A 253,591-nucleotide genomic window follows, 5' to 3' on the forward strand; every position below is an offset into this window, starting at 1 on the left:
GCTGAGCAACTGCGTCACGTTCCAGGATCAGAGCACGGCGGAGGAAGACACTGAGCGGAGGAGTGGGCCGGTCTAGCGCGAGCTCTCTGAGGTTTAGCATTAGCATTAGCATAACAAACAAGATGTTAATGGAAAATTAAGAGACATAACAGGATTATGTGGTCAATGTGGTGTACTCTCTCTCTCTCTCTCTCTTTCTGTTAACCCTTTCAGACCTTTATTATCTCCAGTGATGGAAAGAAAAGTAAGAAAGATGTTTCCAATTGCATTAGGAGCCTGTGTGTAATATTTTATATTGACCTTTTTATTTTATAAACCATCCCTAAACAGTAAAAAAACTGATTAAAACATATTCTAAATTCTAAAATTAGCTGTTACTTTGCCTTGATGGCTCTATCACTACTGTTTTTCACTGGTTTGGTTTGATTTGGTGTTTGCTGTGGTATCACAGGTGGATGCTATGGTGTTGCTATGTGGTTGCCAGTTATTCTAGGAGGTTGTGCAACCAATAATACAGGGAAAAGAATGAGGAAAATCACTTTTTTATATAGGCATGCTTGGTTTCATCAACTCTCGACGTGATGCTCACTGAGCATCTGCGTGTGGTGTTGCTAGGTGGTTGCTATGCTTCTCTAGGTGGTTGCTTAATGGTTACTATAATATTTTAGGTGGATGTGCAACCAATGATAGAGGAAAAAGACTTTAAAAAATTCTTCAAAAAGGTGGGTCGGTATAAAGTAAGCCTTGGGTTTATGCAACCAGTGTATGGTGTAGCATTAGCATTAGCATAACAAGATGATGATGAAAAATAAAGGGACGTAACATGAATTATGTATGTACTGTGATGTACTCTCTCTCTCTCTCTCTCTTTCTCTCTCTCTGTTATCCATTTGAGACCTAAATTATCTCCAGGGCTTGAAAGAAATGTAAGAATGCTGTTTTTTTTTTTTTTTTAATCTGTAATGCACAGAAAAGAAGACTCTAATATCTATATATCAAATAAATCCAATTATCTTATTATTTTATTTCAATTGCATTGGGCGCATGTGTGTAAAATGTTATATTTCACATCAACCTTTTTATTTTATAAATCATCCTGAAACAGCAAAAAATTACTAAAACTGTTCTAAATCATAATAAATTAGTAAAAATTAGCTGTTACTTTGCATCAATGGCTCTAAGACTACTGTTTTTCAAGTGCAGTGATTTCATTGGTTTATAAAGGTGTTCATTGGCTGGTTCATGGTCTATTCTGAAAGGACAACAGCCGTTAAATAGTGCTATGTGCAACAAAACATGCATACAAGATCAAGAAAATGCAAGATGTCCATTGTAATGGATGCAGGGTCTAAAATGGTTATGTGGTTGTGTTGCATGGGTATTGTTATGGTTACTTAGGTGAATGTAATGCAATTGCTAAGTAAGTACTACATTGGTGATTGCTGTGATGTTGCATAGCAGTTGCTATGGTATTGCAGGGTGATGCTATGCTGTTGCTAGGTGGTTGCTATGATATTTTAGGTGGATGTGAAACCAATAATAAAGGAAAAAGAATTAGAAAATATATGGTGGCCAAGTTTGATGATCTCCAGGATATCAGGTGAATGCTATTGCATTGCTACTGTAAGTGGCCATAGCAAGATACTAGGTGGTTACTGTGATGTTGCTAAGCAGATGCTAGGTGATTGCTATGGTATCACAGGTGGATGCTATGGTGTTGCTAGGTGATTGCTGGGCTTTCCTAGGTGGTTGCTTAGTGGTTGCTATGATATTAATATTCTAGGTGGATGTATAACCAATAAAAAAGGGAAAAGAATGAGAAAATTCACTTTTTTTCATAGTCATGCTTGGTTTCTTCATCTCCCAGCATAACGCTCTCTGCAACTGCGTCACATTCAAGGAAAAGTGGAGAAGTGGGCCGGTCAAGAGCCAGCCTTGGCTTTATACAGTCAGTAAATGGTTTAGCATTAGCATGCAGTGGGTTGCATAGGTATTGTTATGGTTGCTATAGCTAGGTGAATGATATGGCATTGCTAAGTGAGTACTAGGTGCTTGCTGTGATTGCTAGGTGTTTTCTTTGTTATCGCAGACTGATGCTATGGTGTTGCTAGGTGGTTGCTTAGTGGTTGCTATGATATTCTAGGTGAATATGAAACCAATAATAAAAGAAAAATAAAGGGACGTAAACAGGATTATGTGGTCACTGTGGTGTACTGTCTTTCTCTCTCTCTCTCTCTCTCTCTCTCTCTCTCTCTCTTTCTCTCTATGCAAAGCACTGGGGTGGCAGGGTATAAGTGTGTGTGTGTGTGTGTGTGTGTGTGTGTGTGTGTGTGTGTGTGTGTGTGTCGTGATGCCTAGTGGCCCATGACAGGCAAATGAAATGACTCATCTTGCCTTTTGGTTGTGTAACATTTCAGCCTTGCTTAAGCAGCTCGGGCTCTATAGCTAATGCGTCACTGTATTAATCTCTATATGAACTTCTTTTATGTCTTAATCATACATTCAGCTTCCATATAATAATATATATGATATGTTAATGATTAATGTACAGTGCTATATGAGATGAGTACTTAACATTATTCTATTTTCAATGTTAATTTCTAATGTTAATGTTTTCTATTACAACTGAAACAAGTACAGGAGAGTTATATAGCTTATATGGTTCCTAATGCCGAAGTGGTTGCTGGTGGTTTCTATTGTAGACACCCCACTTCTCCAGCAATTAACTGCAATCTCTCACATACGGATCGAGGCTCCCTAATACCTGGGACATTGTACTGCAGACATGCACAAACACTTTTTAGAGCTAGTAAGTGATTGACATAATGAGAGAGTAACATAAAAAAAGCATAATGATTAGTGCTTGCACTCAGTAGACCTATCTGTGACCTCTGCAAGTGTGAGTTACACTCAACTTCTTTCTTTCATAGTGCATCAATTCAGGGTACTTCTGCTGCTCCATGGCAGAGAGGTTAAACACAGTCAAATGTATTTATAAAGGCACCACCTCTGCCTGCATTGTCCATTGTGGGCTAATGACTAGAAACCAAAAATCAGTGTCTTAGAAATTTACCAAGTCCTGCTGGAAAATGAAATCTGCATCTCTATAAACGTTGTCAGCAGAGGTAAGCATGCAGATTTCTTTTTTCCATCAGGACTTGGCACACTGCCCACAAATACCAATTGATCTTATGAAATATATATTTTTTTGTGTGTAAAAACACAATAAATACTGTTGAAATATATTGAGTTGTAATTGTACTGTACTGTACTTTGCTCTGACATTCATTTGCAAACAACATAAAATTACTAAATGTATTTCAGTGAAGAGACATTGTTGCTGATTATTAGAAATAATGGCTTTTTAGGGGATTTTTTAAAATGATTTTTTCTCTAAGTGTACCTTATTCCATTTTCATGAAATACCCCTTTCCTACATTATTACCCCTTTTATTTCTATTAAATAAACACCCCTGCATTGTAAATCGAGGACAAGGGGTTTGTTGCCCTGAGGCAACATTGTGCAGTGGAGGGTTAAACAAATCTGTGACAATGACCATGTTAAGTCCTCAGTGCCAGAGGTCAGATTCCTTTTTTCTTTTCTATTATTCCTTCTTTTATGAAGCTGACGGACGGACGGACGGACAGACGGACTCTTATGGTATATCTAAATTTTATTAGTCTTTTATTAGAATATAAAAAGTGATCATTCTAAATTCTATTCTAAATTCTATTATATTACAATTTATTTAAATTTGGAAAATGTTTTATTATCCAGATTGATACGTTGATTGTGTAATTTGTAATGTAAAACTTTGTATTTAAAAATAAAAGGGAGACAACCATTACAAATTCTAAAATGAAAAACTATTATTTTATATTTAAATTTTATTAGTCTTATTCTTATATTAGAATATAAAAATGATACAAATATTTTAAATTCTATTTTATTACATTTTATTTATATTTGGGAAATGTTTTATCACTCAGATTGATACCTTAATTATGTAATTTATTAAGTAAAACATTATTACATTAGAAAATAATACAAAATAATGACTCTTTTTCTAAGTGGTTCCAAAGCTGTTCATCTTCATCTTACGAGGAAAGATTTTCCCTAAACAGAGCGATACCATCACTTCCGAATCTGCGTAGCCGACAATGACGTGAAACCATGTACGCTGGAAAGAACAGCCAGTCTGTGTTTGTGTGTGTGTGTTGTGTATTCTGTGTGTATTCTGTGCCTATGTGTGTGTATTGCGTGTGTGTATATGTGTGAGCGATGGGGGTTGTGTGTGTTTGGGCCCTGAAGGCGAGGATTTTCCAGCTGTCTCTTCCAGCTCTCGCTTGGCTTTGACTCGCCGCTCGGCTGCCCATGTGACCTCGCCCGACCAGCAACACATACAGCCAGCCTCAGCATCACTCCAGACTCCATCCTTCAGCCTGTGCTAGAAATAATACTGCAGTCTGAGGAGAGGTCACGATGGTGTGTGAGCATTTGGTTGCTCTCCAAACCATCACTGATCATCAGTAAATTGTACATTTCATTTGTAAATCAAGGGAGCAGAGTCTGGAGGAAGAGTGGAGAGACACACAGTCCAAACTGATTGAGGTCTAGTGTGAAGTTTCCACCAATCAGTGATGGTTTGGAGAGACATGTCATCTGCTGGTGTTGATCCACTGTGTTTTATTATCAAGTCTAAAGTCAAAGTCTTACAGCATTTAATGCTTCCATCTGCTGACTGCTAACTTTTATGAAGACGTGGATTTCATTTTCCAGCAGGACTTGGCACACTGCCCACACTGCCAAAAGTACCAATTGGTCTTATATAATATTAACATTTTCTAAGACACTGATTTTTGGGTTTTCATTGGCTGTAAGAGTGCATAATAGATGCAAAAAAAAAGCACAAAGGAGCCTCCAAAGCTCTCAGCCCGCCTTCCCTCCATCACCAACACAGACACGTTTCCACGGGTTCCCGCCTAATCATCCAGCTACTGGAGTCGAGGATCGTACATCTCCTCCGATTAGCCGCTAACAGCCAGCCAGAGTATATAATTTTGGGGCCTCCATCCAATTTTCCCTCTCATTAAGTCCTCAGAGCCAGACTGCTTCATACACAGCGACTGCTGCTTTACAGAGCGTGTCCATACGGCCGTACAGCACGTCGACTACGCCGTAACCCGCGTTTTTACGTGAATTTGAGCGAACTGTGGTCAGTAATCCGCAGCAGTAGCAGCTCACGCAGCTCCAGACGTACGGGGAATGGAAAAGAACAGAGAGACGGGGACGAGAACGTGACGAGACTGAGGAAACGTGATACATATTCACCTTGTGTCAGTTTCGTTATTTTTTTTTCCCTCTTATTGTCGTGTCCTGCTGACGTCCATGTGACCGTCTGGGTTTCGGGACAGCCGATTGGCTGGTTGATTCTGATAAGGTGGAGCCAATAGAGTGGTGGAGCCAACAGAGTGGTGGAGCCAAAACAGGGAGGTGTCACTCCACAAACACCACCACCACTAAACCCCCCCTCCTAAAACTCCCTTTAGCGTAGAACCATCTTTGTCCTTCTCATAAATCTCCCACTGCACCCTGAGTTCACGCCCACTCTCTGCATCATTTCCAACACTCCTGATTTCACACAGAGCATCATCTCTCCTGTGGTACTGAGGTTCAGAGAAATTATACATCACTGACATCAGTATGAATGAGGATATAAAATGCTGAAATGCTGTGCACACATTTAAAAATATATATATAGAGTGAAAATTGATTATTGTAGGTTATTTGCCTTAGAAGAAGATATAAAGAACCATATCTTAAATATCTTACTTAATTTTATAATAGCTTGTGGAGGAATAGCAAAGTAAGAATTTCCTAAATCTCTATAAAGAGCCTTTAAATTGTGGTCATTGTATATAAATGTATATAAAGTCTTACCCTTATGAAAATAAGAGTTTGGACACACCTTTCAGTGTTCAGTGTGTTTCTTTATTTAATTTATTCTCTACATTGTAGATTAATATTAATTACACAAACATAATTAAGGGACACATATAGAATTATGTAGTAAACAATGATAAAAAAAATTTTCAAGTTATTCCTCCACATGAATCCCCTGATCTAATCCTGATGAACTGAGATGGTGATTTGAGGTGATTTAATTGGGATGAGCTGGAGCTTCACAGCGTGAAGGAAAAGCAGCAGCTATTGTTCAGCACCTCCAGGAACTCCTTCCTTCAAGACACTGAGAAAACTATTCCAGGTGATTCTACCTCATGAAGACACTGAGATTAAAATCTCACCAAAAGTGTTCAGATCTGTCCTCAAAGATAAATCTACAGTATAAAACATATTCTGTTTTTGGTTTAACACTTTTTGTACAGAATAATACAGCATGTGTTTCTGTATAGCTTTAATACAGTCTTCAATATTAAATTTACAATGTAAAAAATAAAATCAGTGAGAAGGTGTGGATGGCACTGTAGATGCTGATGCTGATAAACATATTTATAATTGTCACGAAATGGGGATGACCCAGGCAGGGAGACGAGGAGACGGACGCAAGTGCAGGTAGGGTGAGAAATGAATAATTTAATAAATAAATATAAATAAACCAGGAAACGAGAAACAAGTAAACACTTAAACATAAAACAGGGAGATATATACAAAGATCAAGGGAGTGAACTAAATAAATTAAACTAGATAAACAAATAACCAAAAACCAAAACAAACGAGAGAAACCAGAGAACATAAACTAAACCAACAAGAGATAATAAATAGCAAAATAAACTGGGAGTAAATAAACAAAGAAACAAACGAGGGACTGAATAAATACAATACTAAACAAGGCAGGGATATATACAAGGAAAACTAACAAGAGGCTAAACTAGACAGGGACAAACTAAGCTAGACAAGAATAAATATACTAAGCTGGGAACTAAAGGGAACAAGAAACAAGAAGATGTAAACAAGGAACTAGGGCTAGGGCTAAGGCTGAAATCACAAAGAGACACGGAGAGACAAACAACAGGGGTTAGTGCAAAGACTGACGGAGACAAAGTGGCACAGGGGATCTATTTAAAGAAACAGGAAACACACTAGAATTGGAAACACCTGGGGAAGGGGCGGAGCTACAAATGAGAAACACATGGTGGAAATCTACTGACAAGAGACACAGAGGAGTACAGGTCACGTGGGGAAAACACACAGAGACATGAGACAGGGCTAAGACATGACAATAATCAACCAATTATTTAATCATTATATATGAATACTGAGTAATTTAAATTATATATAACACAATTATTTCTGCATTATATATAGTAGATATTAAATAGTGTAAAATAGTAAAAGAATAATAGATAATTTACAATTAAATGCACACTACTGCATCATCTATAATAGATATGGAAACATATACAGCAGCTAGCGAATCAATTATAATAGATATGGAATCATTTATAGCAGCTACTGAATCTTTTACAGTAGATACTGATTCATTCATTTATAATTGCCATATAAATGGAATCATTTATAGCAGCTACTGAATCATTTATAGCAGCTACTGAATCATTTACAGTAGATACTGATTCATTCATATATAATGCCATATATATATATGGAATCATTTATAGCAGCTACTGAATCATTTATAGCAGCTACTGAATCATTTACAGTAGATACTGATTCATTCATATATAATGCCATATATATATGGAATCATTTATAGCAGCTACTGAATCATTTATTGCAGCTACTGAATCATTTACAGTAGATACTGATTCATTCATTTATAATGCCATATATATATATATGGAATCATTTATAGCAGCTACTGAATCATTTATATTAGATGTGGAAACATTTATAGCAGCTACTAAATAATTTATAGTAGATACTGATTAATTTATAATACCATAGATATGGAATCATTTATATCAGTTACTGAATCATTTATAGCAGCTACTGAATCATTTATAGTAGATATTGAAACATTTATAGCAGTCACTGAATAATTTATATTAAATACTGATTATTTTTTTTAGTAGTTATAGAAATTATTGAATCGTTATATTATAATACTGATTAATTTACAGTAGATACACAATTATATCTGAATTATGTAAAGTGCATGGGAAATTATTTATAATTGTATCAGAATAATAGGTAACGTATCATTAAACACACACTGCTGAATTATTTATAATAGATCTGGAATCATTTATAGCAGCTACTGAATCATTTATAGTAGATATTGAAACATTTATAGCAGCCACTAAATAATTTATATTAAATACTGATTATTTTTTTTAGCAGTTATTATTATCAATTATTGAATCGTTATATTATAATACTGACTATATACAGTAGATACACAAAATTTCTGAATTTTGTATTGTAGATAATAAATCATTTATAATAGTAATAGAATAATAGGTAACGTACCATTAAACACACATTACTGAACCATTTATAATAGATATTGTCACGAAGACCCAGGCAGGGAGACGAGGAGGCGGACACAGCAATTAGCAGGTAGGGCGAAATAAATAAATAATTTATTAAATAAATAACAAAGAAACACAAAGAAACAAGTAAACACGTAACAAAGATAATCAACCAAAACAACCGAGGGAGACTAGAGAACATAAACGAACAAGAGATAATAATAATTAAACAGGGAATAACAACAAGGAACTAAACTCGATAAACAATAACTAACAAACAAACCGTGAGTAAATAAACAAAGAAGTAAACTAGAGACTAAATAAAATACAAAACGAAACTGGGCAGGGATAAATACACAAGGGAATAAACAAGACAAAGAGAACTAAACTAAGCAGGGTAAGAGAGAAAACAATGGAAATAAACAGGAAACTGGAAAATACCAAACGAGAAATAAACAGATAAATACAGAGCAAGGACTAAGGCTTAAGAGACGCGGAGAACACAGAGAGAGACAAAACAACAGAGGAAGGTGCAAAGACCGACGGAGACAAAGTGGTAGACGAGGGCTATTTAAAGAAACAGGAAACACTATAATTAGAAACACCTGGGGAAGGGGCGGAGCTACAAATGAGAAACACATGGTGGAAATCTACTGACAGGAGACACAGAGAGGCACAGGTCACGTGGGGAAGACACACAGAGACATGAGACAGGGCTAAGACATGACAGATATGAAAACATTTATAGCAGCTATTGGATTTTTATAATAGATAAATAATTGCTCAAAATAGTTTCTGGATAATATGACCCACAAAAGTTACAGAAATAATTTATATCAGTTACTGTAGCTGTTTCTATCATGATTCAGTTAAATAATTTATAGTTGTTATCAAATGATGTGAAGTAGATATTAGATCATTTTCTTTAGGTACTGAACCTTTTTCAGTAGACACTGATTCATTTTTAGCAGCTATCAAATCATTTTACTATAATTGGTAATGTATAATAGTTGGGCTCATTGATTATAATAGAAAAAATGAAATGAAATAATAAAACACTGAATTTAAGGTGTATTCAAACTTTTGATGGGTCAAACTGATGAAAGGTTTCTCAGTTAAATCAAACACACACTACTAATAGAGCGCTGTATTTTTAACAGTGTATGAAACCATCTCCCGTGAGGTACCTGGTCAGGCTGATGGGACTGGGGGCAGAGACAGGAGCTGCTGACCCTTAAAATAGAGGTCATGGCCTCTGTGCGTCCCCCTGCAGGACATAAACCCAGAAATGTCTAAAAACAGAAACCCACACACACACACACACACACATACACACAGTAACCCTCAGATACACTCTCATCTCAGACCCCAGTGAGAAAACACATTTAAAAACCTGTGTATGACTCTATACTATCACTTACAGCAGCAACTGAAATAATCATAGCAGTTATTTTCTGAATCAGTTTCTAAATCACTTATAGTACATATGAAATACTTTATAGCATTTGTAGCAGTAAATGAGTTATTTACAGTAGATATCAAATCTTTTAATTATGCTGATTCATTTATAGTAGATAAGAAATAAGGATTTCAATAATTATCAGCATTTACTGAACTCTTTGTAAGAGCTATCGAATCATAACTTATACTGAATTATAACGAAATGTACTTTTATTTGAACTGATTTGTCTATAGCGGACACTGTTTCATTTATGGCAGCTGCTGAATTATTTATGTTGGGCACTAACATAAACATAAACTTAATAAAATAATTGTAGCTATCCAATTACTTATAGTAGATACTGATTAATTTGTAGCAGTTATTGCATACATTATTGAATCATTATATTTTAATACGGAATAGTTTATACAGAATTGTTGCTAAATCATTTATAAAATACATTAAATCTTTACAATAATAGCTAGCCTAAAAATAAGCACGAAATTCACTGAATCATTTATAGCAGATATGGAATCACTTATAGCAGTTACTGAATCACTTATAGCAGTTACTGAATCATTTATAGCAGATACTAAATCCCTTATAGTAGATATGGTATCATTATAGCAGTTACTGAATAATTTATAGTAGATACTAAATCACTTATAGTAGATATGGTATCATTATAGCAGTTACTGAATAATTTATAGTAGATACTAAATCACTTATAGTAGATATGGTATCATTATAGCAGTTACTGAATAATTTATAGTAGATACTAAATCACTTATAGTAGATATGGTATCATTATAGCAGTTACTGAATAATTTATAGTAGATAATAAATCACTTATAGTAGATATAGAATCACTTATAGTAGTTACTGAATAATTTATAGTAGATAACAAATCACTTATAGTAGATATTGAATCACTTATAGCAGTTACTGAATTATTTATAGCAGATACTGAAACACTTATAGTAAAATTCATTTAGCAGTTACTAAATTAATTATAGTATAAATAGCAGCTACTAATAATTTACAGTTGATACTGAATCGATACAGAATAGTTGCTGAATAATAGCACCATCAAAACTTTGATTTCGATCAATTTAATCATTTTTAGTAGTTAAAGTAGATATTAAAACATTTTCTCTTTAGGTACTGAACCATTTTCAGTAGACACTGATTCACTTATAATGGTTACGTATAGCAGTTACTGAATAACTTATACCAGTTACTGAATCATTTATATCAGATACTGAATCAGCAGATACTGAATTATCTATAGTAGATATGAAATCACGTAAAGTGGTTACTGACTCACTCATAGTGAATACTGAATCACTTATAGCAGTTACTGACTCACATACAGCAGTTAATGAATCACTTAAAGCAGTTACTGAATCATTTAGAGCAGATACTGAATCATTTATAGTGGAAATAGCAGCTACTAGTCATTTACAGTAGATACAGAATTGATCTAGAATAGTTGCTGAATAACAGAACTCACAAAATGTACATAAATCTGTGATTTTTATTAATTGAATAATTTAAGTAGTTATTAAATTATTTTAAGTAGATATTAATTCATTTTCTTTAGATACTGAATCATTTTCAGTAGACACTGATACATTTTTAGCAGTCACTAAATCATTTCAGTACAGCTGATACTGGATTATAGGTTTTAACAGGCTCAATAAACAGATCTGATCAGCCCTGATACCAAATATAAATATGTACATCTGTATATGTCTCATAATCTCATTATAATGCTAGAAAACTGACTCTATATCTGATTGAGATTGATTTGGATTAACACTATGATGTAAAACAGTGAGTTTGACCCTCTCTGGGAAACAAAACACAATGTTGAAGAATTTTATGATGCTAAATCTCTCTCTTTCTCTCTCTCTTTCTCTTTCTCTGTGCAACACAGAGCAGACATTTTGTGTTTTCTTTCTCCATCTATCTCAGACGATGAACTCCCTCCCTCCTCTCCTCTCCTCTCGTCTCCTCTCGTCTCCGCTGGCTGACGGCGGGAAGCGTGTGATGGAGGCGGGCTGCTGGGGCCTTCTCCTGCCGAATACATTACGCCCCTGCTTTTAAAGCTGGCGAGACTATTACCCAGCAGCCCCCTTGGAAATCCTTATCAGTAGCAGCCAGATGGGGAAGACGGGAGTCACGTCAATACCCCCGGACTTGTTGATCGAACACTACGGCCAAAAATGTGCTGCTGGAGACAGAAACGGAGCGATTCAGAGGATTTGGAGGGGGTGGTTCATGTGGCAGCCTTGCTTTGCTTTGCTTTGCTGTTTGTTTGTCTAGACAACAAAGGGTTAACGATTGACTTGAGCTAAAATAAATTGTATTTTGTACACAAAAAATGCAAAACTGTACAAGAATCTGTGTGAAAAATTAAAAAAACTAAAAACCGAGGCCTTGTCTTTTGTAGCGTCACCGTCAGGCCGCTCCGCTCTTTCATGCAGACGTTTAGCAGACTCATTACAGTCATGGCAGGCAGGTGCATCAGTGGACATCACTGATAAGCTCCCTCCATTCAATGAGCTGCAGCTTTACAGAGGAGAACATGAGTGCCCTCTACTGTTCACAGCTAAAAAATAAAGACTGGCACTTCCGAAGAGCAATGGTGCCTGAAAAATGCACCACTTACACCCAGACAAAAGCATCAGACGGGAGGGAGGAGAGTCGGAAAATTACAGCGAGCTGCAGCCGTTCCTGAGAAACATGGCTACTGTTCCCACATGAAAAAAGAAGACCAGTTCAGTTATATTGAGTTGGACGATGCCATGGTTTTATGCAATAGAAACCAGTATTTTTAGGTCAGCTGTCACACTTTAGCCTGTGTCTGTCTTGTGTTTTTTTCTGTTTTCCTGTCTTGTGCTTTTTTTAAGCACCTGCATTGTTTTGTTACTGTCCTGTCTCTGTCTTAGCCTCGCCCTAGCCATTAGTGTTTTAGTGTTGTCACCTTGTGTTGTTTGTAACCCCGCCCCCTTGTTACCGGTCCCAGGTGTTCCTTATCCTCCTGCTGTGTATGCGTCAGATTTGGTTTACATTCTAGTATTATTGTTTTCTTAGTTCTGATTGTTTTTGTTCTGGTCTTAGTTATTTAGTTTCCCAATTTAGTTTTTTGTGTATTTTGCCTTTCCGGTGTTTGTTTTCTGTTCTGCTTTTGTTTAAATTGTTGTTTTTTTTATATGAAATGTATATTTCTGCATTTATGTCCATCCTTTCTTCTGTCCTGTGTGACATCAGCTTTGATTGTGGCCACATGTTTCAAATCAAAATATTATTTAAGCATTTTTTTCATTTTTTCTTTGTTCATTTATATTTGTTTATTAAGAGAAGAGAGATAAGAGATAAGATAGCACTTTATTGACCCCAAAGGAAATTGCAGTGTCACAGTACTGTACATATTGCACACATGATTAAACATACATTAAGTGAATAAATACAACAAAAGTTAAAGAGCTATTAACACATAAACTAAGATAATAAATAAAAATAAGCATGGTTAATGAGGGTATTTTACGTATAAAAGCAGCATATGTATTATTGCAGTTGGACAAAAGATAAATGTTATGACTAGGAGCAACAGTAACAGAGAGTGAAACTGTATAAAAAATAGCAGGTCAGAAAAAAATAACAGTAAAATAATAATAAAATGAGTGCCTTAAGATAATAATAATGTAAAATGTGATTACGTAGCAGTAGGTTTAGATCAGCACAGTTCAGACAGTAGGAGTTCAGTAGCTCATATTAATGTTTGAGCTATTATTTATTTGAGTGGTATAAAAAAAGTTTGGGTAGCCCTAATCATTTTCATGATTTTCCTTTAGAAATAATTGGTTGTTCAGATCAGCAATTTCAGTTAAATATATCATATAGCAAACACAGTTTATAGGATTTACAGAAAGTGTGCAATATATCTTTAAACTAAATTAGGCAGGTGCTCCACTGACTGAAATTAACCTAGACAACAGTCAATCGTCTGAGTCCATGTCTATAGGTGCACCCAGAGTACTGTACACCCCAGTGCTCATTAAACACAAACACAGGGACGCTATGTAGAGCACAAACACGACTTTTAACTCAACAATAAACAGAATAAAGAATAAAATAACATTGCTGTTCCCTTAAATGAGCTGCTGGTGTATCTTCACAGTGTGAACGAGCAGGTCAGTATCCTCTGCTAAGACGCACAAAAGCGGCATGCTGTTAAGATACCAACGTGCCAAAGTCAGAGCTTACCTGACTCTTAAAGGGAATGACAGCTGCAGACTGATAGGTTTATTTCACATTACGGCCAAAACACACCTATGATTAAGAGAATTAGTACATGCTTTCTGCAAATTTGAGCCAATCAAGGTGTATTTTTTGTGACCTCACGATACCAAAGACACACTGACATCCGTAATTGAACGGTGCACTATAGATCACTAAAAGCCGGCCCATGATCTTTGATCTATGAGAAGATCCATGCAGGCTGCAGCCATCTTCATGCACGCATCACTGATGCTGGCAGACATCCTGCAGACGCAGTATCACTCCGCGCACCCGCAGGCCAAATTAGCCGCCGTGCAGCTCACTGTGCCACACAGAGCTCCGGCGTTCCTCGTGGTGCTGCTCTGACCCACTTTAGGAGTGGCAGAGAGGGTTATTTTAAGACACCAGCCGCACTCGCACCCGAGGCAGCGACACACACCGCACACACACTGCGGGATTTTGGGAGAGCAGCCACATGCCAGCACGGCTCTCAGACAGACCCACCATAATGACACAGTGGGAGACGCTGCTGGAATTACAAAGAGCCTTTATTGTGGGTCAAGCGTAAGGACCATGACCCTAAACCAGCAGATCACAAGCATGTGTATGTGTATGTCTCAGTGAAAAGGGTATATAATATAATATTTGAAATTAACCTTTTTTAATGCCTACAAATACAGTAGTATGAATATTGAACATATATAATTATTACATTTACATCTATTTAGCTGACGCACTTATCAACAGCGACTTACACAGTTGTTCCTATTACAGAGGTGGGCCAGTGCAGTGTTAGGAATCTTGTCCAAGCCATCTTATTGGTGTAGCACAGCATACTCACCCAACCCTGGTGGAAATGTGGTGGTATGTGGAAAACGTTAGCTATTGGTAATGAATGTTTCTTATAGATAATGGCTTCAGATCCAGTAGTTCATGGACGTAGGGAATTGTAGTAAACTGAGATGTTGATGGATGCAGGATTTTAGGGTGCCCTTGTGTCTATTTTTCCTATGTCATCTGTTCACACTCCTCAGTACTGTCATGACTAATTTTACTGTTCCTACCATCACCACTACCTGTGCTTTCAGGTGCATGTTGGACGGTACAGCTCTGTCCAGTTTATGTGGTCTGTGTGGGACATAAAATACCTGTTAGTTAGTATTAGAATTAATGCATAAACAATAAATCTTACCGTTGTTTACATGCTCATCAATCATGTAGGACATAACTCGGCCAGTTTGTGCTGTATCAAACATTACATTACATTACATTACATTTGGCAGACGCTTTTGTCCAAAGCGACTTACAATAGTCAAGTACAATGTAAAATAAGTTTAAAGGAAAAACATCTTTGGATAGGGATAAAAGGAGGTCAAAGGGGAATAATAGGATAGAGGAGTGAAGGAGGGGAAGAAGGAAATGAGGTTAGAAGTAGTTAGAGTGTTAGAGGTGTTAGGAGAGTAAGTGCTCTTTGAAGAGCTCTGTCTTCAGGAGTTTCTTAAAGATAGCGAGAGATTCTCCTGATCTGGTAGTAGAAGGTAGTTAGTTAGAGGTGTTAGGAGAGTAAGTGCTCTTTGAAGAGCTCTGTCTTTAGGAGTTTCTTAAAGATAGCGAGAGATTCTCCTGATCTGGTAGTGGAGGGTAGTTTGTTCCACCATTGGGGAACTCTGTATGAGAACAGTCTGGATTGCTTTGTGTGAATGTTTGGCAAAGCGAGGCGACGTTCACTGGAGGAGCGCAGCGGCCGGGAGGTAGCGTAAGCCTTCAGGAGCGAGTGCAGGTAGGAAGGAGCCTGTTCTGACATCACCTTGTAGGCGATTGTAAGAGCTTTGGGCACAGTTCATGTGCCCAAATTCAGGTTCCCACACTGCAAAAAATAAAAAATAAAAACAAAAATAAATTGTGTTTGAGCTTGAGTTCAAATTCTGATAGACACTGATTAAGATCATTCTTCCTAAAATAAGCAAAATGTGCTACTTTGAAAAATCTATTTAAGGTGTGTCCAACTTTTTACTGATTCTATATATTTAATGTATATGAAAAATATTTAGACCCCATAAAATGTTTCACTTTTTGTTTCTTTGCAGCCATTTGCTAAAATAAAAAAAGTTGATTTTATTTCTCATTAATGTACTGTATATTTAGCACCCTATTTTAACCGAAAAAAAAGAAAAGAAATGTAGATATTGTTTACAAATTTATTAAAATATATGGTTTGGAAAGTCATGTCATCTTCTAGTGTTGGTTCACTTCATGTCTCCCTCTGCTGACAGCTTTTATAGAGATGAGGATTTCATTTTCCAGCAGGACTTCATTTTCCAGCAGGGCACACTGCCCACACTGCCAAAAGTACAATATTCTAATTTTCTGAGACACTGATTTTTGGGTTTTCATTGGCTGTAAGCCATAATCATAAACAATAAAAGAAGTAAATACTTAAAATATATCACTCTGTGTTTAATACATCTATATATTAGATATTTATTTTATTCTAATACTTATTCTATGTAAAGCATAAGCATAAAATATGTTGATGAATTTGTTGGGTTAATTATTTAATTAAAGAAAGCCTTTTAAATGGCTTTATTAAAGTTGAAGCTTATTGGTTGGCACAGACAATGCTGGTTTCCTATTGGAGCAGAGGAGCTTGCTCCCGCCTCTTTTTGAGAAACGAGTGGAAAACAGAAGGAAAAGCATGCTGGGATATGACTGTGTGGAGCTAAAAACAGAAAAAAAGAGGAAAAGAGCTGGTAAAACACACTATAACCTAAACTAAACACTGAATATCTGTATTTACAAACAGTAGAAACACAATAACCCTGATTCTGAGGGTCAGTTCTTGTTTTATTAGTGTTAACTCCTGGTAACCAGCTAAAAGTTTGTTAGCATTAGCATTAACTAAGTTAATTAACCAGGCATTTAAGCAGTGGTGCTGTTCTAGCTTAGCTTAGCTTATATCTTAAAGTTAAGAGTTAAAAAATAAATGTTGATACAAAGAGTAATCTTTTAATTGCTTTAATTAAATAAATTTACGTGTTTATTGTTTAAGAAGTGCTTAAAATAGGCAGAGCACTTAATCTACTTAGCTAAAGCTACCTAGCTAACCAGCTAGCCGTCATTCAGTATCAGTAACATTAGCTATCAATTAATATAATGGCTATAAACCGAGTAAATATTATACTTTCATTATGTAAATCACCTGTTAACTGGTTATAAACAAGGGGAATTAAATTAAATGTGTGTAGAGAAGAGAATTAAGCTGGTTTTTGAGCCACTACAAAAAAACTATATAGGTGTGTCGCACTCTCAAAATGATGTTATATAAACTAAAACAGAGCTACTAGTAATTTGTTTGTTTGCTTGTACAACTATAGACATTTCCCTTTCCTTCTAATTGTAATATTTACTTTTTTATTGTACACATAGCTAATTTGACTAGCTGCTTAAAGCCAGACAGATTTTTTTTAAATGTCTGTATATATATATATATATATATATATATATATATATATATATATATATATATATATATATATATATATATATATCGCTCACTGTTCTTGTTCATTTTTTATTTGTCTTCATGTGTGAATTTACAGATATAACACTAGTTCAAGCTGAAATTCCAGTCTGAGCAGGACTCCACATAGCAGATTTTATGCTAATTTAATCTAAGCTAATTTTTTAAAATGTATTTACTGATTTCTGGGTGACGCAATATACAAATACAATTTATTTTGCTGCTATTTTGGTTTAACATTTAATTAACATTTTAATAGAACATTATAGTCATTATGCCTTTTAGAAAAATGTGATTTTAGTTTGGTTTTTTTACAATTTTACTTAAAGAGGAAAAAGCTTGAGCTGATACTTCAACTAGAAGTGTTCCATATCGTATCATTTGTAATAATATCGGCAACATTTTTTAATATTGTGAACAATATTGTACCCTGTAATATCATGTCATATCCCCCACCCCTAATTATCACATCTAATTTTTAACTGTTTTTATCAAAAGACAAATTCACACTGTTCTCATTTCCCATTTTATATCTACTAGAGATTAGAGATTATATCTGTCCAGAATCATTTAGTTTTACTTTATTTTTGCATATATAGAGATTAGAGGCCGACCGATCGATCGGCCAGCCGATTTAATCGGCCGATTTTTGTTATTTTTTTATCAATCGGCATCGGCCGATTTTCTTATTTGGCCGCGCCGATTTTAATCCGGCACATCTGCGGGCAGCTACTTGGAACGCAGCGCAAGGTTTCAAGAGTGAGCAAGACTTTCAACGGGTAAGGCATCCATTTTTACAATCCAGTGTCCCAAAGTCTATATTTTCTCTCATGATTAGTAATCTGTGATGTTGCTTCATTTACTGAAAAAGAATAGAATTTCAACTGCATTGGTGTTGTAGCATTTCTCTCCAAACGAAACTATGCTTAGCGTTGATGGCAGGAGTGCATTTGGAATGCGCCCTGACTATGCAAAGCAAGCCCTATCTATAAGCTCTAGTATAAAATAACTGACGTCTCTTCTTCAGAAACGAAAATCTAAGTAAATAAAATCAAATTAACACTTGATATTTTCAGTATTTAAATTATTTTTAGACGAAATGAAAAAGGGCAGGACTAAAACTGTTTAAGGATATTCGCAGCATCAGCTGCGCTGATGAGGACTGTACTTCTCCTTATATATAAACAGTGTTGGGCACGTTACTTTGAAAAAGTAATTAGTTATAGTTACTCGTTACTTCTCCAAAAAAGTAACTGAGTTACTAACGGAGTTACTCCACTATAAAAGTAATTAGTTACCAGTAAAAGTAACTATGGCGTTACTTTTTATTATTCGCCCGTCAAAAAAAGGAAATCAATTATGCATTTACTATTATTATTAGAAAAATAACAAAAAATAACAAACGAAAATAAACCCAAAATGTTGACAAAAATATAATCTAACGAATTTCAAAAAAAATAAAACGAAATTCTCCACACAACCAAAGAAAATTACTAAAACTTGTAATACTGAAAAAAGCGGAAAAACGTCTGGGGATGAAATTTAACAAACCAAGCCACACTCAAAAAAAATATGTATATATAAAACAAAATAATGGACAAAAACAACAATTTAATGCCCGTTAAAATGGTATTAATATAACAGCTTCACCAAAAGAGAATAGAGCTTAGATCGTGCCCAAAAAATCCGACCCAGCCGGAGCCCGTGCACATTCTGCCCAAGCCCGAACCATAAACTGTCATTATGAGCCTGACCCGATCCGCCCCATAAACTGTCTGTTTTCGGGCTAATTGAATGAGCGAAATATAATCAGAATTATGTTAATTAACACTGTAACATAGAAGCATAGAACTATTATTTAATTTAAATGATTTTTAAGAACAGCTACACACAATGCTGCAAGTCAAACGCGGAGGCGTTCACGTGCGCCCAGAGCTACGTGATTACATTTTTCATTTTTATTATAGTTTAATTTTATTTAGTTTTTATTTTTTCTGTTCATTTTAGGGTGGGCTTGCAAGCGCGAGCGCTTTACACAAGAACTAACGGACCACGAGTGCCGCGCGCTCGGCACAACAACTCCCGCTGTACAACTCCGCTGTACAACAGCGCTTATAAATAAATTAAACACAAAAATGAGGATATTCTATCAGTAATTTCAGTTCGTTTTAGTTAGTTTTATAAACACAAAATACAGTTCGAGATAGTTATGTTTTTCCTTTTAATTACCGTTTTTATTAGATTCAGTTAACACAAATGTTTTTCACTTTCAATTTTCGCTATTTCGTTCGCTTTAGTGAACAATAATAATTGGTTATTTAGCAACATTGTGATTATCACACCAGAGCTTTATATAAAATAAAAATACACTGTAAAAAATGTCCGTGAAAATTACAGTGAAAAACTGTGAAATGGCAACAGAAATAAACCGTAAAGCAAGAAGAAGCTTATTGTTGTAGAATAAACATTGAATTACCATAGATTAAAAAACTGTGAAAAATGTTAATTTTAATTGTTTTAACATGTGAAATATATGGGGAAAAGCTGAAATGGTGACAGCATTGGACAGTCATATTAAAATAGCACATTACTGTATTATTCACGGTGTACAAACCTTAAATAAAAAACATGCCGTCAATTATATTTTTTACCATTTTAAGATGTGAAATATACACTGTAAAAAAAAGAATCTTGTCAAATTTACGGTGAAAAACTGGCAGCTGTGGTTGCCATTTTTTCACCGTAAAAAATACAGTGATCTTGTAAATGGCTTCACGGTAAGGGATATTATCACTTGTAAAAACAACAGTTTGAAAATGCTGCCAGTATTTCACAGTAACATAAACAGTTGCAAATGTATAAGATATTACAGTTTAATTCTTGTCAACAGTAAATTTCATATTGATAAACCGTTTTGTTTACAGTATATTCTTGTGAAAAAAGTATATTACATTGTGAAAAGCAGGGCCTGAATGGGATGTAACGCAGCTGTCTATGGGGCGTGGCTATGTTAATTAGATGTTTAGTTCAGAGACTTCACCATGATGTAGTTTCATAGCGGTTTTATCCACCTGCCTGGGTTTTACATTATGTGTATATAAGTGATTTCACTCTCCGAGCACATCTCTGTGCTGTAAGTGAGCAGTTAATGAAGCGCTTTTGAAAAAGATAATACTGTTTAAAACTGTATGTTGTTTACAGCGTGACTCAAAGTTATTGGACAACCACAAAAATTTGCCATAAAATTGGACAATAAATGCTGTGGAATGGATCATTTTTCACTTAAAAAGCAACAGGGTTACGTTGTGAATTATACAGCTATACCATGAGCCTATATACACTTTCACCGTTATTTTAACAGTAACTCCTCTTTATTAGTACATTTTCAAACTGTTGTTTTACAAGTGTTACTATACCTTACCGTGAAGCCATATACAAGATCACTGTATTTTTTACGGTGAAAAAATGGCAACCACAGCTGCCAGTTTTTCACCGTAAATTTGACAAGATTTTTTTTTACAGTAGACATTTGTTAGAGGTAAAAAATACAGGAAAGGGTATTTTTATGTAGAACACTGCTATGCAAAATTAACATTTAATTTGTGTAAACTTGACAGATTATTATTGTAATTTAGCAGTGATTTCAATCACTGTAAATTAATTTACATTTTTTTTCAGTAGAGTTATTTACTTATCGTCTGTAATTTTAACAGGAAAACTCTGGTAACCACAGCTGCCAGCGTTTTCCTGTAAAAACTACAGTTTTTTTTTTTACAGTGTAGGAGCCTGATTTCGGGTCGGTCCTCAGGTCAGGTGGGATTCGGGCAGAGAATCTAAGCTCTAAAATAGAAAGCAGCAGCACCACAAAAACCGGAGCAGCTAAAAAGAGCTTAACGTCCTTAATTCGGAACTTGGGTTGTCCACGGCAATCACTGAATTGATTAGAGCACGCAAATCGTCACAATTGTGCCTCACTTCACCACGCCAAACCACAGGCACAGCGGCCAGAAGCTCAAGTTCACCGGACAGAGGAGGGGTTAACCAGGGCAAAGCGAAATAAAAAAAAAAAGTTCATAGAGCTGCTAAAGTAACGTGCAGTAACGGGGTGTCGGAAATGGTAACGGCGTTATAGTTACAGTCATAGTAATTAGTTAGATTACTCGTTACTGAAAAAAGTAACGGCGTTAGTAACCGGCGTTAGTGCCGCCTCCTGCTGTTCTGCTGTAAAACTCACCCGTTTAAAGCGGTTTGCGCTGTTAGATATTAAATGAAACGATGAGCAGAATTTTCTGTTTTGTCGGGTTCTACTTTAGAACCCCCTCCAGACTTTTCTGATAAAAGCTCATTTTATCCTGAACCTATAAAGTCCGCGCTCTTCAGCTTTCTCAACTCATTTTCCGCTCACGCACCGAACCTCCAGTACAGCTGATGAGACGCGTTTCTCTGGCTAAGGAGCTCATTTGAAGAAGAAAAAAAAAACAGATAAAGCTATATTTAAATTACAGCACATGTCTGTTTTTGCATTATTTATAATTTTATTCTTAATTTAAACGTCACCCATTTTTGTAAAATAATAGCTGCAGCCCTAATGTGAACATTTTATAACATTGTCCTCCCATGTCCATTCGTTTTCAACTGCATGGAGTTGAAGAAGAAATAAGCTTTGCCGTTTTGGAGTAACTATCTAAAGTTGTCACATTATGGAAGTCTTCTTGCACTCTGTTAAACATATTAAAATGAATAATTAATAGACTAACAGACTGCAACAAGTCATACATTTGTTAATTAGTAGGCCCCTACAGTAAATTTTATATAATAGCCAACATAATATTTCTACTATAAACATGAATATATAGTGTATATAGAACATATGTTATATAATGAATAAAATAAAATGTTATGGATAATACAATCTAAATAAAATTAATATTTGTTTTATTAACATATAGTGATATAGTAACATTAAAGTCACTATAAAATGCTAACCTTATTTTCAATAAATTGTGTGAAGTTTACAACTGTTGTTCCTCCTCTTACTAATATGATTTTAAGCATGCCAAATAAATATAATAAGATAGCATATCGGCCCTAAAAATCGGCAGGTCACATCGGCCATCGGCTGACTCTGACCACTAATGATCGGTATCGGCATCGGCCTTAGAAAAACCCATATCGGTCGGTCTCTAATAGAGATATATGAAGTGCATTATTATTAGTATCATGACATTCTGGATCATTGACATCTGTTACAAATCTGATCAAATTCTTGTATTTTTTTCCATTTTGTTGCAGTAGTGTGTAACATGTCATGTTGCCAAGAGTATCATTATCGCAAAAATACCATGAAATATTGTGATATTATTTTAGAGCCATATCGCCCACCCCTAACTTCATCTTCTACAGAAGTATTTTAGACCCCAGTATCTATACTTCTACCTACAGAGTAAAACATGTATTTATTTTTTACACATTTGGTTACTAATTAAGTGACAGGTCAATGGATAACCCTGCCCCCACCTTTTTGTCAGGGAACATAAGATGAATACTGTAGAGGTTTTATACAGGTGATGTGAGGTCACTACGATAAAATGACTTATATTTCATTGCAGTACGTTTAAATTGCATTTGTTTAATTGAAAATAACAGTAGCTCTTTTGATATACAGGCTAGGAGACCCTGAAGATACCCTGGATTCTGGATTCTCTTCTTCACTGAGGAGAAGCGAACCACCTGCATGGATTCAGACAAAGCATCACACCTGTACGAGAAACACCTGTGAACTTCACTTTTCCCGGCCTTGTCATTGCTGGTTGGAAGGAGCATCACTGGATCTCTCTCAGCTTTGCCTGGATTTCATCAGAGAGGTAGGACTGTGCCATATGGCCCTTGTTCTGTTGCATTGTTTTATTATTTTGAGGATGCACACAAATTAAAAGTGGGCAAGATGGCCCCAAAATTTTGTAATTGTAATATTCTTGGTGATATTTGATTTGATTTATTTAAATAACAGGGACAATACACATTAACTAACATCATTATTTTATAATGTAAATGTGACAGATTTAGCCAGATGGCTAATTTTCATCTGCTGTTCCTGGGCAGGTTGATGTTCTAAAGGAAACCATCTTAAACACAGTATAAGTAATTAATTAAAAACACACAAGTTACATAAAATATAGCATAAAATAAAGTCAATCATTATGCTGACAAATCTGTGTGTGATATGTGACAAAACACTGACAATTACTTTATTCATTCAAGATAGCACATAACAGTTTCAAACATTCAGTAGAAACATAAAATATATACTAAACTGTGTATATTTTGTAAAAATACAATAACTTTAAGATTTATCAAACATTTGTAGAATAATAATATTTAATCTAAATAAACAATGTAAAATAAAAGGTAATCTTATATATATATATAAATATATATATAACCGCTTAAACACGTTAAAACAGACTGCTTACAAGACAGAGTGCTGCCTGTATCACATATATGGATACTACCACAAGGTATACAATATGGCACACCACTAACACCCTAAATAATAATATTAATTTGTAATGGGGTACAAATCAAATGCTACATATATATTGTTTTAATAATTTTAGGCTATGTATTGTTTAATGTTACATTTTTTTTTTTAACTACACATGTGTATTTTTTACAGTACACATTTTAAATGCATATATAGTTATATAGTTATATAATGAATGATACCAAATTAATTCAATTAAAAAAGTAATTCTTTTTTTTTCAGTTTTCTGGTTGTGCTGTTCACAATACATGAGTTGTTGTGTTGTAATCACGAGTCCTTTAGTAGTTGTGGCTTTCACACTACATGACTGATTGTTGACACAGGGTCACAAATTACACAATTTTTCTTTGTGGGAATTTACAGTGTCATCTGTCTACTCTTGCATGCAAGAACTAGTGATGCTGTGTCAAGTAAATAATTGCGATATTTAATTTACGATTTTGGCTTGTATCTCCATTCACCCACATTCATAGAGGACTCACTCGTGGGCTCCCACGTGGGTGTTTTACAGTCATTTCCTGGTATAACAGTGCAAATAGAAAGTAGGCAAGCTCTCAATAAACGGCTCTGTAAATGCAGAAGGTATAGTATGTTGGTTGGACATATGGTTCTCCCTTTCTACATGATCCCATGGGCTGTAGGAAGCCGCTGCTCAGTTCTGGGAGATTTGCCACCCAGTCCAGATATTAAACCTGCTTGATATCTACTGGCTCTATAAGCATCTTTCAGCAGAGCCTTGAGCTCAAATTTTCATCTAAGCAAAGGTTTTTGCCAGCAATCTACAAAAATATAGTCACTTAATGGAAAACCAGGCTAAAATCATGTAGTGTGAATTAGGTAAAGATGTCCACACTACAGTATGGACAAGACAACCTGGCCAGGATTGATTGTCACTATAGTGTCTGTAATGTACATTGTGTTGCATGTCTATCCTCACAGTTTCACAGTGGCTAGCTGGCTTTCTTGCGTACACACGGTGGATTGAGTGAGTGTATCAGGCTCTTTCTAGATCTATCTAGAAATGTGATTGGCTGAGAGGTGTTATATGAGTGACATTATCAGCCGGTAATGCACTGTAACCAAAGCTCTCCATGTATTACTCCGCCACATACAGGTAACCTAGCAACGATGCAGCGCTTACAATCCAAATGCAATGTTATTATACACCACAATCGCTATACCAGCGATTCAAAAATACGCATTATTGCACACATTATCAGCCACCAATATGAGGTTAAGAGTTTTATTAATTATCCTAAAAAAAAAAAAAAAATCTTTTAAAGTCAAACAAGCACTGGGCTTTAATTTACCAAATTTCTTTCCAGAAAACTGTATATTTGGGTGAGTGAAGCTCTTACATTTATTTACAGTAAGCTTAGATTTCAAATATTTTGACTGAAATGGCCGAAAATAGAGGCCACAATGCTAATCAAGCAACAATGCAGCACAGCTACAAGCACAGCAGCTATGGAACTATTTTAACTTGCGGAGAGTTCATAAACCAAACAGATTTGTAAACAGTATTTTCTCATCCTCTATAACTCAAAATTCTTTAATAAACAGCAATAATGGAACAACAACACTTGAGGTTTATGCTATAACCTATAATATTCACACGTGCCTATGACTGTAGCACAGCAGTGCCAATATTACATGTTATAGCACTCCCTCTCGTGTGTATTATTGTTGGTTGCACCACAGTTTTTCCCTGGTTGCGTAAGTTCACTTCATACGTTTTCTGCCGCGGTACTGCTTGCCGCAGGGTCAAAGTTGAAGTTTGACGATAAGCATTAGCGCAGTGGAGGTGTGGTTATGGGCATGGAAACCGCTTTCCACACCTTTAGTGTGTGAGTTCTGAGCCAGGTCAAGAAATCTCATGTAGAAACAGATGAAACTAGGGTTGTCACGATACCAAAATTTTGACTTCGATACCGATACCAACTGTAGTATCACGATTCTCGATACCAAAACGATACTTGGAAGAAAAAAAAAAAACAATAAAAATATCTGAATATAAAATGTTTATTTTTGACTGAACTGGATTGAACACTGAACAATAGGTGCAAACGTTTTTATTCTAAAATGAAACATTTGAACAAAAAACAAGTTTCGTTATTATAACCTTAACTATAACATAATCATCTAAACACTTCCTAAAAACTAAAACTAAAACCAGAGGTAATGGTAGCCTGACTATGTGAACCTGACGGGCGGGCAGAAGTTAAGTTCTGAATAAGGAAAATAAAGAGACAGAAGAACATTACAATGTTATGTTCATTTTAACACTCACTGCTCCATATTAATCAACCGTTTACCGTTTTTAATAAGCAGTCGCTAGTAAATCTTAGGAAAGCTACAGACAGAGTGTATCTTGACTAACTCCACTAACCTGTCGACTTCTCAGCTCTTTGTAGAGATCAGGGTGCTTGTCTGCTATTATGTTAATTAACACTGTAACATAGAAGCATAGAACTATTATTTAATTAAAATGATTTTTAAGAACAGCTAAACACAGTGCTGCAGGTCAAACGCGGAGGCGTTCACGTGCGAGAGAGAGAGAGAAACAAAGAAAGAGACACAGCGAGAGTGAGAGAGAGATTTGCGTGTTCTGATGTGAGCTACTCACAGGTAAAGGATCTCTTTTATCTCCTCGTGCTCATATTCTAGTCCCACACATAATTCTGCAGCTCCCTCAGTGTTTTCTGTCGTATTTTGCGGCTAGCGCGAGCGCTTACAACTAACACCGCGGACCGCGAGGTGCCGCCGCGCTTGTGCCGAATCCGCTACTGAATCCGACTCCCGCTTCGCGGACAGAATCGTCACAACACCCCCGCTGTACAACTGCGGGAGTGAAAACAGCGCTAATAAATAAAGTAGTTTAGTTTCACTTTCAGTTTTCGTTATTTTCGTTATTTTATTTAAAAATAAAAATATAAATAAAAAACAGATGCCTACATCTCAGACTATTTTCCCACACTTCACTCCTCGCGCCCGTTTTGTCCACAAGTCGCGGACGAGAGACATCTGTTATTTTAGCCGTCGCCATTCTACACTTGCTGCTGCTCTGCTGGCTTGTGCGTGAATCGATTCATTTGTTCAGAACACTAAGTTTATCTGAATCCTGCCACACCGACTGCTGCGGTGTGAATCAGTTTTCTTATGAACTGAATCAAATCGCGCCTACTAATTTGACTCATTTGAAGCTAGTGACTGGGCTATATACAGTATCGAAAGCATCGAACGCTAAAGAACCGAATCGTTTGTGATGACGTAGTATCGAAAAAGAATCGAACCTTCGGTACACCGTGCAACTCTAGATGAAACCTGCAGACGTTCTGTGAGGACAATAGGCAGACAGTATACTGTGAGTTTGGAGAGGAACGTGTGGAAACGGCTGTCTCCAGGTGGGGGTGGGACGTCACATCACGTGTTGACAGACACTCAGCATCCTCCTATGAAATCACATTTTCTCCCAATCCTACGATCACCCCAGCTGTCAGCCTCGATCTGTCAGCAGGCCTGTCACACCAAATCAGAACAGATTGGTCCGCGGCCTCTACCCCAAAACACACAGACGCACAGAATGGAAAACAGATACACTGCAGATGAAGAACAGATGAGATGCAGGACTGTCAGGAGATCTGATCCTGTGTAACAGTAAAAAAAATAATTTCTATCACATCACTTCATTATGTGAAGTGGTATTTCTTTCACATAGGCTCCCCCTACTGTCGAGAAGTGGAGTCATCCCTGAAGGACTAAACCATTACATGCATTTCTCCTTTCACCCTGTTCTTCAATACTTGTCCATGCTTTTGACAGTCACTGTTTGCGTATACAGCTCTGTAAAAAAAAATAAGATACCACTTTAGAAATGATGACTTTATTTAGATTTTACCAAATTGAAAACCTCTGGAATATAATCAAGAGGAAGATGGATGATCACAAGCCATCAAACCACCAAACTGAACTGCTTGAATTTGTGCACCAGGAGTAAAGGCATAAAGTTATCCAAAAGCAGTGTGTAAGACTGGTGGAGGAGAACATGATGCCAAGATGTATGAAAATTGTAATTAAAAACCAAATATTGATTTCTGAACTCTTAAAACTTTTTTCTTTGCATTATTTGAGGTCTGAAAGCCATTTTTCATTTTCTGCAAATAAATGCACTAAATGACCATTAATATTTTTTTTTTATTTGGAAGAAATGTTGTCTGTAGTTTATAGAATAAAACATCAATGTTCATTTTATTTAAACATAAACCTATGAAAAGCTAGATCAGAGAAACTGATTCAGAAACAGATGTGATTTCTTATTTTTTTTCCAGAGCTGTGCATACACTTCTGTGTATTTTGGATTTCTTGCACTACTCATACACAAATAACCTGAATTTCTATGGTCTGTCTTTCATATTAATGTACAAACTACACACACAGAAAAACTTTGGCGTGAAATAAGCCTGTCTGATCAGCCCAGTCTTCCAGAAGTTGGTAGAAGATGCCACACAGGGATAATAGCTATAAAGATGAGCCTGCAGGTGCTCTTTCCATTCAGCCTCCGTTTTGGACCTTAGCTAGGCACACTCTGGTGAGGAAGCATGGCAGCACGAGGCACTGCTGGCACTGGCAGGCTCCGGGCCACCCAAGCCCACCTGTCAGACAATCAGCCTTTCTAAAGCAGCCACGGGAAGAGCACAGCTGCCGCATTCGGCCGGAGCTCGGGTCACATTGGCTGGGATGAGTCAGGCACCATTTAGTCGGCCCCCCTCTCAGATACAGCTCCAGTCGAGGATCTTTCACTGGAGCCTCCGCTACCCGCGGCCATTACTGTCGCAGCTACAGCTGCTTCCTCTGAGAAGAGGGCAGGTGGACGCTCCATCACGCCTCTGGCTCATTGAACACATGATTACCAGAAGCTGGACGGCTAGAAGAACATTAGGAACTAAAAATGTGAGGGTGATCCAGCCTAGAGGAAGTTTCAAAGAGGATATGCTTCATGTATATTATGGACAGAATTGGAAGATTCCGTTTAAACTTTGTGGGAATATGTTATCAGCTAGCTGAGCCTTTAATCAGTCCTTGCAGTAAATACGCTTATAAACAAGGGCTGTCAACTGACCCTGACAACCTCTGTTTGCCTAGCCCTTTTAATAAACCTGTGTTTTCTAATCAACGCTTGTCTCCCTGGGTTCTGGTATTCGTCACAATGTTATTAATCCACAAATCACAGAGAGAACACAACCAATCCAGGCGTTGTCCTTGTTTCAGGCACATTCTAAACAGGCTAAGCTAATGAAATCAAACAGCTGATATGTGCCCGTCCACACGGCTCTGCTGGTAGAAGTGTTTTTTTTTAAATCTCCATCTTGGAAGGAGTTTTCGAAAAGCTCAGTCTTTGGTGACTGAAAAAGCATTTTCGCGTGGACGGAGGGCAAAAACGGAGACAAAAACCTGTGTTTTAAAAAAAAAATATCTGGATTTGTGTGGATGGGGCCCAAGTTTGACCCCAACTACCGCTGTAATATGCCCCACCCCCGTGCTGCTGGTCAACCTGCCGCTTGTAGACATGATGTACTGTGTCATGGACTCCAAATTGCTGCTGCTGTTCGTGCTGCAGGTGTGGGAGTGTGCGAAAAACTTCGCCTGCTTCTCTATGAGCTGCGGCGTGCAGCTGCTCACTGTGGTGGGGCTCAGCCTCGAGCGCCACCGAGCCACCTCGAACCCCCTTATGACCGCTAGCATAGGGCTGTGCATGTGTTATGCACGGGACTTGCCAATAAATGCACGGTACAGGGGTGTGCGCATGTCCGAACCGGTCGGTATGTCCTGACTTTGTACGGATATAACACAGTGGACCAACACCAGCAGATGACATGTCTCTCCAAACCATCAGTGATTGGTGGAAACTTCACACTAGACCTCGAGCAGTTTGGACTGTGTGTCTCTCCACTCTTCCTCCAGACTCTGCTCCCTTGATTTATATATGAAATGTAAAATTTACTGATGATCAGTGATGGTTTTGATAAAGAGACATGTCATCTGCTGGTGTTGATCCACTGTGTTTTATTATCAAGTCTAAAGTCAGTGCAGTTTTGTTTTCCCACAAAATCTTACAGCACTTTATGTTTTCCTTTGCTGGCAACTATGGGGATGCAGATTTCATTTTCCAACAGGACTTGGTACATCGCCAAATTGGTACTTTGGTACTGAGACACTGATACTTGGGTTTTCATTGGCTGTAAGCCAATGAATAAACAATTAAAATAGATCACTCTGTGTGTAATACATAATAATATAATATATGAGTTTCACAGTTTGAACTTAGTTACTATTTTTTTTTTGAGATGCAACAGTATATTGTTGGATACAGAGTATATGGCATTATATCTTATTTATATCATTAAACATTCATAAAATGGTCTAATATGAGAATTATTATACAATAATGAACATACCTTCAGTAAGACAGATTCTTTGATATAAAATTCTTCAGACTACTTTATTCACTTCTCTATGCAAGTCTATATAGAGATCTGAAGTTACTACAGTGATGATGGTGCAAAACAGTAATGAAAACATAACAGAAGAAAACTATACACAATTCATAACCTGATTCAATCAGTTCAATTCAAATCTAATAGTTTAGATCATTATAAAACAAAAGATTTGACATGGCACATTCACAGAAAGAGAAATTATTATTATTAATGGATGGAGCATTCATTCACTATCACAATTACTTATCAAGATAAAGCACCAGTTCGTACTAAAAATGTGAAATTAGACATGTGAAAAGCTATTGCCCTCATTCTGAACCAAATAAAACAGCTTGTGTTTCTGCTGGAAGAATGTCATGAGTGTGCTAGTTGGATTTAGAGGAGAATTATTCTTATTTCTGCATAATTAAATCAGTAAAAAGTGAGAAGTGTGGTGCAAAATGCTCCGTTATATAGAAACGTACCTGTCCTTGGCCAAAAAAAAATATTTATTCTAGGTAATTTTGGTTCATTTTTATTGGTCCACTCATTATTAAATTTGGACACAATGTAAAATACAACCACCAGATCTAAAAAATATGTAAAAAGTAAAATAATGACAAACATTAGATGATATTTAGAAGCTATTTCTCTCACAGGATTGATTTGCAGGATGTTTTAAATTAAAGTAGACCCCACATAAAACTTTTTCCCCAAGGTTTAACCAACTTTTTACCATTATTATCTTAATATATAAAACTCAGCTGATATAGCTCTAGAAAAAAAATTAAGAGACCTCTTAAAAAATGAAGAGTTTCTTTGATTTTACCAAATTGAAAACCTCTGGAATATAATCAAGAGATCAATGGATGATCACAAGCCATCAAACCAAACTGAACTGCTTGAATTTTTGCACCAGGAGTAAAGGCATAAAGTTATCCAAAAGCAGTGTGTAAGACTGGTGGAGGAGAACATGATGCCAAGATGCATGAAAACTGTGAATAAAACCAGGTTTATTCCACTAAATATTGATTTGTGAACTCTTAAACCTTTATGAATATGAACTTGTTTTCTTTTCTGTCTTCTTTTGTTATTTCAGTCATTTCTCATTTTCTGCTAAATAAATGCTGTTAATTTCAATATTTTTATTTGGAATTTGGGAGAAATGTTGTCCGTAGTTTATAGAATAAAACAAAAATGTTAATTTTACACAAACTTATTTCTATAAATAGCAAAATCAGAGAAACTGATTCAGAAACTGAAGTGGTCTCTTTCCAGAGCTGTATGTGTAGGTGTTGGATTTTGATGATGAATAAAATGTATATATTTGTGTTGTATTCTCTAAAACGAAGCATTTCACCCCAACTTCACTCCAAATGACTGCCATTTATTTAATCACTGAATTAATTTAAAAAACATGTGGTATAATTCCCCTTTAATAACCAGACCAGCAGTTTATGCTACAGTCTTGTCAATTCTAAGACAATTACAGCAAAACTAGCAGCTTTACTAAACTCAAGACACATAAAAAATAACACAGAAATAATAGCAGATTCAAAGTATTCACATCCATATCAATGCAAAAAAAAAAACTAACCTTAATTATGAATCTCTACATGTACAAAAAACATGTAAAAAAATCTAGACTAAGAAAATTTGGTCATTTAAATGATGACTATCGAATGTAATTGTTACTGTTTATTGTTTCTTAATGCAGATCAATAAAACACTCTCAGCACATTACACTAACATGCCAAAAGCCATGGGACAGAAACTAGCATTGTGTCCCATGACTTTTGCCATGTCTCATGGAAGCTAAAGAAGGCTGCACTGAGCTGTGGGATATGTGTGATCTATGTCTGATTTCATGGACTGTTCTAACCAGAAGTCGCCAGTCACCATCATTACCATCCACTGATCTGTCCACTGTGGGTGGTAATATTAACCTTATATAATGTAATCCCGATGTACACACATAGCACTGTGGATGGAGGAATTTTAAATACTCAAAAATAAATTTAATTCAGAAATGAAAGGTCCCATTTAGAGAACAATTGCTACATAAAGTTGCTATTAAAGTAAGAAAAGGCCACTGAGGGCTTATGATACCATTTTTGAAACTGTATAAACAAAAAAATCCAGTTTAAACAGTGAGGGATGCTGTTAAGTTAGACCATTTTAAGATTTTTTTTTTTTTGTGCTGAAAGATGACACAGTGGCAAACTGGGTGTGAAATATACTGCAACAGTAACATCTCCTGCAAAGCCCAATACTAATAAAAAAGAAAAATACAACACTGCAGTACTGACAGTGTACACTAGTGCTCAGAGGTTTTACAACACCCGTTTGGTACTTTATACTTATTGTACTGGAGGATGCACCAAATGTAGTAGCATGGCCAGTGTTGCTTGGTCCTTTTCCAGGCATACGACAAATAGATCAAAAGCAACAAAGACTCCACTTCCCAGCATGCACTCATACCGGACTTCCCTAATTCTGCTAAGTATGTGACGCTGTGGTGTTCCAGCTCCCCCAGTTACTGATTGTTTCCACCTGCCTGTCTCATATAAATACCCCTCAGTTTCATTGGTTCCCTGCCCAGGGACTTTTTTTGTTAATACATATTACTCATCATTGCCTCTGCCTCCATGTCTCCTTGCAGCAACCTGACAATTCCAATATCATTGTTCATCCCTAATTGTACTATTTCAGGTCAATAAAAAACTGAAAATATTGGAGATGTTCTTAAACTTTTAAAAGGTAGTGCATGCTAAAGCTTGCATATTTAAAATATCAACTTTACTTAACTTTTAGTGAAATGTAAAAAAATATTCAATTCTGAATAATTGTGAAGGTTTCTATTAGGGATGCACCATTGTGGGAATTCTGGGCAGATGCTGATATACACATTTGTAACTTACAGAGAGACTAATCGCCCTGGTATAATTTTATAACAAAGAAAAAAAATAAAAATGAGTTTAAATCAAAGGATTTTAAAGTATCACGGCCAGTGTTACAGTGAGACTAATCGCCCTGGTATAACTTTGTTACAAAGAAAAAAAAATACAGTTTAAATCAGTGGATTTTACAGTATCATGGCCAGTGCTGACCAATTGTAATAGTGTGGACAGCATCGTTTGGTCCTTTTCTGGCATACAATACATACGTCAGCAAATATCGGTTTGAAATATTGGACAAATTGGCTGATGACAATATTTCTAAGAAAAAAAAAGCAATTATCAGCCATCACTGATATAATTCCAATATTATTGTGCATCCTTAATTGTGCTATTTCAGGTTATTCACTTGACCTTCATTTCTAAAATGTCAATAAAAATGCAAAAAACTGGAGTTGTTTTAAAACTTTTGAATAGTAGTGTATGCTATTTTTTTAAAACTAAAACATAAAGTTTACTTAAGTTTTAATGTAATAGGAAAAGATTCAATTCTGAATAATTGTGAGGCATTTCTATTTAAGGGCTTCACCAATGTGGTAAATTTTGGGCAGATGCCAATATCTGATATTACTCATGTATAAATCCGCTGTGTAAAATGTCTAAATGTCAGTGCTGATATACGCATCTATAACTTACAGAGAGACTACACACCCCGTATAACTTTATAACTTTAAAGCAAATTAAAATAACTTAAAATGAGCTTAAATTAATGGATTTTAATGTATCACAGCCAGTGTTAGCCAATTGTAGTAGCACAGCCAGCAATATTTGGTCCTTTTCCAACGTGGAATAAATATGTCAGCAAATATTGGTTTGAAATATTGGCCAAATCATCCGATACTGATGTTTAAAAGAAAAATTTAAACAAATATAAATATCTTGTATCCCTAACGTTTATTGGTCCACACATTGTTGTAAGATTTGGACAAAATGTAAAAACATTCAGATTTAAATTATGTCAAAAGTTACAAAAATAATACAACAATGAAGATATAATGAAGTTTTTTTTCATTAGAGTGTCTTTTTTTTTTGTTTATTTCAGGACCTTTTGTTTATTTCTGGACCTAACCTTCTTATATGTCAATAGGAATGTTAAAAATGGGAGATGATTTCACTGGTAGTGCATTTTAAATCATTACTCGTAGTGTAAAAACCTGTGAAGTGAAGGCTCATGCCAGAACACTGAAATACTCAATTACAAAAATGAATTTAAACTAAAATACTCGATTAATGTGAAAGAAATGACAGTTTACATACAGTCGTACCAACCATTCAACTCGTATACAAGTGCTAAGTGCTAAGGACAGACTATGGATGCAACAGAAATGTACCTAGAGTTTCTTCCAACACTTTATAAACATGGTAACTCTGCTGAAATGAGGGGTTATTAGTGGTCCTGGAGTACCTGCTCTTCCACAGTTGATGATTTTTCTGCTTCCCTAAGGTTTTGGAAGCTTTATAATTCCAGTTGTAAAGAGCTTTAAAAGCAATAGTGCAAAAGGGCGAGAGTATTAAATTCCATACACTGCAGTACATGGTAGTCAGGGGAATAACTTTTGAAAAGCCTTATTTAATTCAATTAATTCATATTAATTCAATTTAGTAACAACTGACCTTTCTTACCAACTGTTATTTAGGGTGTTTTTACACCAGCATTTATTTGGTCCAGTAAAACAGACTCCAATATGGTAAGAACATGATCTGGTCTTGTGAAAACTCTTCTTTTTAATTGAGCTAAACTGCTGACAAGGTGCAGTTTAATCTGATATATCAGTCAGATAATATACCACTATGAACAAACGCTGTCTCTGCTGCTCCATGCTGTTTACACGTGCAGCATGTGCAGCGTTCACTGCTTTGGACTATATCTATATACTATATGCATAGCTTGGGCTATATCTGATTGTATATAATCCAAGTAACTTTTTGCTATAAGATGGAAAATGGAAAAATCAAAAAGTAAATAATTTTTTTTTCCTAAAATTCCTATTGTGAGGGACGGAGAAGAAAAAACTAAATATTATTAAAATTGTGTGAAAACATAATTCTTCTACACTGCATTAAACCACTCTAATCAAGAGTGACTTTTAACATCATTCCTAATACATAGGTGAGCCAACGTTGTGTTAGGAGTCTAGCCAAAGGACTCTTATTGGATTTGAACCTCAGTCTACCATATGATGTGGTAGTTTTTAAACAGGTGGTGGTGTTATCCACTGCGCCACACCAACCACACATTTTAGAAGCATTTGTATCGTTGGCAAAATGCATGTATTGTTTTTCTTTTTAATATTATTTATTAAATCTGTTAGCATTCAGACTTCATTATCAGAGTTTTCAGATAAGCCAGATCAGATGGAGGCTTATTTTAATTTAATTCTGCCTATTAAAATATGCCTATTAACCCATTAAGAGCCAATTAAGACCAGAATAAGCACAGGTCAGCAGCTAATTAATTGAAGAGGGGGAACAATCAGGTTTTGGCACAGTACCAGTCAATAAGGCCTAGTGTGAGTCTGTAGTGTGAGTACACCCTCAGAAAACTTCAAACTCCATGGTGAATGTTGATATTGGTGAATGAGGCCCATTCAGATTATACTTTATAAATAATTGGGGATGCACTATAATTAACAAATTAGTTAATTGGTTAAAATAATCAGATTAGAAATAAATAAACAAACAAACAAAAGAAACAAACTAAAAAGCACCGCCACCAAACCCTGCAGAACTCCAGGTACTCCAGGACCACGGCCGACAAACACTGATCCACAGTCCTCCAGCTCCCTCTACTGGCACAGTAGAGTGTGGACCCTGGCCCTCTTTGCAGAAATGGGCAGCAGCTCTCCGTTGGCCTTCATCTGCTCGATCTTTCTGGACAGTTCCTCGTCCGTCTCGATGGCCAGAGCGCAGCGCTGAGCATAGTTCACTAGCGTCTCCTCCCGCGGCCGGAACTGACCCACCAGAGGAACGGCCTCTTTAGCGGCCAGGTGGAGCTCGGCTATGGGCGCCGTGTTGGCGATGGTGTTCCGGTCGATGCCGTGATGCCTGAAGGCTCCACTCATGCTCTTCTTCTTGTTGAAGGCTGAGAGGACCTGCTTGTAGCGGTGGATGACGTACTGCACGCCCGTCGCTGCACAGGAAATAAGAAAATGAAAGACATATTTTTATTATGAGTACAGTAAAAACTTCTGAAGAAGTTTAAGTATCAAAAAAAAAACTGATTTCCTGATTCTGCATTTCTAGCAGTGATCAGGCCTGGGTTTGGCTAGTGAAATTTGATATCAGGTTTCCAAGAAATGTGGTTAATTACAGTAATACATGGGGGCAGTTATTTTTTCATATACTAGTGCATCTAAAAAAAAAAAATAGAATATCATTGAAAAGTTATTTTATTTCAGTAATTCAGTTCAAAATGTAAAACTCACAAACAGTGATCTATTTTAAGCGTTTATTTAATCTTTTATTTAATGATTATGGCTTACAGCTAATGAAAACCCAAAGATCAGTGTCTCAGAAAATTAGAATAAGAATAAAATGTGAGTATTATATAAGACCAATTGGTACTTTTGGCAGTGTGGGCAGTGTGCCAAGTCCTGCTGGAAAATGAAATCCATATCTCCATAAAAGTTGTCAGCAGAGGGATTTTGCGGGAAATTACTGCACTGACTTTAGACTTGATAATAAAACACAGTGGATCAACACCAGCAGATGACATGTCTCTCCAAACCATCACTGATCATCAGTAAATTTTACATTTCATTTGTAAATCAAGGGAGCAGAGTCTGGAGGAAGAGTGGAGAGACACACAGTCCAAACTGCTCGAGGTCTAGTGTGAAGTTTCCACCAATCAGTGATGGTTTGGAGAGACATGTCATCTGCTGGTGTTGATCCACTGTTTTATTATCAAGTCTAAAGTCAGTACAGTTTTGTTTTCCCACAAAATCTTCCAGCACTTCCTGCTTCCCTCTCCTGACAACTTTTATGGAGATGCGGATTTCATTTTCCAGCAGGACTTGGCACACTGCCCACACTGCCAAAAGTAACAATTGGTCTCATATAATATTCTAATTTTCTGAGACACTGATTTTTGGGTTTGATTGTCTGTATGCCTTAATCATCAACAATAAATAAATAAAGGCTTACAATAGATCAATCTGTGTTTAATACATCTATATAATATATGAGTTTCACATTTTGAACTGAATTACTGAAACAAGCGTTTCTTAACGTTTTTACAGCCCTGTATCTAGGGATGTGTATTAGGTTGTACCTCTCTTCCTGCCGTAGTCTTTGCCCTTCTTTCCTTTCTTCTTCTCCTTGTGGCGTCTCTTTCTCTCAGAAGCTGCTGATGATGCGGAAGAGAATGACCCGTCTGATCCACTCTCATTACAGAGGCTGGAGCTGGAAGACGCCGTCCGCTGCCGCTTATGGGCTTTGGGTTCAGTGTAGACAGACTTGCTTGCTGTGGGGAATCAAGCACAGTCACTTATAACTTTGATAACTTTCCTGTACATACGTGACATCATGGATTAATTACATTGTAACTAAGTGTCCTTAAAACTTCAAAAATGAAATGTTCCATCTATCTGGCACCCACTTTCAGATCTTACTCCAACTCCCACATACTGCTATCCCATGACACTGGATTATACTTAAGAAAGATTTGAGAAATATAGCAGTAAACCAGTCACAGAAAGTTACTGTGGAATAAACTTTTAAGAAGAGTTTATTTTTAAATGTAATTACAGCTCCTCATAGGAGAGCAATGATGCTGCAGTTTTCTTTTTAGCCAAATATATGGTTTATGCTGATGTCTTAAGGCATTCTTGAGTTATTAAGTTGAAAAGACGCCATTTTTTCACCTTCGTCGTCATTATTGCATTGTGCCAAAATAAGTTAACTCATGCTCATTATAAGGCACACTAACAATAAACGTCTATTTTCATACATAAGGCGTACATTAGGCGACTGTAGTAAGGATGCCTACATCGAAGTGAGCATTGGTGTCGTCATGTTTCCCTTCTAATGGGGAAGCTGGGGGAAAACAAAACTGCAATTCTTAAAAAAACATTTTCTTTCAAAGTCAAACAAGTGCTGGGTGTTAATCTACACAGATTTCTCTTCTGGAAAAAGTTTATTTAGAAAAGTGCCTCTGTTTATGTACAGTAAGCTTAGATTTCCAATATTTTGTATAAGGGTGAGTTTTCAGTGAAGTTTCTCCAGCACTAAGGCTGGGTGCAGCAGCATTAGTCGCTAACTGCAGTGCTAGCGGGATGCAAATGCCTGATAGCATTAGACTAAGGAACCCTGAGTGTTCCGGTAAGCCAGGGCAGCTATTAGGTAGTGGTTCATCCCACGTAGCTTGTTTTAACACAACAAACACGCAGACTACAGTCCAATATACTTGCCTCTAAATGAAGAAGAACTAGCAATGTGGTTAGCAGCTCATGCTAATGCTGCTGCACTCAGCCTTAGTGCTGGAGAAACTCCACTGAAAACTCACCCTTATAACTCTATACTTCCATGGAGCGATTTTTGGGAAAATTAAGTGCTTGTAGTCCGAAAAATATGATACTCAAATTGCTCAAGGAATTGTTTCAACCCTAGTTTGTACAAATATAACCAAGGACTTCAGTTATGGTGAAGTTTTATGATGTATTCAGTTATTTCGAGAAAACAGATAAACAGATTAGTTAAAGATCTGACTAACCTTCTGGAGCAGGGCCAGAGCGTGAGCTGGTCAGGTTCTCTATCTGCTGCCGGAGGAACTTTCGGTCCTGCTGCAGATCCTCCACCTGACGCTCCAGAGACTCTATCTTCTCCTGTTTGCTCTCCAGCAGACACTGCAGTTTAGTGATGGTCAGCATTACACTCGGGGGCAAGCCCTCCATTGGAGTCACTGCTAGAATAACATCAGTAGAAAGTGTTAGTTTAGTTGGCATTAGGTGTTCTTTTTATCAGCTTCACTATACAGGTGTACTTTTACAGGCGTGCATGTACTGACTGTAGCCCACCTGTGGCTGTAACCATCCATCAATATAAATGGACCACCATGGAGTATATCAGTTTTTGGCCAATATTGTTCAGCCATTTTAACTAGGGGTGTCACGATTCTCTAAATCCTCGATTCGATTTGATTTCCGATTTTAGGGTCACGATTCTCCAAATCGATTCTTGATTTTCTTTTTTCTTTTTTTTACAGCAGAGAGGCCTATGCCAGTTTTAGATTAGTCTATGGTCAGTCATTGGTTTGATTTATCAAATGTACAATATCTTATTTCAAAAGCTGGGATTGATATAAGTGATGCAAAGTGATACAAGTGATCTGTAACACAACACTAGAGGTCACTAATGGTCAAATTTAAATAATTTAATTAAGATATCTATATGTTATGCCATCTAGTGTTTTTTTTTTTTGGTAGCAACAGTGTGCACTATTAAAACAGCAATGTGCAACATAACAAAATAAGTAATTAAAAAAATACTGGAACAGTCATGTAAAAAATAATAGAACAATTAGAGCCTTAACAAACTGAACTCTATCCTACTATAACAGTTAAACATGAAAAATAAGACTTGGTCTCTGAGAATGACAAGTTTTTTTTCTTTAATAAAGATATATTATTAACTTTATCTGAGAGAAAGATGCTCCTTAAGGACCAAAACTATTAACATATTAATTAATCCTCTTTTTGACTTCAATGCTCGAAACCATGATATAATTTCGAGCGATTTCGATGAAATATCGAAATCGGGACACCCCTATTTTTAACCCAAACATCACATACGATATTGCCAAAACTTAACTGCTGAAATCCCCATTCATGCTTTCCTTTTTTAGCTGACTAGACTACAGTATTTCCTTGCTGGCTGGGATTAGTTCTTCCTCTGTCCATAAGCTTCAGATTGTACTAAATTACACCACATTCAAGATTCTCTTACTTACCTATAAGGCTTTAAACAATTTTGCTCTTCCTTATCTGTCCAACCTCCTTCTTCCCTTAAAACTGTTTCAATCTCTTAGGTCATCTGCTGCTGGGCTTCCCAAAGTCCCTTCCACTAAACTCTGAGGCTTTGGTGAATAACTTACTGATAGACTTTCCAGACTCGCTCCTCGACTGTGAAACTCTCTCCCAATTGCAGTCAAACAGTCTACCTCTCTTTCCATATTTAAATCTAATCTCAAAAGTCGCCTCTTTTCTCTCACCTACAGCCTTCCCTCTGTTTAATTTGCTCTACCAATTATTTCTGTTGCCTAGTTGTTATATTATTATCAGGTTGCTGTGTCTGCTAATTGTTGAACCTTCACTCCTTGTGAGTTAAATGTTTCTATATTATACCTACTAATGATTGGGTTCCAGAAAAACGCTATATAAGAATAAAGGAAAGTATTATTCACTTGTCTGTCTTTACACGCATATTATACCCAAGGGTACCACTTTAAAATAAGACTACCCTTAATAAAGGGTTTATAAATGGTTTACAATTAGTTTATTAATGGTTACTAATTAGGTTGTAAATACCTTAAAATCATTAATAATCAGTTATAACATATACAAAGAAAGGGCAACAATGACCTGTTGTTTGCCAAACAGTGAATCCACAGCCATCTATATTGTTGTTCTTTCTATGTATGTGTTATAACTGATTATTAATGATTTTTAAGGCATTTACAACATAATTAGTAATCATTAATAAACTAATTGTAAACCATTTATAAACCCTTTATAAAGGTAGTCTTATTTTAAAGTGGTACCCACCCGAGTAGCTTTGCAGCTTTTTTAAAGGTGCTTACATACCACACATGGCCATGGTACGCTGACCCCCATTGGATTCAATTGGTTCTCCTATAGTAGAGCAATGCATCGCTGCAGTGGAGCAGTGCAGAAAGTGGTGCGTTTCCCCGCCCTAACTACACCTCCACCACTCTACCACTTACCGCGGCCAACATGGTTCAACTTTGACATCGCGGCAAGCGTTACCATGGCAGAAAAGGCGTGACGTGAACTTATGCAGCCAGGGAAAAACTGTAGTACAAACAGTACTACTAATATTAACGATTATTGAATCCTCTGAACTGCCCTACACTCATATAGAAAGAACAGTAGGAAGACCAGAATCAGAGCTTTATTCTGACGTTGAGAGATAAATTTAGGTGTACAGAGGCTGTAGCGACTTCAAACTGCTTAACACCGTTTGCAGAAGTAACAGCCTTTAGAAAACTCCACCTATTATCAGCAGGCGACGCTCAGCAGCAGCACAACGCAACCAAAACTAACAAGCGTCCAGAGCGGAAAGCAGTGCGGCATATCACGTTCAGTGTATTAGCACCTTCTAGGCCTGTCGCAATAACTATGTTATCGACTTATCGTAAGATCATTTTTTTAACCACGATAATTTTTGCCGACGTCGATAACAGCCATTGGGCGCGTGAGTTTGTTTACATGAGAAGGTGTCGCGCTGTGTGACATCTGTTGGTTAGGGAAATGAGTGTAGTGGCAGGCGGAGCTCATCAGCGACGGCGTCTACAAACACACACGCGCACGCACACGCACACACACACACACAGCGGAGCAAACGTGTGCTTGCAAACGTATTTGAGGACTTTTTATTAACTAAACCGCTTTAGAGAACGTTTAGAAGGTTTTTTAGAAGTCCGGATGGACTTACGGTGTGGGAGTATTTTGGCTTTAATCCAAATGAGCGAGGAGAACCATCAACGCGAATCAGTCGGTATGTTGATTTGTTTTAAAACAGTGGAAACAAAGCTGAGATCTCATTTAAAGCACAAACATCCAGCCCTATTCTTCCAGCTGAATATTAAATATGAATATTGTTACCCCAGACAGATCCTGCCTCAAGCCCCACACGGTAAACATATTGATGTCCCTTCCTAGCTGGCCACTAACGTCTGTAGACGTTAATTTAAGGTTAAATGTTGGTCATGACGTCAGGTGACAAAAAATTTACAATTTGTCTGACAGTTACATTAAAAAGTACATTTATAGCAAGAGCTCTGGCCTGCTGAATCATCTGTGTGACCGCTTTTGACGCCTTGTGAATGCCTTTGTGTTATTTCCAGAGTTAAAAAAAGTTTAATTCATGTAAATGTTACTTATCTATATGTTGTTGCTTTTTGTTGTTTAATATTTAGTGCAGTTTTCTCAGAACCCAGAGAGTCGCAGGGTGGTTGTACTTTATTTGTTTTAGTTATTTTGGACATTAAATATGTGTATATTGGAAGCCCAGTGTCTGTTCTTAATAATAAAAAGTTAGTTTAACTGTAAAATGGTGTAATAGTATTATTATGCTAATATTTTATTACTGTGGCACACATTTCTTTATTGAGCTTGTTTTGTGCACTGCTGCAAACAGTTGGAACAGTTAGGTAGGGGCTGTCCCCAACTGTTCCCACAAAATTTGTGTTTGGCGAGTGCTACACATACTGCGTTCAGTGTGAAAAAAATAAATAAATGGAGAAGCAGCAGATACAGTGTTAGTTATTAGCTTTAGTAATTGTCTGGGTAATAAATCAGTTTAAACTGCATCTGAACAGCTGTTAAGCTCAAACATAAGGAGTATATTTGATAGTTGGGTTGGATCAAGGCCAGATCAGACCAAGAACAATTCCTCTTGTGGGTTTTGTGAAGTAGTTTTGGTCTAAACCCGAATGCAATTATTGGTTTTACACCTGCTAAAACAAACTGCACCAAAGATGCAAACTAACCAGATTCTGTTTAAACCGGACCAAATAGCGCTGGTGTGAAAACACGATGAGTTTATTCAGTCTAATGAAATTCCAACTCTTGTTTTAAAGCCAGTTTTAACATGATCATCCTGTTTTCCCCCCTTAAGAAATCCCCAATGCCATCTTAAAAGCTGCTGAGTTATTATTATAGCTGAGTAAACTTTATTAGATGAGCCTTTGAGCGAAACTAAATACATAATTGTCAGCTTCAGCAGCATCCAGACCAGATCTCCTATGTTTTATTCCACCGAAGGTTTTCATGATATTTCATGGCCTCACCTTGTTGTATGTTGGTATATTTAGACCAGTGCCTTCTGTCTGACAGACGTTACACTTTAGCTTGTTTTTGGAGACTGGGGTTATTAAAGTAAGACCTGGAATGCACTCTGCTGTGTGTTTTTTTGACCCTGAACCCACTGCCCTTCTCAGATTTAGTGAAGTGGGAGTCATTGTTTTCCTGTGTTGTTAATTTTTCACCATCCTCAGTTCATTACAGAACCAGCTCACAAACAAAGCCAGCCCTGATATCAGCTTATTTATTAACTACAGGCTCATTACCAGTCTGCATTTCCTGTGCAAAGCAGCAGAGCATGCTAAAGCAGAGTGTGAAAAGTAATGAGATGCAGTCAGTTGCAGCTTTTTTCACTCAAGAGTCCAGTTCCACATAAGTCCTTTTATCTGCTATTTTTATACACTATATTGCAAAAAAATATTTACTTGTCTACCTTCGCACACATAAGAACAATTGAGCGACATCCCTTTCCTAATACATAGAGTTTCATTTGAGGTTCGCTCACTGTTTGCAGCTATAACAGCTTCAGCTCTACCATTATCTAGGCTTGTCCCGATCTGATATTTGGATCGGATCGGCCGCCGATATTTGCAAAAAACGCGTATCGGTATCGGATCGGCAGGCACGAGAAAACACGGATCCATACTACCGATCCAGTTTTTTTGAAAGTCCGGGTTTTCCAGCGCACCCATTTGGATAATCCATTCCAGTTTTTCCTGTGTTTTCGCCGGTAAGAGTAAAATCCGGTCCGCATTTTCAGCACACCTTCAGCACACGAGCATAGCATCTCCCTGGGCCGGGAAAGATGAACTCCGGTCAGACCGGCTGGAGGCTGCGTTAGCTCCCTTTATGAAGAGTTTTTTTTCTTTGAATTTAATTAAGTTTTCTCTCTTAACATTATGATTTTTGCTTGTTGTGTTTTAGTGTCATTATGCTTATTTTAGTATCACATCTCAGCTAGTAGGTATGGGTAAATTTCACAATTATTTGCAAAAGAAGAAGTTTATGAAACATGTTATGTTTCTTATTTATGCAACTAAAAGGTAAAACTATGTGAAACGTACATTATTTTGATAATTTAGCTTTAATTGCTTAAACAAAATATTTATTATATTATGGTTAGTTATGCTTAGTAACACAGGAGCAGGCTGACACCTGAGCATATTGAAATGCTCATCTTTGTAAATAAAACAAAAAAAAAAAGAATCTCTCCATCATGCTCGGACTGCAGGCAGGGCAAACAGTTGGAATTGAAGGGAGTGTGTAGATGGGGTGGAGCAGCAAAGTGTGGAGGAGATTGGGGAGTAGAAGGCATTTTGCTTTTAAATAGTTTACAATATTTGCACTGATTTTTTTTAAGCTTTGGTTTACATTTGTTCAAGAGCACTGATGAGTACAGCAGTCAAGAGTACTGATGCTGTTAATAGCCTATTTTCTACTCAGTTTGTGTGTTTTGCTTTTTTTAATACAATTTATAATATTTGCACTTTTTTTAAGCCATGGTTTACTGATGCCATTTCTGTTTGTTATTTATTATTTTGTATATTTTGAGTTTATTAATTGCTAACTAAACAGGTCAGTTTCTACGGTGGCCGAGAAAGCCCAACGCAGTGCAAATTGAAAAGCGCTGCAAAAGCACAAAACACATCCATCAAAATTACAACACAGGCGCAGCAAATAGAAAAACGCGCTGCAAATACAACCACAACACAACGGAAGTGAGTCACAACACAACAGAATTTTCCCGGGGGACCTTAAAAGATGCTGTACCAGCTAAGCTGCGTCTTCAGTAAGGTCTCGGACTTCACTATGTGTACAAAGGACAATAAGTGGCAAACAAGGCGTTTTGTGAAGCAGAACTTTTAATAATATGCACACAACCGTGGTAATCACAGGTAATAAACATAACTTACTTTTCAGAAGCTTGTTTGCCACTTATTGTCCTTTGTACACAGCTGGTACAGCATCTTTTAAGGTCCCCCGGGAAAATTCCATTGTGTTGTGACTCACTTCCGTTGTGTTGTGGTTCTATTTGCAGCGCGTTTTTCTTTTTGCAGCGCGTTTTTCTATTTGCTGCGCGTTTTTCTATTTGCTGCGCCTGTGTTGTATTTTTGATGGATGTGTTTTGTGCTTTTGCAGCGCTTTTCAATTTGCACTGCGCTGGGCTTTCTCGGCCACCGTAAGTTTCTCCTTACCAACCATTGTGTATTATTCAAACACACCTAATTCAGCTGGCTACTTGTTATCAAGAGTAAAACGCTTTTCAACATGAGTTTAACACAGTAAGTTGGCTAAATAATTTTAAACTTCAATGCATGCTCGGATAGGCCGGTATCGGTATCGGCCGATATCGGTATCGGATCGGAAGTGCAAATAAATATCTGTATCGGATCGGAAGTTCAAAAAGCTGGATCGGGACATCCCTACCATTATCCCCCCTCTACCAAACTTTACACTTGTTACAGTGCAGTTAGATAAATACTATATTCTCCAGGCAACCATCAAACCCAGATTCCCAGACAGAGAATATTTATATATACAAAGACAACCAATATCAATATATTGACTTGTTAACAAAGATTATACCTGGGCTTTAACTGCACCAACAAGCTGAGAAATGTAATTATTTTTCATTAAAGACAAGTATCATGACAGTTTTGTATAATCCCTTTAGTCTCTTTGTGATATTTGCTGAAGTTTTATTAGATTCTGGAAAGAACAAGTTGCATGTCTTTTGTCTAGCATGGATTATGCTGATTAAAGGAAAAGAGGTTAGTTATATGGCAGCCATGTGTCTTCCCTTGTTGGATTCATTAGTAGACTTTAGCCCTATCTGGACAGGATAAGTTTCTCAGGGAGACGTCTGTGAAAAATATTTCACACTTCTACTCAGTGATAAAAGTCTTGCATCCAGACTGCAATTGAAAAAACAGGGGGACCAGTGAAATTTTTGGCTCACGTTCAGTAGCTCCTCCATTTCCACTCGCTGTTGCGCTCCCAAAGAGTGATTACAGTCAGACAAATAGCTATTTTATTTAACGCGAGGAGACAAAACTCAGAGATGTGCATCTGGACGGAACTAAAATTACCGGAGGACCACGGAGTTCAGCGAAAAATATTAGATAATTCAGCCTGTAATTTTCTCAGAGGACGTCTGAGAAAAACACATGCATGGTCGTTCTGGACAGGAATAAAATCACAGAGGACCCTTCATAAAAGAGAAAATTACCCGAGGACCCCCTGAGAAACTAATCCCATCCAGATGGGGCTTTACTATTTACTAGCCAAAAACAAAACTAAATAAAAAGTAAAAAAATATATATATATAATAATTAAAAAAAATTGTAGGCTTACATTAATTTTGCCACTTTTTTATCCAGCAGACATACCAGCAACGCTCAATAGTACATCAGTAAATTAGTGTTTTGTATAAATATTAGTTTTTTCACTAATTCAACCAAACACTGAAAGTGCTTTTTGTTGATTTCAGGCCAAATGATTTATGTTACTGAATATTTGCTACATCCTTATTAATATAATACTAATATTATGTTTAAATAAGCCTAATGCATCCAAATTAAATCACTGAATGGTAGTGAATTTAAAACTCTAAACGATCTAAAGATGACTGATGAAATCAGAAGGTAGCTTCTGGTAATCTCTCACAGTAAACCACTTCAGGTGCTGATCTGTTGCTGGCGGAATATTTTATTTCCGGTGAGAGGGGGGGGGGGGGGGGGTTATTTACAAGTAGCGCGAAACCTGCTGACTTTTCAAACGAGTGAAATACTCTGCTACACTCACTGCTGAACTACCACTGGATGAAGAAGTTAATGGCTCCGATTCAGAGTTATCTAAATCTGCAATCTTCTTTTTAAAAAACGTTCCATGCTAGCTTGAGTGCTTCACACAACTCTCGCAGTGCATCACGTGGGGGAAAAAACTTTACAGTGTGTTCCAATTTAGGGGCCGCATCCTACGGCGGTAATACACCGCCTCTGTGGGTCGCATCCTTCAGAGTATGCTGCCTGTGAATTGGGACACACCCCGACACGAGCTGACTCTGGAAAGGAAATATGCATGTGAGGCGCAATATTTTGACGGCACCCCCGATGAAGCCAGACGGCACCCTGGTTGAGAAACACTGCTCTAACCGATCTAAAGATATGAGTGATGGAATCAGCAGGTCTTACTGGAGACGGCGCTGCTCGGCGTGTTGTCCTGCTCCGAGTCGCTGCCCACTCCCGAGGTCATGGTCTGCCACTGGATGATCTCGGTGTCGCTCTCCTGCTTCATCCAGTTCTGAGAGCTCATGCGGGCCTTCCTCCTCCGGGAGCTGGAGTCGATGTGGGTATCCGTGGAGAAAGCAGCCATAGGCGGCTGCTGCTGCCATGGAGCGGACATCCTGCCTGAAGCAGCTGCAGACGGGGTTAATCAAAAATTAATGACCGTATATATAAATATATAATAGCGGTGCATTACAGTGATTTCGGTCACCCCCACAATGCTCTATCTAAGTGTACATTACTTAAGGACAGCCACCTAAAACATAATCCCACTAGAAATGTCTTTATTACTTAGTTTTTTTTGTTAAAAGTTGGTCTAACTAAACAAAATGTACAAATTATTGTTGATTCCTATTGTTGAGACCAGGCCAACTACTCTGCACTACTGCACATGCTCAGTTTGACCTTTTATTTGAACAGGGTCTACGTAGCAATTCTGCAGGGGTTTTCACCTGATGTTGGTCACGCTATTTGCATATTGGGCGTGTCCTCCCACCTCTTACTCAACATCAGTGTGTAGTCATTCTCCACAGGCTGCCTTCCCTTAGAATTTATATACTGTATGTGTTATATAATAGTTAACTCTAGCCTGGTCTCAGTGTTGAAGGCTGTAAGAGCAAGTTGCTATGCTATCATTGTTTTGTGTAGATGAGTCTGATTATATGCTAGCTGGTTCCACCTGGTTACATTTGCATTAATTGCTAGCTTATATGACTGACTGTAAGGCCTTTATAACTAGTTGTAACATCCCAGCGTGGATGTTGGATCGTAATGTTTGGACCTGAATTTTCAATGATTTCATCTTTGGATGTTTGTTTCTAATCAATATTTTTTAGCCCAGTAGAATATATACAATATTCAAAACTATATATAGCAGCCTCGAAACAAAATCTCTGGGTGTTTTTTCAATTTGAGGATTTGCCACAGTTCCAATGTTGGATATATGTTTTTTTTTTATATAAGTGTACAATAATCAAAATCCTGGGGTTAGTTTTTAACGTCTCTGTCTGGACAAGTATTTCAGATATTATTTTTAATCTGTATATATCAGAAATACTATACAATAGTATACAATAATCAAAATTGTATGGTGCTGCTCTGACAGATGGAACAAAATCCAGAATGGATTTTACTTAATGGAACTGGATTTGCTAACATTAGATGCTTGTTACTAATCTAAATGAATTGTGATATGTATTATTTTCAGAACCATTGCAACTATTGCATGGTTGATTTTATATTTACATTTACGATATTTAGCAGAGCGACTTACAAAGTGCTTTGTGATTTACTTCAAAAATATCCATAGCTAGTTGGATCGTATCATGACAGGCCTACTGAGGTGTTTAATAACTCCAGCAGCACTGCTGCATCTGATCTACTCGTTCTAGAGCAACACACTATTGCAGCTTTAGAATGTTTATTGTATGTATAATTAATATAGATTATAGATATAGATCAACAACATGTAGCTATGTACGTAATGAAAATCAATATCCAACATCCAATATCCTGGAGTGGATTTTTACTTTCCGGACCTGGATTTTATTTATACAGTTATATAAATAAAGATACAGCTCTGGAAAAAAAAACAAGAGACCACTTGAAAATGATAAATTTCTTTGATTTTACCTAATTGAATATAATCAAGAGGAAGATGGATGATCACAAGCCATCAAACCAAACTGAACTGCTTGAATTTTTGCACCAGGAGTAAAGCAGCATAAAGTTATCCAAAAGCAGTGTGTAAGACTGGTGGAGGAGAACATGATGCCAAGATGCATGAAAACTGTGATTAAAAACCAGGGTTATTCCACCAAATATTGATTTCTGAACTCTTAAAACTTTATGAATATGAACTTGTTTTCTTTGCATTATTTGAGGTCTGAAAGCTCTGCATCTTATTTTGTTCGTTTAGCCATTTCTCATTTTCTGCAAATAAGTGCTCTAAATGACATTTTTTAAATTTGGAATTTGGGAGAAATGTTGTTTTTAGTTTATAGAATAAAACAACAATGTTCATTTCAAGAAATTGAAAGTCTCTTAATTTTTTTTCACAGCCGTTTTGTTTACAAAAAATCGTATTGTGACAGGCCTACAGAGGTGTTTAATAACTCCAGCAGCACTGCTGCGTCTGATCTACTGGTACTAGAGCAACACCATTGCAGCTTTTGGAAGTTTATTGGATGTATAGTTGCTATAGATATAGACCAACAAATCAACAATATGTGGCTTTGTATGTAATAATCAATATCCAACATCCAATATCCTGGGGTGGATTTTTACTTTATGGACCTGGATTTTGGAGTTTGTTTATAACTTGTTCATAACAGAGAAATAAATAAAGATATATTGTGAGAAAATCCAGTTTTGCCACTTCAGCTTTATAAAAAAGAAACTTTCCATCAATCTCAAGCCGAGGTCTAATTCCAATCACACGTTCCACCTTAAATGGCGCATTTAAGGTGGAATAGGAGCCCCAATTTCAGTCTTATAAACTTTAGCACGTTCCCACGCGTTGCAGAGGCTCAGCCCGCGAGTCCAGGCGCGTTTTAAGCGAGGCTGTGATATCTAATAATCAGATTTATCGGATATCTGATCCCCTCGGAGCTCGGTGTCGCGGAGCTGCAGCTGCGGCGGCGCTGGAGGACAAAGCTCTGCGTTAATTACTCCACCATGGAGGAAAATGGCACCGAGCTCCGGAGCGCAGCTGCAGCTCCGCGGCGCCCGCTCAGCCCCGCGCCCGGCTCCCCACGCCCCGGACCCGGCCTTTACCTCTCAGATTCACCGCCCGCTGGATCCGCTCATACAGTCCGATCACTCCCGCGTAAAGCCGCAGAAACAGCAGCCCGGACTTTAAACACACAGCCCGGCCAGAGTTACAGCTCCTCACCGATACACACACACACACACAGGCCCCGCCCACACCCGCTCTGATTGGATAACAGCTCGTAATTCATAACCAGCCAGCCAATTAAAATACTTCTACAAGGAAATCCCTGTAAATATCATATAAATACTATATATAATATTATCTATGCTACTACTAGTACTAATAACGACAATACATGATTAGTACTTATATTAAATTAATATATATACAACAATTACTACTTAGTTAACTATTTATAAATGTATTATTACTATTTTAGCATAGAATTAGCAAAAACATGAAAAATAGCTAAATGACAGCTATGTTAACAACATGATAATTTGTAATTTAAAAACAAATAAATAACTTCAGTGAAATCAGTGTTCTAAGTAGTTTTTAATTATGTTTTTAATTACATGTAATAAAGTGTATTTTAAAGTTATTTTGTGTGTTATATCGTGTAATTTTCTATATATATATATATATATATAAAGAGGTATGTTCAAACTTGGAACTGGTACTGTATATGGTTATGGTATTTTGTATGTAATCTCTAATGTCTGTTATGTCTGTATATATTTTACTTGTCTTAGTAACTTGTATGATTTGTCAAGTTTACATCATAGATTTCCATCCTAGTGACAACATATCATTTATCCTGTAAATACTGTTGGTTCAGTATTTGTAGTGCTATGTGATGTGTTAAAGCTCAAGCTTAAGTGATATATCTTCATATTTGAGTAAAATGGTCCCAAAATAGAATTGAGTTAAAATAATAGAGTCTAACATATTTCTATGTTCTATTTTTCCCAATTTAAAAAACAATGTTCCAAAACAAGTCAAGCATTTCTGAAATGAATAATCACCCTTATCATTAAAATCTGTGAAAAGTGAAATCTGTATCTGTTTTTATGAACCTGTAATCAGATCTGTAATCAAACAAATGCATAAAGAATAAATAAAGTATTCAATGCAAATTTGCTAAATATGCAAAAATAATTATATGAATACATACCCAATGTAAGATAAAAAATTCTGAATTCTTTATTTGGAGTACACAAGACTTAAAACCGTGCAGAAGTCTCAGTTCCTTCCCCTGCAGTAGCTTTAGCTTAATGACGTCATGATAGTTACTACCCACTGGCTTACATTCATTATTAACCATGTTAGCATGCCAGCTCTGCATAAGCTCTTGCAAAGCATTCTGGGACTTGAAGTCTCAATAGATTAACACCAGAAGTGAAGATTTTTCAAATATAAAATCCACAAAAAAACATGATTCATTAATTAAAAAAAAAAAAAAAAACGAAAAAAAAAAACACAATCACCACAGCAGTTTTATATCACTGTATTCATATTTTATTGGGATATCCAAATAAATGATTTGGTTTTACAGGCAGTTACTGGTCTTCAGTTCCTTTCCACAGGATAATTCTGGTCCCATTTTAAGTAATTCCAATACATACAAATTTTAGACACTATGCTTAGGTAAATATATTGACAATATATAATAAAACTGTAGACAGACAGATACAAATTTAGGTTACTTGTTAAAAATCCAGCTGCCATTGTGAGGAACACTGTTAACAGGTGTTTTAGCAGCTGATGGTCTGATTTCACTTAGTCCTTCTAAAACTGCCAATAAGATCGTCCTGCTTTAAAAGCTATGCGCTAACACATGACCTCTAAATATGGTCCTTAATGAAAAATAGAATATATCATTATTCGTTAATATATTTAAAATATATTATTTGTGTTAGTATTACAATAAAAACTAAAATGAATTGACCATGACAGGTGAGAATGGCTGAAGTTGTTTTATATGATGTTTTTGCAAAATATGCAACATGATTATTTAACTGATTGTTTTTAAATTAAATAGCATTAAAGGAGCAATATGTATTATATAATGGAAAAATTCTACATTCAAGCACACACACACTGGCATCTCTTGACAGCAGAGCATCAGCCAGTATGTTCTTGTGTTCTATTCCCCAATGCTATTTTCACACCCCAGGTTGCCAGGTATGGAACACTATATAAGGCAAACAGTGTGATGCAGCCTTTGCATCCTTCCAAAAAGCTTAACGACCAGAAACAGAGTAAAACACCACTAAATACTGGCAATGTGTTTAAATAAAAGATGGAGATGGAGCCCAGAAGGACGCCATGCTGCTCATTTTCTCCTGAACAGGAAAACACTAAGCTTCAGCTAGTTAATTTACAAAAAACACTATTAGGGATGGGCATCTCAAGTTCTTTTAACATTCGAAGTGCAGTAATGCTGTTGGATATCTTAATGTTGATGCAAATGTAATAAAACGATCCTAAATTAGGTACTTGGTAGCATTCATTGTTCCCAGACTAAGAAGTAATTTGGTTTGTGCATTCACTGTGGACCTCTACCTCACTCCACCTTGCTCTACGTCAATTTAGCTCACTCAACCTTTTTCTACCTCACTTTACCTCACTCCACTTTACCTCACTCCACTTTACCTCACTCCACCTTGCTCTGCCTCGCTCTACCTCCAGCCCAGTTGTGTCACATGAACACAGTTTGCAATGTAAAAAGCTTCCTTTTTTGGCTGAACATGGTTTATGATGGTCTTATGATGTGTTTATGATAAAAACTCATATTGCAATAACAATAAAAATATGAAGAGCCCTAATTCAAATGCTTGCACTAATACTTAATTGTCCACATGCAGCTATATTATTAAATCGGCGAGCATTTGATATAAATCAAGTCATCCAGACCAGTGCTGGCTACAGCATGCTAATGAGAACTGTCATTTTCATCAGTTACAAAGGAGATGTGACGTCAAAAAATTAGTTTTGCATCTGGGGAGGAAGAAGCAGGCTAAACAACTCAATCTGCAGTGTTTAGAAATGAGACTTTTAGGCATTTAGTACATATTGCTCCTTTAATTGAGTTATCTTGTATCCTTCATAAAGTCTTCCTTCACAATTCACTGAATTCTGTAATTTCTTTTAAATAAAAGTGCACAGCATGTTTGTGTAACAGTCAATAGAACGTGGTGAAGATTCAGGGAGATGCTTTAGGCACAACCTTTCCAAAAAATAAAAATAATAATAATAAAATAAATGTAGGTAATGTAGAAAGTACTAAAACAACAACAATACTGGCATTAGGGTATTTTATGAGCACTGCTTTGGTTATCTATCAACTTTCCACATCTACTCGCTTTACTTTTTTTTTGCATTCTGCTGGTTAATATGTGACCTCACTTTCACTCCGCACTTATTCATTTTCCATGATAAGAGCTCTCTTATGCTGTAGGAGTGTTTTAATTCTGTTAAATGTACGTGGCTAATAAACAGCACGTGGACCTGCTAGGCCGAGCCCAGGCAAGCACAAGACCTCATTTACCAATTTTGAACCACAGAATGCTGAGTCTGGCCACAGAACAGTGAACTGTACCAGATAGGACACTAAACTGCTTACGAGACACAGATTACAATGCATTGCGTAGAGCTCCACTGGGCTATAGGGCTTATATTAATCAGACTAGTCACATACGTATAAAGCACACAACATATTCAACTGCATTTTCTCTAAATACCCCCTTCATATATAGTGTTGAATCTACAGCTCCTCTCTCAGTTTCTTTTCCAGCTGTCAGATGTGTGTATTTGTGCAATAGAACCCACTGTAAGTAGTGTTAGTTTATCCTGTATATCAAAAACAGTGCAGGGGCCTCGGCTGGTCTTTGTCTGCCTGTCTTAGTGACAGATGGCCACTAGCAGGCGCTTGAAGTCGCCGCCGCATTCAGAACTGATGGCTTCCTTCAGAGGCACGTCGTACTTCTCAAGGTACATGTCCTTAATGGTCTCCAGGTCGATCTGCACAAAAATAACATTACCTTTGATTAAATGAGACTTGCAACCAAAATAGCACAAGCAACTGTGAGCTAAAAATCATCTGCAATATAAAACACCCTGTTCTGCTGGTGTTCTGTTGCTTTTATATGAAATAAATATTAACTACAATAGTAAATTACATTTACGTTGGCTTGATTAAGACAATTAATTACACTTGAAATGTGAAACATGGTGTAGGTAGATGGGAACTGTGCATGTCACAGTTTTCTTTGGAAGATATATTGTCCCAGAAATCCCAGAAATAATTGCAATAAATGCTGTGACTGTTGTTTTAAGGACATGTTATGCCACCAGTATGATGATATAATAATACTATAATAATGCAATACACTAGGGCTGGGCAATATGGCTCTAAAATGATATTAAGATATTTCATGGTATTTTTGTGATAGCGATACTCTTGGCGATATGACAAAACACTGAATACATAGAAAAAATATTTCAAGTATACACTACTGCAACAAAATAAAAAATGCATTTTATTACTGCACACAGTATGATATGGCACACCCCTAACTGGGATATTAAAAAATACAAGAAATGTATCAGATTTGTAACAGAAGCCAAAATACTAAGAATGTCATGATAGTAATAATAATTCACTCCAAATATCTCCATATATCCAGGATTAAAGTAAAATAAATGATACTGGACAGATATAATCTGTCTCTAGTAGATACATCATGGAAAATGAAAACAGTGTGATTTTTTCTTTTGCTAAAAACAGTAAAACAAATTAGTATCCTGATGTGATAATTAGGTAATTACATTAGGTAACGTCCATATATTGTAAGATAATATGATCATATTTTTTATATATATATAATTATTATGTGGTTTTTGGAGGGTTGAAACCAAACAGTAAGTACAGTTATGTGCAGATTAGGCTGTAGAAACATCACAGATTATTTCACCATCTCAAACAACATAATCTGCAGTTTAATGAATTACTGAAATACCATCAAAAGTACAACTATCTTAGAAATACATTACTTCATATAATATAATGTTAAATATGTACTATTTAAGTGTACATCCAGCTGTGTTCTCTGTGTTGCATATAAATGCTGATGTTTTATTAAATAAATTATAATACTTTTTTATCATATTGTATAATATTGTGCCATTTCTATTCTAAACATTGAGATTTGAGTTTTGTAGTCATATAGTTCAGCTTTATTTGTAGTGGCAGCAGCTCTAGAGAGCACTACAGTTACTGAAAGCTGTGGGCAGGTGCTGTTTTCCTGAGTTTGGTTAATCATTCAACTATATAATCACTTATAGGTGATGTATTATTTAACCCCTTACACACTAATCTTATTACTGGGTTACAAATCCTAACATGTATTATTCAGTAACTAATTTAAACTATTGAGTAACTGCTGTGAAAGTACTGTGTATGTTTCTGCAGTTCTGTGAGAGAGGAACTGATTTTTAAAGGATTAAACTAAACTATAACCAAAGCACAGTTCACACAAACCTGTAATTTAGTCTAGGATGTGAACTGACCTAATTCTAATGCCACAAACTGCACAGCACCATGACAAAAATCCTCATTCTTTATTTAAGCTTTAGTTAAGATTTACACTGGAGCATTCTCATTTTTAATTAATGCACACAACATGGATTCTCCCAAGCAGGCCTTATTTGGAACAATGTACTACATAACTTAAGAAGGATCTTACAGTAAGCAGGAGTTGAAAAGGGAATTTTGGAAGGAAATGTATTGGAACAAGGTCAAGGCCCCAAAAAACAAGGGTATTGCAGGTAAGGGAGAGTGAACAGCTACTGAATTGGGACAAGGCCTTGAAATAAAAAAATGAGGATTTCCCCATGTAAGGAACTGTGAGCAGGGCTAAATTGGGACAGGCCCCAAAATAAAATAATAATAATAATAATAATATAGGGAACCTACAGGCAAGGGAAAGTGAGCAGGGATCAAATTTGTATCAAGAAATAAAACAGTATGGGACCTATTTTAGCAATCTATAGCATACCGGTAAATTGTGCATCATACAGCTGGATTTAAGGTGTGTTGGTGTTTCTTTGGTATCATGAGGGCACGAAAAATACACATTGCCCGGCTCAAAACAGCAAAAGGCATGTACTTAATTCTCTTAATTAATCATGGGTGTGATTTAAACATAATGTAACATAAAACAATCTGTGTTTCAGTTGTCACAGTCAGGTGAGCTCTGGCTTTGGTGTGTTCGTATCTTAACAGTGCGGCAATTTGTGAGTCTCAGTAGAGGATACTTACCTGCTCGATCATGCTGTGAAGATACACCAGCAGCTCGTTTAAGGGAACAGAATTGTTATTTTATTCTTTATTCTGTTTATTGTTGAGTTTAAAGTCAGGTTTGCGCTCTGCAGAGCGTCCGTGTGTGTGTTTTATTAGCGGGGGTGTACACACCTTGTTGACTGTTGTCAGGGTTTTAATCAGTCAGTAACGCACCTGTATTTTCCACCACCAAGATAGAAACACGCCAGAAATGTACCTGAACACACCTCACTTCCAGACCACCAAACACATCAGTGTAGATTAATTACTAAACTCTGATGATATTGTAACAGTGTGGGCGCAAGTTGTGAAAATTGATTGTTGACGGGGTGAAAGATAGCAACGAGCATCGGTAGGACCCTAAGAGTTCTACACGCAACAAGAAGTATGCAGGGATCAAATTGAATCAAGGCTCAAAATAATACTAAAGTAACTAAAAGAAAATAATATCAGTCGTACCTCAGAACGGCACACGATGATGCGGATGAGCGTCTCCTCATCAGTTCCTGCTCCCTTCATGGCTGCATTGAGCCGGCGGGCGAAGTACAGCTGGGGCTGCTTAGCACATCTCACTGTGGACAAACGAAATCAGGGCATATAGCTTATATTACAGTACACTATAAAAAATATAATCAAATTGCATGTCTTATTTTATTTTAACTAGTTTTAGTTACTATAAAGATCACAATTTTAGTGACTTCTTATGTGAAAAGAGCATACAAGTATGTTCCATTAGGTAAAGAATACTAAAAGTGCATTTTCTACTTAATATAATCAATGGAAATGAACATTAAAATACTTTCTCCGTTTTTTCATAAAATGAATTGTTAAGCAATATGCTTTAAATTATACATTGTGTTGATATAGAAAATATATGTAGTAGCATTAAATACTGCTTAAAGTGCACTTAAGTGTAGTTTTTTTTAAGTTGTACATATGTGCACCAATATGCAAAGTAGTACATATAAAAAATATAAACAAATATATAAAAAAAACACTGAAAAACACAACCTAATGCTTCTATGTTGTATTTAAATATAGCTTAATTACAATTAAAATATATTTAAATTGCCATGAGTTTTTTTCAAAATAGTACATTTAGTATGTATTTAAATACGTATTAATATTAATTAATGCTAAAAGTATGTACTTTTTTATCTTAAGTATACTTTTAACAAATATACTTAAATGCATTTTCCTTTTTACAAATGTCATTCTAGCAGAGAGAAATGTAATTTTTTTTTAAGTCAAAGTTTAAACTTTTTAATTAACAATGAGCAAAAAATAATAAGGATCCTACAGGCAAGGGAAAGTAAATATGGATCAAATTGAGACAAGACCCAAAATAAACCAACAATAAATCCTACACTTTTACCTAATAAAGGGAAAATCCTTATCATTTTGTCATCAAAAAACTACATGTTTAACCACTAGGGGGTGCACTAGTCAGGTTTTTAAAAAGTAAAAGAGTTATTTATCTGCATTTATCAAGACTTACCAATTAAACAACAATATTTAGGTAATATTAGCTGTAGATCGTTTACTGTTTTTGAGTTGCAGAGGTCAAAATTAAAAAGTTTTTTTGATTGTGTACTCTTAAACTCAACAACTTAATATTAATTTGTAGAAATTATTTTTAAAAAGTAATAGAGCCATATCTTGAGCGAGTAGCCACTGTTGATCCTGGTAAATAATTAATACTGACCCAGAGCGGTGTAACAGTCTTTCAGGGTTCCTGAAGTTTCGTTCTCAATGGCATCCAAGATCTCCGTCCCAGAAATCTAAGACAATTAGAGGATGAAACACAATCTGTGAGTGAAAGCTCTGGCAGACAGCAGCGGCCTTGTTACTCAGACTGAGGCAGACAAAGCGCACACTCACGGCTTCGTAGGCTTTGAACATGGCCTGTAGCTGCAGGTAGTTCCTGGAGGCCAGAATGTAGCTGAATGTAGACTCATCTGTGCCGAAGCGAGCCTCTCCGGCCTGAGAGAAACGCACATCACATTTAAACCAGACTGAACATCTTAATAAGAGTGTTTTAATCTGATCATCTACATATTAAAATATGTCCCACCTCAATCAGCGCTGTAGCGTCCTGTTCGGCCAGATCATCGTCAACCTCATAGCTCTCGTCTCGGTTGCCCTGGAGGAAAGATCACAGCGGTATATAATACAAATAGAACATTAGAAACTGTAGAATAAGTTACATATCATCATAATATTAATGTTTTTTTATTACAATATTTTCAAGATTATTAAAGGCTCTTTACATACAAAGCAAAACAGGCATAAAGCACAAAATAAATATTAATTTTTAATGCTACCTGTCGATACAATATGATGGCATATACATGTTAAAGAAGAGACCACTTTAGTTTCTTTGATTTTGCTATTTATAGGTTTATGTTTGAGTAAAATGAACATTGTTGTTTAATTCTATAAACTACAGACAACATTTCTCCCAAATTCCAAATAGAAATATTCTCATTAAATGCCTAAAACAACAAAAAAGATGCAGAGCTTTTAGACCTCAAATAATGCAAAGAAAACAAGTTCATATTAATAAAGTTTTAAAAGTTCAGAAATCAATATTTGGTGGAATAACCCTGGTGGTTTTTAATCACAGTTTTCATGCATCTTGGCATCATGTTCTCCTCCACCAGTCTTACACACTGCTTTGGATAACTTTATGCCTTTACTCCTGGTGCAGAAATTTAAGCAGTTCAGTTTGGTTTGATGGTTTGTGATCATCCATCTTCCTCTTGATTATATTCCAGAGGTTTTCAATTTGGTAAAATCTTTTAACAGAGCTGTATATTTATCGCAATACTGATATATTGTCTCACCCCTGGTATCTACAGACTGACTTCTGGACTAACAGTGTGGGTCAGTGCCAGTGCCTGGCCTCTCCTTCCTCTTGTGCAGCTCTTTGTCTGCAGGAAGAGCATGGTCAGAGCCAGTCATCAACAGGAAAGTATCTGAAATCAGAGCTGGAAGGCTGCCAGTGCTGCCTGGCCCAGAGGAACAGGGAGGGGCCTGGAGAGAGCCTGCTTTCTCTACCCACAGCTAACAGGTCATTTAGTAAGCAGGCTGGTGTCCATTTTCAGATAAGAAGCAGGGCTGTGTACCTGAAGCAGCATGGTCAGCAGCCTCTGCACATGCCCACTGGTGTCTCCGGCAATGTCCGACTCCAGATCCCTGTCATGCACTGCAAAGAACAGGGGGTTATAATCAGACAGAGCAAACAGAAACCCTTTCATCTCTCATACATACAGTAAGATCCACTTTAACCCTGGTTATTTTATGTGACTAGTTACTGCTTAGTCAGACTGAAATCAGATTAATATGTGCATCTCAGACCACCTTCTGAAGTGGTTTGTGTGATTGGATTTACATCTGTTTTAAATAAGGCTCAGACCACCTCCTGAAGTGGTTTAAGGTATCGGATTTGTATCTGTAATAAATGCTTCTCAGATTAGATCTGTATCTATTTTAAACTCGTCTTAGACCACCTCCTAAAGTGGTTTGAGGTATCGGATTTATATCTGTTATAAGTGCATCTCAGATCAGATCTGTATCTATTTTAAACTCTTCTCGGACCACCTTCTGAAGTGGTTTGAATGTCTGGATTTCTATCCGTTTTGAATGCATTTCAGACCACCTCCTGAAGTGGTTTGATTGACAACCCTGTTCCTTACTATTGTTGCTTATAATGCTTCTTATAATCTGGTGCCTTATAGTCCATAAAATACGGTAGTAATAGAACTCCAATGAGGACAAAAACAGCCACAATGAAATGGGGGTCTTGTTCTGTTCCCATACAAACTCTGAAAGAGTTCATTTCTGTGAATTTGGACTACAATGGATGAGTTTGTAAGTTTGAGTGGGTTAGGGATCATCATAAATTCATCTAATACTAATACTATATCACTAGAATCTAGTAAAAAGTCTGGACAGAAGAGATAGTTACGCCAAAAAAGGAGGGTAATCTCTTTATCTCTTTAATACCCAATACTTCTGTCCATACAGAACATCAGTAGTCCTACTCTTTAGAGCGTACAGTAAGTGGCAGTGCATTCTGATCATGTCTGAAGTGCAGATCTCTCTGTGAGGAAAGGGTGTTCCCGCACATGACTCAGTCAGCTTGTGTTTTCCTCTATTTAATTAGTGTGGTTACGGGACGGAAGAGGCGCTATTTTCAGTATTCACATAACATAACTTAAAAAAAGAATGGCCTTTAACTTTTCATCTTTTATAGTCCAGACAATATTTTTTTATTTAAATTCCACAGCGTTACTAATGTCAGAAACATTTTGCGACAGAAAGTTTACCTTGTAAGTAGGTTTCCTTGTAAGTAGCAATCTCCTGTAGCAAACAATAAGAGAGGAAAAAAACCCATCAGGCTCTTAAAGCAGAAAACAATAACTCAATAAACAATACCCTCCATCCTTCCCTTTGTCAGCCTGGGCTTTACTCTTTAAGAATGGACATTTAAGGATGGGAATTCAGATTGTAGTGATGCTGCTTCATGATCATGGGTTCTGTTGTAGCGATCTCTAAACGAGCCATCAACTGCGCACCATGCAGCTTTATTTAGGGCGTATCAGTGTGTCTTTGCTGTCGTAACGACAGGAAAAGTACACCTTGCGCGACTTGAAACACGTAAAATGCATGGTCTAATTCTCTTAATTAATCATGGGTGTGTTTTAGGCATAATGTTAAATAAACATAAATAATTCAGCCTGCCATTTGCCATCCCTTTAAGAACCAGGTGTGCTCTCACTCTGGTGGATTGCTACTTTAATGGCACAGTGCTTCTACGCTTCTCAAGAAAGGAAACTGACCTGTTTGTTCAGTCTGTGAGGTGCACAAGCAGGTAGTTTACAGGAAAAGCAATTTATTAAATTTTTTATTCTGTTTATTTTTGATGTAAAAGCTGGGTTGGCGCTGCTGCTAGCTAGCATATCGCTAATGCTGGCAAATCGGCAAAATTATTAATTGACAGAACTGTTAATCTAGTTAAAAAGAAAACACTTGCATGATGTTGATTTTTCATTATTTAATAAAAGACTAAATTTTCGCTACCAACATGAAATAAGCTAACTGCCAAGATAGCAATGAACATCTGAATGTTGACTGCTGTCAGGGTTTAAATCAGTCAGTGGTGCACCTGTGTTTTCCATTACCGTTCCAGATCACCATCCCATCAGTGCCAATTTATTCCTAATCTCCATCACTATTATAACGGTGCAGGAGCAAGGTGTAAAATAAGACACACCTTGTTCACAGGGTGCAAGATAGCAATGAGCTCTGAAAATTCAAACTTCTTTATAATTTAAATAGAACATATAGAGACGTACAGCATTAGTAGCAGTGCAGAGGATCTCCACCAGCACGTCCTCATCAGTGCCGGCTCCCTTCATGGCTTTGCGAAGCTCCTTGACGGCAAACACATGTGGTGGATCCAGCATGGCCAGGATGGCGTTCTCAAAGTTTCCAGACAGCTCGCTCTTCAGCACCTCCACCAACTCCTTAACACCAAACACAGAACGCACAACTCTTTATCTTCTAACAATTCAGTCATTCATAATATATATTACTTTATGTTCAGTCACATTTCAGACTCTTATATAACCCCATGCATTTATAAATGAACTGATGTTCAGCTCGTACCTAAATAACAGGATATTACACAGTAATAAATGGGAAAAAAATTTAGATTATCAATACGTGGTATTAAATTACTAAATCTACTGTTCATTACTCCATGTTTTGGCACTGTACTTAAATAAATAGGTTAAATCTGTGTTGAAGAATATTGGTTCTGAAATTGCGTGAAACTTTAGGAGTATTTTATCCTGTGTAAAGTACCATAGAGAATTGTCTCATGATAAATCAAGTATCACGCAATCACAGTATCATGATCTTGTATCATGAGATGCCCTGTGATTCCCACCTCTAATGCAGAGCGTCTTATATCTGATCTACAATTAGGCAAACTACAGGTCGGGGAATACAGTGCTGCTCTAATATAGTAGAAACTGTTCTCTGGACAGTTAAATGTTATTTACATTTACATTTAATACAATATTTAAACATATTTTCTTTTATTTATTTCCCATTTCTAATTTATCTGGCCAATTCTCTCACCCATTCAGCTGCTACTCCGCTGTATATCCCCCCCGTCACTAGTGATAACACAACTCTAGGAAGGTAAAGACTAGCACATGCCTCCTCCAATACATGTGAAGTCAGACTCCGCCTCTTTTTGAACTGCTGCTGATGCAGCATTACCGAATAGCATCACAGCGCACTCGGAGGAAAGCGCAGCGACTCGGTTCTGATACATCAGAAGGAGTGATGAGGGGAAAGAGCGCCATCTACTGTACCCACCCAGAGAGAGAGCAAGGCCATTTGTGCTTTTTTGGGACTCTGGCAGCTAATGGCAAGCTACATGACTGGGATTCAAACCAGTGACTCACCAATTATGGTGGCAGCACTTTTAACACGTGTGTTACTTATAATTACGATGAAGTAAACATCTGCTGAGTATTTTACCAAAAAACGTTCTTATAAGGGTTTATCTCAAACTACAAAAAAGCTGACTTAGAGTGAAGCAGACAGTTTGATTTTTGGAGTAATGTATTGTAGGGGTGGGAATCTTTTACTATCTCACGATTCGATTCGATTCCGATTTTGGGGGCCACGATTCGATTCAAAATCGATTTTTGATTCAAAATGATTTGATTTATAAAAATTTATTGAAAACTTATTGAAAAAAAAGCCTCCAAAATATACACTGGTCCTGGAGAAGGTAATGTGTTACAAAAACAATAAAATGTGCAGGAATGTGGGTCTTCAGTGACAGAGGAATCACTGGGATATCACAATGACGTTAATGAACAATAAATAAATAATAAATAACACTGCTTTATTATAAGGCTACTAGCGGTGGTGTGTAGGTGACGCTGCTGGGCTGATGTGATGATAGCAGTGGAGCGCTAAAGTTCAGGAGCAGCTGCTGATTAACTAGTTAATTTAAGGTCGTTGTATTTCTTCAGAAAGGGGGCAGGAGGTGGAGAAATTAATTCATATTGTCCATTCCTTAATTCCTCTGTGATGGGGAGCTGAAATTAGCTCTGATTAGCTTATTGTTATTTTTCCGTTCCGCCTTAAATGCTGCAGCCCGCTGCCACCTGTAGCGTTATTTAAGGTGGAACTGGAAAGTTAGCTAGTTAGCTAGCTAACAGAAACTGAAACTAACTACTAGCGATCTTTTTTATGCTTGTTATGAAGCATTCTGCCATAAAACATTAAAACTACACGTTAATCTAAGGTAATATAGTGCTTGTTCTGCCATCTTACCGGTGATTCTCATACACCTACGCTATGTGTGGGTCTGACGGTAAGTTCAAACTGCAGCGGCCACGGTCGCTTTGGGCAGTGGGAGGCGGAGCGAAAAACGCTTCGTGCCGCTGCAGTGTGAACTTACCGTGAGGGGTAGGGCCAAGGGAAGAAATGGGATTGGACCTTAGAATCGATTTTGGGACATTTTAAATCGATTCTGAATCGTAGTAAATGAGAATCAAGATTCTTATGTGAATCGATTTTTTGGCACACCTCTAATGTATTGGATAAATTGGAAACCCTCAATAACTAACTATGGAACCATACTATGGAACTATGGAACTATACTTACATCATCATACTTTTCAAAGTAAGCCTGCTTTATCTCCATTCGCTGAGCTGCTGAGCGGTTAGCCAGGATGTCGATGATGGCTTGCTCATCAGTTCCTGAAACAAAACGGATTAAAATATGAATAATTAAATAAATGTAATATCTTTTAGCCTTTCAAAAGTCATTAGTAGAGGATTCATATTTAAACATTTCTCTATAGGTATCTAAATACAAGAACCAACAGTTTGTAGATGTATAACATCTAAATGGAATCATACTGTAAAGTTTTTTTCTGTCAGTGTGTTTAAGAAAGAGAAGAGGTTGTAATGAGAGATTGTAACAGCTCACCAAAGCCTTTGCAGGCCTTACGGATGGCCTTGATATCAGCCACAACATCAAAGTCCTCATATGGAACAATCGTTGGCTGTGGAATAAAAAGAAAAACAATATTATTTAATCAAATGTCTGTCAAAATAGTTTCAAAGTTGCTCAAAATGATAGATTATAAAGTAGTTAAATACGATCAAGGCCACCTCCAACAGCATGTCCCAGAAATTATTGCGATATTTTTGTAATTTAAAAGACTATTAAATGCCACTGACATAATGATAACAGAATAGCATAAAAAAGCAAGTAAACACTTTTTAAAGAAAGTAATAAATTTATTAATCATTTATTATAATTAGTTTGGGAGTTATATACTTATTTCTTCACCTACTTGAGTCCACACTGTGTGAATGGAGTCACATTAATTGAAGCATGACTGGAGATAAAATACTGTTTATTGTTATATATGTGAACAAACATACAAATTAACACAATAGACAATATCACGATTGTCAAAAATGATGGAGGTCATGTTAATTTATTATTTATTATTAATCAATATTGCAATTATTGTGACAGGCCTACAAGGCAGGTAGGATCAATGTTTGGGGTGGGCGATATGACACTGATTTAAAAAAAATATTTCAAGAATACACTGCTGCAACAAAATAAAAATTACACTTTATTATTGAATACGATATGATATGGCACACCCCTAACTGAGATATTAAAAAATACAAGAATTTGATCAGATTTCTAACAGAAGTCGATGATTCAGAATGTCATGATACTAATAATACTAATTATGCACTTCAAATATCTGCATATATCCAAGATTAAACTAAAATAAATGATACTGGACAGATATATTCTGTCTCTAGTGGATATATAATGGAAAATGAGAACAGAGTGATTATAGTACTCTTATGTGATAATTAGGGGTGGGTGATATGGCACCATATCTCAGGGTATAATATTGTTCACAATATTTAAAAATCTGTCAATATATTGATGCTGTTGGTGCCAAATTCCAACTCTACCATCTTCAGTGTGCCTCACCAGAATTCTATACTCATTAGACACGGCTATGTTTCTCCAGTCTTCAGCTGTCCAGTGTTGGTGAGCATGAGCTGTGAGTCCATGCAGCCTCAGCTTTCTGTTCTGGGCTGACAGAAACAGAATCTGACTCTGTGTTCTGCTGTTATAGCAAAACATCCCCGTCTTAATTAAGGTTGGACACGTTGCTCATTCTGAGGTGCTTTTCTGCTTTACACAATTACGCTACTGTAGCCTTTCTGTCAGCTCCAACCAGTCGAACCATTCTCTGCTGACTTTTTTTTCTTAACAACGATGTTTCCATCTGCAGAACTGAAGATCCGTTCACTAGAGTCTAATCAAACCAGCTTGCTCCATTCTGATGGTTGAAATAATCAAATTACCTGAAGCTGCTGACTCATATCTGCCTGATCTTATTCTCAGCACTAGTGCCACATGCTTGGCTGATTACATTAATTTAAGGAATGCATAGATCTACAATAGATCTACAATCTTGTCTTGTCAGGTTTTTGGCTCCAAATGTTCCAAAACTCAGTTTTAGAACATCTCAATTTTTACCTTGATTTACCTCTAGCACTTGATCACCATTAAAAAGAGTTAATCTGGCATTTGGTGGAGACTACTGTCCAGGGAAAGCTTTCTACTAAATTTTGGAGACTTGCTATGATGATTTGAGCTTTGGAAAGGTAGGTAGGATGGATGATCACCACCCCAACTTATTCCAAAAGTATTGGATGGAGCTCCATCATTCCAGAGAACACAGTTCCACTGCTCCACAGCTCAATATTGGGTACTATCTCAAATCTACTTAAATCTCATTTGCTATCTGTTACAGATAGTCTTATTCTATTGGTAATATGTCTATACAGGGGCATTTGCTTATCTCTGCCAGCAATAGGTGCTGTAGCTAAATGCATTCATTATAAGAATCTACAAATATTTGGACATAGGACAGTGTCACGTTTAACAGCTTAATTTTCTGACCGTATAAAGCTAAATTCGAAAATAGAAAATTGTGTATAAAACATTTTTTAAACATTCAGTATAGTGAAGAAGAAATGGCGTTTTATCCAACTTTCAATTATTTGTTTTTTTTTCCAGCCTTTCGCAAACAGAATTTCAAGAAAAATTAAAAGTTGAGTCTTCTCTTAATTTACAGATTTGTCCATTTTTGTATCTTGTAATACAAATCTGATGGTATAATTCAACTTGCAAAATGCAAAAATCAGAAAATAAAGGAAATATTAATTTTTATTTTTTTCCTGAAATTCTGATTGTGAGGGGCAGAGATGAAAAAGCTAAAATTGGAAAAATGGATGAAATCTTATTTCTTGTACACTGCACTACATAAAAAAATAAATAATTTGTTTTTACATCAATTTTTTTATTTTTGCATTAAGCCTAAAAAAGTCAGAAAATGTAATTGTAATCGTTACACTGACCCATATAGGCCCCTATTTTAGCACTCTTAAGAACACCAGTCAATTGCAGATCCTGCAACTGGATTTAGAGCATGTCGGAGTGTCTTTGGTATTGAAAGGGTGAAAAAAATACACCTTGAACGGCTTAAAATGCACAAAAGGCATGAACTAATTCTTTTAATGAATCAATTGTGTGTTTAATTTTGGGCGTGATGTGAAGTAAACCAATCAGTGTTCCAGTTGTAATTCCCTTTAAGAGGCAGGTGAGTTCTGACTTTGGCGCGTTCGTATCTTAACAGCGCGGCGCTTTTGTGCATCTCAGCAGAGACAGATATTGAGCTGCTCGTTCACACTGTGAAGATACACCAGCAGCTCATTTAAGGGATCAGTAATGTTATTTTATTCTTTATTCTGTTTATTGTTGAGTTAAAAGTCGGGTTGTGCTCTGCAGCGCGTCCGTGTGTGTCTGCATAATGTGGTGCTGCAACAAATAGTCGATCTACTCAACAATTTGTTAACTCCATATGTTCGTTGCAGACTAATCATCAATTAGTAGCACTACACAAATAACTTAAAATTATTGACAAAAACACAATGTAATAGATGGATAACACTAAACTTAACTGCCTGTGTCTCCAAAAGTGCCCAATCACAACACTAATTTTAAGCACCTTCCACATTCAAAGGACGATGTCCTGGACATTTAAAGGGCATTTAAATCCCACGTTCAGCTGTTTCTAGGGCTTTGAACCAATAATGAAAGCTAGAAACAGAAGCTGTACCCAGAGCAAGCAGAGGGGGAGGGCATGGCAGGCCCTTCCTAACAGCAATAAGCACAGCTTTGTACCAACCAGCCAAAGGGTACATTCAGTATTTTGTATCACTGTACTAATAAACAATAGATATTTTAATTGCACATTTTTTATTTGAAAGCCAGACAATTTTGGATCATCAAGTTCTTTACACACATTCAGTTAAAGATAATGTTTATAATCTTTATAATCTTTACTGCTACAAAAACCATGGGTACAAAAAAGGATTTCACTGAAAGGTACTTTTTTGTACCTTAATATAAGGTACAGCCCCAGCGACAAGCTCTGTACTCTTTTAAGTACAAATCTGTACTTACTTTTCTTAGTGTGAAATGATCATAGATTGCAGCCCTAGTGTAACGAGTAGGGTGGGTGCACCTATAGGAATGATGATTAACTGTTGTCAGGGTTTTAATCAGTCAGTGGAGCTCCTGTGTTTTCCACCACCAAAATAGAAACAAAGTAGAGACAGACCTTTTAAACACTAGGATCCACCACAGATGGTGATCAATATCAGTGCAGGGTTCATCTGAGCAGCTCCCATTGATTGGCAGAGCAGTTGTAATAATAGTAGTGGTACTATGGTATCAGCAGCTTACGCTAACACAGCACTGGCTGCTGCTCTATCCAAACAGCTTCAGCACAAAAGCAGCCTCAGCTGAGGCCCCTCAGATAAACCCAGCCGAGCCAGCACTCCTCCCCCTGCCCCCTCCATTCCTCCACACTCACTTTCACATCCACACTCCCCACCCATACTCAGACAAGCCCCGCCCTCCTGTGCTGGGACTGGCTATGCTAGTTTACATTGAAAACCTCTGGAATGTAATCAAGAGGAAGCTGTGTAGTCACTGAACTGCTTGAATTTTTGCACCAGGAGTGGCATAAAGTTATCCAAAAGCAGTGTGTAAGACTGGTGGAGGAGAGCATGCCAAGCTGCATGAAAGCTGTGATTAAATTCAGGGTAATTCCACCAAATATTGATTTCTGAACTCTTTAAACTTTATGAATATGAATTTCTGAAAGCTCTGTGCCTTTTTCTTTAGTTTGACCATTTCTCATTTTTTGCAAATAAAAGCTCTAAATGACAATATTTTTATTTGGAATTTGGGAAACATGTTGTATGTAGTTTATAGAATAAAACAATAATGTTCATTTTACTTAAACATAAACCTATAAATAGTAAAATCAAATAAACTAATCATTTACATTTGAAGTGGTCTCTTATTCTTTTCCAGAGCTGTATCAGAGGTGATTACACTAATTAAGACAAGTAGAATAAGTCTTATACTGAAAAAATTATTTTACCTATTTTTCCTAGATCTTCAAACTTTAAAACAGCTCAATTTGACCCGTAACATAACAGGAGGGTTAAAAATAAATCATAATGATATAAAAATATCAATGGTCTAAACATGGTTGTTTACCACATTACTCACGATTTAGTCTTAAATGTGATTATCTAGTGTTAAAATGTTAATGCTGAACAGACAGAAACCTCAGACCTGCAGCGAAGAAACCTAACTACCTAATTTTGTATATTATTAATTTATTATTAATTTAGTCTTAAATGTGATTATCTAGTGTTAAAATTTGTTTTATTGTAATGTTAACGCTGAAATAGACAAAAAACCTCAGACCTGCAGTGATTAAAACCTAATTACCTAATTTTTATATGATTCATTTAGTCTTAAATGTGATTATCTAGTGTTAAAATGTGTTTTATTGTAATTTTTAGGCTGAAATAAACAGAAACCTCAGACCTGCAGTGATGAAAGCTGTTTAATCAATCTCAGCACCGCATGGGCGGGGCTTCGCTGGGGAAGTGGGTGGAGCTTAGCCGAAAACGGGCGGGGTTTAGAATAACGGGTTAGTGAGGAATTCCGCAGAGGAGCGGCCTCGTCCTTTTCACTGCTGACCGAGTTTAAAGCACTATAATAACCGCATACAGCGAATAAACGCTATATCAGCCTCATATATACAGTAAATTAGTGTTTTCTATATAAAATAACTCTCATAAATCCTTTTACTCCCTCCGCCCTGCTTCTCTCTCCACCTCTTTTAGTTTATTTTACTGTTTAAAGCTCCCTTCACTCCACCCTCCTCAATCCCCCTCTTTCTCACACTGTTCACTGCTTTTATTACTTTTAATCACTTTTATGAATCTTTTCTTCCCGTTTAACGTAAATAATCAGGCTCCTCTTCAACGTCATCAGCCTTTACACAGCCAGATACACAATAAAAACCATGAAATAACAGTAAATATCATTAATAACGCACAGTAAACCCTTTATCTGTGTGTAATAGTGATGAGGGAAGCGCTGTACTCACCTGGCAGTTCCCCATTTCTCTCCTGTTTATCAGTTTCTGTGGGAAAAAACGCGCTGAGCTGAATAAAGTCCTGCTACTGATGGGAGTCGCTGACCGAGCTGCCCCGCTGCTGCGCATGCGCACAGTGCGGCGGAGCCTCTGCTCCGCGTGACGTCAAGGTCACGTTGGTATTCTTTCACAAAATAAAAAACTAAAAAAATATTAGTTTCTGATTCATTTTCATTTTAACTAAAACTACTCGTTTAACAGGAAAGCATAGTAAAGCATAGTATCGCACGTTCATTTGATATTCAACTGAGAATAAAAAAGGTAAATTAAAAAATATATTATTTTGTTTTTCTTTTTTGAAAATAATACCAAAAAACAAACAATTGCTTGTATTTTCTGCTTTTTATTCAATTATGATCCAAAAAAATGAGAAATAAACAAAAAACGTAAAGAATGTAAAAAAAAAATAAATGATACATGAATTCGTCTAGTCCGTTTCTTTTTTATTTCTCATTTTTGTTTGGATCTTTAAATAAAAAACAAGAAAATCAAAACAGTTATTTTTTTTTTGTATTATGTTTAAAAAACTAGATAATTAATTGTTTTTTTAATCCAATTTTGGATAATCAAGAGGACGAATGACACAAGGATTCTTCTGGTCCATTTTTTATTTGTTTTTTATTTGTTTGGATCATCAAATAAAAAAACAAAAGTAAAATCAAAAGAAAAAAGTTGTTTATTGTAATTACATTTTTTATAGGATTCATTTAGTCTTAAATGAGATTATCTGGTGTTATAATGTGTTTTATTGTAATGTTAAGGCTGATATAGATAGCAACCTCAGGCCTGCAGTGATGAAAGCTGTTTAATCAATCTCAGCACATAAGGGGCGGCGCGGGGGACATGGGCGGGGCCAAAGATACACAGATTATTCTCTTTTCTTTTGATTCAGTGTCTTTCAGTTTATGAATTTTTACATTGTAAATTTATTATTGAAGACTATAATAAAGCTCTACAGGAACACACAGAATTATTCTGTAAACAGTAAAATTTGTTAAACAAACCAGAATATGATTTATACTTTAGATACTTCACATACTAGTCACATTTATCTTTGAGGACAGATCTGAACACTCTTGGTGAGATTTTAATCTCAGTGTTTTCATGAGGGAGAGTCACCTGGAATAGTTTTCTCAGCGTCTTGAAGGAAGGAGTTCCTGGAGGTGCTGAACAATAGTTGCTGCTTTTCCTTCATCCCAATTAAATCACCTCAAATCACCCTCTCAGTTCATCAGGTTTAGATCACTTTTTTACTACGTAATTCCATATGTGTCCCTTAATCTTTTTTATGTATTTAATATTAATCTACAATAAATAAAGTAAATTAAATGAAGAAAAATATTGAATGAGAAGGTGTGTCCAAACCTTTGACTGATACTGTATATTCTATTTTATTGCAATTACATTTTTCTTTTGTCAGTTGACTTTTGACTGATACTGAATTTCAGAAAATAAACCTTCTAGGTATTTATCACAGATCAAATACAGTTGTTTAATAATATAATAATGCCCCTTTTAGAACACAAAGGCCCTTAATAACCATATAATTACATCTATACATCTATATTTATATCTATGTTAATAGATAATTAATAGACTATTAATCCAGGGAATTCAATTAATCTTTTTCATTTTTTTACTTTTTGACATTCTTTTTTGATTGTTTTTTTTTTCATGATAAATAGACTAAAATAAATGTTTAAAAAAATACACTGACTTCCATTGAAAGTTAAAGAGCTTCTTTCTTTTTAGTTTTATGTTACTACCCACCTTTAGAGAAGCTCAGGTAACAATACTGAAGCAGTTTAAATACAGTGAGATTAAATAGGATTTTATGGGATGTTTATTTATGACGCAGTTGTACAGTTATACCTTCCTTATTGTAATTATAGTGCTTAAGCCATGCTAACCACTGCTTTGGAACAGGAGATATGAGTGATGTTTTCCATTCTGACTCTGGTCTGCACGTGTGAGGAACTTATACTTGTCTGAATCACACCAGGAAAACTACTCACTTCCTCACACACTGACTTATATACAGTTTGGGAGGAGTCGTACTTTTCTCATTGTTTCTGTGAAACATTATATGTCCGAATGTTTAAGAGCATTTTTTAATGCGTTTTCTTTATTTTCATGACTGTTTACATTGTAGATTCTCACTGAAGCATCAAAACTATGAATGAACACATGTGGAGTTTTTTGTACTTAACAAAAAATGAGCTGAACCTCCACAGTCACCGGACCTGAACCCAATCCAGATGGTTTGGGGTGAGCTGGAGCACAGAGTGAAGAAGGCAAAGGAGCAACAAGTGCTAATAAACACCTCTGGGAACTCCTTCCTTCAAGACTGATGGAAAACCATTTCAAGTGGCCACCTCTTTGAGAAGCTCATTGAGAGGATGATGCCAAGAGTGTGCAAAGCAGTAATCAGAGCAAAGGGGGGCTGTTTTGAAGAAACTAGAATATAAATATATTTTTTTTAGTTAATTCACCTTTTTTGGTTAATTACATAAAACTCCACGTGTTCATTCATAGTTTTGATGCTTCAGTGAGAATCTACAATGTGAATAGTCATGAAAATAAAGAAAATGCAATATTACCTAATTACAATTACTTCCTTTATACAATATTACTCAAATAATTTATGACACATAATATATTATAATTCCTGAAATTTAAATATTTTTAGTTAAAACACACATATTACACTGTCTCAACACACTGATGACATGTAATATATTCTTTTTAAAGACTTTAGAGACTAAAGACATTAGAGACTAAATCTTTGGGATTATGTAAGTATTTGAATGTGTGTTTTAATTAAAACTATATGTAATAATATTGTATAAATTAAGCAATTGTAATTAGGTAATATTTTATGCAGAAATGAAGTAAAGGTTACTAAAAGAAAGGATTGACTGAAGTTCAGTTCACTTATTTACTCTATTTAACATTTAAGTCTTGAAACCGAGTTGAAGTTTCTTAAATTTACATAAAATTAAATTTACTTATAAAAAAGCAAATGCAGAAAGTAAATTTCACACATCATTTTTTTCAGTGTAGCTTCCATGGGACATGGCAAAATTGATGAGACGCTCTAATAGTTCTTACTTCATTTTATATATTCGTGTTATATAGAACCCTTTTTGTTGTTCATACTGTAGGTGTTTCTGATAAAAGGTCCACTAGGTATGTAATATGGTGTAATGGATGCTACAGCTTATTTATCCACACAATTCTGTCAGCATGGTCCTCTTTAAGCAGCTGTGCTGCAGATCTGAGCTGTTCTCTCACCTGAATATGTATTGTGTGGGTCTGACACGTATCTAAGCTGCAGTGGCGGGACTTTAGTGGAATCACCTCCCTTTACATCAGCTCATTCACCGGCTCTGACATTCTGATTTTGCAAAACATGTCCGCCCACGAGATCCATCTGAAGCAGCTCAGTTCTTTATTCCTGAGCGAGGCCGGCCTCGTGGAAGACGCTGTAAATGTGAGTCCCTGATAAATGACTCGTCTCTCTTTTCCTCTGGAGACGGCAGTGTTTTTATCAGCCCCTCCCGCCGGTTCGGTTCAGTCCAGTCTGTGAGCTTTTAGATGACCCAGTCCTACATCAGCCTTTAATTCTGTCCATCAGAGCACTTTCCTAAATTCTTCACTTTTCAATTAAACCAGGGGTGTCCAAACTGCGGCCCGCGGGCTATTTGTGGCCCGTTTTCTTTTTTGGAGCGGCCCGCGAGGTATTTTAGAAATAGAATGGAAGTTGGCCCGCTGTTAAGCAGGTTTTTATAATGTGAGATTCAAAGTTTGAACGCTAGGTGTCAGAAACAGGCCAAAGAGTCTAAAAGCGGAGAGAGTGCGCATTTCTAGCGCAGAAAAAACGGAGCAAAGAATCTTAAAGCGGAGAGGTAGTGCATTTCTAGCTCAGAAAAACGGGCCAAAGAGTCTAAAAGCGGAGAGAGTGCGCATTTCTAGCGCAGAAAAACAGGCCAAAGAGTCTAAAAGCGGAGAGGGTGCGCATTTCTAGCGCAGAAAAACGGAGAGGGTTCGCATTTCTAGCGCAGAAAAATGCGGCAAAAGAGTCTAAAAGCGGAGAGGGTGCGCATTTCTAGTGCAGAAAATCGGGGCAAAAGAGTCTAAAAGCGGAGAGGGTGCGCATTTGTAGCGCAGAAAAACGGGGCAAAGAGTCTAAAAGTTGCTGTAATTAAGGAGTTTAATATTAAGAGACATCATGAAATTAAACATCAATTTTAAAAATCTTAGTTTACACAACACTGTCAAAGATAAAGATAGTAAGTCAAGTAAAATGGTGTGTAAATGAAATAATCAGGAAAAAAGTATTATTTAAAGTGGTGTATTTCATTATTTGTTTTATTATAGAGTCTGTGGCCCGTGACTTCAAATATACTTCTCCTTCTGGCCCCCAACAAAAAAAGTTTGGACACCCCTGAATTAAACTATCATTATTTGCTTGAACTGTGCTGCTGTTAGAAAAGTGTATGTGCTTTTAGATCATCCAGTCCAGTGTCACTGTCCACACTTTACCTTTAACCCTTAGAACCCTACAGACGGATTTTCCATCCAAAATCTCACCTTGTGTTCTCAGTTTAATTACTCAGGAATCCCTTCACACATAAACATAATCCATATATGTTTAAAAAGAGCAGAACTTACTCTTTCTAAAAATAGTGATCACATCCCAGTGCGGTAAAGCTAAACCTACAAGAAACCCACTGAGAAAAACACCTAAAAAAGTGAAAAATCTCCTTCCCCAAACCAAATAATATCAGTAAATATCAGACTCAAAATTGTCCACAGAAAAAGTGTGAAACTACCTGCTTTACTCAAACTAAAGCTAGGTATAGTGTGCGCACTACTTTATATAGTTTTTTTTTATTATTTTACTTGCACATTTTTACTAAAGTAGTTATTTTGCACTAAACATTTTTATTTATTTAGAGTAAAAGGTTTATATTTTTGTATATAGATTTCTTTGTGTGTCCTGATCAACATACTGAAAGGTATAGGCTGCTCTGAGTGTCAGGTTTTTAGTATCTACATGTATCCTAGAGGTGATTATTGATTATCAAGAAAAATAAATCCGCCTGATGCTGTTTCTCCATGTATTTTATCAAAGTAATAATAAATAAGCCATGTAATGAACTCAAATCATCAATATTCTTATGCATTTAACTCATAAACACTCTAGTCTAACCATTTTTGAAAAGATATCTTAGGTGTGAATATATTTAAAGTTTATACATTCAAAAATAATTAAAAAATATATATGTATAACAATTCCTTTTACATTTTAAATGATTATATTTTTGAGCAGCTATATGTCTTCTGGAGTAAAAGAGAACAGGGCATGTGTCTGTCTGATATAATTACTGTGTTATAATACCTGAAAGAGGAACTGAAACCAAAAATGAAGAAAAAACTCACCAAAACAGCCTAGAGTTCAAAGGGTTAATGTGGAAGCTGAAGCACATTCACTACACTACAGTCTTAAATGGTTGCTAGGTGGTTGCTAAGGTGTTGCTATGGTGCCTGTGGTGGCTGCTAAGGTGTTGCAAAGCAGTTGCTAGGTAGTTGGTAAGATGTTGCTAGGTGGTTGCTAAGGTGTTGCAGATTGATAGATGAAGTGAAGTGGTGTCTTAATTTTTCCAGAGCTGTTGTATGTATGTATGTATGTATATATATGTATGTGTGTATATATATATATATATATATATATATATATATATATATATATATATATATATATATATATATATATATATATATATATATGTCTGATGGCTCTCAGGACAAGGGATCTCCTGAGTCTGTGTGTAGCACATCTACTCTTTGATAGACACCACTTGTACTGGATAGTTAATGTTATTTCTTTTATCTGTCAGTGGTTTTAATGTGAGGCTGGTACGCTGTATACACATAATGGTGACCAGTGAGTAAAAAAAACAGTCCAAGACTGCCCCCTTGTGACATTATGTTAATTTGAAGCTGTTTAAAATGCTAAATCTGAAATCCTCCCGTATCTGAGTGTGTGTAGCGCTGTAACTCTATACAGGGGTATTCTGCTGCTCTGCTGGGTGACCTTCCCACGACCTGCAGGTGGATGCTGGGTCTGATATCTGATATCTCAGGTATCAGTGGACTTTAAAGAGCATTCTGACCTACAGCTAGCATTTCATATTAGATAACATTTGTCCTTTTGTCCTCTGTACTGCAGCAAGTTTGTCCCTGCCCACACATATTATTTCAATCAATTAAATCACGATATACTGCAATACACTAAGCAAAAGTTTGGACACACCTTCTCATACAATATTTTAATATTTTTCTTTTTTTTCCCTAAATTTTAAAGGAATACTGAAGTGATTCAGACTATGAAGGAACACATAAGGAATCATGTAGAAACTTAAAAGTGTTAAACAAACCATCTGTGGTGCTGTTCACTTGTGGTTTCTGAGGCTGGTAGCTCTGATGAACATATCCTGTACAACAGAGGAAACTCTTGCTCTTCCTTTCCTGGGGCGGTCCTGGTGAGAGCCAGTTTCATCATAATATTTTTGATATTCGCGATGACTGCGCTTGAGGATACTTTCACAATTTTCTTGATTTTTTTTTTTTTGATTGACTCACCTTCATTTCTTAAAGATCTCATTCCATCAATGTTTCACTCATTTTAAAATGTCTAGTTGTGGTCTCTAGTATGAATGAATGCTATTGATCCAGTATAACACTGCTTTAGTCCGGTGAAGGAGTGGGGAGGAGAAACGATAGGATTTTGACTCTTACTCATGAATAATGCAAGGCAGTGAGATAAACAACAGTTAGAAACGTTTTACACTAATAACAGTCTTTGCAATGTCATATGTTACTTTACAACATAAAGTGTAATAATGCCCTGCTAAGTGCAGTTCAGCCACTGACCTAGTCTTAGGGTCTCTGTAAAACGCAAAATCCACCGGAGATCCTATGTAAACATATGTATACATATATGGGTTTTGTTGGTTTAGCTGCAGCAGAGTCGCCCAGGCAGTTGGAACAAAACCCCAAAACCCACAAAAACACAATTTTTATCTAGTGTAAAGCAAACTTTTCTAAACATACACCTACGTACCTCAACTGTACTTTGCTGGTGGTGTTTCATAGACAAATTATATTCTACCACATTTTTCTATAGCTCTGAATTACTGGGTAAAGCATATATAAACACTGATGTGTTATTCGCACAAATAACACACGAATGAACTGCCATGCTGCTCCTAGCGCTGTTAGCTCCTATCTGATAAGACGGTGTCGCTGCCTGGCTTCAGCTCTGCCTGTGGGTGGTCCTAAGCCGAGGTGGATGGGGCGAAGAATACTACAGTAATTCACGGGTTGATGTAGACACGATGCTTTTCCTGATCGACTCGTTTTTCTAAATATTTTCTTTTACTGGCTACTGCAGATAATGGAGGCTAAGGAACAGTTTTATGTGCAGCATCATATATGACTCAGAAAGACCTACTATATTTTACAAAGAACAAGACAAAAAATTATTTTAGCGGTAGAACATCATTAAACAATGCAGACGGTAGGCAGGTTGTAAGATAGCAATAAGCAATGCGACATGCTTTATGCAGGGTACTAGTCTTCTTCCCTGGACAGTAAAGAACAAGAAGTTACACCAACAAAAGCAGGATAAACTCTTTTTATTACTCCTGATTTTAGAAGATCCAATGAATAAGCAAGTCAGGCATCCCAACACTTTTGTGTCCATATATTTTTTCTAGTATTTTACATTTTTTAATTTTATTTTACTATCAGCAATAGAGGAGAGTTTTTCTCATGCGTTGTTCTCATATCAAAGCAGAAAGACATGCAGTCTGTGATACAGATCTGTGAATGTCCTCAGGTGTCCCTCTATTTCTATTTTTGCCGTGTCGCTCACCTCCATTCTTCTCCAGCCCGCTCCATTCAGCACACAATAACTGACAGGTTATAAGGGCACTGCCTATCACCGTGTGTCATCAGACACCCCCTCCGTCGATGACACATCCACTGACATTTACAAAAACGTGGGGCACGTTGCCAAAGGATGAGCGTGCCCACAGGAGGAGAGTGGACACTTCACGGCTGTCCATCCTCCACCTCAGTCTCTGACTCACCCGTCCCCCGGCCTCCTCGCTCACCTTGACCTTCTGAGAGCCGAACAAAAGAGAAAACAAACTCTGACGTGTTCTTCAGATCAGATCAGTGTGAATCAGAACCTCTAGCTGTAGATACTGTATATCAGAGCCTCTGGCTGTGTTAGAGCACACACTGTGCACTGGTAGCTCCGCCTACATTGTTTCTGCACTCATTGACCTTGTTATCAGGTCTAATTCAAACACACTGGCATTCTGTACAGTCGGTCTGTAATTACAGACCGTAGTCCATCGGTTTCTCTGCATAGTCTAGTCTAGCCCACTTGTTAACCCTTTCCTCAAAGTTTAGGACCCACAGAACCTCCACGGAGTAGACATTAATGTCTATAGATATATATATATTTGTAGTGATTGAAGTTAAGTAGAACATAGGGCATTATCTTATTCACTGCCAACAGTCTTTTTTCACTCCTTCTGCCTGCGTCGTTTAAATAGTAAACTGTGCTTGTAAATAAATCTACGTTGATGGGTGTGGTGGTCTGGAAGGGAGGTGTCTTCAGGTAAATTTCTGGTGTATTGTTATCTTGGCAACAGAAAACACAGGTACTCCACTAACACACCTTCACAGTATAAACGAGCAGGTCAGTTTCAAAGTGCAGAAGTGCTGCGCTGTTAAAATAGCAATCTGCCAAAATCAGATCACACCTGGCTCTTAAAGCAAATGGCAAGTGACACACTAATTGTTCATTTGCAAGTTCAGCCCAAAACACACCCACACCAGGTTGAATAATTTCTGTTTTTCATACTTATGTATCTTTCTCTTAGTAATTAAATAATAAAATAAGACGAAAACACAGATATAGCTTTAATAAACAAACAAGATTAACAAAAGCAAAACAACAGAAGGCAAATGCGGTAAAATGCAAAAAACAAATAAACAAAAAAAATTAAAGACAAGACAAGACTAAAGATATAAAAACTGGATAAATAAAACAAAACTGAGAAAACAAGAAACTAGTAGAATAAGTTTAACAAAACAAAATACTCGACAAGGGACACTGAAACAGGGGGCTTATATGCACGAAGAGGATGAGAAACACCTGGGACCGGTAACAAGGGGGCGGAGTAACAAACAACTATGATAATATTGATAAAATAAAAATGGAGCCTGTTGAGCTTATGAATTGCTGTAGTGTATTGATTAGAGATAGATAACCTGGGTCTGATTTGGTGATTCTGGTGGATTCTTCTTATGATAGTTCTTCCAGGAACAGATAATAATAATAATAATAATAATAATAATAGATTATAAACATAAATATTTTTCTTTTAATCCATGTCTCTAATCCATGTTAGTTCTCGACTGTATTGTAAACGAGGGTCACCATATTCACTGCCATCACCTGTGTGAAAAAAGGCATATATTAATCCACATCTGTTATGAAAGATTATTTAATTAGAATATTAAGTAGCTCACTAATATTCAGTGAAAGTGAGGACAGAGTGGAAGTGTAACTCCTCTCAGTAACAACGGAGGGCACTGCAGCTCCCACAGAGGAAAAGCTCTGCTGGGAGACTCCAGGGGATTCCACTCAGTTCAGAATATAAAAGAGGTTCAGGCCTGTAAGAAAACAAGACAGGATGTGTGGGGAAATGTGGGACACGGGCTCTTTAATATACAGTGGTGTTAAAAAGTATTCGCCCCTCTTCAGAATTATTTTATTTTTGCATTTTTGTCATACTGAATTTCTTCAGATTATCAAACTTTAATATTAGACAAAGAATAAAAACATAAATACAAAAAGCTCTTTTTAATTGATGCTCAAGAACAATCTGGCCCTGTGTAAAAATGTATTTGCCCCTTAATCTAAAAACTTGGTTGTGTCACCCTTAGCAGCCGCAACTGCAATCAAGCTTTACTGATAACTGGTAACGAGTCTTTTACATCTCTGTGGAGGAATTAAAACAATTTACCGAATTGTTTTAATTCAGACACATTGGAGGATTTCCCAGCATCCCCAGCATCTCAATCAGACTTTGACTAGCAGTTCTTTAAATGCTGTTCTGGGTTATTTTGTGACCTCCTGGATGAGTTGTTCATGCCCTTTTCTAGTAATTTTGATCGGCCAGTCACTCCTGGGAAGGTTCACCAGTGTTCCATGTTTTCTCCATTTGTGAATAATATTGTAGCTTTCACTGTGGTTCTCTTGAGTCCCAAAGCTTTAGAAATTATTTTGTACCCTTTTTCAGACTGATATAGATGATCAATGACTTTATTTTCCCACCTGTTGTAGAATTTCTTCAGATCGGGGTATAATCATAATGTGCTGCTTTTAAATGAGATCTTTTATCTGCTTCATGTTGTCAGACAGGTTCTATTTAAGTGATTTCCTGATTCAATTCAAATCATCATTTAAAAAGTGCTTTTTACATTCTCCCAAGGTATATTTGTCTGATATTTAAGTTTGTTTGATAATCTGGAAAATTTAATCAGGAGGAAGATGGATGATCACAAGCCATCAAACCAAACGGAACTACTTGAATTTTTGAACCAGGAGTAAAGGCATATTGTTATCCAAAAGCAGTGTGTAAGACTGGTGGAGGAGAACATGATGCCAAAATGCATGAAAAACTGTGATTAAAACCAGGTTTATTCCACCAAATATTGATTTCTGAATTCTTAAAACTTGTTTTCATTATTTGAGGCCATTTCTCATTTTCTGCTAATAAATGCTCTAAATGACAATATTTTTATTTAACAGGATATCAGCATATATAGCGGGATATCAACTGATCAAGGGCATTTTCTATCTAATTATATGAACTGTCAACAAAACATACATCCATCATATGTACAGATATCTGGCCATCATTTCTAATTGGTATTCAATTAATAATCAATAATAATTTAAAAATAATCAACAAATTATTTTTACCTAAATATTACATTTTGTTAGTTTAAGATACCTGTACATATGATTGATGTATGTTTTGTTGACAGTTCATATAATTTGATTAAAAATGTTATTGATCAGATGATATCCAATAATAAAGGTTATTTTTTACCTCTATGAAAGGAATCTTAATTATATTGGTCAGTCTAATTAACAGACTTCAAAAATGAACCAATAATATTATGCAATGACCTCTGCATCTCTCTTCCCATCTCTCTCTCTCTCTCTCTCTCTCTCTCTCTGGTGGGTGGAGTGGAGGGGGTGCTCTGTAACACACGTTTCCTGACAGCAGCACAGAGAAATTTTTCACAGAGAATGATCCGCAGTGCCGAGCGCAGGAAGAAGGGCTGCTTTAATTGGGTCTACATGCCATAAGGGCTCACACTTAATCACGGCTAAAGGAAGGACGGGGGAGGGCCGTGAGGAAGCCGCGGTCGTTTGGGAAATAGTCTTAAGTCAGTGAAGAATGTGGCTTGTTCCGAGCTTGACTTTAGGACGCTTTCAAGTCACGGCTAATTGCGGCGTGAGTTTTGCGGGAAGATAATTGGTTCTCCCTCAGTGATATGGTGAACGCTGGAACCGTTTTGAAGTAGCCTATCTGCTAATGGAGGGGAGCCCGGTTGCGGCCCTGAAGGAACAGAGTCTAGCACAATTTGGCAATTTCTCGGCTTTAATAGAACAACTAAACTTGGTAATTAACTAAGAACTGTGCTGGACTCGGCTCTAATGTCTCCTGTGAAAACAGTCGTTTCACACCACATCACATCTCCACCACACAGACAGCAAACATGTTCAAATGTCCAAGGCTATGTTCATATTACCAGGCTGAAGTGATTCAAATCTGATTTTTTCATGGCTGTGTGAACGTGCTAAATCAGATTTTTTCGAATCAGATTAAGGTCATTTTTATATGTGATCCTAAATCAAATACATATCTGATATGACAAGCTTCTCTCTCGTACCCACACTGCATCTCTTGGTGCAGCTGTGCAGCTATAGCTGCAAAAAAAAAAAACAGCAAAAGCAAACCACCTGGCCTTTTTTCACCTCCTCGACCTGAGCATGAACTTCAGACCAGCTGTTTCCTGTTTACTCTCCACTCCAGCAAAAGATGCTCCACATATGAGCTGCTAACAAACTCATCCATTTTCCTTTATAAAGCTACGAGTCGTCTCTCAAATATGAGGTTTTTTGTTGGTGGTGAAGAAGGAGACGTTTGTACAGGTATCAATGTGAGCATGTGAGGCGTTTCAGGAACAGATTCATTCACATTACACACAGATACAGATCACTTACATTTGTGAAGATTTAAGCGAAAAATCGGATTTAAGCAATGTGGTTTGTAATGTGAATTTTTGTAAGAGGTTTGAACTCTTTCACATGCTTCTACATCAGGGGTCGGCAATTAAGTTTGGCTACGGGCCGGATACTTTCCAAGCCATTATGTGGCGGGCCACAAAAAACTATTCTGTTTTAGAAAATGAATTTTAATAGGATGGAGTGCTACAGACTAGTAGCTCTCCAGCCCAGAGTGTTGTTGAACCCAAATGCAGAACAGCTGATCTCAAAGCAGGTAAACCCAAGAAGAAAGTAAAAAAAATAAATCAATATACACAACGCCCCTCACGCGGGATCGAACCCGAGTCATCAGCCGGGGGAAAAAACGCCCTTATAAGGAGATAGAGAGCCCAAGAACGGGCAGAAACTAAAGTCACGCTGAGCGCGACAGAGAAACAGGGGAGGAATGTAAACAAAAGCTCGCCAGAAAAGCTTTTTATCATTTATTTTTTTATTATCGCCCATCATATTTCAAACAACCTCACGGGCCAGATGTTGAGGATGCCTATTGCCGACCCCTGTGTTTTCCCCGAACTAAGTGGATCATTGGGTTCATCCTTTGCTTTTCTTCTTTATTGGGTTTAGTGAGCTGATGAGTTCAGTCAGAACACTCTGGGATCAGAAATGGAACCACATGTACAAGTGACATTTCAGTCTGTGTGTGTGTGTGTGTGTGTGTGTATATATATATATATATATATATATATATATATATTTGTGTGTGTGTGTGTGTATTGTGAGGGACACTGCTGCCGTCCCTTGTAGGTGAGTCATTATCTGCTAGAAGTATGATGACCTCATTGGTGACCCGTGACACCCCCTCCATCTCTCCATCCAAAAAGACAGATGAGTCACCTCCCGCTGCACACCGCCCCCCCGCCCCCTACCCAAACACGCTTCACCCACCACCCCCCACCCCCCCGTCGTCTCTCTCCTGTCTACCGCCTCCCTCCTCCACAAAGCCGTGATTCATCAGCTCTCTCCACCCCGGCAGCGTCCAGGATCAGCTCCGTCCGTCTCCCGCTTCACGAGGCCGGGTCCGTCCAAACCCATGTGCCGGGTCAGGCCTGCTCTGTGTGATATTTCTCTTACGCAACGTCTCGCCGAGTCTTCAGTCCTGGACTGACCTCCGCTGACGGATGTGAAGTGACAGAAATGTCTCAGTGTGAACTTCAGATTTACCAAGGTTCTATCTAGAAATCTTTATTCATTTTGGCTATACTGTTACACAGCAGGTAAAAGTGTCAAATCACCCAATCTTCCTAATCTGAGACATATCTGACATCTGTCTGAAATCTGTCTGAAAATTCAGCACTGTGTAACTGATGTGCATGCATTAAAAAGCATTGCTTCACGTGAAGTTTCGGTTTCATCCTGGCTAAAATCACAAGAGCTATGAAGGAATTCAAGCTTGCCAGTTGGGATTATTAATGAGAAATAAAAAAAAGTGTCTGTTTTTGGACACAAACAGGCTTTTTGTGTTTTAATGTTAGCTTTTTTTATTATTATTATTAGTTGCCACATTGGGCATATTCATTTGAAACACAGGTACCACTTTAAAATAAGACTACCTTTATAAAGGGTTTATAAATGGTTTACAATTAGTTTATTAATGGTTACTAATTAGGTTGTAAATGCCTTAAAGAAAATCATTAAAAATCAATTATAACACACATATGTAGAAAGGGCAACAATGACCTGTTGTTTGCCAAATAGTGAACCCACAGCCATCTATAATGTTGCCCTTTCTATGTATGTGTTATAACTGATTATTAAAGATTTTTAAGGCATTTACAACCTAATTAGTAACCATTAATAAACTAATTGTAAATTTATATTATAAACCCTTTATAAAGGTAATCTTATTTTAAAGTGGTACCGAAACACAAAGTAGTTGTGTCATAAACCTTCTAACATTACTGAAGCAGAAACATCAGTCTAAATATCTCACTGCTGTAGTCCATTTTCTATTTGCTCCTCACATCCATTATACTAAATTTTTTTACTGTTTTTTAGTCTACTCAATGCCATGACATAGTCACCACAAAATGCATATATATCGGATTTCAAAACCACATATTAAAGAGGCCGAAATCTGAATTGAAAAATATCAGATTCAGTGTGTTTTTGTCGTTCATAGAACCCCACATAAAAAATATCTGTGTTGCCTTTAATGTAAAAGATCAAATTTGGTCTACTTTTATCTGCTGTGTGATCGTAGCCTTAGTGTTTTTCTCTTCTAAACACAAACCTTCATTTACTTACTAGAGATGCGTGAATGATTTACTTGTACTTGTACTCAACTCTTGATTATTGAATGTGACCCTACACTAGGGTTGTGCCATATCGTATCGTACGCGATAATATCGCCAACATTTTTGAATATTGTGAACGATATTTTACCCTGAAATATGGTGCCATATCACCCACCCCCAATTATCACATCAGGGTTCTACTTTTTTGCTGTTTTAGGCAAAAGAAAAATTCACACTGTTCTCATTTCCCATTATATATCTACTAGAGACAGATTATATCTGTCCAGTATCATTTATTTTACTTTAATCCTGGAAATATGGAGATATTTGAAGTGCATTATTATTAATATCATGACATTCTGTATCAATGACTTCTGTTACAAATCTGATAAAATTCTTGTATTTTTTAATATCTTAGTTAGGGGTGTGCCATATTACATAATATCATATTCAATAATAAAACTTCATTTTCATTTTGTTGCAGTAGTGTATTCTTCATTTTTTTTTTATTCCAGTGTTTTGTCATATCGCCAAGAGTATCGTTATCGCCAAAATAACATGAAATATCGTGATACTATTTTAGGGCTATATCACCCACCCATACCCTACACCTAATTCTAACCACAACTCTAATCTTAAAATTTAAATTTTAAGGCAAAGTTTAGGGTTAGCTTCAGGGTTTAGGTCAAGATTTTGGTCAGGGTTAGGTTTTAGGCTTGATTCATGTTTGAGGCTAGATTTAGGGTTCAGTTGCATTTAATAGACATGCAGTTGAATCTTAGTTGAATGTTAGTTAAGCATCTATGAGTCATCTATAATGGACCATCCAGTGTTACCCATAATGCCCCTGATTGCTTAATTCTAAGTAGGTATTGGTATCAGCAGATACACAAAAGTACACATACTATATATATATGTATATATAGTCTCTGTATAGAAGTACTGCCAATAGAATAAGACTCTCTGGAGCAGATAAACATGAACATATTGACATTATGTCGAATGCAAGACCTAGAGGGACTATAGGGGTATTAATCCCACTGTGGAACAGTGGAACTGTGTTGTCTAGATTGATCAAGCTCCATCAAGTACTTTTAGGATGAGTTGGATGATGACAACCCCACCTCATCCCCAACATCCTGAGCTGACTGATGCTCTTGTTGCTGAATGCAATCAAATTCTCACAGCAATTCTCCAGAACACTTTACCAGAAAGTCTTCCCTGGAAAGTTGAAATAGTGCTACACTTTTTAAATACTGTAATATTGTAGTAATAATGAACTTTTTAAAACCAGAATGTTCTCCACTTTGCTGTAAAACGGATTAACATAAACTAACAATCTGCAAATCTGTCCGTTTGTGTATCTTTAGAAGTCAATAAACACATTAGCATTTGCTCAAACGTATGATAGCTTTGCTACCTTTACAGAATCCATAACAAGTTCAAAAGGTGCCGATTTTAATGAGCCGCTGCAGATGTATGAATCACGCTAACCTCTGGAACAACCTGGAAGACATTGATTTGGGCCCGTCGTGCGAGGCGGACCTCTTGCTATTGACCGGCTTCAACATGCAGAGCGCTATTCAACATACAAATCAATGCTAACATCATTTGTTTACCTTCTCTGAATGTGATGTTAGCTTATAGCTAATCTGCAGTTCCCCACTGAATTAATCCATGGCATTTCAACAGGGAAAACATTTAGGTGGAATGAAGAAACTCTCACTCATGATAGCGTCCAGTTAGATTAATAAACAAGCTCAGTTTAGAAATGTCTCAGATTATTCTCATTATATTTGTCTTTTTTTTCAAATATATATAAAAAATAAAGCCCATTTGTAGGAGTTTTCTTACTTTTTCCCCATTTTGAGGGCACCTATAGAGCACCACATCAAATTGAATCCACTGGTGAGGCACTTCTTTATTTTATGATTTTTGTCATGTTTTCTGTAGGAGAACCTGATTTAGCAACACATCCCACTATCTCTACTGTTTGTAGGGCGATTTGGGCCCTATTTTAGTGATTTAGTGAGCCATCAACAATGCAGTTTGGTAGAGAGCGTGTCAGTGTGTCTTTGCTATCGTAACGGCAGGAAAAGTATGTGAAGGGGCGCAAGCAGGTAATTTACGTGAAAAGCAATATTAAATTATTTCGTATTCTGTTTATTGTTGATGTAAAATTTGGGTTTGCACACTGCTACATGTCCTTGTGTATGTAAGAAGTGGGGGTGTATGTGTGAACAGTGCACCTGCATATCCAAGGTATCAGTCAGTCAAAAGGGCACCTGTGTTTTTTACTACCAAGATAGCAATACACCAGAAATTTACCTGATCACACCTCACTTACAGACCACTACGCCCATTGGCATAGATACAGCTCTGGAAAAATTTGAGTATAAATACAAATAAAAATAAAAATATTGTAATTTAGAGCATTTATTTGCAGAAAATGAGAAATGTCTGAAATAACAAATAAAAAAGGAGCAGAGCTTTCAGACCTCAAATAATGCAAAGAAAACAACAAGTTCATATTCATAAAGTTCAAAGAGTTCAGAAATCAATATTTGGTGGAATAACCCTTGGTGGTTTTTAATCACAGTTTTCGTTTTTATGCATCTTGGCATCATATTCTCCTCCACCAGTCTTACACACTGCTTTTGGATAACTGTATGCTGCTTTACTCCTGGTGTAAAAATTTAAGCAGTTCAGTTTGGTTTGATGGCTTGTGATCATCCTTGTTCTTCTTGATTATATTCCAGAGGTTTTCAATTTGGTAAAATCAAAGAAACTCATCATTTTTAAGTGGTCTCTTATTTTTTTCCAGAGCTGTATTTCTTTTTAAAGAGTGCAGGTTGCACCACTGTCCCCTCCCTGTGCCAGAGCAGCTGAGATACTGATGGGGTTATAAGGAGGAGGCCGATATCGTCTTATCCACTTCCTCCGAGCCGAACAGGGCTTTTATTGATCTCTGCCGGAAAGACTACAGCATCTCCGTAAAAGCCCTTCAGGAGCCGAGCCAAAGCATGCATATGAATATCCTGAAGTGACTGGCTTACTGGGCCTTTTCCTCTCTTTTTGTACTGATGCGGGAGTAAACCTCTCTCACAGAGGAGGATTACTGCGCCCGGGAGGAGAACCCTGGTGCCAGCGAGGGACTGGAGGAACTGAACTTTAATGTGAACTTTTACAGTAAAGATGCTGCACCTACAAATATTGCCAGTCTTTTATTACAATGAAAAAGATGTTACAAAGGGTCCTTTGGGTGATGCATCAGAAAAAGTCAGTTTTGTTGCTAAAAATTAAGAAGTGTGAAGAACCTTTTAAATTGACATTTTTTTTTTTTTAAACTTGTGTTGTTCTGAAATTAAGGCGTATTTACACCAAGTACACTTTTTCGCACATAGAAACATGTGGTTGGCTCAACAGTGGGGGGGAAAAGCTGGTACCACCAGTGGTTTTGCAGATTTTAAGATGTTTAACCTTAGAACCCTACGGACAGATTTTACATCCAAAATTGCACCTTGTGTTCTCATCTTAATTACTCAGTAAGCCTTCACGCATCACGCATAAACCATAGAAAGTTAGAAAGGGCAGAATTTACTCTTTCTAAAAATAGCAGTTTTATCTCAGTGCAGTAAAGCATCTGCAAGAAATCTATTGGGAAACCCTAAAAATAAGACATCCTTTAAAATACCTTTGTTTTTTTTTTCATCATAACTCTATTTATTTGCTCAAAACACATGATCAGTTGTTTTTACATTAACTCTTGGGTCTGATTCTTTAAAGTGTTAAAAAAAGGACTTTCCTTGCAATTTACTTTTCCACAACCAATTTTATTTACTTCTAGTGCTTTAAATACATTTAAATGATGTTTGAAAAAACAAATAATATCAGTAAATGACCCAATAGTGTCCACAGAAAAGTGTGAAACTAAAGCTAACTTAATTTACACTAAACATTTTTATTTATTTAGACTAAAAGGTTTACATTTTTGTATTTATTTTAATTGTGTGTCCTGATTAAAAGTGTTTTTGTGGAATAACTCTAACTCTTTATTATAATATTGGTTGTTATTATAAACATTATTATTATTATTATTATTATTATTATTTGGAATATTGGCCATATTGGTCCTGATTATAGATTATAGGATGGGTGGAAGGAAATTTAGCAGCCAGTAGCAGCTACAAAACACAGTAGAAACAAACAATAGGGGTAGTAAAATAAGAGAGCACAGTAAAAAATATAAGATTTTAGACTATAAAATTCTAAAAAGAGATTTAAAAATATATATACATAAATATATAAATACAAAAACTATACAAAGTGTGGAAGTAATCAGTCGTAGATATGAGGTAGTGCAGTGACAGAATAAGTTAATTTAAGTATAGGAGATAGCGGGTATCAGCAGATATGACAAAAACTAAACATAAATCTGTGCATGTATTGCATTTAAGTTAGGTGCGTAGTGTAGTGTCCAGGAGTGCAAATGTTCATGTATAATATATATAATATATATCAGGTTTTTACCAGGTTTATCTACATGTATTCTAGAGGTGTGATTATCAAGAAAAATAAATCCACCTGATGCTGCTCATGTATTTTGTTAAAGTAATAATACATGTAATGAACTATCATCAATATTTTTATGCTTTCAACTGACGGTCTGTTATTGGTCCCGCCCATAACCAGCCCTTTTACAATAACCGCACCTTTTTAAATAGAGCTGAATAACGTTTTAAAAACCGAATTGTGTGGGGATATAAAAATGTGACAATATAAGCAGAGGTTACAGTAGCTGCTGCATTTAAATAAAGGAGGTAGAATTACAGTATATTGGAAAAAGAAACATGATTGAAAGTTTTCTGTTTTGCCATTAAAACCTATGGGGATGGGTGGGGTTACACAGCTTTCTGAAACCGAACAGCAGGGGGCGCCCGACCTGTGGTGGCTTCACTTTTGAGAGACGATGCTCTGTCCAGCTATACACAGTCTATGGTCTGATATAATTACTGTGTTATAAGACCTGAAAGAGGAACTGAAAACAAAAACGGAGAAAAAACACACCAAAACAGCCTAGAGTTCTAAGGGTTAAAGGTTCTTTCCACACACACACACATATTTTACAAAAATGCTTCTCTACTGGAACAAATAGTGGAAATTCTCTGGCACGTTCAACAAAGCCTTTGTAGCACTGTTATCTTTAAGAGTGTTGCTGTTGCTGCAGAAAGATAAAACCCAGCAATAACTGCACACATAATAACTGTCACTGTTCACGGCACAGTTCATTACAGCACAGCTCACAGAAAAGAAGAAGACAAAGAGATTTGTATAGAAATATTTATTGCAGAGGAGGTATTTTATGTACATGCTATCACAATATAACACCATATAAATCTACCAAATCTCCAGTAAGTGTATGCTAGTAGCTTGTCATAGAGCATTTATTTGTTTATTATAACAACCACAAAGTACAGTGGGTTAAGTACAGTTTTACTCACTATACAACTTGTAACAGTCCATAAAAGACCAAAGGTTACTTATTTTTTATTTTTATTTTTTTTAGTTCTATCAAGGGCAGTGTAACATCAGTCCTACTAATTTCATCTTATCATGCAGAAGCCACGAGAGCGATAGTTAAGACATTACAGCATTAAGTGGTAGTAGTAGTAGTAGTAGTAGTAATAGTAGTAGTAGTAGTGTTTCCCCGAAACAGGTGACGGTGGAGGGTCACACACAAATATGGGGGCCAAGTTAACGGAACTAAACCAATGAACAGATCTCACTCAAGGTAAAAACTGAGGTAAATCCAACTGAATCCAACAAAAAAAGGGAAAAGAATTGGTAAACTCAACATTGCACTAAGACGAAGATACAGTAGATGTAATAGGCAAGGTTACCAGTGACGACAGGTCACACAAGTGGAGCGTTCACGCCATTCTACACAAAGTTGGAACTGTTGGAAATGAAGAGCTGTAGATAGGTGGACGGACTCTAGGTAGGGAAGCTAGGTAGATGCACTACGAGAGAACGAGAACAACGACCATTCCCAGAAACATTCTCTATGTGACGATGATGGCAAGATTTCACACGTCCATCTAGCAATACACTAAGAACAGCTATAACCACACTGACAGAGGTTCTGATTCTGTTCTTTTTTTTTTTAATAGAATGGAAGGGCTTACTCATATGGGGACAAGAGAAAACCTTGGGGCAGGCTGCTTCGTTTTTTTTGTTTTTCCCATTTTTCCCATTTTTAAAAAGATTTCACTTCAATTTTTTAAACTTTGCGAGCTTCGCCAAGCTCTCAAATGAGCCGGGAACATACAGAACCAATATGGCAGACAGATCATTAATGACCATAAACATACGTTCATAAATATAGAAGGGATACAAAAACCTTTACCATAAATCTGAAGGGAAGAGACATCTTTTTTTTCCAGGCTACATACACTTCAGCAGCCGATAATGCACTAGCTCTTACACCTACACAGGCCGATACTACCTACCTACCCCATGTTTCAAAGATTTCAAAGACTCCCAACCACCCACCCAAACGTAGAGCTTGTGGTGGCGAAGAGAGATGGGTAACCGCAAGGAAGAAGAACGGTTACTCTTTTAGGGAGTGTTTGAAAAATATATATATAGTGTCTGTAGGTTTCTTCTACTTCTTTGGTACATAAACGATAAATATTTATATAAATATATACATGGTGAACATAAAACAAACAAAAAAATCAATTTCTCTTTTTTTAATCGTCCACTGTATCACACTGGTCGAATAAACGTACGCATGTCTACGATATTCTGAGGAATGTACCAAATAGTCCTGACTGTGTCATTAATACTAGGCATCCTGCTGTAAAACAGTTCAGGCCAAATATATACGATGAGAAATTTACATTACTCCATTCTATTTCGTTACGTTGATAAAATGTAAAATGTCAACGCATTTCAACAGTAGCTGTGACGTGTGGTTTGGGTTCACATTAAAGGTCGCAAGAAAGGAATCAGGCGTATGTGGAGCATTTTCTGCATCAGAGATTCATGGGTTTCTCAAGACATCGCTACAGATATATCGTTTTCTGACTCGGAGTCACATGAAACATAGTATTAGACATATTAAAGATAGTAACTGTTTTAAAATATAAACAAATTTGAAAGAAGTAAGTTCCATTATTGGCTCTCTTACACTCCTACTTAAAAATTAAAGGTGCTACAAAGGATTCTTTAAGTGATACCAGGGAAGAACCTTGTTAAATTACATAAAGAACTATTTTTTTTTTCAATTAAGATGTGCATGATGGGCCTTTTAAAGGTTTCAAGAAGTGTATATAAAAGTTCTTCACACTCTTCACAATTTTTTTGGGCTACACATGCAGACATAGTGTGGCAATGCCATGCATCTTGGCATGGGTTGTAGAGGTTCCTAATGGAGTCCTATAATAAACCTTCACACACGGCTTGAAAAGTCTCACACAGTTCCTGCTGGTTTTGCAGTAGGTGTTACTTCATAATTCTTAAAAAAATATTGATCTCCTATGGCATCACATATAGAACACAATGTAGCACCCTTTGTGTTCTGATAGAGCACTGTGCACTTTTACACTAAAAACACTAAAAAACACCCTTTATCGGCGTGTATCCAAAACATACCACATACCCATCTGTTAAACATGGTGGAGGGAGTGTTCTGAAGCAATCTTTTTCCAACACTTCCAGTCCAGTCTAATTATATGAAGCATTTTGTCCCAAACACATTCAACGATGTTGAGGTCTGGATGCAGGAGTAGTAACAGCTTCAACAGATTTCTCTTTGTGATTTTTTTTGGTAAGAGCTTCTTGAATTTATGTCTATCTGACATGACATATTTGGCATTCTGCCCAGCCATGCACAGGCAGTTTTCTCTGTTTTCTTTGTGTATATTTTTAAGCTTAATTTTAGTTGTTTTCAGAAATAATTTCTGACTTTAAGTACATTGAACTTAATGGCTGTTTTGACTGGAAATTCAATATTTAATGGCTGATCTCTGACTTTTGCACAGTACCCTATATTAAAAATATGTCGTCGCTGTTCAATGGAAAATAAGTATCAGCATTTTTGTTGATTTTTAACCGAAAAAAAAAACGAAAAAAATACTTAAAAATGATCTAAAATAAACTCTTTTAACATGGACTTCCATTGTAAGTTTAGAAGGTTTTTCTCTCTCCGGTAAAGTTGCTGTTTTGGAGATACTTGTTTTTCATTGGACAGTGACGATATGCTCTATTCATGATCAAGTGGGAACTGGGAAGTTTTTGATCTCAAAGAGAAAAAAAAAATCCATTCAAACAATGTTGTGTGGTCTTTTCACCAACATTCACCAATAGATATTGTAACATACGGCATACATGGCATGACCACACATAGGGTGCAGTGTATTATAGTTTATTAATGATAAAATCACGAAAAAGGAGGTGAATACTTAGGCTGTGACTGAAATTGCTCCATGCTCACTCATTAGTGTTGCGTTATATAGGGAGAGAATATGTAGTTCACTAAGTAGTGGTAAAACACGAGTATAATTGGACACGCCCTCATCATTGACGTGCCCGCTCTGGTCGCTTAAACACGAACACCTGAATCTGAGATCTGATTTAAAGTTAGTGAAGCTCTGACTGTTACATTTACACTTTTTACAAACATAATCCTCACATAACTACATGGAAAAACATCTGGAATTAATAGCGTACACCGGCTCACAATGTTGCCAGATTGGGTGGTTTTGTGCCAAATGTCAAGTCGAGTCTAAAATTGTCTGGAGAAAACGCTGAACTTTGACGAGTGGACAAAATAAATTTATATAATTTAAATATTTGAATAATACCAAGCATTTTAACCCAGCAGTGTTTTAGATATTATGGATAACCTTGCAGACACAAAGCTCATTGGACATTTGAATAGATAGTGTTTATGTTGCTTATTTTGTTATTATTTGTGAGTATTAAATTATTTCATTTCTTTGCGAGTTGTAATTAGAGATATTTAAGATGAGGTATTTTTATTTATTTAATATCATGTTAGAAAAAAAACCCTTGTAATTCTGTAATACAGCAGTTTTTGGGTGGTTTTCTCTGTATTTAGGCAGATTTGAAACATGCTTTACCCAGTTTTTACCTAGTGGTTTTATCTGGACGCTAATGAAACAATCTGGCAACCCTAATGGTTCGCTGTCCACTCCATTTGTTCAGCTGTCTATTGATTAGTAGCGAGACTCGCAATGCATGTTGGGAAACATTTAGCTCATGTAGCATGCAACGATGTTTACTAAAAATCATGGTGCATTATGGGAGTTTATATTGCCCTCAAAATCACTATTGAGGATGTATTCAGTAGTGCCCTACATAGTAAATTGGAGCCATATTCGGTCACAGCCTTAGTTTAAGCCAAAAATTTACTTTTAAAGTTAAAAGATAAGTCTTAATTCAAATGTAAATACTTTTCATAATATGCCTAAATTATGCTTAAACATAAAAGACAAGTGTTGATGGAACAAAACTATTTTTGAGATCTTGAGTTCCCAGTTGTTCCCAATTGTCAAGAATACAGCAATAAACACATTAACATTTTTAAATCAGCTTAAAAAAACATATTGGGTTTAAATCTCACTTTTACTCCACTCTCTGACTCTCAGGGTTCAAAGGACTGGACAAATTCTGTGCTTTTCCCAACACAACCTCGGACTGATACAAGACTTTTCAATTAGGCACATTCAGTAATACATACCCAGCAAATTCGGAAGCATCGAAAGGGCTCTTAGATGCAACAGATGGTTAAAGTGTGTTAGTCTACATTATGTGGCAAATATGCTTGTGTATGATCAGTGTGAGAATGAGTAGAAATAAACACATAAATAAAATCATTAGACTAACATGAATGCAGTAACAGCATGTCGTCCATATATACTGCACATACCTCTGTCCTTAAATATGCTAGTTACTAAAGTGCTACAGGCTAATTCATTTCCCCACAAACAACCACATGAATCGGGCATCGGGCACACAACAGAACTGTAGGGAGGTTCCAGCACGCGTTTGGGTTCTCCTGTGTTTTACTCAGATGATACCTTCATATGTTACCTCTGTCTTTGGCAATTTCACGTCAGTTCCAACCCGGCTTGGAATTAAAACACCACAGATCATGCTTATCCTAAAACAATTCATGCATGCTCCATCTGAGTATTGTTCAAATTACATAGACGAGTTCAAGCCTCTCCTATTTCTGCAGGAACTTTGTAATTGTACAATCTCACATGACCAACATAGTCGAGAAGACCATGCTACAGATGCAGCTATTATGGAGTTAAGAAAAATTCAAATGGTTAATCAATGGGGATACAAGTGATGAGTATAGGCAGGTTTTTCTACATTGCACATAAAGAGTTGCATAATTGTCAGACTACTGTTTGTATTTAAAGTTTCAACAAGTATTGTGTAAGAATCTGGAATGCTTGATGATTCATTGCATTTTTTGTTTTTTTGTTTTCTTCTTTTTTTTTCAAAAAGCACAAAGGAAAAAACTTTATTGGAAAGAAAGGCAGCTTGTGCAACTTGATTTTATTCCCCCAAGTCACCAAAACTATATCTAGAGTTTGTCTTCCAGGGATTTATAAGATGACACAATGCACATACAATGAGAACTACGTTTTTAGTGGTCCAGATAGGTCAAGTGTCATGCCTTTTTTGTTGATGATGTTTGGTCATCGAAGTCCCAGGGGCAGACATCTGCCGTTTTGACGCCACCACCAACTCCCCCTTTGGAATTTGCGCTTTTCTGTTTTGCATTGGAGGAACCAGTACTTTTACTCACTTCTTTCGTGGGCGCTGCCTCCTCAAAATCCCACGGACATACGTCAGCTTGCTTGCTCTTTCCTACTGCCGCACTTGGACTTCTTTGTTTCTCCACCGCACTCGCAGACTGACCACTGTCCACATCCCACGGACAGACCTCTGCCAGTTTTGCTTGACTTAGAGGTCTTTCTGTTGTTTTGCCCGAAACAGGCTTGTCCCTTGACTTTGCTTTGCTTTTTTCGTCATCTGCACTCGCTGGCTTCTCCATCTCCTTCTGGAATGTTCTCAAAGTGGTAGGACCCTTTTTTGCTCCAGGGGTCTCTTTCGTTTTAGAAACACCCACCTGAGAGGAGCTGGGTGACTTGTCAGTGGTGGGACTTACTGATTCATAATCCCATGGACAGATGTCTTCCTTGTACGGTAGCAGTGAGCTGCCTGAAGGTTTGGATTGGTCCGGGAGCAAATCTCTTGCTTTACCCTCAACAGGGGTTGAACTGCCCTTGCTTTTCCCAACTGATGTAGAGGTACCTGATTTGCTTTTGACCTCCACAGACATGCTTTTAGGCCTGCTGCGGTCAGAGGAGCAGGCAGAGTCTACTGATTTGTTTGGCAACTCCTCAAATTCCCATGGGCAAATGTCTGCTTTTGGAGCTTTGCCGCTGTCTCCAGATGCTAATGTTTGAGACTTGGCTGAATGACTGGTTGAACTGGCCTTTGAACTACTTGTCTGTGCCTGGCTTTCATTATTACCTTCCTCCCAAGGGCAAATATCTGCTCTGTCCACTGGTTTCTGGTTAGGCCGTCGGCTTACAGAAGGTGACTGGTCCGTGCCTTTCTGTTTCTGTTTTTTCTCTGCCTTTGTGCTACTCCCGTGAATTGTTGTGGTCTCGCTGGGAGCGATGGAAACATGCTTTTGGCTCTTGTTCTCTGAGGGAGTGGGCAAGTCCTCCACTTCCCAGGGGCACACTTCAGAAATATCAAAAGTGTCTTTGCCTTTTGTCGTCTCAGAGCAGATGGAAGGTTGACTTCCACTGACCTGGTGCTTCATTATTCCTGCTTTGGCAGCTGTTTGCTTGTACTCTACTGACTGACTGAGGATCATCTTTGTGTAACCCTCCTTTTCCTCATTCTCAACAGGGGTTTTAGCCTCTTTGCTCTTTTGCTGGACTTTCTTGCTGGGATCCTCCACACTCTGGGTCTTCCCAGTCAGGCCCAGTGTCCTCTCTTTGGCACTGGCGATGACACTGAGGGACTTCTGTAACATAGACGTTCTTGGGTGCAGAGGTTTCTTGTCAGCCGTCAAATTGTGGGCACTGGCTGACTTGCACACCAAAGGAACCGACTCTGTCGATTCGCTGGCAGCATCAATCTTATCTGAAGACTTTTTCTTTACCAGCTTCTTTCCCATCAGGGTTTCAAGAAGAGATGCCTCTGTTGTGGACACTTCCATCTTGTCCGTTGCTGAGCTGCTAGAGTCCTCGCTCTGGTCTCGAACATGGTCGTAGCTGCTGTGAGACTTCTTCAGAGAGAAGACCTTGTTCTTCAGAGATTCCTCCTTGGCAGGCTTTGCTGAGTGCGATGGGTCAAAAGGATTCTTCCTCAGGGCACAGATGCTGTTGCGGTTACTACTGTGGTCCCCCAACTCTTTGTCCTCACGGCTGTGCTGCCGGCCCATGGTTTCTGGGATCTCTGTGATGCGCCTCATGAGGGACCTTCCCAAACCTTTTTTGGAGCTGCGTTTCTTCTGCAGGTGTGGATTGTTGGCCAACATCTTTTTCCGTTTATAGATCTCCAGCTGGGAATAGAGCTTCTTTAGCTCCTCCTGTGAACAGTGACCAGAATAATAAAAAACAGAAAAAAAAACTCATCAGCAACAGATGTTCTACAACTAACAGTGCAGAAAGATTGAGAATGGAGTTACAGAAAAGCAGACGCTCTATTGCACAGAGAACATGCAGCACGAGTTATTGCACGCAACTACAGACAGTGTCGCAAAGACGATTGAACATTATGACATGCTATTTGACAGTGACTAGAAACAGTACAGTCTGGGACAGTATCGAATATAGACACTTTGTGTGTTCTCTTGTTAGATCTGAAACAGCCTCTGAAGAATTTGGATTCATTTGGAATGAACTCATCATTGTCTATTTTCCAAATTTGGAACCCCATCTAACCCACTTACGAATTGTCCTTGTTTTCTCGCAAATGACGCTGTTTCACGTCTTTGGGGAGAGACTTCTTCAGCCCTAACAAAGAAACAAAAACCTCTGCTCACGTTGGTACGTTTTTCCCAAAGACTGTCGCAAGACCTTACGCCACAGCCATTAATAGAACTGAGCTGGCCCATTTCGTCTGGTGTCTGCAATAAAAAACTGCCAGGGCTCAGTATTTTTGTTAATCATTTAGGACAAGGAGATTATAAATATGTGTATTTACAGGAATGGGAAAGGTAGAGAAAAAGAGGTAAAAAAGACAAAGTAAAGCATACTGACCCGGATATCCTCTGGGTCCAGACTGTGTTCACTCCAAGCGGAGGTGATGCTGCTGTTCAGGTACGACCCAGAGCGGCCCATGTCCAACTCGTCCTCATACGCCTCAGTCGCAATGTCGTCTCTCAGGTGCGTCCCTGCAAACAGGAACTGAGGAACAGATATAAGAATTTGAGAAGCTTGTACTTCCATACTAAAATTAAAGCTCTGTGCGGCTAAAATTTAAGCTCTGCACTTCTAAAATAAAAGCTTTGCACAGCTAAAATTAAAGCTCTGCATGACTAAAATTAAAGCCCTAAACAGCTAAAATTAAAGCTTTGCAAGGCTAAAATTAAAGCTCTGCACAACTAAAATTAACGCTACGCATGGCTAAAATTATAACTCTGCACTTCTAAAATTAAAGCTCCGCACTTCTAAAATTAAAGCTTTGCAAGGCTAAAATTAACGCTACGCATGGCTAAAATTATAACTCTGCACTTCTAAAATTAAAGCTCCGCACAGCTAAAATTAAAGCTCTGCATGGCTAAAATTAAAGTTCCATGCAGCTAAAATTGAAGCTCTGAATGGCTAAAATGAAAGCTCCTAAACCTCCTATGTGGCTAAATTCAATCTGTGGAATTTTGGGGTGGGCTAAGGGGCCGTGAGTTGCAAAATGTCCACAACATTTCAGGGTCTACAAAGGTAGGCCTATCAGATTGTGATCATCTAATTATAGTTTGGAAGTGTTTCACAGATGGTGATTTTAGATCTCTTGTAAACCTGTCTTTGGTTGGGTTGGTGGGACAACTCGAAACACATGTTGGAAAATTTCCCTAATTTTTATTATTATTATTTTTTTTTTAAATAATTTTATTTCAAATCTTTATCCCATTTTCTCCACAATTTACAAGGCCAATTACCCAACCCACCTATTAGGACTCCCCCTATCACTAGTGATGCTCCAACACCAGGAAGGTAAAGAAGGTGGGTGAAGGTGTGATTTACCTTTGGAATGAGTAAGAGTCCGAGGGTCGCCGTCACTGTTAGGTGTGTATGAGCAAAGAACAGCATGAGCATCCAGTCCGGGTGCAGCTCCTGGACGAGAGTGAATCTGAAAAACAGCACAAGTCTCTGTTTAACCCCTATGTGAAGCATTTACACCCAATAACTAATAAAACAGTTCAATTGTATTGCAGTGCTTTACAGAAGAAACTTAAGGTTACCAGGAACGAAAAATGATGAAAGATTTAGACTGACATGGGAAATATGTATTAAGCTACATATAAAAAAGTAGTGTGTAACACTGTAACATGCCACACATCTCGGCATAAACTCGTACAGGTTAAATATTCACGCAGTTCCTGTTGATTTTGTGGTGGTGGAGTGTTGGGAATGTCCATAGCACGTCCAAATGCATCCCATACACTTTCATGTATTCTATCAGGGATAGATCTGGCAATGCAGCTAACCATGGTATAGTATCTGTATCTGTAGAGTTCTTTTTAAGACATATCAGCATTAGATTGGCAAAATTAAATTATATTTATAGCAGAGGTGTCAATCACTTAAAAAATCATTATATTCTTATATATGTATTTTTTTAATGGTGCTAGTTCCCTGTATTTTTTAGATAATATGTAATAATAGTAGTGTGGTTTAGGTCCCGCAGACTAGAACTTTTTACTGTATTATATTATCTCAGGGTAAAGAGAGTGAGAAAAGAGTAAGAGTGAGAGAGAGAGAGAGAGAGCGACAGACAGCGTGAGTGAGGGTGAACGAAGGGAGACAGAGACATTTCAGTCAGTTACTTTTTAGTATTGAATTTCTATACACATCCCTAACTACTACTAAATAAATAATAATAATAATAATAATAATAATAATAATAATAATTTTTTTTATTATTATAGCTACTACTATTATATATACAATTATTACCTTATTTTCTGTGTGTAATGTTCCGTATGTGTTTATGGATATTGATTAATTAACTTATCAAAGAAAAAAAGGAAAATGTGTGGGATGCTGCTATCAACACTCCTACACCCTTAACATAAAATCTGCAGGAACTGTGTGAGAATATGGAAGCTACATGGGATGGATTATCACAGGAAGAACATTAGGAACCTCTACAACTTCATTGCCAAGAAATTTGGCATACTGTACATACATACATACACGTGTTACAATTAATACTTCTTCTGTATGTTTAGTCCAATCAATTGAACATATCAGTTTAAAAAAGTAGTGGATGGTGTGGTGCAGTGGATAACACCACCGCCTGCCAGTGAGCTCCCATGTGGGAGATCTGGGTGACTGAATGCTGCGCTACACCAGTAAGAGTCCTTGGGCAAGACACCTAACACTATATTGGCCCACCTCTGTAATACACAAGTAAAATTGAACTGAACTTCAGTCAATCCTTTCTTTTAGTAACCCTTACTTAATTTCTGCATACTATATTACCTAATTACAATTACTTACTTTATATTACTCAAATAATTTATGATACATAATGTATTATAATTCTTGAAATTTAAATATTTTAGTTAAAACACACATATTACACTGTCTCAACTAGTATACTAAAAAGAATGTCTGTTTGTTATTATTTGAATGTGTGTTTTAACTAAAATTATATATATAATAATATATATAATAATATGTAATATTGTATAAAGTAAGTAATTGTAATTAGGTAATATTGTATGCAGAAAATAAGTAAAGGTTACTAAAATAAAGTATTGACTTAAGTTAATTTATTTAAATGTTACTCTATGTAACATTTAAGTCTTGAAACCGAGTTGAAGTTGCTTAAATTGATCTGAAATTAAATTTACTTAAAAAAAGCAAATTCAGAAAGTTACAGAAGTTTTTTTTAAGTAAATTTTACGCATCATTTTTTTCAGGGTAGGAATAATCTTGTAAGTTGCTTTGGATAAGAATGTCAGCTTAATGCTGTAAATGTAAATGTAATCATTTATTGCCCCGGTAACTTTCATCTCCCTTCTTTTTCTTCTGTGTGATTTTAGGTATTCTGCTAAAATGCTAAATAATGATCATCCAGCTTTAGAAAGTCTTAGCAAAGCAAGATATGAGCCCTGTTCTGGTTCAGGGCTGGCGGTGGTATTTTTAGCAGGTGTCTAATCTGCATTCAGCGCACTTTTTCACTGAGATCTGAATAATGTTATACAGGGTCATTAATTGTAGCACTCATTCAGAGGAGCCATTGAGTCATAGCTTCTGTGAGCAAAGCAGAAATACAGCACTAAAGCTTCACTGTGTTTCTTCAGTTTACAGCATTCTGTCTTCCCACAGAACTACACTGATCAAAGGCGTCACATACGCTTAGATGATGTTTGGTACAATATTATGAAAGAATGTACAGCACCCAATGAAAACCTTTGTCAAATAAGGAGTTATTGTTATATGTTATATGTTTTTTTATTGCCCAACATGAGGCTAGAGGGGTATAAATCCCCCAGTATTGAGCTGTGGAGCAGTGGAACTGTGTTCTCTGGAATGATGGTGCTCCATCCAGTACTTTTGGGATGACGTATGGTGTTGGGGAAGAAATAATGAAATGATCATCCAACATCCTGGCCTCACTAATGCTCTTGTTGCTGAATTCAATCAAATCCTCAAAGCTAACCTTCATCAGCTTCACCAGCATCTGAGCAACACCTTAGCAACTACCTAGCAACACCTAAACAACCAACACCATTACCGTATTTATTGCATTATAAGGCGCTTTATCAAAGACTGTGTATTTTCTGGTCTATTTTCATACATGAGGCACATCGAACTATAAGGTGTATTATGTGACACTATTAGGGAACAGGGGTTTCGCCAAGCTAAGCTAAATAAACAAAACTGTAATTCTTAAAAAAAAAACACTTTCTTTTTAAATCAAACAAGCGCTGGATGTTAATCTACACATATTTCTCTCCTGAAAACTGATTATTTGGGTAAGTAATGCTCTTACGTTTATTTACAGTAAGCTTAGATTTCCAGATTTCCACTAAGGCTGGGTGCAGCGGCATTAGCATTAGCATTACCCGACAGTGCTACAATGAGGAACCCTGAGTGTTCTGATAAGCCAGGACACTATCAGCTAGCGGTTTGTCCAACATGGCTTGTTTTAACCTGGTAAATGCACATACTTCAGTCCAATATACTCACCTCTGCTCACCTCTGCTAGCACTTAGTGAGGTTAGCAACTAATGCTAATGCTGCTGCAGCAGTGCTAGCTGGGGTTAGGAGCAGGCTACAGGCCGATATACTCACTTCTGAACAGCAAAAGAGCTAGAGCTTAGTGCGGTTAACGGCTAATGCTAAAAAAACTGCTCCAGCCTCGGTGCTGGAAAACTAAACTGAAACTCTGAAAATCCTGTATAAATTTCAGTGGAGTGACTTTACTGCTCCTTAATACCTGACTGGTAAAATTCACACATAAGGTGCACCGGATTATAAAACACACTGTCGATTTTTGGAAAAAATTAAAGAATTAAAAGTGCGCCTTTTAGTGCGAAAAATATGGTATCTTACATGCTAGTCATTCTTAGGACCCAATAGCCATATCATAGCAATACCTTTGTAAGCACATAACTTTATCAAATGCACAGCAATACTTATTGAACCAGCCTTAGAGTGGCACTAAATGAATACAACCTAGACATCAACCTTCAAACGTTCATTGCTATCTTGGCTTCATATGCACTCATGAACAAAGCAGTGCACAAACCCATAGCATAAGCCTGTAGGCAGTTATGCAAACAACCTTATTCTACATCAACAAAAAAATGTAAATTAGCTGCTGGTGCACCTTGACAGTGTGAACAAGCAGGTCAGTTTCCTCTGCTCAGAAGTGTTGGACACATCGAGGTAGTTACACCGTTGAAATAGCGATCCGCCGAAGTCAGAACGTACCTGGCTCTTAAAGGGAATGGCAAGTGACACGGTGATTGGTTTATTTTTTCACGTTACACCCAAAACACACCCATGATTAATTAAGAAAATTAAGAAAATTATGTTGTGTCGGAAATATCGTATTTACGAGATAAGAGCACATGAACGCCACCACAAACTCCTATTTACCGGTGGCAAACTTGGATTGTAGATAAGCTCCAATTTTCCCAGTTGAGGGAGTGTCAGTAGCAACTCTCTTGGAGTAGGGCAAAATAAACCTCCTGTTTTTTTATGATAATATACTAAAAGTATAAATAAAAGGATTTTTCTAATGGCGTCCATTTCCACCAGATCAAAAAACATTTGTACGCATGTCAAGTCATAATTACGACCTCCAGCTTCATAAGTAGAAATTTCCGAGGAGGACTTGAAGGCAGCATTAGTGCATGGCTTTTTTGCATTTTAAGCAGCGCAAGGTATACTTTTCCAATCATTATGATAGCAAAGACACACTGACATGCCCTTATTCAAGCTGCATGTTTAACAGCTTACCTAAAGATCATTAAAATAGGGCCCAATAAGTTAATAAAAGGGGTTCCCATCAATAAATTGAATAAGTACTGTAGAGTTGCTGTTAGGCCAAGTCCAAGTTGAATTGCGATGCGACTCGAGTCTCTGCCTCCAGGTATGGAATTTGTTATCTCCTGTCAGGAGGGTCAACATTCATATGGCTTCCCACTCAAGTAAAGGACTGGACTTAACCTGTTAGTGTAAACCCGACCCATAATGCTTCAGGGGTGATGGAGAGCCCCTGATTATTGGCGGGCTGTCAGCTGTAAGTGTGAGTCAGTGGCATTCTCCCGCCTGGCGCTGTGCGGTGAATGATACGGGTGCTGCGGTTAATGGATGAGTTACGGCATTGAGAAGACAGTAAAGCTGTGCAGCGCTGCAGACAGTTAGAGAGACGGAAACAGGATATAGCGTGTTTATATTAAGCGCTGGTGAATTTATGTGCTGTCTGTTTGGCCCCGAGTGTATTTCTTTCACCCTGTACGTCCCAGTATTTATTCCCGCTGTGCCGACGTACAGCTCCATTTGTTGGAAGAGCACCTGGGATTGGGCCAGAGATGTTCACAAGTCTTTAGGCACGAGTCCGAGTCAGGTCACAAGTCTTTGGTCACCAATCCAAGTCAAGTCACAAGTCCTTGGTCACAAGTCCGAGTCAAGTCACAAGTCTTTGGTCATGAATCCAAGTCAAGTCACAAGTCTTTGGTCATGAATCCAAGTCAAGTCACAAGTCTTTGGTCACAAGTCCGAGTCAAGTCACAAGTCTTTGGTCATGAATCCAAGTCAAGTCACAAGTCTTTGGTCACAAGTCCGAGTCAAGTCACAAGTCTTTGGTCACAAGTCCGAGTCAAGTCACAAGTCTTTGGTCATGAGTCCGAGTAAAGTCACAAGTCTTTGTTCACGAGTCCGAGTCAAGTCTTAAGCCTTTGGTCACGAGTCCAAGTCAAGTCTCAAGCCTTTGGTCACGAGTGCGAGTCAAGTCACAAGTCTTCGGTCACAAGTCCGAGTCAAGTAAAATATAAAACAATGATTGTTCACGAGTCTCAAAACAAGTCAAGTCTGAAGCCGGCGCTCAGAGGGAGCAAAATTGGCCCTGCTACCTCCGGGTGGGTAGATGGCGCTCTCTCCCCACATCACTCCTAGGGTGATGTCCACAGCACAGGGCATCTGTGAACTGATGTATCAGAACCGAGACGCCGCACTTTCCTCCAAGGCTGCTCGGTAATGCTGCATCAGCAGCAGCTCAAAAAGAAGCGGAGTCTGACTTCACATGTATCGGATTCGTATCTTAACAGTGTTAAGCTTTTTTTTGTGACCTGCGAGTTCACATTGTGAAGATACACCAGCAGCTCATTCAAGGGAACAGCTTTATATCAGTTTATTGTTTGAGCTCTGCAGCGCATTCGTTTGTGTGTGTGTTTAATGAGCGGGGGTGTATGCGAGTTGGACGCAACTATAGAAATGGATTTTGATGATTGACTGTTGTCAGAGTTTTAATCAGTCAGTGGAGCTCCTGTGTTTTCCACCACCAAAATACTGTAGCAACACACCAGAAATTTACCTGAACACACCTCACTTCCAGACCACCACACCCATCAGTGTAGATTTATTAACTCTGACGCTGTTTTAATGGCGCAGGCGCAAGTTGTGAAAATAGACTGTTGATAGGGTGTAAGATAGAGTGTAAAATAGGGCCATCAGATTGCTATACACAAGGCTGCTGTGGTTCTATTTCTGCCTGGACGTCAAGAACGCCCAGAGGTGAGGCGGCTGTAGTGCATTAATTACATTTAATGATCAAGGGACATGTTCGCTCTCAGCTAACGGTATCCCACAGTTTCATTACGGGCTGAAATTTAGGGATGGTTAATTATTGTGGATAGAGCACGGAGGAAAAGTGCGGAGTGAGGCGGAGGTTCAGAGAGACACGTGAGCAGGGCTTTGAAGTGCGCTTCTCTTTATCTTTAGTTAGAGTTCAAACCAAGTTCCTGTCTGAGCGAGCTCTTTTCTGACTGCAGCATTTCCCTGCAGGCTGCGCAGCCCGGCGCTGCTGCACATGCTGTATTTAACAAGCCTTTCTCTGTATTACAGTACACCATACGCAGAAGTTATTATCTTAGCACTCAGAAATTATTCAACAAGGGCTAATAAGACTCACACTGCGTGTTTACATACAAACATTAGCATTTTCTTTTTTGTCCAGCTGCATAAACAGCGTGATTTTGAATTCAGAAGATGACCAGGACTGTAACATTCAGTTACAATTCCTTACAATGATACCAACACACTAGAGCTGCTCAATATACTGTATGCTTATCATGTGTACATGTGCAATATTCACATTGCAGGATTATGTCATGTCATGTAAGCTAATCGAACATCTGGTTTATGGTGCTGGTGATGACGTCCAATACTATCAATACTATCCTCAACGCAGTTCTCCATAATCTAGAAGAAACTTTTTTCTGAATATTAACGACCGTTACTCCAACACAAGCAGTATCTCTTTTTTATAGTGATTTTGAATGAGCAGGTGTCCCAAAACTTTACTAACAGACTGAGGAGATTCTTTGTCCCCAGAGGCATCTAGCTTTTTAACTCCTTCCCTTAGGGTGTGATTTGGGCGTAACGTAATATAAACCAATCACTGTGCCAGTTATCATTACTTTTAAGAGCCGGGTAAGCTCTGACTTTGGCGCGTTTGTATCTTAACAGTGCAGTGCTTTTGTGCGTCCTAGCAGAGACAGTGTGATACAAGCAGATACTGAGCTGCTTGTTCACACTGTAAAGATACAGCAGCAGCTCATTTAATGTTATTTTATCCTTTATTCTGTTTATTGTTGAGATAAAAGTCGGGTTTACGCTGTTGTCGGGGTTTTAAATAGTCAGTGGTGCACCTGTATTTCCCGCCGCCAAGACAGAAACACGTCAGATATTTACCTGAACACACCTCACTTCCAGACCACCACACCCATCAGATATATTCCCAAACTCTGACGCTATTTTAACAGCACAAGCACAAGGCATGTAAATAGACTTTTGACGGGGTGTAAGATAGCAACGAGCATTGCAATGCGCCTTGCACTGGATGTACGATGTAAAGATAAAGCAATAGACAGTAAGATGGAATTTGAGGGATGGCAGATGAAGCCTGACAGTAACACATGGTGGCCCCTGGTGACAGCCCCTCAGAGTCTCACAGACATGTGTTCTCTTCACTGTGAGGACCATCTCATCTCCAGCTGTGTGTTCAGCTCCACTGCTGCATGAAGCATTTCCCCAGCTCTTACACTCTCCATCCTCTGAAACCAGCAGATACATTCTGCAGAAAATGATACACCAGGGGCCTCATGTACTAAAGGAGCGTATGCACAAAAATATTGCGTACGCCATATTTTACGCTCACGGTCAGATGTACTAAATTTGACGTGAACGTGAGAGTGCGTTTCCCCACGGCACTTTCATTTCAGGCGTACGTATGTTTTTTGTACGTATGTATTGTGTTTTTGTCATTTGTCAACACTTAGAGGCGATGCATTGAATTTACAACTATTAAGATATCCTTTACGCACATTTTGTAGTAAGCCATTATTGGGTGAAATAAAGTACATTATTCAGACAATTAAACAGTAAATTAATAAGACAATTTCATTGGCTTACTAAAATAAAAATTCAAGGTGTTTCCACTTAGCCTAGATTATATAAACATGCATAAAATGTTGCGCTGGAGTTATTGGAGATGGCAGAGTTGACATTTTGATGAAAGATATTGCTAATGGCTGAATTCGCTGAGAGCGCATTTTCCATGACCATTATGTTTTTTTGCTCCCAAATTTTTGACTGCATTGCCTTTAACACAGCAGTTTTACAGGTTTTCTTATTTTTTTTTAGCACTTTCCATTTAGGCAATATTGACTTGTTAATAATTAACTAACAATCTGGTCGGCATAAGGTTCTTTATTTGAAGCACAATTCTAGAAGAATTATTAATTTTAAAATTAAGCTTAAATCTCTCAAGATAAATGAAATAAAAATAAAATGTAAAAGTGCAAGTGTTTTAAGGGCTTCATACCGAGCATCTCATAGCTCAATATATTATGGATTATCCTCCATGACCCAAGACCAATTTTATATAGTTTATTGCACCTTTATTCACTTACATTACAAAGAATTTTTAGAAGAAAGTCACACATGCCAGCAGTTACTCGAATAAAATACAAAGTCTTAAAGAGTAGCTATACGCGAAGACATTAGTTGGAATGTGTTGCACTGCCGTAATAATCTATACCAGTCCTGCTTAAAACATTTAAAATTAGATGCAATTATTAAGAGAGTTTAGATATTTGACCATATTTTGAACGAAATATTTAGATTTTCTTTATTGTTCTTGGTTTACAAGTGTAAGTCTACAAGCTGATCTGATGACTTTTATTATGACATGTAGCGGATAGTGAATTACTGAATACCGAGGTACTACCACGCCATGACAAATATAAAGTTTTCTTCTTATTAATAAAGGCTATATGATATTAAATTTACACTGTTTATTATTATTATTATTATTATTATTATTATTATTTTATAAACAACAATTTAAGACTCACTTTATTATTGAGACTTATTGATTTTTTTTAGTCTGCGTTTTTATTCAGTAAAATAACTACATTCATAAAGTTAGCTAGAAATATTCTACAGTTTATGGCTGTTAAAATAATACAATGTTAACTTTTAAATCCATATTTTCTGAATGTTAATTTAGTATTGGCTCTGGCTGGTTCTGCAGCTCGACTGCATTATAAACTTACCTTTTAAACAACTGCTCATTTTTAAAATACCTTAACTATTTTTATATGTTTCTTGTTTCCTTAAAAAGAGTTATTTTAGGAAGGTGTTGATATGTGAATATCGATATGCCAGTCCCCAGGTCTTCCAGCAGCCGGCTGAGTGGAACGCTGAAGAGACACTTGGTTTATAATGACAGTTCATTTCTAATAGAAACGCCGACACTGACAGGGCCTCAAAATACGTACATGGTTTCAAAGCATGCATCATCTTGACGTTCCTAATTACAGAGTAATCTGATCTAGAGAGAGATTTCCAATTATCATGGCACCAACTGGGAGTGTGTTTTCTGGTGTCACCTGCAATCTGTAATATCTGTGTCTGCGTCTGACACATGCTAAACAACTTACCCACCCCAGGGAACCACCACCACACTCCCAGCTAATTCTGCACTGCAGCAAAATGCAAAACGCCTGCGTGTTTATGGACATGTTGTATGGCACCTAGGACTGTCACCATAACTATTTTCTTGTTTGGCTGATTAACTGCCTCAGAGATAATTGTGATTAAATACAAAATGTAATTTTGATTTATTTAAGACTGATGCAATTTATGCCACTGATATAATAATAATAATACAGTTATATCATTATATTTTGTACTTGTGTAGTTCTAAAATTATTACAGGCTGTAGTCCTGTACCTGTTTCTCTACATACTTTATTATTTTCCTCCTTTCATCCTGTTCCTCCAAACTCAGAATCCCACAGACAAGAAAACCACCACAGATCAGCTATTACTAGCGGAAAGTGCAGCGACTCGGTTCTGATACATCAGCTCACAGACGCAGCCTTGTGCTGATCCACATCACCCTTTGGAGTGATGAGGGGAAAGAGCGCCATCTACTGTACCCACCCAGAAAAGCAAGACCAATTGTGCTCTCTCAGGGCTCCGGCCGCTGATGGCAAGCTGCATGAATGGGATTCGAACCAGCGATCTCCTGATCATAGTGGCAAGCGCTTAGCTTGCTGGACCACTCGGAGCCTCATGCAGTCCCATGTTGTACCTTTGATGGTACCTTTGCCCTGTTTTTTACTTTGGTAGATAACATGTACCTGTACTCTAACGCACAGCCACTGTGAGCCACTGGTGGTCTTAGGGTATTATTGGATGGCTTACCTGACCACATGGAATATAGAAGAGATGATCAGCTCGTTGTGAACTGCGATGGCCATGTAGCGAGGCTCGTGGAAGGCTGAGGGAACCGTCCTCACGGCGTAACACAGGTACACACTCCACAGGAGGAACAGGAACTCAGCTAGAGAGAAAGACAGACAGAGGAAGACAGACAGATTCAATAGGTAAAATGAAAGTCACCCACATTGCCTGAATTATCTGGACGCTGCTAGACAGACAGTTGTAGATGAAGATGCTCCAGGGTTTTATAGATCTGTTCCTCTAAATTGGTGCATCTTCTACAGTGTCACTGAGGCCACCTGTCTAACAGCTACAAGCATCTGCTCTCTCAATCACAGATCACTCTCTACGCCAGGGAGAAATTAAACACTCATAATTGGATCTAAGGAGCATTCAGTGTGAAGCAGACCATTGTTCCATATCCTCTTGAGACCCAGCGTCCTCATATGAGGACGTTCCATTACTGCTTCTCTGCACCAATATTCTTAATTCTTTTAAACGTTGACCCTTTAGCCTTATATGGAGACACTGCCAGTTCTATTTAGTGGTCACATGACAACATTATACTTAACTGATTAAAAACAAGATGGCGAGAATCCCAGGCAAAAGTTTTTACAGCCAGGTAAAAAATATCATAAATATTTATATTTGAAACTAGGTTATTTACTTTCCGTAGATAGAAAAAAAAAAAAATATTTTTTTTTGGACTAATTGGGTCCTTATGATCCCAAATGGTAAGCTTTTTTTTTTTTTTGCTAAAATGCTTCCTATACAAAGAGAAAGTTAAGTTTCTATATTTTTTATACTTGTTAGGTACTCCTGAATAGATAGAAGAAATTAAAAATGCACACCAAGCTAAAGTCCGGGTCTCAGGAGGATATATTACATCATCTATAGGAGCTTAAATAATTAGGATTCATTGGTAAATGATCATGAATGAAGCAGCAGGCAGTAATGATTACATATTTTTTTTGATTTATGATTTTAATGTCATTATTTAATTAGTTACTTGTTTCATGTTTCACTTCCCAAAGAACAAACGTTTAAACAAATTTTTGCAGGAAATATGGGCATTTTCAGAAAATCCAAAAAAAGTTACTCAGCACTTCATACATAACATAAAAATAAAAGATCTAAATCATCAATGTAGCCTGAGGCATGCATATAATATAGTTATTACAATGATTAAAGTGACAGTCCGGATTATTTTGTTTCTTAACTGAAAGAAGAATTTTGGAATTATGGAAAAGAATATGGATAAATATAGTGTTTAGTGGTACCAGTGTGCTGAAACAACAATTCCTGCCACACCTAATATATTCATTCTAAAAACTACTCCACGTCACGTGTTTTCACGTACTTACGTCACACGTACAGCCTCTAAAAGAGAATCCGGCTCAGTTTTACTGAACGCGAGCGGCTGGTGGAGCATTGGAGACTTCAGAAGAGGAAACTCAGAGCTTAGTAGCGAAGTAACGAAGGAGTGAAGTTTCTGACTGGGCATGCTCTCTCTCTCTGACTGAACATAACCTGGAATCGAATTCATCTGCTCTGAAAGTAGAGCGCATCACACCCGCCCAGTTTAAAATGATTCTTCGGATTGACTGACCTTAATTTTTTAAAAGGTATTTATTTCTTTACTTAGTTCAGTAGTTCTTGCTTCTCATAATCTGGATTAGAACATTACTCAAATAGTGCTATTCACTGTATACCTGTAACTCTACCTCTTCACTACTTTACAAGGCAATAAATTCAAGTAATTAACTCTGAAAGCCTGAATTTCAGGTAACTCTACCTCATAAAGCTGACTGAGAAAATGTAACCAAGATGTGCAACGCTGTTATCTAAGCTAAATGTGCTACTTAGACACATTTAAAGTATAAAACATGTTCTGGTTTGTTTTACCAAATAATTCTGCATGTGTTCCTGTATAGCTTTAATGTAGTCTTCAATATTAAATGTACAATATAAAACAATCATAAAAAGAAAGAAAACACATTAAATGAAATGAGATATTTCAAAACATTTGAGAGCCTACAAATGACCAAGAGAAGGCTCTTTGCATGCCATGCTGTGGCATAATTGAGACTTTACACAGGGGGGTAGTTCTACCAGAACAGCTAGGGGTTAAGTGCTTTGCTCAGGGCTACAGGAACACAGTGCAGTAACACAGTGTTCTCTTCTGGGAGGGACCTCTTTACACAAGGCTGCTTATTAAGAGATTTGATAGTTAAGAGGGTCAAACTAACACATTTATTTGTTAATTAAGAAAAAATACACTGGCTGGCCAAATACAACTAAACTAAAGTAAATGATGTGGGGTTGATGGTTGATGCTGCAGTTGGTCTGCAGGTTTAGGTTCAGCAACAGTATGTGCTGAAAGAATGAGGTCAGCTGACTACCTGAATATACTGAATATAGACCAGGTTATTCCATCAATGGATTTTTTATGCCTATTCCAAGATTATCAATACCAGGATTCATGGTGCTGGAATTGTGGAAGAGTTCAGGGTTCAGGGAGCATGAGATCATCATTTTCACACATGGACTGAGAGAGAGTTCACCACAGAGTCCAGATCTTAACCTCATTGAGAATCTTTGGGATGGGCTGGATGGAGAAGAGCTGCTTTGTGCAGTGGTCAGACTCTACCATCATCAATGCTGCTGCAAGATCTTGGTGAAAAATTCATCTAACAACACTGGATTTAAATAAATCTTGTTACATTGCAGAAGTTTATCGAAACAATGCCACAGTGAAGGTGTGCAGCAATCAAATATAAAGACGTTCCAGTGAATATTTTTAAGTACTTGAACAAGAAGTAATTTATCCTCAAGTGGTACCCACTAAATGCTACGCCAGCTTACCCACTGCCATCATGTAGTCCCAGCGGTCCAGCAGACACATGCTGAACTGCAGGTCCTCTGGAGTGTAGCCCACAGCGATCAGAGCCAGGTGCCGGTTTGGGTTCTCACACACAGCTGAGGTCCAGGCCACCAGGAACCAAACCACAACCAGCAGGATGATCCCCAACAGCCGCAGAACCTTCCAGCTGGTCATGTAGGGGATCCGCTGAGCCGTGCGCGACAGGAACACCTTCAGAACTCTGGAGGAGAACCAAGAAACAAACAAGAAAATAGAGCAATTTAGGTGTGGACTTGTGTGGTCTGATGTAACACCTGGAATTGGTGTGGCACAATGGATAACACCACTACCTTCTAGTCAGCTAGCACACCTTGTAGGACACTGGGGTTTAATTCCCTGAATTGCGCTAAACTACCAAAAAAAAAAACCGTCCTTGGGCAAGACTCCTAACACTTCATTGGCCCACCACTATAATAATAGTAACATTGAAAGTCACTCTAGATGAGCTAAAAATGTCATAAAATGTAATATTGCTTTATTGGTGGTCCTTCCTTAAAGGATTTTTAGTAGGTACTGAACCAATGATGTATAGTAAAAAAGTAGAACCACTTCACTTTAGATACAGGAAATGCTGTATCTGTATCTATTGGAGTATTATTTTTACTACACTACTGTACTTAAGTACAAAAAAACTGTATCTGTATCTACTGGAGTATTATTTTTACTTCACCACTGTACTTAAGTACTAAAATGTTGTATCTGTATTTACTGGAGTATTATTTTCAATTCATTACTGTACTTAAGTACAAAAAATACTGTATCTATCTACTGGAGTATTATTTTTACTTCACTACTGTACTTAAGTACTAAAATGTTGTATCTGTATTTACTGGAGTATTATTTTCAATTCATTACTGTACTTAAGTACAAAAATACTGTATCTGTATCTACTGAAGTATTATTTTTACTTCACTACTGTATTTAAGTACTAAAATATCGAATCTGTATCTATTGGAGTATCATTTTTACTTCACTACTATACTTAAGTACAAAAATACTGTATTTAAGTACTAAAATACTGTATCTGTATCTACTGGAGTATTATTTTTACTTCACTACTGTACTTAAGTACAAAAATACTGTATCTGTATCTACTGGAGGCCTCGCTGCTCCCATTCTGCTTTTCACTTTAAGAACTTTCCACTGATTTCTTTAATAACTACATAACACAGTGATATACTTTTACTTTCAGTACTTTCACACACAATTGGTGATATCTTACACACTGCTCAAGGCATGTTGTGATGCTCATTGCTATTTTACCCCCTTGCCAATAGTCTACTTTTACTACTTCCACCTTCGTAGTAATGTAGCAACTGTAGCAACAGTGTTTGTGAATATATGTTCAGGTGAATTTTTGCCATTACTATCTTGGCAACGGAAAACGCAGGTGAGACACTGACCAATTAAAACCCTGAAAACAGTCAACTGTGAGATGTTCATTGCTATCTTGCCGAAGCAGGTGCGCCACATTTCCTCTGCTGAGAAGAGTAGAAGCGCTACACTGTTAAAATTGCAATCTGCCAAAGTCAAAGACCGCCTGGCTCTTAAAGGGAATGGTAAGTGACACGCTGATTGGTTTATTTCACATTACGCCCAAAACACACTGCTGGTTAATTAAGAGAATTAGTACATGCCTTTTTTGCACGCTACAAGCTGCCCAAGATGTACTTTTCCAGACATTATGATAGCAAAGACACACTGACTCACCCTAAATCAAGCTGCAGCGTGCACGGTTGATGCTAATCCAGGGCCCCATATGTCTTATACTCCTAGGCCTGACTTGTGGACTACTGTAACTGTCGTGGTTTAATTTAAGAGCTGTAATAAATTTCTCTCTCTGGCCGTAGGACTCTTTAATCTCTTTAATTCTTAGTGAAAAAAGGCCTGAGTGTCATCAGACTAGCCGTGCGCTCAGCTAGCCTGCGTGGGGCCTTCCTCATTAGCGCCCCCACTCACTCTAAGTCACATTGATAAAGTGTCCTCGGCACTGGCTTAATGAGCCTCTATCAAAAATTGATCTGGGCAATGTGTTAACTTTCACCTCCACGGGTCCGCCTCGCTTCTGTCGGGATTAGCCGCCGAGCCGCCGCTCTTCCCTTCTCCCTTAATTACAGATGTTATTAGCCCGTTTTGACACTTCCACCTGATGCATTCTCCTCCAGACAGAATCACAGTGCGCTCGTCTCTCATCTTTACCTACAGAGCTGACGACCTCATTACCCCTTATTTATAGTGCTGGGTCTGCCTCTCTCTCTCTCTCTCTCTCTCTCTCTCTCTTTTTCTCTCTCTTTCTCTCTCTCTTCTGGTAGAATCCTCAATTCAGTTCAGTTTATATGCATTACAGGCCTGACAAAATGTGACAAAATAATCTGTATATCCATACAAAACACACAGTATCAGTCTTTCTTTTTATTTCCTACATTGTAAATGAATACTAAAGTCATCCAGACTATGAAGGAACATAAGGAATCATGTAGCAACTTAAAGGGTCTCCTTCAGCTAAAATCCTTGAGTTTCTTGTTCTTTGTGAAATACAATAAAGTTCTATATGGATGCTGCACATGAAACTCTTCCTCAAAATTCATTGTCTGCAGTATCTAGCAAAAGAAAATATTCAGTAAAACGAGTCTAAAGCCAGGCTGCAGCAGAGCTGATACTGTCTCGTGAGCTAAAGAACTTTGCTCTGATTACACAGCTAGTTAGCGTTAGCTATCTTGTGTAAGTAACTATAGGTTTAAATGGGATCTCCGGTTGATTCTGCGTTGTACAGAGACCTTAAATATACACTAGGGAAGCACGGTTTGACAAGGTAGCACAACTCACAGGCGCTGTATGCATCAGATTTTATGATATAGAGCGACTCTGGGGCTTCGACGTGCTGAAACTACCCGAGCACCAAATTACCAAGTCTGAGGTAAGAGTTTAGTAGCGTTAGTTTAGCTGAAAAAAAAACAGCTGACCAGAGCCGCTCTAAAGAATTTGTCTTTCTTCAGAGACCTCTAATTCAGTGAACTAATGCAGGCTTTTACAAAAAACGGCTCACATGGCATTCATTCAAACTAGACTTTAATTTAGATTTTAGATTTTAAAATGAATTTAAAACAATGGAATGAGACCATTAAAAGTGTTAACCTAACCCAAATATTGCTGTTAACTGCTGGGTTTCTGAGGCTGGTAACTCTGATGAACTTATCCTGTTCAATAGAGGAATAGGGGCAGTCCTGATGAGTGCCAGTTCCATTGTCTTAATGTTTTTGTTGTTTTTTTTTTTTTTTTGCAACTGCACTTGAAGATACTTTTCAAGTTCTTAAACCTTTCGGATTGACTGATATTCATTTCATAGTTGAGTAGCTCTTTCTTCTTATAATTTGGATTAGAACATTACTCAAATATTCACTATTCACTGTATACCTGTAACTCTACCTCTTCACTACTTTACTTTAACTGATGCTCTCAAACACTTTATTAAGAGACAAGAAATTCAAGTAATTAACTCTTGATAAGTTCAGCACAGCTGTTAACTGAAGGCCTGAATTACAGGTGACTGTAAGCAGAGATGTGCAAATCTGTCTTTTAAGTAAGATAAAATATAAAACATGTCCTGGTTTGCTTTTTCTTTAGAGTTTACTCCATTCAAAGTAAGTTTTTATGATCTTTGTAATAATTAGCCAGGGTACAGAACATCGGATATAAACTCAAAAAACAAATCGCTAAATTAATGTAGATTTAGATACCAGAAACCTTTTGCCATGTCCCATGGAAGCTAAAGAATGCTGCACTGACCTGCTTTGTGTCCTATCAGTGTAGATATATTCTTAAGCACCATTGCTATTTAAATGAAACAGGTGGAAATGGGTGAAAACAGAGTTGATGGCGTGTAAAATAGGGCCCATAGTGCTTTTAGTCAGATTTTTTTTTTATCAATCCTGTCATATTATGCTATTAGAAGCAGAAAATAACATAATTAACAGCAGTAATTGGCCATTTTTGGCTTTAAAGCTTTTCTTGGCTTTAAAGTGTTGATCATCAGCCATCCTCAGCTATCATCTGTCAGTTTATCTGGGTGCTGTCTCTCACCACTCCTCTCTCCTCCACTTCTCGAGCTCTCTTCCCAGTTTGGAGGCCTGGCTCCAGGCTCCGGCTCCCAGCAGACCAGTCGCTCTCCATTTGTCTTCTGCCTCTGCTGTCTCAACCATTCGATAAAATGTAATACATTGTGCCCATTTTGGCCTAAGTGCCTTCTGTTATTTGTTTTTTCTCTCCAACGGTTTTGAGCGAGGCCTTTCTCCGCATGGCTTAACAAGGCCGTGAGTCTTTTTTTAAAGTATACTTCGCCCCAAAGTAGCCGGGGAACACGCCGTGCCAGCGCGCTTTATAGGCCAGCGACATTAAACGGGAATTAGGGCTAATATAAACTTTAACTGCGCGTAAAAGAAGACCACAGTGACTCATCAGGGGGGAAACCTTTCTTAATAAAGCCGGTCTGAGGCTGAAAGCTGGGAGGAGCCGAGGATGAAAACATTTCAGGCGTGAGGAAACGTTTATTAAATGGACACTGAAAGAATATTGAAGCCGCTTTATTGCATATAAAGGGCTCTAGATGGAGCATAACCGAGATAGGGAGCCTATAATAGATAGCTATGAAAATTAGCATCACATTTGTGCAGCCAGACAGAGGAAGAATGAATGAATATCTCTGATGATATGACTGTGATAATTCTCCTGAAAAATCCAGCTGAAGACCAGAGCTTGATGGTAGCTGGTTTTGATGGTCTCTGTACAGTTCTAAATGAACCCAAGAGTGGTTTGTTTGTGGTGAGAATGTGGTCCAGTCTCTTTCTGACTCAACTATTAAATATACTTTCTGTTTGAGCTAAACTGCTGTTCAGGTGCAGTTTAACTTGATTTATTCTCCACTTTTCTCTGTACGTCTTGGCCAATTCCAGAGTGGTCTTTCTATTCTTCTTGCTAATAGTGGCTTTAATCTTCTGTTGAAGGCTCTGTACTTTTATTCATGAAGTCTTTCTTCTGTGAACAGTAGATTGTGATGCCTTCACTCCTGCTCTCTGGAGGATGTTGCTGATATCACTAACAGTTGTTTTAGTGTTTTTCCTTTACAGAACTCACAATGTTTCTGTTTTATCAACTGCTGTGGTTTTCCTTGGTCTACCTGTTCATCTCCTGTTATCTAGTACACCAGTGACGACTTTCTTCTTCAGGACATTCCAAACAGTTGTTCTGAACAATAAGTGTGCTCTAATGGTTCTCTCAGCTTCACTGTTGCTTGTTTTCCACCCATAGACTCTCGTAGCTCTCTGGTTTTCATCTTGGTTACTCCTCTAACTATAAAAGCTTAATCTGCACAGATAAAACCCTAATTTGTAACTGAGTGCTGTTTATTGTTTGAATAATCAATGTATCAGGACACTCCTGGGCGACAAAACACACCTGACAGTCACATGTTCCAATACTTTTTGGTCATAAGAAAAATGGCTGAATAGTGTATCAGATCCAGATGTAAATACTAATAAAAATAAAAGCTGAAATGTTGATCTTTCGTCTTACAATAATCTATTTAGGGCAAATTTCTACAGCAGATATAAAGGGATTTTCCTCACTGTTCCAACACTTTTAGAGGGGACTGTAGATAGATAATATATAGCATGTGTTTAGCAGCTTTTAAACAGTAATAATATTATAATTATTGTTGTTATTATTAATATAAATCTGAAGCAGAATGAGATTGGCCTTTGATGGCACGGAGGCGGCGGCTTTGGACCCTGTCCTGCATGGGCTGGCTGACATTTCTCTGCCCCTCCCCAGCCAGCTGTGGGTCTGTGGGGCTGTTCTGACAGATCGCTCTGAAATGGCAGAGCCCACCGCAGACGGCCCCTCATCCGCAGCCATATTAGGAAAGTGCACGTTCTGACATTTAATAACATGGCCAGCCGTGAAATGCCTGTGAGTCACCCGGTGCATGTGGGGGTGGGCGAGCGTGTGTGTGTTCCTGCATGCGGGCACGCCACTGTGTGCGTTTGTGTGTGTGTGTAGGTGTGCAGCTACCTCTTGGTCTCCTGCAGGCATTGATCAAATATCCTTGGAGACAGAATGTCTCCTCAGAGCGCTGCTGTGAGCTGTAAGACAGAGCCTGCTGATAATGTAGGTCCACTCAGAATCCGGTGTCACGTTACCGCGGATCTACCACCAAGCCCAGCCATGATTCATAATCCAGAGGCTAGTCCTGGATACACACAGCTAGTCTAAAGCTTCTGAGTTGGGTTCTATAGGGGTACATACACTCACTTCCATGACTCAAGGGGTATAAACCAAGCACCTAGGCATTTAAATATCACTCTGTCACTCTTAGGATCACAGTAAATTCCTCTAGAGCACTAGAGACGAATCACGCTTCTCCATCTGGCAATCCAATAGACGAGTCTGGGTTTGGTGGTTATAATGCCTCATAGTTGTTTTTCAGGAGTCACGCTTAGGCCTTCAGGTCCAGTGAAAGGAACTCTTAAGGCTTCAGCATACCAAGAGATTTTTGGACAATTTCATGACTCAAATCTTAACCCAATTACAGCAGACACTACAAGCCAGGCTTTCTTGTCCAACATCAGTCTGACCTCACAAATGCGCTTCTGAAAGAATAGTCTTAAATGGTCCTAAAAATTCCCATAAACTATCTATCTATCTATCTATCTATCTATCTATCTATCTATCTATCTATCTATCTATCTATCTATCCATCTATCCATCTATCCATCTATCCATCCATCCATCCATCCATCCATCCATCCATCCATTAAACTATGTGGAAAGCCTTCCCAGAAGAGTTGAAGGTTGACCTTCTTAGATTTTGACCGATGTAGTTTAATGGTTTACTTCTTCTTCTAAAGTTACTATGGGAACAGTACTGCATTGTGCCAAGTGTAAAGTTTGGTAGAGGGGGGATTATGCTACACAGTTGTGCTAAGGCCTTCAGGTACAGAGAAAGGAACTCTTAATGCTTCAGCATACCTTTTGGACAATTTCCATTTTTGGACAATTTCATGCCCCAAACTTTGCGGATACAGTTTGGGGACAGCCCCTTCCTGTTTCAGCATGACTACACCCCAGTTCAAAAAGCAAAGTCCATAAAGACATGGATGAGCATGTTCGATGTAGGAAAACTTGACTGTCCTGCTCAGAGTCCTAACCTCAGCCCAATTAGAGCAAAGACTGCAAACGAGGCCTTCTCGTCCAACATCAGTCTGACCTCATCATAAATGCCTCTGGAAGAATGTTCCTAAACATTTCCATAAACAAACTCCTAAACTTTGTGAAAAGCCTTCCCAGAAGACTTGAAGCTGATGGTTGACCTTTTTTTAAGATCTTGACCAATATAGTTTAATGGTTTACTTGTTCTAAAGTTGCTATGAGAGCAGTACATGTCTGACTGCATTGTGCCAAGTGTAAAGTTTGGTAGAGGGGGGATTATGCTGCATGGTTGCTTTTCAGGAATTGTGCTCCGTCCCTTAGTTCTAGTGGAAGGAACATTTAATGCAGCATACCAAGAAAGTTTTGGACAATTTCATGCCCCAAACTTTGAAGGAAAAGTTTGGGGACAGCCCCTTCCTGTTCCAGCATGACTACACCCCAGTGCACAAAGCAAGATCCATAAAGACATGAATGAGCACGTTTGGTATGGAAGAACTTGATTAGGCTGCACAAATGCTCTTCTGAAAGAATGGTCCTAAACATTTACATAAACACACTCCTAAACTTAGTGGAAAGCCTTCCCAGAAGAGTTGAAGCTGATGGTTGACTTTTTTAAAGATTTTGACCAGTATAGTTTAATGTTTTACTTGTTCTAAAGTTGCTTTGAGATCAGTACTTGTCTGACTGCATTGTGCCAAGTGTAAAGTTTGGTAGAGGGGTATTATGTTGCATGGTTGCTTTTCAGGAATTGTGCTCGGTCCCTTAGTTCTAGTGAAAGGAACATTTAATGCAGCATGCCAAGAGATTTTTGGATAATTTTATGCCCCAAATGCGCTTCTGGAAGAATGTCCCTAAACATTTCCATAAACACACTCCTATACTTTGTGGAAAGCCTTCCCAGAAGAGTTGCAGCTGATGGTTGACCTTTTTTCTAAGATTTTGAGCAGTATAGTTTAATGGTTTACTTGTTCTAAAGTTGCTATGAGAACAGTTCTTGTCTGACTGCATTGTGCCAAGTGTAAAGTTTGGTAGAGGGGGGATTATGCTGCATGGTTGCTTTTCAGGAATTGGGCTCGGTCCCTTAGTTCTAGTGAAAGGAACTATTAATGCTTCAACATATCAATAGATTTTTGGACAATTTCATGCCTCAAACTTTGCAGGAACAGTTTGGTGATGGCCCCTTTCTTTTTCCAACATGAACGTGCACCAGTTCACAAAAAGCTTTATGGTGATTCTTTACAGCAGAACAGTACATCACTGTCTTACATTTACTGTTGGGGTTAGAATGTGAGAGCCGTATATATACCCCCCACCCATCAGTGCTCTTATCTTTCTGTTCATTCTTTGAAAATAGAGAATATATGAATACATGTGTGTGTTTATATACCTGTACAGTTTGAGCGTGACAGTTCCGTACACCGTAGCGAAGCCGAGCATGCGCACCCATCTCAGCAGGATGCAGCGGAACACACTGGGCTGAAAGTACAGGACCATCACCTGCGGAAAACACAAGAACATTTATATGTACATGTATTTCCATAATTGCAGAAGCTTGTGCTATTCACTGATGACAGAAAGAGGCTTTTCACAAAGCTCCCCTGCAGATTTGTCCTTGGCTGCTGTATGTGTAAAGAAAGGTGAATAAAAACATTGAATTTAAAATTTCAAATTATGTTTTCGACAACAACAAGAGTTCAACGACTACTTTTATAAACAGCGCGGAGAGACGAGGCTCATGCTGAAGTGTCTGAGTGATGAGGAGATCTATATATACGGATTTATTCTGCATCTTATATACACAATAAACACACAGTACAGTTAAAATACAGCCTTTTAGTTTCACACAGAAAAACAGAAAGACTACTCATGCATTTATTCATCGACACTATAAGAACAAATGTATTAAGACACCTACAAAATACATCTACACAATACAGGAGCTTTCTAAATGCATCTCATTCTAAATCTATAAGTCTATAGTCATTAGTGTGGAGTCGGTTCCCCTTTGCAGAGCTAACAGCAGGTTTGGACAAAAGTATTGGGAGGCCAACACTCTACACCTACAGGAGCTTTCTGAATCCATCGCATAAATCTATTATCATCAGTGTGGAGTCGGTTCCCCTTTAGAGCACTAACAGCAGGTTTGGACAAAAAATATTGGGACACCATCACTCTACACCTATAGAATTTTTTTTGCTATACCATTCTAAACACATAGGCATTAGTGTGAAGTCGGTTCCCCTTTACAGAGCTAACAGCAGGTTTGGACAAAAGTATTGGGACACCAACACTACATCTAAAGGAGCTTTCTAAATCCATCTAAATTCTAAATCTATAGTCGTCAGTGTGAAGTTGGTTCCCTTTTTCGGCTTGAAAAACAGGTTTGGACAAAAGTATTGGGATGCCAACACTCTACATCTATAGGAGCTTTTATGGCCTCTCATTCTAAATCTATAGTCATCAGTGTGTAGTCGGTTCCCTTTTGCAGCTCTTACAGCAAGTTTGGACAAAAAATATTGGGACGCCAACACTCTACATCTAAAGGAGCTTTTATGCCATCTCATCCTAAATCTATAGTCGTCAGTGTGGAGTCGGTTCCCTTTTGCAGCTTGAAAAACAGGTTTGGACAAAAGTATTGGGAAGCCATCACTCTACACCTACAGGAGCTTTCTAACTCCATCTCAATTCTAAATCTATAGTCATCAGTGTGGAGTCGGTTCCCTTTTGCAGCTTGAAAAACAGGTTTGGACAAAAGTATTGGGAAGCCATCACTCTACATCTATAGGAGCTTTCTAAATCCATCTAAATGCTAAATCTATAGTCCTCAGTGTGGAGTCAGTTCCTATTTGCAGCTTGAAAAACAGGTTTGGACAAAATCATTGGGAGACCATCACTCTACACCTACAGGAGCTTTCTAACTCCATCTAAATTCTAAATCTATAGTCATCAGTGTGGAGTCGGTTCCCCTATTGCAGCTCTTACAGCAAGTTTGGACAAAAAATATTGGGACGCCAACACTCTACATCTATAGAAGCTTTTATGCACCTTGTTCAAAATCTATATTCATCAGTGTGGATTCGGTCCCTTTTTGGTCCCACTTTTGTCCCATTATGTGAAGTAAAGTAAAAGTTACATAACTTTTACTTTTATCAACATAAGTAAAATGTTGATTAATAAAATGGATCAGTGAGTGTTCACATTAACATAACATTACTAAATGTTCACTATTTATTTTCCTTATTCAAAACTTCTATTCAACCACTCCTTTAAGTTTATACAGCCAGACTACCATTAGCCACAGAGCTCTAGCTCAATACATCTGCATGGACCAAGTACCTGTATATATAGTTGAGAAATTCGGTTTTAGAAATCTGATACAGCAGTTAGTATGCAGTTAGCAGAAAGAATGACATGCCTGGCAGAAGTCACTTCATGTTTAGACAATTTTATTGTTGTTTTTTTCTTCTTCTAAATATTGTTTTGGTATTGAGAATTGTGATACTATAGTTCGTATTAGTATCAAAGTCAAAATCCTGCTATTGTGACAACCTAGTGCCATCCTATTACAGTACCACACTTCAGTGAGTTCAGTGAGCTCTTTTGCTCCACCCATTCTTTCACTAATGCCTGTACATTCAGACTGACTGGCTAAAGGGTTAATTTTATACACCTGTGGCATGGGGACTGAATTGTTCATTGCTGGTGTTTTTCTGGAAAATTCATTTATTTCTCCCCAGTTTTTTTATTATTAAATAATGTGCACAATCGTTCATTCATTTCTCCATTTATATTATGATGATATGTCATTGTGATAAATAGATAATGGCTACGGTCAGCAGAGAAAAATCAATGGCTCCTGTTTAGATCAAATAAAAAGGCCTGTAAACCACCACAACAAACAATGTATTGTAACTGCATAAACAACTTAGTGAAATCTTATTGGATGTCAGCCTATTATCCCTTTATACCCTTCTCTAATGTAATCTCAGTGTGTTCCAATTGTGTGCTAATTACTAATACTATCTAGTTGTTGAGTAAGTAGTATAAGGATAGATAAAAGTTAATTTCATTTATTATTCATAATGCATATAAAAAACTGGTCAGTTTTTAATTGTAGGTACGATAGACACTATTATCCCACAATGCAGTGAAAAGTGGAAAGGGAGGAGCTTCTGCTGTCTGAAGAACAAATAGAAGAAAATGCAGATGCAAGTGCCTCGGCAATAGCAGAAAGAGATTTTACAATGACATGTTTTATTTTTGTTGACACAGTAACACTCCATTAAATGCTATTAGAAATAAAATAAATCTCTACTAACTTGCCAAATCGGCACTATTAAGGTATATAATATAAGTAAGTGTATACTTAAAGAGCAGAGATCTTTAAAAGTCACAAGTGGATCAGTGTGTTATTTACCATTACCTTTAAGAACCAGATATGCTCTTACTTTGGCGGATTGCTATTTTAACTATGCAGCACTTCTGCGCTTCTCAGCAGAGAAAAATGAGCTGCTTGTTCACGTTGCAGCTTAGTTGCATGGGCAGCTAATTTACGGGACCATCAATGTTTCAATTTTATTTTATTTTCTGTTTATTGTTGATGTAAAAGTTGGGTTTGTGCACTGCACTGCCAAGATAGCAATTAACGTCTGATGGGTGACTGTTGTCAGGGTTGTATTCAGTCAGTGATGCACTTGTTGCGTTTTCCATTTCCAATATAGAAATACACTAGAAATTTACCTGAACACTTCCAGACCACCACACCCATCGGCAAAATAGACTTTTGACAGGGTGTAAGATAGTAATGAGCATTGCATTGTAAGATAGGGCACATAGTGTTCTATATGACCAGAAAAAAGCCCAGATATTTAACAGCAGGTATGGCCAAGGCATAAGCCCCTCCTTCATCTAAACCCACACGTAGTTGCTTAGTTTTGATACCAGTTAAAAACCAGTACACTCTTCTATCCATTCATCCATACAGTGTAACATTTTACCAGCCAAACTCCTGGCTAATATGCTCCCACCCCGACTCAATTCAATAGACTCTGAGGAATTAGCGAGCAGCGGAGCATTCCATCACAGCACGGCTCGGAACGCTGTGCCCATTCTGGCCGAGCAGATAGGCTGGAGCTGCTGGGCCTGAACCCTGATTGAAATACAAATCCACAGCTGTGGCCCCCGCTGCCGTCTCCTCGCTGGGCTAAAGCCGGGCGTGCACTGCTTCCCTGCACTCTGCCCTGTCTGTACACAATCCGAGCTCATCTCAGGCTGCAGTCTAATAGCTGCAGTGGTTCCGCCTCAGGAAGGAGCAGTATTGGATCGATTAGGGGAAAATGATGCATGCCTGTACTTATGAATTGTTTCAGTGACTTCCGCTCTATCTATGTATTTCTTCTGGAGTGTGAGACACAGCAAAAAAATACATAGAACACATACCAGGGTTGGACAATGAAACTGAAACTCCTGTCATCATTTTAGTGTGGGAGGTTTCATGGCTAAATTGGAGCAGCCTGGTGGTCAATCTTCATTATTTGCACATTATTGCACCAGTAAGAGCAGAGTGTGAAGGTTCAATTAGCAGGGTAAGAGCACAGTTTTACTGCTCAAAATACTGCAATCCACACAACATTATGGGTGACATACCAGAGTTCAAAAGAGGACAAATTGTTGGTGCACATCTTGCTGGAGCATCTGTGACCAAGACAGCAAGTCTTTGTGATGCATCAAGAGCCACGGTATCCAGGGTAATGTCAGCATACCACCAAGAAGGACCAACCACATCCAACAGGATTAACTGTGGACGCTGTAAGAGGAAGCTGTCTGAAAGGGATGTTCGGGTGTTAACCCGGATTGTATCCAAAAAAACATAAAACCACGGCTGATCAAATCACGGCAGAATTCAATGTGCACCTCAACTCTCCTGTTTCCACCAGAACTGTCCGTCACCACAATAAATTATTGTGCTCTAAAACCAGGTGTTTCAGTTTCATTGTCCAACCCCTGTAGGAGAAGGTGAATATAACCTGTTCCTTATGCTCAGTGTGGGCTAAGTGTGTGTAAAGCAGTGGATCTGTGTTCTCTGGGATGATGGAGCACCATCCAATACTGTTGGGATGATCTTACTAAAGCTCTTGTCACTGAATGCAATCAAATCTTCACAAAAACAAATGTTTAAAAATTCTTTTAATACTCTAGATTTCAGAAGAAAGAACAAATGAGCAGTCATTCCAATACATTTGTTCATATACTCTAGGTTGTAGGTTTTGTATTCTGTCGTACACCCTAAGCAAGGTGCATTGCGATGCTCATGTCTATCTTGCACTGCGTTAACACCCCATCTATTTTCACACCATGCGCCTGCGCTGTTAAAATAGCATCAGAGTTTAGGAATAAATCTACACTGATGGGCGTGGTGATCAGGAAGTGAGGTGTGTTCCGGTAAATTTCTGGTGTGTTGCTATTTTGTCAGCAGAAAATACAGGTGCGCGACAGACTTATTAAAACTCTGACAACAGTCAACACTCAACCGCCCAATCCTATCTTAACCATGCAGGAGCGCCGTGCGGTCATCGACAATAGCTTTTACATTAACAATAAACAGAATAAAGCTGTTTCCATTAAATGAAACTTCAGTTTCTGAATCAGTTTCTCTGATTTTGCTATTTATAGGTATATATTTGAGTAAAATTAAGTTTTTTTATTCTATAAACTACAGACAACTTTTCTCCCATATTCCAAATAAAAATATCGTCATTTAGAGCATTTATTTGCAGAAAATGAGAAATGCCTGAGATAACAAATTTTGTTTTCAGACCTCAAATAATGTAAAGAAAACAAGTTCATATTCATAAAGTTCTAAGAGTTCAGAAATCAATATTTGGTGGAATAACCCTGGTTTTTGGTCACAGTTTTCATGCATCTTGGCATCATGTTCTCCTCCACCAGATCACTCATCCAAAGTGCCATTATTATTTGTAGTATAATGAGAAGTCCCTTGTAGTGACCATACTTCTTATTGCTAAAAAAAATCTATATCTACTTTTTGAGTGTTTTCTATGTGTAGTCTTATACAAAATATCAGAAATTTTTTGGTTGATTATAGAGCTTTACATAAAAGGCAGGGTTTTTTAGCTCCAGAATTATGAGCATTTTTATGAACGTCCAGTAGAGATGATTTGTTATCTTTTGCTTCTATTAACTTCCTATTAAGTCTGGATCTGGGGAATTGTTTTTAATGAATGCTAGAGAGAAGTTTAAACTTGTCAGTGTGTGTGTTCCCGCTGTGTGTGTGTGAGAAGGCGGATGCAGACAGGGCTGTCTGAGGTCTGGGCTCAGGAGTGCTGGCGGGGGAGCAGTGAGACAGCCTGTTCCTAATGAGAAGAGGGAGCGTCTCGCTGCTTCATCCATCCAGCCCTGCTCCACTCAACACACACCATTACCTCATCTTCATTTTACACTGAATTTACTTCACAAATTTAAACAAACACACAGAAACAGAAATGGATCTATTGTACACCCTGTGTAGGGTGCGGCACGATGCTCGTTGCTATGTTACATGCCATTAAAATATCGTGGTGGTCTGGAAGTGAGGAGTGTTCCGATAAATTTTTATCATGTTTTCATCTTGGTGGCGGAAAATGCACCACTGACTGATTAAAACCCTGACAACAGTTAACAGTCAGCCGCCCAATCCTATCCTCTCCATGCACGGATGCAAATCCAGCTTTTAACTCAACAATAAACAGAATAAAGAATAAAATATCATTACTGTTTCCATAAATTAGCTGTTGGTGTATTCTCACAATGGTAATGCAATGGTCAGTATCCATTGCTGAAGCGTGCAAAAGCGCCACGCTTTTAAGATACAAAAGCACCAAAGTCAAAGCCAAAGAGCACACCTGCCTCTTAAAGAGAATGACAACTGGCACATTGATTGGTTTATTTCACGCTACGCCCAAAACACACTCATGATTAATTAAAAAAGTTAGTTCATGCCTATTCTGCAATTTTTTTTTGCCTTCACGACAGCAAAAACACACCGACGCGCCCTAAATCCAGCTGCATGATGATGTAGTGCAATTGATAACTCTAAAAAAAAAGTGAGAGCACTTAATTTGTGCTTCATTTTAATTGGATGGTGATGGCACCAAGACAGGCCAATACACTATTATGTGCAGTATCAGATTGTAGCTGTTGCTGTGTTTTGCTCATGCAACACTAAAGTGTAAATGATTGTGTTCTACTATTAAGTAGTAAGTGATTTGTGTGCTGTGGTTGGTTGGTTGTTGTCATGGTTAAAGGAAGTAAGCCAAGATTAAGAAATGTTTTCTGTTTGTGCTTAGAGTACTTTGTCAGTATTGGTTAATTTTCTCTATAGGTTTGAATGTTGGCTGTTGAGGCAGTTGGCCATGAACATAATGGATCCTTGTTGATCCAGTATCTGTGCTTGTTGTTGTTAGTTGGGTGAATACAGTAATAAATTATCCTGGTTGAGCTCTATGCGTAACTTCAGTTGTTAAGTGCAGGATTTATCATCTTTTTGTATTATGTTGCTCATTAGTTTATACTAAATTAAACTATGAACATCTGAAATGTGTTGGGAGGCCAAAAATCATAGTCTTCACCCTTCAAGGCCTGTGGGAAAATCCAGTCCAGCCCACTAATTTATTTTGGTATTCTTGGTATTAGCCCATTTTACAATCTGCTGCACTACAATGCCCAGCATGCACTCCAACGTAATATGTGCTCTGACCCCTTAACTACCAACAGTGGTAACATCCACCCATCCATCCATCCATCCATCCATCCATCCATCCATCATCTATCCATCTATCCACTCACCCATCCATCCACTCATCCATCCATCCATCCATCCATCTATCATCTATCCATTTATCTATCCACCCATCCACTTATCCACCCATCCATCAATCCATCCATCCTCCCACCCACCCATCCATCCATCCACCCACTCAATCATCCATCCACCCACCCACTCAATGCATGCATCCACACTTCCATCCATACACCCACCCATCCACTCAAACACCCACCCACCCACCACCTACCCATCCATCCAAAAATCATGTCCACAGATAGATATTGGACAGTACTAAAGTAAGCTGGCAATTTAGGTGATTTTGGTAAATTTGATTTCTTCTCACAAACGAAACCAACAGTGTTTGTGTAAAATACTGAAACTCATTATTTAAAGTGGCTTCAGGCTAATCACCTGTTAGCCTCACAGGGAGCTGATGCTTCATTCCTACTGACTCTCAGTGAAAAGCAATTACTGCAGTTAATTGATAAACGAGACAGCAGAAAATCAGTTACGCATGCTGTAACCTTCCTCAGGACACCTAACCCTGACTTCTGTGTGTGTGTGTGTGTGTGTGTGTGAGAGTGTGTGTGTGTGTGTGTGTGTTTGATCAGAGCTCAGGTGCAAGAAGGTGAGGGTGAAACATGTGATGCACTGCAGTGCCAGGGCCACGTCCAAAACATGAAAGACAAAAAAAGAACAAACATCTGAGGCGCGTAATTATCAGTGCGTGGCAGATGCGGCGCGGGAGCCCCTGCGGGATTGTTAATGTTAATCCGATTAGCAGAGGCATTAATAGTTTTCCCATGGCAGCGGAGAAGATGCAGGCATGTGGAGATTTTTGGCTGGCTGAACAGGAGTCAGTGGAGGGACACGGCGCGCCCCAGAGGAGGCGGCAGAACCGCCGACCGGCCGCCGAGCAGAACCGCCAGGAAATCTCTCTGCAGTGCAAGCGGAGCAGAAAGCTCAGCAGCAGCTCGGCCGCTCCGAGTCTACGGAGGAGCCGGAGAAAAACTGCTTAATATAAGAAGAAGAACTCTACAAGATACAACAGCTTACAAGAGTTTAAACTGAGGACAGCCCATCAAAACTTTTTAGCCAGTAGTAATTGGACAGGAACTAGTACCATGTCCCACATAGGCCTGTCTCTAAAATTATTAATGTTTGGACGAATATATGATCCTAGAATTACAGAAAATTATATAAATAATACAGTGTATCATAAAAGTAAGTACACCTCTCTCATTTCTGCAGATATTTAAGTTTATCTTTTCATGGGAAAACACTGACACAATGACATTTTGACACAATGAAAAGTAGTCTGTGTGCAGCTTACATAACAGTGTACATTTATTCTTCCCTACAAATAACTCAATATACAGCCATGCTGGCCAAGCATGTCTCCAGACCTAAGGGCAATAGAACATCTTTGGGGCATCCTCAAGTGGAAGGTGAAGGAGCGCTAAGTCTGGAATATCCTCCAGCTCCGTGATGATCGTCATGGAGGAGTGGAAAAGCATTCCAGTGGCAACCTGTGAAGCTCTGGTAAACCATGGGGTTTAATGGGGTCCAGGCAAAGGCTTAAGGCAGTGCTGGAAAATAATGGTTGCCACACAAAATATTGACACTTTAGGAACTTTCACTTTTGTTGCCAGTGGTTTAGACATTAATGGCTGTATATTGAATTATATTGAGGGAAGAATACATTTGCACTGTATATGACACTGACCACAGCATACTGTGAACACCCCACAAGACCTGCCTGATGTTCTGACCCAGTTTGGCTAGAACATCACAGTTTGGATCTTGGAAAAGTGTTTTTATTGTTTGTTTTTTTTATTGTTTTTGTTTTACTTATTTTAGGAATAATCATCTTATTCAGTCTCAGTCGTAGGATTTTCACTTTATTTTAAGTAATTTGAACTCAAAATAAGCACAAAAAGTTATTCTGATTCTTGTGTACAAATCTAAGCCACAAAATAAGGAATTTTGCTTGATTTAAGTCTTACTTTATTCATTTTGTGATTTTGTGATTAGAGCTTATTTTAAGAATTCTTACTAAGAACATTTTGCTCACCCCATTGACGGATATTGTTTGCTTAATTTAAGCATTTATGTCTAAATTTACATATATTCTGTGTTGTTTTTGCCAGTGGATTTTTTGCAGTGCACTCATTGCAAATGTTTCTGCTTGAACAGTTTTCAATATATTACAGTGGCAAGTATGAGAGGGAGAGAAAGAAAGAGAGAAAGAGAGAGAGAGGCAGAGAGAGACCGTGAGAGTGAGAACGTGAGAGTGTGAGAGAGAGAGAGACCGTGAGAGTGAGAGAGAGAGAGAGAGAGACAGAGAGAGTGAGAACGTGAGAGTGAGAGAGACAGAGAGGGAGAGAGAGACAGAGAGAGACCGTGAGAGTGAGAACGTGAGAATGAGAGAGAGAGAGAGAGAGAGAGAGAGAGACCATGAGAGTGAGAACGTGAGAGTGAGAGAGAGAGAGAGACCGTGAGAGTGAGAACGTGAGAGAGAGAGAGAGAGAGAGAGAGAGAGGGAGTGAGAGAGACAGAGAGAGAGAGAGACAGAGAGACTGTGAGAGTGAGAACGTGAGAGTGAGAGAGAGAGACCGTGAGAGTGAGAACGTGAGAGTGAGAAAGAGAGAGAGAGAGAGAGTGAGAGAGAGAGACTGTGAGAGTGAGAACGTGAGAGTGAGAAAGAGAGAGTGAGAAAGAGAGAGAGAGAGAGAGAGTGAGAACGTGAGAGTGAGAGAGAGAGAGAGAGAGTGAGAGAGAGTGAGAGAGAGAGACCGTGAGAGTGAGAACGTGAGAGTGAGAAAGAGAGAGAGAGAGAGAGAGTGAGAGAGAGAGAGTGAGCGAGAGATGGCTTGAGGTCTTTTCTCCTCGATAAACATTAGTACATAAGGAACACCATGCTGATTATAACTGGCTTCCTCTGAGAACAAGAGAATCGTCAACGAGAGAAAGAGAAACACAGATAAAGAGAGAGAGAGAGAGAGAGATAGAGAGAGAGATAGAAAGAGAAAGAGTGCAGAGAAGGGTGAAGCACACCAGACTCTATAATTAGATGCTTTATTTATTCAGATGATTTAATTTTTTAATTTGAGGGGTTAACGAGTCTGAATGTCTGTTCTGATGGGTCCTGAAGTCTGTTCTGCTCTGGAGTGTTGAGGAGACCAGAGGCATGTTCTTCAGAAACACAGCAGGAGACTCACTATCACTCTCATTAACACAATCATAGCACTTTTCCACCAGCATAGTTCTGGGTCGCGAACCTGATTTTAAACCGGTTTGCCTCGTTTCAAAAAAAAAAAACAGGATGGATAACATGGAACTATTTTAAATGCTTAAGTATACTGCAAAAAAATCTGCTGGCAAAACTAGACAAAATATGTGTAAATTGAGACAAAGTTATGTATATTAAGCAAAAAAAATCTGCCAATGGGGTAAGCTAAATTTTCATAGTAAGATTTCTTACAAAAAGCAATGGCAAAGTCTCAAAATGATTGAAGTAACACCTAAATCAAGCAAAAAAAAATCACTGTTTTTGGACACAAGAATCAGAATAACTTGATTGCTGCTTGATTGTGTTGATTTGAGTTCAAATTACTTAAAATAAGATACAAATTCTAAATAAAAATGATTAAGATAATTATCCCTAAAATAAGCAAAATATTCTAACACTTACACACAATGCTTAGTATCTTATCAGAGAAGAAAATAAGATTTATTGCCTTAAATTTAGAAAATTTCACTTGCTAAGATTTAGTTTTTTGCAGTGAATGGGGTGAGCAGATATTTTCTGAGGAAGATTTCTTAAAATAACCAATCACAAAGTCTCAAAATTAGAAAAGTAAAACCTAATTAAATCAAGCCAAAATCCCTTATTTTGAGGGTGACATTTATAAAGGAAAATCAGAATAACTTGACTCGTGACTTTTTGTGCTTATTTTAAGATTAAATTACTTAAAACAAGGTGAACATTCTAAGTAAGACAGAAATAAGATTATTATTCCCAAAATTAGTAAAACAATCTTACACAAAACAATGCTTAAAAAGCCAAAAAAATTATTGCCTTGAAATTCTTTCATTTCACTTGCTAAGATTTAGTTTTTTGCAGTGTAACATTTAAACTTACTACTTCATGTATGTAACCCCATATTTTAAATATGCTTACAGTGAATTATAATACATTTAATGAGTATTACAACTGTATCACTACGGGTATATTAGAAATATATTAAGAATTAATGTTAAATATGTGATCTATATTTACATTAGAGTACAAATATGCTTCTTGTTCCTGTCTTTTGTAAGTAGCACACTTCTAGTATACTTTCTTTAAATATATAAATATATATTTAAATATACTATACTAAAAATTTGAGCGTGTTACAAATGTACTTTATATTTTTTTATTAGTTGTAGTAATTTAATTAACTTTCTAAAAAGTTACATGATGCATTGTTCTTTAAGTGAACTACTATAACAGTTGTTTTTAACACACTTTGCTAAAATTGTACAAAAGTATATTTGGAAATAAGTGTTTAAGAAGTATATTGAATTACATTAAACTCAAAGTGTACTTCATAGTAGTCTATTTATCTATATTTTTAAAAAGAATGATCAAAGTTTGCTTTTAAACATTTGATAAAAGCATAATATGAATGTACTTTTAATATATTTTTAGTAAGTACATAAATCTGTTTATATAAAAAATATATATATATTTTTTTTCAGTTCTCTTAAAATATGCTTCTTGTTCCTGTCTTTTGTAAGTAGCTCACTTCTAGTATACTTCGTTGGGTATAAAATTTAATTTTACTTTCTAAAAAGTTACATGATACATTGTACTTTAGGTGAATTACTGTAACAGTTGTTTTTAACACACTTTGCTAAAAATGTACAAAAGTATATTTGGAAATAAGTATTTTAGAAGTATACTGAATTACATTAAACTAAAAGTGTACTTTATAGTAGTCTATTTATTTAAAATACACTATATTGTACTTTAAATGATTAAAAAATGATCAAAGTTTGCTTTCAAACATTTAATGAAAGCATAATATTAATGTGCTTTTAATATATTTTAAGTAAGAACATCAATCTGTAAGACATTTCTTTCTCAATATGTTTTAAGTAAGATTAAGTATATGTATATATTTTTTTCATCAGTTCTCTGAGGCCTAAAATCAAGCTGCCATCAAAAAGCCCACCAGCAGCCCCTCTAGCTCTGCTTCAACAGCTCTAAACACCTGTTCTAAACTCCCTCAGACCTCTACCTGTACCGCCAGTGTCTACAGTGTGTTCTCTGAAAGTGTGGAAAAAGCAGTTCAGTTCACGCTGCCTCAGTATTCCCCCAGTGCTCCCGACTCCGTGCTCAGCATTTTGTCTTTCAGTGTGTCGGTACCACCTGTCAAGCTCACTGTCTTTTCAGGAAAAGTATCTCTGAGAGCTGGAGCTCAGCTCCTGCCAGTCACAGGGTTACAGCTGTGCCTTAAAGGACAAAAAGACGTACAAAAGAAAAAAAGGTTTTATATAGTACTAAAAAAGGGTTCTTTGATGCTTTTGGTGCTGTAAATAACCTTGTAATACAATGTGCTATTATAAAGAGAGGAAAAAATTAAGAGAGCACTTCATTTTCTGAATCAGTTTCTCTGATTTAGCTATTTATAGGTATATGTTTGAGTAAAATGAATTTTTTTATTGTTTTATTCTATAAACTACAGACAACATTTCTCTCAAATCCCCCCCAAAAATATTGTCATTTAGAGCATTTATTTGCAGAAAATGAGAAGTGTCTGAAATGACCTCAAATAATGCAAAGAAAACGTTAATAAAAAGTTAATATATTTATAAAGTTTTAAGAGTTCAGAAATCAATATTTGGTGGAATAACACTGGTTTTAATCACAGTTTTAACATGCATCTTGGCATCATGTTCTCCTCCACCAGTCTTACACACTGCTTTTGGATAACTTTATGCCTTTACTCCTGGTGCAAAAATTCAAGCAGTTCAGTTTGGTGGTTTGATGGCTTGTGATCATCCATCTTCCTCTTGATTATATTCCAGAGGTTTTCAAATTGATTAAATCAAAGAAACTCATCATGTTTAAGTGCTCTCTTGTTTTTTTTTGTCCAGATTTGATTGTATATTGAGAGATATATGCTTATATTAAGCAAATAAATCTGGCAGTGGTGTAAGATTGTTTTAAATAAGAGACCGCATAGTCTCAAAATGAGTGAAATAAGACAAAAATAAAGCTTAAACTTCATACAACAATCAGAATAACTTGACCGGTGACATTTTGTGCTTTAATATAAAATAAAATAATCTTACACTTACTAACTTACAATGCTTACTAATACACAAATTCTTATCAGAGAAAACAGTAAGATTTACTGCCTTAAATTAGATCATTTTACTTGCTAAGATTTAGGTTTATTGTAGTGCAAATATAAAATCATTGCTTTAACTCGAATAACCTTTGAAGAACTCAATTTAAAAGTTAAGAACTAAAAACTCAACAGATCTTGAACCTCAAACACTGCTGTTCTTCCTTCAGAAGAACATCTAGGAAATCCAAAACAGAACTGAAAAATGAGCCGATTCCAAAACCCCAAAACTGTTACATCACAGTCAGCCCAGAATTTGAAAAACCCCACACAAGCGTGATATATCCTTTCTAAAAACAGAGTGGTCTATGAGGAGAGGTGGCAAGTTAAAAGTCCTATCTAAAATCAACAGATTAATCAGCCCTAAACTTACAGACTGTCACTTTAAATGTTTAATAAATCTGTTATATAGTACTGTTAAATGTGTAGGTAAAGCATATAGGCGACAGCATGCTAAATCTTCTAAATACATTTGTAAGGACCCAAATTATTCAGTTACTGCAATAAGATCCTTACAATCCAGACCTCTGTCTACTACAAAACACACACACACACACACACAAAATGTCTGCACACCCCTAAGGCCAGTCTCCAGTTTCAGAGAAAACCATTAGACTGTGTAGTCTTGGCTGCTCTCTCTACAACATCATTACTGGGAAAAGGAGGGGTAGAGAGTAAATGCCACTATACATAAAAACACATATCTCTCTCTCTATTTCTCTCTCTCTATCTATCTATCCATCCATCCATCCATCCATCCATACTGGGTACCATAGCAACCACCTGAGACATCATAGTAACCACCTAAGATTCTACAGTAACCACCTAGCAACCTCCTGGAGCCAATATAGTAACCTGTAAACAACAACTTTAAATTACAACAACCTAAAATAAATGCTTAGCAACACCATAGCAACAACAACCTTAGATATCTAGCAGCACACTAGCAGCCACTTCAATACAGCACCATAGCAACCACCTGAGACATCATAGTAACCACCTAAGATTCTACAGTAACCACCTAGCAACCTCCTGGAGCCAATATAGTAACCTGTAAACAACAACTTTAAATTACAACAACCTAAAATAAATGCTTAGCAACACCATAGCAACAACAACCTTAGATATCTAGCAGCACACTAGCAGCCACTTCAATACAGCACCATAGCAACCACCTTTTGGCACTCTGGCTACCATTATGCAACAACCTAAAATGTCATAGAAACCACATTGCGACACTATGGGGTTCCCAGAACAGGATTAAGCTTAGACTTGTACTACACAGCATTTTAAATGGAATGGCTTTCAGTTAACAGCTGTGCTGAACTCGTCAAGAGTTAATGACTTGAATTTCTTGTCTCTTAAGCCTCCTGTTATTTTCTGTGTCAATTTGACCCGTTTTAAAGTTTGAAGATCTAGGAAAAATACTTAAAAGTACTTTTTTTCAGTATGAAACTTCTTCTGCTTGCCTTAGTTAGTGTAATCAGCATATAATATAAAAATGGTTCATTTCACATATTTGCAACCATCCCCCACAAAAAACTAAAACTAAAACAAAATTGCAGTGTTATGTTTTAATCTTGGTCTTTTAAAAGTAAGAGTGAATGAAAAAAGTAGTGAATGAAAATAGACTGAATGAAAATAGTGAATTATCCTAATTGAACCACTATCTGTATTAGGTGAGGAACAACGCTGCACTAAATATTGATAGAATAATAAAATAAGAATAGAATAAGATAGAAAAATATTTACACTCAGGGTTCGTACGGGCAAGAAAAACCTGGAAAAGTCATGGAATTTGAAAATAGCAATTTCCAGGCCTGGATAAGTTAAAAAAAAAAAAAAAACTGAAAGTTTTGAAAAAGTCATGAAAATTTGGTGTACAAATCTTTGTGTTTCAGTTTATCGATGGAGAAAATCTATTTAGAGCTAACAAGAAAATACATCAGCTCAGAGTTAATTCAGTAATTTAAGCCCTTAAACAATGGAGCTTTCAGGATCTGACACACATTGTATTATTAAAACATTGTGTGCCAGCTTCATTTTAGGCGTACTATAATCAATTTCAACTATAGTTTTAGTTGGTTTTTGGTTTTATTGTCCATTTCTGCACTGTTTTAAAAATAGTATGGTTATGAAAATTGGCCTTGAAGTCATGGAAAAGTCATGAAAAAATCATGGAGATTTATTGATTAAAAAGTGTATGAGCCCTGTACACTACAGAGTTGCAGTTGCGAAGATCATCAAACACAATATGATGAAACTGGCACTCATCAGTTGCCAGCCTCAGAAACCACGAGTTACCAGCTCTCTAGATAAGAGCATCTAAATTCTCTTATTTTCTAGTGTTTAACACTAGTGTTTTGCTTTGTTTAACACTTTTGTGTTCCTTTATAGTCTGGATCCATAGTCTGGATCACTTCAGTATTCATTTATAATGTAGTAAATAAGGTTACACTGCAAAAAATCCATTGGCAAAACTAGACAAAATATATGTAAATTGAGATGATAATGCTTATATTAAGCCAAAAAAACTGCCAATGGGGTAAGATCATTTTTCTTAGTAACATTTATTATAACAAGCAATTGCAAAGTCTCAAAATGAACGAAGTAACACCTAAATCAAGCAAATATCACATTTTTTTGGCTTACATTTGGACACAGAAACAGAATAATTTGACTGGTGACTTTTTGTGCTTATTTTAAACTTAAACTGCTTAAAATAAGGTGAAAATTCTAAGTCTAAGAGTCTGATTAAGATCATTATCCCTAAAAAAAGCAAAATAATCTTAGTGTTACACAATGCTTAGTAAGACAAAAACTCTTATCAGAGAAAAAAAGATATATTGCCTTGAAATGTAATAATTTTACTTCCTAAGATTTAGTTTTTTGCAGTGTAGTTAAATGGTTTAAGATGGGGGAGGGTGGTGTTCAGGTGAGGACAGTGGAGGTTCTCATCGTCTCTCAGGTCCCGTATAGTCGCTCTCTCGCTCTTTACGCTCATCTGCTGCCCTGTCCCAGCGTCTCCTGAGGCATGGTGACCCCCGACCTCAGTGCTCTGCCCTCTGGAGTGTAAACCAGAGGGAACAGCATGTTCCTGAACCCTTACACACACACACACACACTCACACACACACACACACAGTCCATTACAAGCCCCCTGGAGCGTAGGCTCCACACAAGCCGCAGCCACACAAAAGTCTGTTTTCTTCACCTTTACGTAACAGCAGCAGCAGCAGCAGCAGGCTTAGCGTTAGCATAACGCCTCCGTCTGAGGCAGGCTTCCCTCGCCTCCCTCAAAGAAGCCCCCCGATTACGTAATCAGCCTTTTTTTGGTGCATTTCTCAGCGTTTCTGCAAAAGGACAAGGAAGTACTACAGGCGAGAAGCTGTCAGACGGTGTTTGAAGAGAGGATAACACACACACACACACACACAAAGAGCCGAGTCCGTGCTTTATGATAACGCTGCAGTCGTTCAAAGAGGAGACCCAATCAAACCCGTGTGATAGAGTTCACCATCACCCCATTAGAGCTGTCATTCAGACCTCAGACAGCTTTGACTGATACACACACACACACACACACACACACACACTGTGGAGGTCAGGAGTGTTAAAGAAAGAGCTTAAAGGGAAAGAGACATAGGGCACTATCGTACACCCTGCACAAGGTGAGACGCAATGCTCATTGCTATCTTACGCCCAGCCAACGGTCTATTTTTACGCCTTGTGCCCAAGCTATTAAAAAAGTGCAGTAAAAGAGTTTAGGAATAAATCTACACTGATGGTTGTGGTGGTCTGGAGGTGAGGTGTGATCAGGTAAATATCAGGCAGGTGCGCCACTGACTGATTAAAACCCTGACAACAGTCAACAGTCAGCTGTTGTCAGGGTTTTTATCTGATTAAAGTCAGTTGGTGGAGATTGACTGGGTCAGTCTTAAACCTTCCACTTATTGCTCCTGATGAGTTGTGTTTGAAGTGTGTTTTGGGTCATTATCTTGCTGCATGATGAAGGACATCCCAATTAGCTTGTTTGCATCTTTTGTCAAACTGACAGACATATGGCCCTGTTTTAGCGATCTATTGCTCATCACGCAGCTGGATGTACTGCATGTCGGTGTGTCTTTGGTATTGTGCAGGCAAAAAAAATACAGCTTGTGCGGATTGAAACACGCAAAAGGCATGTAGTAATCATCTTAATTAATCATGGGTGTGGTTAATTTTGTGCAAAACATGAAATAAACCAATCAGTGTGCCCGTTATCATTCCCTTTAAGAGTCAGATGAGCTCTGACTTTGGCGCGTTCGTATCTTAACAGTGCAGCGCTTTTGTGCATCTCAGCAGAGGATACTGACCTGCGCATTAACACTGAAGATACACCAGCAGCTCATTAAAGGGAACAGCAATGTTATTTTATTCTTTAATCTGTTTATTGTTGAGTTAAAAGCGGGTTTATTTATGTGTGTAATGATTGGGGATGTACACGGCGCTCCTGCATGGATAAGATAGAATTGGACAACTGACTGTTAACTGTTGTCCGGGTTTTAATCAGTAAGAGGCACCAAGAGTGAAACACGCAAGAAATTGAGCTAGACACACCTCATTTTCAGACCACTACGCCCATTAGTGTGATCAGTAGATTTATTCCTAAACTCTGATGCTATTTTACCGGTGCAGACTGTTGGCGGCGTGTAAGATAGCAATGAGCATTTCAACGCACTTTGTGCAGGGGTACAATAGGGTTCTTTATGTTTCTGAAGATTTCTGTAGTTCACTGAGAGAGAACGAGAGATCAAGAACTAGAGAAATACAGAGAGGCAGAGAAAGACAGAGAGAAAGAAGAGAAATTAAGAGAATAGAAGAAGAAAGAAAGGAAAGCGAATGAGAGAGAGAGAAAGAGAGAGAGAGATGATGAGTCACCGGGTTCAGCAGTAAATCAGCCATTTCATTTGTTTCTTTTTCAGGCTGAAGTTTTAATCTGCGGAAAACACTCAGTGTTCAGCTTCTCTCTCTCTCTCTCTCACACACACATACAAACACACACACACACACACACACACTCACACACTCACACACACTGCATCCCTCAGCTCCCCATCAGCGTCACTCCAGAACAACACTGCAGCTTCAATTTATGTGGCACCGACCACACACACACACACACACACACACAGACACACACAAACACAAACACACACACAGACACACACAGAGAGACACACACAAACACACACACACACACACACACACACACGATGACTGCAGACTGCTTTAGAGAGACAGACAGACAGACAGACAGGCACAGTGACTTATTCACTCAGACAGACTCCAATTAGATCAGGCCTGTTCAGATGTTCTGCCAGTCTCTCTGAGAGTCTAAATCTGCACCCCTCCTCCATTACACACACACAACACACACACACAACACACACACACACAACACACACACACACAACACACACACACACACGATCCAAGACTTTATCTAGATCCCTCTGCACTGATCTTTCTGACTTCTTAAAAAGGAAACACTACTCTGAAGTTTGTTGTGTAAAAATAATAACTCTAAACAAAACCATTATTTTGTGGATATGAGTTTTGAATATCTGGAATATCAGGATATTTTGGGCCCTATCTTACATCCTGCGAGCCACAATGCTCATTGCTATCTTACCCCTCGCCAAGAGTCTACTCCTTCACTCCTTCCACCTGCATCATTGAAATAGCAACAGTGCTTATGAATATGTCTACACTGATGGGTGTGGTGCTCTGGAAATGTTTAAAACTGTTAAACTGAATGAAACTATACATTGTATTCAGTTTTATTTAAGTATAGATCTCAAAAATATCCTACAATATTGTGATATTTTTTAGGGCCATATCGCCCACCCTTAATTTAAATATAATTTCCACACTGCAAAAAAGCCACTGGCTAAAACTAGACAAAATATATGTACGTATATGCCTAAATTAAGCTTTCTGAGTAAGATTTCTTAAGATAAGCTGTAATCTAAAACTAAATCAAGCAAAAATCCCTTATTTTCAGGCTTACATTTGTATATAAGAATTAGAAAACCGTGGTTAGTGACTTGTTGTGCTTATTTTGAGTTCAAATTACTTGAAAATTGTGGTGAAAATTCTAAATAAGACTGAATAAGATAATTTTTCCTAAAATAAGTAAAACAATCTTACACTTATACAATGCTTAGTAAGACCAAAATTCTTATCAGATAAAAAAATAAATCTAATTATTTGAAATTAGATAATTTTATTTACTAAGATTTCGTTTTTTGCAGTGTAGAATTTGCAATGTGGATCAGTTTAGTCTCAAAACATACTGAAACAGTACTACAAGAACGGCTCTGGACAAAAATAAGAGACCACTTAACCAAATTAAAAACCTCTGGAATATAATCAAGAGGAAGATGGATGATCACAAGTCATCAAACCAAACTGAACTGCTTGAATTTTTGCACCAGGAGTAAAGCAGCATAAAGTTATCCAAAAGCAGTGTGTAAGACTGGTGGAGGAGAACATGATGCCAAGATGCATAAAAAACTGTGATTAAAAAACAGAGTTATTCCACCAAATATTGATTTCTGAACTTGTCTGAGAGGTCTAAAAGCTCTGCATCTTTTTTTATTAATTTGACCATTTAGAGGCATCGATAGTCATTGACGGTCTGCTGTTTGCAAGATGGACCATTAAATATGTGTTTGGTCATAGTATGTTATTAGAGTTGCAATTGAATTTGAAGCCAGACAACCTTGCAGAAATAGTTTCAGAAAAACTACACTATACAAGCATATAGTATATGGTTTTGTTGGGGTTTGATGATTTATCTGGTCAAGAAGCCAGATTAACAAAACCAAGCTTACCGACCAATAAGAGACTTAAAAATGATGAGTTTCTTTGATTCTACCAAATTGAAAACCTCTGGAATATAATCAAGAGGAAGATGGATGATCACAAACCATCAAACCAAACTGAACTGCTTGAATTGTAGCACCAGGAGTAAAGCAGCATAAAGTTATCCAAAAGCAGTGTGTAAGACTGGTGGAGGAGAACATGATGCCAAGATGCATGAAAACTGTGATTAAAAACCAGGATTATTACAGCAAATATATAGATTTCTGAACTCTTAAAACTTTATTAATAAGAACTTTCTTTCTTTGCATTATTTGAGGTCTGAAAGCTCTGCATCTTTTTTTCTGTTATTTCAGCCATTTCTCATTTTCTGCAAATAAATGCTCTAAATGAGAATATTTTTATTTGTAATTTAGGAGAAATGTTGTCTGTAGTTTATAGAATAAATCCACAATGTTCATTTTACTCAAACATAAACCTATAAATAGCAAAATCAGAGAAACTGATTCAGAAACTGAAATGCTCTCTTATTTTTTTTCAGACATTATTGACATTAGTATAGGTAATACATAAAGATTACGCAATAGAATAAACTTTAAGTATACTTTTTGTGTAAAGGTCACATAACATTGTCCTGGCTGCAGCACTGTCTGTCATATCAATAGTATGATATATCAAAGCATTTCTGTTTGGATATATTAGCAATATGTGGCGTCAAGTACCAATATTTATTCATATAAATAGGGTAAACCTGCAGAGAAGAATATCTGACACCAATAAATCCATAATTCTTGGTATTCGCTTTTTTAGGAGTATTTTATCGTCTTTAGTAATAGGGGTGGGCAATATTATATCGTGACACAGAAATATCATGATATTAAAAATCCATATTGTGATAATAGGGCTGTTCTGTCTTAAAAGTAGTCTATTATTTACTGTGAAGCTTTAGGTGTATTTATTGTATAATTGTTTTAGTTTGCAGTTTATATGCATGCACTAAATATTCTGCAATATTATTTGCTGCATTTTATTATTTTATGCTATATTATTTATTTTGCCACATTATGATTATGCTGTTATACTATTATACTATATTCCTGAAATTAATTAATTATTTTTCTGTTTTCCTATATCGCCAAGTATATCGTTATTGCAAAAATACCCTGAAATATCGTGATATTATTTTAGAGCCATATCGCCCACCCCTATTTAGTAACACAGATGCTGTAAAGTATCGTAGAGAATTGTCTTCACAGTATCGTAATATCGTGGGCAATGTACCGTCTCGTGATAATATCGTTATTGAGAGATGCACTGTGATTCCCACTCCTACTTTACACCAGTCAGAGTTCTTGTATAAGACTGGTAACTCTACGCTCTGTGAGTAACGTGATTCAGATGTAAGTCAGTGTGAACACATGAGTCAGATGATGGTATAAATGTAAATGTATTCTCCGCTGCTGTGAGTTCACTCCCGCAGTCTCACTTGTCAAACACTTCCAGTAAGAGCGTCAGTCTGTACTCTTCATTCTGAGGAACGCTGCGTATCTGGAGAACAGTGACGGCCTCGTGTTTCTGTACAGCTGTGCTCTGAAAGCTCAGTCAGAGAGTCTGCTGTGATTCCACTGGCCCTGAACACTAAATACAGCGGGAGAATGGAGTTATTCATCACTCCAGAGTGTGATCATCAGCCGTCAATCACTCCATCACCCACTCAAACCCCAACACACATCACACAGCCAATCACATGATGGTGCATTGTCATATATATATATATATATATATATATATATATATATATATATATTTGTTATATATATTTGGTGCGGTGTATGACCCCCTCATATAGCAAGATACCAAGAGCTTCTGTTTATTTACAGTAAGCTTAAATTTTCAGATTTCCACTAAGGCTGTGTGCAGCAGTATTAGCCTTAACCGATAACCGCTAATGGGTAATGCTCATGCTGCTCCATCAGTTCTAGCCGGGGTTAACAGCAGGCTACAGGCTAATTATACTTACTTCTGAATGGCCAGAAAGCTAGCGCTTAGTGTGGTTAGCGTTCAATGCTAATATTGCTGGAGAACTAAACTGAAACTCCTGTATAACGCTGTACTTTCTGACGATTTTTGGGAAAATTAAAGGATTCTAAGTCCAAAAATTTGGTATTTCATAATTATAACAGAACATGGAATCGTATATTCCCACGATTATAACTGTGATTCAATTTTTCGATATTTCGATATTCCTCAATCTTCAGAACTCACATTACGTAATAAGCCAATAAGTACAAGCTTTTCTGACATTATGACACATGACATTTCAACTTTTCTCCCACTTTTTCTCCCCAATTTAGCTAGGCCAATTGTCCCAGACTACATTTAACACAACATATTAATTCACCCAGTGCTTTTTCAGTTTTTTTGTTAAAACAACATCCATTCCACTTCATCAATAAGAGAATACACATAGCACTGAAATTCCACTCCAGCACAGTTCATTCACCAGTGATAAATCAACACTGTTAGTGTTCAATATTACACTCTTAGAGTTTACAGAAGTATTTTTAAGAGGAAAATCAGATCTCAGTGATTTTCCTGTGGCAAGATCAAAAAAAGCTATCTTTCAGCAGATTTCAGCTGCAGTTTCCACTGTGAGAAACAGAGTGAGGAAATGGAAGAACCACAGACACAGTTCTAGATAAGACCTGAAGTGACAGAACAAGAAAAATCTCAGATAAGCAGAGGAGAAGGATGGTGAGAACAGTCATAGTCAATCAACCTACAGACCTCCATACAGGGAATTGTGGATGGTTGCTGGTTTTAGATGGTCTTAGTCAGAGTTTTTAAACCTCTAGTGGTCCACAGACCCATAATTCTCAGGAAGGGGAGGCAACAATCTGTTCTTAGCTTGTAATGGCATCTTAATGGTCAGTTACTTTGGTCAAACTGATTGAGAAGCTTGGTCAAATTGGTCATTGCTGGTTGGTCAATGTAGTAAAAATTCCACACTCCAAAAAAGTAGAAGTAAAAGTAAAATAATCTCATTTATTTTTTTGCTCTGCTAAGAATTATTGTCTTACAAAGCACTGTAGGTGTTGTAAACTATTTTGTCAGCCTCCCTAGAATCTTCACCAAAAAGTCCTGATAAAAGATAAAATCAGGAATTTTACTTAAGTCTTAATTTAAGGATTTTGAGGGTTTGAAGTCTTAGTAAGTCTTGAGAAAAGGAAGTATACTTAAGAGCATTAAAAGTATTTTTAGATTAGGTAAAGAATACTAAAAGTGCATTTTCAATTTAATATACTTTCTGAAAATATACATTAAATATACTTTTTCTGCATTTTCATGACATACATTTTTACACAATATGCTTTAGAATATACGCTTTGTTTCAGTGTTATTAAGGTGTGCGCAATATATGCATCATCTCCATTTACAATATACTTCATGTTTTTAAAAAATTATGATTAAAAAAACACACACTTAAATCTAGTTTATAAAGATATAAAAAGCACTCAAAAGCACAATTTAATGCTTTCGTGTTTTATAAATATACCTTTATATACCATAAATATACCATATACCATACCATAAGTTGTTTAAAAATGGTACATTTAGTATGTATTAAAGTACATATTATTTTAAAGCTAAAAATGTTTTTTTTTCCATGTTAAATGTACTTTTAAAAATATACTTAAATGCACTTTTTCTTTGCAAGAGTAGTCTTACTTTTGAGGATTTGAAGTTGCTTATTTTAAGAAATCTTCGTAAGAAATATTTGCTCACCCTACTGACAGATTTTTTGAAAGTATATATTGTCTTGTTTTTTAAATACAGTACAGGCCAAAAGATTGGACACATTTTCATGACTATTTACATTGTAGATTCTCACTGAATGCATCAAAACTATGAATGAACACGTGGAGTACCTAACAAAAAAGGTGAAATAACTGAAAACATTCTCTCAATGAGCTTTAAGAGGTGGTCACCTGAAATGAAAAGTTTTCCAACAGTCTTGAAGGAAGGAGTTCCCAGAGGTGTTTATTAGCACTTGTTGCTCCTTTGCCTTCTTCACTCTGTGCTCCGGCTCATCCACATCTGGATTGGGTTCAGGTCCGGTGACTGTGGAGGTTCAGCTAATTTTTTGTTAAATACATAAAACTCCACATGTGTTCATTCATAGTTTTGATGCTTCAGTGAGAATCTACAATGTAAATAGTCATGAAAATAAAGAAAACGCATTTAAAAAGAGAAGGTGAAGTTTGTCCCACTTCTTTTGGCCTGTACTGTATTTTGGATTTTTTTGCTGATCCACCATTGTGGTTATGTGGGTCAACCTACATGATCATGATGGTCATTATGTTCAAATACCGAACTAAACCATCAAACTCTTTCAAACTAATGCAAAGCCTTTGTATGCAAAAGCAAATATAGTCAACAGCTGTTTAGTAGTTTAAGCTAGTTACTACATTTGATTAGTTTTAAAGATTGGTCTCCTCCTTTCTTTCTTTAAATCCATCATTTAAAGCCTGGAGGGTTTCTGTTTGATCCAGTAACAGACTGGTAGACTGAACCTCTGGAGCTCCAGCATCAGTATTAACCCACAGCTGGAGGACCTGAGCTGATCCTGCTGTTGAACAGTTAAGCTGTAGTAGAGGTGGAGCAGGAAGTGGGGAAAGTTCACAGGTCTCAGTACAGTGCGGGTGTAGGTGGAACAGCTTCAGCTGCAGCACAGGAGACAGGCTTTCTTCTCCATCAGCCACAGTTAAGGCTAATAACAGCTCTCTGCACACAGACGCTTACGGACAGATGAAAGCCATTGTGGTCAGAATGACAGGTAGAGCCTACATGCAGCATCTCAGCCATTTCTACAATACGCCACGGCAAAAGCAGCCGTATTACAGTGAGATCAAAGACCAACACTTTCTGCTCTTCTTACGGCTAATTGGAGAATAAAGGCCATGCATGAAGCACAAAGTCATCAATGGTTAGCTGTGTATGTTCATCACATGTCCAAAAGTTTGTGGACACCTCTTGAATTTCCCCTCGGGGATCAATAAAGTATCCATCCATCCATCCATCCATACATCCATCCATCTAATAAACACCCTAATTAACCTACTGTAACAATTCTTAATGCCAGGCAAGGACTAGATGAATATAAAGCCCTCCAACATATTGAGCTGTTGGTGCTCCATCCAATACCTCTTGGATGTAATATAGTTCTCATCATCCAATATCCATGCCTCACTAACCTCTCACTAGTTCTTCTCATCAAATGCAATCAAATCCTTACAGCAACGTTTCACAGTCTTGTAGAAAGTCTCTCCTGGACAGTATAGAGAGTTATGCTAACAAAACCAGGAAAAAATCTGTTTAATTCCCTTGATTAAAAAAAAGTGAATAAATAGGTATATATATATATATCAGAAAAAGTATTTTTTAAGTCAGGGATGAGGTGAATGGTGCAGTCAGATCTTCACAGCAATGTACTTCAACCAAAAACTACTATAAAGCCTTCCATTGTAAAAGAAAAGTATATATTTAAAAGTATATTTAACATGGAAAAGTACTTTGCTTTTAGAATAGTACATTTTAGCAGTAAAAATAATTAAATATGTATTTAAATACATACTAAATGTTCTATTTTGAAACAACCTATGGCAACTTAAGTATATTTCAAGTTATTCTGATCTAACTTCTGTTAGATTTAAGCCTTACTTTGCTCACTTTAAGACTATACGATATTTTAAGACATCTTACTTAGAAAAATGTGTTTACACTGCAAACAATTCAAAACTAGACAAATCTATGAAAATTAAGACATAAATGCTTAAATTAGGCAACAACAAAAAATAAGCTACTTATTTTCTGGCTTACACTTGTACACAAAAATCTAAATAACTTGACTGGTGACGTTTTGTGCTAATTTTGAGTCAAAAAACTAAATTTTATCAAGTAAAATTCTCATTTCAAGGCAGTATATCTTACAGTTGACCAACATGAACAAACTGGCCAGCTAGCATGATTATATACACTGCAGAAATGTATTTGACCAAAACTAGACAGAATAGATGTAAATTGAGACGTATACGCTTATATACGCTGCCAATGGGGTGAGCAATTTTTTTTAAAATAAGCTATAAGCTATATAAATTAGTAAAGTAAGACCTAAAGCAAACCTCAAGCAAAATTCCCAGATTTTCTACTTAAAGTTGAACACAACACTCAATACACTTGACTTCTAAGGTGACTTTTTGTGCTTAATTAGTTCTAATTACTTAAAATAAGGTGAGTAATGTGAGGCTAAATAAGGTTGCTGTTCCTAAAATAAGAATAATAATTAAATAATCTTACACTTACTACACACTATTTTTAGTAAGGCAAAATTCCTAACCAGAAAAAAGAAGAAGATTTATAGCTTTGCAATTTGAAAATTTCACTTGCTAAGATTTGTTTTTTTGCAGTGTAAACATCATGAGCATAACCAGGCTGGTTAAACAGAAGTGACAGGAAACAGGACATGTACGTATTTGGGTCTCTATCCAGTCTCTTTGCTGTCCTCTGTCCACTCTGCCGTCCTGATTCCTGTCTAGTATCATGTTCCTGCAGCTCAGTCCGGTCTCTGCTGAACTGTCCATCACTTGTACCTGCTCGTGTCCCAGTTCAGTCACCTGCCCGTGTCCTAGTCTCATCTCCTGTCTCATCGTCTCTTCCTGTTCCTGATTTACTGCTGAGTTATTTTTACCTGGCATCAGTCCTGAGCCTAAGTCTGCCCATGGGGTGTTGCAAATGTAGCCCCACCCCAGCTCACAATTTTTGCTTAATTGTAAAATCTACCAAAGTTTCTGGATGTTTGTGTTTGGTAACATGGCTGCAACGTCACTTGTGTCAAAATTTAAATTTTAAATTTTGAGAATGTTACTTTTAACATTTCCAGAATGTAAGTACACTGCAAAAAATCTGCAAAATTATATGTAAATTGATACATAATGTCATGTCTGGTGCTGAAAGCACGTCTGTGTCTCCCACATCCAGCTCTATCTGCGATTCTCACAGTAACAACTACAATACCCAGAACGCACCACTCCATGACACAACACACACTCCCGATCACATGTCACGTCACATGACGCCACCAGGAAGCCCCGAGTACTGATTACTCAGAGTATTTAAGGACCATGCTCACACTCACACCTCGCCGAGTATCTGTTTGGTAAATCCTACAATACAAAGCGTTTCTCTTGCCCTTGCTATTTTCCGTGTATGATCCTGTTTTTGTTTTCTACCGACTTTGATTTTTGCCTGCTCCCTTGTGTTGGATTACCGTGTATGACCTGGACTGTTTATTGTACTTTGGATTTTTGCCTAACCTGTGATACTGCCTTTCCGTGTATGAACTCTGGACTGTCCTCCGTTTATGGTATGGTTTCTCTACACTGTGCATTTTTGGTATTGACCCTGTTTCTGTTGACTACCCCTGTTTACTCTATAACTTTAATAAAAGTTATTTTATTGTATCTGCACCAGTCTCCTTCCTGTCTGGCCCTGACACATAAAGGCTTAAATTAAGCAAAAACAATCTACCAATGACGTGAGCAAATTTTTCTTAGTAAGTGTTCTTAAAGTAGTCTCAAAGTCAGTGAAGTAAGACTTAAATCAAGCAAAAATCCCTTATTTCTGGCTTAAATTTGTACATAAGAATAAGAATATCTCGACTGATGACTTTTTGTGCTTATTTTAAGTCATATTACTTAAAATAAGGAAAAAATTCTAAGTAAGAAAAATTCCATTGGCAAAAACTAGAAAGAATGTATGCAAATTAAGACGTATATGCTTAAATTAAGCAACAAAAAAAAAAAACATCTGCCAGTAGGGTGATCATTTTTTCTTAGTAAGATTTTTTTTAATATAAGCTTTAATTCTCAAAATGAGGAAAAGTAAGACTTAAGGCCTTAAAGTTTGTTCACAAAAATCTCTTTGTGCTTATTTTGAGTCAAATTACTTAAAATAAGGTGAAAATTCTTAGTAAGACTGAATAAGATAATTATTCCTAAAATAAGTTTAAAAAAAAATACACTTACACAATCCTTAGTAAGATAAAAACTCTTTTTAGTGAAAAAAAATATTTATTGCCTTGAAATTAGATTATTTTAATTGTTAGAATTTAGTTTTTTGCAGTCTACTCCATTTGAATATTTCATTGCTTACAGTTTTTAAAACCCAGTTTCTCAAATTATACCTTCTTTTGTACACTGAAAAAGTTAATTTTAGCAAGTAAAATAATCTCATTTTAAGACAATATATGCTACAGTTGACCAACAAGATCAACTGGCCAGCTAGCATGACTATACACTGCAAAAAAAATCTGTTGGCAAAACTAGACAAAATATATGTAAATTGAGACGCAAATACCTAAATGAAGCAAAAAATCTGCCAATGGGGTAAACACACTGCAAAAAACTCAATCTTAGCAAGTGAAATTTTTTAAATTTAAGGCAATAAATCTTATTTTCCTCTCTGATTTAGTCTTACTAAGCATTGTGTAAGTGTTAGATTATTTTGCTTATTTTAGGGATAATTATCTTCTTACTTACTTACTTAGAATTTATATCTTATTTTAAGGAATTTGAAATCAAAGTAAGCAGCAATCAAGTTATTCTGATTTTTGTGTCCAAAAACAGTGACTGCTTGCTTAATATACATGTATTTGTCTTAATTTGCATATATTTTGTCTTGTTTTTGCCAATGGATTTTATGCAGTGCAGATTTTTCTTAGGAAGATTCCTTAAAATAACCAATCACAAAGTCTCAAAATGAGTAAAGTAAGATTCAAATTAAGTCAATTCCTTATTTTGTGGATTACATTTGTACAGAAAAATCAGAATAACTTGACTTTTTGTGCTTATTTTGATTCAAATTACTTCTAATAAGGTGAAGATTCTAAGTAAGACTGAATAAGCTAGCATGACTATATACACAGCACTGCACACTGTGGAGTATTTAGTAGTGAGTAGTGAAATTTCACGACTGGACTTGTTGTTGCACAGGTGATGCATCCTATCACTGTACCACAGTGCTGGAGTTCTCTGAACTCCTGAGAGCCTGAGACCCATTCTTTCACTAATGATTGTAGAAGAAAGCAATATATTGTACATTTGTGACATTTGTTGCATTTTTAATCATTAAAATATATATAATAATAATTATAAACGTGTTACAGACGGTGGGTGAAGAACTGATAGCGCAGGCTATTAGAAATAAAGGTGGAGAAACTCTCTCTCCTCTGTGTGGAATAAGTGCGAGTGTTGGTGAGGTAAAGCTGGGCTTATTTTTAGACTCTTAACATTAATCTTCAGTGATAATGTGAACATGGAGCTGAGGGAGCGCTGAACTGTCACAGCAACGTCACTGTCTGCACTCACTCTCTACTACACTCTTCACCTCTCTCTCTCTCTCTCTCTCTCTCTATCTCTTTCTCTTTCAGTTCCACTGTAGTTTTCCTTTCTCCTCCCTCCCATTTTATTCTCTCCATCTTTCTATTCCATTTTACCCTCTTTTTTCTCTCAAGTTTCCTATTAATTTTTTTAGTTTTCTTTCTTCATATTTCTATTATCTCTCTTCTCTATATTTTTATTATTGTTTACACATTTCTTTGCACACAGAATGATGCACTACAATAAGTTATGCAATACAAGGGGCACCGAGTGGTCCAGCGGTCTAAAGCGCTAGCACTATGAGCGGGAGGTCGCAGGTTCCAACCCCCGCTCATGCAGCTTTGCCATCAAGCTGCCGGCGCTCAGAGGGAGCATAATTGGCCCTGCTCCCTCCTAGGGTGATGTCTGCAGCACAGGGCATCTGTGAGCTGATGTATCAGAACCGAGTTGCTGCGCTTTCCTCCGAGCGTTAGTGCTGTGATGCTGCTCGGCAATGCTGCATCAGCATCAGCTGGAAAAGAAGCGGTGGCTGACTTCACATGTGTTGCAGGGAGGCATGTGTTGGTCTTCGCCCTCCTGGTGTGTTGGGGCATTACTAGTGATGAGTAATGCCCCAGTTCTGGTGGAGTTCTGGTAAGTGGGTTGGGTAATTGGCCGTGTAAATTGGGAGGAAAATGGGAAAAATTTGAAATAAAATTTTGAATAAAATATATTTCAATAGCAAAAACACTTAAAATAATAATTAATAATACGAGTTTGCTATAACATTTGCTATAAGATAGATAAAACAAGCTTTAAGTTATATAGTTATATGTTATATAGTTTTCAGTGAACATGCATTTTCTGGTCTATTTTCATATATAAGGTGCTCCAGATTATAAGGTGCATTTTGAGCAATAATAGTAAGGAACAAGGGTGTTGCCATTTTTCCCTTCCAATTCAGCAGGTTAATAAAACAAGTGCTTGATGTTAATTTACACAGTTTATTTTTCTTCCATTTTTCCCATTAAATAAATAACACGTTTCTAATATGTAAACACCATGCTGTGTGTATCTGTGTGTGTGTGTGTGTGTGTGTGTGTGGTATAGGTGTGACCTGACAGCAGTAGAGCAGAGGAGGATTGTGGGTAATGACTGGTGTCTCCTGGGCCGTGCGGGGTGTAAATGACATGCAGTTTTGTCTCTCTCTCCCCTGCTGTCAGAGCGGCGCACACACACGCTTTCAATTCCCTTCACCGTCATCACACTCCACCGAGACACACACACACACACACACACAAACACTCACACACACTCACACACACTCACGGGGCCTGCAGGTTAATAGAGATCAGACCTGCATGTTAAGGGTGTGTGTGAGAGAGGAAGAGCATGTGTCTGGGTTTGAGTAACAAAAATGATGGTGTGTGTGTGTGTGTGTTTGTGTTTTGACTATGGGGTACGTGTGTGTGTGTGTGTGTGTGTGTGTGTGTGTGTGTGTTTGTGTGTGTTTTCATGCCTTCTACCTGTGTCATTTAAATAGCAACGGTGCATGTGAATATATCTACTCTGATGGGCGTGGTGGTCTGGAAGTGAGATATGTTAAGGTAAATTTCTGGTGTATTGCTATCTTGGCAACGGAAAACACAGGTGCACCACTGACTGAATACAACCTAGACAGACATCAACAGTCAGACGTTCATTGCTATCTTGGCACAGCACGCACCACACAAATGCCGCACCAGTGCACGTATACCCCCTGCTCGTCACACACACAAAGACACTGTTCCCATAAATGAGCTGCTCACACACCTCCACAGTGTGAAGGAACAGGTCATTTTCCTCTGCTGAAAAGCGCAGAAGATTATGCGCCGTTATAATAGCAATCCGCCAAAGTCAGAGCATTTTGCATGTTTAGACGCATCTCGTTGGATGGATTCATCTGCATAAAGTTCACCTCGGCTCCACTTTTCTCTAAAGAAAAGACTTCTACTTTTAATAGTTACAGAGTTCTCTGAGTTTCTGTGTCTTTTTCTAGTTATTATGATGGTGAAAGTGTGAATGTGCCAGTAACAGCAGTAACACCATCTGTTCCAGCACTGCTTTTCTACAGTGCGCTTACTTTTTTTCAGAAAAATAATACGTAAAATTTACTTAAAAAAAGTTTTGCAACTTTCTGCATTTGCTTTTTATAAGTAAATTTAATTTCATGTAAATTTAAGAAACTTCAACTCGGTTTCAAGACTTAAATGTTACATAGAGTGAATAAGTGAACTGAACTTCAGTCAATCCTTTCTTTTAGTAAACTTTACTTCATTTATTTTTGCTGAATCAATCCTTTCTTTTCGTAGCCTTTACTTATTTTTTATACAATCTTACCTAATTACAATTACTTAATTTATACAATATTACTATATATAATTATAGTTAAAACACACATTCAACTTTTACATAATCTTAAAGATTTATTTTGTAAACAGACCAAGTCTCACTGTCTCAACACATGAATGGCTTTTAGTAAACTAAAAAGAATGTACTACATGCCATCCATGTGTTGAGACAGTGTAATATGTGTGTTTTAACTAAAAATATTAAAATTTCAGGAATTATATTATATTATGTATCATACATCATTTTAGCAATATTGTATAAATACAGTAATTGTAATTAGGTAATATTGTATGCAGAAATGAAGTAAAGTTTACTAAAAGAAAGGATTGATTCAGCAAAAATAAATGAAGTAAAGTTTACTAAAAGAAAGGATTGACTGAAGTTCAGTTCACTTATTTAGTCGATGTAACATTTAAGTCTTGAAACTAGGTTGAAGTTACTTAAATTTATCTGAAATTAAATTTACTTAAAAAAAGCAAATGCAGTAAATTTCTAAACTTTTTAATGTAAATGTTACGTATATTTTTTTCAGTGTATTTACCACCTTAAAGGCTCTGGCATGAGAAATGGGGGTGTTCTAAAACGTTTGACCAATAGTGTGTGTGTGTGTGTGTGTGTGTGTGTGTCTATGACTCTCTCATTTAAATAAGCCTGTTGTGATGGACAGCCTCTGTCTAGCTGCCTGGTTTTCAGTGAAGCGAGTAAAGCGCTGCCGACCTGCATGCAAAGTTCAGCTGCTTCCTCTCAGCGAGCTCCGCCTCCTCCACCTGCTCCACCTGCTCCACCTGCATTCCTACATCCAGGGTGAAAATTGATTGTGTGGAACGCCACCATTAATTAATCAGAAGCCGCCTTTATCAGGAGATAGCGCCGCCTCAGCGGTGGGTACACTCTTTAAAAATGCAGAGAGCAGTGTGTGAAAAACGACCCTGTGCACTTTACACAGCACAGCAGACAGACCGTTGGGGGGTGAATGTGTGTGTGGGTGTGTGTGTGTGTTTGGGGGTGGGGCTTAGAGACTTTTCCTTTATCTTTTTGTGTTTTAAATAATTTATTCATAAATATACTCCCATTTTCTCCCAAATTTGAAAGTCCAAAACTCACTATAAAACTCTACCAGCATCACAATGGTAGTGATAAGAAAGGGGAGCGCCACCTACTGTACACCTACCCCACCCTTAAAGAGCATGGCTAATTGTGCTCTCTCAGACTCCGGCTGCTGATGCTGAAGCCATCCTCAGACTATAGTATCATTAATACTTTCAAAATATGAAGTGAAAAGATAATCCGGTTGGTTCTGACCGGTGTGGACCTGGAATTCTTGTTGTCCCACCCCCTACTAAAACAGAGATTCTGATTGGTTCTGCCTTCTGATTGGTTTTGACTTTTGATTGTTTTTGATGTGGAGTTTAAGTTTGTTGTTCCACCCCCAATTAAAATGAGAGAGTTAAAATGCGGAGTTAAACTCTCTGTTGTCCACCCTGAGCTAAAATATAAATTCTGAATTCTGCTGTGACGTTTGAATCGCTATTGTCCAACCACACTTGAAATATATATTCTGATTGGTTCTGCTGTGAAGTCTAATTCTCTATTGTCCCACCCCCAGCTAAAAATCAGATTCTGATTGGTTCTGCTGTGGATTGAAATAGAGATTGAAAGAGCTAGTGCTTAGCGCGGTTAACTGCTAATGCTAATGCTGCTCCAGCAGTGCTAGCCGGGGTTATCAGCTGTCTAAAGTCCAAGAATACTCACCTCTGAATGACAAAAGAGCTAGCGCTTAGTGTGGTTAGCGGCTAATGCTAATACTGCTCCAGCCTTGGTGCTGGAGAAACTTCACTGAAACTCCTGTATAACTCTGTACTTCAGAGGAGTGGCTTTACTGCTCCTTAATACCTGACTGGTAGAATTCATACATAAGGTGCACCGGATTATAAGACGTACTGATATTTTTTTGGAAAATTAAAGGATATTAAGGGTGTATAAGTAAGTTTGCTTTATAGTGAAAAATACGATAATTCCTATGTGATGTTTGACTATGTGGTTCCACCCCCTAGATAGAGACTTTAACTGTTAATAGCACCATAACTCATGCATTCTAATGCATTTTTAAATATAGTTTTATTTGTTAATGGGCTCATATTAGCTATATGTCAACCATTGTACAGTATGTGAGCTACACATTTATTAGCTCAGTAAAACACATTACCGCATTACAATAAATACAAACAGCAATTTTCCAAAAAGCAGTTACAGCTTTTACAGCCCAGTTTTCCTTAAAACAACATCTTCTAATCTTTCCTCCTCATCTGAGTTTAATAGAGTTATTATTTCTAGTTCTCATCCTATTAATCAACACCTGGTTTGGTGAATTACTGGTAAATGTGGTAAATCAGGTGAGCTGCTGACGGAACTGAACATAATATACACATGCTGACTGAGGAGCATCCAGGAGAAATCTGGAATCTCTACACTTTGTTCTTCAGCTCGGCTCACAGGATATAACATACTTAGTTAAAAATGAGAAATTCGTGTTAGGTTTTACTGTATTTATGTTTATTTGCATCTGTTTAAATCATATTTTTTCAAGTAAAAACACTCGTATTGCTAAAATAATTTAATCAGTGTAAGTTGCTTAGGTGTCTAAAACTTTTGCACAGTACTGTATAATATAAACACAAATGTTCACCCAACTCAAAGTAGTCAAACTTTTTAACAATTTAATTTTGTGTAGGCACTTACTTTATATTTCTAATTCTCCACCCTCATCTAACACCACCCAGTGCCAGCCTGCCACACCCGAGCCCTGCACTGAGTCCAGTCTAACATATGGAGAGGAATCAGAGCAGAATGGTGGTCTGGGCTTTAGTCAGAAGGTCACACAGACCGCGGATCAGCGGGGGGGGCTCTCTGATCCTCGCCGAGCCGAGCGAGGGAGGAGGCAGAGATTTGGATGGACTAAAAAACAAAAGGCCACGTCTCATTCGGAGCCGGTCAAGTCGCATTAGAGCGAGGCCATACTGTTTCTCATTAGCTTCCTGCTGCGATGCACTCTGCTGCTGAGCTGGAGGAGGAGGAGGAGGAGGAGGAAGACAGAGAAGGAGGAAGAAGAGCAGGAGGAAGAAGAGGAGGAGGAGGACGGCAGAAGGAGAAGTGGCGGGGAGGCGGAAAAGTGTTTACCTGGTGTGAGACTATTATACACACACTGACATCCAGACACACACGCATATGTCTTTCTGTACAGACAGAGCGGCATGCATGTGTGCATATTAATTAATTAAGGTCCACTTATGACATGTAGATTTCACCTAAGGTACCTTAAGGGGGGGAGTTCCAGAAAGTTTGGTACCACTTTAAAATAAGGCTCCTTTATAAAGGGTTTATAAATGAGTTAATTAGCAGTTATTGATTATGTTATAAACAGTGATGGGAATAACGGCGTTTTTAACGCTGTTACATTTTTCAGTAATGAGTAATCTAACTAATTACTCTGACTGTAACTATAACACCGTCAGTGATGGTATAGTTACTTTGAAAAAGTAATCTGATTACTGATTACTCCTTTAAAAAGTAACTTAGTTACTTTATGGATTACTTGATTTTAAAAGTAACTAAGTTACTTTACAAGTTACTTTATTAGTTACTTTCAGCAGCTGCAGACACCACCTCCCGCCGCCTTAACATAAACATTATAACCAGTTTTGCCAATACTCCCTTTACTGGAAAATGCATTTTTAACAGCAACAATTTATCTCTATTAAGTTGAAATTTTTTTTTTTTTTTATAAAAATAAAAAAATTAACTTAACATAAATATTTTTTTAATAAAAAATAAAATATGGTCTTTCTTGATTTTACTAAACATAAATACTTGTTTTTATAAAAAATATATAAAATAAAGAAAGCCCAACTACTGAGAAGGATTTAATTCTGACAGTGTTCATTTAAAGCACCGGAACTTTTCTTGTCTTTACGGTATGTGCGCTCTGCGCCACAGTGAGCTTCCAATCACGTGTGGTGTAAAATCTTCAAATACTCTCCTCTGCCAATCAAATTTGTGGCAGACCGCTGCCCTGGCTAGTGAATTGGGACGCGGCCGAAAACGGGCGGAAACTAAAGACACGCCGAGCGCGAGAGAGACAGGGGAGAAAGCGAGACGCGTGTGATTGGGGAAGAGCGGAGGGGGAATGGGTAAGGGAGCGGTGTGTGTGTGTGTGTGTGTGTGTGTGAGAGAGTGAGGTGGAGAGAGAGAGAGAGTAACGCACAGTGACTTAAATAAGTAACTTTAATCTGATTACTGGATTGGAAATAGTAACGCGTTAGATTACTCGTTACTGAAAAAAGGGTCAGATTAGAGTTCAAAGTACTAAGTAACGCGTTACTGACATCACTGAACACCGTTACTTTGTGCAGTAATGAGTAATCTAACTAATTACTCTGACTGTAACTATAACAGCGTTACTTTTTTCAGTAATGAGTAATCTAACTAATTACTCTGACTGTAACTATAACACCGTTACTTTTTTCAGTAATGAGTAATCTAACTAATTACTCTGACTGTAACTATAACACCGTTACTTTTTTCAGTAATGAGTAATCTAACTAATTACTCTGACTGTAACTATAACACCGTTACTTTTTTCAGTAATGAGTAATCTAACTAATTACTCTGACTGTAACTATAACACCGTTACTTTTTTCAGTAATGAGTAATCTAACTAATTACTCTGACTGTAACTATAACACCATTACCATTTCCGACACCCCGTTACTGCACGTTACTTTAGCCACTCAATCAACTTTTTTTTTTTTTTACTTCGCGCATACAGACAAAGGTACAAGTGTGTGTGTGTGTGCGTTGTGTGTGTGAGTCACAAGGGAGGGGAGGATGAGATAACCACCTAAGCAATGATTGGCTAAAGTATAGTAAGATTACGTCTTCAGCCAATCAGAGAAAATAGGTGGGGGGGTGGGGGGGCTGGGGTTGTTACGGAGGCGAGTAACACAAAAGTAACACAATAGTTACTTTTACTGGCAACTAGTTACTTTTATAGTGAAGTTACTCAGTTAGTAACTCAGTTACTTTTTTGGAGAAGTAACTAGTAACTATAACTAAGTACTTTTTTCAAAGTAATGTCCCCAACACTGGTTATAAATCATTAATCAGCAGTTACAACACATGAATAGGAAGGGAAACAGTAGCCCTCTTTATATCTTTATTTATAACCATTAATAAACTCCTTTATAAACCCTAATAAATGTCATAATCAGTCATACATTGGCGTTCCACTTGTTATGGGACAGGAATGAACATACTGTCCTAATACTTTTATCATATTCCATTAATGATGAAGCACTGACGAACACTGACCTTTAAGAAATGAATGTCGCTTTCCTGTTTACATGGACAACTCTAGCCAGACACTGTTGGTCATGATCATTACTCACTGGTTGTCGTAGACACCCTAACGTCTCTCTGATCAACTCGTATTTCTGAGGATTTTCTTTTACTAGCTACTGCAGACAATGGAGTCTGTTTCATGTGCAGCATCATATAAAATATTTCAAAAAGAGCAAGAAAAAGTGGATTTTAGTGTAATAAGACGTTTAAATACCATAAAAAACCTAAGAAAAATAATGTCTCTGCTATCTATCTGCACCCGCTATCAAACCTCACTGCAACTCCCATAATTCACGTCACCCTGCCATAAGCATGCTGATAGCAAAGGTTCAATGAACCTCCCTCTCTCTGAGTCACATCAGGCCACAGCTCCACCAACAACTCCACCATGTGTGTGTCGGTGTGTGTGTGTGTCGGTGTGTGTGTGTGTGTGTGTGTGTGTGTGTGTGTGTCTGTGTGTGTGTGTGTGTGTACATGATTCAGTTTCCACTCTTGCTCGCTCCACAGCTCCTGTCTCATTGCAGACGCCAGGGAGAGTGAAGTTATAGCATGTGACACAACACGAACAGAAGGAGAGAAAGAGGGAGAGAGAGAGAGTTAGTAAGAGGGAAAGACAAGGAGACAAAGTGAGATACAGAAAGAGAAAAAGAGAAAGAGAGAGAAAGATACAGAGACAGACAGAGAGAGAGAGAGAGAAAAAAGGGAGAGAGAGAAAGAAACAGACAGACAAAGAGAGAGGGAAAGAGAGAAAAAGGGACAGAGAGAAGGTACAAAGAGAGAGAAGGGTAGAGAGAGAAAGAGAAAAAGGGAGAAAGAGAGAGAGAGAGAGAGTTAGTGAGAGGGAAAGAGACAAAGTGAGATACAAAAAGAGAAAAAGAGAAAGGGAGAGAAAGATACAGAGACAGACAGAGAAAGAGAGAGAAAGAGAAAAAGGGACAGAGAGAAAGATACAAAGAGATAGAAGGGTAGAGAGAGAAAGTGAAACAAGGGAGAGAGAAAGATACAGAAAGGAGAGAAAGAGAGAGAAGGAGGGAGATAAAAAACAGAGAGAGAGGGAAGGAAGAAAATACAGAGAAAGAAACAGACAGAGAGATAAGGAAATAAAGAGAGACAGATACAGAGAGAGAGAGAGAGAGAGAGAGAGAGGGAAGGAAGAAAATACAGAGAAAGTAACAGACAGAGAGATAAGGAAATAAAGAGAGACAGATACAGACAGAGAGAGAAGGAATACATAGAGAAGAGAGAAGGAGAAAGAGAGACCGAAACACAGAAAGAGAGAGGGAGAGAGAGATTGACAGAGATAAATAAATACAGAGAGAGAGGAAAATAAGGAAATGGAGAGATAGAGACATGCACAGAAAGAACGAGAGACAGAGAAAGAGATGGAAATACAAAGAGACAGAGAGCGAGAGAGATTCAGAGAGAGAGAGAGAAAGCAAGAGAGATACAGTGAGAAAGGGGGAGAGGGAGGGAGAGATTCAGAAGGAGGAAGAATATTGTTAAATCTATTTTTAGAACTGAAGTAATGGAGAGGACAGGGAAAGACTCTTTTTCTGAGACGGTTCTGCAGTAAAACTCTTTCAACTGCACTCTTAAGTTACTACATCTTCTAAAATTAAGGCTATTAAAGGAGTTTATCCGGCTTTTATTGAAGTAACTGTCTCTACTGTGCATTAAAAATATTTTTTCTACATGATAAATCCACAATTAGATTAAATTGAGTCTGTTTTATGTAAAATTAGATTTTTTTTAAATATTACCCATCTATGTTGAGTTGAGTGAACATTTTGTGGCCATGTATACAATCAAATACATACAAGATTATACACAGAGTTTTTTGACTTGAATCAAGTTCTGTAGTTAAACTTAGGTAAACTAGATCATATATTACGATTAACTGCCTGGCCTCTATGCTGTAGGCTGTAAGAACAAGCACCATTTTATAGCAATATTTTATAGTGGTATATTACATTCTATAGCATTTTCTTTCCCCATCTAATGTGTTTTTCAAAACTATGTTTTACTCAGAGACTGTAAAAAAAGATGGACGCCGTGTCGCCATTCCCATTCATTCAATGAAAATGAAGCCAAAATCTTCCTCCATGTTGGCGATCCTGAAACCCGAGTCTGCGCAGTAGAGACCAGAGGAGGGAGAAAGACTGTGGAGAGACCGCCTACTCATTTAAATAACCCCGCCCCTGAGGGCTGCCTCGAGGTCACAGGCTGCAGAGCGGAGCTGAGCTGACGGTCTGTTATTGGTCCCGCCCATAACCAGCCCTTTTACAATAACCACACCTTTTTTGAATAGAGCTGAATAACGTTTTTAAAAAACGAATTCTGTGGGGATATAAAAATTTAACAATATAAGCAGAGGTTACACTAGCTGTTGCATGCAGGAGGTAGAATTACAGTATATTGGAGAAAAAAACGTGATTGAAAGTTGTTCTGTTTTGCCATTGAAACCTATGGGGATGGGTGGGGTTACACAGCTTTCTGCAACTGAACAGCAGGCGGCGCCCGACCTGCGATCGCTTCACTTTTGAGAGACGATGCTCTGTCCAGCTATATACAGTCTATGGTTTTACTTAGTTTTGAAACTCAGTTTTGTTCACCTGACCATAATAGTATAATTATTGCGCACAACAATTAATATAGCACAAAAACATCAATTAAATGTAAATGCAAAGTTAAAAATTTGGCAGAAAGGGGCTCCGAGTGGTCCAGAGTGGACTAAGATGCTGCCACCATGATTGGGAGAATGATTGGTTTGAATCCTGTTTATGTAGCTTGCCATCAATAGCTGCCGGAACCTGCTTTCCTCCGAGCGTTAGCACTGTGATGCTACTCAAAAAGAGGCGGAGTCTGACTTTACATGTATCGGAGGAGGCATGTGCTAGTCTTTACTCTCCTTGTGTTTGGTCATCATTAGTGATGGGGGAGAACTAATGAGGGGGTTGGGTAATTAGCCTTGTTAATTGCGGAGAAAATGGAATAAAAATTAGAAAAAAAAAAAAAAGTTATTTAGTAAATATTACTTAAAAAATGCTGAGTTTGTGCGATTGCACCACTATGTCAGCAATTGGTGCAACTGGGTGCAAAGTAGCAGAGTATCTGAAGTCATTCATTACCTGAGGTTTCCACAAACATATAATTTGGACATATAGAATATAATCGCTGTCCAATGAAAAACAAGTATCTTCATTTTTGTCATTTTTTAGTTTACTACATAATTTGAACAGACATTTCTTGATGAATTGACCAATAGAAATGCTTCAAAATGACCTGAAATTGAAAGTTTAGAAGTTTTTTTCTCTCTTCTGTAAAGTTGCTGTGTTTGAGATACTTGTCTTTCATTGGACAGCGACGATATGCAGTATATAGTGATGTAAATGTAAGTGCTACACGATTGACTCAGTGTCCTCCCCTAAGCCCCGCCCCTCCTCTGTAATCCCAGCCCTCACTCCGGCACTAGCTCATAAAGATTAGCACTTTCTAGGACACTTTCTTGGCTAATTGCTTTGATTAGCTACCTCCAGTTCCGTTGAATTTAATTACATTTATCCTTCAGTTTTAAGCCGAGCCCATAGCTCCCAGGGATTGCTCCTAAATTGCAATTACCGGCTGCCCCGGGGCTCTGCGGAATACAGCATAACACCAGATCTGTCCAAATCAATATCCGCTGGACTGATGTGCTGTAGAACACCTTTAATGAGGAATGTGGAGCAACATTAACTCAAAGGTAATTTCCTCTGCTTAACAACTCATTACTTCAATGTATGTATGAATGATATTATGCAGCGGTTCACTATTATGTGGGTTATGGGACAATATTGTATTTTGCATGTGCATACTGTACAACACCACAAACAGCATTATTACATTACAGAAAATGATCATGTGTAGTATTCTGTATTCTGTAGTGCTGCAAACTGCTTCCTAAAGAAGTTAGTGGGTAGTGCACCTCCTGGTGAGAGGCTGTTAACTGCTAGACATTTTACAAGTTTTACTGGATTAACAGAAGCTGATTGGTTATTTCAACGAATCATCTGCCATAAATGGTGTGAATGAGTAAACTAAACTCCTACACTGCAAACAATTCATTGTCAAAAACTAGATAAAATGTATTTAAATTGAGACATAAATGCTTAAATTAAGCAAAAAAAAAATCTTATAACAGAAATTAATCTTATAAAGTATTCTTAAAATAAGCAAAGACAAAGCCTCAAAATGAGTTAAGTAAGTCTCAATTCAAGCAAAAATATTTTATTTTTTAACTTAAATTTCTACACAAATATCAGAACAACTTGACTGGTGACTTGTGTTTATTTAGAGTTTAAATTATTTTAAAAAAGGTGAAAATTCTAATTAAGATTGAATAAGGTAATTATTTCTAAAATATGTAAAACAAACATTCTTATCAGAGCAAGAAATTTATAGCTAGATTTATTGCTTTGAAACTAGATAATTTCATTTGCTAAGATTTCGTTTTTTGCAGTGTAGAGACTCGTAATCTTTAGTGATGAATCCAGGTTCTGTTTGGGATCCGACCATGATCAGGTTTAGGATAAGGTATAAAGAAAAGACTAAGTCTTTATTTTAAGACACCAAGTCATTGTTTTGACATATCAAGTCATTGTTTTGAGATATTAAGTCATTATTTTAAGATATCAAGTCATTATTTTGAGTTCCTAGCCACTGTCTTGATATATTATGTCACTGTTTTGAGATACTAAGTTATTATTTTGAGATATTAAGTCACAGTTTGGAAATACTTACACATTGTTTTGAGATACTAAGTTGTTATTTTAAGCTACTAAATTTTTATTTTGAGATACTAATCCATTAATGTGAGATAGTAAGTCATTATTTTGAGACACTAAGTCCCTGTTTTGAGATATTAAGGCACTGTTTTAAGATACTTAGTCATTGTTTTTGAGATATTAAGTCGCTTTAAAATACTAAGTCAATGCTTTGAGATGCTAAATCATTGTTTTGAGATTCTAAGTCATTATTTTGAGATGCTAACTCCTTGTCTTAAGGTATAAACATTGTTTTGAGATACAATCTCATAATTGTGAGTCCCTTCTTTGAGATATTCAGTCATAATTGTGAGATGCTAAGTCATTTGGTTTGAGACACTAAGTCGTTTTTTGAGGTATTAATTCATTATTTTGTAATACTGTCACTGTTTTGAGATATTAAGTCATTATTTTGAGATATGTACTCCTTGTCTTAAGATATTAACTTATTGTTTTGAGATATTATCTCATATGTGTGACACTAAGTCCATTTTTTGAGATATTTAGTCATTGTTTTGAGATACTATCTCATTGTTTTGAGATCCTATCTCATAATTGTGAGATACTAAGTCACAGTTTAAATATATTAAATAATTATTTTAGGATATTATCTTAGAATTTTGATATGTTATGTGGTTATTTTGAGATACTAAGGGGTTATTTTGAGATACAATGTTATTATATGAAGATGTTTTTTGCTTTTGGAGTAAACAAAAATCTTTCTCCAGTAAAGCCTTTAAGTAGCTTCTGTACAATCTTCTATTACCTCAAAATAGTGACTTTAAAAATCAAAATAATGAGATTTACTTAATAAAGAGAAAAAAAGTATTTTTTTAAAGAGGTGAGAACAGCCTTCTAAAGAAACGTGCTTTTGAGCATCTGGCTCTGATTAGTTTTTGTCCTGTCTCCTCCTGTGTCTCATCGTTGTCGCTCCCACTTATATCTTATTTGTAGCCCATCCCTCTTGTTTTCTGCTCCAGGTGTTCCTTGTTTGTTTCAGTGTATAAGTAGCCCCTTTGTTTCAGAGCTCCTTTTTTGGTCTTGTGTGTGGGGCAATGTCAGATGTAGTGTATACAACACAATAAACTAATAATCTAAATCACAACACCCTTAAAGTGCTGTTATCTTAATAAACTGAAGTTAGATGTCTTAAGTTAAACTGAACTTAAAACATTTTGAATAAATAATCTCCCATGTTCAGAAACCTCCACTCTAGCTCATCTTCTCAGCTGCCTCTTGGTTGGAAATTGCAACTCAGCAAATGAATTACTTTAGTTTCGGAGTGATTTGGGTAATAAATGAAGCTGAATGGAGTGAGTAAGAGGAAGAGAGAGACTTACAGGAAAGTAGAGAAGAAGTGCTCCAAACAAAATGGCCTCCAGCAGGACCAGACCTGAAGCTCTGATGCTCTGAAAGAGAGAACAAGACACATTACTATATGTCTGAAGATATGGAGCGGACAGGGCATGTACAGGTGCATCACAAAAAAATTAGAATATCATCGAAAAGATACTTTATTACAGTAATTCAGTTTGAAAGTGATCTATTTTAAGAGTTTATTTCTTTTATTGTAGATGATTATGGCTTACAGTCAATACAAAACCTAAAAATCAGTATCTCAGAAAATTAGAATATTATATTAGGCTTTAATTGGTACTTTTGGCAGTGTGGGCAGTGTGCCAAGTACTGCTGGAAAATGAAATCCGCATCTCCATAAAAGTTGTCAGTAGCAGAGGGAAGCAAGAAGTGCTGTAAGATTTTGTGGGAAAACAAAACTGCACTGACTTTAGACTTGATAATAAAACACAGTGGATCAACACCAGCAGATGACATGTCTCTCCAAACCATCACTGATTGGTGGAAACTTCACACTAGACCTCGAGCAGTTTGGACTGTGTGTCTCTCCACTCTTCCTCCAGACTCTGATCCCTTCATTTACAAATGAAATGTAAAATTTACTGATGATCAGTGATGGTTTGGAGAGACATGTCATCTGCTGGTGTTGATCCACTGTGTTTTATTATCAAGTCTAAAGTCAGTGCAGTTTTGTTTTCCCACAAAATCTTACAGCACTTTATCCTTCTCTCTGCTGCTGACAACTTTTATGGAGATGTGGATTTCATTTTTCAGCAGGACTTGGCACACGGCTCACACTGACAAAAGTAAATAAAATAAATATGATGGTTTTTTTTTGCCTGACTGCAATGACAGTTGGCTTAACAGCTTCTTTAAGTGTATGACTGTGCAGACACTGAACTTTTGGCTGTTTCTGAAACTTTTTGTGCTATTTCAAAGTGATGGTATTACATTTGCATTTGTGGAAATGAAGAAAATAAGACCATTTTCAAATTTCAGCTTAATTCTTCTTTAATTTCTTTTTGGTTTCATTAGAATGCCCCACCATTGCATCAGTGTGAGTGTGGGTGGTGGGGTATGGGTGGTTGAGTTTATAAAGAACTCGATATACAGGGTCAACACGACCTCCGGCTAAATCACGACTCATTTCAGAACGTCATTAAAGAAAGACGAAGAGGCTGATGTGTATAGAAGTGAGGCTTGGGCATCTGCCTGCACATGGCCGTGTTCCCCCTACACCACTCCTCCTAATGCACTCCTAATGCAGCTGGAACATTAGAGCTGAATCACTTCTACGCCCCACAGGCTAATGCCTTCTCTGTGAATAGAGCGTTCTGCGCCCGCCGCTTTCTCTCTCTCTCTCTCTCTCTCTTTCTCTTTTATGCCAGAGCTCCTGAATAATATGATTGAGCAGAAGCAACTGCAGGGCACGCAACGGTGGACGTGAATAGATTTTCGTGTTGCGTAGCCGCGCTGCAATATCCACGAGAAAATGGCATCAAAAATAAACACGGAGCACTAGACCCGGGATTACGGCTGAGAGAACCCGGCCGTATTTCATCCAGAGATAAAGCTTTTCCTATAACGCCTTTCCTCCCTCATCTATCGCTACGGACGATTTTCCCCCCTTCAGAAGAAGAGAAATGAGAACATTTCCTTTCAGTGGAAACAGGTGTCGAAGACCTGCTAGCTGCTCTGCAATCAAACGCCCGTAGGAGCTCTGACATCCAGAGCTGGAATGGAAACAAAACGTCCAATTCCGAACCTGTCCGCCACAGTTAGGCTCTGTCCGACGTCCCCGTAGATCTCCGTCAGACGCCGCCTGCACCCAAACAGCGTCCTTAAAGAATTAGAATGCTGGCACTAGCAAAAGACGTGGCGCCAACGTATTTATAGTCTAAATGGAAACGTCAACGTCAAAATCCACACACATGCACATATGAGCCACAACAGCAACAGTTTCCAAATAAGGCCACTTTCATGATCTCGATTATAGAAATGTCATTATAATATGGGATAAATCAATTTCTGTGATTAAACTTTGGCTACACCCATTTCTAAGGCCATGTAATACCCATTTTAATGGTTATGTGAGGGCTACAGCCATGTATATGGCTAAGCTACACCCATTTCCATGGTTGTATTATTTTATATGCTTGGGCTACACCCATCTGCATGACTATGTAAGGGTTAGAGACAATTCTATGGCCATGATACACCAATTTACATGGTTATGTGAGGGCTAAAGCCATTGTTATGGTTATGTTTCCCACATTGCATGATTATGTGAAGGCTTAACCCATTTTTATGACCATGATACACCTATTTCTGTGGTTAAACAGTGGCTAAAACCAATTCTAGGACCACTTAATGCCCATTTCAATGGTCATGTAAAGGCTACAGCCATGTATGTGGCCATGCTACACCAATTTACACATTTTAGTGAGAGATACAGCCATTTCTGTGGCCACACTACACCAGTTTACATGATTATGTGAGGGCTAGAGCCAATTCTATGGTTACGCTACACCAATTTACATGGTTATGTAAAGGCTACAGCCATTTCTGTGGCCATGCTACACCAATTTGCACAAACTTGAGAGGCATACAATCATTTCGGTGGCCATGCTACACTCATTTACACAAACATCTGAGGCATACAGTAATTTCTGTGGCCATACTACACCAATTTACACAATTATGTGAGGGTTACAGCCATTCCTGTGGTCATGATACACCAATTTACATGATTATGTGAGGGCTACTGCCATTTTTGTGGCCACGCTACAGTCATCTGCATGGCTATGTAACAGCAAAATGCTACTTTCCTGGCCATGCTACATTAATTTTCATTGTTATGTGAGGGCTACAGCCATTGCTATGGCTATGTTGCACACATGTGCATGATAGTGTAAAGGCTTGACCCATTTTTATGACCATGATACACCCATTTCTGTGGTTAAACAGTGGCTACACCCAATTCTAAGACCACTTAATGCCCATTTCAATGGTCATGTGAAGGCTACAGCCATGTATGTGGTCATGCTACACCAATTTACACAATTATGTGAGAATTCCAGCCATTTCTGTGGCCATGCTACACCAATTTACATGGTTATGTAAGGGCTACAGCCATTTCTGTGGCCATGCTACACCAATTTGCACAATTATGTGAGGGCTAGAGCCAATTCTATGGCCAGCCTACACCAATTTGCACGATTGTGTGAGGGTTACAGCCATTTCTATGGCCATGCTACACCCATTTGGACGATTATATGAAGGCTACAGCATTTTCTGTGGTCATGCTACTCCAATTTACATGGTTATGTGAGTGCTACAGCCGTTTCTGTGGCAATGCTACACCAATTTACATGGCTACAGCCATTGCTATGGTTATGTTGCCCACATTTGCATGAAAGTGTGAAGGCGTGACCCATTTTTATGACCATGATGCACCCATTTCTGTGGGTAAACAGTGGCTACCCAACCCTAAGACCATGTAATGCCCATTTCAATGGTTATGTGAAGGCTACAGCCATGTATGTGGCAATGCTACACAAATTTACACACTTTAGTGAGGGATACAGCCATTTCTATGGCTAGGATACACCTATTTGATGGTTGTTTGAGGTCTACAGCCATATTTATGGCTAAGCTATACCTTTTTGTGTTTAAACACATTTTGATGGCTAATAAGGGATACAGCTACTGCTATGTTACACACATTTGTATGGTAATGTGAAGACTTGGCCTACTTTTATTGCTATGATACACCCATTTATGTGGTTAAATGTTGGATAGACTAATTTAAATGGTTATGTGAGGACTACAGCTACAGTATTTCTATGGCTTATCTACACCCATAATCACCATTAATTAACTCCATATAATATTAGAATAATTAGAATCTGATGAACCCAAGCAGCTATTTCTAATCCATAAATGCTGTTTATTTGAATGTTATAAAACATCAACATAATGTTTAATATTTTTAATACATAGAATAAATAGTAATTGTGCTTTAAAATGTGCAGATTTGTTGTGTGTCGAGGAGCTGTTCACTAATTTGCACTTAAATCAACAAAACAAGTTATTTGACCAGAGGCAAACTTTACTATACAATACAGTAGAGTGTACATGTAGAATGATGTGTGTGTGTGTGTGTGTATATACACGCTGTCTATGTGTGTGTGTGTGTGTGTTCATCGTTTCAGCTGCAGTTCAAAAGACCATATAAGCTGGAAGGAAGCTTTCTGGCGCATGGAGAAGCAGATTTGAGGGGCTGTCTTTTCTTTGGGGGCAGACAAGCAGAGGCTTCTTTGTGTGTGTGTGTGTGTGTGTGTGTGTGAAAGGATGCAGCTCTATTTATACAGTAATGCATGGAGAATACCATAGAAAGCACCTTTCACTACAGCTAAATACACACACTCAGCCAGGAGGCCTGAACTGAACTCCCTCTCTCTCGCACGCTTTCGTCGTGCACTCTCTCGCTCTGTCTCACTCTTTCTCTCACTCTCGTTTTGTCTCGCTCTGTATCACTCTCTCGCCGTGTCTCAATCTCTCGCTCTGTCTAGTTCTTTCTCTCGCTCTCTCACACGCTCTTGCTCTCTTTCACTCTCTAGCTCTCTCTCTCTCTTGCTCTCTCCCTCTCTCTCGCTCTGTCTAGTTCTCACTCTCGCACTCTCTTGCTCTGCCTAGTTCTTCATCTCTCTGGCTCTCTTGTTCTGTCTTTCTCTCGCTTGCTCTGTCTCAATCTCATGCTTTCTTTCTCTTTCTCACTCTGTCTAGCTGTCTAATTCTCTCTCTCGCACTCTTTTCCTTCTCTCTCTCTCTCTCTCTCGCTCTGTCTCACTCTCTCTCTCTTACACTCTCTCTGGCTCTCTTGCACTCTCTCTGTCGCACTCTCTTGCTCTGTCTCTCTCTCTCTCACTCTCGTTCTGTCTCTCGCACTCTTTCTCACTCTCGCTCTCACGCTCTCTCGCAGTCTCTCGCTCTCTCTTGCAATCTCTCGCTCTGTCTTACTCTCTCGCTGTCTCAATGTTTCTCGCAGTATCTCACTCTCTTGCTCTCTCTCTCTCCCACATTCTCTCGCTCTGTCTCACTTTCTCTTTCACTCTCTCGCTCTGTCTCTCTCTTGAACTTTTTTGCTCAACATTAAAAATGTTGAGTAACACCATCTGTTCCAGCACTGATTTACTACAGACTAAGACTTTGGAAATTGACATTTTTATCAATTTCAAACTCAGTTTATTTTTATATTGCTATTTACCAACTATTAGCTGTTACCCAACAACCTGTCTTTGTTTAAAAATGTTTTGTATTATCAGATTTTCTAATAAAATGCTGTTTTTTACCATTTTTAAATGACTTTTTTTGTTTTTAGTCCATGTGTTTTTTTAAAGGACCCGGCAGTTTACTGCAACATTTGTTACACTTGATTTTGTACCATTTTCGGTCTGACCGGACCTGAACCTGGACCTGGACTCGCTGTCAGTATTATTATATTACAGTGTAGCTCAAACTGAGGCTAATCCTCACCTTGTTCCTGCGGAAATGGTAAACCACCACCATGCTGATGAAGTCCAGCAGCATGAAGAAGCCCTGGAAGGACAGAACGGTGATGCTCAGGTAGCTGTCCCCACGGTCAACACAGGGTGTGTCGTCTTTACAGTACGCACAGCCCTTCTGACAGGGCAGACAGTGCCGGGGGGAGTCTGCATCGTAAGGAAGACCCTCAGGATCCTGTAAACTTCCAGTCTTCCCTGTTTGAAGAGCAAAAATGTATTTGTCAGAAAAAGAGAGAAATAACATAATTTGTTGTTCCTAACAACAGTAATATCAGACTTAGTTTGCCCTAAAATAGATACCATTATCAAACAATAGGTCCTGACTGATTTATCACTGGGTTAATAATAACAGTTTATATTAAAGGATAAGATTTACTGATAGTGATGGTAATCCTACCAAAAAAGCACTGTAATAACAGGATCATATAATGTTGGAATGCTCTATTTAGAGATAATAGCACACTTTTTAATATGTAAGTATATATTTGCATGCTATCGTATAATATCATTTCTCTTACACAAAAACACTGACAAATCTCCAAAATAGTAACTTTACAGAAGAATTAAAGAACTACTTTCTTTTCAAAGAAAGTCTTCCATATTTGCATTTAGATAAAAAGTAAAAAGTGACAAAAATATAGACTTTTGAGTGACAGCAACAATATATATGTGATTGGGTGGATGGATGGGTGGATGAGTGATTGAATGGATAATTTTTGAATGTGTAGATGAGTTATTGGATGGTTGGATGTGTGGCTGAGTGGGTCATCGGATGAGAGGTTGAGTGGATGGGTGGATGGATGGGTGTAGGGATAGACAGATGGATGGATGTGTATTTAAATTAGTGAAAGTTGGATATGTAACTGAGTTTGTGGATGGTTGGATAAATGGTTGAGTTGATGAATGGATGTGTAGTTGGATTGATTGAGATTGGATATGTAGTAGAGTTGGTGGATGGATGGAGGTGTTGTTGAGTGGGTCAGTGGATTAGTAGGTGGATGGATGAATAGATGAGTCAGTGGATGAGTGGTTGAATGGATAAATGTTGAATGTGTAGTTGAGTTAGTGGATGGTTGGATGTGTAGTTGAGTGAGTCAGTGGATGAGAGGTTGAGTGGGTCAGTGGATGATTGGATAGATGGATGAATGAATGGATAGATAGGTAGATTAATTGGTGGATGATTAGATATTTGGTTCAGTAAGTGAGTGAATAAGTTGTTCTTGACCATCATGGCCAACATCAAATAAAACATAGACTATGGTTGTTAAATGCTGATTGATGGATGGATGGATGGATGGATGGGTGGATAGACACATGGATGAGCTGGTGGATGGTTGGATTTATGGTTGAGTGAGTCAGTGGATGAATTGTTGAGTTAATGGATGGATGTGTAGTTGGATTGGTGGAGGTTGGAAATATAACTGAGTTGGTGGATGGTTGGATGTGTGGTTGAGTGAGTCGGTGGATGAGTAGATGGATGGAGGAATGGTTGGATGGATGGGTGGATGGATGGATGGAGAGATGTGTAGTTGAATTGGTGGATGGTTGGATATTTAGTTGAGTGGGTGAGTGAATAAGTGGATGAGTTGTTCTTGACCATCATGGTAAAAATCAAATAGAACATAAGACTATTATTGTCAAATACAGCAAATTTGTCCAAAGTTGTCCAAAAATGCTTGTGCGAGTTACACAAAGACCAGATTCACAATATATTGAACAGTGTTTCATTTTTAATTTTCTAAAAAGTGGCATGCTTGGATAATTAGCAGGTATTGAAACGTTTCACTACTTTGACTCATTTGGAGCAGTTTTAATGTGAGTAAGGTTCTATTAAAACTGTACTGCCTTCACTCTCAGATATTGGACGGGTCTTGGGCTGTCTGAGTGGCTGTTTGATGAGCTGGACTCAGTGAGGGAGTGTGAATATATCATCTGTGACATCAGTTTAATCCAGCGGCAGCTTCAGCTTCACTCCCACAGTCCACATCTTCTCACCTCACAGCTATCTACATTCACACCTCTCATTCCCAGCTTGTCCAGCTGCTCTGATTGAGGGAGTTTAAGTCATGGATCAGAGAGGTGTGGAAGACACCTGTGAAAGCATTCTGAAGGCTGTGGTTTAAAGCAGTGCTGAGATTTACAGCTGTGTCTGAAACCGTCTCATCAGAGAGAGAGTCCATTCGGGCAGAATATACACTACCAACCCAGTAATGCATTCAAACCAGAAAGAAAAAGTAGATACTTCTCAAACGCTGACACTTAATGTTTAATATTCAGACATGCTCTTAAATTGGTGAACTGTGCTTCCTTAATTTCTGGAGTCCAGCTGCACACACAGCATCTTCCCTAGTAATTGGCCAACATCATTAATTTGCATTATATTTTGGAATAATACAGCCCATTGTAACCATGCAAAAAAAAGGATCAGTTCTTGAGTATTTAATGTGGATAATTGTATTTGAGTGGGTCAGTGGTTGAGTAGTTTAGTGGATAGATGAGTAGATGAATGGGTGGAGGTTGGATGTGTAGTTGGGTTAGTAGATGCTTGAAAGTGTAGATAATTGGGTCAGTGGTTGAGTAGTTGAGTGGATGGAGGGATGTTGGATTTGTATTTGAGTGGGTCAGTGGTTGAGTAGTTGATTGGATGAATGAGGAGACGAATGGGTATAAGTTGGATGTGTAGTTGAGTTGGTGGATGCTTGAATGTGTAGTTAAGTGGGTCAGTGGTTGAGTAATTGATTGGATGGGGGTAAGTTTGGATGTGTATTTGAGTGGGTCAGCGGTTTAGTAGTTGAGTGGATGGATGGATGGATTGTTGAATGAGTGGGGGTTGGATGTGTAGTTGAGTTGGTGAATAATTGTATGTGTAGTTGAGTCAGTCAGTGTTTCAGTAGTTGAGTGGATGGATGGTTGGTTGAAAGAGTGGAGGTTGTATGTGTAGTTGAGTTGGTGGACAGTTGGATATGTAGTTGAGTAAGTAGATGAGTAGTTTATGGATGGATGGATGAATAAATGGGTGGATGAATGGGTGAATGAATGGGTTGGATGGTTGGATGTGTAGTTAAGTTAGTAAGTGTAGCTGAGAGGGTAAGTGGATAAGTAGTTGAGTGTATATATAGATGGTTGTATAAGTGGATGGATGAGCGAAGGTTGTATGTGTAAATGACTTGGCGGATAGTTGGATGCGTAGTTGAGTGAGTAATTGGATGGATGGATGGATGGATGGATGGATGGATGGATAAATGGGTAGATGAATGGGTGGATGAATGGGTAGAGGTTGGATGTGTAGTTAAGTTAGTGGATGTTTGAAAGTGGATCAGTATTTGAGTGTATGTATGGATGGTTGTGTGAAAGGATGGATGGGTGGAGACTGGATGTCTAATTGAGTTGGCAGATAGTTGGATGTGTAGTAAAGTGAGTAGGTGGATGAGTAGTTTAGTGGATGGATGGATGGATGGATAAATGGGTGGATGGATGGATAAATGGGTGGATGAATGGATGGAGGTTGGATGTGTAGTTGAGTTAATGGATAGTTGGAAGTGTAGCTGAGAAGGTAAGTGGTTGAGTAGTTGAGTGTATATATGGATAGTTGATTGGGTGGTTGAATAAGTCAATGTTGTATGTGTAATTGATTTGGTGCATAGTTGGATGTGTTGTTGAGTAAGTGGATGAGTAATTGAGTGGATGGATGGATGGATGGATGGATGGATTGATGGATGGTGGATGGGTGGAGGTTGGCTGTGTAGTTGAGGGGGTCAGTGATTGAGTAGTTGAGTGGATAGATTAAACTTACGTGTATAGCCGTTGATGGCCACTCTGTTTGGGTGGTAGAAGTCGCTCTTGCACTGGCATTTATATTTGTCCAGCACAAAGCCGTGGCCTGGGATGGGCAGACACTGGAAAAGAGAGAGAAAGAAAGAGAGAGAGAGAGAGAGAGATGAATAATGTAAGACCAGAGCAGATCCATGCATGTTAACTGATCAACGTAGGAAAACAGCATCGCAGCAGAATCCTCAGATACGCTGTGTCCCAGGGGACAGTGCTAACGCTACGTCTGAAAGAATGCAGGGTGGATATAGGCAGTGGAAGCTCTGATGGTTGGAGAACTACACAGGAACCTCTCACCAATTAAAAGATCAAACACTTTCACATAGACCTCAAATCTCCTCTATAGCCTATTTGAAATCAATGAGCAGTATGGAGTGAACTTAACTGTGACAGAAATGTGCCTTTCCTATCTTCTGTATTCAGTCAGCTTTTCCTGTTCATATTCTACACTGAGAATTACTGTATTTGGTATGAAGAATTACAGTATATCTGGATTGAATCCAGGTCATGCAGCTTGCCATCATGTGCCAGAGCCCTGAGAGAGCACAATTGGTCTTGCTCTCTCTGGGTGGATACAGTAAATGGATCTCTTTCTCCTCATCACTCCTAGGGTGATGTGGATCTGCACAAGGCTGCATCTGTGAGCTGGTGTATCAGAACCGAGTCTCTGCGCTTTCCTCTGAGCATCAGCGCTGTGATGCTACGCGGTAATGCTACAGCTATCAGCAGCAGTTCAAAAAGAGGTGGAGTCTGACTTCACATGTATCGTAGGAGGCGTGTGCTAGTCTTCACCGTCCTGGTGTTGGAGCATCACTAGTGATAGGGGGAGTCCTAATGAGTGGGTTGGGTGATTGGCCGTGTAAATTGGGAAGAAAATGTGAAAAAAATAAATAAATAAAATTATATAATTATATATATATATATATATATATATATATATATATATATATATATATATATATATATATATATATAATTATAAATTATATAATGCATCAAAAAGTTGGGACACTGAAATTAAAAATAATTTAAAAAATAATAATCTACAGCAGAAGTAGGATTAATTTAACAAACCAAGTGCATAGGCTGAGAAAAATGAGCTGCAGGATCTCAGGACGATACTGTTCAATAGAACTTATTCAGTCTTTCCATTTCGTATGCTAAACATCAAAGAGTTTTGCTTTTTTGCCATTGTCTAATGAATAAATGCATTTTCCAAATATTCTAGAGTCATGAAGGCTACGTTCACATTACAAACCACGTTGCTCAAATCCAATTTTTTCCTCAGATCAGATTTGTCTATCTTTACGTTTCACATTCACAAATGTAAGTGATCTGTATCTGTGTGTAATGTGAACGAATCTGTTCCTGAAACGTCTCACATGCGCACATTGATACCTGTATAAACGCCTCCTTCTTCACCAACAGCAAAAAAACTCATATTAGAGAGACGAGAGACTCGTAGCTTTATGAAGGGAAATAGATGAGTTAAAGTTAGCAGCTCATATGTGAAGCATCTTTTGCTGGAGTGGAGAAACAGCAAACAGCTGGTCTAAAGTTCATGCTCAGGTTGAGGAGGTGTAGGAAAAAGGCCAGGCGGTTTGCTTTTGCTGTTTTTTTTGCAGCTATAGCTGCAGAGCTGCACCAAGAGATGCAGTGTGGGTACAAGAGAGAAGTACGTAGCGCTAATGCTAATGCGTAAAAGCTTAAAGAGATGCATGAATTCTGATCTGATTTGACTGTTCAAATTTATGTTGCATGTCCACAGATTGGATACGTATTCGATTTAGGACCACATATGGAAGTGACTCAAATCTGATTTTGAAAAAACGGATTTGGCACGTTCACACAGCCATGAAAACATCAGATCTGAACCACATTGAGCAAAAAATCAGATTTGAGTCAGAACTGGCTGGTCAGCCTCAGTACCTCCAAACTCCTTCAGGCCCTGGAGTTTCTGTAAAGGCCAGACACATATAAGAAGGGCTGTTACCCTTAATGAAGGACCGAACTCTAGGATGCTCCTCCGGCTTGTGAAAGTGTTGGAGAGCTATTTCAGCTTCTCTGGGCTGAAGTTCTCAGGGCTGGGCGTTCATGTGGAGCAGCAGACAGCCGTAGGAGAGCAGCCCTGCTCGTGGGGTTTGGGAGATAATAGTCTACTTACTATTCACACAGAGGAAGTAGGAGTTATGAGATGGAAACTATCAGCCCACTCAATGGGGCTCCTCTCAGAGCTGAATTTAATAATGATTTAAAACACTCTCAGTATATTCCTATTATATCAGCAGTGCAGACTGCAGTATAAATCACTACAAAATTAAACCGCACTTCCACTGTCGCTAATGCAGTGTGACAGACGCTGCTGTTCAGAGGGGGTTAATTATTAAAGCATTTTAAACAGGAGAACGTTGGTAAAAACACAAAGTGATATAATGCATAATGCAGGTTCATGTTTACTAGAGCTGCCCTAGAGAAATGGAACATTTTTTAAATAAAGTAAATGTCTGACATTATCATTAAACAGCCTGATGTTTAGTAGTTTTTATTCATAAGAACAAAATAGCATTATTCTCCACCCTAACCGCACCTTGTCATTAGTGCTCCCACCTGTGTTTCATTTCCTACCCCGCCCTCTCTTTATGTTCCCCACGTGTTTCTTGTCTGTTTCTGTGTAAATACAGCCCATATATAGCTCTTCTTTGATTTTCCCAAATTGAAAAAGCCTCTCAATCAAATCAAGAGGAAGTTGGATGATCACAAGCCATCAAACCAAACTGAACTGCTTGAATTTTTGCACCAGGAGTAAAGCAGCATAAAGTTATCCAAAAGCAGTGTGTAAGACTGGTGGAGGAGAACATGACGCCAAGATGCATGAAAACTGTCATTAAAAACCAGGGTTATTCCACCAAATATTGATTTCTGAACTCTGAAAACTTTATGAATATGAACTTGTTTTCTTTGCATTATTTGAGGTCTGAAAGCTCTGCATCTTTTTTGTCATTTCAGCCAATTCTAATTTTCTGCAAATAAATGCTCTAAATGACATTTTTATTTTGAATTTGGGAGAAATGTAGAGAGAAATTTAGAGAAAAAAACAACAGTGTGCATTTCACTCACACATAAACCTAAAAATAGCAAAATCAGAGAAACTGATTCAGAAACTGAAGTGGTCTCTTAATTTTGCTGTGTATGTGGGAATCAGTACGAGCTGCTTATACCAACACCCTGGCTGCACAGTTTAATATGGGAATTGTCCTTAACTGCTTGTGCCAGCACCCCATTTGCCAAGTATAATATAGAAATCATCCCTCCCTTGCCTAGGTCACAGCAGTGCAACATTAAATGGAGAGCAAACAGGATTTAAAAAAAACGACATAAATATATTTTCAACACATCAAATAAGTTGTGGTTGCTAAGTACAATATGGGAATTTTCCTGAGCCGCTTGCACCAACACCCCGGTTACCAAGTATACTATTTTAAATGTATAATATGTATAATATGGTAAATTGCCGAGTATAATATGAGAATGGTCCCTAACTGCTTTTCCCAGCACCCCAGTTGCTAAGTATAATATGGGAATTTGCCAGAGCCACTTGCACCAACACACCGTGACCAAGTATAATATGTTAAATGTATAATATGTACAATATGGTCAATTGCCAAGTATAATATGAGAATTGTCCCTAACTGATTGTGCCTGCACCTCGGTTGCCGAGTATAATATGGGAATCAGCCCAGGAATCAGCCCAACTCTCCAGTTGCAGAGTATAATAAACCGCAGTCCACTCAATTTCACATGTCGTATGTTAAGTCTCAAGTCAATGCTGCCGATTCTTCATGCTATCTGGGTAAAAGGTGAGCTGAATTAGTAGTGCTTGAGCAGGAAGAGCACAAAACTGTGCAGCAATCCAACCCTACAGGACTTTCCCAGCCCTGCCATACACGTTTCCAAGTGCTTCCAATTCCCCGGCTGACAAACTGTCTAAGATTCGGGGAATGCAGGATGAACGCAGTGCTCGACAGCTTGACACTTTTAATCTTCTGCCTTCAGTTTCATCAGAAGCAGGGAAAGCTGCAGGAATGGAGAGGTGTTTGATTGAAGAAAGCCAAGACGAAGAGGATAAATAATAATCCTGTCTAAAACTACGTCTGCAGGTTCTCTTTACGGTTGTGACTGCAAAGCAGCTGTGTAACATAGCTGCACATTTAGTTTTAATGCAGTTTATTGGAAAGTGTTTAAAAAGTGGCATTCATAAAACCACTAATTTTACCAGAATTTTTTAGAATGAATTGGGTGCAAACATTTTGTCACCCTTTAAATATTACAATGATACAAATACAATTATAACAGCCTTATAACTATCAACACAGGGTACCACAGCAAACACCTGGGCAACTGGCAACTGAGACACAATGGCAACCTCCAGGGATACTATAGCAACCATCATCCTGCCTGTAGTCCCTTAACCCACTACTGTAGCACTTATCTAGCCTCCACCTATGATAGCACAGCAACAACTTAAAAACACCACGGCAACCAACACAATTAGAAACCATAGGGCAACCACATATCAACACCATAGCATCCACCTAGAAAACTATACGAAAGCAACCACCCAGCACCAGTCTAACAATAACACCATATTAGCTACTTGGGATACCATAGTAAGCACTTAGCAACACCTTAGAAACACAATTAAACACCTCAGAAACCACTTACAGTAGGTACACTACAGTAACCAACTAACCAACTGTGAAATCTTAGAAACCATCTAGAAATCTCTTGGCAACTTCATGGCAACCACCTAGTCTACCATAGCAACCACTTTGCAACACCTGGCATACTGTATAAGATCCACCTGGGATATTATAATAGCAAATACTTACCAACACTGCGTCAACCTTTTAAAAAACGCCATACCAACAACCCGGAAAACTATAACAACCACCTAACAGAACACCATAAGATCCACCTGGGATACTATACCAATCACCTAGCAACACCATAGCAGCCACCCAGCTAGCAACACTGTGGAGTCAGCCTAGAACATCCCAGCAACAGCCTAGAAACTACCTGGGAGTGGAATCCATTCAATCTCTGCAACAGTTCTACATTTTTGTGGGGAAATTTACTTTTCAACAGTTATCTAAAAAAAAGAATTAAAGAATCTACCAAAGATTAGGTCTATATCTAATAGATGCTAATATGGGAATGGTCCTAAGCCATTTGTGCCAACACCTCAGATGCCAAGTATAATATTGGAATCATCCCATATTGCTCGTGCCAACCCCCCGGTTGCCTAGTATAATATGAGAATCACCCCAAACTGCTTGTGCCAACACCCCGGTTGCTGAGTATAATATGGTAATCCTTCCAAACTGCTTGTGGCAACACCCCAGGTGCCAATTATAATATGGGAATCATCCCAAACTGCTTATACTAACACCCCGGTTGCTGAGTGTAATACAGAAATCTGCCCATGCTGCTTGTGCCAACACTCCGTTTACCAATTAACATATAGGAATCATGCCAAACGTCTTGTGCCAACACCCTGGTTGCCAAGTTTAATTTTGGAATCATCCCATATTGCTTGTGTCAACACACCGGTTGCCAAGTATAATATTGGAATCATTTCATATTGCTTATACCAACATGCCGGTTGCTGAGTATAATACAGAAATCTGCCCATGCTGCTTGTGCCAACACTCCGTTTACCAATTAACATATAGGAATCATGCCAAACGTCTTGTGCCAACACCCTGGTTGCCAAGTTTAATTTTGGAATCATCCCATATTGCTTGTGTCAACACACCGGTTGCCAAGTATAATATTGGAATCATTTCATATTGCTTATACCAACATGCCGGTTGCTGAGTATAATACAGAAATCTGCCCATGCTGATTGTGCCAACATTCTGTTTACCAATTAACATATAGAAATCATGCCAAACGTCTTGTGCCAACACCTTGGTTGCCAAGTATAATATTGGAATCATCCCATATTGCTTGTGCCAACATCCCGGTTGCTGAGTATAATATGAGAATCATCCTTAACTGCTTGTGCCAACACTCTGGTATAATACAGAAATTGAACCAAGCCATATGTACCAACACCCCGATTGCTGAGTATAATACAGAAATCGGCCCATGCCACATGTGCCATCACCCCGAATGGCAAGTATAATGCAGCAATTGGCCCATGCCACATGTGGAAACACCCTGATTGCCAAGTATAACAAAAATTGGCCCATGCCGTATGTGCCAACACTTTGGTTGCCAAGTACAATACACTTTTCTAGATTTATTCTGCTCTTCTGAGCTTTCTCACTGTATTTAAGATCAACATTAATCTAAAACAAGATTAATAGAGTCTACCACAGATCAGGTCCTGTTCTGATAGATGCTGGATCTACTCCAATAGCTGCACTGCGGTTGTAATAGTTAGTATTCAAAGCGTTTTTAGTTTAGTCTTTATTCTTCACTCCTACACACACTGTTCTTACAAGCTGTTACTCCAACGACTTTGACTTCTGTAGGTCAGGCTACTCTACGCGTCTCCACACACAACCAAAGCAAAACACATGGAGAGAATACAGAGGAAACAGGACGCTGACGCTGATAACGGGAAGTAGCGAACAGAGATAAGTGACTCACTGCTCAAACTGGAATCGACTTAATTGGACTAACTATAAATCATACAGAGACATGTAGCCACCTGCTCCCCCCCCCCCCCCCCCACGCCTCTGTTTATGCTGGAGACACAGCTGTGGCAGCTGCCTGTCAGTGTGTGTGTGTGTGTGTGTGTGTGTGTTGAGTTAATTGGCCCGATAACCCGGCTGCGAGTCTGAGAGAAAGGGTTTTAGCGGAGGGAGTCACGCTGTCACCCAGCAGGGTTCTCCACAGCGCTGTCACTCCAGCCTCAGCTCACACTCAACCCACAACAACAGCTCTGAGATCAGTCCTCCAGGACCAGTCTATACTAAACGCCCAAATATTTCTGGACAATTCTGATACTTTTAGTGTGACTTATTTGGTCTAGACTTGCCCCAGGGCGTGTCCCAATTGCATACTAGTTACTAATACTAAGACGTTTTTGAGTATTACATTTTAAAGTATTGAACTCAGTGGAGCAGTGGAACTGTGTTCCCCGGAATTATGAAGCCTAATCCAATACTACTGAATGGGATTAGTTGAGGAGTTGGGGATGAGTTGGGGTGCAAAACAAAAGTAAACTGAAAGCATACTTGCTTAATTTTAGTTTAAAAGAAGTTTATTAATGCATCCTCAATCCGTCCAATACGATGCATCTATCCAATCAGAAGAGAGGAGGTGTTTTCTTGATGCATGTCCTCAGTATGGTTTCCTGTTCCCTATTTAATCTCTGCCAAATTATAGGAATTCAGATCTCTGATGGGTTGTAAAATATGAACATGGGAAGTTTAGTTAGGAGCCTAATCAAGTACTATTGGAAGTTGGGGTGTGTTTGGGAGTTGGGGATGAGTTGGGGTATTGGGGATGAGTTTGAGAGTTAGGGATGCGTTTGGGAGTTGGGGATGAGTGTGGGAGTTGGGGATGAGTTTGGGAGTTAGGGATGAGTTTGGGAGTTGGGGATGAGTTTGGGAGTTGGGGATGAGTTTGGGTGTTGTGGATGAGATTGAGAGTTGGGGATAAGTTGGGGTATTGGGGATGTGTTTTGGATCAGTTGGGGTATTGGGCATGAGTTTGGGAATTGGAAAAGAGTTAGGGTGTTGTGGTGTTTTGGAAGTTGGGGATGAGTTGGGGTATTGGGGATGAGTTGGGGTGTTGGGCATGAGTTTAGGTGTGGTGATATGTTTGGGTATTGGGGATGAGTTTGGGAGTTGGGGATGGGTTTGGGTGTTGTGGATGAGTTTGGTCGTTGGGGATGCGTTGGGGATTAGTTTGGGAGTTGGGGATGAGTTGGGAAGTTGGGGATGAGTTTGGGAGTTGGGGATAAGTTGAGGTATTGGGGATGTGTTTTGGATTGGACTAATTCTAACCATTTGTTCTTTAGCTCTGAATTACTGGGTAAAGCATAAAACACTGATGTGATATTCGCACAAATAACACAGGAATGAACTGCCATGCTGTTCCAAGCACTGTTAGCTCCTATCTGTGGGCGGTCCTGAGCCGAGGTGGGCGTGGCCATGAATACTAATTCATGGGTTGACGTAGACACTGTGCTTTTCCTGATTGTCTCGTTTTTCTGAACATTTTCTTTTACTATCTACTGCAGACAATGGAGGTTGAGAAACAGTTTTATTGTATTTCACAAAAAAAAAAACAAGAAAAAGTGCATTTTCAGCAGAAGGACACCTTTAAAATAAGCCTGGATCAGCCCTAATCCCGAGTCACTAGATCCGATTGGATCGGGATTACCCTACAACTTACAGTTCTCACAGTCTATACTAACAGGATATACTGTGTCTTACATACGGCCGCTGTGAAACACTATCGTCTGCATGTGGGCTCAGCCAAACGCTCCTATATTGATCCGCGCTATAAAAAACCCTGTTATTAACATTTCCTGAACTCATGCTTCTTCATCATGTCTAATATACTTTACGCTTCCTGTCAGGAGCGCCGGATGCCTGCTATAGAGGACACGGCGGCACAGGCAGCCCGCGTACCTCAGGGAGAGGAAAACAATAAGGCTGTGATGTGGATCTATTTTCAAAGTGTTATATGAAACAACGGGGGGTGGGCTTCTGAAGGCGGCTAAATATAGCGCGCTCTGCTGCTGCCGCTACCGCCACTGCTGCCGCCGCTGCTACTGCTGCTGCTTTCTGGACCCTCGCTGGATGCCTGGTTATTACAGTTAGAGATTTATCTAGCTGACAGGCCTGGGGTCAGTCTGGTTCCGAGGGTCAGCGCAGTGCGTCAGGTCAAACACTGGACACGCTCAGGGAGGGCACATCTGCAGAACTAACCCCAGCCATTACAGAGCTGCGCTGGAACAAACACGGACCCCTCGGGTGAACAGAAACGACCTCAGCACTCTCCAGCTCTAGAAATAAAGAAATGAATAACCCTGAAGGAAAGAGCAAGGTCAAACCTGCAGCAGAGAGAACTGGAAACCAATCACATGACAAGCTGACACATGACACAGTGAACATACGTCAGCTAGGGCTGCACTATAGATATATCGTTTAAGCATCGTCATTGCGATGTGTGCATGCGCAATAGTCACCTCGCAGAATGTGTAATGTCACAAATAAATCAATGCAACATCATGTTGCAATGTTTTGATTCTTGTAGATACACAGCGCTGTCTCTGTGTCTGTGTAAGTGACAGGCTGCTGCTGCCTGAGAAGTATGAGGCGGAGGAGGAGCCTGATAGGGGGGGGGGGGATTAGGGTTTGTTTCTGGCATGTTTCTTTTTTTTTATTATTTTATTTCTAATTTTTCCCATTTTTCTCCCCAATTTACACGGCCAATTACCCAACCCACTCATTAGGACTCCCCCTATCACTAGTAATGCCACAACACACCAGGAGGGCGAAGACTTACACATGCTTCCTCCGATACATGTGAAGCCAGCCACCGCTTCTTTTCGAACTGCTGCTGATGCAACGTTACCGAGCAGCCAGCGCGCTTGGAGGAAAGCACAGCGGCTTGGCCGGTACATCAGCTCACAGACGCCCTGTGCTGCAGACATTACCCTAGGAGTGATGTGGGGAGAGAGCGCCATCTACCCACCCAGAGGGAGCAGGGCCAATTTTTGCTCCCTCTGACGCCGGCAGCTTGATGGCAAAGCTGCATGAGCGGGGGTTCAAACCTGCGACCTCCTGCTCATAGTGGCAGCGCCTTAGACCGCTGGACCACTCGGCGCCCGTTTCTGGCATGTTTCTATCTTGGCGGCTAGACATATAGGTGTAGGTCCTGAAGCAGCAAAGCAGTCCCAGACCATCACACTACCACCAAAAAAATATCATTTAGAGCTTTTATTTACAGAAAATTGCAGAAATAACAAAAATGATGCAGACCTTTCAGAACTCAAATAATGCAAAGAAAACTAGTTCATGTTCATAAAGTTTTAAGAGTTCAGAAATCAATATTTGGTGTAATAACCCTGGTTTTTAATCACAGTTTACATGCATCTCTGCATGTTCTCCTCCACCAGTCTTACACACTGCTTTTGGATAACTTAATGCCTTTACTCCTGGTGCAAAAATTCAAGCAGTTCAGCTTGGTTTCTTCCTCTTGATTATATTCCAGCGTTTTTTTATTTGGTAAAATCAAGGGAAAACATCATTATTAAGTGGTCTCTTGTTGTTATTTTTTTTCCAAAGCTGTATACAGCACTGTAAGTTTTACCCAGTGTAGGAACTGTTGCATGGATATATCTGTTGCACGCTCTTCACTATTATCATCATTAGCCTTTTCTGCAGATCAGCGAGAGCCCACCGCCTCGTTCTAATCCTCAGATGACATTAAGGCTCCGTGTAAACACAGCCGTGCACATGACTCTGACTCAGTCCTTCCTTCAGCGTATTTGATTTGCTGTTCGGCGGTGTGTTCCAGGTCGACCTGAGCGGAGTGTGAGCGCGGCAGAAGGCCTCAGGGCACGTGTGTTTAAGTCTTCAAAGCATTTCCCATGTAAAATCATCGGCACAGCGTAATCCATACAGCTTAGCGGCGGGCCTCACAGAGAGGGCTGGAGGCTACACTTTAACAAAGACAGCTCCTCTGATCCACTGACAGACGCGGTTAGCTGCAGAAGACCTGCTCGCTCTAATTGCTACATCTGGTCGTGGAGCTGATGACCGCGGACCGGCGGAGTTTTAGGGAGGTGAGAATATTAAAGCTCTAGAGATGAGTCTAGTCTTTCAGCACCTGGACTAAAATATTCTATATTCTCTATATCACAGACTTAGAGAAACATAAAGCAACAACACTGATAGATTTTACCTCAAAATATCATCTCTTTACTCATAATGAGAAGTCATTTAATTATTATTATTATTATTATTATTATACCTTTTTAATCCCCCCACCCATCACTATTGCACTACTGTCTTGGTCTCTGGTCTCACATACAGGGGTTAGACAATGAAACTGAAACCCCTGTCATTTTAGTGTGGGATTTTAGGTTTCATGGCTAAATTGGAGCAGCCTGGTGGCCAATCTTCATTAATTGCACATTATTGCACCAGTAAGAGCAGAGTGTGAAGGTTCAATTAGCAGGGTAAGAGCACAGTTCTGCTCTAAATATTGCAATGCACACAACATTATGGGAGACATACCAGAGTTCAAAAGAGGACAAATTGTTGGTGCACGTCTTGCTGGAGCATCTGTGACCAAGACAGCAAGTCTTTGTGATGCATCAAGAGCCACGGTATCCAGGGTAATGTCAGCATACCACCAAGAAGGACCAAACACATCCAACAGGATTAACTGTGGATGCAAGAATTCAATGTGCACCTCAACTCAGAGACAGACACAGGCTAAGGTGTGACAGTAGCAAGAAAGACCCCAATTATTCGTCTCCAGCTGCAGCGAGTGGCTTCGGAAAAATTCACCATCTAATTTGAAAAAGCATATTGGGGTAAACTAAATGTTTCCTAGGGTCAATTGTTAACAAGATATTGTAGTAACCTAGTGATGCACTAATGGTAAATGTGCACCAGTCCAGTACCGGCCTCAACAATCAACATTAATGGACTTTTACTTGTATTGGATCAGAGTAAAAAAAATAAAACTTGATCGGGACATCCCTAAGCTGTCAGTTTTAATATGGATGGTCTAGACGCCGCGCCCCGCTATAACTTCATCTGCTATCTGTAACGGACACAGATTCACACCTAATTTGTCTCTGGATAAAGAAGGTCATTCACAAAAACATCTATTAGCGATCCGGGCTCTCCTGTGAGAGCAGCCTGGCTCTGCGCCAGTTATGGTAATTATAGGGATGGACAGGTTTAATTCTTTCAGTGTGGAGGGCGAGTCTGTGGCAGCCGTGAGGTAAACAAACGGATGGTTCCCTGCTGTAGACGCAGCGTTCAATTAATCTTCCCCTGTTTTCTGTTTTCTGAGGCCTTTTATTAGCCGCTCGTCACGCAGTCAAGCGTTTATCTGTAAGACTGCAACCAAATGACCGAGAGCAAACAAACAAACTAAAAAAAAAAATACAGCGCGAGACGGATCGTTACGGCTCGATCTTGTTAAACACGGCCTCAGCAGAGCTGATAACACAGGTTTTTGTAAGTTATTGTCTGCTGCATCGATGCGTTTGACATTGCTTTCTGTCCTTGGGATTTACCGCCAGTCCTCTGGGGAGGGGAGGCGCTAAACAAGCAATGAATCAATAGCCTCTACAATTAGCGTAGCATTGTGCTAGCGCTCTCACAAGAGGTGGGCAATAGAGCCCTCCACTCTGGGTGGTCATTCAGACATCCAAGATGTGATTTAGCCACCATCAGGCAATTACGCTCTTTTCTGCTGACAAGTATTTTAATATGGCGGAGGCCAGCTGCTGCTGCTGGGCTGTGTGTGTGTGTGATGCAGCAGATGAACTGGCTGTGTGTGAATGAAGATGAATGGCCTGAGTGCTGTTAGTGACGTGCAGCAAAAGCAAAAGCATGCCATTCACCACCCGCGCACACAGCTGCAGGACAAGAAACGATGGCTGGGGAAATATTCTCTGACACTGATCATGAAAAAAGGCTAATGTGGGTTTTATTGGCTACATCTATACATATGAATGACGTATAATGCTCCATAGAGCTGATATAACAGTAGGGTCATTGAATTTTTTATTTTAATATGAATATTCGACTATTTGTTCATGTATTTTTTTCCTCGTAATTATTCTGCAATCAGAAAATCACTTTGTGTCAGTTATATATTAAATATATTGAATAAAAAAATAGAAAATAGAAAAATATATGTGAACTAAAACATATTTGCTTAATAAGCAAAATATCTCAAAATCTCAAAATGATTGAAGTAAGATTTAAAGCACAATTCACAGATTCTTGGCTTCTTTGTGCTTATTTTTAGTTAAAATACTTAAAATAAGGTAAAACATCTAAGTAGGACCGATTAAGACAGTTATTCCTACAATAAGCAAAATAATCTTACACGTACACAGAGCTCAGTAAGAAATAAAATCTTGTCAGAGATAAAAAATAAGAAATGACGGCTGGGGAAATATTCTCTGACACTGATTATGAAAAAAGGCTAATGTGGGTTTTATTGGCTACATTTATACATATGAATGACGTATTATGCTCCATAGAGCTGATATAACAGTAGGGTCATTGATTTTTTTATTTTAATATGAATATTCAACTATTTGTTCATGTATTTTTCCCTTATAATTATTCAGCAATCAGAAAATCCCCTTTCATCAGTTCCAGTACTAATTCCCGTGCAGTTATGTCTCAGACAGTCATGTAAATGATTACACTGATATAATAAAAAATAAAAACTAGATAAAATATATGTAAACTAAAACATATTTGTTTCTTTAATAAGATTTCTTAAAATAAGCCATCTCAAAGACTCAAAATGATTGAAGTAAGACTTAAATCAAGCACAATTCACAGATTCTTGGCTTCTTTGTGCTTATTTTTAATTAAGTCAAGTCAAGTCAAGTAGTTTTATAAGTGGTTTTAAAATACTTAAAATAAGGTAAAACATCTAGGTAGGACTGATTAAGAACAATTCCTACAGTTAGCAAAATAATCAGAGCTCAGTAAGAAATAAAATCTTATCAGAGATAAAAAATAAGAAATGATGGCTGGGCAAGTATTATCTGAAACTGATCATGAAAAAAGGCTAATGTGGGTTTTATTGGCTACATCTATACATATGAAAGCTGATATAAACGTTGGGTCATTCTGAGAGATTGTAATACACTATAGAGAAAGGAATTAGGGCTGTACCCATTGAATTTTGAATTTCAATATGAATATTCGACTTTTTGTTTTTTCTTTTTTAGGGTTCAAGCACCGAAGGTGGTTGATGAAGCACCATTTAATTCAGAACGAGATTTAGAATAACTTTGTAATTACATGTCATGTCAGACAATGCACTCCTTTGTGTTAATGTAAACTTGTTTGGTCAAACATTTCAGCTTTTTTTGCAAAGGTTAAAAGGTCAATCTGAATACCACTTTGTGAACATTCTGGTTGAAGCCACCTGATCAAAAACCATAACATGCAGACACCTTTAGACTAGTTCTAACTCACTTGATGAATATCCTACAAACTTCAATAGATTTGCATCTGAATTTTAGCACTGATGTGGAAAGGCCTCTGCTCAACATTAATAACAGGTGAAAAACTTGATAATTTCTAAATGTGACAGGGCATCTCCAATCATATTAGACCTTCTTACACATCACCATTCAATGCTCTAGTAGGCACCATTGTGCCAGTTGGTGCTTGAACCCGCGGCTATATTTTTCCTTATAATTATTTATCAATCAGAAAATCCCCTTGCTTCAGTTCCACTGCTGATTCCCACCACAATAGTCAAAGAAACAGATGTTTAACTTTCTACAGTGTTCTGCAATCAGGCAGAGTAAAAAACAATAATCATTAAATTGCTCCAAAATGCCAAATTGTGCAGTTGTGTCTCAGGCAGACATAATATGTAAATGATTACACTATTAGATAAAATAAAAAATAAAACCTAGATAAAATATATGTAAAATGAGACACATTTGCTTATATTAATAAAAACAAATGTGAATAGGCTAAGCAAATGTTTCTTAGTAGGATTTCTTAAAAAAAAAATATCTCAAAATCTCAAAATGAGTGGAGTAAGACTTAAATGTTAAAATCTTTAAATGTTGTTCTTGATTCTTTTGGGACCTTCTGGATGAGTTGTTCATGCCCTTTTGGAGTAATTTCAGTAGGTCCGCCGGTCACTCCTGGGAAGGTTCACCAGTGTTCCATATTTTCTCCATTAGTGAATAATAATAGTGAATCACTGTGGTTCTCTGGAGTCCCAAAGCTTTAGAAATGACTTTAAAACCTTTTCCAGAATAACTTTGTTTTCTCATCTGTTTTTGAGTTTCTTCAGATGGGGGTATAATAATGTGTTGCTTTTTGAGATCGTTTAGCTGCTTCATGTTGTCAGACAGGTTCTATTTAAGTGTTGCTATTTCTTGAATCTACAGGTCTAGCAGTAATCAGGCCTGGTTGTGGTTTAAATAATGAAATTTAACTCAACTTTCCAAAAAGTGTGATTAATCACAGTTTTGTTTTGTTTTTTTGGTGGAGTTTTCATAAAGGACTAGATTTGTTTGGATAGCTTTTTTCCCTTAATAAATAAAATCATCATTTAAAAAAGTGCTTTTTATATTTTATCAGGTTATATTTGTCTGATATTAAAGTTTGTTTGATAAATCTAAAAAATGTAAGTATGATGAAAAAAGAAAAAAGCAACTTAGTCACCAGCTTCAGCAACCTACGAGTCTATAGCAGGATCTACAGCCCCAGCTGCAATATCTGTGGGTAAATTTTCTGCAGGATGCCATACGGAACCTGTATACCTCCATACCCAACAATACCTCATCTTGTATCCATAGCTAGAGGCTTCAACAGGGTAATATAAACTCTTTTCAAGTTTTATTTCATTTCAATAATGAACTTCTTGGTGCATTATATCATTATATTTTGTCAATGAGTGTTTTATCCTTACAGACTACATTTACATTAATTTATCTGATACTCTTATCCATACACAGCCCTATTCCCACTTTCCCAGAATGCACAGAGGTCTAGAAGCATACAGCTTTTTCTCTTTATCAGAACAGCACCTGCAGTGCAGCCCGCCAGCATGACATATTACATTTACCTGGAGTAAGCACTGAAGATACCATCTCCATTCATCCTGATGGCATCTGCTCAGCAGTGCAGGTTTCCATGGAGGTCCGTATTTTACCCATCATTACCATCTATCCACGTCTGTTTTCTGCATATATTCACTTCCATGCCATTCCAAGAGTTTTCCAGGATCTGTGTGCGTTAATTCAGGAGATATTTAGATGATTAAATCCAATATTTCTGTTCTAGGATATTTGTTTTGGGTTTTTTATATTTAACATGATATATGCAATATGTTATGGAAGATAGAGCTAGTATTGTGTCCCATGACTTTTGCCATCACCCATGGAAGCTAAAGAACGCTACACTGAATTGTGGGATATGTGTGGTGTGGGGTCTACTGCATTGAACGTGGATGTGATTGATTTCTGCCAGAGTCGCTTGTCTGTTTGAATGGACAGTTCCAGCCAGACGCCACCAGTCACCATTATTAATAGGGCTGGGTATCGAAATACGATATCAAAAAGGCGCCCACTGAAATGTCTTGATACTATATTCTGTGCTAATATCTCTGTCTCACCCTCTCTCTTTCACTTGTGCTGTCTTTCTCATTGCTCATGCTGCTCCAGCAGTGCTAGCCAGAGTTAGCAGCAAGCTACAGTTCAATATACTCGCCTCTGAATAGCAAAAGAGCTAACTAGTGCTTAGCGCGCTTAGCGGTTAATGCTAATTCTGCTTCAGCAGTGCTAGCCAGGGTTAGCAGCAAACTACAGTCCAGTAATTCTCACCTCTGAACGGAAAAAGAGCTAGCGCTTAGCGTGGTTAGCAGCTAATGCTAATACTGCTTCAGTCTCGAGAACTAAACACTGTACTGCTCCTTATTACCTGACTGGTAAATTCATATATAAGACACACTGAATTAATAAAGTAAAATTAAAGGATTTTAAGTGCGCCTTATAGTGTGAAAAATATGGTAATTAAGCTTTCTATGTGTGTTTGTGTGTGTGTGTGTGTGTGTGAGAGAGAGAGCTCTGGCTCTGGTGCAGGCTGAGATTGGAGTGTGTGAGTTTGAGTGATCACTCCGTTCACTCAGACTCTGTAGTCACTCAGCCATGGGACGAGCGCTGGAGCTCCAGCTTAAAGAGCTGCCAAGCAATGCCCACAGCGCCCACAGCGCCCACAGCGCCCGGTCCACACTTCACTTCATCTGCCCAAAAACCTCCCCCAGCACTGAAGCAGACGCACAGCCAGACTCTCAAACTGTCCATAAACGTTCTGTCACAGTCTGAACTGAATTTACTATCTTCAGAAGAGCAGATGTACAATCAGCCAAACCACTAAAACCACTGACAGATGAAGTGAATAGGGTGGATATAAGGCAATGCTCATTGCTATCTTAGACTCCACCAACAGTCAATATATTCACGCCTTCTGTTTGCGCTGTTTAAATAGCAACAGCGCTTATAAATATATCTACACCCGCTGGGTTATTTTTGTATTGTGGTTTCTCCTTTGCTACCTCAAAAAAGATTTATTTTCCTAATGTCGGTTAATAGTACTTAGAGATTACAAAATCAGAGATTACAACTTTAATAAGGTACGGCCTGAGATGCAATAAAAGAGCTTAGAAGAAGATCTTACCCGCCATTTTACACACAGTCAATTAAAATACTGCTCTGTTTGATCAAAATATTGATAGCTAGCTTGAATCGATAATAAAACAAGCATCATGCATAAATAACACTTTTGAATTGAGTTTCAGGCTCAATACCAACCTTTTTTTACAATTTCAATGATAGAAAATCTTTAACTGTCTACACACACCCAGCACACACGGTGAGAAGCTGCAGCCAATCACACACAGCGTACTCTCAACCGGAAACAACCGTCCACCTGGAGGACTACATCTGGCACTGAGGAGTTTACTTAGCAGAGTGCCAATCCATATCTGGGCACAGTCATATACATATTCCCACAACAAGGCTTTTTGGGGGGCAATTTAGAATATCCAATTTACCTGATCTTCGTGTTTTTGACTGTGGGAAGGAAACCGGAGTCCCCGGAGGAAACCCACGCTATCGACCCAGCTATCAAATATACTTATTTTAAATTTAGCCAAATTGCAGATAAGATGCAGTTTAATTTAATATATTAGCCAGATAATATACTGCTATGAACAAACGCTGTCTCTGCTGCTCCATGCTGTTTACACGCTGAGTGCGGTCTGTGCAGTGTTCACTACTCTGCTTGATCAAAATGTTGATAGCCGGCTTGAAACTATAAAAAAACAAGCTTCATGCATAAATAACATTTTTGTATTGAGTTTCAGGCTCAATATCAACCTTTTTTACTATTTTAATGATATAAAATCTTTAACTGTGTACTTTTTGAGGTTATTGAGTATTGTAATATTTCAGACGATTCAATAGACTCATAGTGCTTAAAAATGTATGATAAATAAATCAATAAAAAGTAGAAAGTTTTGTGTATTCTAAAACTAATAATTCTATTAATATTTAGTGCAATGGTGCTCCTTACTTAATGGTGCTCCTTATTTATATTTATATTCATATGGCACATCAGTCACTTTTATAATCAATGTTATTGCACCTTGCACTTTGCTCTGTTATTTATTTAATGACCATTAACAACATCTACAGCACTGCTTCTTTTACAGATAGATCATTGTATAATATATTTTTTATGGCCTTATATATTTTCTATTATTCTATGTTTTAATTTATGTTTAATTTGTTTCTTATTGTATTGTGCTGTTGCTGCTGGATGCCTAAATTTCCTTTGGGATAAATAAGGCATCCATCCATCCATCCATCTTACCTCTTACAGATAGTGGTTCAATTAGAATAAATCACTTGTTTTTCATGAAAAAATGTTCAAACTTTTTTCAATGTTTTGCTACTAAAATATTAGTCTTACATAACATTAAACATAACATTGCAATTTTAGTTTTAGTTTTAGTTTTTGTAAGGGGTGGATGCAAAAATGTGAGATAAACCATTTTCCTATAATATGTTGATTACACTAATTAAAGCAAGCACAAGAAAATACTTTTAACCATTTTGCCTAGATCTTCAATCTTTAAAATGGGTCAAATTGACCCGGAACATAACAGGAGAATTACAATAAGAGGATTTAAGGCAGAGGTCAGAATTTCTACTTCAAATGATTTTTTTTTTTATTTTATTTCAACAGTGCAGCAGGTTTAAAGACCATAAATCCAAAACCCATTGAGTCACTGACTCACTTCCTCAGTTTCTGCAGTGAGCCTCCATCAGCCATTAACATAAACACACATATACACAGCAGAGCAATTGGATGGCATTGCTGGATGATGGCCATGAGTGTGTGACGGGGCTGGCTGTTGTCATATATCGCGCGTGGCAGCCGGAGTCGGGTAAATCAGAGTGATTCAGTGGCTCTCTGGCTGGCGGCACCTGCCTTCCTGTTACAGCACTACACTGAATTACAGGTTTATCAGCCCGAGCGTTCCTCATCCTGCTCCATCTGGAGACAAACACCAAGTTTCCACACACATACCGGCGAGCAATATGGCCATAATATTTCTTTTCGCTGATATTTGCAAACAAACAAGTCTGATAAAGTGTGCCAGAAAATATTATAGTAACACAATACAGAAATCCATTCAGATTTACAGTGTTTTCCTTCAGTAAAATGCTTAAGTAGAAATGTTAGCTATCTATACTTTACTAGAGTAATTATTTTCACATTTTCACACAATGATCTGAACTTTCTCTTCCTTATATTAAAAAAAAACAGCCTCGTTACTTCTATTTCATTTCAGCTCGTTTTAATTCCGGCTTCTCATCATTCAATAAAACCCCTATCCAGATAAATCTCTCCATCCAGATAGAGTGAGTCTGATTGTGATTTGATTGGATGTAGAGAAGTATAAACATACACCATTCCCACTCCCTATTGGTTTATACTGTGATCCATCACACCTGCACCCCCCCCCCCACACACACACACACTCCAGCAAGAACATAGCAGACGTATGTAGTCTAATATGTAGATGATCCGTGAAGAGACTCAAGAGAACTCCAGACAAACTCCAGTCCAACTAAGCTTTAATAGCTTTAATATATTTACATTCTGTATTCTACTAAAATGCATTCATTTACAATCAGCATATATGCAGCTGAAACACTAGAGAGAAGCCTAGTGCAAAATCCCAAATTATATTATCAACATTAACATTTTAATAATAGAACATTATAGTCATTATGGCTTTTAGTAAAATGTGTTTTGGGGAGGGGGGTAGTGCACTATAAGACTCTGTGGGCGTGAGCTTTTGTTCTTTTACTTTTATACTTTAACTAGTTTTGGATCCAGTACTTTTACACCTCTTTTACTTAAAGAGTAAAGAGCTTGAGTTGATGCTCCAACTTCTACAGAAGTATTTTAAACCCTAGTATCTATACTTTTACCTACTGAGTAATGAATTAGAATACTTTTCACAACTTTGGTGCTTCAATAATTAAATACTTAAAAATCTCTACTTTACTTACTGTAAGTCACCTCTTGCCCACATCTTGCACTAGATGAAGTGCGGTGCCAATAAGTTCCTGTTTATTTATCTACTTCTGAGAGTCTTATTCTATTGGCATATGTGTATGTGTAAGTGTGAATTTGCTAGAGGTGGGCGATATGGCCCTAAAATAATATTACGATATTTCGTGGTATTTTCGCGATAATGATACTCTTGGCAACATGGCAAAACACTGAATAAAAAGTAGGAGTAACATTTGTAAATATACTGATTTTACTTTGATTTTAATTATTATAACAGTATGTACACTGCAAAAAACTAAATCTAAAGCAAGTGATTTTTTTTTTTATTTAAGGCAATAAATCTTATTTTCTTCTCTGATAAGACTTTTTGTCTTACTAAGCATTGTGTAAGTGTTAGATTATTTTGCTTATTTTAGGGATAATTATCTTAATCATTCTTGCTTAGAATTTGTACCTTGTTTTAAGTAATTTGAACTCAAAATAAGCACAATCTAGCAGCAATCAAGTTATTCTGATTATTGTGTCCAAGAACAGTGACTTTTTTGCTTGATTTAGGTGTTACTTCACTCCTTTTGAGACTTGTCTTTTGATATTTGTCTTAATTTGCATATATTTTGTCTAGTTTTTGCCAATAGATTTTTTACAGTGTAAGATTTAGACGCTAATAAATCTGTGTGCTGCTGGGACGAAGCAGTGTGCTCGGTGGAGGAGGTGGAGCTTGGCTTCGTTCTTTAGTTCATTTAAACTACATGTTGCTTTTTGGGTTGTGTACTTTCATCTCTTGTCATCATATTTTAATCATGGGATGATCAATTTATTATGTGGCATTTGGAACCTTTGCATGTTCTCCTCCACCAGTCTTACACACTGCTTTTGGATAACTTTATGCTGCTTTACTCCTGGTGCAAAAATTCAAGCAGTTCAGTTTGGTTTGATGATCAGCTTGTGATCATCCATCTTCCTCTTGATTATATTCCAGAGGTTTTCAATTAGGTAAAATCAAAGAAACTCATCATTTTTAGGTGGGCTCTTGTTATTTTCCAGAGCTGTATAAGGATGGATGCTGTGGTCTTAATCCCTTATATAGATATATATTAAACCCTTTAAAAGTTTAGTAGTAAAGTAAATTGTACTTTGAGAGGACGACATGACTGTTGAATGGTCTAAATAAAGGACCATTAATAGTAAAAAAAAAAAGTCCCCCATCTCTCTCTCTCTCTCTCTCCCTCCCTCTCTCTCTCTCTCTTTCTCTCTTTTGATGAACTAATAATCCCTTCTCATTCATCTACACATCGTTTCTATAAATAGCAGTGGTGTGATGGTGGAAGGACAGAGAGGACAGGAAAACATGAATGAGGCGAGAGTCAGAACAGGATCCGGGTCTCATGATGATGATGATGATGCAGGCTGAATTAAAGCTCCCCTGCTATGTTAAATTACAAACTCTCCCCCGGAGAGAGAGAATACTGAGGATAAAAAAGTGCAATCGAATGACCGATGCTGTAATAATGAGAGACGGGATGAGTCAGTGATCAGTGCGTAAGCAGACAGTGTGTAGATCCTGTTCTTCACAGTGATGTACATTAGACCAGTCCTTCAGTATTAGTCCCGCTCTGACTCACCTGATTCCTCCAGAAACAAACAGCTTTTTACTGAGAACAAAAACGCAATTATGTTTAATTCTTCCAGAGCAGGAACTGTTACAGCTTAATAATGTCATTTTCTTAGTCTACTGAGCTCAGATTTTATTCATTTCTTATTTAGAGACTCTCAAAACTAAACCAAAGACTCTTTTTGCACCTGTTCACTTTATGCATGTTGAGGAATGCATAAAAATATAATCATTTAGAGCATTTATTTGCAGAAAATAAGACCTCAAATAATGCAAAAAGAAAAAACAAGTTCATATTCATAGTTCAAGTTTTAGAAGTTCAGAAATCAATATTTGGTGGAATAACCCTAGTTTTTAATCACAGTTTTGTATGCATCTTGGCATCATGCTTTTGGATAAATTCATGCCTTTACTCCTGGTGCAAAAATTCAAGCAGTTCAGTTTGGTTTGATGGTTTGTGATCATCCATCTTCCTCTTGATTATATTCCAGAGGTTTTCAATTTGGTAAAATCAAAGAAACTCATCATAATTTTAAAGTGCTCTCTTATTTTTTTCCAGTGCTGTATATGCACCCAGGTAAGAAAGAAGAAACAAAGCTTCTTAATCCTTTAAACACTTGGAAAATATATATTTATAATACAGTTATTGATTCTTAAAAGGGACATATTATGCAAAACTCACTTTTTACGTGCCTTTCAATATTTTAACTTGAGTCTTTACTGCCCCAGAAACATTTTCATATGTTGCAATAAGGAAACCTGCATAGAACTACTTTGGAGAACTACCTCTCAGAGCCCCACCCACTAGATCAATTAAAGGAGAAACACCATTTTGGTTGAGAACCTCAGACAGTATAAAGCAGGATTTGCCAGCAGACTTTCTCTGAGTGAGGGATCTATACCTACTGTCTGTGGCAAGTCAGTAGATGAGTACTTTTATACAATGGCCGCTAATATAATTGAGTCTTTTGGGGCACCTTGCGCAGCTTGAAATGTGCAAAAGGCATGTACCAATACTCTTAATCAATCATGGGTGTGTTTTGGGTGCAATAAACCGTGAAATAAATTGTGATATCAGCGTGTCACTTACCATTCTCACACCTTTTGCACTTCTTAGCAGTGGAAACTGATCTGTTTGTTCATGCTGGTGAAGGTGCGTGAGCAGGTAAAATACAGACACAGTGTGTTGCCAAGATAGCAATGAACGTCTGATCGTTGACTGTTCTCAGGGTTGGTTTGTTTTACACTTTTTTACAAGTTACTACATGATTCCTTATGTGTTCCTTCATAGTCTGGATCACTTCAGAATTCATTTATAATGTGGGAAAATAAAATTAAAACATTAAATCACAAGGTTTGTCCAAAGACTGGTACTGTATTTCCTTGTTTTAGTACAAGATTCCTAATATACTGCTTGCAGAGCTGAATTTAGGGGATGACAGTGTGTCTTTGCTATCATAACGACAGGAAAAGTACACCTTGCGCGGCTCGAAATGCATAAAATGCATGTACTAATTTTCTTAATTAATTATGGGTGTGTTTTGGCGTAACGTGAAATAAACCAATCAGTGTGTCACTTCCCTTTAAGAGCCTAGAATAGTATAGAACATCAGACCTGGCGAATCATCTCTCCAGTTTAGTGGATAACAGCGGTGCTGGTGATAATGGAATATGTAGACGTAAGAAGAAGAAGAAGAAAGAGAGTGAGTCAGCAGCACCGACTCAGACTGTTTCTGAGTGACTCTGAAAATAGCTTTTCTATTTCTGAAAAAAAGGGTGCGGGTGGGGGAAGTCAGCCATTTTGTGTGTGTGTGTGATATTTGGGCTTTGTTTATATTCTCATCTCTTTACTTGTGGCAGTCTGGCTCTCAGGCCTGCCTCCAGGCCATCTGCCTCTCAGCAGTCTGGGCTCAGTGTCATGAAGAGGCAGAAAGAGTGTGTGGCTTATGTCACCAAATGTGTCTAAACTACCCTGTTTATGTAACAAACATACAGGGGTTGGACAATGAAACTGAAACTCCTGTCATCATTTTAGTGTGGGAGGTTTCATGGCTAAATTGGAGCAGCCTGGTGGCCAATCTTCATTAATTGCACATTGCAGCAGTAAGAGCAGAGTGTGAAGGTTCAATTAGCAGGGTAAGAGCACAGTTCTGCTCTAAATATTGCAATGCACACAACATTATGGGTGACACACCAGAGTTCAAAAGAGGATAAATTGTTGGTGCACGTCTTGCTGGAGCATCTGTGACCAAGACAGCAAGTCTTTGTGACGCATCAAGAGCCACGGTATCCAGGGTAATGTCAGCATACCACCAAGAAGGACCAACCACATCCAACAGGATTAACTGTGGACACTGTAAGAGGAAGCTGTCTGAAAGGGATGTTCGGGTGCTAACCCGGATTGTATCCAAAAAAACATAAAACCACGGCTGATCAAATCACGGCAGAATTCAATGTGCACCTCAACTCTCCTGTTTCCACCAGAACTGTCCGTCACCACAATAAATTATTGTGGTCTAAAATCAGGTGTTTCAGTTTTATTGTCCAACCCCCGTATATTACATATGTGTAATACAATGTATAGACTCACACTAAAGGATAATTAAACTCTATCTTACACCTTGTGCAAGGCGTTTTATGATGCTCATTGCTATCTTACACCCAGCCAACAGTCTATATTCACACCTTCTGCCTGCAACGGTGCTTGTGTATATATAAGCACTGATGGGTGTGTTGGTCTGGAAATGAGGTGTATTCAGGTAAATTTCTGGTGTATTGCTATCTTGGCAACAGAAAACTCTCTGTGTGTACCACTGTGTTGGGACATTGTGTCACTCCACAGCAAAGGCAGGATCAAAGCGCTCACCCCAGGGCCTCAACTTGGAGGTCGTCAGATCCCAAACAGATTCCAAACATTTTGGTTGAGAACCTTGGTCAGTATAAAGCAGGATTAGCCAGCAGACTTTCTTTGAGTAAGGGATCTGTACCTACAGTCCGTGGCAAGTGCGTAGATGAGTGCTTTTATGTAATGGCTGCTATCTTAGCATTATTTAGGCGAGCGGTCTACAGTGCACTACACAGCTTAATTTTACAGCATGTCAGTGTCTCATGATGCTCATTGCTATCTTATACCCAGCCAACAGCCTATTCTCCGTATATTACAGCCGTTTGTGCCAAGGTCCAGGACCCTGTTTTAGTACACCTTGCACGACTCAAAATGCACAAAAAGCATGTACTACTTATTTAGCTCGTTTAGTTATATGTGTTTTTATATGTTTACTACAAACATGTGCATATACAGCTCTGAAAAAATAAGAGAGAACTTAAAAATGATGCGTTTCTTAGATTTTACCAAATTAAAAACCTCTGGAATATAATCAAGAGGAAGATGGATGATCACAAGCCATCAGACCAAGCTGAACTGCTTGATTTTTTGCACCAGGAGCAAAGCAGCAAAAAGTTATCCAAAAGCAGTGTGTAAGACTGGTGGAGGAGAACATGATGCCAAGAAAATCAGGGTTCTTCCATTAAATACTGATTTTTGTTGTACCTTACAATCAAAAATGTGTGTGTGATACACATGTAAAGCATTTGCACATCTGTGTCAGTAATAGGTGCAACATAAAAAAGTTGCTGAATGCATTTTTCTTCTGTAGTTCATTAGAATGGGTGCCCACAAAATAAGCTCATTCATGTCAGATTATATAACACACCAACATCCCTGCGCTCATCTTATCAGCCGCGTCTCTGTGATAAATCTCCGCAGCTCCACGGTTTGTGCTGTGGGTTCTAGATATCCCGGTAAACTGATTTAGCGATGTGTGCGCCGGGGATAACGAGAGAATCACCGCTCATTTGCATATGAAGAGGCCTCCAGCACAATGAGAGCGCTTTATCACGTTACAACACGGCTGCACAAAATCCTGATTACACTGCAGTCCTCAGCTCTATTTATACCCACCAGCTCTACAGGGGAAGGCCCTGTTCCCAATCCCACCCACCCTCACCCACCCCCTCACCCACCCTCACCCACCCCCTCACCCACCCTCACATCCCAGGCCCACCAGAACCGATCCGAACCAGAGAGAGACGGGGACGCTCATTATTGACTGGGATCCGCTTACAGCAGAGTCAGATTACTCAAACGAGCGAAGAAATACAGTATAGCGATGATAAAAGTCTCAGCATGGAGTTGTAGAGGTTCTTAATGGAGTCCTATGATAATCCATCCAATCTCCTTCCCATGACTTTATCCTGTATACCGTAGCGATTTTATTTATTGATATAACACAATGTCGCCTACTGTCGAGTTCAGAAGGTAGATTACTTTTTAATTCATGCTGAAGTTCAGGTTATCTCCCACAAACACAGTCAATGGCACGTTTCACCTTTCCAAGTTGTTAAACGTGGAATATGGAGCTAAACTAGTGTTCATTTCCTCAACTGAAGCTCTCAGTTAAACTTAGTAAGTCAGCACATTATGATGTCCTCATTTAAAAGCATTAAATGTAGCTTGAGATATTAAAATACAGTAAAAGAAGCTCTAGTCTGCCAGGCCTGAACCATAATACACTATTAATACTGCCCCCCTTCCCAAAAATACAGGGAAATATCTGCATTTAAAAAATAAATAAAGCGATTAACACCACTAATAAAGTAAATATAATATATAGACTTTGCCAATCAAACACTAATTAATTTATTTACATTTAAAAACCCATTATTATAACATTAGTCTTGAGGTGAAAAAAAAATAACGAGTATTTTGTGATTATAGCAATGGTGCCTCAAATAACAAAGAAAACATATGATAGATACGATATATAGAGATATGACTTTGTTCAGAATAGATGAAAGATAAACAGCTGCTAAATGTTTGCAAAGCTTTCACAATGAACCCTCATATCTCTAAAAGTGCAATTTTACTTTAGTATTTTTTTTTTTTTTGTAATTTAGCTGCATTTCTATTGGTCAAATTTCAGATTCGCAGAACGCAGTTAACTGCTACTAACTCTTGATCTTTCTTCCTACTAGCTTTGGGGCGGACCTGATGAGAGCCAGTTTAATCAGAACGTTTTTGATGGTTTTTGCGACTGCATTTGAGGATACTTTCTAATAAGTACTCGAAATGCCTTGGATTGACTTTTCTTCTTTATTTAGTTGAGTAGTTGTTGCTTCTCATAATCTGGATTAGAACATTACTCAAATATTCACTATTCACTGTATACCTGTAACTCTACCTCTTTACTACTTTACTTTAACTGATGCTCTCAAACACTTTATTAAGAGACAAGAAACTCAAGTAATTAACTCTTGATGAGTTCAACACAGCTGTTAACTGAAAGCCTGCATTCCAGAACTAAGAAAATCCAGCCAAGATCATCTAAGCAAGAGGTGCTGTTTTAAGAATCTAAAATATAAAACATTCTGGTTTGTTTAACACTTTTTCGTTTACTAAATCATTTCATATGTTTTTCTTTGTAGTTTTTTCTTTATAGTTATAGTATTAATCTACAATGCAAAAAAAGGAATCTAAGGTGTGTCCAAACTTTTGACTGGTATAAAAAAAAATTAAATAGAGATTCTTTTGGGGGAATATTCATATTTTTAAATACATATTCCTAATCAAACTTTTGACGGGCAGTATATGTGATGTATATGGCTGTAAGTGTATATGAGCACACACATACTGAGATACACCCCTGTGTGTGTCTTTCAGGGAGACGGTTCAGACAAAGAGCATGGTTAATTATTCAGAGAGATCACTGCAGCCCATTACATCACATACATAATAAAAGACCCCCGGCTCAGTCCGGCCCCTCTAAAGGCCTTCCGTCTTCATAATCATCCCACCAACACCAGGTTAACAGAGGCCGGATGACCCCACCCACATTCATTACTACACACTTAAGGTGCCTGTAGGCTTTGGCCATTTTATCAGAAACATCTCCCCAAACTGCAGTGTGTATTTGTATATTTAATACACATATACTTAATATAGTTAAGTCAAGTAGTTTTTTTGTTAATACTTGGCGAACGGACGGATAGAAATGAAAAAAATAAGAGAGCACTTCAGTTTCTCTGATTTAGCTATTTATAGGTCTATGTTTGAGTAAAATGAACATTGTTGTTTTATTCTATAAACTACAGACAACATTTATCCCAAATTCCAAATAAAAATATTGTCATTTAGAGCATTTATTTGCAGAAAATGAGAAATGACTGAAATAACAAAAAAAAAAAGATGCAGAGCTTTCAGACCTCAAATAATGCAAAGAAAAAATCAATATTTGGTGGAATAATCCTGGTTTTTAATTACAGTTTTCATGCATCTTGGCATCATGTTCTCCTCCACCAGTCTTACACACTGCTTTTTGATAACTTTATGCTGCTTTACTCCTGGTGCAGAAATTCAAGCAGTTCAGTTTGGTTTGATGGCTTGTGATCATCCATCTTCCTCTTGATTATATTCCAGAGGTTTTCAATTTGGTAAAATCAAAGACACTCATCATTTTTAAGTGATCTCTTATTTTTTTCCAGAGCTGTATCCCAAAATTAGTTGTGATCAGGTAAATGTCTGTGAAACACACAGGTGCACCACTGACTGAATACAACCTAGACAACATACTGCAAAACTTCTATTGCCCCAAAAACTAGACTAAACTAAAATATATGTCAATTGAGACGTAAAAGCTTAAATTAAGCAAAAAAATCTGCCAATGGGGTGAGCAAATTTTTCTTAGTAAGATTTTCTTAAAATAAGATATGATCAAAAAGCTTTAAAATGAGTGAAGTAACACTTAAATCAACAAAAATCCCCTTTTTCTGGCTTAAATTTCAACACAAAAATCAAAATAACTTGACGGGTGACTTTTTGAGCTTATTTTGATTCAAATCACTTGAAATAAGGTGAAAATTTAAGTAAGACTGAATAAAATCATTATTCCTAAAATAAGTAAAATGGTGTTACACTCACACAATGCTTAATCAGACGAAAAATATTATCAGAAAAATAAAACAAATAAAAATAAGCTTTTTTGCCTTAAAAGTAGTCATACATGGACATGTGTGAACGAGCAGCATATGTCCAGGTAGCTGCGCCCCTGAAATAGCAATCCGCAAAAGTCTGAGTGCATCTGTCTCTTAACGGGAATGATGAGCAAAAGACACACTGATTGGTTTATTTCACGCCACGCCCAAAATTAACCACACCCATGATTAAATAAGAGAATTAGTATGTGCCTTTTGCAAGTTTCAATCTGCACAAGGTGTACTTTTCCCGTCGTTACGATAGCAAAGATACACTGACACACCCTAAATCAAGCTGCGCGTTCCACCGTAGACTGCTTGCATACAGATCACCAAAATAAGTCCCCTAAAATCACTCCAAATATCATTAGCTGCTATTCTTCATATGGAGCTGAGAAATGCAGCCAATAGGCTTTGTAGCGCAGCTACAGAAAAACATTCAGCTCTTCTAAATGACTTCATTAACAACTTTAATGACTTTATTAGCATCAATTTAATTAAAGTGATTAGAATTTTAGGCATCTTTTGCTCATTATAGGGTAGGATGGCTGTATTGGTGGAAAATGAGGCGTTAAAAATGCTAATCTCTGAACTTGCCACAAAATGCATTTACTGACTGTGTTGGGAAAAAGCTGCCAGATCTTTCCAGATATTTGTGGACACCCTTTCTAATGAATGCATTCAGCGATTTAAGATGCTCCCATTGCTGACACAAATGTGCAAATGTACAGAAACTGAAGTGGTCTCTTCATTTTTTTCAGAGCTGTAATTTGTCTAGTTTCTGCCAACATAACTTTTGCAGTGTGCTGTCTAGGCTGTATTCAATCAGTGGCGTACATGGGTTTTCTGTTGCCAAGATAGCAATACGCATGAAATTTGGGACCATTACACTGTAAACCCAGAAATTGTTTGAACTCAATTGATTTAAGTCTGTTTTACATAAAACTGGATATTTCTATACTCAATACTCAACTATAATAGTATTCATTCAAACTGAGATCTCTGAGTTGAACCAACTTATAATAACTGAGTTTAGTCTGTTGCCATTATCTGTTTGCATACTGGGTGTGTCCAACAGTTTCTGACTAACACTCACCATCAGTGTGTAGTCATTCCCCCCGGGCTACCTTACAAATAAATCAAGTTCCCATTTAGTTGTAATAACTTGTTGTTTTAATTTATGCTAACTTAAGTTTTCATTCCCTATTACTTAAACTCAACTTATCCGGTCTTACAGTATAACAAAAATAAATAAAAAAGTTAAATCTAAAGCTTCTCCTTTAGTTGTAATAAATTGATGTTCTAAGTTAACTTAAGTTTTGATTACCCATTACTTAACTTTTCAAGGCACCAGGTTTCCTTCATTTTTTTTGAGTAAATTCAACTTATCTAGGCTTACAGTGTATGTAAGTGTATGTGCATGGCGTAGAGATGTATTTAAACAACACAGGCTCAAGGTGTGAAAAAAGACGTGTTAGACGTGTAAGCGAGGTGTAAGATAGCAATAAGCATTGCTAAAATAGAGCCTATTATGATTAAATTGTATCTTGAGATGCCCTGTGATTCCCACGCCTACTGCAGGCCGTGATTTGTGGCTTTGGCTAACAGGAGAAGAGGAGAATAAGTGGAAGTTGTGAGCACGGCCGTCGTCTCACCTCCATACTGGTCACGTTGCACCTGTGAGTTCCTGCAAACCAGCCTTCAGTGGAACACTGATCGATATCCACATCCTGCACACTGACATCCACCCGAACAACCCCCCTACGAGAGAGAGAGAGAGAGAGAGAGACAGGGATCAATTCAGTCTTCAGTGCCAGAGAAGGATAGTCAATCAGCTGGAACAGCAGCGTAAATGTCTTAAGTGAAATGTAAGCTTCGCTCTTCTGAACACTCTGAATCTGTACAGCCTACAGCGGGTGATAAACACGCCCCCTGAAGCTCCCAGCATCCTTTATGATTATATATATATATATATATATATATATATATATATATATATATATATATATATATATATACATACAGTATTAAAGCCTCTTAACCCCTTGGGACGAGAGCTTTACGAGTTCTTCCAGTAACAGTACAGCTTTCTATACAGCAAATGATAATAAAACCATGCAACTAATGCAGGGGTGTCCAAACTCTTTTTGTTGGGGGCCAGAAGGAGAAATATATTTGAAGTCACGGGCCACAGACTCTGTAATAAAACAAATAATGAAATATACCACTTTAAAGAATACTTTTTCCTGATTATTTCATTTACACACCATTTTACTTGACTTACTATCTTTATCTTTGACAGTGTTGTGTAAACTAAGATTTTTCAAATTGATGTTTAATTTCATGATGTCTCTTAATATTAAACTCCTTAATTACGGCAACTTTTAGACTCTTTGCCCCGTTTGTTGCACTAGAAATGCGCACCCTCTCCGCTTTTAGACTCTTTGGCCCGTTTTTCTGCGCTAGAAATGCGCACTCTCTCCGCTTTTAGACTCTTTGGCCCGTTTTTCTGCGCTAGAAATGCGCACTCTCTCCGCTTTTAGACTCTTTGGCCCGTTTTTCTGTGCTAGAAATGCGCACCCTCTCCGCTTTTAGACTCTTTGGCCCGTTTCTCTGTGCTAGAAATGCGCACCCTCTCCGCTTTTAGACTCTTTGGCCCGTTTTTCTGTGCTAGAAATGCTCACTCTCTCCACTTTTATATAGCGCATCCTTATTGTAGCAGTAGCTGTTTAAATTTCATAAAAACACAATGTATATCAATATATTTCTCCAGTGTAAAAACACTTTTTTAGACTTTTTTCAGGCTTTAAACAAACCAGAGAAAGAAAGAATTGGCGTTGCACTGAAATCCAACTCCTCTTAATGTGCACAGATACAATATAACAAAGATATGAACCTTTTACTGCCGACTCTTTAGGTCTTTAGGCTCTGAAAACCACCTAAAAATAATGAATTTCTTTGATTTTACCAAATAAAAAAAAACTCTGGGATATAATCAAGAGTAAGATTGATGATCACAAGCCATCAAACCAAGTATAACGAAGCATAAAGTTATCCAAAAGCAGTGTGTAAGACTGGTGGAGGAGAACATGATGCCAAGATGCATGAAAACCAGGGGTATTCCACTAAATATTGATTTCTGAACTCTTAAAACTTTATGAATATGAACTTGTCTGAGAGGTCTGAAAGCTATGCATCTTTTTTGTTTATTTGACCATTTTTCATTTTCTGCAAATAAATGCTCTAAATTACAATATTTCATTTGGAATTTGGAAGAAATGTTGTTTGTAGTTTATAGAATAAAACAACAATGGTCATTTTAATCAAACATAAACCTATAAATAGCAAAATCAGAGAAACAGATTCAGAGATGCCAATTCGAATGTCAATAACTGGGTGGACACATGCACAACAGGAATTAAAAAGTGATTAGGTAAGAAAATATGATATATGTGCAGTCTTTTTCCTTGATCAGAAAGGCAAAACAATCTGATAATGATCTCTCAGATAATTCACTGGCAAATTTTACATGATTTCCGGTGTAGCATCCAAAAAAACGAAGAAAAATCAGACAGAAAGAAAGAAAGACTGAAAAAAGTGTGTTTTATTTTGTTAAATCATTGAAGGAAAGGAGTCGTAACCAGTTTCCCTTCCTTTAATAGAAGCTGAGAGTCTCTGTTTACGACTTTCTATTATTAATGTCCTTCACCCTGGGTGTTACGGATCGTTAGCAATCCCATAATGCTCTCTTCACAACAGTCAATAAAACACCACCCACTTCCACCAAGACTGGAACGCCTCTTTTGTGCGTTTGACTGTAAGCGGCTTCAGGAGAGAGAGAAGAGAGCAGCAGGACATAAGTGGAGTCAACAGGTTCCCCAAAAGCCCCTTTAGATTGAGCTCATAACTACCTCTTATATATCCAAACCTGTAATATTCTGAAGTTTAAGAATCTTATAGAATGTATGGTGGACCATATCCATCATTCAAAGGTCTCATTCCATTCTTTTTTCCTTTATTTTAAATAGTCTAGTTGTGTCGCTAGTATACATTTTTTTGTGAAAAACTGTGTTTCTATGTAGCCCTGCTTTAGATCACTGAATTAGAGGTCTCTGAAGAAAGACAGGACTTCGGCTCTTGCTTATGAATATTCATACATGCAAACACAAAGCCTCTGATTTGCTAATTGCCCTGCAGCAGAGAACGCCTACCTGCTGCCTCCCCCCACAGTCAATTTTACAGCTCTAAAACTAGTACAAAATGTTTTCAGAGATACAGCCTTAGATATAAAGATACAGCACTGAGTGCTAGATAAATTTAACCCTTAAACTTCACTTAACATGAGTTTAACCATGTCGAAGGCCCAGATTCTGCCTTATATCATAAAAGGTTGAAGAACTGTGTCATGTGCAGCATTCATACACAACTCTGAGAGACCTATAGTATTCCACAAAGAACTTAAAAAGCACCCGAACATCCCTTTCAGACAGCTTCCTCTTACAGCGTCCACAGTTAATCCTGTTGGATGTGGTTGGTTCTTCTTGGTGGTATGCTGACATTACCCTGGATACCGTGGCTCTTGATGCATCACAAAGACTTGCTGTCTTGGTCACAGATGCTCCAGCAAGACGTGCACCAACAATTTGCCCTTTTTTGAACTCTGGTATGTCACCCATAATGTTATAGTGTGCATTGCAATATTTAGAGCAGAACTGTGCTCTTACCCTGCTAACTGAACCTTCACACTCTGCTCTTACTGGTGCAATGTGCAATTAATGAAGATTGAACACCAGGCTGCTCCAATTTAGCCTTGAAACCTCCCACACTAAAATGACAGGTGTTTCAGTTTCATTCTCCAACCCCTGTATGTCTGATGGACCCCAGGAAGAATAGCTGCTGTCATTATAGGAGCTAATGGGGATGCAAATAAAATAACAAAATAAACAGTGAGCTTATTTTAGTTTAGCTAGTACAGTTGGCCAGTGATGCACCATGGGATAGGATGCACCACAGCCTATCCTACCTACGCCCAGTGGTCACCACAATATGTCCCATTTTTAAGTCCCATGTTAGCATTATCAGACCTATGGGGACATGCCAATTAAAAGTTCCTACCTGGATGTAGGAATTTATAACATTAAAGTTCTACTGGAATAAAGCAGCAGCTCTTTGCTGCACTTTAGAGTTGAGTTGAGTTTGGTACTCGCTGTTCCTCATCACACACACACAGAACTGTAGTGAATGAGTGTTAGAGATAAGCCCTGAGGAACTGAGTTTGGGCTGCACCAGCATTCCCCTCATCACAGGTGATCACACCTGCCTCCTCACACCTGCCTCCCTCAGGAGAACCGGAGCTGTGAGTACAGATGAGATGAATCTTCTCACAAATCTGCTCCACTGTGATATATAAAATCTAATAGCTGCTTTATACACTGGAGTTTATACAGATTTCTGTTGGTTTTGCTTTTTTGTTTTTAACTTTAATAACAGATAAAGACAATATGAGTAAATATAAAAATCACGTTTTTAAAAAATATATTATACACTGCAAAAAACTAAATCTTAGCAAGTGAAATTTTCTAAATGTAAGGCACTAAATCTTATTTTCTTCTTGTGTGTAAGTGTTAGATTATTTTGCTTATTTTAGGGATAATTATCTTAATCATTCTTACTCAGAATTTGTACCTTATTTTAAGTAATTTGAACTGAAAATAAACACAATCTGTAACGGCAGGTAGTGAGGAGTGACGCACGCCGAGTAGAATGTACTCACAGGTTTATTTACAGGCAGGCAAGCAAATGCAGCTAACAGTATAGCCAGGTAAACAAAGATCTCACCAAAGACAGAAGATGTAGTCGTATAAACAGTCCGAGATCGTAACCGAGAAACAGTCCAACCAAACATCAAATCCAATAAGGGCAAAACAAAAGACATTAACCGATAATCCGAAAACAGGGTCGTAACGAGAAGGCAATAACAAAGGACAGGAAGAAACCGCTTAGTACGCAACATAAGTCGACAATACCTCGCGAAGATACATTACACAGTGCGACCTTAAAGACAGAAAAACAGAGAGCATAACCCGGATCTTCCTCAGAACACAGGTGAGTCTGAGCGCCGGAGCGTAACGTGATTGGGCGACGGCGAGCGACTGACGGTGACGTCATAACCCAAAGGATTCTGGGAAGTGGAGTCCAGAGGTGTGGAAGGAGAGTCAGGCTGCGTGACACAATCTAGCAGCAATCAAGTTATTCTGATTCTTGTGTCCAAAAACAGTGATTATTTTGCTTGAATTCGGTGTTACTTCACTCATTTTGAGACTTTGCCATTGCTTTTTGTAAGAAATCTTACTAAGAAACTTTTGCTTACCCCATTGGCAGATTGTATTGCTTAATATACATATATTTGTCTTAATCTGCATATATTTTGTCTAGTTTTTGCCAATTGATTTTTTGCTGTGTATTTATTAAAGGAAAAAAACTTCCCACTAAACCTAAAAACTGCAATCAAGCTTTACCGATAACTGGCAGCAAGTCTTTCACATCTCTGTGGAGGAATTTTGTTCCACTCCTTTTTTTCTCTTTACAGAATTGTTTTAATTCAGACACATTGGAGGATTTTCCAGCATAAACATCCTGTTTAAGATCATCCACAGCATCTCAATCAATCAGACTTTAACTAGACCACTCAAAAACCTTCGTTTAGTTTTATGTTTTTAAGCCATTCAGAGGTGGGCTTTATGTTTGTGTGCTTTGGGTCATTGTCCTGCTGCAGAACCCAAGTACACCTGAGCTTGAGGTCACTAACAGATGGTCAGATATTCTCCTTCAGTATTGTCTGGTAAACAGCAGAATTCCTGCTTCCATCTGATATTACAGCAAGTTATCCAGCAGCCCCAGACCATCACACACACACACACACTACCACCACCATGTTTTACTACGTTCAGTATAATGTTCTTTTTCTGAAATTATGTGTTTTATAGTTTTACGACAAATGTAAGGGGACACACACCTTCCAAAAAGTTCCATTTTGTTTCGTCACTTCAAAATATATTTACCCAAAGTTATGGAGATCATTAAGATGTTAGTTGGTAAATGTGAGAGAGGTGGTTGTGTTTTTTTGGTCAGCAGTGTTTTTTATATTGGAGTTCTCCCGTGGAGACCATTTTCACCCAGTCTCTCTTTCTTATTATTGAATCATTAACACTGATCTTAACTGAGGCGAGTGAGACCTGCAGTTCTTCAAATGTAGTTCTAGCAGGAAAACTCTAGAAACAAAGTGCAGCAAGAAAGATTTAATCCCAATAAACACGTATGACAATTAGTAAGTGAATATAGTGTATATAGAGTCTTTGGCGAAAGCCCCGTCGAAGCCCAGGTCCGCAGCGTCTGGAACCTCGCAGATCCTGCCGTACTTGTACGGCGGGGGCGGAGCCTATCCCCTGGGCAACCGGCGGGACCGAACTGGAGGCGGTGGGGAAGGAGGAGGGTGAAAACGTATGTCAGCGTCTGCAAGCAGGGGAGAACAGGTATGAGGGAGGTCTTATAAGGACAGGTGGGAGTTGGTGATTGGCTGAGAAAAGTGGCGTGATTTCGAGTTTCCCGCTAGAACCTACGCGGAGCTTTCAGTTCTGGGCTCTTTTGTGACCTCCTGGATGAGTTGTTTATGCCCTTTTGGAGTAATTTCGGTCGGCCGGTCACTCCTGAGAAGGTTCACCAGTGTTCCATGTTTTAAAGATATAAAAAAGTCATTTCTAAAGTCCCAAAGCTTTAGAAATGACTTTATAACATTTTCCAGACTGATAGATGATCAATAACTTTGTTTTCTCAACTGTTTTTTTTTTTTTTTTTTTTTTAGATGGGGGTATAATAATGTGCTGCTTTTTGAGATCTTTTATCTGTTTCATGTTGTCAGACAGATTCTAAGTGATTTCTTGATTCTACAGGTCTGGCAGTAATCAGGCCTGGTTGTGGTCAGTAGTGAAATTGTTTGAGCTTTAAAAAAAGTGAGATTAATCACAGTTAATTTATGGTGGGGCAAAAACGTTTTTCACACAAGGCTAGATTGGTTTGGACAGTTTTTTTCCCTTAATAAATGAAACCATAATTTAAGCCAAACAAAATGAAAGAAATGTAATGTCTCAACTTATTTTTCTGTTTATACATTACATTACAGATACATACTAGGCCTCCTCTAAAGCCAGAGAGTGTCCTGAGGCTTCCCAGATATAATAAAATACACCACAGGAAGAATATGGGGCCATATGGTCACTACACTCTGACATCATCCTTAAACACAGCTTGTTGCTCAGATAGAACACTTGAATCCTGATTTATTTCAGAGGCAAAAATGTTAACAGAATTTGCAGGATTTAGCTGATACTCTTATCCAGAGCGACTTTCAAGGTTATTTCTATTACAGGGGTGGACCAATGTAGAGTTAGGAGTCTTGCCCAAGGACTCTTATTGGTGTAGAGCAGCATTCAGTCACCTAGACCTGGAATTGAACCCCAGTCTCCCACACTGTAGCTCACTGGCAGGCGGTGGTATTACTGCTGGGCGATTATGGCCGAAAAAAATAATCTTTGATTTTTTTTTTTTTTTACAAAAAAAATCTGATTTTCGATTATAATCTATTATTTCCCTTCTACTAAAAACTAAACTACAGATGACAAAGAAATTGTTAAAAACTAGGATTACCTGTATAAAAATAAAATAAAATTAAAATAATAAAAAAAAATTGTCTTTGGTGTTTAGACGCTTTGGGTTGAATCGACCCATTGAGTGAATCAATGATTTAAAACATTGTTTACAAGCCCATAAAAATTGAGAAATAACTTCCTTAATGAGTCAGAGAAGAAACCTTACAGCGATAACGCTGCAGTTTTTAGAAACGGTAGGATTTATTTCTAATTAAATATTTCCTTTATCCCACCATTTTTCGGTATGAGTTCAGTCCTAAGACTAAGCGGAACGTTTAGAAAATATACAAGCCATTGTTTATTTTTTGGTATTATTATTCAAAAATGAAAAACTAAATACCTATTATTTTTTTATTTTCAGAATTTTCAATTGAATATCAAATGAACAAATGATACACGAATTACCAAGGTAAGATAGATAAACACTTCAGAAATGAGGAGCGTTTTTGACTATTTTAGATTAAAAAGAGAAAATGACTATGTAAAATTAAAACTGTAGATCGAATTAATCAAATTAATTGTGAAAATCGCTCAGCACTACCACAAACCCACAGTGAACCCGTATTTTCCAGCCTCTGCTAATTTCCTCCCTCCAGTGTTGTACTGGTGTGGATGACGGGTGAAGCTGCTGTCGGCCTGATCTGGACAGCCAGGAGGAAAAGCCCCAAAAATAGCCGCCCTCCCAGCTCAGCCGGTCCAGCGTCTGCTGAATCTGCCACCCCGCTCCTCTCAGAAAGAGCCCCGCAGGCTCGGCTCGCTTTAAAACCCAAACACAACATTTGGCTCATTTCAGACTTATTCATCCATCCCTCTCTTTACCCTCCAAGGGTCTCTCCTCCGCCACCGAGCCAAAGTGGACATATGGCGGCCCACCCGGGGCGTCTGAGGCTGACAGTGGGAAAGCCCAGTCTCCTCCAGCGAGTGCAGGATGAGTTCAGAGAGGCAACGGCTCTACAGCTGCACTTACTTTCTTCATGTATCTGCCTAACTTTAGCATCTCAGATGACTGCTTTGGCTAAGCAACCACATCGGATGCTATTAAAACATCATATTAACCACCTAGCAACACCACAGCACAACAGCTGCTAAGCATCTACTTAGTTGCTTAACTAAAGCAACCATCTGAGATGCTAAAGTAAGGATGGTATTACAACAGCAAACACCTCGCAACACCTTAGCAACCTTCTCGCAACACCACAGCAACCACTTGCAGAAACACAGATGCCTTCTAACAACACCACAGCAGCCACTAAGCAACATCACAGAAACCACCTGTGATACGGTAGATACCACCTAATAGCATTTCATAGCACAGCCACAACAACCACAGAGCCACCTTACAACATCATAAAAAGCACCTTGCAACATCATAGCAACCACTTAGCCACTACCAAGCAACCCTAAAACAATCAGTTTATTTCACCCTTGGCAGCAGCCTATTAACTACTTGCAAGCTGGATCCACCACAGCGCTGTGATTTCGTCAGGAAATGATCTGTAATAGTTAATTATGCAGTAATGATATTTTGTTCAGTAGTACAGTAAAGTACAGCGTCTATTGCTGGAGATGCTGTAATGCAGATTATAGAGAGTGTAAGTATGAGATCAGCGAGGGCAGCATGTCTGCGCCAAACACTTCTAAAAGGTGTTTGGTTGCAGTTGTTGCGGCTAAAAGTGGAACAGTGATTGAGTTTAGAGATATATGGGGAAAATGATGCAGAGCTTAAAAAAAAAAAACATATTTTCTCATGTTCTCCATCTCTTATTTTACCCATTGCTAAAGGAAACCATCTAGTATATATTAGTATATTAGTTTTGTATTTATTCAATGTGTTTCTTTTTTCCTACATTATAAATGAATACTGAAGTGATCCAGATTATGAAGAAACACATATAGAATCAGGTTGTAACTTAAACGTGTTAAACAAACCAAAATACTCTGTGAAAAAGCATTTAGATACTCTTATCTGGGGTGATGTTAACTTGCGGTTTCTGAGGCTGGAAACTCTGATGAACTCATCCTGTGCAACCTTTAAGCATCTTCTTAGTTGCTTAGCCAGAGTTACCACCTGAGAAGCTAAAGTAATGACATAGCCTCAACCCCAAACAACACCATAGCAATCACCTAGGATGCTATTACTACATCATATCAACTATCTAGCAACACCACAAAAGCAAGCATCTGAGATGCTTAAGTATTGAGAGACTCAAGCCCAACAACAACCAACAGCAACCAACTAGGATGCTGTTACAACACCACAGCAACCACTAACCATCTACTTAGTTGCTTAGCCAAAGCAACCACCTGAGCCAACTAGCAACATCATAAAAAAAACACTCTGCAGCATCATAGCAACCACTTAGTTACTATCAAACAACCCTAAAACAATCAATTTATGTCTCTTAGCAACAGCCTCAGCCTAGCTCTAGCTTTTTCTTTCCTGGGGCCATCCTGATGAGGGCCAGTTTAATCATAATTAAGTTTTTTAAGGTCTTTGAGAATATTTTCAAACTTCTTGAAATATTTCAGATTGACTGACCTTCATTCTTTAAAGTATTTTTTTTCTTTACTTATTTAAGTAGTTGTTGCTTCTCATAATATGGATTATGAACATTACTCAAATATTCACTATTCACTGTATACCTGTAACTCTACCTCTTCACTACTTTACTTTAACTGATGCTCTCAAACACTTTATTAAGAGACAAGAAATTCAAGTGATTAACTCTTGATGAGTTCAGCACAGCTGTTAACTGAAAGCCTGAATTCCAGGTGACTCTACTTCATAAAGCTGACTGAGAAAATCCAGCAGAGATGCGCAAAACTGTCTAATCTAAGAATCTAAAATATAAAACATATTCTGGTTTGGTTAACACTTTTTTGTAACAAAATACTTACATGTCTTATTTTTTATAGTTTTTATGACTTAAGTTTTATTCTACAATGCAGAAAAAATTAAATAATGAAAAAACAATGAATCCAAACTTTGCTACTGTGTGTATTATTTACTGTATGTATTAATATAATGATGATAGTATATTAATAAGTCAGTTTCAGGCATCTCATCTTCATCTTTATCTTCATTCATTTCTTGTTATGCAAGACGATGGTTGGTGGGAGGGGACACAGTGTGGGCTCCACTCACTTTCATTGAAGCCCCCCCATTCCCCCCCACGCCCCCCACCCCGTGGCTAAGTTTAGAGCCGACGCTCATCAGCCACGGCCCTGCTGACCAGCATCCAAGGTCACTTCAGCCTGACATCAAATCACAGCATGTGAAGTGGATTGGTAACAGTCATGTCACTCGGTCTAGACGATGACACAATAATTAACGTGTTTAATATAAAATGACCGCAATTACAGTCACTCAGTGGAGGGAGACGGTAATGACATTGGAGGGTCATATTTAACCTGCTGGATATTAAAACTAAATCTACAAAAGCACCTTGTTGGCAGGCTTACCCTGATGAAAAAAGTATATACTTAATTGTACTTAAAACATATTGAGAAATGCCTAAATATGCTGTAAATATAGTAACAGATTTATGTACTTAATTAAAATATATTAAAAGTACATTAATATCATGCTTTCATCAAATGTTTGAAAGTAAACTTTGATCACACTTTTTAAAAGTACAATATAGTGTATTTTAAATAAATAGACTACTATGAAGTACACTTTTAGTTTAATGTAATTCAGTATACTTCTTAAATACTGATTTCCAAATATACTTTTGTACATTTTTAGCAAAGTGTGTTAAAAACAACTGTTACAGTAGTTCACTTAAAGTACAATGTATCATGTAACATTTTAGAAAACACTAAAAATTGTAGTACAGTATTTTCAAATAAATATTTTATACCCAGTAAAGTATACTAGAAGTGTGCTACTTACAAAAGACAGGAACAAGAAGTATATTTGTTCTCTACTGTAAATATATTTAACATAAATTCTTATTACATTATAATATACTCATGTAAAATAGTGATACAGTTGTAATACTCATTAAATGTATTATATATTTACTGTAAGCATATTTAAAATATAAGGTTACATACATGAAGTAGTTTAATTATTAAAATGTTACTTAAGTATATTTAAAATAGTTCCATTTTAGTACAGTTACGTACACTTTTAAGTAGCACAATGTAAGTAGGGCTTTTGTACTATTTTTATACTGTAATGAAAGTATAATTAGTACAAAAAACAACGTTTTTATCACTCTTTAAATATACTGATTAATAATAATGTGGCTACAAGAACTCTTTAGTGCACTATAGCATAATAATGATTAGTATACTTTAATCTACTTTTTTTCACTAGGGTAAGGTTCATCATTCCTCAACTCTAATACGGAACTCTAATAAGGAACACAAGAATGTTAAAATTATATATCTTGGCATTCTTGAATAATGCACAGATGTAAAACAGGCAGATTCTAAAAAAAAAAAAAACTGTTACATCACAGTCTCAACTCATTTACAACACGAACCAACCACCTAGGAACACCACAGCAACCACTTAGCTACACCAAAGCTACTGCCTGACAAGCAAAAGTAATGGCATAGCCTCAACCCCAACAACACCATAACAACCACCCAACCACAACAACCACAAGTTCAAGACTCAATCTACCTCAAATGAATTGTGCATTGTGATTTTATAGTAAGACCATAGCAATGGGATGACCAAACAACACCATATCAACCAATCACCTAGAAACACCACAGCAACCACTGAGCAACTACTAAGCAACACCAAATGAACTGCCTGACATTCAAAAGTAATGGCATAGCCTCAACCCCAACAACACCATAGCAAAGACCCAGCCACAACAACCATACATTCAAGACTCAATCTACTTCAGATTTATTGTGCAAAAAACACAGCATTCACCTAAGATTGTATAGTAACACCATAGCAATGAGATGACCAAACAACACCATATCAACCAACCACCTAGCAACACCACAGCAACCACTAAGCAACTACTTAGCAAAACCAAATGAACTGCCTGACATGCAAAAGTAATGGCATAGCCTCAACCACCTAGCAACACCACAGCAACCACTAAGCAACTACTTAACAACACCAAAGCAACTGTCTGACATGCAAAAGTAATGGCATAGCCTCAACCCCAACAACACCATAACAACCACCCAGCCACAACAACCACAAGTTCAAGACTCAATCTACCTCAAATGCATTGTGCATTGTGATTTTATAGTAACACCTTAGCAATGGGATGACCAAACAACACCATATCAACCAATCACTTAGAAACACCACAGCAACCACTGAGCAACTACTTAGCAACACCAAATGAACTGCCTGACACGCAAAAGTAACAGCATAGCTGCAACCCCAACAAAACCATAGCAACCACCCAGCCACACAAACACAGGTTCAAGACTCAATCTACTTCAGATGTGTTGTGCATTATGATTTTATCATAACACCATAGCAATGGGATGACCAAACAAAACCAACCAACCATCTAGGAACACCACAGCAGCCACTTAGCAATTACTTAGTAAGACTTGCAAAAAGTAATGGCATAGCTGCAACCCCAACAACACCTTAGCAACCACCCAGCCACAACAACCACAAGTTCAAGACTCAATCTACCTTAAATGCATTGTGCATTGGGATTTTATAATAACAACAAAGCAATGGGATGACCAAACAACACCAATCAACCATCTAGGAACACCACAGCAACCACTTAGCAACTACCTAGTAACACATGCAAAAAGTAATGGCATAGCTGCAAGTTTCAGTCAAACTGATTCAATCTTCAGATTTATTGTGCTCTATTTATCTACGGTTTTATCTGCATTTCTTTCAGATACAGTATTTAATTATTGTGAATTAATAAAAAATCTGGAAATATCCACATATAATTCAACAACTGAATGTTTTTATCCTGCTTAAACTTTTCCCTATAGTCGCAGCTGTGAGTGTTACTGTACTAAGCAGTGTCAGAGGTCAGACAGTGACAGGTCAGCGATCTGCTGTCCAACTGAGCGATTACAGAAACGGGCATCATATCAGTGACATCCCCAGAGCATCTGCTTTACCAACACCACCCCCTCCACCCCCCGCCAGATTTTAATCCCATAATGTCCTCAGATTTACCGGAGCGTAATCTTGTTTAGAGGGACGAGCAAAATATGGGTGAGCCTCAAAATGTGCTTACAGAGGCTGATACTGACCGGGCCGACGACAATCAGCCCTGTTAATTACAGAAGACTTTCACTCAGTTCCAGCATCTCCTCAGAGCCCGGAGACGTCCAAACAGCAGATCTGAGAGATGATTCAGTCTGTGCTCAATATAGCCAGAGCCAGAGATCAGCTCAGCCCTCAGCATCAGCCCTCGTTAATAAAGAAAAAGAGGAGAAAAAAGTGTTTATGCACTTTTTACCCAAGTTAAGTTAAAAAAAAGGACCATACCTAATGTATATGGTTAAGGGATTCTTAGAAAATGCATTCTTAGCTTAAGGTTTCACTTACTTTGTACCACCAATATATACTGTATAAGCCCTTTTCAGAACGACAGCTCTGGAAAAAAAATAAGAGACCACTTAAAAATTATGAGTAAAAACCTCTGGAATATAATTAAGAGGAAGATGGATGATCACAAGCCATCAAACCACCAAACTGAACTGCTTGAATTTTTGCACCAGGAGTAAAGCAGCATAAAGTTATCCAAAAGCAGTGTGTAAGACTGGTGGAGGAGAACATGATGCCAAGATGTATGAAAACTGTGATTAAACACTATCAGGGTTATTCCACCAAATATTGATTTCTGAACTCTTCTGAAACCTTTATGAATATGAACTTGTTTTCTTTGCATTATTTGAGGTCTGAAAGCTCTGCATCTTTTTTGTTATTTCAGCCATTTCTCTTTTTTTTTCAAATAAATGCTCTAAATGACAATATTTTTATTTGGAATTTGGCAGAAATGTTGTCTGTAGTTTATAGAATAAATCAACAATGTTAATTTTACTTAAACATTAATCTATAAATAGGAAAATCAAAGTAAAATGATTCAGAAACTAAAGTGCCCTCAGCTCTCAGTACAATTTTAACCCCTTTAAAGACTTATACATATTTTTCATATTTTTGTTATTGATCTCAGTGAGTCGTTTCTTCAGTCTACAGTTTCAGATGAGGCTGTGTGTGTGGGTGGGGGTTGGGATGTGAGGACGTGGGGGTGGGTTAGGGGGTCTTGTTTCATGGCGCACTTCCTGTGTCGGCTAATTGATTGTATCAGGTTGTTTCGTGATGCATTGGCATGTTGTCTCCCCCCCCCCCCCTCGTCCTCCCCCTGCAGAAAGCTGGTGATATAGTGCTTTCTGCTTCATCTCTTCAGTAAATTCCCAGATTGAAATTCCGTTCAGACAGAGCGGCGCAGTGAGACGCTGCACTCATACTAATTCAGGCTAATACAGGAGAGGGACTGATTCCTCCCAGCTGACATTTCATTTCTGCAGACAGTGAGGTCAGACAGACCCCTGTCTCTGTTTTAATAATAGACATTTCCATTTCACTCTTATTCCAGACCCCGGTCACTAACTTTACCTCTCTGATTGCCCACCAGCATGTGTGTAAGTGAATACACACTGTATACTCCAGCATTTTAGCAGCAAATAATTGATATAAACATAATCATACATGTTTTAATTTTTGTTCTACATTATACAGGGGTTGGACAATGAAACTGAAACACCTGTTGTCATTTTAGTGTGGGAGGTTTCATGGCTAAATTGGAGCAGCCTGGTGGCCAATCTTCATTAATTGCACATTATTGCACCAGTAAGAGCAGAGTGTGAAGGTTCAATTAGCAGGGTAAGAGCACAGTTCTGCTCTAAATATTGCAATGCACACAACATTATGGGTGACATACCAGAGTTCAAAAGAGGACAAATTGTTGGTGCACGTCTTGCTGGAGCATCTGTGACCAAGACAGCAAGTCTTTGCGATGCATCAAGAGCCACGGTATCCAGGGTAATGTCAGCATACCACCAAGAAGCACCAACCACATCCAACAGGATTAACTGTGGACGCTGTAAGCGGAAGCTGTCTGAAAGCGATTTTGGGGTGCACCTCAACTCTCCTGTTTCCACCAGAACTGTCCGTCACCACAATCAATTATTGTGCTCTAAAACCAGGTGTTTCAGTTTCATTGTCCAACCCCTGTACACGAATACTGAAGTCTTCCAGACCATAAAGGAACACATTAAAGACTATAAGGAATCATGTAGTAACTGAAAATGTAAGTTAAATGATTATTAAATGTAACCCTACATCCAACTCTAACCCAAACTCTTAACATTTTAGGATTGAGTTTAGGGTTAGATTTAAAGTTTAGGGTAAAGTTAGTAACCTAAAGTTAAGTTGCATTTAATAGACAAGGCCTTAAAATGGACCATCCAAGTAATATGTTACTCTTAAAAGTGTTGAATGAACCAAAATACTATGTGAAGCATTTCTGAGGTTGGTAAATCTGATGACGTATCCTGTAACAGCTCTTCCTTTCCTGGGGCGGCCCTGATGAGTGCCAGTTTTATCATCATTAAGTTTGTAATGGTCTTCATAGTTTGGATGACTTTATTATTAATTTCCAATGCAAAAAATATTAAAATAATGAAAAAACAATGCATTTAAGGTGTGTCCAAATGATTGTACTGTATATAACTGGTGGTTCACTGGGGTTCTGTATTATATTCAGTTCAGTGTTTTGTCTGATTCTTTTTTTCTTCTGTAAAGCTGCTTTGTGAAAACATCAGTTATATAAATAAATTTGATTTGATACAAAACAACAATTTCCATCCTTAAACAACTCTACGGCACTTTCTATTCTTCACAAAAACAAAAGCTGTCATTTTTTGTATATTATTTTCATCATATTGACTCAATACAGCAATACTGATATCACTGTAGATCGCAAAGTACAGGTTTTACACATTCCTGTAACTGTAAGAAAAGCCAAACTCTATATTTCTAAAGGTTTGTGACTTTAAGAGTTACTTACTGCTGATACAAGAATTTAGTTATGTATGTTCTTACTTTGTCTTTTTTAATTTAGTTAGAAATTGTGTTATTTGTTGTGTGCTTTGCTTGTTATAGTGCATTTTTTAAGCAAAATAAAAATATTCCAAAAAGCCTTTGGATAGGAGCAGATGCTGTTGCAGAAGAAATGCTGGCTGAAAAGGGTGTCCACAGACTTTTGGCCATATAGTTTCTGATTTTCACATTGTGTAAAAATGACATGATACATGAACCAATAGAAATATCACAAAAGGGATAATAAATACTTGCAGGTCTGCCTGCAATTCTGACTGAACTTGTTTCAGGGTGAATTCTGAATAATTGATAGCAGGTTAGTTACTGTATGCGATGTTCTTAAATAATTAACCTGCAGTTTATTTAGTTTCAAGTACAATGTACCTGATAATTTACCATTTTAAATATTGAAGGATTTTTATTTTCCCATTAGCAATATTAAAAATATTTTAAAAAATGTATATCTTAGTTACAGTGGGTTGTAATATGGATGCAATACTACTACTACTACCCTGCACATACTGTGAAGACCTCATTCTCAGTACTGTCCAACTCAATCAATACATCCATCAATAATCAATCAATAGTGTTTGTGTCTCTGAGAAGCAATTTGTTGCTGTCAAGCAAAAACCTTATATCTTGCTTTTGCTTTGTCACACATGTTATAAACAGGCGTACAGGAGTTACATTAATCATGATACAAAATAATAAAAACTAACAAACGAACAAACTGTTAATCAGCCTGGAGACAGTCTGGGATTAGTGTCTGGCCTTCAGGCGAACATTAAACACTTTAACAGCCAAGTGGACGTCCTGCTACTCGCTAATGACTCAGTCTGAGATCTGGCCCTTTAACAAGCTGTGCTGTTTTACAGGAATTTTAAAATATTTACTATTCTAAAGAAAAAGATCAGTTTATATGGAATTAAGCAGAGCTTGGTCTATCATTTTATATTCTACCTACTAAAAGAGCCAATGCTGGCTATTAAAGTTAGTAGTGTTTAAAAATTGTCGATACTGATACCATTACAGTACTTTTTTGAAACCAAAAAGCTGAACCAAAAAATACAAACACGTATTTAGTTTTTTAAATAATTCAATTTCTAATTGTATATTCCATTTTCTCCCCAATTTACACGGCCAATTACCCAACACACTCATTAGTACTTACCCTATCACTAGTGATGCTCCAACACCAGGAGGGTGAAGACTAGCACATGCCTCCTCTGATAAATGTGAAGTCAGACTCCGCCTCTTTTTGAACTGCTGCTGATGCAGCATTACCGAGTAGCATCACAGCGCTAACGCTCGGAGGTTCTGATACATGAGCTCACAGACGCAGCCTTGTGCTGATCCACATCACCCTAGGAGTGATGAGGAGAAAGAGCGTCATCTACTACTGTACCCACCCAGAGAGAGCAAGACCAATTGTGCTCTCTCAGGGCTCTGGCAGCTGATGGCAAGCTACATGAACAGGATTCGAACAAGAGATCTCCTGATCATCGTTGCAGGGCCTTAGTCCGCTGGACCACTCATTGTAGAGCCCTCCACAACATATTTATTTAACAGCCGACATGAGTAATCTCATTCTTATACTGTTATAATGAGAGCCTAAGATACTTTTGGATTAATGAGCATGTTTATTTGTGACGCTTTATTATGAAACAAAAACAGCATCATTACTTTAACTGGTTAACTACAAATATTTTCTAATTTCTAAGTATATTTCTGGATGCATTTCTGCTTGTAGGAGTTCCTTTTAAGAAATATTTGCATTAGATTGGCAAAATTAAATAATATTTATAATGGTGGTGTCAATCATTTAAAAATTCTGTATTATTGTGAGGGGACAGTAATAGTAATAGAGTAGTAATAGATCCTTAATACTGTATTATAATATCTCAGGGTGTAGTAAGCAGGGACAGGGCGAGTGAGAGAGAGAGAATGTCATTATTTCTAAAATAACTAAAAATATAATAAATGTTAGTAAGAAAAAAATCGTATCCATATAAGAAAATATGTGAATTATTGCTTTGTAATTAGAGCATTTCAGTTATGTTTTTTTGTAGTGCGTTTATATACGTTTTACATAATTTTAGTTGCATTATCTGATTGTTTTTTTAAATGCAAATAATCACAAATTAAATGTTAAAATATAAACTGCTCCACAGCTGAAAAAAACCTAGTGCCATTAAAGCATTACATTTCAGGAACTCTAGCCCCTGCGGTCAGCATGCTTCATGATTGTTGTTATAAAATAACTAAGTTTTGGAAGAAGGAATATGCCTGAAGCTCCTCCCCTTTCCAATCGAGTTTTCTCAACTCTCCAGTGCCCCATCTCCTCCCATTAACTCTGTTATTTCTCCTTCCTGACTCTACCAGAGAAGAGGGGGGCTGGCTATAATAGTTTTATTCACATTTTAGTCATTTGATTATTATTAGTTTAGTTTTAGTCAATAGATTTTCCAAAATATTTAATTTAATATTCAATTTATGTCATGTATTTTAATTATTTTTATTTTAGTTTAGTGTTATTATTTTTAAAGAAAATACGTTAAAAAAATTTTATGTTTCACTACTTCATTACTGTTGAAAGTTCAACATATAAAACACAATAGTTTTACATAACATTAAACATAACTTTGTAATTAGTTTTAGTTGTAGTTTTAGTTTTTCAGGGGTTGGTTTGCAAATATGTGAGATGAACAATTTTCATAATATATGTTGATACACTTATTAAGGCAAGCGTGAAATAACGCTAATACTCTCCTCTCCTGCTCCGTGGAGTCGTCTTCAGGTGAACGCTGAGCTTTTTTTGAGCATTTCTGTTTGTTTTGCTGGGTGGTGTTGGTTAGCTTGCCAGTGTGGCTGGACTGTGGGTAGGTGACCGGAGTCAAGCTATCCGCGCTTCGGAAATTCCCATTCAGTGTAGCTTGCTTTAGCTTAGCATTAACTTAGTTTAGCCTAGCCTGGCTGGTTAAGTTACCGTTCTGGCTGTTAGACGGCATTAGCCGAGCGATTTTCCTTGCCTTTTTTTTCACAAAACACGAGTCAGCGCTGCGGGTAAGTGTGCCGTGGCTGAGCGCTAGCCTGTGCTAAGCTAACGCTGCTTTTGGTGCCGGTGGAGGTGATGATTCAAAACTGTCCTGTGTATATACGCCGTTACTCGGCAACGCATTGGCATAGTGATACAAGTTTAGTGTGAGAAGGCCGTGATGTTATAACGAATATCATCACGTCTAGAAAACTTCTCAACCAATCAGATTGTGAGGTCGGAACTAACTGTTGTATAAAACCCTAATATTGGCTGAATTAACTGTTAAACGGGGGAATTCTGCCTTCAGAATTTTATCAGGGTTACACATTTACTACACACTATAAGTTCACACTTGACCCAGTGCACTGAACCCTCAGAAAAAAAATATAAATATATATTTTGTGAAAATGCCCTGAATGCTCCAGCTGGTACAGGGCATGCACTAGTTTACAGTCAGTCTGTCTCTGTGTTCTCCGGTCCATGTGTCCATCACTGGTGATGACCTCTATTCCAAATGTCGCCCAGCTGGCAGAGCTCTGTGACTGGTCTTCTGAAATCCGGCCACAGGGCGATGCTCCCAGTGTTATAGGCAGCTTTACAGCTGGATCTGATACAGGTTTCTGTTTCCACCAGATCTCTAACTCCAACTCTCTCTATCAGTACTGAGAGTGTGCACACATGGAGCCCTATTTTAGAGTTCTACAGGCAAGCCATCAACCGTGCACTGTTCAGCTTGATTTAGAGCGTGTCAGTGAGTCTTTGCTATTGTAACGACAGGAAAAGTACACCTTGCACAGCTTGAAATGTGCAAAAGGCATGTGCTACCTCTCTTAATTAATTATGGGTGTGTTTTGGGCATAAGGTGAAAGAAATCATTTAGTGAGTCACTTCTCATTAAAGAACCAGGTGAGCTCTGACTTTGGCAGATTGGTATTTTAACAGCGCAGTGCTGCTGTGCCTCTCAGCAGAGGAAACTGTGCTGCTCGGACACCTCTATATATATATATATATATATATATATATATATATATATATATATATATATATATATATATACACACATACACTAGGGGTGGGCGATATGGCTCTAAAATAATATCACGATATTTCAGGGTATTTTTGCGATACGATATACTTGGCGATATAGGAAAACTAAAATAATTCATTCATTTTAGGAATATAGTAGAACAGTATAACAGAATAATCATAATGTGGCAAAATATATAATATAGCATAAAATAATATAATGCAGCAAATAATATTGCAGAATATTTAGTGCATGTATATAAACTGCAAACTAAAACAATTATACAACAAATACACCTAAAGCTTCACAGTAAATAATAGACTACTTTTAAGACAGAACAGCCCTATTATCACGATATGGATTTTTAATATCATGATATTTCTGTGTCACAATATATTTTATACAATATAATATTGCCCACCCCTAACATACACTAATACTACCCTTCCCATACTGTGAAGACCTCATTCTCAGTACTGTCCAACTCAATCAATAAATCCATCAATAATCAATCAATAGTGTTTGTGTCTCTGAGAAGCAATTTGTTGCTGTCAAGCTAAAACCCTTATACCTTGGTTTACATAGTAGTAGTTACATTAATCATGAAACAAAATTACATGAAACCAAAGTTAAAAAATGATACTTTGAATTCGATACCAAAGATTCATCGACTCAAGGATTATTGTCATTCACATCACCTGTGGTACGAAATTGTAATCTCACGGTCCAGTTTACACCCAAAAGAGCAATTATTAAAATAGATAAATATAAGATAAAATAAAATAGAATAAAATAAAATTGAGTAAAATTGATAAAGATAAATACACAAAAAAGGCAGAGAAGTCAAGTAGCAGCAACATGAAGTCCAGAGTGCAAGTTTTGCTATAGCAGCATTTTTCTAACCAAAAAATACAAAAAGTGATCATTTTTCTTTCACAACAGATTAATTTAACAACCAACATGAGTAATCTTATTCTCATATTGTCACTATGAGAGGCTACCATATTTTTGGATTAATGAGCATGTTGTTTTGGGCATAACACAAAATAATTTTTCTTTAAGAACCAGGTGTGCTCTGACTTTGGCGGATTGGTATTTTAACAGTGCAGTGCTTCTGCGCTTCTCAGCAGAGGAAACTGAGATGCTTGGACCTATATATATATATATATATATATATATATTAGGGGTGGGAATCGTTTACTATCTCACGATTCGATTCGATTCCGATTTTGGGGGCCACGATTCGATTCAAAATCGATTTTTGATTCAAAACGATTTGAATTATAAAAATTTCTGCTTCTGGCTTATGAATCTTATTGAAAAAAAACCCTCCATAATATACACTGGTCCTGGAGCAGGTAATGTGTTACAAAAACAATAAAATGTGCAGGAATGTGGGTCCTCAGTGACAGAGGAATCACTGGGATATCACAATGACGTTAATGAACAATAAATAAATAATAAATAACACTGCTTTATTACCAGGCTACTAGCGGTGGTGTGTAGGTGACGCTGCTGGGCTGATGTGATGATAGCAGTGGAGCGCTAAAGTTCAGGAGCAGCTGCTGATTAACTAGTTAATTTAAGGTCGTTGTATTTCTTCAGAAAGGGGGCAGGAGGTGGAGAAATTAATTCATATGGTCCATTCCTTAATTCCTCTGTGATGAGGAGCTGAAATTAGCTCTGATTAGCTTATTGTATTTTTCCGTTCCGCCTTAAATGCTGCAGCCCGCTGCCACCTGTAGCGTTATTTAAGGTGGAACTGGAAAGTTAGCTAGTTAGCTAGCTAACAGTTACTGAAACTAACTACTAGCGATCTTTTTTATGCTTGTTATGAAGCATTCTGCCATAAAACATTGAAACTACACGTTAATCTAATGTAATATAGTGCTTGTTCTGCCATCTTACCGGTGATTCTCAAACACCTACGCTCTGTGTGTGTCTGGAAGATCTCCGTTTGAAAGGACAAGCGCTATCCCCAGGGTTGCCAGGTCCAACAAAAATACCCAGCCCAAAATCAGTCGAAAACCCGCCCCTCAGAATCGATTTTGGGACATTTTAAATCGATTCTGAATCGTAGTAAATGAGAATCAAGATTCTTATGTGAATCGATTTTTTGGCACACCTCTAATATATATATATATATATATATATATATATATATATATATATATACAGTACAGGCCAAAAGTTTGGACACACCTTCTCTTTTTTAATGCGTTTTCTTTATTTTCATGACTATTTACATTTTAGATTCTCACTGAAGCATCAAAACTATAAATGAACACATAAATGGAGTTTTATGTACTTAACAAAAAAAGGTGAAATAACTAAAAATGCTGTTTTATGTGGAGTTATGTATCATAACTACATTTTGGGAGTGAACCACGCCCTCACTCCTCCCACTTTCTTCCCTATTTAAACCGTCACTTCCTCTCTCCCTGCTCATTGAACAAACCTCGCACCCACCTCCTCCCCATCTTCCTCCTTCTTTAATTTTATTCTCTTCTCATGTTTCTCTTCATGAGAGGGGGGGCTTCGGCTTCACGCTTTACAGCGAAGCTGCCCTGAACTCCACCCCAAATACTCTGAGTTCGCTCCCCCTCTTTTCTTCTTCTTCTCTGCCCAGTGAAGGGCGTGGGTCAATACCAGCAAAATTCTAGTTTCTTCAAAATAGCCACTCTTTGCTCTGATTACTGCTTTGCACACTCTTGGCATCATTCTCTTAATGAGCTTTACGAAGTGGTCACCTGAACACCTGTTTTCCAACAGTCTTGAAGGAAGGAGTTCCCAGAGGTGTTTATTAGCACTTGTTGCTCCTTTGCCTTCTTCACTCTGTGCTCCAGCTCACCCCAAACCATCTGGATTGGGTTCAGGTCCGGTGACTGTGGAGGTTCAGCTCATTTTTTGTTAAGTACATAAAACTCCACATGTGTTCATTCATAGTTTTGGTGCTTCAGTGAGAATCTACAATGTAAATAGTCATAAAAATTTTAAAATAAGCTCTAATTTGTAGAGCAGGTTCTTGAACTCTGTAAGCAAAACTATGAGTATTTCCACACAGCGAGAAAAAGAAGAGAAACATTACTCAGCAGAACAATTATCTGAGTCTACAGCCAAACACATCCAATTCCCCTCCTATAAGAGCTTTAGAGCGAAAAAAAAAAATACAGTCAAGACTCTGGGCTTTCTCCCATGAGGACCAGTCCGGCTACACCATCGTTTTTCTCTACAGATATTACCACTACAGCCAGTTCACCACAGCCCCGCACCAGTGGGATGTCAGCAATGCTGGAGCTGTGGGAAACATCAGTGATGCAGTTAGGCAACAAACTTACTTCATAAACTAACAGCTCATCTCTGAACGTGTGAGAAGAATTAGAGCCAGAGGGAGAAAAGCGAAGGGAAAAAGCTGATGTTTTATAATAGTAATTATCAGAATACTGTTCCTTTCAGCCCTCATAACTATTAAAATTATTGACTTTTCTTTAATTTGACTATTTATCATATTTATAAGACTTTAGACTAATAATATAAAAAATAATATAAAAATATTATATTCTTTGCAAAAAAACAAAACACTAAATACAAATAAATATAAAATAAAAGTTATATATATATAACAGTTTCAATTTAGTAAAAACAAAATAATATAGTGTATATATATATATTTTTTTTTATTTTATTTTTATTTTTTTTTTCGTCAGTAGTTACTTTCCAGGATCAGAATGTAACAAAATAATAATAATAATACAATGTAACAAAATAAAAAAAATAATGCAATGTAACAAAATGCTATAATGCTATAAAACTCAATAATAAAGTGCATTATATTTAATGCATGCAACTGCAAACAATTAAACAAAACAAGTACAAAATAAACTACTTTCAAACAGAATACTGTTATTATTATTTTAATTTATTTATTGTTTCAAATCAAACCATACAGAAAGCATATTTTCCAGTGTGTTTTGGGGAGGGGTGGGGGGGTAGTGAACTATAGGACTCTGTGGGCTTGGCCTAAGCTTTTGTTCTTCGTGCTTTAATTTTTGCTTCTACATTACTTTTACTTTTATACTTTAAGTAAATCTGAAACTAAGTACTGTTATACTTTTACTTAAAGAGTAAAAAGCTTGAGTTGATACTTCTACAACTTCTACAGAAGTATTTTAAACCCTGGTTTCTATACTACTACCTACAGAGTAATGAATGGAGATACTTTCAAATCTTTGATTCAGAGTAAATACTGTAAGATGCATCGTTTTAATGTGTTTGTGTGGAATTTAAACACCTGGCCCATTATATATTGATGTTGACACATAAGCTAGATCTGCATTTACTATCTTTTTACGTCGTAATGATTTTTTTTTTTTATTCGTATAGATGTTACAGGCTCCATCTCCCGCAGTGTTATCTCTGAGAATGATCTACGGCATCTATTGGCTCGGTATACGCCACATAATAGGAGTTGTCAAGATAGCAAAAGGCCGTAATAGACGCAATTAACTTTTCAGCCGACTATCTGCGCCCGGCGGCGGTTTCAGGAGTGAAATATCGTGGCAGGTTATCTGCTAGGATGAGCCGTTTCAGAAGGTCTGAAAATTCAGACGCACAAAAATTTCTGGGAAAATGTCACGCGGCCGGCGCATTAGCGGGCTGAAATGAAGAGGCCCCCGGTCGCTGTTGTACATCTTTCATTATTTATTCATTATTGTATTGACTGGCCTTATCTGGAAGGGATCCTGCGAGCCGAGGCTGGAGGCAGCAGATTAGGGAGCACTTTGTAAATACATGTAGGTGGTAATAAGCAGGCTGCAGCACACCAGGCCAGGACGAGAGGATGATGTTATGGACTGTGAGTGAGTATTAATTCATTACTAAAGGGATAAACAGCAGTCGTGAAGCTACGCCCCAGCAAACCCAGGCCTAGACAATCCGATTTGATGATATAATACAAGCAGGAGCCTCTGAAACTGTTCTGAACACAGATTCACAGATTCATTTAGGCCGGTAATGATAACTGTTTTTATTTACGTTAAGTAAAGCTATGTTAAGTAAATAAAACTGTAATTAAAGTCAAATGTGTGCTGAATGTTAATCTATACAGATTTCTCTCCTTAAAACTGTTTATTTGGGTGAGTAAAACTACAGTAAGCTTAGATTTCCAGATTTCCACTAAGGCTGGGTGCAGCAGCATTAGCATTAGCGACTTGCAGTAAACGCCACCCAACAGCGCTACACTGAGGAACCCTGAATGTTCCGGTAAGCCAGGGTGACATTAGCTAGCGGTTCATCCCACGTAGCTTGTTTTAACACAGTTAAACATACAGGCTACAGTCTGATATACTCAGCTCTGAACAGCGAAAGAACTAGCAGTTAGCACGGTTAGTGGCTAATGCTAATATTGTTCCAGCCTTGGTGCTGAAGAAACTTCACTGAAGCGGTTAATGCTAGCGGCTAATGCTATTGCTGCTCCAGCAGTGCTAGCCAGGGTTGGCAGCAGGCTACATTCTAATTGTAATTTATGCTACTTATGCTAATTTTATACTATCAGTAACCTTAAATAGCAAGTCCACAGCCACGCCTTTGCAATGTATGTGCAGCATGTGGTTTTGCATTGTCTTATATAAAGATATAAGATATATAATAAAACAAACAAAAAATAAAATAAAAAAGCAGTTACGAGCAAACGAATGATGTGCAGATGTAAAAGGTAAAAAGCATAAATATAATGCAGGTAACTGTGCAGTAATGAATTCCACTATATGAATATCTAAACCAGTAGAAATAGTGATATTACTATTAACTTTAATTGTATATATAGAATATAAAATATAAAAAATATATTGTAGTCTTGTTGAAAAATGCATAGAATATTTTTTGGACATTCTTATTTTGGAGTGGGCAACAGCTAGATTCTACAGCGCTGAGGCAACATCGATTCATTTTTGGACTGATGTCATAAATTATGTAAAAATTTTAATAATGTTGAGACCACTTCAGATATCTCAATTTATGAGTTAAATATAGAAATAAAAACAACAAAATAGGTAAAATTAGTAAAAGTAGCTGCAAAACAACAGTAATCGGCCATTTATTCAGGCATTTAAATGGCTTTTTAAAAGGTAATACGAGTTTTTTCTGGGATTAAAAGCGTGAATTCAGCTGTAACTGGAAATATCTGCACTGCAGAACTGTGCTGGACTGAGGTGCACAGCTTTCCACACGTGCTCACGTTTACAAGCACGTGTCCAAACGTGGAGGGAGGCCGTGCAGTTACCTCGTGTTTACTCCTGCCCCTCCCCCTCATGCTTCCCAGGCAGCAGCAGCCTGTTACTCACACAGACACAGAGACAGCACTGTGTATCTACTTTTTGTGTCAAGAGTCAAAACATTGCAACATGACGTGTTTGATTTAATTGCCTTAAGTGACATTGCACATCCGGCATTGTGACTATTGCGCATGCACACATTACGATGAAGATGCTTAAACGATATATCATGCAGCCCTAACATAAATAAATAAAATTATGCTATCTAATATATGCCCTTGTTTTTTTGTTCCAATTGCAATATTTTATTATAATGCAGAGATTCCTTATTGTAAAAATCAATGGTGAAAAAGATGTTAACAAAAATGCATTTAAGTGCCTCGAAAATATTTGTAATTTATCTCAATTCTCAATTTCTGAGACACTGTATCGTCCAGTATAAAATAGTTATTGCGCCTGTGCTGAGGCACTGTTGGTGCACTGCCATTAGATTTTTATTAGCAGTGCTATTTCATAAAGAAGCCTAATGCAGTTACACCAAAACTCGAGCCACAGTGTGGGTACCTGTGGGACTAATTAGTGCGTGTGGAGGAAGCAGTCTTATTGTTCCATTGTTAGCTGCCGTGTTCTGGGTTCTCCCCGAGGAAGGTGAACTGAGAGGAAGATCATTCAGCACAACACTCTCACACACTCCCTGTTATAATAATCAGTCTCTGTGCACTTCTCCTAAAGCACTGGAGTGTTACCATCATCTCCGAAATTACAGATACTGTAGTCAGAAGCTCGCTCGCTCTGAAGTCCTGCTGGATTTGTGCTGCTACACTGATTTGGGGAAAGCCAGAGCTAAATAAAAAAATCCATATGACAAACTAAACAGGCTGGGGTTCCCAAAAAACTGCGTAACACTAAGAACTTCATAAACTAGTTAATTAAAATGTGCATTTCTTTCTACTAAAGTAGTAAAGTACTAAAGTCACCTCCAAGTTAATATTTAAAATGACCTGCTTGTTGTTTACAAAGTGCATTATTCTTCATAAGTAATTGTTATTTGCAAGATAAACAATGATATTGTAATTTTAAGTCCATGTCATGCCTCTGGTATAACCGTAATACAGTACCATAATAATGCATTTATACATTTTATTGAGCAATGTAAATTTTTCAATTATTGAGAGGTTATAGAGTAAGGGGCAGTTCCAAAGAAAAGGAAAAGGCCTAGTTGTAGACAATATACTAATTCCAATGTAAAATCTCTATTTAAAATGCTGTGAAGTCCAAGATTAAACTTAATACCTGTCTATGGAACATAAACAGCATACGTAAAATAATAACTTAAAATAATTATTTTTAAAGATGTAAAACCCTGTTTTTAGATGTGATAGATAGACACTAGGGGTGAGCGATATGGCCCTAAAATATGGTAAAAAAAAAAAAAGTATTTCAGAGTGTTTTTGCAATAACAATATTTTTGGAGATATGGCAAAACATTGAATTCAGGGTTTTATTCATTTAAATATGTTTGTAAATATGTTTTATATATTCAGTAGAAACAAAAATAAATCTATAAACATTTGTCTATTTGTCTATTTTCTCAACAACATAAAAAAAATAAATAAATAACGTAATAGCGAGCTCTCAAAACCCGAAAAAACAGCAAAACAACAGCAATCGGCCCTTTAATCAGGCATTTAAATGGCTTTTTAAAAGGTAAATAAGAGAGTTTTTCTAGGATTTAAAGCATGAATTCAGCTGTAACTGGAAATTACTGGAAAACTGGACTGAGGTGCACAGCTTTCTCGCACAGTTAACTCGTGTTTACTCCTGCCCCTCCCCCTCACGCTTCTCAGGCAGCAGCAGCCTGTCACTCACACAGACACAGAGACAGCGCTGTGTATCTACTTCTTGTGTCAAGAATTAAACCATTGCAACATGAAACACGTGTTTGATTTAATTGCCCTAACTGAGATCGCACATCCTGCAATGTGACTATTGTGCATGCGCACATCGCGATGATGATGATGCTTAAGCGATATCTCGTGCAGCCCTAACATTAATAAATAAATCAAATTATGCTATCTAATATATGTTCATTTTTTAAATAAAAAAATAATGTATATTAGTAATTTGAGTTATTTCTTATTTGTGTTGTGTTTATATACTGTATATTTGAAAGCAAAATAAAATCTCAGTGTTTTATTTGTAGAATAAAGATTATTATTAAGAGAATCACAAATCTAATACAGCAAATCTAATCTGAGCTAATCAACCGAACAAACCTCCACCATGCAAATGAGCAACATACTAAAAAAAATGTTCATATCTATCATGCAATCACCTGGATACGCAATAAATAAAAATGCAAACCGAACAAACCAAACCGAATCTTCCCAAGACGACGTGATGAAGAGTGAAGTCAGGTGTGAGGAATCATCTCACTCAGTCCTGCTGCGAACAGTGTGTGAAGCTATTTTTAGAAGCAGCACCAGAATCTGCCAGAATGCCACTGTAACGACAAGCCCTGGAGGCCTGAGAGGAAGCAGCACTGAGAACAATTGGAATAGACCTCACATCAGCTCACCTAGAGCTTCACGGCCCACCAGGACCACCAACCTGCACGGAAGGAGCTGCTGTAGCAGTGGTGTTGATGGTGCTTGTGAGGTATACTCATTAACTGTGTGAGAATGGTAAGGTCTTACTAGGATACATATGAAGATCCTTCATGATGTAGACCATCTGCTTATCTGCTACTAGTTGCTGATGTCTATAGTATCTCTACAGTGTTTAAGATCCAACATTGAGGTCTATTCTCCACTAAAAGCTATGAAATCCTAATATATCCATATTCCCATCTGCATAATATCATGGATCCACCATGATCTGAAAAAACTAAAAGCTTCTACTAATGTTTAAAGATTTACAAAGTGTTGTAGCTCCACCATGATAATAATCAACCTTTAAAAGCTATGAAAGACTGTTTCACAGATCCACCTTGATCTAGATTATCCTAATAAAGTTTAAGAATCTGCACAATAACATATATCTCCATTATATAGAGGATCCACCATGATCTGGATCATCCTCCAAAAGCTTCTACTAATATTTAGAGATTTACAAAGTATTTTAGATCTACAATAATATTGATCAACCACTAGATTGCCCAAATATATTCATATATTTCCATGATATCATGGATCCACCATGATCAACCTCTAAAAGCTATGAAAGTCATAGTCTTCGTACAATATAACAGGTCCACATTAGTGTCGGGTCTACACTGATATAGATGATCCTAATATATCCATATATCTCCATGTTACCATGGATCCACCATGATGGATCCACCATGATATTGATCAAGCTCTAAAAGCTATGTAAGTCCTAGTCTTCGTACAGTATCACAGATCCACCTTGGTGTCAAATCCACCCTGATCTAGATGGTCCTAATATATTCATATCCATCTCCATAATATCATGGATCCACCATGATTTGGATTATCCTCTTAAAGTTTCAAAGAATATTTACAGATTTACAAAGTATTGTAGATCCACCATGATAATAATCAACCTTTAAAAGCTATGAAAGTCTTAGTCTTCATAAAGTTTCACAGATCCACCCTGATCTAGATGATCCTAATAAGACCAAGGATCTGCAAAATAACATATATCTCCATGATACCATGGATCCAACATGTTCTAGATCAGCCTCTAAAAGCATCTACTAATGTTTAGAGATTTACAAAGTATTTTAGATCCACCATGATATTGATCAACCTCTAGATGGTCCTAATATATTCATATATTTCCATATCATGGATCCACCATGATCTAGATCAACCTCTAAAAGCTATGAAAGTCTTAGTCTTCGTATAGTATTATAGATCCACATTGGTCTTGGATCCACTCTGATCTAATATATCTAATCTAATCTTAATATATTCATATATCTCCATGACTCCACCATTATTTGGATCATCCTTAAAAGCTTCTACTAATATTTACAGATTTACAAAGTATTGTAGATCCACCGTGATATTAATCAACCTCTAAAAGCTATGAACGTTTTAGTCTTCGTACAATATGGATCTACCCTGATCTAGACAATCCTAATATATCTATATATCTCTATGATGTAATGGCTCCACCATGACGTTTATCCTCCACTAAAAGCTATGAAAGTCTTAGTCTTTGTACAGTATCACAGATCCACTCTAATCTAGATGTTCCTAATAAAGTTTAAGAATCTTCACAGTAACATATATCTCCATCATACTATGGATCCACCATGATCTAGATCAACCTCTAAAAGTTATAAAACTCTTAGTCTTTGTACAGTTTTATAGATCCACATTGGTGTTGGAACCACTCTGATCTAAATTATCTTAATATATTCATATATCTCCATGACTTCACCATTATTTGAATCATCCTCTTAAAGCTTCAACAAATATTTAGAGATTTACAAAGTATTGTAGATCCACCATGATATTAATCAACCTCTAAAAGCTATGAAAGTCGTAGTCTTCTTACAGTATTACAGATCCACCCTGATCTCAATAATCCTAATATATGCATATATCTCCATGATGTAATGGCTCCACCAAGACGTATATCCTCCACTAAAAGCTATGAAAGTCTTAGTCTTTGTACAGTATCACAGATCCACATTGGTGTCAGATCCAATCCGGATCTAGATAATCCCAATATATCCATATATTTCCATGATATCATGGATCCACCATGATCTGCATTATCATCTAAAAGCTTACTATCTTACTATCTTACTAAAATTTTATTAAAGCTACTAAAGTTTAAAGATCTCAACAGTACTGTAGATCTACCATAATCTGGATCATAGAATTTCAATATTATAGATCTTAACAGTTTTACAGATCCAGCATGGTTGTGGATCTTCATCTAAGCTGCTAATGTTTTAGAATATTCACAGAACCTTGAGATCTTATGGTCCACACCATACAAATACACATTATCATATACTAAAAACTCAGGTCATAGGATCTGAAGAATATCATTAATCTTGATGATTAAAAAGGATCTCCACAGTGTCACTGATCCACCATGATTGGGATCACCCAATAAAAGCCAATGAAAGACAATGATCTTGACAGTATTGTGGATTGTCTTATAAAAGCTACTAAAGTAACAGGATCTCAACCATATCATGGGTCTCAGAGTATCATATATCAACCATGATCTGGATGATCCACTAAAAGCTGCTAAAGTCATAGAATTTCAACACCATAGATCTCAACAGTGAAATAGATCTCCACAGTATCACAGATACACCTTGATAAAATGACAAGTAAAAAGGCAAATATCTTAAGATTCACCCAGATGTGGATCTTCATCTAAGCTGCTGATGTCTTTTATTTCTTCAAAAAATGTCCACATAATATTGAGATGCAATTACTTCAGTAGGTAGATGATCTACATCATCATAGATCTGAACAGTATAATAGATGTACCATGATGGTGATCATCCACTAAAAGTTATTAAAGTCTTAGTATCTCAGCAGTACACTACTATAGATAAAATGTCTTCATTTTATCATCACTACATGTCATCACTACATGGTCGCCATGGAATCTTGTTTCAGTTGATCATCTATTTCATCATAGATTATCTCCAAATTATCATAGGTCCACCATGATGTTGATTGTATTGTCTTCTTAAAGCTACTACTGTAGAACAGTATCTCAACTATATCACAGACTAAAAGTCTTGAGATCACCACAGTATTGTAGAACCACCAACCAATAGCTTCTACAGTATGTGACATTTGCTGGATAGACCACCATAAGGTGTATCACCCACCAAAAAAAAATTAAAATAAGCAATTTTTTTTCCTTACCTGAAGTCCAGGGTCAGATCGGGCGTTAGTCCGTAAAATCCTGCCGACAAGGTCAAAAGCCACCTGGGTACGTAATATCCATTCTCGCACTCCAAATACGGAGATGACCACCTCACGTGAGTTTTGTTTGGGGTGCTATTCTCCCCATTCCCCCGCCTCTCGTAGTTGGACGTGGAATCCCTGTTTGTTGCTCGCTCGTGGGAGCGGGTCTTCTGTCTTCCCCTGTGGTCGTGGTACCACGACGTCTCGGCCGTGTTGTCTTGCAGACCGTGGCGTGCAGGGGTCGCCGACAGGTCCTGCAGGACAATCTGCCCTTCGGCACGGGTGGCCTGGAGGAAGACCTGTGGAGCGTGGGAGGAGGAAGATCCGGTGCTGAAGGCGAGAACGGCGCGGTGTATCCTGGAGTCGCCCTCCAGGATGCTGCGGACCAGCGCCCGGTACCACTCAACGTCTCGTCGTAGGTTCTGGGCACGGGTGCTGTTGCCCCGCAGTAAAGCGGTGAGGAAGGCAGATGCATGGGTGACTGCGTCCATTGCCCCGTGCATGGCACGGTGGGGGCTTGCCCGGGATCGCCCAGGGGGCCAGCGCAGCTCAAACCTGCCCGAGCAGTTGCCTTGGCGCATCACAGAGGAGTCCCCGGTGTGCAGGAATGCCCTGACCACCCTTGGCGGCTTTCTGCCACCTTCCAGCCCCCAGTCTTGGTGAGACCACTGCACTTGCTGAGACCAAATGCTGGACACAAGAAGGCAGCCCACCTGCAAAAACAGAAGGAGCGACAAACTGACCGTAGACATCCTTGATGGCTCTCGGATCCCAACGATTGGGAATGATCTTCACCGGAATCTGGATCTGGAATCTTATTTTCCAAGATGCTCAGAGTCAACTAAGCATCAACATCAAACCATTACATCCTACTCCCTGTTCACCTGTAGGTATCCTGTGCGGTAGCCTGTGCTGTATCCTGTGCCGTAGCCTGTGCGGTATAGCCTCTTCAGTAGCCGGTTCAGTCCTCCCACCTCACTCCTGCCCACGAAAACACTGACGCTGTCAAACCCACGAGTGGAAACCCTGTTCCTTTTCTTACGCCCCCCCCACCCCAACAAACACACGCGCAGGCAGGACTGTGTTACATTAGTCTCGCGCTCGTGTGTGCATCCCGCGCGTCGTCGTCTGCCACCGTATCCGATGCATGCAGATGTCCAAACAGGTTTCTGACGGTTTCTGAGATTTCCCACCTCGGGAAGAAAGAAAAAAGAAAAAGAAATCAAAGACAGAGGCGCTTCTTCACCAGTCTTCTTCACTTCCACAACACACACACACGCATCCCTCCATCCTTCTTACATGCATGCATATACACACACACGCACGCACACACTCACACACAGACACACTCATGCACGCACGCACGCGCGCACGCTCGCTCACACTCTCCGCCCTCCTCCCAGCAGCAGCCTGGTCCAGTTAGAGGCATATAAAGAAGGGCAGCGTCGCGCGCGCGCGCCCCGAGCCCGTCTCCCGCATGTTCTTATAGGGCTTCCTTAGGCGCCCTTGGCTCGTGTTTGGGCGCTCCTTCTGTCAATCACTCGCGGCGGCTCGCGCGTTAGGTGGAGCTGGAGGAGATGCGCGCGGCGTCACTTCAGCAACACCGCGGCGCTGCTGGGTTGCCAGATTGTGCCGGGCTTTCACCCTTTACTTACTATGTTCCAGTTGTTCTGCTGGGGTTGAAGATATAGTAATATTTCAGGTCTAGTGGATATTATTTAATATATTTCTATTTGTTTATTTTGTAGATTTTTTTTCTTGTAATTTTGTAATTTTATATGTTTGTGTTTTTTATTCCACAAATAAAACGTTTAAGAAAAAAAAAACATTTATATTTTTTAATACACAATCTAAAAAGTATAATAGGTATAATATTAAAATTGTTTATAATTGCACTATAATTTTATACAATACCACAATACAATTAACAAAAGTTTAAACACATCTGATTCAGTGTTTTTCTATATTTCTTTATTTAATTTATATTCAAAATTATAGATTATGATATTAAAGGAATTAAAACAATTAGGGAAACATACGGAATATAAAATGCTTGTGTTATTTATTTATTTATTTAATAGATTTTTTAATAGAAAAATATAATACGTTTAATACTGAAATTGTTTATAACTGACTGTAATTGTATAAAGTACCAGTCAAAAGTTTAAACACATAGTTTTTCTTTCTTTCTTTCTTAGAAGAGTCTAAAATATAAAACACATTCTGGTTGTTTAATACTTTTTGTTTACAGAATAATTCTGCATGTGTTCCTGTATAGCTTAAATACAGTCTTCAATAATAAATTTACAATAAAAAAAATCAGGAAGACAAAGAAAGACAGAACACTGGATGAGAAGAGTTTTTAATTTGTTTTTAATTTGCAATAATTTGACAGTACAAATATTAAAAAAGTACAAATATTATTTATTACAATGCCTCGTTTTAAAAATCAGGGCTCTTAGAATTCTACCAGTGAAGTGTGAAGAAACTTTGAATTTGTTAATTGTGTAAAAATAGTGATTTCTTTGCATGGGTAACTCTATGGCTCCATCACAATAGCACTGTAAATCTGTTCGGAGCAGGGTTGAATTAAAACGCTGTATTTGGGAATGCTGGGAGGAAAGGAGGTGGGCTATTTGACAAAAGTTTGCATTTGTTGACATGTTTCATTAAACCCTACGTGCATTTCACAGCAGATTTCTCCTTTAAAATAAATACATAAAAATGGTTATTTTATGTCGTCACTCGCGGAAGCCCTTTGATGAAAAGTACATTATGTTATGTATTTTTTTTAATCACTGTCACACAAAAAGCTGGAAGTCAGTAACAAAATATTTTATTCCAAGACGTTTTAGAACATTTTGACTGGTAATCCTCTACAATTTGGAGCTTTCACAATGTAAATAACAGTGTTTTTAACGCATCAACTACAATATTGGAATCCATAAGAATAATTATTCTGCGACCCGTGCCGGAAAAAAATCTATATTCTATATTCTGCTCAGACCGAGTATAGGATTAAAACAGTCGGTTAATCTGGCAACCCTGGCGTTAGGAGGAGCTGTCTGGTGCTGAAAGCAGTGCCCAGTGAAAACACCCACAGAGCTGCTGGAGAAAATAGCCGCGTGCTGACGATCAGCCGAATTAAGGTTTCAGGTTTCTGTTAAAAAAAACATAAACCCACCGGGAGCGCGCGGAGACACCCCGTTCCCGCCAACAGAACGAGGGTGGGGGTAAGGAAGAGGATAGTGAAGAGGTGGAGGAACGAGTAAGAGGGGATAAAAACATATAATCAATTTCACCAACAGCGTGAAGAATACGTCTTCTGTTAATCAAATTAAATTGCGGCAATCTGCATCACTCAATCTCTCCCAGATTAAGCTCCAAATATACGCAACTACACACTCTTATATTATGTATTTACACGCAGCCCACACGCTCATCAACACCACCAGGTATCAAAGATCAAAGAAAAAAAATCATCAAAAGATCAAAAGCGTCACGCCACCAGCGGTCATCACTGAACGCATCCGCGCAGAGAGTGCCGCAGCATCAGCACCAGCACGAGCACCAGCATCAGCACCAGCACGAGCACCGCTGAAACAGGGGGCACGTCGAGGAGGGGGGCGTGGCGCAGCCCCCAACGCTAAGCCTCTACAAAGTTGTGAATCATGGTGCAATGAGTCATCGCTTAATCCACCGGTCCATATCGACTAGAAGCGCGCGGATCACAGCACGCCGTTCCCGCCGGTAGCGGCTGCGGCGCTCTTTGCGTCAGTGTCGCTAAAATGAGTCAATCGCGCGGTTTGGAAAACAACACGCCGTGCCATCGCCATCCACAGCAGCCCCAAGCCAGTGAATAATAATAATACAGATAATAAAGATGCATCACATCAGCACTCAGCTATTCACTCTTATATCAGGGTGCTGACAGACAGACAGACAGAGATGGCCACTTTATCAGAAACCCATCCCTTGTAGCTTTAACTCCATATGTTTTTGATAGTGCAGACTGGAGCCCAATCGAATTGTTAATCGACCAGAGAGTCGGTCTCTATTCTGGTTCTGGGGAGCACCTTTAAGGGCAGTCAGTGATTATAACATTTAACACTGAATAATAACAATAAACAAACAAAACATATCTTTTACAAGTTTTTTTCACGTGTTTTCCTTCTTTGGAAGATCATTGCATAAATAACATTTTGAATAAATGTAATACAATAGTTACATTAGCTTTTTAAATACTTTATTTTTTGATAGAAACTAACAGATATGGCCACTTCAGAATCCCATGCCATCCCAAGTTTTTCTATAAAAAAGCAACATATTTCAGTGGAAAATACTCACTGTTTAATGACACATATCTTGTTATTTTACATGCCTGCTAACAAAACTAGCTGTGAAATAAAAATCTTATTTTTTGTTGTATGTGATTATGCATTTATAAAAAGGTTCTTATTTATTTACTATAGTGCTGTATAGAACTGTAATGACGTATGGAATCACCTGGATGCTGAAATATTATTTTCCTTGTTGAAGGCTGATGAGGATTAGTGGAAAACCTCCTCCATACAAGAACGCATGAAAGTGCTTGTACATTCTCAGCATTCAGAAACCAGGCTCCCCCTGCAGGAGACAAGGTTACATTATACTCTATATGGACATGGACAAAAATATTGGGAAACCTGTTCATACTTTGCTTTCTTCCAAAATTTTAGAGTATCAAAAAAAAAACCACACTGCCTCTACTGCCCAGGGAGAAATGCTTTTTACTAGATTTTTGGAGAGATGCCGTGAGATTCTGTTTAATTGCATTTGTTAGCATGGTCAGGATGTTGGGTAAGATGATCACCAACCCACCCTACTTTTCCATTGGCTTCTGAAACCATCTATTTGCACACTCCCCACAAGCTAAAGTAGCTAAACAACAAGGTAAACTTGTAGATTAAATATTATGATTAACCTGGCATCAATGTTTTAGCCTGTGTACAGCAATGGGTGCAACTCAACTTAAAGTGCTTAGATGCGTTTATTATCAGGGTTATTCATAAACATTTGGACCAAATGTATAGTGTATATAATAAGAGAAATCATTGGAAATTGCTGGATATTGTGATAGCTGGTTTCTTGGCCACTAATTTGCCACTGACTGCATGTGGCAGCTACTTTTCCATTGGCTTTTGGTACCATCGATTTGCACACTGGATGTGTTTCCCAATGTCTGACTGTCAGTGTCTAGTCATTTCAGTTATTCTGCTCAGACAGAGTAGGATTAAAACAGTCGGTCAAATCTGACAACCCTGGCGTTAGGAGGAGCTGTCCAGTGCTGAAGGCAGCACCCAGTAAATCACCCTACCCTACTTTTACATTGGATTCTGGCACCATCTATTGGTAACACTGAGTCCCCCAGTGTCTGACTGTCAGTGTGTAGTCACTACCCACAAGCTAAACAAGCTAAACAACAAAGTAAAATGTAGATTAAATATTATGATTAACCTGGCATCGATGTTGTAGGCTGTGTACAGCAATGGGTGCAGCTCAACTTAAAGTAGCTAAATGTGTTCATTTTCAGGGGTGTCTATAAACATTTGGGCTCAATCTCATTTCACCCCTTGGCCCTACCACTTACCCCTAACCCTCTGTTTTGTGTGTCCACGCCAAGAGGTAGGGGTGTGCTGATTCTTGTTGGGCTGGAGGGCTAGAGCTTAGAGGTAGTTATCTTGTTTTTAGATGCACATGTCAGACTGAGGGATGTGAGAAACACTGATAAGATGGAAGAACTCAAAGCGCTCAAAGAAACCCACAAATGTAAGTATTTTTCTTGTTAAAAGTGATATTAGCACTATATCACCATAGTTTAATGTGTAGTTTCAATGTTTTAAGGCAGAATTCTTCATTAAAAAAAAGATTGTAGTAGCTAGCTAGCTAACTTTCCCGTTCCACCTTAAATGGTGCAATAGATGGCAGAGCTGTAGCATTTAAGGCAGAATGGTAAAGATTTCACCTCTTCCCCTTGTAACTTTGTTCAAAGTGGAAGGGTTACACTCGAAAAGAAGGATTAGGGGTAAGTGGTAGAGCCAAGGGTTGAAATGTGATTGGGCCTTATACTTACTGTATAGTTTATGTAATAAGAAAAAACACTGGAAATTGTTGGACATTGAGGAATCTGGTTTCTTGGCTGCTCATTGGACACTGCCTGCTTTTCCCAACAGGCCGCCGCCCCTCCCTCCTCCTCTCTGGCCCTGTGTAATCTAGACGTGTCACTATGATGCCCATAAACCTTTATAGACTCATCAATATTTAAAGCGCATTTTGTATTTCGGCATTCCTTACAACACATCCTGAAGCTTTACAGCCAAAAAATCCATTTAGAACGAGCCGGTCCTGCTTTTACTCAGCTTTCCCCCCCCTCACTCCCCCAGAGAGGGCTCCCTTTCATCAGCATCAGCACCAGCGGGGGGGGGTACAGTCGCCTCCGTCCTGCAATCAGAGAAGCTGCCTCCACTCAGGCCACGGGTCTGATCTCAGCCCAGACACTGACTCAGTTCAGTCAGACCAAGCTCAAATTCTGCTCTGCTTCAGATTCACCACATCAGAGCAGAGTGGTCAGGACTCTACATGGTTGGAAGATTTTTGTAGACTGTAGTCTGTAAAAAAAACTAAATAAAATGCTTCTCTGTTGAGCTTTTGTTTACAATCCTCCCCTGCCTCTCTCTGTTGTGCTCGGCGTGATTTTATTTTTCACCCGTTCTCGATTTTCTGTCCGTTCTTGGGCTCTCTATCTCTTTATAATGCCGTTTTTTCCAGCTGTGTCCCAATTCACTAGCCGAGGCAGCGGTAGCGTATTGGACCGTGACCCTGACGACACGGGTTTGATCCCACGTGAGGAGTGGTGTGTTTATTTATTTAGTTATTTTTCCTTTCTTCTTGGGTTAACCTGCTTTGAGATAAACTGTTCTGTAATTGAGTTCAACAACCCCCTGGGCTGGGCATCCTATTACACTTAACTTTCCAAAACACATAATGGCTTGGAAAATATCTGGCCCGTGGCCAAACTTAATTGCCGACCCCTGATACGTTGCATCTTGCTTTAGTTTGCGATACATTATCAATACAAGGTGTCAAATATCAGAGGTGTCAAGTAGCAAAAATTCTTTTACCTATCTATACTTTACTGGAGTAAATATTTTTCAGATGACTTTTTACTTACTGTTCCTTACAATTTAAAAACAGCCTCGTTACTCCTATTTAGTTTCAGCTCATTTTCATTCCGGCCTCTCATCGTTCAATAAAACCCTTATCCAGATAAATCTCTCCATCCAGATAGAGTGATTGTGAGTCATCTAATTGTGATTGGATGTAGAGAAGTATAAACATATTCTATTCCGACACCCTATTGGTTTATACTGTGATCTATTATCACACATGCACATTACGTGCCACCCCATCCCCCCCCACACACACACACACTCCAGCAAGTCCGTATTATTTTATCCCTTCTGAGTGGAGAAGGGATAAAATATTGTGTATAATGGTACCAGTGTACTGGAACGACCATCCCTGCTAAGCCTAATATATTAATTCTATAAACTGGGGCATCGGGTCGCTTTTCGCGGGAGTTCTTCTTCTGGCCACGTCACGCGTCTTTACTTACTTACGTCACACATACAGCCTCTAAAAGAGGATCCGGCTCAGTTTTACTGAACGCGAGCGGCTGGTGAAGCAATGGAGACTTCAGAAGAGGAACCTCAGAGCTCAGTAGCTCATTCACTCATAGTAAAACAGAAACAAAGGAGTGAAGTTTCTGACTGAGCGCTCTCTCTCTCTGACTGAACATAACCTGGAATCAGATTAATCCGCTCTGAAAAGAGACCGCATCACACCCACCCAGTTTAAAATTATTCTTCCGCATGCTCTGTGCAATTACCTATTCTCAACAGAGAGGGCCCTAAATCCCAAAACTTACAGACATCAGCTTTAAAGAGTAAAATCTGGGTTAAGAAGTATTTTTAACCGTAGTATCTATACCTTTACCAGAGTAATTCATGTCAATACTTTTTTCACCTGTCAAATCAAACTCTCTCTCTCTGATTTTATATCTGACCATCTCTGTTCAATACAAGAATCAAGATTTAAGATGCATGAAATCCTCTCTCTCTTTCTGTTGGTGTGGGTTTCACTGTTTGTCAGTCTTTCTTTCTCTCTCTCTCTCTCTCTCTCTCTCTCTTTCTCTCTCTCTTTCTTTCTGTCTGCAGTCAGTGAGCATCATCATCATCAGTGCAGGGGGCTGAGGAACTAAGGTGACAGGTGTTGTAACACTTGGTGGTGGCCACAGGGGATTCTGTCAGGTCCACATAAACAACCTGATTTCCAGGTGCAGAGCAGCGACTCTCTGCATACACTCTACAGACCAAAAACACAGACCATATATATATATATATATATATATATATATATATATATATATATATATATATATATATATATATATATATATAATCAATCTGTAATAGGCTCTTAAACAGTGTTGGGAAGGTTACTTTTAAAATGTAATCCCTTACAGATTACTGATTACATCACTTAAAATGTAATTTGTAACGTAATCAGTTACATTACTTCAAGTGAGTAACGTAATCTGATTACTTTGGATTACTTTAAATATTGTCGTTTTTTTAAGCCTGAATGAATGTAGCAACCACATATTGCATATTATTCTTTTATTTTTCTTTCCAGTTAACAATTAGATAAACAAATAAAACAGCCTGTTTAATCACTCTATAAAAATACTTATGAAACCATTTCATCAAACAATTTTATGAAACACTTCTATAAATTGATGATAAAACCATTAAAAACCAAACAATGTAACAACAACTGTAAGCTATCTATTTGCAGGTTTGCCACCAGTGTTAATTTTGACAACAAATTATGATTTAGTCTTAGTCATAGTTTTGTGACGAAAATAGCATTTAGTTTTAGTCACAATTCAGTAATTTAGTCGACTTAGTTTTAGTCAACTTAATGTCATAAGAATATAGTCGACTAAAATTACAGTAAATTTAGTCGACTAAAATGTAAAGGGTGTAAATGTAAATGCTTTTTTCATCAGTTCCCTTGAATTATTAACTATACACTTATACGAAATGAAACGTTTAATAACCACTTGAGTAATATTGTTAATGTTTGAATGTGAAATATATTTATATATGATTTAATGTATATTATTATTATTATTATTATTATTATTATTATTATTATTATTATTATTATAGGTGTGTGACTATATATATTTTACATTTAAAATTTTGCTCTAGAAATCAGGTCATAAAACATCTGAATAGTTAAATTATAGTTTAAACAGAGCTGTAGATGCAAAAACAGCTTTTAAATGATCTAGTTTTATCTCCAGCAGTAACCCAGCACACCTACTGGAGCTACAGTCTATAAATGAGATCAAAAACACACCTTCACACACTGTGCTGTAGAGATGCTCTCAGGATGTACTGAGAGACTTCATGAGTTAAAGTGAGAAACTTATGAGAAAGTGCTGTAAGGAACTTTACACAGACTTTTGGGTTCAGAGATTCACTTATTTTATTGTTTTATTTTGGATATATTATTGAGTTCCTTTCTGACCTGTTCCTGCTTTAACACTAGATAAATCTTTCCCAGTGTGAGACTAAGCAGATGATCTGATCTTAATGAGTGAGTTCTGTATCAGTTCTGTGTTTAGTGCACTGCCGAGTTAAACACCGCATCAGCTCATGAAATAACATCAGCATTAAAACACGGATCTCTGCATGGAGATCTGTGTTACTCTGGTCTGCAGAAGCTGAAAGATTAGTGGTGTTTTTACCGGAGATGGAGTCGCTCCACGCGGTTTACACGTTATCTTGTTTTTTGCGACGTCAAAGGAGAAATATATCGCCTCTCTCTCTCTCTCCTTGCTGAACACTGTCGAGTTAACTTCCAGTCGAGCTCCGTAAGTATCGACAGGTTAATTCCCGGGTTTGTAACTGAGCGCGCAGCGCAACTGCAGGAAAAACAGGTACTGATTGGATGACTACCCCGCTTGTCCCGCCTCTCCACCTTCGCTAAAGTAGCAGTGATTGGATCTCTTCCTAACTGGTCACTACCTTTCACAGAACTAAATCAGTTCTGATTGGATTTCGTCCCTGCCAAACATTTTCGTCTCGTTTTTATTCGTTGACCAAAATGTCAATTAATTTCGTCTCGTTGTGTGTGCGGAGCCGCTGTCTGCCCCTCCTCCCTGTGTGTGTGTGTGCAGCGAGACGGGAGGAGGGGCAGACAGTTCCCTGTCATATCAGAGCGATTCACCGCAAAATGTTATTTGCGTTTTGTCAGTGTTGGAAGAGCAAAAAAATAGGAAAGTACCGCAATGTAACCCTTTAATTTTAGCAGAGTAACTGTAATCTGATTACCATTTATTGAAGCAGTAACTGTAACGGATTACAGTTACTTATAATTTGTAATCTGATTACGTAACGCCGTTACATGTAATCCGTTACTTCCCAACACTGCTCTTAAAGTGTGTGTGTTGATGTGGCAGATTACCTTTTCATATATAAACTGTATCAGTGTGAAATAAATGCTAACAACCTGTACACACTGCATTAAACTTTAATAAAATGTGATGTCTGGTAAAGTGATAAGAACTGAAGGAGGTAAGATATATTAGGATATTAATCATTTAGTTAATAGCTGTATATTGATAATACAAATTAAAAAGGTAATAAAACTATAAAAAATACCCAGTATTACTCTTACTCAGCTCAGGCATTCAGCTGTCAGCCGGGTGAGCGGTAGAGTGACACTGAAACACAGTGCAGAGCTGTATCTCTCAGAAACCATCAGTCACCTATCAATCAGGTGCCAGTTCTGAGCTCCGCCCACAACACTGAGAGAGTTAGAGAGAGAGAGAAATAGAGACAGAAAGAGACAGACACAACCAGAGAGAGAGAGAAAGAGAGAGAGAGAGATTAAGACAGAAAGAGAGACAGACAGAGAAAGAAAGTGAGACAGACAGCCAGAGATAGACAGAAAGAAATGAGAGAGATACAGAGAAAGAAAGAGAGACAGAAAGAGAGAGTGTGACAGAGACAGAAAGAGAGAGAAAGAGACAGACAGAAAGCGAGACAGAAAGAAAGAGATGGTGTGACAGAGACAGAAAGAGAGAGAAAGAGACAGACAGAAAAAGAGACAGAAAGAGAGAGTGAGAGACAGAGATAGCGAAAGAGAGAGAGTGAGAGACAGCCAGAGATAGACAGAAAGAGAGAGTAAGACAGAAAGAGATGTTACTATTACTATTATAGTGATTTTAATATGTTGATTATTGATGTTCTTACATTCATGCTAATAAAGCACCACTTAACTCAATTGAACTAAATTAAAAGAGTATGCGAGAGAGAGAGAGAGAAAGAGAGAGAGACAGAAAAAGACTGGAGAAGAGAGAAAGAAATACAGAGACAGAAAGAGAGAGGGAGAGAGATAGAAAAAAGGGTGAGAGAGACAGAAAGACATGAAGAAACTGAGACAGAGACAGCCAGAGAGAGTAAAGAAAGTGAAAGGAAGAGAAAGAAAGAGAGACAGAAACTGAGAGAGGGAGTGAGAGAGATAGAAAGAAAGAGGGGGAGGAGGAAAAACAGTATGTCTTATCTGGAGACATGAATAATTAATCAGGGCTGGGTTTCCCAAAAGCTTCTTAGCGCTAAGATCATTGTTACATGGTCGAGCGAGCATCTCATTAAACACTCTCTCTACCAGTTTAGATCATCTCAGTACTGTGGAGCTTTTGGGAAACTGGGTCCATTCTGCCTAATCTTAACGTGTGTGTGTGTGTGTGTGTGTGTGTGTGTGTGTGTGTGTGTGTGTTAATCCTTGTCTAAAGCTGTTACCTTCAGATCAGTAACACACCGCTGATCACCTTAATAAATAAACAAACAACTAACTGAAGAGAGAGAGAACTAAATACACAGCAACAGAAAAAAAGAAAGAAAGAGGAAAAATGTTTGTGTTTAATATAGAAGAGAAAACTAAATTCCACGATGCAAAATCAATTTGTCAAACTGAATAGGGATCAGGTGTGAACAGACAAAAATGTTTTATTGTATTGGACTGTCCAGCATGTATATGTATATGTATATAAATGTGTGTTTTATGGATCTAATGTGTGTTGGTTAAGTGTTAAGTATAAAGCATGGTGTTGGATTTCTTGACAGGTGATTTATTAGTGTAATTTCTTTTAATTGCTAATGCTAATGCTAATTCTTAATAATACTATTTTAGCCCTCTACAGCTCGTACATTCACAGGGTCCCAGCAGGTCCTTAAAAAGTCTTAAAATCTCTTAAACTAAAATCTGGGTATTTAAGGTCTTGAATTATCTTAAATTTACTGTAAATTTGCTGTAGATATTAAAGTTTCAGAGGATGTGTTTGAAAACACAATCTCCCACCGTAAACATCTAATCCAGGGAGAGAACTAAGGTTAGCAGAGAGCTAGCTAATATAAGTGGCGAGGTAGCTAATATACTAACTTTAGTGGCGAGCTAGCTAAAATACCAACTTTAGCTAGCTAAAGTGAGCTAGCTAACGTTATCAGGCATAGAAGTAAGGTTAGCAGAAAGCTAGCTAACATTGTATGTATAAACAAGCTAGCTAATGTTTACAGGGACAGAATTAAGGTTAGCGGAGAGCTAGCTAACATACTAACTTTAGCGGCGAGCTAGCTAACATACTAACTTTAGTGGCGAGCTAGATAAAATACTAATTTTAGCTAGCTAAAGTAAGCTAGCTAACATTACCAGGGATAGAAGTAAGGTTAGAGGACAGCTAGCTAACCTTAGCGGCGAGTTAGCTAACATACTAACGTAAGCAGCAAGCTTGCTAACATAATAACTTCAGCTAGCTTAAACGAGCTAGCTAACATTTCCAGGGACAGAACTAAGGTTAGCGGAGAGCTAGCTAACATTAATGGCGTGTTAGCTAACATATTAACTTTAGCAGCAAGTTAGCTAACATACTAATTTTAGTTGCGAGCTAGCTAAAATACCAAATTTAGCTAGCTAAAATGAGCTAGCTAACGTTACCAGGTAAAGAAGTAAGGTTAGCGGAAAGCTAGCTAACATACTAACGTAAGCAGCAAGCTTGCTAACATACTAACTTCAGCTAGCTTAAACGAGCTAGCTAACATTTCCAGGGACAGAACTAAGGTTAGCGGAGAGCTGGCTAACATTAATGGTGTGTTAGCTAACATATTAACTTTAGCAGCAAGCTAGCTTAAATACTAACTTTAGTGGTGAGCTAGCTAAAATACCAACTTTAGCTAGCTAAAGTGACCTAGCTAACGTTACCAGGGATAGATCTAAGATTAACAGAAAGCTAGCTAACATTAGCAGTGAGTTAGCTAACATACTGACGTTACCAGCAAGCTTACTAACATTGTAACTTTAGCTAGCTTAAACGAGCTAGCTAACATTTCCAGGGACAGAACTAAGGTTAGCAGAGAGCTGGCTAACATTAGTGGCAAGTAAGCTAACATATTAACTTTAGCGGCGAGCAAGCTAATATACTAACTTTAGCTAGCTAAAATGAGCTAACTAACGTTACCAGGCAGACAAACCAAGTCTCCCTGAAGCTGTGGGAGTCTCCCGCATTTCGGTAGCGGCTCCCTGATGCCCGCGAGTCACATATAATCTCCTGGAATGACAGGACGCTGACGACACATCTACACCCCCCCCCCCCCCCCCCCCACCCGATTTTAAAACACATCCGCAACGCCCCCTCCACCCCCAACCCCCCGCTGACGATTTTAAAATGCAGCATCACGTTTCATGGTGGGGGTGGTGTGTTAAAGGTAATGTGGGGTGTTACGTTTCTCCCAGACAGTGTTTTGCATTTAGTACCTTGTTTATTTTGTATTATGTTTATTGCTGATGTAAAAGTTTACATAGCTGCCAACAGGCACATGCTATGGGTTTGTGCACTGCTGTGTGTCCATGTGTGCGTAAATGGGGGGATGTACAGGTGTTTGGGGGTGTGCCTGTGTTGACAATTCACTGCCAAGATAGCAATGAATGTCTGACTCTTGATGTCTGTCTAGGTTGTATTCAGTCAGTGGTGCACCTGTTTTTTTTGCGTTGCCAAAATACACCAGAAATTTACCTGAACTGACCTTATTTCCAGACCACCACGCCCATCAATGTAGATATATTCAGATTAATTGCTACTTAAACAATTCTGGTGGAAAAATAGACTGTTGGCAGGGTGTAAGATAGCAATGAGCATCAAGGCATGCCTTGTGCAGGGTGTAAAATAGCAATGAGCATCACAATGCATCTTGTGCAGGGTGTAAGATAGCAATGCGCATCATGACATGCCTTGTGCAGGGTGTAAGATAGCAATGAGCATCACAAAGTGTCTTGTGCAGGGTGTAAGATAGCAATGAGCATCACGACAGGTCTTGTGCAGGGTGTAAGATAGCAATGAGCATCACAACGTGCCTTGTGCAGGGTGTAAGATAGCAATGAGCATCACGACAGGCCTTGTGCAGGGTGTAAGAGACTCTAGGGCCTCTATCTCTATCTCTATGAGTAGCCAAATGTACTGTCACACACACACACACACACTGTTGACTGAAAGCCTTCTGGGTTAATTAGCATGGCTGTCGATACACACCTGAAGACATCCCTTTGAACTCGGAGCAGAGTGAGAGAGACAGAGACCTAAAATAGCATCAAATAGATTTTCACTGAAGCCAGAAGACACCATACTGAGACCCTTACCCACAGCACTGACCTGTGACTGAGAGACACCTATATCACCACACCTATAACACATTACTTCATATATCATCACATATTATATAAAGATACTGTGATATATGGAGAAATCGGATATTGATCAGGTGTGCATTTTCTGATAAACAGCCTTATAGATTTACAAACAACATTAATAAACAATTTTACGTCCAAATTTGTCTCAAAAGTCTTCTTAGTCTCCAAAGTTGCATACTTCTTTGTTGTCTTTAACAAATATAACAACATATTTTTACTGAAAACATAATAAACATTTTAGGTTGCAACTATGCAAGTAAAAAGAACAATATCTAAAAAATTGGTATTTTGCTTCAAAGTGATGGATATTTTACATGCATGTAAATGCTCAGAAGCCTTCCAAATGTCTAGAGTTAATAGATTTTAATGACTAAATATAACTGATCATAATATAACATCTCTTTGGAATCTGGTTTGTTGCCTGTTATGCGGCTGTTATATTATTTGATTTATGTTTGTATTCTATGTCTAATTGATCAATTTGATCAATCAGATTTTGAGCTGTTTTTTAAGCTGAACAGTAGAGGGCAGTATTGATCATATAGAGCTGATTTAGTACCTGTTGGATTTTCATAGAAAAT

General features: G+C 37.9%; 3 protein-coding genes and 1 long non-coding RNA gene across 6 annotated transcripts; 1 reads left to right on the top strand and 3 right to left on the bottom strand.

The window, feature by feature from the left end:
- Nucleotides 1-16,848: 16,848 nt before the first annotated feature.
- LOC125802381 (uncharacterized) lies at nucleotides 16,849-88,607 on the top strand. Its single transcript, XR_007439446.1, has 3 exons — nucleotides 16,849-16,929; nucleotides 23,365-23,563; nucleotides 88,238-88,607. It is a non-coding gene; the product is annotated as an uncharacterized LOC125802381 (long non-coding RNA).
- Nucleotides 33,870-50,924, bottom strand: LOC103024606 (coiled-coil domain-containing protein 106). Its single transcript, XM_022662708.2, has 5 exons — nucleotides 50,778-50,924; nucleotides 47,910-48,134; nucleotides 39,387-39,578; nucleotides 37,947-38,138; nucleotides 33,870-36,806 (listed from the first exon to the last, which is right to left on the bottom strand). Exons 2-5 carry the CDS (start codon nucleotides 48,118-48,120, stop codon nucleotides 36,463-36,465), a joined length of 939 nt encoding a protein of 312 aa, XP_022518429.2. The 5' UTR covers nucleotides 48,121-48,134; nucleotides 50,778-50,924; the 3' UTR covers nucleotides 33,870-36,462.
- anxa13 (annexin A13) lies at nucleotides 53,348-70,798 on the bottom strand. 2 transcript variants are annotated; one of them, XM_049480260.1, is made up of 11 exons: nucleotides 70,681-70,798; nucleotides 65,085-65,160; nucleotides 64,758-64,852; nucleotides 62,419-62,586; nucleotides 61,390-61,423; nucleotides 60,187-60,266; nucleotides 59,133-59,201; nucleotides 58,940-59,041; nucleotides 58,764-58,839; nucleotides 57,518-57,630; nucleotides 53,348-54,738 (listed from the first exon to the last, which is right to left on the bottom strand). In XM_049480260.1, the coding sequence occupies exons 1-11, from the start codon at nucleotides 70,795-70,797 to the stop codon at nucleotides 54,619-54,621; spliced, it is 1,050 nt and encodes a 349-aa protein (XP_049336217.1). In that variant the 5' UTR covers nucleotide 70,798; the 3' UTR covers nucleotides 53,348-54,618. The 2 variants fall into 2 exon arrangements, with proteins under 2 accessions (XP_049336217.1, XP_007239306.2); XM_007239244.4 differs by having other exon boundaries at nucleotides 62,419-62,589.
- Nucleotides 88,608-91,657: 3,050 nt separating the features above from the next.
- Nucleotides 91,658-239,618, bottom strand: gpr158a (G protein-coupled receptor 158a). 2 transcript variants are annotated; one of them, XM_022662706.2, is made up of 12 exons: nucleotides 238,116-239,618; nucleotides 205,790-205,895; nucleotides 175,105-175,207; nucleotides 171,283-171,506; nucleotides 165,729-165,797; nucleotides 121,681-121,790; nucleotides 113,033-113,271; nucleotides 110,150-110,288; nucleotides 99,720-99,825; nucleotides 98,739-98,885; nucleotides 98,522-98,605; nucleotides 91,658-98,065 (listed from the first exon to the last, which is right to left on the bottom strand). In XM_022662706.2, exons 1-12 carry the CDS (start codon nucleotides 238,907-238,909, stop codon nucleotides 96,125-96,127), a joined length of 4,062 nt encoding a protein of 1,353 aa, XP_022518427.2. In that variant the 5' UTR covers nucleotides 238,910-239,618; the 3' UTR covers nucleotides 91,658-96,124. The 2 variants fall into 2 exon arrangements, with proteins under 2 accessions (XP_022518427.2, XP_049336206.1); XM_049480249.1 differs by lacking the exon at nucleotides 98,522-98,605 and having other exon boundaries at nucleotides 238,116-239,617.
- Nucleotides 239,619-253,591: the final 13,973 nt, after the last annotated feature.

The sequence above is a fragment of the Astyanax mexicanus genome, chromosome 6 (genome assembly GCF_023375975.1).
Source record: "Astyanax mexicanus isolate ESR-SI-001 chromosome 6, AstMex3_surface, whole genome shotgun sequence".
Classification (NCBI taxonomy): Eukaryota; Metazoa; Chordata; class Actinopteri; order Characiformes; family Acestrorhamphidae; genus Astyanax; species Astyanax mexicanus.

Coding starts and splice junctions, on each gene's coding strand:
- LOC103024606 (XM_022662708.2), bottom strand. CDS start 48,120: ATGTCCGCTCCATGGCAGCAGCAGCCGCCTATGGCTGCTTTCTCCACG. Junction 38,139..39,386: donor CTCTGGCCCTGCTCCAGAAG/GTTAGTCAGATC, acceptor GATTCCCCACAG/CAAGCAAGTCTGTCTACACT. Junction 36,807..37,946: donor AGACTACGGCAGGAAGAGAG/GTACAACCTAAT, acceptor TTTCCTGTGCAG/CGACGGGCGTGCAGTACGTC.
- anxa13 (XM_007239244.4), bottom strand. CDS start 70,797: ATGCGCAGCAGCGGGGCAGCTCGGTCAGCGACTCCCATCAGTAGCAGG. Junction 61,424..62,418: donor TCTGCACTGCTACTAATGCT/GTACGTCTCTAT, acceptor TGTTTGCTACAG/GAGATTGCTACTTACAAGGA. Junction 57,631..58,763: donor AGACTGTTACACCGCTCTGG/GTCAGTATTAAT, acceptor GTTTGTCCACAG/TGAGATGTGCTAAGCAGCCC.
- gpr158a (XM_022662706.2), bottom strand. CDS start 238,909: ATGTCTACGGTCAGTTTGTCGCTCCTTCTGTTTTTGCAGGTGGGCTGC. Junction 171,507..175,104: donor GGCCATCAACGGCTATACAC/GTAAGTTTAATC, acceptor CTCTTCAAACAG/GGAAGACTGGAAGTTTACAG. Junction 98,606..98,738: donor TGGACCCAGAGGATATCCGG/GTCAGTATGCTT, acceptor TTTTTATTGCAG/ACACCAGACGAAATGGGCCA.